Source organism: Phallusia mammillata, chromosome 6 (genome assembly GCF_965637545.1).
Source record: "Phallusia mammillata chromosome 6, kaPhaMamm4.hap1.1, whole genome shotgun sequence".
Lineage (NCBI taxonomy): Eukaryota > Metazoa > Chordata > Ascidiacea > Phlebobranchia > Ascidiidae > Phallusia > Phallusia mammillata.
This window is the reverse complement of record NC_137257.1, coordinates 2,094,495-2,341,569: the sequence shown is the minus strand read 5'-3', so window position 1 is coordinate 2,341,569 and position 247,075 is coordinate 2,094,495. Positions and strand designations below refer to the sequence as shown.

At 37.4% G+C, this 247,075-nt stretch overlaps 17 protein-coding genes, 3 long non-coding RNA genes, 1 other non-coding gene and 1 pseudogene across 23 annotated transcripts; 11 read left to right on the top strand and 11 right to left on the bottom strand.

Moving 5' to 3' along the window:
* Positions 1-25,112: 25,112 nt before the first annotated feature.
* On the bottom strand, positions 25,113-27,474 carry LOC145232924 (uncharacterized). The gene is made up of 4 exons (XR_013860958.1): positions 27,365-27,474; positions 27,031-27,109; positions 26,468-26,625; positions 25,113-26,016 (listed from the first exon to the last, which is right to left on the bottom strand). It is a non-coding gene; the product is annotated as an uncharacterized LOC145232924 (long non-coding RNA).
* Positions 27,475-33,706: 6,232 nt separating this feature from the next.
* Positions 33,707-37,916, bottom strand: LOC145233389 (eukaryotic translation initiation factor 5B pseudogene; annotated as a pseudogene). Its single transcript, XR_013861080.1, has one exon. The product of XR_013861080.1 is annotated as a eukaryotic translation initiation factor 5B pseudogene (transcript).
* Positions 37,917-38,324: 408 nt separating this feature from the next.
* On the top strand, positions 38,325-40,911 carry LOC145232494 (uncharacterized). Its single transcript, XM_080097130.1, has 2 exons — positions 38,325-39,040; positions 39,526-40,911. Exons 1-2 carry the CDS (start codon positions 38,539-38,541, stop codon positions 39,612-39,614), a joined length of 591 nt encoding a protein of 196 aa, XP_079953256.1. The 5' UTR covers positions 38,325-38,538; the 3' UTR covers positions 39,615-40,911.
* On the bottom strand, positions 40,631-49,919 carry LOC145232493 (uncharacterized). The gene is made up of 13 exons (XM_080097129.1): positions 49,071-49,919; positions 48,392-48,541; positions 47,711-47,848; positions 47,229-47,313; positions 46,950-47,090; positions 46,459-46,569; positions 45,985-46,068; positions 45,335-45,698; positions 44,956-45,028; positions 42,573-42,707; positions 42,250-42,461; positions 41,163-41,202; positions 40,631-41,041 (listed from the first exon to the last, which is right to left on the bottom strand). The coding sequence occupies exons 1-13, from the start codon at positions 49,311-49,313 to the stop codon at positions 41,009-41,011; spliced, it is 1,809 nt and encodes a 602-aa protein (XP_079953255.1). The 5' UTR covers positions 49,314-49,919; the 3' UTR covers positions 40,631-41,008.
* Positions 49,920-49,989: 70 nt separating this feature from the next.
* LOC145232492 (uncharacterized) lies at positions 49,990-61,969 on the bottom strand. The gene is made up of 12 exons (XM_080097128.1): positions 61,798-61,969; positions 61,046-61,248; positions 60,560-60,674; positions 60,170-60,376; positions 59,375-59,530; positions 58,393-58,575; positions 57,975-58,071; positions 57,288-57,623; positions 55,785-56,258; positions 54,655-54,833; positions 54,049-54,234; positions 49,990-51,219 (listed from the first exon to the last, which is right to left on the bottom strand). Exons 1-11 carry the CDS (start codon positions 61,867-61,869, stop codon positions 54,058-54,060), a joined length of 2,199 nt encoding a protein of 732 aa, XP_079953254.1. The 5' UTR covers positions 61,870-61,969; the 3' UTR covers positions 49,990-51,219; positions 54,049-54,057.
* Positions 61,970-67,599: 5,630 nt separating this feature from the next.
* Trnap-ggg (transfer RNA proline (anticodon GGG)) lies at positions 67,600-67,673 on the bottom strand. The gene has a single exon. It is a non-coding gene; the product is annotated as a tRNA-Pro (tRNA).
* Positions 67,674-81,238: 13,565 nt separating this feature from the next.
* On the top strand, positions 81,239-82,169 carry LOC145232536 (GATA zinc finger domain-containing protein 1-like). Its single transcript, XM_080097169.1, has one exon. The coding sequence runs from the start codon at positions 81,336-81,338 to the stop codon at positions 82,005-82,007; it is 672 nt and encodes a 223-aa protein (XP_079953295.1). The 5' UTR covers positions 81,239-81,335; the 3' UTR covers positions 82,008-82,169.
* A 620-nt stretch (positions 82,170-82,789) lies between these two features.
* LOC145232533 (tyrosine--tRNA ligase, cytoplasmic-like) lies at positions 82,790-92,117 on the bottom strand. Its single transcript, XM_080097166.1, has 16 exons — positions 91,984-92,117; positions 91,584-91,672; positions 91,134-91,216; positions 90,917-91,066; positions 90,498-90,577; positions 90,037-90,178; positions 89,090-89,173; positions 88,625-88,705; positions 87,941-88,033; positions 87,378-87,513; positions 85,844-85,929; positions 85,543-85,675; positions 85,111-85,214; positions 84,373-84,572; positions 83,513-83,654; positions 82,790-83,062 (listed from the first exon to the last, which is right to left on the bottom strand). The coding sequence occupies exons 1-16, from the start codon at positions 92,070-92,072 to the stop codon at positions 82,952-82,954; spliced, it is 1,803 nt and encodes a 600-aa protein (XP_079953292.1). The 5' UTR covers positions 92,073-92,117; the 3' UTR covers positions 82,790-82,951.
* Positions 92,117-93,825, bottom strand: LOC145232534 (protein OSCP1-like). The gene has a single exon (XM_080097167.1). It carries the CDS (start codon positions 93,823-93,825, stop codon positions 92,620-92,622), a length of 1,206 nt encoding a protein of 401 aa, XP_079953293.1. The 3' UTR covers positions 92,117-92,619.
* Positions 93,772-95,642, bottom strand: LOC145232535 (tRNA wybutosine-synthesizing protein 3 homolog). Its single transcript, XM_080097168.1, has one exon. It carries the CDS (start codon positions 94,563-94,565, stop codon positions 93,834-93,836), a length of 732 nt encoding a protein of 243 aa, XP_079953294.1. The 5' UTR covers positions 94,566-95,642; the 3' UTR covers positions 93,772-93,833.
* An 80-nt stretch (positions 95,643-95,722) lies between these two features.
* LOC145232537 (uncharacterized) lies at positions 95,723-97,780 on the bottom strand. The gene is made up of 4 exons (XM_080097170.1): positions 97,017-97,780; positions 96,486-96,629; positions 96,208-96,314; positions 95,723-95,782 (listed from the first exon to the last, which is right to left on the bottom strand). The coding sequence occupies exons 1-3, from the start codon at positions 97,266-97,268 to the stop codon at positions 96,249-96,251; spliced, it is 462 nt and encodes a 153-aa protein (XP_079953296.1). The 5' UTR covers positions 97,269-97,780; the 3' UTR covers positions 95,723-95,782; positions 96,208-96,248.
* A 2,204-nt stretch (positions 97,781-99,984) lies between these two features.
* Positions 99,985-101,281, top strand: LOC145232676 (uncharacterized). The gene is made up of 4 exons (XM_080097339.1): positions 99,985-100,165; positions 100,474-100,637; positions 100,953-101,192; positions 101,270-101,281. Exons 1-4 carry the CDS (start codon positions 99,985-99,987, stop codon positions 101,279-101,281), a joined length of 597 nt encoding a protein of 198 aa, XP_079953465.1.
* Positions 101,282-101,320: 39 nt separating this feature from the next.
* LOC145233791 (uncharacterized) lies at positions 101,321-102,083 on the top strand. Its single transcript, XR_013861178.1, has 2 exons — positions 101,321-101,548; positions 101,731-102,083. It is a non-coding gene; the product is annotated as an uncharacterized LOC145233791 (long non-coding RNA).
* Positions 102,084-107,728: 5,645 nt separating this feature from the next.
* LOC145233196 (interphotoreceptor matrix proteoglycan 2-like) lies at positions 107,729-111,578 on the top strand. Its single transcript, XM_080097874.1, has 11 exons — positions 107,729-107,796; positions 108,079-108,199; positions 108,258-108,372; positions 108,644-108,860; positions 109,257-109,359; positions 109,425-109,529; positions 109,623-109,823; positions 110,247-110,308; positions 110,379-110,437; positions 110,869-110,979; positions 111,513-111,578. Exons 3-11 carry the CDS (start codon positions 108,268-108,270, stop codon positions 111,543-111,545), a joined length of 996 nt encoding a protein of 331 aa, XP_079954000.1. The 5' UTR covers positions 107,729-107,796; positions 108,079-108,199; positions 108,258-108,267; the 3' UTR covers positions 111,546-111,578.
* A 329-nt stretch (positions 111,579-111,907) lies between these two features.
* LOC145233195 (uncharacterized) lies at positions 111,908-168,208 on the bottom strand. The gene is made up of 12 exons (XM_080097873.1): positions 168,139-168,208; positions 167,810-167,914; positions 150,421-150,502; positions 135,125-135,232; positions 131,986-132,091; positions 125,927-126,246; positions 124,721-124,865; positions 117,955-118,067; positions 116,974-117,329; positions 114,206-114,303; positions 113,273-113,652; positions 111,908-113,055 (listed from the first exon to the last, which is right to left on the bottom strand). The coding sequence occupies exons 4-12, from the start codon at positions 135,132-135,134 to the stop codon at positions 111,908-111,910; spliced, it is 2,676 nt and encodes an 891-aa protein (XP_079953999.1). The 5' UTR covers positions 135,135-135,232; positions 150,421-150,502; positions 167,810-167,914; positions 168,139-168,208.
* Positions 156,070-160,292, top strand: LOC145233377 (uncharacterized). Its single transcript, XM_080098096.1, has 3 exons — positions 156,070-156,536; positions 156,852-156,952; positions 159,618-160,292. Exons 1-3 carry the CDS (start codon positions 156,367-156,369, stop codon positions 159,713-159,715), a joined length of 369 nt encoding a protein of 122 aa, XP_079954222.1. The 5' UTR covers positions 156,070-156,366; the 3' UTR covers positions 159,716-160,292.
* Positions 168,209-184,179: 15,971 nt separating the features above from the next.
* LOC145232742 (WD repeat-containing protein 3-like) lies at positions 184,180-201,625 on the bottom strand. 2 transcript variants are annotated; one of them, XM_080097412.1, is made up of 24 exons: positions 201,372-201,625; positions 200,105-200,314; positions 199,594-199,712; positions 199,256-199,334; positions 198,850-198,948; positions 198,147-198,246; positions 197,674-197,789; positions 196,960-197,086; positions 196,332-196,401; positions 195,887-196,120; positions 194,944-195,071; positions 192,500-192,647; positions 191,361-191,505; positions 190,740-190,873; positions 190,036-190,171; positions 189,385-189,570; positions 188,501-188,596; positions 187,533-187,595; positions 187,000-187,050; positions 186,887-186,930; positions 186,122-186,250; positions 185,402-185,495; positions 184,568-184,754; positions 184,180-184,360 (listed from the first exon to the last, which is right to left on the bottom strand). In XM_080097412.1, the coding sequence occupies exons 1-23, from the start codon at positions 201,612-201,614 to the stop codon at positions 184,593-184,595; spliced, it is 2,913 nt and encodes a 970-aa protein (XP_079953538.1). In that variant the 5' UTR covers positions 201,615-201,625; the 3' UTR covers positions 184,180-184,360; positions 184,568-184,592. The 2 variants fall into 2 exon arrangements, with proteins under 2 accessions (XP_079953538.1, XP_079953539.1); XM_080097413.1 differs by lacking the exon at positions 186,122-186,250 and having other exon boundaries at positions 201,372-201,621.
* A 502-nt stretch (positions 201,626-202,127) lies between these two features.
* Positions 202,128-211,009, top strand: LOC145232954 (caspase-7-like). The gene is made up of 13 exons (XM_080097616.1): positions 202,128-202,296; positions 202,496-202,602; positions 202,888-203,027; positions 203,606-203,829; positions 203,896-203,940; positions 204,198-204,286; positions 204,680-204,847; positions 205,206-205,299; positions 205,959-206,099; positions 206,466-206,522; positions 206,960-207,076; positions 209,554-209,663; positions 210,183-211,009. Exons 1-13 carry the CDS (start codon positions 202,221-202,223, stop codon positions 210,288-210,290), a joined length of 1,476 nt encoding a protein of 491 aa, XP_079953742.1. The 5' UTR covers positions 202,128-202,220; the 3' UTR covers positions 210,291-211,009.
* A 300-nt stretch (positions 211,010-211,309) lies between these two features.
* Positions 211,310-219,359, top strand: LOC145232953 (uncharacterized). Its single transcript, XM_080097615.1, has 13 exons — positions 211,310-211,704; positions 212,238-212,344; positions 212,641-212,795; positions 213,312-213,535; positions 213,596-213,637; positions 214,807-214,898; positions 215,108-215,278; positions 215,758-215,851; positions 216,139-216,279; positions 216,994-217,074; positions 217,588-217,686; positions 217,934-218,043; positions 218,499-219,359. Exons 1-13 carry the CDS (start codon positions 211,614-211,616, stop codon positions 218,604-218,606), a joined length of 1,515 nt encoding a protein of 504 aa, XP_079953741.1. The 5' UTR covers positions 211,310-211,613; the 3' UTR covers positions 218,607-219,359.
* A 452-nt stretch (positions 219,360-219,811) lies between these two features.
* Positions 219,812-221,901, top strand: LOC145232675 (uncharacterized). Its single transcript, XM_080097338.1, has 3 exons — positions 219,812-219,985; positions 220,420-220,503; positions 221,795-221,901. Exons 1-3 carry the CDS (start codon positions 219,853-219,855, stop codon positions 221,899-221,901), a joined length of 324 nt encoding a protein of 107 aa, XP_079953464.1. The 5' UTR covers positions 219,812-219,852.
* Positions 221,902-224,749: 2,848 nt separating this feature from the next.
* On the top strand, positions 224,750-226,445 carry LOC145232413 (uncharacterized). Its single transcript, XR_013860875.1, has 2 exons — positions 224,750-225,868; positions 225,968-226,445. It is a non-coding gene; the product is annotated as an uncharacterized LOC145232413 (long non-coding RNA).
* Positions 226,446-232,102: 5,657 nt separating this feature from the next.
* On the top strand, positions 232,103-237,526 carry LOC145232412 (SPRY domain-containing SOCS box protein 1-like). Its single transcript, XM_080097025.1, has 4 exons — positions 232,103-232,239; positions 234,828-235,216; positions 235,583-236,172; positions 236,784-237,526. Exons 2-4 carry the CDS (start codon positions 234,984-234,986, stop codon positions 236,909-236,911), a joined length of 951 nt encoding a protein of 316 aa, XP_079953151.1. The 5' UTR covers positions 232,103-232,239; positions 234,828-234,983; the 3' UTR covers positions 236,912-237,526.
* Positions 237,527-247,075: the final 9,549 nt, after the last annotated feature.

Sequence of the window (247,075 nt, the reverse complement as noted above, 5' to 3'; positions counted from 1 at the left end):
ACCTTTCAGGGTGTTCTTTGCATCCTATACCTACTTTAACTTAGATTAAGCAGTGCTTCACCCCCCTTTCCGGGCGTTCTCTGCATCCTATACTTACTTTAACTTAGATTAAGCAGTGCTTCACCCCCCTTTCCGGGTGTTCTCTGCATCCTATACCTACTTTAACTTAGATTAAGCAGTGTTTCACCCCCCTACCTACTTTAACTTAGATTAAGCAGTGTTTCACCCACCTTTCAGGGTGTTCTTTGCATCCTATACCTACTTTAACTTAGATTAAGCAGTGTTTCACCCACCTTTCAGGGTGTTCTCTGCATCCTATTCTTACTTTAACTTAGATTAAGCAGTGCTTCACCCTCTTTCCGGGTGTTCTCTGCATCCTATACCTACTGTAACTTAGATTAAGCAGTGCCTTTTTTAATTTCTTTCCCCACAAAACGCATGTAAGGCGATGGCTCACTCCATTTTTGGTGTTAAGTCATTGTTTTGCAGCAAACTGTGGCAGCCTGATAACGCGTACTGCTCCTTCCATTGCAACCATGTTTTGTCAAGAGTAAATTTTGTTTGATACAAAGTGCGGTCAATCACACAAAAAAAGGGCTGCACACCATTTTAAGTTGTAAGGGGGTCGCCCAAAGAAAGGGCTCTTACACTAGTTAAGTTGTAAGGGGGGTCGCCCAAAGAACGGGCTCTTACACTAGTTAAGTTGTAAGGGGGTCGCCCAAAGACAGGGCTGAACACCTGGAAACGTGGGTGAAGCACTGCCTAATCTAAGTTAAAGTAGGTATAAGATGCAGAGAACGCCCGGAAAAGGGGGTGAAGCACTGCTTAATCTAAGTTAAAGTAGGTATAGGATGCAGAGAACACCCTGAAAGGTGGGTGAAACACTGCTTAATCTAAGTTAAAGTAGGTATAGGATGCAGAGAACACCCTGAAAGGGGGGTGAAGCACTGCTTAATCTAAGTTAAAGTAAGTATAGGATGCAGGGAACACCCGGAAAGGGGGGTGAAGCACTGCTTAATCTAAGTTAAAGTATAGGATGCAGAGAACGCCCGGAAAGGGGGGTGAAGCACTGCTTAATCTAAGTTAAAGTAGGTATAGGATGCAGAGAACACCCTGAAAGGTGGGTGAAACACTGCTTAATCTAAGTTAAAGTAGGTAGGGGGGTTAAGCACTGCTTAATCTAAGTTAAAGTAGGTATAGGATGCAGAGAACGCCCGGAAAAGGGGGTGAAGCACTGCTTAATCTAAGTTAAAGTAAGTATAGGATGCAGGGAACACCCGGAAAGGGGGGTGAAGCACTGCTTAATCTAAGTTAAAGTAAGAATAGGATGCAGAGAACACCCTGAAAGGTGGGTGAAACACTGCTTAATCTAAGTTAAAGTAGGTATAGGATGCAGAGAACACCCGGAAAGGGGGGTGAAGCACTGCTTAATCTAAGTTAAAGTAGGTATAGGATGCAGAGAACACCCGGAAAGGGGGGGTGAAGCACTGCTTAATCTATGTGGGGAGGGGAAACTCCTGATTGTAAACCTGCCTGATTCAGAATTTAAGTCAGCTACCTAATGACACCAAGCGTTGCGAAACGAAAAACAATAAACACAACACAACAATAAAATTGGAAGGAGTAGGTTGTCCACCTTGCAACGAGTCTGCAAAACAAAAATTACAACTTATTAGTATTACATATGTAGTTAATTTTATATTTGAAGCAAAAATTTAAACTTAAGTATTTGAAGCAAAAATTTATTGACTATTTATATCATTTATTTCAAAATATCTTTTGTAATTTAAATGCTTAACCAAAAATGATTTAAAAATTATTCCTACTTAAAAATAGAACACAAAACATATAGGTTATGGGTTTGTTATACCAAACATTTCAATGACACATACACTACAGTTGCAAGGAAAAAAATATGTAATATATTTCTACAACTTACTTGTTACAGGTGATGCTTTGGCATGGAAGACTTCATTCAAACATCAGTCCCACCCAACAGTGTAATGTCTACAGCAGACAGCCCAGCTTCAGTTGGCTGCTTGATCCAGCCAACATCGGCCAAAGCACCAAGCGCACAGACTCGATATTAACAACAATTCAATGCCTACTTTAAGCAAAGGCAACCTGGTCTCAGTCTGCTGAAATTGCATTCAAACAACATTGACCAAGATGTTCCAAGCTTGAATTAGACATATCAAACCCAATCTCAACAATACAACACAGGCTGTAGACAGGCATGCCAGTCAGGTCTCAGGCGGCATACGACATGTCACTTAAATAATTGTTATAATGTAGCTTTAATATATAACACAAACATATAAACCACTGCAACACCACAGGCACATATACCAACGTAGTCATACAACACCACTATATCAACAATACACAAAACAAACTTTGGCAGAATAAACACACCTGAAATGCAACACCGTATCTATATTAGAATTAAAGAAAGTTTTATCTTAATCTGCCTAAGCTGAATCCACATATACAGTTAGCCTAATAGAGGACAGCAAAGACACATGACATAACCAATTCAATGCCATCTGAGAACCAGATGACAGCCCCGCTTCAGTTGGCCGAACGTGGACCCACCCCTTACGGTTGACAGTGGACCAGTCTTTCAGCTTCCCTCCACCAGCCTGCCCCCAGCCAACATCCGGCATACCAGACCGAAAATAACATGACATACAACAGACAGACAGTCCTTTGCAACCAGCATCAGCCATCTTAAAAAGTGACCGGGTTAGGGTCTCAGACAACATCTGCCAAGAAGCTTCAGACTGACACCAGACAAAAAAGCCTAATTGATTCTTACAACAGTCAGCTAGCAAGGATATAACCCAGTTCCAGCTCCAACTGTGACAAAGCCACTTATTTGGGTAACCTTCCCTGAGCCGCTCCAGACTAGCACCATACCAACAGACTTGGCGAACCATGCAATCATCACTAAATGCTGCAGGGTCATCGCTCTAGCCTAAAATATTCAGCCAAGCTCTGCCCTACAACACTAATGACAGCAGGCAACACAGACCGCAACAAAACATACATCCTCCAGTCAGCCAGTAAAGAAGTGCCACAGACCAGCGCCAGCCGAGAAAGAGAAGCCCGCAGACAAACATCTTTGACAAGGCCTTAACTGAGAAGCATCAATACTGACATCAAACCCGAATCACAACAATACTGTGCCGTCAATTAGAGGGGGAGATGTCTAGCGGCGGTGCACAGCCCACAGGCAGCTGCCCACCTATACCAGTAAACAGGGTCCGAACAGTAAACACATGAACTAGCGAGGTAAGCATTCCTACTAGCTAAGTGCCCCTACCGATGAGCAGGAACAAATAACTGCAGTGTACAGCCGCGCGAGCAGCCCATACACACACCGGTTTAAAACGGGAACAGCCCGATCCCCGTTGCGAACCAGTTGCTATCCCACCACCCAGTCGCCTGTCTGGCATCGAAACACAAACTCCAACAATTCAGACAGCCATACTCGATGCGTGATTGAGGCAAACCAGCCACAACCACAACATCAGCCAAGCAAATCCCAACCACCATTACACAAGCAGGCGGAAGAGCAGACATTCTCAGCCTCACTAAACAATTATTGGAGACTACTACATAGAGATTACAAAAAAAAAACAGAATCGCTCGACAAGACACTGTTGAAATGAAACTGAGTGTCAGAAGGTCTTCTCTGTGAGTTCTGTAAGAAAAGAAGCAAGTTAAAGCTTAAAACAAGTTGTAAATTTATAAATAAAGCTTAATCTCACAAAGCATAAAAATTTCAATTTATTAAAAAAATACATTAACTAATTTTAGTTTTTTAAACACTAAAAACAAAAAAAATCCTGTTTAATGTAGTTTTCAACAGAATCAGAAACAACTTTTTGTAATACAAGTCTATTATGCTGTATATAAACACAGTAACAAAATCTTACAAACCTTGCCATGTAGTCTGGTGATCAAATTAGGAACAGGAGGTGAATCCTCATGTGATGAAATCTAAAAGTAACATTCGTAAACACTTAAATCTCCAACATATATTTAATAGATCTACCAGTATTACCAGCCCAGTAGACATGTGCATCAGACTTTTTGTACGCCTATTGTTTGCAAACAATGCGAACAAAACAGGTACCTCAAACATCACAATATAGATTATGACATCATAAACATGTAAGACTGATCTTCATACTGTGCAGCTTAATCTGTGCACCAGGCTGGAAGCTAATCTGGGCTTTTAGGTGCCATAAGATGGTACATATATATGATATAAACCAATTTTTTTACATCAGTAATATTGTAACAAAAACAAGAAGGCAAATGGCGGCCGTTGGTAAAATGAAGATCTGCGATGCAACCGTCCTAGCAAAAGGTTGTGCACCCCTGGTTTAACCTAATTTACACATGACTTAAGTACTGATTCTTAAATTGATTAGTCAAAAATAAAAAAGCTACGATATGACGAAAAATTCTTAACTGTGTTGTAATGCCTACAAGTTGACCTTTAGTGACCCATGGTTTTGCGACGGCCAAGCTGACAATGAGAATTTAAAGACCATTTATCGCGGCTTTTGAAGTTTATTTTTTTATATTTATGTTGATCAACGACGTTTTGCCTGACCTTATGTTGATCAACGACGTTTTGCCTGACATAAACGAAACCGAAGAACGTTTATCGAGTTCGAATTACGTCTTAGGTGTAAAACCTTCGCCAAAACTGAAAATGCACATGATAACTCAATAAAACAACACAGCATTGCTGCACAAAAAAACAGCTGATTTCTAATCACCCAAACGACTGTCTCATAAAACGTCTGTCCGGGCGTCAAGCTGAGCACTCCCGCTCTGCCGCCTTAATCGTAAACCAGTGAATTCCTTCCTTGGGACTTATATCTGACTGATAGCGAACAGATGTTATGAGTTGCAAAGGTAACTGGCAAAATTTAAATACTAAACGAATACACTGCTTAAACAATTGTTAAATTTTTTAAATATTTCTGCACCATAGGGCTTGTATTTCTGGCCTAAAACTAAAACCGATTATTTCTAGGTTTAAAGTAGGGGTTCTTAACCAGGGGTACAAAGCAACAAAGCATCAAAGCAGGGGTACGACATGCAGGGTGAAATTATATGCTATTTAGGCATATTTGTGAAGAATGCGTAACAAGTTACTTTGTTATATACAGTATCCAGAACTAGTTAGTTTTGTACTACTTACAATACTGTTTTCATGCATGCATTCAACACTCAAATTATAAATGCACTGAGTTTAATTGTTACAATTGTATTTACTTCTGTCGGCCATTTTGGACAGGGGGTGCGAGAAAATTTTATGAAAGCTCAAAGGGTACAAGCGCAAAAAAGGTTAAGAAACACTGGTTTAAAGCAGTGCTTCCCAACCTTTTCCAGCTCACGGCCCACTTTAAAGAACAATTTATTTTGGCGGACCACCGTTTAATATTGCGACAAAACCACGATCGAAAAAGAACTAAAATTAAGAACGAAAAATAATAACCGCACAAGCAATACTTCTGTTAATGTGAAGCCTCAGCTTGCTGGTTCGATATGATGAGATCAAGTCGGAGTTTATTGGGAGACAAGCTCACATATCAGTGTTAAGACTGTTTCGTGTCTTCGATTTCGTTATAGTTACTAATACAAGTAGTGCTGTGATGCGACAATTGCAGTTTAGGTACTGTTATGACGTAACAATTGCAGTTTGTTTGTGTGATAAAGCTTTGTTTAACGTGAAATCTTTCATGCATTCATAGTAACTATAATATTATATTTTAGAGAAATATAGTTAAACTGGAAACTACGTTCACACGAACTGTGTAACTTTTTTGAACTTCCATATTGGTATGGTAATAGTTTGAAAAGCTTCGCGGCCCACCAGAAAGAACGTCGTGGACCACCAGTGGGCCGCGGCCCACCGGTTGGGAAGCGCTGGTTTAAAGGGTGAAAAATGTGTCAATCCAATAGAAACTTACAAAATTCTTTAGTATACCTTACATTGCACCAAACAACAAAGCATGAAACTCCTAGATCTTGTACTTGGGTAAGTTTAGCCGTTTTTTTTTTGAAAATACGCTTTGGGGGCCTGTGGGTGAACCCTTGGATTATTCAGGGTCAAACTTCAGGAGGATCAGATATGGATAAATAACTAACATCTGTGTAAATTTAAATAAATTTGAAGCACTCTTGCTTGACCAAACGCGTATCACAAACAAGCGTTAGACAGAAAAAAGAAAGAAAAATACGGACAAAAACAACATGTGTCCCCTTCAGGGAAGGGGATCCATAATCATCTAGTTGTCCACAGACTGCCTAAAGGTTAAACCAGGTTAAAAACCACTGTTGCAATAGTCTCTTAAAACTTGTAAGGCTACAATGCAAATTTGTTTCGTAAAACAAATACATTCTGATTAACCCTAGGGATAAAGATTCTCCTTTACAAACATTGGAAAAAAACAAATTCTGAACACTAGCAACGGAAAACGCCATCCAAAGGCTTGTGTAGTTCTACTGCCAAAACTAGAAGGGTTGCTTAGCACATGTACCCATTGGCATACACCATTATTATTTTGAAATGGGATTAAATAGACAATGTTTTTTTTTAAATCTCATTTTAAGTGAATAGAAGGGGTAAGGCAGTGGTTCTCAAAGTATGGGTCGCGACCCAAACATGGGTCGCGCAGGGTCAAAAAATGGGTCGCGCTATAGTGATTCAATTCTGAACGAACTATTACTGCATTAAGTAAACACAAACAAACTTACTTAATGCAGTAGCAAAGTCAACTCACTCGACCACGTTGTACAGTAAAATGAACCAATCATTACCATATACAGACGACAATAGGCTTCCAACTTTAATGTCACGCACATGGCGATTGTAACGTCGTAACACGGGGAATAATAGGACAAGTATTCGTACAAGGAAACATGTTTAGATTTGGGATTCACTTCTATCAACGATCATGCTGCAAAGCCACGATGTGTGTTGTGTTATGTAGTGTTGTCGAACGAATCGACCTCGTTAAGCCTGCAGCCATTTTGGCATGCTATGCGGCGACGACGTGGCCTCGAAATTGCAGTCCATTTCGTTGTCGAACAGGACAGTTAAAAGTCGAATCACAGACCTTTTACTTAATATAAATATCAAGTGGTCTCTTGAATGAAAAATAGAGCCGTGCATTGAAGATTTATGAAAGAAAAATTTCAATTTAATGAAACACGCTACGATAAATCAATCATTGTTTCATAGTACTGTGTACTACAACTGGCTGTCTGCGTCTTTTTTCATGCATATCAGAAGAAAATACATTTTTTGATGTTTGAAGCTTGGGTCGTGAGATGTTCATATAACTCAGATTTGGGTCGCGGTCAAAAAAGTTTGAGAACCACTGGGGTAAGGGATAGATTTATATCAGTGCTTCATACCTGAACGGAACGAAACCAAAAAACGTTGATATGTTCTGGATCAATATTTTCATTTCTCTCCGGTCTGATCGAAATAATTTTTTTTCGGTATTTCAGTCTTAACAAAAGAAGAGATTTTTTGTGGTCTTTACAACTATTAAAAGAAAAAGAAAGATGCAACACACAAGAATTATTGTCGTTGTTGTTGCGTCACATAACATTTGCCAATCATAGTCAAACGGATGTAAATTGTAGGAGCTTTAATTTTTATTATAACGGTATTTAGTTCCGATATTGTTTTCATTCCGGTATTTGAGCCAAAAATTATTTATTTCATTCCGGTATAATGCTCCGTTCCGTTATGTAACACTGATTTATATGGTAAAAAACAATAATAATCACCTTAGAAAGGCAATAGGCACCATTGTTGAGAGTGCTTTGCCTTTACTGAGGTGGCGAATTTGAGTGAAACAAATTGTTATTTTTTACATGATCCCCTTGGCTTTACCAGGTTCATAGCTTATTATCACTTATATTGTCAGTGACAAACACATACATTTACTCACAAAATTGCTTAACTGGGATTTGACACAATTCATGTTGCCCAGCTCACTTGGTGGTTATGATGTCACAATGTGTTTATGCCACAGTGGGTAATAATTAGAGATGTGGTTTGGTTTTAAAAGTTTTTACAAAAAAACTAAATGTGGCTTGTTTACTTCCCATGGGAACTTAGTGTCTAAGGGTAAATTACACTTTCAAAATAAGCTAGAAAGGTCAGTTCAGGCTAAAATTTTAAGCAACCCACAAGAAACACTCTTTAAACTGCTGTTTAAAAATTCAGAACATTCGGGGTTGTACTTCTGACCTAAAGGACTAGTAAAGCTAAAAACGAATGTTTTGGGGTTTACGGGTAAAATGGGTGAACCTAACTAAAAGCTACAAAATCATTTAAAATATTTTACAATGCCACAACCAACAAAGTATGAAACTTCTTAAAATGTGTGAGGCTACAACAGAACTTGTTTCGTAACACAAATGCATTCTTCTTAACTTTGTTTCTTAACTTTTGAGAAATGCCAAATTCATACAAACCAATTCTGAACACCAGAAATGGAAAAGCCACCAAAAAGACTTTGTGCAAGTCCTTTACTTAATCAAAGGGTTGCTTAGCACATGTCCCATGAACATACACTGACCCCTACTTTAAATGTGATTTAATAGCTCACATTGTTTCAAATCAGACCACACTTTAGCAGTGGTATGTCAAACACTCAAAAATCGAACCAACGCTAGTCAGGCATTATATGCTTTTGGAAGTTCAGCCACAACCCTTCACATTGTGATACAATCATATGACTAACTTTGCTTCATGACACACATGATCATACATGAAGTAATGATTGTCTGGTAAGGCAAAATGGCACTTCGACAAAAACTTAAGGCTGTAAAGTTGACCACTGGGCTTATCAGGCTAAATCTAACTGACCCACATAACTGTTAAGTCTAAAAAATGAATATTTGGGGATAAAGTGTTGAATCCAACCAAAAGCACTAAATGAGTAAAAACTAGAAAAGTAGCTTTCTGATAAACTTCCATTTTATATATTCTATATCCTTTTTATCAATTCATTTGATCTACATATATGATTGTTTTTGCAAGCAAATACGAATAGGTCCCCACATGTCTGTTTGTGCAAATTTACAGTAAACAAATGTTTCGGTTATTTTTAGATTCTTAAGGAAAAACTTAACCAACCTTAGTCTTACCCCAACTTTAAAAGTTTTGTCCGTATTCTTTTTGCATCATTATTGTCAAACAATTACAAAAAAACGGTAAATAAGAATGGGAAAAATACTTTCAATTTAATCTCATGCTATGACCTTGATATTGTCAGTCAAGGTCAGTTTTTGAACACAATTTTCAAAACTAAAAATGTGCGTGATAAGTAGGGCGATTATTTTTTGACGTAAAAAACGAAAAATTTTGACCTACAAATTGAAAATTTTGACAAAATTTGACTTTAAAAAACTTTTTTTTGACCAAATTTTGACCTATGAAGAAATCAAGTAGTTAAATTACGCATTGTTGTACAAAAAGTTAAAATATGGCTGTAGGCTAATCTAACTAGAGCGAAAGAATGTGCAAAAGCCTAACAAAAGGGCAAAAATCTGAACACAGATTTGGCCTATTCTGAAAAGGAAAGTGAGCTTATTAAAAAACACTGCCAAAAAATGCAGCTAAGACACAACGAAAATTGTTCAATGCATTTGTCTAAGCGAAAGATACATGAAGTATCTAAAGCAAAACCAAAGCAAGAGCTGCACCTAATCTACAGCTGCCGTAAAATGACTTGGGTACTACCAACATTTTACACATTTTGAGGTGTGTTGAGCATCACGCCATATCAACCTAATTATTTCATTCACTTGATGGTTTATGATTCACAATAAGTAGACAATAGGCTATTTCCAACAGTGTAAAGTAGGCTACAAGGTGTAAAACAAAAAGTTTACTGACAGTGCAGCCTCTACAACACCATGACAATGCAGTTTGTAAACAATTTTAACTTGGTAAAAAATTTTGACTTTGTAAACAATTTTGACAATTTTTGACCTGTTCTAAAAATTGTGACTTAATCGCCCTAGTGATAACCTAATAAAACGACAAAGCATCGCTGCGCAAAAACAGCTGATTTCTAATCACCAAAACAACTGTCTTATAAAAAGCCTGTCCGGATGTCAAGCTGAGCACTCTCGCTTTGCATTCACCCACCTTAATCACAAACCAGTAAATTACAACCTTGAGTTTTAAGTCTTTTATCTGACTGACAGTGTACACATATTATGGACTGTAAAAGTAACTATTTGGCCGATTAAGGCAAAAATTAAATTCTAAACAAACTAGAAGGGTGGCTCAGCACATATTGCCATTGCACATACACTTTAACCTATTTTGAAATGTTAATATACTCCCTACACTTATTTTATATTGGGTCCCTTATCACCCACTGACTTTTATAACCTCACTTGTTTCTGCAGGCAGAAACTCATGGGTCCCCCACACATGCAAAGTTAAAAACAATGCACTTCAAATAATAACCATTAGCAAGTTCGGTGCTTTAAGAAAACACTGTGGCCAGTTCCTGGCTTAAATAATCATGCTATTAAAAGTAATGCAAATCTGATTCAATTCACACATTGTAGTATTTCCTATTTAGTGTTCTATTTGTAGGAATGAAGGGGTAAATAGTGGCAAAATAAAGTGAAACACAACAATCGACACCTATAAATAGTAAATTGAACAAGTTGTCCAATTTCATTCAATTCCGACACTGTTTTAAAAAATCACCCATTTTAGGGGGCTGGTTAGGTAAATGTTAAATCTATAGGGTGAAACCGAACAATCAACACCCAAAAATGACATAATATACTAACTATCCAAATTTCATTCAATTCAGATATTGTTAAAAAAAGTGACCCATTTTAGGGGGGATAGTGGGGTAAATGTTGGTGCGACAGGGTTGAACACAACAATCGACGACTACAAATGTCACACTCTACATGTTGTCCAAATTTCATCCAATTCAGACATTGTTTAAAAAATTCACCCATTTTAGGGGGCAAGAGGGGTAAATATTGGGACTACAGGGTTAAACACAACAATTGACACCTATAAAGTATTGCACAAACACAAGCAAGGTATGTTATGTTGCCTTTATTATACTATTACACCACAGAAATTTTCTGTTTGTGGTGCGCAGCAACATACAAAAACGTTTTATACTTTGGGGGCTGGCGGGGTAAATACTGGGCCTATCAAGTGAAACAAGGCAGATGGCACATCTACATAACTATATCTACCATCTGTGAAAGTTTCATTCAAATTCATCAAACATTTCATGGCAAAAGAGGATGGACAAACTTCAGGTTAGAAAAAAAAAGAACAAGAAACAAAACAAAACAAATCGAGTAAAATCAACATGTGTCCCCTTCAGGGAAGGGGACCCATAATAACCTACTACAAACAATTGTTTAACATTTTAGCACTTTAGGGCTTGTATTTCTGGCTTAAAACTAAAATTTATTAAAGTACAGTACAGCCGTTTTAAAAAATTTACGTTTTGGGGGCCTGTGGGTCAAACGCTGGGTCAAACGGGGTCAAACTTCAGCAGGATCAATTCTGGATTACTAACTAACATCTGTGCAAATTTGAAGAAATTTAAAGCACTCTTTCTTCACCAAACACTTTTAACAAACCAGCGTTAGACAGAAACAAATAATTTGGGGTTTAAGGGGTAAAAAAGGGTAAATCTTTTTTCAAGATAGAAAATTCTTAAAAAATATCTTACATTGCACCAAACAACAAAGCATATAACATCTAAATGATGTACTTTAGTACAGTCAGTTTAAAAATTTCACGTTTTGGGGGCCTGTGGGTGAACTGCTGGGTCATTCAGGGTCAAACTTCAGGAGGATCAAATTCGGACTAATAACTAACATCTGTCTAAATTTAAAAAAAAATTGAAGCACTCTTTCTAGACCAGGGGTGTCCAACCTTTTTGGCCAAAGGGCCACATGCGGTTTACGAATGATTGCGCGGGCCACTTGAATGCACCAAGAAACATTAGGCTACTGACTGACTCTTCAAGCACGAGTCAGATTGTGACATAACAATGTAGAAATTGTGATGCGTAACAATGCGCATTGTGACGCAACAAAAGGTAGCTTGAACAGTTGTGTATTACTACTCTATTAATAAAGAAATAAGGCAAACAACAATTAAAATGTCAATTTTTCGGAATGAAAGTTTGCCATAAATTACGTAGGCGATTAAGTTGTCATTTCAAAAAATACTACGCGGGCCACACAGAACCTTCCTGCGGGCCACATGTGGCCCGCGGGCCACGGGTTGGACGCCCCTGTTCTAGACCAAAGGTGTCTAGCAAACCAACGTTAGACAGAAAAAAATAGGGACAAAAACAAAAAGTATAATAATAAACAAGGTCAAACATTGGTGAGATCAACTTTAAATAACTGACAAACAAGTGTATCAATTTGAATAAGTTTAAAGCACTCTTTCTTGAACAAACATGTAGAAGAAACCAGCATTAAACAAAATAAACTAAATATAAAAACAAAGGGAAGGGGACCCATTATATGGCATGCTACCTTGTAAAACACCAGATGACACATACACATGGGCGGCTATATCTACCCCCTGTGAAAGTTTTACTCAAATCCTTTAACATTGATGGCAAATGGGGGCGGACAAATTTGAGGCAAAGAAAACAAGAAATAATGATATGAAAGTGTGCCCATATGTGGTATATACCATGTTCATGAGCAGTGGGTCCTACACTAGCCATGTTTTTTGTAACATTTGTTGGATCTTAAACTCCACTGCAGTGACCAATATATTGCAAACTGACCACTATTTCTTATTATATTTAGTTCGGACATTATTAAAGTGTGACTTGCAGGGAGTAAGTTATATTGTCAGATTGCATGTTAAAATGAAACAATAGACTTTTTTTTTTAATGTCACCCAATTTGCGTCCCACCCATGCAAAGTTGTAATGAGAGCATTTTATTTAAGAGATAACCATGCGAAGGTTAGGTGTTGTGAGGTAAAATAAGTAATCAGTAGCGTGCTTAAATAATCATATATAAAACTAGAAAAGTGGCTTTCTGATATACTTCCATTCTATATCCTATTTACCAGTTTACTATACACATAATTTGATCCACACACATGATTGTTTTTGCAAGCAATAACGAATGGGTCCCCACACGCCTGTTTATGCGGTTTACGGTAAACGAATGTTGCGGTTATTTTTAGATTCTTAAGGACAAATTTTTCACAAAGCATTAAGTTAACTTTAAAAGCTTTTGTCCATATTCTTTTTGCATCATTATTGTCATATAATTACAAAAATCGGTAAAAAAACAACGGGGATAACACCATGTAATCTCTTGCTTTGACCTTGATATTGTCATTCAAGGTCAGTTTTTAAACACAAATTTTCCTAGAAAGCCTTAACTGTTGTATTAGACACTATAAATTAAAAAGTCGCTTGCTGCAAAGGTATACATTAGAACTTGTTTTTCATTTGGCCGTTTAATGACCTTTTTACACTGTTTTTGACAGCATGCATCTCAGTCATGGGCGCAACTAGGGGGGCAGGTTCGTCGGCATGCCAGGTCCCTTTTCTGTCGGCGTTATTGCGGATAACGGCTCTCGTACAGTGCCGAAAACACGTTCGTTCGCATCAAAGCTAAAAATAACTTTCAAATGACAGGACAAGGCGCCGGTACAGCAGTAAATTGCTTCATCGGCATGTATTGTGATGGTAAAAACGAAGTTTCTGCGATTTATTTATACAACAACCTAAATAACCACAACAACGATCTTTGTTGGAACTTGAAACGTATTTACATCTACACAAAAATAAAATGTTGATTGGCGTGGAGCTTCAGCCGAAACTCGTTTAACAACTTGTTTGTAATTTACATGTCAGTTCCTGGTCCGCTATCCGAAACAGACTTTTGAAAAAACGACGTTATTTTCCTCATTTTCTTAAATGGGCAAGACATTATTAACAAATTTACAGATTGAAATATTAACGTGTAAACACCCATTCGAACGAGTTTATTTGTTACGAAACAATGCCTTAGTTTTAAAACGTCAATTTACTATCACAATTGGCTTTGTGACTTACAAGTGTTCCTTTTTGCACGGCATTCAAAGCCGTACAATCCAAGGACGAATCCCATTTTTTAGATTATTAGTGAAAAAGCGCGTCGGACCATTTGACTAATCTATAATACGCACTTTGCAATACAATCGTTTTTGGGAAAGTCCGTTGCCTGCCCCCTCAATTTCCCGCTAGTTGCGCCACTGATCTCAGTGTTCAGTGTTCAACAATGCCGTTTAGCCTAATTTATACATGACTTAAGTACTGATTCTTAAACTGATTTGTCAAAAATAAAGATACGTTATGACCCAAAATTCTTAACTGTGTTGTAATGCCTACAAGTTGACCTTTAGTGACCCATGGTTTTGCGACAGCCAAGCTGACAACGAGAATTTAAAGACCATTTATCGCGGTGTTTGAAAAAGTTAAGTTTAATTTTTCATATTCATGTTGATCAACGACGTTTTGCCTGACATAAACGAAACCGAAGTACGTTTATCGAGTTTAAATTACATCTTAGGTGTAAAACCTTCGCTAAAACTGAAAATGCGCGTGATAACTCAATAAAACGACACAGTATTGCTGCACAAAAAAACAGTGGATTTCTAATCACCCAAACGACTGTCTCGTAAAACATCTGTCCGGAAGCCAAGCTGAGCACTCCCGCTATGCTGCATTAATCGTAAACCAGTGGATTCCTCCCTTGGGACTTATATCTAAATCAGGGGCGGGCAACTTCTCCAGTCGGCGGGCCTGATATAGGAAAATGAAGTACTTGGCGGGCCGTATTCCTTAATCGACACATTAATCGCGTATTTATCCAGTGATTTAAAACGGATTTTTAACCACCTAAACCAAATACATTCAAGAACATCACAAATACAATACAGTCCAAACAATCTAACTCAGTGTTTCCCAACCTATGGGTCGCGACCCAAAGTTGGCTCGCCTGTAAATTCTGTTGGGTCGCCAGTTTTTGTGACAATAAGAGCATCTACGTTTCGTAGCGTTATTTTGTTATTTCCCAAGGCCGTGAGTTGTTTCCCAATAACAATTTCATGACTATTTGGCGGAATAGCAGTTACGGCAATTCTGCTTGTGACGTCATAATGTTTGTGTGAGATCACTGTTAAGCGTTGTCTGGCTCATAATGCTTTGAACCAGCTTTAAAGTTGGCGGTAAAACGAATAATTTTTGTTTGACGTTTTCTATTTTTCAAACTAGCGTAGTAATTTTTGAAAAACTTTCCTGATTCATAAACAAAAATACAACCCAAATTGTAAGAATGCATATCCATGGGTCGCGAGAAGCCACAAATCAAAATTTTGGTAAGTATTTGGGTCGCGACAAAAAAAGGTTGGGAACCACTGATCTAACTGATATAACATAAAATTATTCAACACAGCAAATTTAATGCATACACCACAGACTTAGATACTGCCGAAACACTAACTATAGGCTACACGTGTGGAAACAAAAGAAACCGTGAAAGCAGGCCACACACATGGTTGGCAGTTATGTCGTAAAAAACAATGGACGTATGGTGCAATGGTAACAACGGCGGGAAAGTTTTTGCTATTGGGGAGCGTTACTGTCCGTTAAAACTATAATTTGACGCAGTAGGCAAGTAGTGGGGGATTGTGGCAGACTGTGGCCGCGGGCCACATTATCATGTAAGACCTGAAACTGTCTGCGGGCCGCTCAAAATCCCGTCGCGGGCCGGATCCGGCCCGCGGGCCGTATGTTGCCCGCCCCTGATCTAAATGATAGTGTACACATATTATGGGTTGTAAAGGTAACTGACAAAATTTTTGAATATTAAACGAATACCCTGCTTAAACCAGATTATGTACTTAAGTCAGTACAGATGTTTTACAAATTTGACGTTTTGGGGGCTTGTGGGTGAACCGCTGGGTCATTTGGAGTCAAACTAACTTTAGGAGGATCAAGTTTTAAACAATAGCTAACAGCTGTGTAAATTGGAAGAAATTTCAAGCACTCTTTCTTGACCAAACATGTTTGACAAACCAGCGTTAGACAGAAACAAATATTTCGGGGTTTAAGGGGTAAAAATAGATAAATCCTGTTAAAAGTTAGAAAATTCTTTAGAAAACCTCACATTGCACCCACCAACTAAGCACGAAACTCCTAGATGATGTACTTGAGTCAGTAAAGCCGTTTTTAAAAAAATACGTTTTTGGGGCCTGTGGGTGAACGGCTGGGTCATTCGGGGTCAAACGTTAGGAGGATCAAATTTGGATTAATATGTAACATCTGTCCAAATTTTAATAAATTTGGAGCACTTTTTCTTGACCAAACGCGTCTCACAAACCAGCGTTAGACAGAAAAAAGAAAAATACGGGCAAAAACAATATGTGTCCCCTTCATGGAAGGGGACCCATAACTACAAACTATCAAAATCTCATTCAACCTTATGTTCTATCTTAAATGAAAGAAGTGGTAAATAGTGATAATATAGGGTAAACAAAACAAGCAACACCAATAAATGACAAAGCTAACCAAATTTCATATAATTCGAACATTAAAAAAATCACCAATTTTAGGTGGCCTGCAGGGAAATGTTTGGGCAACAGGGTGAAACATAACAATCAACACGAATAAATGGAATCTTCTACAAATTAACCAAATTTCAATGAATTCGAGCCTTGGTAAAAAAACCTCTCCTTTTGGAAGGCTGATTAAGTAAATGGTGGAGCTGCAGTTCAAAACAAAACAATCAACATCTAAAAATAGCATAATCTAGGAACTGTCTAATCACATTTCATTCAGAGATTAAAAAATTCACCATTATTAGGGGGCTAGTGGGGATTAATGTCGGTGAAACATAACAACCAACACCTCTATTGCCAATTTTTACAACTATCCAAACTTCATTCAATTTAACATTGTTTAAATAATTTACCCATTTAACTGCCATCAAGGAACACATGCCTTCACATTTTTACAATGACCAGAGCACACATTTACTTTGGTTCCAATTACTTAATATAAACGTCTAAATTCATATTCTACTCTGAACATCCCTGAAAATAATTTAACAAACTTCACAATGTACCAACTGATAAAGTATGAAACTCAAGCATGTTTAAGGTAGAACACTTGCAACATATCATAATTATTTGTATTTCACAAAAACGTTGCGTCAAGCAGCATTTACTACTTGCTGTGCATTAGCAAAGCAGACAATAACCTTTACCCAGTTTCAAAGATATGCCATTCATGACTTGTTTGTTAACAACATCCTGCTCTATTCAGATTCTTTCAAGTACTTAGAAGTAGTGATGTACCGAATCGGCTAAATTTCGATTCGGCCGAAACCGAATATTCGGCGGTTTTGCCGAATAAATTCGGCCGAATTAACCGAATCATTTATGACGTCACGCGAAGTGGTAGGCTACGCTTTTGACATAAAAACATAAGTTTATCTATCAGGCAATTAGTGCAGAATGGTTGTGTTTCGTCCTCATTTTGGTTCTGTGGGGTTTAACATAGCCTTAAGCATAATTTGCAGCCCGACAATGAATTACTGATTAGTTGTCTGCAGTGGGAAAAACGATAATGTGTCAAAAAATACAATTATTTACGGGATTTTCGTTGGTACAAAGGAGAAGAGACACGCTTAACGCTTTAAATGTGTGTTCGTAAAAGATTCGGTTTCGGCCGAATCGCAACAAATTATTCGGCCGAAACCGAATCTTTGCAAAAGTGGCCGATTCGGCCGAATAAATTCGGCAAACCGAATATTCGGTACATCTCTACTTAGAAGTATCGTTTCATTAGTTTATTGCATTCACTTCTTACTTAACAACAATATTTTGCTTTAAACCTCCATACTATACAGTCTGTCATGTAACACACTTATTTGAGTGCAGACCGGCTGTTTGATAAACCTAAAGCCTGGTGGTACATGTTTTCATGCATGAAGCACAGATCATTTCAAATCATAAACCAATTAATCACTCCATTGCCCCTAGGGAACACAGTGTATAACATGGACATTACAGCGTTTAAATCAAATCAGGGACTAGAAAGATTCTAGTCTAAATAACCCATGAACACAAAAACAAATATTCTGACCAAAAAATTGAAAACAGATAAATTCAACTGTAAGTAACACATTGCTTTCAATAACACCAAACATCAAAGAAAACAAATATTATATTCACAACAAATAAAAAATCTGGGTTATATATATTAGTAGGTATCGCTGCTTCAATTTTATGTTTAAGATGTGAACTGCTGGGTCAAATAAAGTCAAAATTTACAAGAACAATTTCAGTGATAGATATCTAACGAGAATCGTAATTTCAAATCCACATGCTGGACCAAATGGAAGGAACAAACCCACATAAGACATTACAACATATTAACAAAAAACATACAAAAACAATATGTAATACAACTGTTCCCAGAATTTGAAGGCGATATTAAAAAACAGCTAGTTTCTACACCATAGCTTTGTAACTAAACTTGATCAAACTAATGTAATTATTATTTGAGCATTACTTGAACAAAAACAATTCAAACAAACCTTGCCATCGAAGTCATGAGACGATTCAACTTCATAAAAAGCTTGATGAATCTCTTCTGTGATGAAAGTTTGAGGGAAAGCTAAAAATAACATTTGTAATTAGTCAATTTTCTAACATATGCATATTTTACATGCACACAACCAATTTAACATTTACCAAAAATTCCCTTTAGGGAAGGGGACACATAATTATGGGCAAACAATCAATTTTTTGTTATTTTAGTTTAAAACAATGGACATGAATTGCTGGAGGAGAATCCTAAACATTTCACATTAACTCGCACCAGATTTTCACCTAATCAAACTACACAAATACTTCCTAGTTTGGGAAGCACTAATAGGCCAGTGTGAAAGCAAACAGGGTAAAGCTCATTACCGTATTTAAAAGGTATGGCCCGCCACAATACATAAACTTAAAAAGTGTCCGCTGTGGCCAATTAAATACCCAGTACTTCTTTCAAGATTGATCACAAAAAAACACACTAACAATTGCCAGAAAACAAAAATTACTCAAATTTGTTTAAGTTGTGCTCTAAGTGTCTGGTGTTTGTTTGCAAGTTGAAAAAATATGCTACTAAGGTAAAACTAGAAGGGTGGCTTAGCACATATTGCCCTTGCATATACACTATAACCTGTTTTAAAACATCAATATATTTCCTATGCTGATTTTATATTGGGTCCCATACCATCTATTGTCTTTTATAACCTTGGGCTTAAATAATAATACTATATAGAGTACAAACTATATAAATTTAGATTCACCCCAGATATTGTTTGAAGTATGTCCTATTTAACGTTCCTTTTAAAAGAAACGAAGGAGTAAGTAGTGGCATAATGGGGTAAAACAAAAAATAAATAGCAAATTCTACAAGCTGTCCGGTTTTCATTCAATTCGAACTTTGTGAAAAGGGTCAACTATTTTCGGAATTAGTTGGTTAAGTTGTGGTGCTACAGGGCAAAACATAACATTTGAGGACTTAGTATGTTTAATAAACTTTGCAAAATTTCATATAATTAGGACGTTTTTCAAAAGTTCATTCATTTTAGGGGGCTAGTTGAGTAAATTTTGGGGCTACAAGGTAAAACACATCAATTGAAACCTACAAATAGCATAGTGACATATATACTACCCAAATTTTATCCAATTCTGACACTGTTTACAAACTCACCCATTTTAGGGGGCTAGCAGGGTAAATACTAGGTTGTTTTGGACAAACAAAGTGGGATGCACATCTACATCTAGGGATGCACATCTAGGGTTGGGAGTCCGGACCTCCCCTTTTCAAAAAGTTTGTGCGTAAAAGGCCAAAATTGTTTAGTTTACCGCTACATGATAACAGGGAGTCGTTATCTCAAAGCCGCAAGGTTTTAATCTCTTGTATTCGCTTGTTATCTACCGCCAATTGTGACGTAACAAGGGTTGAATATGGAGTTTTATGCACTAACAATCGGAAAGTTACATTCCGGCTGGGACGCTGGTTGTTAACTGCACTAAATGCAACGTATCAACCTGTTTTGCATTTTAAAAATGTGAAATGAGTAAAAAATGGATAAAAACGTTTAATGTTGTATTGTTTCGACCCGCCAAACACGTAATAGTTTGTCACGAACATTAGATCGATGTTCATTGAATTTATGCCTTCTACAGTTACCAACTTAAGTGCATTCTTGACATTGTGCAACTTAACAGTAGCATTATCGCTTTAGAAAGACGTTCAGTCCTTGAGAATCTGTTCCCCGTGTTTTAAGTAACGATTTCGATTACCTGACGCTTATCGCTTATCTTGCATCTGCAGTTTTGCTGAGTAAGCTAGATGGCAGCGACGAAATGAGGAAACTACGAAGCTGTCGCGAAAATTATTTGTTATTTCTGTCAATTGGATGGATAGAGAAACCGCCAAAGTCGAAAGTTGGATTAGGTTTCGGTCTTGTACTTTCGGGTTAAAGTGCTCGTTTTTAACAAGAAAACGAAATAGGCAACGGGTCAATTGAGTGGTAGTTTGACGTGTGAATTACGTATTTAGTCTCGTGTGGTCTAGCGTATTTGTGTGGGAAATTTTCCACAGATCTAATGACGTCATTAGGGAAATTCCCAAAATAAAATGTTGGACCGTTTAAAAATTTCTGGATACGCCCCTGTTAAGACTGCAGGGTAAAAGAGAATGTATTTCAGAGACTGTTGTATTTCACAACAGATACAATGGTTTGGTTTAAATAGGACAGAAACACATTGCACCAACCAACAAAATATGAATCTCCTAGGTCACAGATACATTTAAATAAGTTTGAAGCACCATTTCTTGTTTATAACAGATGGTATAAGCAACAAGGAGAAAAACCATATTACCAACATGTCGAGAACAAAGGGTTAGAAATAATTAAATAAGAATAAATAAACCACTATTATACCTTTCATGATAGTTTTCTGTTTTCCTGTTGTCACATCATGCTGAGTTCAGAATAAATATTAAAATGTTTAGTTAAAAATAATCTGAAAAAGATATTCAAATTGTTACACCACAATCCAGAAGCTCATGGACACAAAAGAATTTTATACAATCTTATGAAAAATGTATGCAACAACTCTAAACTTAAAAAATAAATCTCAAAAAACTAGAAGGGTGGCTTAGCACATATATATTGCCCTTGCATATACACTATGATCTATTTTAAAACATAAATATATTTCCTATGCTTATTTTGTATTGGGTCCCATATTAGCCATCGTCTTTTATAACCTTGGTTGTTTCTGCAGGCAAAAACTCATGGGTCCCCATACATGCAAAGTTGAAAATAATGCAATTCAATAGATAACAATTAAAAAAAAAACTGACCCATTTTAGGGGGCTAGTAGGTTAACTAATGGGGTCCGACAAACAAACTAAAAAAATAGGAAACCTCAATGACTCAATCAATAGTACTGCAAAATTTCAGCCCAAACCGCCAATGTTAAAAATTTTGACCACTAGAGGTGTTTTGAGCAACAACCCTTAATGTTTCTTACGTCAAAGGGCTGTTAACAACCCCCGAACTGCAATGGCACAAAAACGTTCACCAAGCAACCCACAAAGTCACAAATGAGTAACATACAACTGGTTGCTCTTGTAACACTATTGTGCCACAGAAATCTTTTGTTTGTGGTGCCCAGTAACATACAAATACGTTTTATACTTTGGGGGCTTATGGGGTAAATGTTAGGGCTACAGGGTTGAACACAACAATTGACACCTATAAATGGCATACTCTACAAACTATTCCAATTTTAGCCAATTCTGACATTGTTTACAAATTCACCCCTTTTAGGGGGCTAGCGGGGTAAATACTACGGTTATTCGGACAAAAAAAGAGGGATGCACATCTACATCTACCATCTGTATAAGTTTCAGCCACATCCATCAACCATTTGATGGCAAAACGAGTCAGACAAACTTCGGGGGAAAATACCCATTTTAGGGGGCTAGCGGGGTAAATACTGGGGTTATCAACACAAACAAAGTGGGATGCACATCTACATAACTACATCTACCATCTGTGTAAATTTCAGCCAAATCCATCAAACATTTGATGGAAAAACGAGTCGGACAAACTTCGGGGAAAAATAGACATTTTAGGGGGCTAGCGGGGTAAATACTGGGGTTATCAACAAAAACAAAGTGGGATGCACATCTACATAACTACATCTACCATCTGTATAAGTTTCAGCCACATCCATCAACCATTTGATGGCAAAATGAGTCGGACAAACTTCGGGGGAAAATACCCATTTTAGGGGGCTAGCGGGGTAAATACTGGGGTTATCAACAAAAACAAAGTGGGATGCACATCTACATAACTACATCTACCATCTGTGTAAATTTCATCCAAATCCATCAAGGATTTGATGGAAAAACGAGTCGGACAAACTTTGGGTAGAAGAAAAAATAAGAAAAAAAACAAAAACATTTTGAGTAAAATCAATATGTGTCCCCTTCAGGGAAGGGGACCCATAATAATTGGTCACAAAACATTTTGACAAACAAAAACTAATATATTAACCCACTAAACTTATCGTGGTGCATTAATTTTAAATGATATTCACTTGAATGCGAGTCACTATTCGAAAGGTCCACCCTAACTCCACGTGGCTTACTTTAATATTCGCAAAGTCTGGGTTTTGGCATGATAAGCAAAGTTACTTGGTATGTACACACAATTTAAAACACCGTCTTTAATGGTAAAGTTTGACTGATTAATAACATTGCTACTTTTACTTTTTATCTGATAATATGCACATAAACATAACTGCTGTTCGTTGACAACTGCTATTTGATAACACATAATTTCTGCTTGACATTGATCGTTCTGATAATGACCGGATACAAATCGCCATTGACCTTGAACTTTAACCACAAAATCAAAACATCCGCTTGTTTTCGTGTTCAATCATCCATGGAAAATTGATAAATCCCAGTAGCGCAGATGACAATTTCCCACGCGCAATAATTTGAATTTGAGTAAAAAAATATTTCTTTTTATTACCAAAAATAGAACCCAAAATAACTTTAGAAATAGTCTCACAATAATCTAATTTAAAAAAAAAACAATTAAACGTTAAATATTCGTTAACGGTTATCTGGCTTAAAAATTTAGCAAAAGAAAAAATTTGCGTGTTTTGTCAAAATGTAATGGTTTTTGAAAAGTTTTGGTCCCCCAAGCTATTGATTGACTTCAATTCAGCAGGGACACAAAAATATAGATTTTTCTTGTTTGAAATGCACTTTTCAAATAAATATTTACTTCTTAGAAAAATGTTTTACGAATAATAATTACGTTTTCTATGCCTATTTATCGCGTGGGTTAACCATAGATCCCGGTAGAACTACTAATACTGACCATTGGCTTACGCCCGGTCTGAGAATTTCTGGTAGGTGGCGCAATAGAGCATAGGCGTTTATGGTGCTGACTCAGCAATTATTCTTACCATAACCCAAATTGCTGTAACAGCACCATAAACGCCTATGCTCTGCTGCGCCACCTACCAGAAGTTCTCAGATCGGGCGTAAGCCAACGCTCAGTGTTGGTAGCTCTACCATAGAACCCATGGAGCGGTGGTTCTTAACCTTTTTTACTTTCTGCATCCCTTTCAAATCACCAACCAATTTTCGCACACTCTTCTGCAATTGCTTAAATAACAAAACCATTGTAATTAAATTTGTATGCAAGCATCTCCGCATCCCTTGGGGGTGCGTGCACCCCTGGTTAAGAACCTGTGCTATAGCCTTTTCGTTTTTAGGGGTCAAAAAATCGAAGAAAAATCCGGTTATGGGTGGGTTTTGTGGGAATATTCCAGTTTCAAACCGGTTATGACCGGTTTCTGCCTCCTACCGAACCTCCAAACCGGTTTGGACCGGTTTCTAAAATCGAAAATTTTTACCAGATTTTTGAAACAACCCGAAGGCTATTGCCTTTCCGTTTTTTTGCTGTTTGGGGGTCAAAAAATCGAAGAACAATCCGGTTTTGGGTGGGTTTTCGTGGGAATATTCCAGTTTCAAACGGTTATGACCGGTTTCTGTTTCCTACCGATCCTCCAAACCGGTTCAAACCGGTTTCGAAAATCGAAAATTTTTACCCCATTTTAAAAAAAAACCTATAGCCTTTCCGTTTTTTTGCTTTTTAGGGTTCAAAAAATCGAAGAAAAATCCGGTTTTAGGTGGGTTTTTGTGGGAATATTCCAGTTTGAAACCGGTTATGATCGACATAACGTTGAAAGTGTTGCCATAATAACTTCAATCACTAACTACCAACGTATCGTTTGCAAATCCCTGTTTGGAAACCGCTGAGTTGAACATACATGCGCAGGTGTTGAAACTGTGGTAGAGTTAAAACTAAATTTAAAGTAACCAAAATACTCGAAAAATGTCCTTTTTCACAATATTAGCGATACGTGAAACAGCTGGGTTTATAGCTTTGATATAATTCTGCTATAAAGCAAAGCAGTGTATCGAGGGGAAATACCCAACCTTTTGGTAGCAACGGGCCATTCACACCCCAGCTAAAGAACCACTGCACTTATTTTATAACTGTGCTCATTACGCCATCTACCGGTATGTTGAAATCTTGTCTAGAAATAGGTTACTATGTTATTAGCTGCACTAAATCATATTTGACCCAGTGGTTATCCGAAAAGCCAATATTAAAGTTGTAACGGACCTCTTACCCCAAACTTATTTAATAACTAAGCTCGTTATGCCAAGTATCGTTAAATTCAAATTATGTCCGAAGTGAATTAAAATGTTATTATAGCTCCACCGAATTATACTTGTCCTAGAAGTGATCTTTTTAAACAATAAACAAGTAATGTATTCATATTTCCATGTATATCCATTCAACCATAGGTTCAAGCTTTTATCAGTAGGGTGAATTAAAACTGTAAATTAGCGTAAAAGTGAAAACAGAAGTCTTTTCATATTCATTTTATTCATGCAGGTTTAAAACAGTTTGTGAACAACGATGCAAAATAAGGCAAAGGTATACTGGTACAAACACATTTGTAACTGACTTTAAGTAGCAAATAATACAAACTGCACATTAGTAAAACAACTGCCATAATTCTCAAGACTGCATACTTAATACACAAAGAGAAACAAAGAATAAAAACATTGTTATGTAATAAATAGATACAATGGATAAACAGACGGTGAAGTAACAACTTTTATTTTCTAAACCATTATAGCTCATTTAGAGGGAAATTGTAAACGGCAGATGTAAATTGTTGGTTTTAAGTTTGTTTGAAGACCTAAGATCCTAAATATGACTACAATACAAGACGAACAACTAATATTGGCTATTAATGATACTAATGGCACAAAATATCAATGGGAAAATTCTAATTTGGTGATCGATTTTAATGGAAAACTACACCAAAAAGGTTAAGAGCCAATGTCATAAACGCCGTTTGAAAGAGTGTAACAGTTGGTAACAGCAATGACAACGACTATAAAACATTAGATAAACAAAATGAGCGAGTCACTTACGTTAGAACTGATTAAAGTTGTTAATCTTGCAAACAATGTCACAACAATAAACAAACATAGCAATTCAGTTCTCAAATCAAAAATAACGTAAGAATAACTTTAGTTGTCTCGAATTTACACAAATTTTGCGTTTTGCAAACACGTTAGCACGTTGGCAGTATCGTTGCTTATTGTCATTTTTTCAAAAAGAAACCAGTTTCTGTGCTTGGCAACTTTGCTTCAAGAAGATAGATATGACGTCATGCTTCCTACGTCACAGTGACGCACATGTCAAACAGTAACGGGTCTACTGTTGGCGTGCTTGCGCAGATTAGACGTTTCCAAATATCTGATGATGACGTCAACGTTGGAAGGGAGGAGGATGGCGTCAGTGAGGGGGTCACCAAATGACGTCACAGTAGGATCGGTGGTTCGGTGCATGCGTTGTGTGTAGGTGCCCGAAAAATAAATTAAATATATGTTAGAATCTCTCTTACGTATGATACACAGATCTTCATGCACTACGTGGGTTATAACTTATTGTTTACGTTTTCGCACACCAATAATAGTTGTGGCATTAGATAGAATAGGCGAGGCAGAGCTTTTTAGCCGGCATATATCTCGCCACCAGCTGCACTGATGAGGCCTTACAGATCGAAATAGTGTGCATTGTCTGCAGCTTATCATTTAGTGGCCCGATGCTTTTACAATACTAGTTCTACTTCAACAAAATGCACAGAAGGGGCGCAAGTCAATGCATGTACATACGACACATAAATAAGAATACACAAAAGCTGTACCTGGTCAGCTGGTCTCTTGTAAATTCAACAGTGGTGTTAAACACTATCGTAGCTCTTGTGGTGTTGATGGCGTTGTTGTTGGGTAGATCGTTTTTCTTGGCGTTGCAAAGCATATTGTGAAGTCGGTGGTTCGGTGTGTACGCTGTGTGTTTGAGTGCCTGAAAACATGAAAGAAAAAATATGCTTTAAATTCTTTCTTATGGTACAGATCCCCGTACGCTGCGTGGACAGTTAGTTGAACTTGGCTTTAAACATTTTGCGTTCGTTTGAACAAGAGCTTCCCGATTAAAGGTTTTAAATGACATTGAAAACAAACAAAGGCTAAAGTAACGCTCACTCAATTTTACAAAACGTCCAGACGGGGCGCTACAACCAATGTTAAAAACCTTTAGTTAAATATGTTCTTACAACAGGGAACGTTAACAGCTAAGTGAATGAGCTTTAAAAATATAAATCAGTAAACACGCCTGTCGTCACAAGTTTTAAACTACGGTGAAAACTACAAGTTTCATTTATGCTCCTTCACAATATTTTAATGCAACAATGACAAAAACATAATTTACCTTTAAACTTCGTGTGCGATCCGATTGCCTTCGATTCTGTTGATTGTTGCTGAATGGACAAGTAGGTCGACCAGGATATCTGAAACAAAAAACTGTTGCTTACAACTTATAGGAAATATGAGAGATGGATTTTGTTTTATAGTTATTTAATGCGAATGATTATGCCACTCGCTTGTGATGTGTTATTCGCATTTCAGGTTACAACATGCGTGTAAATTAATTAAAGAGAAAAAATGTACTTTATACGCTTACTATATGCGTTTAAAAATAGACTGCGTTTAGAAGTCAACAAACAATGCTTTTTTAGAACAATGGTAATAGTGACGTCACTTACCAAAGTTTGTTTTCTGTCAATGGGAAAAGAAATCTTTGATCCAAAATTAACTTAAATCTGTTTAAATATATGTTTATTTTTTTAAACAAATTCAGGTTTTCTATTAGATGAATGCTGAAAAAGAAAAACACATTTGTTAAACCTGAAATGAAAGGGTTAGTAACATGTTTTAAGTTTGCTACATGTTTAACTTCAAGTAAATATTACAGAACGCGCATTACTTTATAACTACAACAAACCTGTCAATTACAGTTTTAAAAAAGAACAATTACCCTGTTTAACAAAATATAACCAGACCCCTAAAACAGTTTGTCCCTAAAACCTGAAAAAAACGATAACCTGCAGAAAACAACAACGTTAAATTTCCTAATGTACCCTATAAAACCTGCAAAACACAAAAAGACATTAAATTTTCCTATTATTCCCTAAAAACCTGCAAAACACAAAAATAACTTTATTCCTATAAAACCTGTAAAGATTAACAAATTTCCTAATATTCCTTAAAATCTGCAAAACAAAGCAAAAATTTAATTGTTTTACAAAACATGTAGAAATGTTTAAAAAGCCTGCAAAACAGAAAATACATTGTTAAACCTGCAAAAATACTCTTGTAAAAGATGAAGAATTTTGTTAAACCTGCAAAAATACTTCTGTAAAAGATAAAAAATTTTGTTAAACCTGCAAAAAATACTTCTGTAAAAGATAAAGAATTTTGTTAAACCTGTAAAAATATTTCTGTAAAAGATAAAGAATTTTGTTAAACCTGTAAAAATATTTCTGTAAAAGATAAAGAATTTTGTTAAACCTGTAAAAAATACTTCTGTAAAAGATAAAGAATTTTGTTAAACCTGTAAAAGATAAAGAATTTTGTTAAACCTGCAAAAATATTTCTGCAAAAGATAAAGAATTTTGTTAAACCTGCAAAAAATAATAACTGGTTATGTATTTCAAAATACCTCTAGCATTTTGTGGAACCATATTTTTTATATTTCAAACCATATAGTCAACAATATTTGAAATCCAAACCTGAAAAAAAACATTTGGTGTTATTTCAAATGATTTTTAGATAAATTACATTTTGCTTACCTAAAACGCAACAGCAGCATAATCAACAAGACAAGTCAAAGGGAAATTGAAAACAGCAAAACCTGACTTCTGTTCTAACCGTTATTTCTCCGCATTGTAAAACTAGACGATGGCGGTTCGCATGGTTAACGCGACGAAAAATAAAGAAACACACAATAATAAGGACCTGTCCGGCTGATGTAACAAGGCAACACCCCCCAAGAACTGGTCTTACTAACGGGAAATAAAAGGGTAGAAAAAGTGGACTCGCACACATTTTCATTGATGAAAGAGGGAAAACGAAAGCTCAAAATATAAGCGCAAGCAATCTGTGGATAAATCTTCGTTGATCTCTCGCACGCAACCGGTGTAAGAATGTTTCGGCAATCGAAAAGGTTTCTCAAAAAACGTTGGAACCGCCATCGTCCCTGCGCGGCCGACGTAAAAGTACACAAGCTTGCCTCAACTAACTGCCCTGCCTGCATACAACCGTCGCAAATTAGCCTAGAAAAGTAGAAGGTGAGTCTGTCGTGTTTTACAACCACCCAAATTGTCTCTGCCCCATTATGACAGAGTGGCCGGGTCAAGCAGGAATACGAAACTGAAGTTAGTTAAATAAGTTAGCCTAAATCCACGAGTAAAATAAAAATGGCTTGACCAGTGAAATGGGAATTAGGGGCATCAGCGCATCTGGTTTGCTGTTACATAAAATAATTTATTTTACAGATTTATCACGATTATCAGGAGTTTTAACATTACATGCTTGATATCCAATTCGCAGTCTCTTCTTATTGAAGAAAACATTGAACCGGATTAACAATCATGCATAACAAACTGGTCAAAACCCGAAAACCACAAATCCCTAATTTTACAGTTAATACAGGCGCAACCGTTTGTTTAAAACGGGAACAGTGACGTTTATAGCGTATAAGTCGACAACAGCGTGTCACAGCCCCTTGCCCTCAGAGTCCCCCCTTAAGGACCCAAATGTTTTACGCAAACGCAGGGCTGGGAAAAAATTAACAACAGTTTGCGCCCTATCAGGGTGGCTCACGGGACTTTTCTGGCGAAATGCAAAGCCGTTCTCCTCTGGTCCACGAGCCTGGACCTTCATTGGAAATAGCGTTGTCCGGTACTCGGTCCCGCCTGCACCGCGGCCGGCGGATGCGGTGGAGGCCATGCCCAGTCCGTGTTTCTATGCGCACCTTATTTTAGCTAAAGCCATTTAGCAACGCGCCACACCTAACTAGAAATCGATCTAAACTAAGGCCCTACGTGGCGCGCGAACCCCAAACGTACCCTACCTATGTTAACTATACCCTACCCTTAGTTAAAGAGTGCCACTCTAGTTGTAACCCTAGCGCCAACTTGCTGACATAGAAGCACTCCTATAGACTTGGGCCATTCTTTGACCACCGAGGAAGACGTCCTTTACGAGTCAACCTCGGCAAAGAATAGGTCACTCAACCCTAGCGCCAGTTAGCCTAAGTTAGGCCTAACAGTTCCGTAAACCCGGTTGACCCACGACAGACTCCTATATTTACATACAAGTAAATATTTTAAGTTGAAAAACGTTGGTTGAAGGACGAAGACATGGATGTCGATGAGATGCAAGAACCTGCAAAAAAGTTAAAATGAACAGTGCAGCAAACCAGAATGCTGCCATTAAAGCACAAATTCCTACAGGCAAAATGCTAAGGTTTGTGCGAAGCGTTACTTCTGCACCGGCGCTGATTAAATTCCCCGTGTTTTGCTTTAGGCGAACCCCGAACACGCCTTGTGTATGAAAGATAGGCATTGGGTGCTTTAGTTTACAACATCAGCAAGTCAGGTTTAGTTTATATCTAACTTAAGACTTATATACAAATATACGTCATAGATTGTTGCATGCAATAAGTTACATATGCAACTGATTTTATATTTCATTTAGTTTCGAAACATATCCTTAAGCATGTGAATGTTTGACCATTATCATTGTTGTAACATATTCTAAAAGTTTCATAACTCAACAACATGAACCCAACTTTCTTTTACAGAAGATTAAAACAATAGTAAAGTTTGGAAATAGTTGCAACTTACCTTGTTACAGAGCGACCTTCCAGCCATGATCCCGCTACAAAATGACGGAACGACCTGGAAGTGCATTGGAACTCGACTCTGATTGGTCGTGACGTTGTTAAACTTTGTCAAGCGTATCAACTGAAAACGTGGCGCGTTTAGCAGATGGTTACATTCGAAAACACATTGTTTACAAAAAAAATGCAGAGATTTTTGTGTACATGGTCATTTTTAGCACTTTACAGCTAACGTGTGTATGGTACATATAAAAACAGTGAAAATAAGAAATAGTTTAATGTGAAATCAACTCCTACAGTCGCAGTTTTGTATTCTCTACATCAGGGGTGGGCAACTTCTCCAGTCGGCGGGCCTGATATGGGAAAATGAAGTACTTGGCGGGCCGGATTCCTGAATCGATACATTAATCGCGTATTTATCCAGTGATTTAAAACGGATTCTTGACCACCTAAACCAGGGGTCGCCAACCCGCGGCTCTTTGGTCCCTCCATATCGGCTTAGGTTTTGAAATTACCGAATGTTTGAAACATTTGATTTTAAAATCTGTGACGGTTTTGCCGGACACACCGCGCTTCTAAAAAGAAGCAAGCCGGCGGCGCGCAAGTTGTTAAATACTGTTTTGGTTTGCAGTGTGTGTGCCCGCGCAACAACACCTGTTCGAAATTGTTATGACACAAACGTGTTAAACAAAGAAATAAAAATTAGCGTCTGAAGAAAACAGAACATTTAACGCTACATGGGGAGATTAATTTGCTTTCACTGCTGATAAGGCTGGTTTACCAATGTGCCCAATAATATGCAATTAAAAAACGCTTATGAAGTTGCATTTCATTTCATAACGACTTTGTGGCTCCTAAGGTTTTATTTACTATGTGAAACTGGTTCGAATGGCTCTTTGAGTGGTAAAGGTTGGCGACCCGTGACCTAAACCAAATACAATTAAGAACGTCACAATTACAATACAGTCCAAACAATCTAACTGATATAACATAAAATTATTCACCACAGCAAATTTAATGCATACACCACAAACTTAGGTACTGCTGAAACACTAACTAGGGTACACGTGTGGAAACAAAACAACCGTGAAAGCAGGCCACACACATGGTTGGCAGTTATGTCGTAACAATGGACGTATGGTGCAATGGTAACAACGGCGGGAAAGTTTTTTATTATTGGGGAGCGTTACTGTCCGTTACTTACGGTAGAGCTACTGACGGAGTGCCTCCTAGGAGATCCAAAAGTGCTTAATTTTCGATAGGTGGCGTAAAGAGCTGAATTATTTATTTAGCGGCTAAAGAGGGTTGGTTTAGGATGCAAATGTTTACAAATTTTACATTAGTAACTAATTTTTTGGGTTAGTTTTATTCAATTTTAAATGCTAATACCTTACCCCGACCCTAATAGCCCTAACCGTTAGCATTTTTTGAGACCATAAATCACAGTACGCCAGGCCCATTGAAGGCGCTATACCGAATCATTTTTGAGATATACCGTTTTAAAAATTAAGCACTTTTGGATCTCCTAGGAGGCACTCCATCAGTAGCTCTACCGTTACTTACAACTATAATTTGACATAGTAAGCAAGTAGTGGGTGATTGTGGCAGACTGTGGCCGCGGGCCACGTTATCATGTAAGATCGGAAACTGTCCGCGGGCCGCTGAAAACCCCGTCGCGGGCCGGATTCGGCAATTTTGAGGGGACCGCGAAGCGGTTGAAGTAATTCTGTAATCTTTTTAGCGTCAGTTTGTGCCTGAATAAGTTTAAATCAAATTAGAATTGAGAATCGACTGTCTCCATTGCTAAACAATATCCTTTATTGAATGACAACTATCAAACATGCAATTGTTCGCGCACGATCGTAATGCTTTTTGTCTTGTCTGTGATATCACAAGCTTGGGTCATTAATATGCGCAATTTTGCTAAAATCCTGCAATCAACTTTCGTTATTCTGAAATACAAATTCCAGCTAAAGGACCGCGAGCCCTCGAAATAATGGCAAAGGGACCGTATTGAAAAAATAATGAAAAAGTTTGAGAACCACTGTTCTATACGTTCTACACCAGGGGTGTCCAAAGTGCGGCCCGCGACTGCATTTCAAGTGGCACACAGCTGTTGTTTCAAATTTTCTTTCGTATGGCCCGCAAACATTTAAAGTAAGGTTTTGGGTTGAGGTGACTTGTGGCTTCACGCAAAGCTTCTCCATAGAACTACAATTACTGATAAAAAGCAAGTATACGATGCTGACGCAACAAAATCCCAAAACTTTTGTTCATGCCGTGTACTTTGTATTATAATTGTCCAGTTAAAAAGTTTGCTTTGGTCCGCGGTTGTCTGCATCGTTGGCCCGCGCTTGTCTGCACCTGATAAAAATTGGCCCCTGTTACAAAAAGTTTGGACACCCCTGTTCTACACCAAATAAAGTCTTATTTTAAAACCGAGGCAACCTCCAAAATCCACAGAACTAATGTAACGCCAATTATCCGACAGCAAAACTTATGTCACAGTTTAAAAATCTTAGCGTTACGAATTTCTAAAACTACCAAATATTCGTCTTCGGTTTGAATCAAATTTAAGCGATTTGGTGCATCACTATAGTTTAAATGTTGCACCAGCCGTCTTAGCAGTCTGCACATGCATTGCTGATAGTTTTGTCCGGCGTGTGGTACGTTATTAGGTAAAAATACACGTTTTTCTTTAAGTTAGGTTCATAAAAGGTTTGGTTGCGGCTTTACCGCATTTAAATAATTATGCCGAAACCAAATCGTTGCAAAACTGGCTGCCTTAGGGGCATAAATTCGAAAAGTCAAAGCTTTTGTACATCACTAACTGTAACCGTGACATAAACCCAACCAAACCCTACATTTTTCTTCTGACAAATATTTTCCTAAACTTAGTACTAACGGACGCCACTAGCAGTGCCGGATTAAGGGTCTGCTGGTCTGTAGGCACATTTTATACGTGGCCCGAAAATCAGGGTTGCCAACTAAAAAAATAGAATTATCAGTATTGTCAAATCATTGACTAAATTTCTACTGATTTTAAAGTGGCCTGGATTTTTGACTGGCCTTAGGCACGTGCCTACTTTGCCTAATGGTTAATCCAGCACTGCCCACTAGTCATTCACGAAATCAGCACCACTATGGCGGAAACTTGCTTCAAAACCTATTTTTAACTGGATTTAATATATTAGAAGACATCTTAGTTTTCCAATTTATTTCTTCTTTTGTGGACAAGGCATGGTGTTTTTTGTACAGTTAAAACCATTGTTTTTGGTACAAGCAGGGTTTTTGTGATTGTATACGAAATGCTGTTATAACCGGGAATAAATTGCGGTCAAACAGTGTTACAAGTTTAAGAATAATATAGAAGCAAAAACGAAAAAGCCTTTAAAACCCCAATAGGTCACATTTTCCCACTTCAAAATTTCCAAAGCACACAAAAATCGGTAATAAGAAAATTACAAAGCAAAACTGTCACAAATAAGTTTTTATCTTGTTAGCCATCTAATTCCATCATAGACACACCAATATTACAAATCCACCCCACAAATCTTTTCAATTTCTGTGTCTTATAAATACACAATATTCTGTGCACACATTTACATATTATACAATTTTGTGTGTTTTACAATTATGTATGTGGAATCCTAATAAACAGCGTAAAAAATGTAAAGGGTATTACAAATTACTCTTAATTATGTTTTGCAATATGGGGAAAGCTTAATATATTTTGTGATATGAGCAGGTTACTTGCATTTTGTAAAGAAGAACTTGAACACATTTTCTTACATGTGAAAGCAAATACACCAAGCCAAAACCACAGTACCCATGGAAACGAATGTATACACACCAAAACAATTTGTATTTTTGCAGCCAGAAAAAATATTAGAGCTAAAAAAAGAACATTTTTCTTTGTATTTTTACCATTTGTTTGATGCCCAAACCAAAATTTTCAGTGACTGAATTTGGTCTGCAACACAGAATTTCTGTAAGCCAATCAAAAGAGGAAGACAAAAAACAAACTCAAATAATTTCAAACAGCTTTTTGAGCTCAATAGTTAACTGCCAGTCGTTCTTTTGCATTTCTTCGCGGAACCATGTTTTTAGTGCATCAATTGAGTCTCTGGTTATTTTACTCACAAGCACATCAGTTTCATCGAAATGACGCCCAACCATTTTTGGAGCCTCTCCAGGTACACCCTCAATTTTAATGCAAACCTCCTGAGGATTCCTCGCGACTTCAATGTCCTTATGATTAACTTGCATACTTGTCACAATGCCCAACTTTAAAAATTCACGATTTGGAACGCAAAGCGGTGTACCGAGACGCAACTGTCCAGTTTCAACCTTCACACCCACAATGATTGGGTCTCTTGATTTAAAGACACAGTTTGGTACAATTTGAACTTTACATGGAAAAACAGCGATTTGGCGATACTCATCTTGTTTTTGCTTTTTTAAATCTTCACGATGTTTCATAAATGCGTCGAACAAGTGGTAAATAATGTCAGCGGTGAATATCTTAACTCCCACGCTATCTGCAATTTCTTGAGCTTCTCTTTCAACTTTCACGTCGAATGCAAGTATAACTGCCCACTGGGTGTCATGCTCGAGCATAACTGACGCTTTGACAACATCTTTTTTGCATACAGGCCCAATACTAATGCCAGCATACGGTATTTTTGACTGCTTTAGGAATTCCAAAAGCGCCTCCAAAGAGCCTAATGTGGATGCTTGTACAAATACTCCACGTTCTTTCAGTTTAATGCTGCCAAGTGCTTCACTTACTTCAGCTTGTACCTCCTCCTTAAGTATCTCGATTTCATCGTCATTGTATGCCACAAGCAGTGATGTTCCAGCAAGAGCTTTGTCCATATCTTTTGCAAGGATTTTAATGCCATAAGCTGCTTGTATTTCATTGAACTTATCATATGGATTTTTTACCCTAAGTTCACGCAATGGTTGTGGCATAAGCAGACCCTTGATATGTGTTACAATTGGACCCTCAGTTCCAGGCAAAACAATAGTATCGCCATATTTTAACCTTCCATTTGTTAAAACCACATCTATTGTAGTTCCAAGCCCTTGAATAGCTTTCACCTCAAGAACAGTGCACTGGAGGTTTTCTGAAAATGCAAGTTTCCTTGCAAGTTTGGTTTCACAGGTTTTGACAACGAGAGCAATCAGATTTCCCATCCCGTCACCACTGTGGGCAGAGGTTGGAACCATTGAAATCCATGTTTCTGGGTCGTCATTTTCATGAAATAATTTCACATTTAGCGATTGCTCGGCGAATTGCACAATAATTCCATTGACCTTTTCACGAAATTCCTCTAAAACATACTGCTTCTGTTTCCGAAGGGTCGTTGCTATGTCATTTTCGGGATGAGATTTCCATTCGTACAACCGATCCACTTTGTTTAGCGCCACAACAAAGGGGGTCTTATTCTTTTTCAACAGGCCAATTGACTCAATGGTCTGTGGTTCAAGACCATGCATAATGTCAACAACAAGAATAGCAATGTCACAATTTGATGAACCTCTTGAGCGAAGATTACCAAAAGATTCGTGTCCAGGTGTATCTATCACAAGTAAGCCTGGTATTTTAATTTCATTGCCCTGAAAGTTTTTGACCATTTTTGACTGCTCCTTTATGGCATAAACAGGCACATTTGTGGCACCGATTTGTTGGGTTATGCCCCCAGCTTCTCCATCCTGCACATGGCTATGGCGAATCTTATCAAGGATCTTGGTTTTGCCAGTGTCTACATGCCCCAAAACACAGACGATTGGAGACCTTAGATTATCCACAGAGCGTTTGTTGTTATTTTCCTCTTTTCGTTTTTGCATTTTCCGTAGTGCTTGCTCCCTGGAAGACAACGAGTCGTCCACACTGTCTTCACTCGAAGCATCATCATTTGATTCTTCTTCACTCTCAGAAGAGCCAGATGCTTCTGATTCTGATGCATCGTCACTGCTCAACGATTTCACATCAAGGTTTTCCATTTTTTCATCCAATGTTTCCCAGTCATCAAGTTCAACCTCGTTTTCCACAACACTCTCCTGCTCCTCCTGTTTGGGATCTTCAACAATGGGAGTAGGAGGTTCTTCAATGGTAGGGGATGGAGACTCTGCATGTTGCTGTTGCATTTTTGGTGTATTTTTCTTCTTTCGTTCATACTTAGGCTTCTTTGGTACTTCAACTTCTTTGTCGGGAATCATGCCACTCTTAATTAACTCTTGCCGACGTAGCTCCCTTCGCCTTTCCTGTTCTCGCTGAGCAGGGGTGAGGTACTTTCCCTCCTTTTTTAACTGTTGTATTTTATCTTTTTTGTCTTGCTTTTTCTTTTCTTTACGGAGTCGCTCAGCTTCTAAAGCTTCAAGGCGCAATCTTTCTGCTTCCTCTTCCTTTCGGATTTTTTCTTCCTCAGCCTGTTTTAATTTTTCCTCCGCTTCTTTCTGCTTTTGCAGAGCTTCTTTCATTGCTTTAAGTTGAGCTTTGCCTGGACCACCTTTGCGCGGCTTTTCTTCCTCACTTTTTTCAGTTTTCTTTTTCTTCTTTTGCTTTTTCTTGCTAGATGCAGATTCTTCAGTTTGAGGCTCAGTATTCACGTCGTTCTTGGCACTTCCATCCTCGGTCTTTGACACTGATACCTCAGTTTGGGACTTGGCTCCTTTCGAGGCTTTCTTTTTGACAGGGGCTTCTGGCTCAACAGGGACGTTGTTCTCAATATCCATCAGTTCATTCTGCACTTCATCTTCCCAATTATCATCATTTCGTTTTTTCTTCCCTTTTTTCTTGTTTGGCTTTTTTGTTTCAACATCTTTCTCCTCAACTCGAGCATCAGGATTAGTTTCCAAATTCATCAACTCATTTTGGACGTCATCTTCCCAATTATCATCATTTTTCTTCTTTTTCCCTTTTTTCTTGTTAGTCTTTTTCCCTTCCGGCTCCTGTTCAGCTTTTGCATCCTCATTGCCTTCCAAATTCGTTATTTCATTTTGGATGTCATCTTCCCAATCATCTGCCACCTTTTTGCCTTTTTTACCTTTCTTTTTAGGAGCAGTTTGAGAGGCTTCATTTTCAACCTCTTTGGCTGGTACTTTTCCCTCAATTTCAAGCAATTCATTTTGTACATCATCTAACCAGTCCTCATTATTAGCTTTCTTTTTGCTCTTTTGCTTGGTTTCTGAGGGTACATTACCAGCCTCGTCGCCTTCAGCTAAATCTTTGACAGGATTTTTTTTGTTTTTTTTACCCATTTTATGTTTTTATTGTTGAGATAATTGTAACATCTGTCACAAAATGTCATTGATAAGTAACTATAGGGCTAGGCTCAGGGCTCACAAAACAGTGCAATGCAATCCTTTATGCCAAAATAAAATATTTGTTAATTGTCAAAATGCTAGCACCTGTTTATAAGATGTTAGGCAATGTCCTTTTTAATTGTAATGTGATTATTATTTCTTTCTACAAGTAAAAACATACCTCTACCAAACGAAACATCTTCACATTCTTAAAATAAATAAAATCTACTAAGAACAACGTTGCACTTGCACAGCATTGCGATATCCAACACAGAAATCGTAATATTTAATTTTACCATTTTTATTTTCCGATGTTTTTGGTATTTTGATTTTCACAACCAGTTTACTGTTGGTTGCATGAATGTTCTTTAATATAACTCACTAAATAAGCAAGTGTTATTCATCTATTTAAAAATATATTCAATAATTCCAATATTGAGAAAACTGAAATAAATAAAAAATCGTTCCTTTAGCGCCCTTTGCGTTCAGATAGGGATATTGTTTTGTAAAAAGATTTGCGCTTCGGATCCCTGGAAACAAATTATTGTTTGCAAAATATTATTAAACCCTAGTTATTAAAGTTTACCAGTTTTCAGCTTTGTAGTATGCTGTAAAGGTAGATAAATCGGGTTTGGATAGTAAGTTATTTTTGCAAATTAATTTGGTGCAGGAAGTTATTTTTGCAAATTAATTTGCGACAGCTATAAGTCGTCACAATCAAAAATGAAGGAAGAAAACGAAATTAACAAAGGAGGGGGCGTCAAAAAGTTTCGCTATGTCGGTCCAACCAAAAAGGAAACACTACCACAGCAGTGGTCACAAGAACCAAGCAACATAAATGGATTTTCATTCGGCAAACCTAAATCATCTAGTCTCGACTTAGACAGCGTTTGGAGTATTAAACGCAATGTAACTGTGTCTCAAACTTCTCTTCAATCAAGAGGGATGAATAATTTTAACCGAAATGACGCCACAAATTTGGGGAATACGTTTTATTCGCGACATAAAACAGTTGTACCAAAGTCGGTGCAGCCTTCAGAAAGCAAAAGTCACAAACCGAAAATGTGGATGCGTGGAAGTGCCCACAGTGTTTCAAATGCAAGCAGCAGTCCTCAGAATGACCCCATGAAAGATGCTGACGATGATGAGTTTGATTTCGATCTCTTGTCTCCTTCAACTAACAAATGGCAGTCACAAACGCACGGGCAAAGGAACTCGCTAAAAAGTATAACTTTTTTCATGACCTGTAATGTGGAAATAAATAAATTTCAGAACATCTAAAATATACAGGATCACTTGATGCACCTTGATATTACTTGATGCACCTTGATATCGCTTGGTGCACCTTTATATCGCTTGGTGCACCTTTACCTAGCGATATAAAGGTGCACCAAGGATATAAAGGTCCGCCAAGTTTTATAAGGTGCATTAAGCGGTGATAGTAATACTCCAAATGATCCAAGTGATCTCGTATATTTTAGATGCACCTAATAAATTTACTTGTTCTTTTATTTAAAACATGTGTACCTGTTCGTATATCTTACAAAAACAAATTAAGATCAGCATTTATAAACAAATTTCGATCTTTATGCAAGTTAGTCTTGTTAAATGTAATGAACTGTGATGGCTTGCTGGTCCAAAAAAATAATAACAGTAGTATGTTGCATGTATGTACACATACTGTACAAGAAATTGATTTGTTTTATTTAGATTCAACATCAGCACCAAAGAAAACATTTGGTGGAGGTGGGAATCGGTACAGTGACAAGTATAACTCATCATCATACTTTGATTTTTGATAATAGCCAACTGCATAGGGCATTTGCAATGTAAAATTGACTACATGGAAGTTAACTGCAGTGTTTTTGTAAATTGCACAGAAAGTGTTTTGAACATTGTGTACATCAACGGACACGTGCATGGTTTATTTGTGATTACTTAAAACAGCTTACCCAGTGTGCTTTGTTTAACAAATAATATAGAGTGGTACTAAACACGACATGGTACAGTATGATACTTCATGGTTTACCTAATGTGAAAACATATGACATAAAAGGGATCGAATACCAGATTAGAAATTAATTTGCAATCCAAACCATTTACCCTCAACAGCCTTAACCATCAGCACTTTCACATGTCCGTAAAATTATAATTTTCATATAAAGTCAAATTTTTGTTTAATAAAGTGTATTACCTTGTGGTATTGTGCATATTACCACTGAACACATGGAGTAAGCTTCAGGTTTCCTGGAAACCATAAACCATAGGGTAACGTTATAAACTTTTTCAGCTATGGTTGTGTATGTGAACATTTGGAAACATTGCTTCATTACATGAGATGTTTTTACATCTTTTCCACCTCTGCGGGTTAATGATAATGTGTGGGGAAGCATGTACAAAGATGTAACATTGTATTCACGTCTTGCCATTTGAGACAAACATTCCATGTGACACAATATATGTAGTGTGACAGTTCATTGTTGTGAAGGTGTTGAGCATGAATCAGAATTTGTACAGTAACTTAACACTCATGGCAATCAACCCACCCAAAAAACATTGCCCTATGATTTCATCTAGTGAGAACTGTTTCTTAACAGTGTCTTTGAGTACAAGTGATTAAGTTTGTGTTATTTTTTTGTATTTTTGGTACAGTATTATATGTGTTTTTGTCATTCAATTCTATTTTTGTCTTTGTAAGCTCTAATTCCAGATTGTACATTATGTTTTAGTGTTCCATAGACCAGCTTCAGCCACTTTATTTAACGCTTGACCTTGTATATGGCACAGAATAAAATATTTTGTACGATGCACAACATTCACAAATCTAAAAGTTTATTTTTTACTGTCAGAGCATTTATATTCATTGATTCATACATACACATTTTGCCATTACAAGCCAGTCTATTATCACATAATCACATCTTATGAGCAAAGTATTTTGAAATGCCATTTACAGTTTTATTTTCTATCTTCGTCATTGTGCACTGTGATAATTCAATGTTGTGTAACTTGTTTTTCTGTGTATCATACTTTTGTGTGCTTGTGTGCAATAACCATTTGTAGACACAATAAAATGTGTACATATGTATGAAACTATTAAGACAAATATCACATAAACTAAAATAGCATAATAAATATTGAAGCAAAACTGAATACAGTGAAAAGATAGTTGAATGAATGTCAGCACTAAATATCATGATGCGTCTTCTTCTAAAACATTATCATCCTAAAAAACAAAGTGTATCAAGCACTTCACACTTCATTTGGTCTATTTAACAGAATTCATTTTACCCTTTATCAACGACAACAAAATTATATCTTGAAAAATATTTTAATTTTCATCTTACCTGATTATCGGAGTTTTCAGATGAAACTTCTTCCACAGCTCTAAAAATGAATGTTCATTTTTAATGTAGAAATGGTAAAATATTTAAGCCTAAGTATAGGGCACTTGAGTTGAGAATTTAAAATTACTTGATGTCTGCTTTTACCCAAACCCGAAATTTCCCACCATACAAACACAAACTTTTTAGTGTAAAACATACCTAACTTGGGCCAGAATTTAGTGTCACAAACAGTTTTTAGATTTACCTATGCCTTTGGACAGGGGTGTCAAACATGCAGCCCTCTAAGAGTTTTTGTGTGGCCAGCAAAGTCACTTTTAGAAGTTATGTGTTTTACTCAAACCCTGTCGGACCAATGAGTTCACATAATACAATCAATCTCTAGGTAGAGCTACTAACACCATAACGCAAATGACAACCAAAGTCGATTTGGTTATATCTCCAAAAATGCTCCTGGTTAGGGCTATTAGGGTCGGGGTAAGGTATTAGCACTTAAAATTCAATAAAACTAACCCCAAAAAGTAGTTACTAATGTAAAAAATTTAAAAACTTATTTCCCATTCCAACCTATTTATAGGCCCTAAATAAAAAATTCAGCTCTTTACGCCCCCTAATCTCCCCAGGTTTTCATTTGCGTTATGGTGTTAGTAGCTCTATCCAATCTCGATTAGCGGTATATGTAACATTTTACAGGATGATCGAACGAGCCCATTTTTAAAATCAGCAATTGCAATTGTTGCATCATATTTTATACCTTGTTGTGTCATGGTAGGCCATTGTTTCCACACAAAGCAATAAAGCACAGTTTACTCTTTTACTTTGCTACACTGTATATCTGTTTTTTTTTAGGTACGTAATGTCATTTATGAAAATTGTACTTTTTAATCATGCAATTTTGTTGTTGTCATGTTACACTGTAGCAAATGTTGGGATGTGCGACCCTAGACTAACTTAAAAGTTTGTTTTTGGCCCTCAAAAGTTGTTTTGAGTTTGACACCCCTGCTTGAGGACACCTAAAATCTCTTTTTAGTTCAATATAAGTGAATTAAAATGTAAAAAGCTGACTAAGAAATGATCATAGTTAACATACTCAAGCGTTGTATCACATAGTTGGTCCAACTGAGGTGCAGATTTCGACAGAGAGTTTGAGCCAATTGGATACAAGTGCCCATCTATTTCCAATGTTTCACTGGATGGGCTATCAATGTACCAGGTACTGACATTGAATGTTGAGCTGCGCATTTTATGGGTGCGCATTGGTTTTACCGGTTTGGGAGGGTGGCTTACTGAAGCTGATCGCAACTGTAAATAAAGATGGAATGATAATAAATCAAAACATAATGAAACAAAAATTTAGATTTATAAATGTCAGAATGTTGATTGTCAATACTGTACTTTCAAGCGTTCACTTACACTTGGCTGCCTGATGCTATTTTTCCTCTCTGGTTTTGAAGGAGGTATTGATGACGCAGATTGTTCATCAAGAACTGCGCCTTCACTGTGTGTGCGACGATGCCTGGGCGAGTTGCTTGCTTTGTTTTCATTCCTCTGAAATTGCAGTGATACATAGTTCATGGCTCAGTGATTGTTTAATGCAATTGTGTCACCAATTGTTCCTTCACCGTACCAGACAACTCAACCCAACTCAGTAAGGTAACAGGTAACCCTAAGTGACAAGTCCTTTTTACACATACAACTGTTTTCAATCAAAAACCAAATGTTTAGTCTCTGTACTTTATGTCTATATCCACCAATATGAGCAATTTGATAAAATGTTTTTATATTAGTTGCTACATCATAAAACTAGAATGGTGGCTTTCCGATATACTTCCATTTTATATATTCTATACGATATTTACCAATTTACTATACATATCATTTGATCTACACATATGGTTGTTTTTGTAAACAAAAACTAATGGGTCCCCACATGCGTGTTTTTGCGGATTTACGGTAAACAAATGTTGCGGTGATTTTTTAATTCTTAAGAACAAATTTTTAGAAAGCATTAACCCAACAATAAAAAAAATTTGTTTGTATTTTTTTGCACTATTATTGTCGTATAATTACAAAAACAATAAAAAAGAACGAAACAAATACTTTCAATTTAATCTCTTGCTTTGACCCAGATATTGTCGTCCAAGGTCGGGTTTTAAACACAATTTTTTTCTAGAAAGCTGTAACAGTTGTGTTACAGACAATTAAAAAGCGATTTGCTGCAAGTGTATATATAACTTTTCATTTAACTTTGTTTCGCAAAACGAGTTTTTCATTTAACTTTGTTTCGCAAACGAGTACCATTGACCTGTAGTAACCTTTAGGGTGTACACACCAAACGACTGTTTGACCTTTTGACACCGTTTTCAATAGCACGCCGTCCTTGGTGTTCAACAACACCGTTTGACCTAATATATACATGCCTTGAGTATTTGATTAAAAAAAAAACCGCTACGTTATGACGAAAGAAAGTTCTGAACTGTGTTAGTAATACCTACTAATTGACCTTAAGTAACCCGTGGTCATGCAGCGGCCAACCTGACACTGAGCATTTAAAAAAAACTTTTATCTTGCAAAAAAGTCAAGTTTATTTTTTCATATTTAGTTTGTTTAACAAAGTTTTCCTTGACATATACGAAACCGAAGCACGCTTATTAGGTTTAAATCGCGTCATATGTGTGAAACCTTTGCCAAAACTGAAAATGTGAGTGATAACTTAATAAAACGACATAGCATTGCTGTGCAAAACAGCTGATTTCTAATCACCGAAACGACGTCTCGTAAAACGTCTGTCCAACGTCAAGCTGAGCCCTCCCGCTCTGCCCTATTATTCGTAAACGTACTCTCTTGGGACTTCTGCCTACAGTGTCTTTCTTGACCAAATGAGCGTTAGACACATTTACGTTTCGGGGGCCTGTGGGTGTGTCGCTGGGTCATTCGGGGTCAAACTTCAGGTGGACCAAGTTCAGATTTATATCTAACATATGTCCAAATTTCAATAAATTTGAAGCACTCTTTCTTTACTAAACGAGCGTTACAAACTAGCGTTAAAAATTTTACGTTTCGGAGGCCTGTGGGTGAACCGCTGGGTAATTTGGGGTCAAACTTCAGGTGGACCAAGTTTGGATTAATATCTAACATATGTCCAAATTTGAATAAATTTGAAGCACTCTTTCTTGACCAAATGCGTCTCACAAACCAGCGTTAGACAGAAAAAAGAAAAAAAGAAAAAAGAAAAAAAGAAAAAAAGAAAAAAAAATACGGACAAAAACAATATGTGTCCCCTTCAGGGAAGGGGACCCATAATTTGAAGTCAATAGATTTGAAGTCTTTATCTATTAAGGGGGTGTTTAAAATCAGCAACCTTGTAGGGAAAAAGTTTGGGCAGTACAGCAAAAATACAAAAAAGAGAAACACTATTTTACAAAGTTCCTAACTGTGGTTTAACTACCAGGAATCATATTTCCAGCTATATTACAAATTAGGAACTTGGTTTCTTGTAAATGTGGGTTTGTTAGGTTAAATATCTCAAGTGGACAATGCAATTGATTACATGTTTTGCTTTTTAGGTTCCACAAGCTAAACTTGGGTGACATTGCATTAACTCAACCGACAAATTAATATGGATTGAGCTACACTAAAAGTCGCAAAGCTTAAAATATGAACAAAATTGATACCACAGAAATAACATTAACACAGTTAGCATGATGGAAGACACATAAAGCAGCATGCCTCATCAGGAAATTCCCACCCACTGTTAAATAAAACAAACACAAATATTTACAGTAGCATAACTTACAGGATGCTTTAGAGTTTGTGTTCTTTGCCATGACGCATCTTCTTGAGGTAAAAACTTTTGGCGATATGCTCGTCTGACAAGAAAAAAAACATTGTCTCGGTTTTTGAACATATACACTGAATAGAGAAATGGTTCTTTTTAATTTATTTTGTGACTTGTATTTCATATGGGAGCTATTTGTGTCTATTTTCATTCCACAATTACGTTGGTTTATGCACCTCATTACATAAAAAGCATTGTCTTAAATTTGAGGTTTGATCAGTGCAGCTGGTGACAATACATTGACTGAATAGGCTAGGCTAGCAACATTCTCCAATTCTGTTCTATGTCACAATAAAGAAAAACAATAAAACAAGTTGTTTGCAACATTTAAACATACCTTACTGAAGGCCTTAAACTATGCCATTCTTGCTTCGTAAAAAGAGAGCTTCCATCAACTAAATCAGCCACATCAGTTTGTTTCACTTGCAGGTTACTGCTAAAAATGTCGCTATCATCAACAGTAATCTCTGGCACCTCCTTGTGGCTGTAAAGTCTGTTATTCAAGCTCTTGCTCCGCTGCTTCTTAAACATTGGTTTAAACAAATCACTTTCGTCAATGTCTGGATCCTTTAAAGGAATTTTGTAAGGGACAACTTTAACTGTTGGTGTTTCTGTCTCATTAGTTGCATCGTTGGCTTCAGTATCGTTGCAGTTTGAATGAACAGTGGCTGGTGAATTTTCATAAATGAAATCCACTTTTCCTGTTAAAAAATATAACTAAACTATCAATTGGTCGGATAATAATCAGCATAAATTTTTGAAAGAACATTATGTCACCATTTTAAACAACCCAATGCACTGATGTGACTAAATCATTTATTATAGTAGATTACTAAGATTGTCATTTATTATGGTAGACTACTAAGACTGAACTGTGTCAGACCCTCTTAACAGACTACATTAACATTGTAATCTTAGTATTTAGAAAATAAAAAACTGAGAATGGAAAATTATTTACAAAATAGCAATTCCCTCATTATGACATACCATTTGATGACCTTTGCTTTACTTTATATGTTTTGTAGAGAAGTATCATTGCCACCAGTACCAAAGCAAACAAAAAATTTAGACCTGCAAAAATATGAAGAAATTTGCAATTGGAGATGTAAATGAATATTATGAGAGGTTTACAGGGGGGCAGTGAAGGCAAATAAGTATGGTGGAGTCAGCACTAAAAACAAAATTAATTATAAAGGGGTCAATATTACAAAATTTTTAAAAACCATTGGTCTAAGGCAGTGGTTCCCAACCTTTTCGGTTCCCAAAAATTCACTTGAGAGAATTCCTCCCTGGTTGGAAACCACTGGTCTATGGTAACATCACAACAAAAAATGACATTATCATACTGCTATATCGAACCGAAAGTGTTGTTCAGAACTAATCAATGCATGAAAAATCTCCAATTATATTTATCCAGTCTGTATCAAACAGAAATTTTTATAACATAACTTTATCACTCACCAACAACCAGAGGTATGGTGTAAGTGTTTAATGTGTCCGGACAGATTGGTTTCGTTTCTGCTGTTGTGCTCGCACTGCACTGCTGTAAGCGGACTTGAAATGGTCCAGAACCTAAAGGGCAAATTGCATGACAGTTGATGGAAAAGCAACAGATCTTTGAAATATCACATACGCATGCAAAACATAATCTATTTAAACATAAACACATTTATCATAAGTAGGGATGCGCCAAAACAGCAAGTGTTCTGTTCGTTATAATGCACCCGAGCGTGCTCGGCCGAGCACCGAGCATCTCACATTAATAACGTCACAAACATCCCCTATTCCACGCAAGTTTTAGCATTACAAGGTTGCTTAACAACTCCCCGATATAATGCGACCTGATTGGTAAAACTAAATCAAAATCACCAAATCCAAACTTTAAAACAAGTAAGGTAGCAAAATCCTATAGCAAAATTGAAACAAACACACAAACAGGCAATGGGTTATACCTGAGCAGTTGTTATGCACTGTTCCCATAAACGTACACAATCTTGTCCTGGTCCCAACATTGTTCAGGCAACTGCCTTCCTCAGACCATGTGCTCCAAGCTGGACAATCGTTAGTGTTGCAACTCACATTCCATGTTTCAGCTTAATACAAAAACTTGACTGGTTTAACTTGTACAGTTAAGATAAGGTTTTTTAATATAAATATAACATTCATAAATATTAATTTAAAAAGCACTTTGCCTGATATGATTATAAAACAAACAAGAACATCATATTTACCATTTTGTCTACAAGTTCGCCTGTGAATATTTTTTCCACCTCCGCAAGTCACTGAACATTCACCAGATGTCCATGATGACCAACTCTGTGACAGAAACAAACTAAACTTTATCATGGGTAAAAAAATTACAGTGAAGTAACAGCTTTTGTTTGTGATGTTTAGAATGCTTGCAGGGATGTAACACAACAAAATAAACTATCAAAGTATTTAAATTAAGCAAAGCAATTTTTAGACCTCTTTTAAATTAAAAGTAATATATTATAACACATTAGACAAGTAACAATCCACGGCCTATCTCTTGTCACCAGCTGCACTGATGAGACCTTATAGATCAGAATAGCGTGCACTGTCTGCAGCTTATCATTGATTGGCAACTTTACATAAATGTGAAGTTATTTGAACTAATTTTTGAATTTTTGAATCAAAATTGGCCCAAGCTGTTGGTCTTTGCAGCACAGTTCCATGCAACATACAACCTTACCAGTTTTGGACACACTTTTTGAAATTTCGTTTCTCGAACAAATCCATATGTTCCTGAACATTCCAAGCTTGCCATGTTGCCCTTCATACACTTGCGGGTGGTCGTAATAATTCCAGATGATGTACACGTTGCATTGCACTGCACAAAAAGGATAATACATAATGCAAGGATATTCTGGCATTGTGCAACTTGTCATTATGTAAACTACAGGTTAGAAAGTATTAGTGACAATGTACAACAGATAATTTATGGTAAAATATTATAAACTTTAATAGCCATTGTTGGTGAAGGAGATCACCCAACAGAATCAAGCAAATACTCCGGAATCAAACAAATACTCAGGGATCAAACAAAACTAAGTCAGAGGTGGAAGCATAACTTTGAGGCATTATACAGCAAATAAAGGTAGTATATATATAAGCTGTTGCTGCCTGCCATAATATCAATTTTACAGAGCTCCATGAAAAGGTAATATATGATGCAAGTACACTAGCAATACAAAGATAAATTTGGCAAATATTATGTATTGGAAGAAAAGTGAAAGAAATATTGGTAGAGAAAACCACCTTTGGTACAGTATGGCAGAAACACAAGCAATTAAAAAAACTTGCTCCATTTTTGAAACTTGTTTTTTGGCATTAAAAATATAACCACCCAATGTTATTTACAACAAAAGCTTACATTTGTGTTACTTTCAATCCATGTTCCTTGGCACAATGATAAATCATTGCATGGAGTTCTCGATCTCAGAACACAACTAGAGTCATTTGAACATTTCTGTTCCTGCCACATTGATGAGTTGTAACAAGATGCTTCACATGGATGTGTGACCTGAAAAATGTTTAAATCATCTTAATGTAAAGCATCAAGCAAATAAATGATAAGCTGCATACAGTGTACACTGTTTGGACCAGTGGTTCTCAAACTCGGTTTTCGGGGCCGCATGCGGCTCTCAACTACTTATATTGCGGCTCGCATCAGACCTCAGAAAACCACCAAACATTCCTATTTTAGCTTTCAAAGTAATAATCTTTATTGATTTTCTCAAGGTTTCGTTTTTTTGCGGCTCCCTACACACTTAAAAAAAATACCATTTGGCCCCGACAATAAAAAAGTTTGAGAACCACTGGTTTGGACCAACAAGGTCTCATCAGTGCAGCTGGTGACAACAGATTGGCCCTTATGGCTAGTGTAGCCATTTAACGGCACTCCAGTTTGTTGGGAGTAACAGTGAGTAATAATTGTCCTAATTTATTAAATGACCAAACACATTAAAAAAAAAAGAATTAAAAAATGCTTCAAGCGAGGAACCACTTTTTCCATAAATAAACCACTGCAATTACAAACCAACAATTTTTACCTCTGGAACCTCCCAGCTTCCATTACAAGATGAGCAATTGTGAAGTTCCTCCTCCACTGTCTGGTTCCCATGGTGACAAGTCACATGATTCTGTGGCTGATCTGCAGTCCAGCATTGTAATAACCGCACGGTACAGTTAGTCTTCATGGGGCAACTGGTCCAGTTACTCCAGGTTGGCTTTACTTCCAAGGCAGTTCCACATTTCAAGACAAACAATAGGACAAACAATTGTGCCCTCCGCATGGCAAAGATTGCTAGATCGCACCAAAAATGTAGCACCTGTTTGTCTTCCTAAACATTTGTTAAGTAGAAACGTTTGGACACATGCTTATCAACATGAAAAAATCATTTTCAGAAGACAAATTTGACCGACAACATTTGTAAAAAAAGTTAATAAGCGTTGCAAAGTGATCTCTCCTGCTTATTTTACCCAATGTGTTTTGCTTGCTGTAACAAAATACTAACTTCATTTTTCTAAGATAACCTGATCTTTAGCTTATGCATTTCCTTATGGTTTCTATTAATAGTATCAACCTACACAATACAAGTTGGTTTCAATATAAAGTCATCTTGTTCAATCAACTGACCTTCTACACTCTCTTGGACACAATAATTTGAAGGTTAAACTGAGTTTTTTATCAGCTATTGTCTTGCTTTTGGCTAAAACTACATCAGTTGTCGGCTTAGGCAATAAGCATGGCTACTTCTGTGAATCATCTTCAAGACTAGGCAGGCTTACAAAACTACACATACTGACATCACAGCATTTCCTGCTACACACTACAAATATAGGATTAGTTATGACTGATTCTGTTACGTCTATTTCAGGTGTAGGCAAACTCCTGACTCATATAAATAACTGCGAAGCAATAAGCACAGATAGGAACAAATATGCAAATCAAATATTTGCATCTTCCCATAAGTGTTGACTATTTTATTGAACAATTGCGAATTCACCCAAAAGACAGCACGTATGTTTTGTCAAGTAAAAATAACAAACAGGTATGATAAGAGTGTTGTAGACATATTTTCCAGTTATATGTGGAAGTTAATAGTCATACGATTAGTACATTGGATATCAACACAAATTACAGATTACAGAATATATGCGTTAGTTTGCAAATATAATATATGTAATGTACACATAAACTGTATTCATTTTTCTGAAGAAAATATGTGATAAACACAAAACATTGCTAATTTTTTAGAAGAAAAGATATAATGTACACATATAGAAGGAACCTATCAATAAAAAATGGAAGAATTTGTCTAAATGGAAAATATAAAGTGTTTGTTCAATATCACAGTTATGCTTATAGGTAACACATAGAAATTTGACACTGGACTTTTCAAATGCAAGTTGTAGAAAACAGTGTAGACCACAAAATATTGCTGTTTAAAACAAACAGGTCACAAATAGAACTTACAAACAATTAATGTTTCTATTACTTTTCTATAGAGTATTATTATTTGCAATGTCATTAACGAGTTTTTTAACTGAGTTTTAATATAGTCATTTAACCAACAAACACACATTTCTGTTGCTAGATTTGACTTAAGTGAAAACACATTTGAAATCTATGACTTGACATTAGATGAGTTGAGCCCTTGACTTAATTTAATACAACAGAGCTAATGTACATTATTATTTAAACTGTTTTGTCTTAAAAATACACAGCTAAAAAGGGCTTCATCATTTATGGATGCAAAAATGTTAATTGGTTGATATTAGAATCATACTTTGTTGGAAAACAATGCTAATTGTTGCAAACAATCAGATAAAAGTAATTATGTGTCACTTTTGTACAAAACAGCACATTAAGATTTAAATGCTAGGCACACGACTAAATTGCAACAACCTTTGGCACAAATAACACAGTGACAAGTTTGTAAAAAGTAGATTGTAATTTCTACATTAACTTTTGGTGAAACAAAAATGTAAGTACGGCGTAACAAACACAAAATTAGATAAATTATATTTAAGAAGCAAAATTGGACCAAAAAATTTGCTCCTTTTTGGTTAAAAAAACAAAATGTTATGAACTAGACGTAACACAGACGAACATGAAGTTTTGATCGGGTTTAGTTACCTGGAAGAAGAAACATAGCTGGAAAGCACTGTAGAGGATTCAATTGCAGAAAAGAGTGTCTAAAAAAACGAGGGACTCATTAATAATTGTGTTTGGTATTAAGTAATAGTTTAAGTATTTTACTACTATAATGCCAAATTACATGGGAGCAGAACTCTAAACACAGTTCAAAAAGGACAGAACTCAAATTGGTTACTATTATCATTTAAAAATTAAAATTTGTTTTAAAACAATGAACAATCAAATTCATAGGGCTCTTATGGCAATTGTATTTTATTCGTTAACGCGCAGTGTAGTGTTGCGACATGCTTATTTTTAATCCATTTTTCCTTTTTTATCGTGCACTGTACTACGTGCATTCAGTGTTATTTACCCTGATGAAGGCGACATGTATAGGACGTTGAAACGTTGGAATAAATTACAATTGCCATAAGAGCTCAAAAAATTGATATTATGCCTGTTAGCAACACCTTATTTACCAATGAACAATATAAAGAAATGCATCTTAAAAATTACTTGTCGGCATTGGAGGTATAAATTATTTAGCAAACAAAAGTAACTGAAAACACACTTTATAAGTGCCATTTACTGAGGCCATTTAAAAACCATCACAAAATGCCATAAAAATTTTAAAAAAACATATCGAGAAATAGAATCATTAGTGTGCAAACTAAAAGTTGGTGTTTAAATTTTGTGTTTTTTGTGTAACGCCTCGCTCTAAGTTACTAGGTTACCAAATATCAACTGCAGTATTTTTTGGAAACAGGCAACATAGGGTCTCCCTATGTAAAGGTCAATGGAGTTCGCCTTCCTGGGCCTTTATTTATAGGCAAAAAATTTTCGGAATGTTCTTGAGAGGGGCAAAGATATAAGAGCTGATAGTTTACCAACACCCATTGTGACATGTGTAACTGTTTTCGGTCGACAAGTGAACAATGGCAATCTTGTTATGATTGTTTGTAACCAGACCACACAACAAGCTTCCGTGAAAGTTTATACCTCATGAAATCAGTTCGGGGGTCTTAATTTGATTCTAATCAAAATCTGCTTCTAAACAATGACTAACATTTTTTGAGCACAAAAACCCTTATTACAATTCTCATGTGCTTTGTTACAAAAGATGTTTTTTAAATAAAACTGGCAGCAATACTTATTAATAATCTTGTTCATTTTGAGGTAAATGTATAGATTTAAGAAGAGCGATAAATAAAACAAGTTTGTTAAAAAACTGCTTTACAACTCTGTTAGCAAATGAATGATGTTTCATGCACTTTATTTGACAAAAATTGAATTTAAAAATCTTAAAAACCGCCAATATAGGATGTCATTTTTTGGGACAGGCATAACACGTGACTTTTTAAGCATGTGAATGTTTAAAAAACAGCTTTTGAATATTTCACAAACAATTTAAAAACTCAAAGGTGTTGCATAAAAGTTTTGTTGGGCTTGACATAAATTAACTTATAAAACCACATGGTTTAAACTGACAACATAGAGAATAAAAAACAACATAGGAAAGAAAAACATGTCTTTTGTTGTGTGACCTTTTTGTGGATAGAAAAGTTTCTGACGATGACAAAGTGCTTTTCGAACAATCCAAGTTGTCAAGCAGGAAAGGCCAACACGGCTGAGCCATTATTCAATGGGGTTTAACAGTCTCATATCAAATTGCCACACAATTGAAACATTTTATAGAGGCGGAAGAAACAGGGGACAAAAGCTTCTGCTATAAATATATCTCAGTAGCGATATTATGGGACACTTAACAAATAAAGCCAGGGAAATCTGTCGTGTTGTTTCGGCTTTTCACTAAATCGAACCATTGTTGACATAAAACTTAGGGCCAAGCTGACTCAATAATATTTATTGGTTTGGGGGTGAATGTTTTAAGTGTTCCGTAACATAAGACATGATCTGAGGCACACTTACAAAGTTTGCCAGTATATCATATATGAAGGTCAATAGTTCTTGTTTTAAAGTGCACAAATAAAAAATAGATGCTGAAAATTGCCCAACAGTTTTCTGCTTAGTTTCATAATATCTTTCTTTGATAACATTTATTGGATTTTGTACAATAGGTAATATTTGTCAACACCCTGTTTTCAAAAGTTTGAAGAAAACAGTTATGCTGTTTGGGGCATACCAAGATGACAGTTGTGTGTCTAACTATGGCAATAATGCATCAAAAATGTATTGCACAAATATATGGCTGTAGTTTTTCTACAATTGTTTTATGAAAGTTGTGTAACATTGAGCCATTACAATGATAAGTTAGCTGCAGACAATAAACACTGTTTGATCTGACTATATCTAATATGGCCAATGTTTTGTCACCATAAGATCTTACAGTTGAAAACAGAACAGTCTGCATATATTAAGATAAACATTAGTTCACAACTGGGATCAGCCCTGAAGCATCTATGCCAGGGGACGGCAACCTTTTAGGTGATGCGTGCCAATTTACTTGTTACTTCCCTGTGTTAATGACCTCGCATGCCAACGTTTTTTTAACTAATAGTAGTTCGTGTCAGCTGATATCAATAATAAAGAGCAGAGTGTTTTGTGCATGCAAGGCTAAATTTTAAGACAATGGCATGATAAAACCTATAAACAAGCAGTGTAACAGGTTAAATTGTTACTTCAATATAAACACGCAAATCGGTTGGCGTGCCGTGAAAAACCACCTCGCATGCCAACCTTGGCACGCGTGCCAGGGGTTGCCGACCCCTGATCTATGCAGACCAGCAATCACAGCACACTCACATATAAATCTCATTAATGTTGGGTTTAGGTTGTTAAAATAGGGTACTCATTTTTCAGTAATAATTACAATAAAACACACAAAATACTATGTGAAACAAACCCTTGGAAAAAATTAATATTCCTACCTTTTAATGTCAGGACAGGACTGTTGACAGTAGAGGAGGATTTTGTGGACCCCAGAAGTAAAGAGGGTTTGCATCTTTGTCGTCAAACATTAGTTGAAACTTAAGCTGGAGAGCATCTGTGTCAGATAAGTCGGTTGAACTCCGCCGTCTATCTGCCAAACGCTGTCCACTGCCAACCAGCAGCTTCTGTAGTGAACACAAGCATCAACAAACAGTGGATTTGGTAATTGTTTTTTGTTTTTTAGAATCACCATTTTATTGTACTTTCAATGCAGTTATGCCCACAATGTTCTATATTGAAATTGTTTGTAAATAATTTGGGGCTTATCACAAGGTGCTTTTAAAATATTTGCAATTGTACAGTGACAGTCGATTATAACATCTGATTTTATCAAATATATAATGTTTATGAAATGCCCACAGTTAGGGAACTGCTGACCAAAGTAAATACTATACAACAAACATCACAATAATATAACAACATTTATAAGTTCAATTTACTTTAACATTCAAACCACTACAAAGATAAAAGTGTTATTTTTTTATTTTACACCAACGGTTACCAGACATTTCTTATTCTTTACAATTATGTTTTTTGTGACTGACCTTCATAATTTTTTGTTGCTCCCGAATAATGGTTTTCATATCAAACATATTTCCCGAAGCTTTTCTCATAGCTTCATTTAACGGAAACGTGAGAACAAAATCCCCAACCCTTGTTCTGGGCCACAAATTCTCTTGAGTGATTCTCTTTGGTGCTGTGCTTGCAATGCTGTAAGGCGACTCTGCAAATAAAGTAACATCGTAAAGTGACTCGGCAAACAACTTAAACTTAAAAGAGAATTATAAACTGAAACAATAAGGCCAGTTGTGGGATTTAGCCCGTTCGCACCGGTTTTATAGAACTGCCTCACAAAATTTTATGAGATCAGCGAACCGGTTAGCATTACTGGTTACTGTCAATGGACTTTTTGTAACAGAACCGACTGAAAAATATGACTTTTGTGATAGAACCGGCTGACAAAAAATTTGAATCTCACCACTGAATAAGGCCCTGTTGTTTGCACACAAAGCCGTAAATCGTAAATCTTTTCAAAGCCATTCAACAGGTTTGTAACGGAGTTCCCCACAAACAAGCTAGTGCCTAAATGTTTTACGGCTATTTTATGATTGTAACCATTGACTGAAGTAACACTAGGATACAATATTGTAGGTTGAAAAAAAATGAAGGAATTAAGTTCCACAAGCAAAATAACTTCTCTTTCACTACACAACATGTATGTCATAAAATCTTAACCAATTGTCTGTTGTATTTATTTTTGCTTAATGACATCGCCTTAATATTAAGACAAGGTTGATTTTATAGTTGTACAAATGTAAGTTTAAGGCAACAACACATCAACTTTTACAAAATGTACTTTGAAATGTAATTCGATTTATTAACAACTGAATATACACAAAATTGTAAACATACTCAAAAGTTTGAGAAGCTTATTAAATAAATAATAAATGTTGCATTTTGCCACTTTATAAGAAATTTGTTCTTCAAGATTTGCCATTAATCTGATAAAGGCATCTCGTATGTGACATGACAAAATCGAAATGTTGATATGTATAACAAACTCCTGGAAGAGCAATATTCATTTGTAAGCTTATTTAATGTTTGTGACATATCAGCTGGAAAGTAAAATTTGAAAAGCGCCTAATCTACAAAAATCGAAAATAAAACCACTTACTATAATCTGATGAATTCTTTTTAGGTTTTGCTCCGTTTCCACTTAAAACCTGTTTGCTGCTTTTTGGTAAATAAGCTGAAGTAACTCTTCTTGGGGTCGACGTAGGTGTTTTTCTTTTATGAAACATCGTTGGTGAATTGGAAATTTCTCGGCCCATTCCAAACTTTGAAAACGGGGCGGCTTTAACTGAAGTTTTGTTGGTAAAAGCCTGGTTTTGGTCATTTTTGATTTCTGTTATTGTGGTCAAACTGCCAGATTTGCGTTTCGGACGGATTGCTGCTACTGATTTCGATATTTCATCCACTGGTCGTTTTTTACCACTAGGTGTTGGTGTAACAGCGGCGTTCGTGGTTGCTTGAGGATTTTCGCTGTCAACTGCATTCTCAGGCTGGTTGGAATGATCAACGGATGAAACACTGGACGATAAACTCCCAGAACTTGCATTGCGCGGTAAATCGTTTTGTGAATTTGTGTCTAAAAAAAGAAAAAAAGTAGATGTGTTTAGAAGTTTGTAAATGACTATGGCACAATAGTGTATGTAAAAATCACAACAAAACACTGCAAAGAAAACAACAAAACAAACAAATGTTAAAAAATTGTACAAGCATGTTTTGGGTGCCAAAAACAAAGAATCTATTTTGCAAACAAACTTTTATTAAATGAAATCTATTTTCCAAGTTTTAATTGCTAAAATGTTAGTCAGTGATGTTTAATGATGTATCTTTTTGGTATTAGATATGTCTAATCTGTCTTTGTAGAGCTCTTGACCACATACTCATGCATACATTGAAAAAGAAAATCCGTTGCAAAAAATCTTTTTCAAAAATTTAAAACTTAAACAAACTGGAAAACAGATCAAAAATTTATAACTGAGAACAGCCATAAAGACCAGCAATCATGGCACACTTGTACATAAATCATAGTATGTCAGGGTGATTCAAGGTGCTATACCGAATCAGCTGGTCACCAAGCATTCCCATACAGCAAGGCACACTTGGCCAAAGTACATGTAAAACACAAGTGGTCCAACCCATTGTTATGCGATAGAGCCTCATGGACCCCATTTTGTGTCCAAATTAATACAGCAGGTAGAGGGAAAAACACATAAATTATCTGATTTTTACAAACTGGTGGGCTTTAACGCGAAATTGATAGGCAAAATCGAATAAAACTTTTGGGTTCCAACATTTGAGCGTGATAATGCACGCTGAATGCAAATATGTAAGGTTTACAAGAAAATTAAGCGGCAAAATTTACATGAAAAAAGCAATTTAGCTTTTAATATTACGGTGAAGTGTTAGAACCCGAAATTTTCATTCAATTTGGCGAATCGAATTCGGGTTTAGGCTCTCCAGTTTGTAAAAACCAGACAATTTATGTGTTATTTGTCTCTATCCACAGTATCATTTTGGACACAAAATGGCTCCATAGGCTTTATTGTGTAACAATAGGTTCGACAACTTGTGTTTTATACAGACTTTGCACTCGACGACATACATATACCTTTTATAGATTCACTGGAGCCTGGTATTATCTGGGGCAGTGTTGTGAAAGGCCTGGTCACATTTATTTCCTTTGTCAGTGGTGCCCTTGTTCGTTTTCCAGTCACTGGCAATAAAGACGAAACAGAAGTTGTAGAATGCTTTGATTGTCTTGAGACAGCGGTTCTCCTTGACAATGGCCTAGTTGGACTTGGTTGAACGGTGTTTTGAGATTTGGATTGAGTGCTTGAAGTCAAGGAGGTAAAAACTTCAGGGCCACCATAAAGGCTTCTGGACACACCTGGAGTAGGAGTTACTTCTTCGCGGTGTGTAAGACCTCCATGTTCTGTGTCTGTTTCTGCGAGAAAATTTTACAAAAATTTAAGGGCCGTTTACACAAGATGATTTTTCTTGGGAACAACAGCTAGGGAACCAAAATGTTGTCATACATATACATAGAACTAAAAAATGATAAGCTGCAGACAGTGCACACTGTTTCCACCTATAAGGTATCATAAGGCCGATCTCTTGTCACCATCTGCACTGATGAAACCTTAGAGGTTGAAACAGTGTGCCTAGTCTGCATCATTTATTAGCTCTATGCTTTTACAAAGTTTTGTTTGTTTCTGTGAAGTAACAAAATGTTTATGTAGTGGGAACTATACCAAGACATTGCTTAATGTCCCTAAGCTACAAAATTGATACTTACCTTTGAAATTTAACAAATCAATCAAATCGTTTAACATTGATCGCTTCGCAATGAAATCTGCTTGACAATCCATGCTAAGTGCTGGACTAAAGTTCACCTACAAAACAATATGTTATAAATCATTACATTGGTGACCTTGCAGTAATCATATTTATATTTTATTGAGAGTCTCAAGCAGTGGTGGGATTCAGCCAGTTCGGACCGGTTCTATAGAACCGTCTCACGAAATTTTGAGATCAGCGAACTGGTGACTTTTTTGTGATCAAATCGGTAGACAAAAAATTTGAATCCTACCACTGGTCTCAAGTAATAACCTAGTTAATAGTTAACAAACCACTTAGTTCAATATTGTGTACTGATTTATTAAAAGGCTTGAAGTTAAAGGTAACCAGACTATTCTGCATATGATTACTCTTACCTCTAACAGCCATGGTTTCATGTTGTCGTCAACGAGAATGTCAAAACCAAACACCTCAAAGCAGTTGCTACATTTTGGCACAGATGGTGCTTGTGTGGCGAGGGTTAGAGTTATGATATTGCTTATTCGCATCCATAACAAAGTTTCATCAATATCTCCTGATTGGCGAAGAAAACTTCTCAGCTGAAAATAAGAACAAATTGCCTTGTAACCATTAATTATGCATCTGAGTGTTAACTCTCAAAATAAAGTAACAACAATTAACCGAGTATTGCCCATCCAGCACTTTTATTGTAAACAATCGACGTCCCATACAAGACGCTAGGGATGTGCCAAAACTGCAAATGATCTGTTTGGTCGAGCACCGAGCATCTCACTTTAATGCTCGGTGCTCAGGAGAACGCTCGGTGCATTATGACATCATAAAAAATCCCCTTTCTACGTTTCAGCTCTACTAGGTCTCTTACGTCACCGGCTGTGTTTTATTAAGCTGACATGCCCTTTAAGTACGCGTTTTCCCACTATCTAATACATTTGTTCATAGACACCGTTTAGAACACTAGTTTCGTATGTTAGCAGGTCATGAATATGCAAATGCAACGCTCGGGTCAGTTTGTGCAACTGCTCGGCCGAGCAGCGAGCATTAAAAACAGCGATGCTCGGTACCGAGTACTCGGGTTCTGACTCGGCTCGGCCCATCCCTACAAGACGCCTTCATCAGGATTATACATTATGGTTATACATTATGCCTGGCAGCAATAGCCTTTCACAACAATATATTAGTCCAAAAAAAGTTGTAAACATGAATGGACATCTACAAAAGCTGCACAGTGTGCCCAAATATCATTTATCAAAAAACAAAAAACAATGTAGCATAAAAATTTTCGTATTGATAACCCAACGCTGTACACAAGTGTTGGCAAAGATGAAACCCAAGAAAACATAGATCCATATGTGAAAATAACTTGAAATGTGTTTTTACCTGAGATAAAGTCCACTTGCATCCTGGGCCTACTCTCTCCTTATCTGTGGAGTATGCTGGACCGTATTTGTTGATGGATGTATTAGTTAGATGGGAAAATACATTGTTCAGTTGGTTGAGGTCAAATTTGTCTGTACTAAATCGAGCAATGCCCTCCTAAAAAATGCAAAAAGTGTTAAGATTAACTTTTTTAATTTCTGAGATTTTTTTATTTTTTAGCATGCTTTTGTTTTGTTTTTGCAAAAAATAAAACTGGTTACCAATACCCAAATTTACTGAAAATTACAATATAGGCTGTGTGCATTCCCCAAAAAGTTGCCACAAAATTCCTTAGACCAGTGACAAAGTGTTGGTACAAAAAATTGATACAAAGAAACACCCGATTTAAAATATATATATGTGTAATTGCAAAATGTATGCGTAATACTCTAAAACAGTGGTTCTCAACCAGGGCGTGTATTCGGGGGGCCACGTGTGTAGATTCACCAGAAACACCCACTAAAATCCATTTTCATTTTAACCTCATGCCCTAATTTAATTGACTATGTCACATGCAATTTGTCTATATTGAGGTTTCTTACGATTACGGATACTTGTTTATTCTATTCGACCTGTTTAAAGCCGGAATTAGTACCGAAATCCAACACGAGATTGCCATTTAAATTTTTAAGGGGGCCACATGACTTACAGAGTTACTTGAAGGGGGCCATGAGGCCAAAAAGTGACTTTTAGGGGGCCACGGTCCACGAAAGGTTGAGAACCACTGCTCCAAAACATAAAACAGTGCCGACCAACCTGATACATATAAATAGTGAGAGGTTGAAAACTTGGCACACAGACATAAATTCTCAGATCAAACTTGTATCCTGATATAAGGTAGGGATTGGAGATATAGCGCTGCACTACAACTGAGCAATCGTAAGCAAGATGTTTCAAATCATGAAAGACAAAAATCCCTCGGCCTCTTGACAGATCAACTGGTTTGCATATCCAGAAAAGATTCTGCAAGTAAAATTTTACTATTATCCTTCTTACACATGTTCTACCGGTCAAATTAGATTAATATTGTCCCTCATAATCAAATGTTTTAATTAGAATTGCAAAAAAAGTTTGTCTGTAATATTTAACAATTTGTTATTTAAAACACAATAAAACGAGTAATTTCAACTGATTCAGAAACTGTACCTTTTTTCCATATTTTTGTGACTCTTTGGCATAGTCAGATACAAACTTGGTGTACTCATTTGGCAGAATGTATGCAGCAGGATGAAAGTTAAAGACCTGAGCTCCGTGAATGCATCTAAATTTTCAAAACACATCAACTTATTGTTTAAAAAAAATCCAATATTATATGCTGTTACAAACTATTTTTGCTTAAAGTTTAATACGAAAAATTAAGAGAAAATGTGTTTCCACTTTAATGAGAACATTTTACATGAAATACAACAAATCGTCAAAATTAAGCAAACTACACAGTATAAACAAGTAACGTACATTGCACGAAGCTGTCAAAAGCTTAGAAAGTCAAACAAAGCAGTTTAGACAGCGTTCAGAAGTAGAGAACTAAACTAATGCCTAAAATGTTGAACACATGTATAACCAAAAAAGCAAGTACGATCAAATATAGCAATAAAGTAAATTCAAAAATGCATATAAACACCAAACTCTTACCTCATGCGACGAAGGTTTCTAACTAAACTGTCCTTTCTTGTTATTGCATCAGTCCTGGGAAAGTGATTTAATCGTTGCCATGGTTCCACCTCATCATGCTCGGACTTACGGAACCTCTGAGTTTTCCACCAAAGATTCCATGCCCCATTGTTTTTCTCCTCTGAATCCTCATCAACCTCATTCCAGCCTCTCTCTGTTAGGATCTACACAAAATATTACAAGATTTGGTAACCAGAAATCAGAAAATCTACTTCATATTATGCTTGGCAGCAACATTTTAAATACTTAATTTGGCATTTGTTTAATTACATTATTTCATTTTAGCAGTTTCGAAGTGACAGAGGTCAAGGCAGGACAATTAAATGCTGTTAGTGCAAAATTTCCACGTCCAACCCCCAAAAATTGGTGTGCAAAAATTTGTTTTCCGAAAAAAAAACATGCATGCAGGTGCCATACTTTGCACACCGGCAAAATAGCATAGCCAGGCATCACCTTAGAGAACTGTAGGAAACAAAACACAAAGAGTAAATATTTACAGGCTTTTAAAAATCTTGTAGTTGCTATGGTAATAGTAACACACAGTTTGTGGAACATGAGGTTTTTTGAGGTCACACTGATAAAGCCTAACTCTCATCTGTTTTGACCTTCATTTGTTTGATTGGGACCACTTTTATGAAACATAAGATTAGAATTTTGATGAACACGTTTTTTATTTGGCTCCTGTATTTCGTTTCATTTTCAACGTACAATACCTGCTTTAAAACTTCTGGTACATGCTCCGAGGATTTTAGCACTAAACCATCGTCTGTATTATGCAACACCATTTTCCTCCTGGTCGTGGCAGAAACTGTATTTTAGCAGCATCCTAAAAATTCACCTCATTGCATTGCATGGGATTCTGAAACGAACAATATTGACAAAATCTGCTGAGTCATATTACGTGCATATAGCTTCGCAAAAATATTTGTTTCGAAACTGAAATTACGCAATAACATCAACAACAGAAAGTAACAATCAAAATATGAAGTTTTTCTGATTGCAGATTCAATTGGGGTTTGACTGAAACGTATAGTCCTTAGACTCCTTACTGTCTGACTGGGCTGACTTACCTGACAGTTTGTCAGACAAATAACTAAGGCGACAGTGTTTCACGAAATATTTTTGCTGCTGACTAGGCTGGAAGAGCCCTGATTGACGATTGCAAGAGGTCTGAATTCCTCGATCGACTTTTGGTGAAGGCCTGACTATGTCAAGTACCAATGGAAAAGGCCTGACTCTCGCTATTGTCTACTGGAATTGCCAAACTGCGTTAAGTGCCAACAAAGAACACACAAAATTTCGTGTTTTTTCGAACACAGATGGCCCGACTGTGTGAAGGGTAGAAAAGTATCTAGGCTACAGGTTTCGGTTGTCGTGTGTTCTACGACATTAACTTCTGAACTCCAGGAACTAAATGGGATAGTTTTGCTCATAGACAAAAGTTGTCGAGATGAGATTAGGACCCATAACATTGTGAGCAGAATTAGGCGATTAGGTGTTTGGAATACACTGATGAGCAATACAATGTAACATCACTAAGACAAATTATTGTGGAGATTATCGAGTGCATACAAGGAATACTGTTCTGGATTTGTGTTGTAGCCCAGGGCTCGACAACCTTTTTTGCACTGCGGCCTACTTTTGAAAGTGAAATTTTTATCACGGACCGGCCTTCAAAAAACTACAAATATTTAGCAATGAAAATGCTTGAGTTAGATTATCATCCCCGGGATACATGGGCAAACTGTTTTGAAGCATTTACCCTGAAAATTACACGACCCGGTAACATACTTCTTGCGGACCGGTAGGCGGATGCCGACCACTGCTGCAGCTAACCATTGTTACACTTTGTGTTGAGGTTCTTAGCATGTCAAGATTGTGGTGAAAATTCTTTTACCGGAAAAGTGTTTCAGGTTATAGCCTACTTTTACCACTGGTTAACGTATTATCACACAGTGGGTCTTTGGGCATTAGGTTCGTCTTATAGAAGTATGGCCATTCCTCTTTACACAATCAGGCCTTTCATGTGCCGTCAATCACACTACAAAATCGATAGTAGAGTAACGGCCGCCTCCCCCATTCGCACTTTGCGCCAGTAATTTTTAATTCCTGGGTCGCGACCCAAACGTGGGTTGCCATTTAATTGTTGATTACAGTAGTTCACAAAGCATTTGGGTAATTAAGTAGACTACCGTACTTTTTTGCAGATTCGTTACTTACGAACAAATCACAAAAGCCAGGGAGCCAGGCATAGAGTTGTAAGTCGGACTTGGATTAATTTGAAAACCGGCTTAATTCGGCGCAATTTCGGGTTACGTGATTTTACTTTTGGGCTTAATTTGAGTTTGTTTTAATGATTGGCTTCGAGCCTGGTTTGGTCTGGGCCTGCACTTTCGAGATCGGGGCAAATTTTGGCCCTAATACATCGCTGACTCACGCAAAATATTCTGAATCACTAGACACTTGGGCACAGAAATTATACATTTCCATCAACATGTTTATTATTGTTTTAATTTCTACCATCTGTCGGTAAAACGACAAAATATGTCATGTCCATTGTGATATAAATGTCCTGTCCATTTCGGTTCCAGTGAATTATTTATCACATGTTTTGCTTAATTCGAGAAGTTGGTTGTGACTAATTTATTTTGAATCATCAGATTTCAGTGAGTTTGACAAGCGTCGCTCATTTTTTGTGTGTAAACGTCAGTCGCGCAAACACAATGTTTTTAACTCGCAACCAGTGCAGATTTGTACATATGACCTAGGATCGTGGGTTCGAACCCTATGCGAAACAAATAAAAAAAGCAGAACATTCCGAATTTTTTGTGGCAAATATGTTATCATGGTCTCATCAGCTACAGACCAAAGCATTTGACAAATTTGTCGTTCAACTGGTGTTAAAGTAAACAAAATGCTAGTTGTTGTTTCAAGAACTTGTATTTGCTGACGTTTCGTCCACCAGAACGGTAGGACTTCTTCAGAGCAATGAACGAATAATACAGCGGGCACAGAGACGAAAATGTATGGAAACAACGGGATATGATGCACAATAATTACATTAGGACAAAGGCTTCCCGTGAAGAGTTGCGTGTGCTACAAAATGACAGCGCGTAACTAATGCACGATATTTGATGGGGAATATGCAACCTGGTGGACGAAACACCTGTTCAGTATTTTCTAAGACCAAAGCATGTCGAGTATAATGTCGCTCCCTAAATCGAAACAATAAACAAACGTTGTGATGCAACAAACCGTTTTCTTTATTACAATAATTTTTCCGTTATATAAAAGATACAAAAAAATATTTTAAAAATTTTTCGTCGGCAGTTTGTTACGTAGCAATATCTGATAAACATCATGAATTAACTGATTTAGGTGGCCCTTCATATAACTGATGATGGCTTGAAATGTTTGCGCAATAAAGCATATCGCCTTTTTACGTATATTTGGGCCTTTATTTACATCTTTAACATATGAATAGATAGTGTTCCATGATGAATTCTTGTTAAATTGTTGGTGAAAAACTTGTAAAATAGCGCGTTTTAGAAACAGGGTCAGTCAGAATTGGTATAGGGTCAACCGTGCGTATTAGAGTGAAACCAATTAAGTGCACAAAAAATGGACCCCTATCTTAGCAGTTTGCCCCCGAAGCAATCAGTGTGCAAAAAAATTAGGAAATGATAATTTATTGTATCAACATGCAAAGTCAGGCCTCCCACATGCATCGGTACAATGTCTGACATGGCAGAAACATTTGCTGAAACAATTATCATGCTTGTGACGTTCTAAGCGGGGCGTAAGATTTTCAGATTAGACTGTTCAACACGCCTGTTACGCAACTCAATTTCACGGATAGCATGCGGTCGAAATGTCGTTTCGTTTACATGCAGTAGAAGCCAAAAATGACAGTATTTTGAAGGTCTGTGTCACAGGTATAACGCACCGTTTACCCATGCAGTGATGTTAGATACCATTAAAAATCACCCCAACAGACCCTTTGGCGTAACAGTGTTTTTTTTTCTGTGTAGATCAGGAAATATGTGCCCGAAATGTAAGTTATTTGACCTATGTACAGACTAAAACGAACCGCTTTTGTATTCAGAAGCGTCCACGGTTTAAACAGAGTGAAGTCAATAAAAAAACGTTGCTTTCACTGACAAATGAATTAGTTTTTTTGTAATGTTGTTTGTAAAGCCAAACATCTGCAGACATTAATCGTTCGGTTTTAAATAACAAACCAAACCAAACCGCTATGACTAATTTGACATTACCAATTTCCAAAATATTTCTAAAAATCCATAAACTTTAACTTGCGCAAATTGAAACTGTGTAAATCAAATGCTAAAAGGGCCAGAAAGGACAATATGTGACCAAAAACTTCGCGACATGTGTTGCTTGTGACACCACTTTACCCAATGGCATGGATGACTCAATGATTTTCGTTTTAAATGTCGCTTGCACGTACTTTTCAAGTTGAAATGCCAGGACTACATTTCAAAGTCCCTTGTGGCTTCCGGGTCGCCTACATGATGGACGCTTCCGAAAGTCTGCGGCGTAATGCACCCCGGGCAGATGTACGCCTACCTAAGCCACTAAATAATGGACTCGTCTGAGGTGAGTAATATGACGGATGAGTGTTGCAGCGATATTAAAACTCAAACATTCCGTAACGGATCAAGTTCGCCGATCAAATGATAAAGCTTCTAAGGAAGAGAATTTGTTTTATGAATCAATTTTGGTGCGTGAAAAAAGATAGAAAGGGATACTTTTTTACCAGTCACGTTTATCGATACAAAAGCCCTGACTAGCGTATTTAGCAATGTCGAAAGCATGTCTAAAACATGAGTTTCGCCCAAACCAGGGGTAATCAGTTGGGTCAGTTGAGGTACAATTTTAGATAGGAATCAGAGAAAGCTACTCGCGTACCACCTGAAAAGTTCCGGCGTACCACTAGTGCTACACGAACCACAGTTTGAGAACCACTGCCTTAGAAGAATATTCCGTTTACGATCAAAAATTGACAATTTGAATCCGCTTAACAAAAAAAGTGAAAAAAAGATTTGAATTTAGTCACTTCCTATTGCGAAATGAGAGAATAGCACAATTTAAAACAATCACGCAATATGTACAAAAACATGTAATTATTGAAAACACCACTGCGAGAAGTAAATATATTTTCCACCATCAGGCACTAACGATTCCAGAAGCTTTTGCAACTTCATAACACAAACAACTTGAAATAAACAAATCCAGTACCATTTACCCTGACGTAAAACTGGCGACGTATCGAAAATAAGTTTCTGACGTAGGGCAGTGACGTTGTTATTTTTTTGGACTTGTAGTCGTCCGTCTCTTGCGCAATCCACTTGTGTTATGGTTTTAGACAGGTATGGAACACACTTTTAATCAGTGGTGAGATTCAATTTTTTGTCATCTACCACAAAAGTCATATTTTTCAGCTGGTTCTGTTACAAAAAGTCCATTGACAGTGACCAGTAATGCTAAGCAGTTCGCTGATCTCATAAAATTTCGTGGGACCGTTCTATAGAACCGGTGCGAATTGGCTGAATCCCACCACTGTAGACAGGTTATACAGGTTAATGTAATTGATAGGCTGTTGCGCAAAAACAGGAAATGGCGTAATGTCATTTGGATTTGGATTTTGCTTGATACCGAACAATACCAATTGTTTTTGTAACCTTTTGTGCAATAGTTCCAGCACAAAGTCTTCAATAAAATTTTGAAATTTCAATGCTCCCACCACTACTGACATCCACGACAGAGCGACAGACTAGCCGTTGTCGCAATTCAACCGAAAAGTGCACATGGAACAATGTGGCGAATAACCGCGCGATGATTTAACGCCATCAGATGTCAATCAAACCATGCCCCCTCCTGGGAATTCCCCCCACAGTGAGCTCGAGACATATGCGCATCTGACAAATCGTGACCCTTCGGTGCCTATATAAGCCTGAACGTCGCGATTTTGGGATCAGAGTTAGGATGGTTCGCAACAATCAGGTCAAAAGAGCTGTTATGTTTTTCGTCGAGGTTGAGTTTAACAGATACAAGTCGGTTAATGTATGTGATCACAGATCAGGTATAGACTTTTCAAGGTTTTTAACAAAGGTTTCAGTTTTTGCAAATTTGTGGACTCCGAAAATGGGCACCAAGTATTCGCTAATAAAATTGTCAATTAAAAATGTGACAATGTTTTTCATTTATGCGCCAGTGAAGTATGCACTTGCGTGATGTGGCAGTATTGTGCATAATTTTGTCTGAAAAGTTGCAGAAATGAAAACATAAAATGAAAGTTTTTGTGAAGACGAACATAAATTAAACGCTGAAATCGGCCCTGATCGTTCATGTAAACCAGCCGCCACGACATACTGTGATGTAACTCATATTAAAGGCGTGTCGTGGGTTCGAATCCCACCGCCGTCTATTGCAGGCGTTGTTCCAAATCAGTCAACAAGTATTCCCTTTTGGAAGGGCATAAGTTAGAACAATCTAGCCTACGGTGAGATTCGAACCCACGACAGGAGTCTTCCCGGGACTCGCGCTCTACCAACTGAGCTACACAGGCTCGAAAGCCGAAGCACAAGCACCGTGCCTGCCTTTGCGTGCTGCACATGTCAGCTTCGTGGTAAGGGTTCGCCAGACCATTGATCAGCTAAGATAAACACCAATTTATTACTGGGATTAGCCCTCAAGCGTGCATGCAGACCAGCATATGCGCAAAGTTAGAATAGAAACAAAATGTGCAGGTTTGTGGAAATTTAGGATCAAGCAGAGTTTTAAGTAGTTAAAGTCAGTTCCCAAACTTCTGTTCAAATAAAGTCCTTTATTTGAAGTTAGATATGCCAAAGCGAAATCGCCAATCTGAAGTCGGGCCCAAATCAAGCATGTTTTGTTTTAGCTGGCCCGAAGCCGATCTGATCCGAAAAGCCCCGTCCGAATTGCAACTCGGTGCCTAATGCAAGTGGTTGTGTGAGCGTCAAGCAAAGTTGTCAAGCGATTTTTAACATACCTAAAGCAAAAACATCATTTAAAAAAGGCGTTTGTCATTCTCAGAACATGCGTAGCTTCGATTTTGACACGAGACATGCCAAAACAATTGAAAATTCGAAAAAGTCGCAAGCAAAATTTTGGCATATATAAGCCATTGCTGCCAGGCATAATATCAAGTTTGTAAAGCTATTCTGGCAAATGTAATTTTATTCCGACGTTTCGACGTCCTATACAGGTATACGACCTGTATAGGACGTCGAAACGTCGGAATAAAATTACATTTGCCAGAAGAGCTCTACAAACTTGATATTATGCCTGGCAGCAATGGCTTATATATGCCAAAATTTTGCTTGCGACTTTTTCGAATTTTCAATTGAATGAATGTGAGAAAAAAAGATTTTTTTTAATGAAATAAAGGATACACGAAGTGTGTACTCCAACGGCTGATGGCTGTTGACCTCGTAGTTGATGCATCTCGCTTTGAGGCTACGAGTTTTGCCATTCGGCTAAATTAGTGGTCCCCATGCAACCCGTAGGATGTGTACCACTAGTGGTAGGCCAGGGCTTTTCAGGTGTTACGCAAGTAGCTTTCTTCTAAACTCAACTTAAGACAAATCAAGAATTTCAACTTAAACGACCCAACTGATTAACCCTGGTTTGGGGCAAAACTCGTGTTTTTGACATTCTTTTGGAATTGCTAACCCTGTTGCTTTATAAAATATGCTAGTCAGGTCACGAAACTGGGCTTGGTCCGTATCTACTAAAACAGGTTTAGGTGGAATGCATCGAAAAAGCCGCCGTGTGCTACGCGATCAGTATGAGGTTAAGAACCGCTGGGCTAAATTAACCGAATCAGGCGGCGGACAAAGCCGTACGCTGCGCTTTAGGCAAAGTTATATAAGTTTTAATACAAGGCAGACAGTGGCGGTAATGCATCAGGACAGTTGTGTTAAATTGAGTTGAGTTTATTTCGCTTGGTAAAACAATTGCACTAAAACATTCACCTATCCGGAAATAGCTATCTTAGTTTTGAGGGTATGGCTGACTTTTTGCCGTCGTTGCAAGCCTGCGAATCTGGTGTTTTTCTGGAGTTGACCAAACGATAATGTTTTAGAAATTGTACTTTATTAATGTATGTCAGTTATTGCGAGATTCAATTCTATACTTAGTATGAGAATAGTAGGAAAATAAATGTTTGAAAGTTGTGTGAACTAAAGATCCGGTTCAGACGAAAACGAAATTTTGTGAAAGACGCGCTGATTCGTAAGATTCTGTGACAAAACTGTTTCGTTACATTTCAGAATCTGACTAACTACTAAGGTCGGGATTTATAATAATATTTAAATGTTAAATATCATGGCCAGTAGTGCAGTAAAATGTATTTTTCTATTGTTGGCTGGGAGCGCCATCTTTGAATTTTCCGATGCGACTCAACCAAGGTAAGTACGAAGCTTTCTAATCTAACTTTAAACGTTGTTTCCAGTTCAACCCGGAGTTGCAAACGGGCCTGAAACTGGAGCCCGAACCCGAAAGTAAAAGCCCGAAACCCGGCCCGAACCCGAATCGTTTTTGAGAAGCCCGTTTAGGCCCGAAATTTTGATTAACAGACCTATCCACGAAAGCCTTGCAGCAAAGTAAAAGACAACAAACACAATGAACAATAGTAGACAATGGGGTAAACAATACGTTTTAAAGTAGAGTGGACATTAGGTCAAAGCCAGAGAACTGTTACTAAAAAATGGCGGAAACGGAACGTAAAGTCAGGCCCGTTTTCTGACAAATACCTAAGCCCGAACCCGGCCCGACTTGCAACTCTGTGGCACAGGCTTACACGTTTTAATTTCTGCTATAAATAGCACGTGACCGGTGTAAAGATTGAAATGCATATTTGTTTTGCAAATTGCATGCCAAGAATTCAAATCGAAGTCATCTTGCATTTTTAACCTGTTTATATGTGATTACTATTTTTGATAAGGTTTTAAAGGTTCCTAATGAAAAGTGCAACATATATAAACATGTTGTTGTTTTTTATGCAGGCTCAAGACCCTGTCGTCTACAATCCTTCAGCGAGTATTACAAGGTAAGCTAGCGTTATAACGTTTTGTGGCGTGTTTTTGTAAATTAAGATCTAAACATCAAGATTGTAAATCGGGTCGGACTTTCTGGGACGGGTTCGGGCTCACAAGTCTGAAAATGACAGGATTAATTCGGGAATAACTTCACACACGGTCACGTTTGTATTGTAATTCACCTTGGTACATCCAACTTTCGGGCCTATAATCCAAGCTATCACTGATGATGACTTGAGCATTTGCCGAAACGTTGAAAAGGCGTGACGTTTTTTACGTGTATTTGGGCAAACCGATAATTCCGGGGCGAATTTTAAATGGGCCCGGGACCGCATTGGCCCTGAAAGTGAACTCACGTAGTTCGGAAGGCCGACCAATGTACGATTTATGCAATGTACGATTGTATGCGAACAATTAGTTTCCACCAAATGCGCATGTCTGTCCGTTCAGGAAATTAAAATTACCACTTAAAACTGGTTTTGATTTTCGCATACAGTGCTTCTTAAACGTAAATTTGACCAGAAAGTCTAATTCATTCTGTTCTGTAAAGTGACTTATACGTTTTAGAGTCGAAAGGTATAGAGTTTTAATTTATCACCCCTAAAATTTTCTGTTTGTAGAATTTTAGGTCTGAATCATAACCGTTTTTTTTGGGAAAGACCCTAAAATTTTCACATTATTATTATATTGAATATAATCACCCAAAGGGTTTGAACGAGCGGTAACCACCAGCTATATTAGCCGGGTCGTAAAGCACGATTTTTTTGCACGATTCATGCAATGTTTGTAAATTGGCTGGTAATGAAATACCAACAGGAGCGAATTGGTGCCAGAACAGATTTCCAGTTAAACTTGAATGAAACGTTTTCACTAATTGCCGTAATTCTCGCACGTCATTAACACACGGAACACGCTTAATTCGAGAAAAAATTACGCAATCTTGATATTTGACATTTAAGGTACAATACCTAAAGACAGTTTAGCTTTCCATGAAGCTGCCCAAGACCGTGTGTTGTGTAACCAAATACCTAAAAGCGTCCATGAACTCGATAAAATTCATTAATTAAATCGACACATCGTAAATCGAAATCGACACATCGATAAAAACGTGGTCTGTTTTATGGCCAATACGAACAAAAGCTCTATAAGCACGCAGGTTGCCTTGCTGTCATTATATCTCCAGATTTGTTCCTACTCGATGGGCAATTTCCCAGAAAATTTAATTGTCTCTATTTGTAGTTGTAACTTATATTCCATATATAGCCTATATTCCATATACATTCCTGATAAATAAATTACGTAAACAAAGAACTAGTCAATAGGAAACAGAACCAGTCATTAAGATATTTTAAGGAATATGCATTTTGCTCAAATTCCTTAATCAATGGATTATGTGAAACATTTGGTTTAATAACGACATTAAGACGAGCCGAGCAGGTAATCAGGTACCCGGGTTATCTGTTCAATCAAGACCCGCAGGTCACTGGTCGATTTTTCCAAGAATCTCGAGAAAAATCTGATCTAAATCATGATAACCCAACTTCACACAACCATGCACTCAATCTACCTTTATTTAAACGCTTTCTTGACCTTAAGAAACGCAAATGACTTATTGCCGCATTGCAAGCGTGTCGGGCATATTTTGCTGTCACCTTTTCGTTTAGACAAAACATTAGAAAATGATGAGAGTCGGTTTCGTTATTCTTTAGGAGAAAATCCTTTTTGTACAAATTATTTATTTCTATGGCAGAATAATTTTTTACCTTACAATTTTAAGAAACTTTATATTTTTGGCTAAGAAGTCACTTTTGTAGACCATAATGTAAAATTAGACTCCTTAGATCCAGGGTAAATTTACTCCTAATGATTAATTTTGTTTTGGGTGGTTAAATTCATGTTTTGGGTGGTTAAGTTGAGTTTGGTCAGAGTTTATTTCGCTTGGTGAAAGAACACATAGCGACACAATAGCATTAAAACGACCGCCAAGTCAGAAATATCTGCGCAACGTTCAACGAACCGTGAAGGGCACAATTGCGTCGATAATGGCTGAACGCCCTGTGGCTACCCCGTGTTAGCTATAAAGCGTTATGTGACTGGGGCTTACAAGAAAGTGAGGTTGGCGCATTGTGGGTAAAACACGACAACGCGAGTCTTATAGATTCGCTAATATTTGTTTTAATGCAATTGTGTCGCTATGTGTTCTTTCAGCAAGCAAAACAAACTCAATTCAACTCATTGACGGGTCTAGATTCGCAAATACTTCTTTCGAATATTGTGTTTGAACCCATGCCATTAAGTCCGGTTCGATTTGTATTTGACAACAATGTGCACAATATTTATATAAAAAAGACTGATTCAACAACACACGCAGGCGTATTAAGATGTTGAAACATTGCTTTGTAGCTTCAACTTTTGCATTTTTTGCAGCTGGAGGCGACTTAAACGGGGCAGAACACATGGACTCGTATCAGTTTGGGCTCGAAAGTGAAGGCGACCCACTGGATGAAACAAGGTAAAAATCCATATTTAAGTTTCTTCCCCGGCTTCTGTGCAAAATTGCTGGCGTGTCACGTGGCAGCTTTTCAAGAACACTGATTGGCTGAGCGGTGGGGGTGTGTCTGCTACACCATAAGCGGGACGAAGGCGTTTTCTCAAAACGTGCAAAAGCATCAACCCGCTTGAGTTTATTTCGCTTGGTGAAAGAATCATAGTTACACAAAAAGCACTAAAACGATCACCAAGCTAGAAATAGCTGCGCAACGTTAAAATGTTTTCGAGCGCAAAATAGTGGAGGGCACAAGTTCAAGTTTCAAGTTTAGTTTATTTGCACTTAAATCAACGAAAATGGAACAATTGGTGGATAATGACTGAACTCGCTGCAGCTACACCGTGGTATAAAGCTTGCATATATGTGAGCGTTTGAACATCTAATATTAAAAGCCGACGAATTTGCGAAAACTTTGTTGTCAAAAGCGAACAGTTCAATGTCAATTAATCGTGAGTGAATGTTTGAAGCAGAATAAAAAAAACTTAACGAAAAACGCGTTACTTTAACGAAAAAACGACTAAACTTAACTCTTAAATCAATGGCGCTGCAAATAAAATAGCTGAGTTTGCATTTTATCAATAAACTAATCAACAGTTTTTAAACACAGAGTGCTAAGTTGGCAACCGCCTTAACATGACATGCGCAAAAATAGTTAAGGGTTTGTTTTTGGTAATATCTAATCTAAAGTTAAAATTGAAAAATGAATATGTGGTTTGTACCCAAAGCAAACAGATAAATATAATCCTGCATTAAAAAGCGATTATCACACGATAATTCGAAACAGTTATCTGTATTAGGTTTATCGTACGAATTGATCTCATTTTACATCGCTCCCGAAACCGACCTGGTTAGTTTCACCAGACTACCACATTATGCGGGTGCACTGTCATACGAAGGTAGCACGAAATTTCGGGTAAATATTATTGCAAAATTACCGCAAGGCGAAAACGGACAAAGTTGTGATTCTTAGTTTTATCGTTCAAAGCACGTTTTTGCACAGAAATTCTATTTGAATAAGGTACCTTGGTCGTGTTTGATACAAAGAATACACGCAATGAACTTGAATTCATAAAAACTTATTATTTTTACTTGCCTTTTGGTTGTTGTTTTGTAAGATTGTTACTTGATTTGGAGTTTTTTCTATTGAATGTGTTGTTGCGATTCTGACGAAACCGAATCTGTTACAACTTTGGAAGATTAAATGCGTTTTTTTGCCTAATTTAGCACCACAGAATCTTTTTTTAATCGCACCAAAAACTAACTTTGCGTCAACAAATCATTTTTCCCCACTCCAGACAAAACCGCCGAATATTCGATATCGTTACAACCTAACATAGGGTTTGGTATCGTCTGCCTGTCTATAGATGTGACAAACTAAACACCAAATGGGTAACTTTAACATCAAAATTATAGCCACCTATTCTATGCAATGTATTCCAAATTAATTTCCAAATAGCACGCATTCTCAAAATGGTTGATTCAACTTTTTGTTTGCAGAGAGACTCCACTCGATGAAGTGAACTTTCAGCACAGGGATCGATCATCACATCAATGTTCCGAAAGTATGACAATCTGTCGTATTACCTTGCACAATTTCGAGTCCTTCGAAGTTTTTTAACCCGTCGTAACTTACGAGCTGTAAGCAGGCCCGAAAATTGGAACCAAACTCGACACAAACCAATTTTTAAATAAGGCTTATAAGTTGACAAAGTTGTAAAATTGTGTCACAAATTTGTTCAAGCCAAAGTCCGAACCTGACCCTAAAAGTCGGGCCAGATTTACAACTTTGCTTGATTTTATACACATAGCCTTGTCAAATATATATGTCATATATCAAAAACGTTGATAATTGTATCAGACAAATCATTGGTTGAATCATAGTACGCCAAGCCTATTGAAGACGCTATACCATTTAAGCCGGCCTCCTAAGCACTCCCATATGGCATACAGTAGAAAAATCTAGCCTGCGGTGGGATTCGAACCCACGACAGCATACTTTCCGGCATAACGCTTTCAATAAACCTGGCGTACAATGATTTCTGAATAAGTATGCCGTGACCGCTTGTCCAATGAACGCTACAGGGCAGATCCTAGTATGAATGTATTCGTCTTAGATGATCGTTAGTTAAATTTTGAAATATAATTTCAGTACAACATGGTTTTAACATTTAACTTGTTGTTTTGGTTTAAAGTCCACTTCTTTATCACAGGACAGACTGTAGTAAACGGAGATTTGGTGCAAGTAAATGGAGAATGCAGAAGATGTGGTCAGAGTTGCTGCTCCCGGATTTCAAAGCGGATCCCTGGTGAGCTTGTTTGTTTAGGAGTTTGAGAAAAAATTTAGGAGCTTAGCAGTTTAAGAAAAAATCGAAACAAGCAAAAAAACAAAACAAATCGGTGTAGCCCTTCTGTCCAGTTATCTTAAAAATTACATCACAACCAATTAGGTAAGATTGGTAGCCCTTTTGGAAGTGTGAGGATAAATTCCTGCATTTAGAACACACAACTAGAACAATTGGCGTAAAATTCCAAATCTATGAATTAAACTATTTGAAAGGCTAGTTTGAACTTATGTGCACAAACACAATATTTGACAAGAGTTAGCGACCGAAACTTTCCCAGTTTGTAAAAACAATTTTGGATTCACTTTCTAGGCGGTCAGGATGCACTTCGCGGGGAATTCCCCTGGCACGCAGCGATATTTCGACGGAGCGCAGGGAGGAACGGTTGGATGTTTATTTGCGGGGGAGCGCTAGTATCGAGCAAACACGTGCTCACAGCTGCCCATTGCGTCAACATGTTATGCAACCAGCCGAACAGAAGGTAAAAAGCAGAGTAGTAAGTCGGGTTGTGTTCGGGCCTAACTTGAATCGCCAGACATGCCTTGATTCGGGTCTGACTTTACATTTCGTATCACAGTTGTAAACGGGCCTGGAATTGGAGCCCGAACCCGACTCGTTTTTGAGAAGCCTGTTTAGGCCCGAAAGTTTGATCTTAGCCTCAGGAAAGACAAGACAATAAACAAAATAGACAATTGGTCTTGAACAGGGCGTTTTAGGGCTGTTTGACATTAGGTCAGGTCCAAAAACCGGCTACTTAGATATAGTTAAATTTATCCAAAACAATACTGACACAGAGTATAAAGTCAGGCCGGAACCATGTCCGTTTTTTTATGAAACCCAAAGCCCGAACTCGCCCCCGACTTACAACTCTGTTTCGCATCATTTGTGCCAAAATTTCAATAACTCTGGGGCCTAAATGTTTCGAGAAAAACTTTAATAAACACCCAAAGGAGTTGTAAGTCAGTAAGTAATATACTGCACAATTCGTAACATAAAAAGTTATTAAGAAAGTGTAGCGTGCCAAAAACCGACCTAAATTGAGTATAAACAATGTGATCAGAGCTGAAAAATGGATCTATAGATAATATTCTATGGAATATTAAAATGACGGATGTACCAAAGTTTTGCTTGGAGCTTGCATAATTGTCTAAAAATATTTCTAAACAATCAGTCAGTTTCCAAAATTCTGAGAAGCTGCCAAAAAAACTCAAAATATTTCAAAAATGTCTAGTTCCACTCAAGTGTTTATTATTACCCGTCACTTAAATAAAACAATCTTCCAAATAGTTTCGATCTTCTCTTGATTTCACGGCGATTAACTGGGCATGCTACTGTGACGGGTCTTGTTAACAAGAGTTATTAAATGACCGTAGGTTGAACCGACCACGCCTGGTAACCGGTTATGTAACGCCGGTTCAAAACTTTAGGAATTCTGTAACTCTAGTTGCTAAAGTCGATATAGTCTGTCAAACGGTTCGAAAGCTGCATTGGTAAAACGACGTTTGTGGCTAAAAGGAAATCTGGATCTAGTGATCCACTAAGAAAATGACTTAGCCTACTGATTTTTGTGGAAGTTTATAGTGAGCCTATAACACCAATTAGAAAATTAGTACGTGAAATAAACAAAAATAAATCGCACGGGGATAAAATAATAATATCGGCATGACATTAATTAACTGTAAGTTGTAAACTACAGGTGTTATTTCGCTTAGATATATTCTAGTTTCTTTGTAGTTTCATAAATATATATAGCGTGGACCACGGGTGCTCGAGAAAATTGCAAAGGGACCGTGAAGACAAAAAAAAATTAAACCGCTGGACTATATCGTGTTCCTATAAAGCTGTTTGTTAACAACTGTTGTTTCCACAAAGGACAAGCCACATGCTAAAAGAGCACAAAGTCTCACTGGGCGAAATCGACATTAAACTGGATGAGCGCGGCGTACGAACAACCACTAGAGGGCTGCTTGAAGTTGAGTCGGTGAACTGTCATTCAAGTTATCGTAACAGTATGGACGGAATTAATCAGTAAGTGCTGGCTGAGTTTCATAACTTCACAAAGTCGAACTATTAGCTTCTCTAATAGTAACCCTTTTATTGCTCTCTATAGACACTGAAGATGCTTTTTTAGCAAACTTAGTTTGTTCTTTTTAACATCGTCAACGGATTTTAACCAGGAAATAAACATTTCCCGACTTTTGATTTAAAAAAGTCGTGTTTGAATTGATTGGTGATTGTTTGTTCACGATGTACTTGCAGTTATGACGTGGCACTCCTAACGTTACGTCACAAGACGAATTCGCCAATCGCGTGTCTCACCAAGAATATGATTTCTATTAACGACACACGTCACTGTTACGGAATCGGTCACGGTCGAAAGGGCACGGGTAAGATAAATTGTTAAAGTTAAAAATCAGGAGAATTTAACTTGAGTTAAGTTTATTTCGCTTGGTGAAAGAAAATATAGCGACACAATTGCACTAAAACAATCACCAAGTCGGAAATAGCTGCGCAACGTTGGAACGTTGTGAAAAAAATAGTGTAGGGCAGTGGTAGGCAACCGCCGGTCCGCGAGAAATTTGTTACCGGGCCGTATATGTTTCAGATTAAATGCTTTGAAACATTTTTCCCGTGCATTCTGGAGATTATAAACTAATTTATGTTTTTTTTATTCCTGAATATTTGGAGTTTTTGAAAAGTCGGTCCGCGATAAAATTTCAGTTTTAAATCGGGTCCGCAGCGCAAAAAAGGTTGCCTACCCCTGGTGTGGGGCATAATTGGTGAATAATACCAAAACGAGCCGTATTTTAAAGCGAAAAAGCAAAAGTGGTGGGCAATGAGTAAACTCGACTGGGAACGAATACACAAAAAGTTCTCATAAAGCAACAAATTAAAGCAAAAAGATACTAGCCAGTATCTGAGTCACAACGTTTCGACAGTTTCTAATGTCATTGTCGGGATTTTGCTCAGAATACTGTGCATAGCACAACAAAAAGAACTTTGTGTTTATTCGTATATAATTGTTTATAAATCGTGCCTGGCAGCAACAGCTTATTAAATGGTAACGATGCTTTTGTTGCTTTATAAGACTTATATTTTGGAACACTATACACGGATCTGTTCATAAGTTTAATGGTGAAAATAACGGCCCATATAGAAGTAAAAAGCGGCATACTTGATTGTTCAAACGTTTCGGAAAATGCTCATAGTATTTGAAAAATAAAACATGTCGCTTTTTTGACGTCTATTTTTCACCATTAAAATTAAGATCTGTATGTTTTATGATATGCCATTATCCTGATGAAGGCATCTCGAATCGGCGATTATTCACAACACAAATCTGCTGTATAATAATTGCTAATACAAAATCGGATTGGTGCTAAAGATTTGGCTCTTTTTTTCTACTTGACCAGGACGTTCCTTATATGGAAACTCGCTGCTGCAGAAAGTTGAAGTTGACGTCAGCGACGCTGTGACGTGTAGAGAAACTTTCGGACACAACTTTGACATCAGACCTAATGTTCACGCATGCGCACACAGCGGTAAACTCGGAGCAGCCAGTTGCAAGGTTGGTGCATGTGGTTTTTGCTGACTCCGCAGATTTTGCACCAGTTTTAAGTCAAGTATTTTTTTCATTTGCCAAACTTTAGAAACCTTTGCCTTAGCGCTTGTGCCCAAGTTGGGTTGGGATTTCAGGATTAAATTGGAATTTCCCGGAGTCCCAGCCCTATATTCCCAACCACAATCCATTTTCAAGCTATTACACATAATAGCCTAAATCATATTTAGGTCGTTATTTCGGAACATACTGCACTATGAAACTTTTATGTTTTTAGGATGATAGAAAATATGCTATAGGGTTGTCCATTTCCCTGTCGTATTTCTAAATAAAACTTTAATAAGCATATTCAGTAGTAAACAAGTATTTAAATACTTCCAGAAAATTTGCAGTCGAATTCGAAGTAAAACCGGTTGACGCAACAAAAACACAAAGTGACATACACGATAAATGTATTGCCATTAAAGGCACAACTACCCTATCCATTGTCACAGATGGTTGAGTTAAAAATCGGATTAAAAAATATCTAACCATAACCCAGACAATACAAGCAACTGATGTAGCCTACTTAAAATCTCTACTGTGTACAGCTTTTGAGCAAGAAGCATTTCAAAATCGAAGTCGTGTAAAACATTTCAGGAAAAACAACTTTTATCTAATTTCCTTGCCCCGAAACCACCCTTAAATTGGCGGGAAAAATATGCCCAGTCATTTTGTTTGTTGGCGCGGGTTACCGGCAAAATAAACGCTTAGACATTACAAAACAAACAATTTTCTGCGAATACAAACACGGTGCGAAATCTGCGGTTTGGGTGCTGTCTATTTAGACAACATTGAACACTGTGAAACCTTGTGTTTGCCGTAAACGTAAACGTAACCTTGACGGGTTCAAAAATGTCAAAAAACACAAATTAAATTCTTGAATAATTTTGGCGAGGCTAGAGTCGATCCCAAACCATTTAATTTTTACTTCATTGTTTAAACATGTAGTAAAACAACAATATAAAACGGTACGCACCCAGCTTATATAGATATCGGTTCAGAAAAGTCATTTTATTTTAAGTCAGACACATAGCCTACTTATACCCGCTAGTTGTATTACATCATTTTGCACAAATTTATCCAACAAACATCGTCGCTAATATTCTATCTTCTAACAGCATTAAAACTGAAACTAAGCAAAGTATAAACGGGTGTAACTGATCAGGCCCATCATATCACTGATGATGGCATGAGCATTTACCGAAACGTTTTAACAATAAAGCATGTCGCCTTTTCCGTCCATTTGGCCCATTATTTTCTTTATTAAACTTATGAACAGATCCGTATAGTGTTCTAAACAAAGCGTTTTTTCACAGCTGGACAGTGGCAGTCCTATTCTGTGCCCAGAGAACCCATTCGATGTCTGTTCGCCATATGTGATCCGCGGTGTATATTCCAACATAGGCACAACACCAAAATGTCGAGACAACAAGGCTTCCTACATAACTGACCTGTTCGGCCTGAATGGCTGGACCCCAGCACAGTGGGCGGCATACAACATTAACTTTGACCTTGCACAACCTTACTGCAGTGATGATTAACTGATTTTGGCATCATGGGGTTGACTTGACCTTAAAAATGTCACACTTGATTGTGTATTTCTGAATCAAATACTAGTAAATGTTTTGTTCCTTTGTTATATTTATTATGACGAAACAATTGCTTCTGTTTCACTTCAAATTCAAAAGGTTCGCAATCTTCTTGCCGCTTTTGCAAACAACAAATGCTTTTGTCATTTTGTAGTGATTTAGGTTTTTTTTGTCTGCTCAAGATACGTTTGCATTGACCAACTCAATATTGTAACAATATTGTTAAGTTCGTATTTTTTTACATTAACGGTTTTGGGACCATTAACAATGTTATTGATTAAATGCCTTTGAAGGCATTTAATTAAAAAAACGTTCAAATAATTTAAAAAGCGGCAATTATAAAAAATTCGGTCTTTTCGTGGCGTCGTTTCTTTCAAAACTGTTTTAGACAATTTGAAATCGACGATCAATTAGCCTGTTAAATCGTAAACCGTCATTTTTTGTTGATAGCCTACACATTTTATTGCTTTTTTGTAAAGGGGAGACGTGTGTTTTTAGAAATAAAATACTTGCGGAAAAACATGATACTTGTCCACAGCATGTCCGCGGATAAGTACACCGATTTAAAATACTGTCATAATTGATAGAGCAAATGTATGTGTACATGTACTAGCACCGTTGGCTTGCTTAGTTTATTTATTTGTTTGTTTTTAGAAGTCGAAACATTTGTTGCCATTCATGCGTAATGTGTGTTTCAAAAATCGCTTGGTAACGCCTATTTATTGTACGTTAGCGCTATGTTATGATTACAAAATCGAATTCAAGCAAAAGTTAGTCCAGATTTGTTTCAAGCGACTGTATTTGCTTTACAGAAAACGTTCTTCCCTCTTGGAAGAAAATATCTCGCAAACATAAAACACAGACATCATAAATGGGGAAAGTCCCTTTTCGCTGTAATTTTTCGTCAAGTTTAAAAACTTGAAATAGAAATAATTATTGTGGATTTATTCTACGTTTTATAGAACATAAGCTGTAAATCCTCTTTTCAAACAATTTTAGCACGAAAAGTTTGCCATAAACCTTTAAAACCCTCTTATATTTCTGTAATCTTTTAGCAAGTTTGTGCGGTTAAGTTGAAAATTGGAAACATGCCGTTTGGAGAAACTCTTTTGGAATGTAAGCATTGTGGAAAAGACTCCAGCGCAATTTGGAGGAAAGACAGTAATGGTGATTTGATTTGCCATTTATGCTTTATCGAACAGGAAACAGCAAAACGTGAGGCTGTTGAAGAAGTAAGTACTGCTAACAAGACCAGCAAACAGCAAGCAGTACGACCTGTCAGAAATGCCTCCATGCGAATAAAATCCACAAGACACAAAGTCATTACCAAGGGCAAGAGCAGGCGAAATGTGTTAAAAACTAAGTTTCCAAAAGTTGGTGAAGGCAACAGCGCCAATTTATTGTCAGAGTCTGTGTTTTACAAAGGTCAATACTTTCAATCTGGGGACATTGTTTCTGTAGTGGACAGTGATGACCATCAAGAGTATTTTGCGCAGTGTCGTGGCTTTGTGACGAATCAATTTTGTGAAAAAATGGTGGCTTATACTTGGTTACTGCCAACAACTAAGCACAAACTCGGTGAACAATTTGACCCTCGAGCATTTTACCTGGGTCCAGAAGATGACATTTTACATGACATGGCCAGTGTTGAATTTGTATGTAATGCCCCTGATGACTATTATCGACCAATCTCAAGCATGTACCCAACATATTCTACAACACAATCAAAAAAGTATATCAGTGTGACAATGACTCCTTGATTTCTTGTCAATAATTGCAATTACCTGGTTGTTTTTTTTACTTTTTTGCATGTTCAAATGTCTTTTTATCGCCTTTAAAACATACACATGTGCTTGGCAACAAAAGCTCCTGGAAGCTTTATTCACTAAAAGTGATGCAATTAAAACAGTAACATGCAAACATGTACTGTATTCAGTCAAAATATATGTATCAACTTGATTCAGCAGATTTTCAAATGCTACTAGGGTCCATAGTAAAACCTAAAGAAAACTGCACATGCCTATGCTGTTTTAGGTGCCTGTTCCCAACAAAAAAGCATTGAAAAAGTAGTTTCAAAAAACGATTTAAACTCAGCCGCGAAAAAATGTTGAAACAGGAATGAAATACCAAAAAAGAAATCAGTGCCTCTGGTTGTGGCCATCTTTCCATTAACATTGACAATAACATTGTCCGAAGAGTCAAGTGATTTTTCAAAAGTAATGTTGTGAAAGAAAATGTAGTATTATCAACTTCAAAATTGGGTCAGCATTTAAGGAATTGTGCAGACCAGCAATCACTTGGGTGCTTTATATCAGATCAAGCTATTCCTTCAAGTATTCCCATATGCTATGCTTTGAATGTTGATTTTATTACTGCATCAATTTAGAGAAAATATTCAACCAAAGCAATTGTGGGCTATGATATAATTCAAAAGAAAATTTCAGTTCTTTTTTTTAATTTAGAGAACAAAACCAAGAAAAGTAGCCTTTAAGTCATTTTGCTGTTGCCGTATTGATAAACAGTTCATTAATACAATCCGAAATAACACAAAATGCAATTTATTGAACTAAAATTTAAACACATTGCCATTTCTCTCTTTTTGCATAAATATTTCCATCATCAGTTTATTACACTTCTATCTTCATGTACCACCTTTCTAGAAGATCACTCGTTACTACAACACCAGTAAAGAATTTTGTAAAGGCTAAGAAATGGAAGCATCACGTAAATTGGGTGACGTTATTGGCCCGTTGGATGTCATGAGTTTTTGATCTTGCCAACAAGCAATGCCATCATTGGTCACTTTAAGGTCAACCTAAAACAATAAAATGCAAAGTTACATACTGTTTAAACACACACACACACACACACACATATATATATACATCTTTATGTAAAAGCATCGAACCAATGAATGATAAACTGCAGACAACCTATATGGTCTCATCAGTGCAGCTAGTGACAAGAGGTGTAAGTCCAGTTGTGGCATTGCACAGAATAAGTGAGCCGTGAGTTTTTTACTCCCAACAAATCGGAGTTGGATGGCAACACTAGCCAATACTGACGATCTCACGTTACCAGCTGCACTGATGAGACCGCATAGGTCTAAACAGTGTGCACTGTCTGCAGCTTAACACACACATATATATATACATTATTAATATAAATCAGTAGTTTCCAAACAGTGGTACACATGAAAGTGTGTAAAACACTGAGCCATGTGATGTCAGTTTTATTAGTTTAGACGTTATACAAAGTCTTGTACCTGAACTTTTTCCCAGACTTTTTTCTTAGGATTAAGCCTCACTTCTGGTGTTTGATTTGCAAAACTCTCAACAAACACTTTGTCACCGATTTGGCAATCGACTGGAGGCTCAAGAAGTTCAACAGTTCGATTTGTCTCAGTTCTACAGTTTAAAAATGTCTATATTATAATGTTCACATTATTTTAAGTTATAATGTTTATCAGTGTGGTAGACACATGGCTATTTTCAGCCCCTTAGCTCTGATTTAAACATATAGCGATGGGACGAGTACCCGGTACTCGGTATCGAACGATTTCGGTGGTATCAATACTCGAAATATTTTGTCTTTTTCGATACCAACGTGCGAGTACCGAAGGCCGATTTACACCATATAAATACGGGTAACTTTTGGGCCATATTTGCTTCGGACAGCACAAAATCAGGAAAAAGTTCCACCAGGTTACGTATATTTTTTTCGCTATCACATGGAGATTACATTTTTCGGCATGTGCAACACTACACTTAAGTACTCGGTATCGAAGGTATATACATGTGGTACTCATACTCGGTATCGGTACTCGCTTCAAAACCTGACATCGTCCCATCACTAATATACTTGGTCAGTGCCTTTTGTGTCACTCATAAAAGAATGTATTCTTTAATAGCATGCAAAATTGTCAATTTTGCCAGGAACTTAAGGTGCCAAAAAACTTTATGTTTGGTCCTCGATTTTGTTTTATTGGCAAACTTTTTTACCGCATTATTTTCAACAACTTTGCTGCATTTAGCAACAGCTAAGATATATTTTCTGACAGAAAGTTCATAATTTTTGTGTTTAAATTACAAAATGTTAATACTTTTGTATTTCTGGACTCCTTACCTCACAGAGGAGCATAATACCATAGCTTGGGATTCAATTCCTCTCATTTTCTGAGGTTTTAAATTGCACAAACACACAACCATTTTGCCTTGCATGGATTCAAGAGTCACAAAACCTGAGAGACCGGACACAACCGTCCTTGCCCCCTTTTCTTCACCAAAATCGATCGTTTCAAGATACAGAGAATCTGCATCTGGGTGCTACAAAGCCAGCACACAAAAATAAATGATGAAATAAGAAATAGTTGGAATTATCAAGCGGGAACGAAGTTAGTGCACAAACACTAAAGTAAATGTCTGACACCCAGGTTAAATCGTTTTATTAAAAAGAAAACGACAAAAATTGGTAAAATTGCTGTCTGTGAAGTCACGCCATAAACAAATTTTAAATTCATAACTTTTTCGATATGATCAAAGAGCGAAAATACTTGAAAAAGCAGCAAAATTTGCTAACTTAACCAAAAAGTAAAAATTTATCTTTAGAATGCTGCCATATATAAGGACTTTTTGACATTGAAGCCAAAATTTAAAATCTGTTTTTTTTAAGAGCCTAATTCAAACTTCACCTTAACCTAAAATCTACTTTTAAGCCTTGACTTTAAGCCTGTGTATAATAATACAAATATACTCACCAGAGCACTGAAAATTGCCCTAACTTTTTTTAAAACAATAGAACAACAAAAAAGCAATTTTGTTGTATCTTTGTGTTTGTTACAACTGTATGAAATATAAATCTTACCTTTTCAGCCTTTAATATTTTTCCGACTCTCATATCAAGTTTTCCTGCAATGGGTTCGTTGTCGACAGCTGCTTGAGGAGGTTGTTTCTTCTTGGCAGCTTTCGCTAAATCAGACAAGGGAGTTGTTTGTTTTCATTCAACATTTTACCATTAGTAGACTTATTTTTTTTTTGTTATTGCTTATAAAAGTTGTTGCTGTTGCCATCAAGCAACTTTTAGATATAATTTAAGCAAAATTTTTGCTAAAAACATTTATTACTTGAATTTTATAAAAATTTTGTCTTTTATTTGCCTAAAGTTGACACTTGCTTAAGTACAAGATAAACACTAGTAAATAAATAGATGTTTAAAAAAATTAAAATTACTTGCGATGAAAACAAATCAACTGTATACAACAACAAAAGAATTTGTGTGTGGAAAAGTTGATTACACCTTTTGGTGCTGTGGGATAAGCATCTTCTTTCAGTTTTTTAAGTTCAGGTGATTGGAAAGTCTGAATAATTGGCCCCAATAATTTGTTGATAACTGCAGCAACTGAGTTTTTCAAGTCTCCTGGATGTAAGGCCTAAAATAAAAAACAGTAATTTCTCACAAAAAAAGTTGTCAACAAAATTGTTCAAATTGCTAACATAACCTCATATTTCCAAACAGTGTTTATAAAATAGCACAGTAGTAGATTTTATTTACTTTTGTATTTTATTTGAGACATTTTACTGTTCAGAAACTGACAAACCTCACTGCCGTAATCTTTTTCTAGTTGATCATAATCCGTGTACATTCTGTTTCCTCCGAATTCATCACTTCTCAAAACCTCAAACTCTAAAAAATACAATAAAGATTTGCTAATACAGAAATCCTCCTGATCCACGGATGCTCCACAGACGATTCCAGTCACATATATTGACATTACTTAGCTGACAAATTCATCACACACTTAAATCTGTCTATGTATATTATTTTTTTATTTTTTTAATAAGTTACATTTTATATCGTGATTTATTTATTTCCTGTTTAGGAGTGATGATGCCATATTTTCGCATGAAATCGATATCCGCAGTGTTTTGCAATAACAAATACACAGACAGATTTAAGTGTGTGCTGAATTTGTCAGCTAAGTAATGTCTAAAACAGGGGTGGGCAAACTACGGCCCGCTGGCCGCATGCGGCCCGGCAAAGGAGTTCATGCGGCCCGCCAAATGTTGGGAAATTTTAAAGAGAAAGTTTCTGAGCAACGCTGAATAGTATTATAACCACAGGCGTAGTTTTAAAAAATACCGGGGGTGTTTACGTGAATTGGTCTGCTGTTTCTGCCACGTTATCATGCAAATATTCACTTGAAACAATTTCTTCGTTCGATAAAAGTAAAAGCCATTCACGTTTTCAAATACAGCCCACTTTGTACTGTTGACGCCAAAACTTTGGTCACTTTGGATCAAGTTTAGGTCGTTGCAGTACATTGTAAACGGACATTAAACCTGGGTTTAGAATCATTAACACAGACCACGACACTTAAGATGGATACTAAAAGCGGCTCGCTTTGTTTAATGTTGGTGCAAGGAATTTATTAACAAAAAAACGTGGTGCAGCCTATGTTGCAACAAATGCTTAATTTTTTTATTTAATTGTAGCGTTTCAACCAATGTTTGTGCAAACAAAGTGACAACAAACGTATTTGCACATAGCTAAAAATATACTATGTTAATATTTTGAGCTAAATCAGGGGTACACAACCTGCGGCCGCGTAGACGAGTTAGTGCGGCCGTGACCATGTATGTTAAAATAAATGTACTGGCTGCCGTGACGTAACTAAAACTATTTTGCCAATTATTTTGATTTGCAAACCGCTAAAAACAGATTTCGTGAGACTGGAAAAAAGGTTACCAGCCTTGTGACCATATACCCAGGCTTTTTATCCGCTTATTGTCTGCAAACAATGCGAATAAACAGGCACCGCAATCGTCACAATACCGATTATGACGCCATAAACAGTTAGCTCCGTTCAGTTAAACTTATGCACCAAGTCAGAAATAATTAATATGAGCATTTTAAGCAACTTTGAATGGTATATACATGATATAAACCTAATTCTTTACACCAGTTACTAAAAAAAAACAAGCAAGCAATTGGGGGGCCGTTGGTGAAATACAATGCGGCCCTTGCGCTGAAAAGTTTGCCCACCCCTGGTCTAAAAAGATACAAATCGAGTTAAACTAAAAATTTTTCAAACAGACACAAATGTTAATAATGAAGAAATGAAAATTTCAAACCTGCAAATATTGGAAAGACAACGTGTTTGGTGAAAGCAAGAACTCCATTATTTTCAATGTTTCCCGGTTCACAAAAAGCTTTTTTCAACTTCTTCTTTACCAGATTCGGTTCATCCAACAAGTCAATCTTAGAATCCTAAAAATAAGTGTTTGTTAAAAAGAAATTTTTGTGTGATACCAATACATAAGTCCTGTGGCCAGGAACATGTGTATCAAAATATATGTACTGACGGCCATGAATTAAACAAACCGTTTTGCTAGACATAGATTTTTTGGAAACATGTATTACCAGCATTACACGTCAGACAGCAGCCAAATGCATTAGACTTTTTGCAAACCTTTAATTTCAAAACAATTAAACAAACAAGATAACAATACAGATGGTGACATCATTGGACTGATTGCCAAATCGTTTAGCTGAATTATTTGAACCTCATTTGCCTCAAAAAAGGCAGTTTGAATATTAGTTTCAACCTTGGCCTATTAAGCAATACAAATGCATTGATTTTTTCAAATAAATGGCAATTAACAGTTTATCAATGGAATTCCGCAACTAACTTTACCTCTTCAGAAGAACTCATTTTAGTTCCTGTTAATCCCGGAACCATTGGATTCATTAGATGGATGCGCTTCGTATATCCAAGGGCAGGAAGTGCCTAAAAATAAAAGAAATATTCTGAGCAACAGGAAAAATCAAGCCAGCAGCAGCGTCACCAACACATTGATATGGTGGCACCATGTTAATGTTGGTTTTATTTTTATCCTCCGAAGGCAGACAACAACGATATGTTTTGATTATGATTCCTTGGGATCAATTTTTTATTTCTTGTTTGTTGAAATCTATTTCATTTTATTTTTGTAACTTAGAGAGTTGGTGACTGCAATTTAGTTCAATCCATCTGCCACACTATATTGGAGCAATGCTGCCACAGTTTATTTCTCGGGGAAACACAAGTGGCAGGGACAGGGCGAGATTAGATCCCATAAGCTTGTGAACACTATTTTTTTTCATGTGGTTTGTAAATAGACACCTAAGCTCTGGGAATATAACTTGTGAAGTTGATAAAAGACCCAATTTAAATGATCTTTGTATGGTTTAGCATCTACTGTGTAGCATATTTAGTAGGATTAAATACAATTGTTAGAGAAGGAATTAATCAACAAAGGTTGCGAACTGCTATGTTTAGAAATGGGCCATATTGGACCTTTTAAAACCACAACCACAATTTGAATTTTTAAAATCCTACTTTTTCAGCAAAGGTAAAGATTTTTCTCTGGTCGACTCCTCCAAACTGGGCATCCACTTTAAGGTACTCCTCATCTAGAGCCTGGTTCAAAAAAAATCAGGATTTTAAAAACATTTTTATTTATTTATTAAATTGTTTATTTCAAGTTAAAGTATAAAATTAAAAAAATATTACATAAAAAGCATAACCAGTAGGCCTAACAAATAGCTAAACATTATTAGGATGTTGAGACGATACTTTTGCTTTTTTAGATAATTTAGTTTGGGCCAAAACCGTTGTTTATTTTAAATTAGATTATAAAAGTATGGAGCCATTACATGATAGCCAATTGACACTGTTCCCCTAACAAATGGCTAAACAGTTTCAAAAAAATGTTTAAGATGGAAGTTTTGGGTGTTGACAGATTTGGCTAACAATTTAGTTTTTAATGAAAACTTCTGCAACTTGTCCACTACAAGTTTTTACCTGCAGTCCAGGATACAGGAGACCGCTCAGTAGAGGATGGTCAACCTGTTTCACAACCTCTGCACCAGCTTTTTTAGCATCATGCTGTTAAACAACAAAAAACAATAAATCCCACAAATAACAAGCTGTATTTTTTAGGAATATTTTTCAGACTAGCGAGATGGTTTCTGTTAATATTTTTTTTAATGAGCCCAGCTAAAAATAAAACGAGAAAAGATATAACAATCATTTATGACATATTTTATTTGTTTGTTATCATCAAACAAACTTTAGCACATGTTATTGTTTATCTAGTGTCAAGCTTAAAGCACAAAGATAAAAACAACAGACTATTTGCAATAGCTTGGACCTTAATCCCAATATATTTGTTTTTCCTAACATACACCCCTGAACAATTTAGAATGGCCAGTTGTGTCATTAAAACTTGTATGTTTTGCTGGTCATGGTCAATTCATGACAATCGAAATAGAACAATACAAACATGTGTTTAAACAGGGGTATGTAATTTCAACAACACAGTAAGCCAACCATGTTCAAATAAAATAGCTATGTTCGGGTAGTTTGTGTTTCCAGACATTGCATCAGAAAATTTGGTTCTGCTTAAAATTTGGGATGATGCAATATGTCCTCACGTGGAAAGTATCATGCATAAAGTTTTCCAATTTTGATTTTTCTGATTTGTCTGTCAGCCTGATAATTGTTTGGGGTTGTTGAATTCCATATTAAAATAATGTGCTTCTTAAACTGATTTGCAGAGACAACCATTATCAAAACACAAATCTAAAGACCCAGCATAAAATCGTTACTAAACTAAAATAAACTCTGCGCAACTCAACTTAAAAGCTTCAAGAATTATTTTTAAAAATTTTGAACCTGTAATAAAGAAGCTGTATGTACTATGTGCTGTGTAATAAGCAACTTTGTGTGCCTAAAAATATATTTTTTACCTCTGTAACAACAGAAGAAAGTCTGTAAACATCCAAAGTGTATTCTCTGCTCAGCTGGTAATCAGTTCCCTGCACAAATCGAAGTTTTTCCAACGGGACTCCAATCGATCTTAACATGGCTTTGATGACATGTTCATAGTATCTAAAACACAACAGAAAATGTTTGCAACAAACAAAAAAGTTTTGACATAAACATAAGTCATAAAACAGGTATCCAAAAACATAATATTACTTGTGTAATAAGCAACTAATAGGGCTTTAAGATTTGAATGCAGCAATTTATTTTGTTGGTGTTCAGTGTTTGTAACAGAAACCCAGACAATAGGCTTACAAAAATGTAAAAATCTTTAAAACAAGGACAAACGCATTCACCAACACAGATTTCATACTTTTCAGCGTAATTATGTCTTTTTTTCCGACATTTTTTACTGAAATAGGTGTGCTTAAAAAAAATATCTTACTTCGATCGAAGTGCGAGTAACTCCCAGGGTGCTTTCATATTATCAAGATATGCATGAAGATCAGCAAATAAAATTGTCACCTGTTAAAGAAATACATTTAGTGCCATGCAAAGTAGCTTCAGCACAGTAAGCTCTCATCCACCAATTATGTGAACTTTTTTGTGCTTTATAATGTATTTAACTTTGAGCAGCTATTCCTAGCTAGGTGATTGTTTTAGTGCAATTATATCAATGCTATGCAAGAAAACTCAATTTTACATATTTAGTAAATCATGTCAACCCCCCCCCCCCCTACTTTTTTGGTGTTTTATAACGTTTCAACTTTAAGCAGCTTATCCTGGCTTGGAAATGATTGTCTTGCGTCAATGGTGGCTATCTTTTCTAAAACTTAACTCAACTCTACATAATGTTTTGGTCACCTCACAGCCTGCTTTGAGAAAGTCACCAATTTTTGACATGGCGACAAAATAAGCAATATGTGGTCTTCCAGTAGTTGCTGTACCCCAGTAAAGTTTTAAATCTTTTCCTGATTTTAGAATTTCATTCATTCTTTCCTCACCAATGATCTCCTATTTTAAAAACACAAAAATAGATTAGTCTGTGGTATTAATTTCAAAGTGATGCTTGAAAAGTTACCTGTAAGTTTCGTCCAATTAATTCCTTCTTTTTTTCAAAACTCATGTCTTCGGAAGGCATTTTTTTGCTTGCTATAATGTCACCTAAAAAGTAAAATTTAAATTACACCTTAACAGCAGATACAGAAACAGAGGATAAAGTTTTTAATTTATGAAGTGCCAATATAATGAAGTCTTATTCAAAAAAATATTAAATGCTGTTTGAATTCAAGTAGCGAAACAGTATTTTTACATATAAACTCCGCTAACAACTGCCAAAAGGACAAAAAAATTTCTTCGGAAAAATACAGATTTATAGAAAAGTAAATGACTATTTTGTCCGCACTGCTTTGCAACCATCAATTTTCCATTCTAGAAACATAGCTCACAAAAGAAAACACTTATAGTAACCAAGAAGAAGTAAATCAAACAATGGCATCACCAACACTAAACAGTGGTTAAGGTAACCAACCTTCTTTTTTAACTTGTTGGAGATGTCTTTTCCACCTTTGTACGTGGGCAAGGTGATCTGGTATGGAACTTGGTAAACTGTCAAAAGTTCTGAAACAATATTCAAAGTTGGTTAAAACTACTCCTATCTTCCATGGTAAACTATCTAGGATTGTTCTAATAGTGTTCCAACCAGGATAGTAGAATTACCAAATAGGCTTAAATAATTCAACTTGAACAATTCAAATACCTAGCAGACAATCTAGGATTAAACAGAATTTATTAAAACTACCCATTGTGTGTAGACATTTAATCAGTTTGGCCCAGGTTATTGAAGACTGCATTTTGGACAGCATGTATAGCAATAATAGCAATTACCAGAAATTAGTGCTTAATTTTAAAATATAATACATTTAACTTACTCAAAGTCTGCTTGTGAACATGCAAAACCTCCGAGGTAGCTGTTGGTAGATAGCTTGTTGTTCAATTCTTCTAAATCGATTTTTGTCATAACCACATTACTATGAAATGTTAACAGGATAAACTATCTGGGTCTAAACATATCAGAAAAAAAATGAATAACTTTTAAGCACCTTACATACTGCCTTTATAAAACTTTATCAAAAGATAATTTGTGTGAAAACAATATACATACAAAGAACTGTAGAAATCAATGCTATCAAACAAAAAAATTACATTATCTTCAATTTAAACAACAACATTATATTGTAAGTTACAAAAAAAGCAATGATATACAAAAATCACGCTTTAATATACAATTATGCACAGTTGTCTAATATAGCAGTTGATACATATATAATCAAATCGCAGTTTAATACATAAGAAAAATTGTCAACAAGTGTACATCGTACGATATGAAATGTTACACACCGTTGAAGTTCAAACAAAGGACACAGTGACAACACAAACGTGAAACAATTATGTTGCACAAAAAAATCGTGAATAATGTGTAACCACCAAAGGGTTAATGCTAATCAACAGCAGTACCCAAAAAATGACAGTGATGTATTGCAATGTGTTTGAAAACAATGACAAATTTACAAATCCATTAACGAAAGTAGGTCTTCACCACGCGAGGTAGATGGGTTACTTGGCGATATAGTAAGGTCATCAACTATTTTGGACAACTTCTCATTGCCCATAGTGGATGCCTTGATATCTAAAACATTTTGCTTTGCTGGGACAGCTTCTGTTACTACCTTGGGAGTTGAAGGAGGTTTACTGCCACTAAATAACTGAAGACGGAATTCTGTATTCTTTTTCGGAGCCTCTGACCCAATAAGCTTTGCCAATAGACCGAGTTCTGCTTTGGCAATAGCATGAGCATTTACTTCAATTTTGTCGTTACGTCCGTTATGTGTTATTAAACAGTCCACACTGTCGTTTGCGTACATATTGCGTCCAAGCTTAGTGCTTCGGGTTCCACCAATGCTGTAAGAAGTATGCAAAATTTTCTTACTTGGCTGATAGTTCCCGCCACTTCGGAAAGAAATAGATTCAATTTCTTTGCCCCGAAAAATCTTTATTGTGCCCGGGACATCAGCGCCATATGGGATTTCCCCTGATGTGTGGACAACAAATTTACCCATATCATTCTGAACTTTTTCATGCAGGTAAATTGATACTTTGTTGTTAAAGTCTTGGAGAAAACCAAGCAACGATTGACGAATGAGGATAAATTCACCATCGCTCAGCGATGAATACTCCTGGACAAACAAATTAAATGTCTGTTTTATCATTGCAACCGCATTGTTGTGTCCGGCTACAAACTCCAGAATGGAATCAAAATGATTAAATGTGATGCATAGCAAAGTCCTTGGGTGTGGGCATTGAGAAAACTGATACTTAACAGCCATTATCATTAAATCATAAAGTTTCTCCATACTGTCATCGTTGACTTTCATTATGGAAGTATGCACAAGCCTTCGAAACATGGTATTCATTGCTTCATGACTGTATACTGGCTGTGGCTTTATAATTTCTTGCAGAAACTGAGGCTTAAACATGGTGCAAACAATGTCCGATATCACTTTGCTTGCTTTGTCTCTTTCTATTTTCTGTGCACGGAGACGCTGCTCAATAACATAGAGCATCTCACCACCCAAATTGTAGAAGAGAATTGGCATCACATTTTGGGCCATAGTTTTTATCAATCGGCCTATCCTAATTACTATTTTGATGTTTTTGGCCTGAAAAGCAATATAAGAACAAGTAGGAAAAAGCATATTATTTTGATGTGACATAAAAATTATTAAATAAACAATGAACATAAATCAGAAACACAGTCAATTTCATTACTTTTTACAGCTTTACAAACAATCCCATCTGTTGTTTTAAACTCTTTCACAGGTGTAAGCTTTTTACTTTTCTTGGTAGTAATCTCACAATCCAACGAAGTGTGCAAATGTTTTTCGAATTTATTGATTCTAAGTTCATTGTCTACCATTTTTGAATTCGCAATGGCAACAACATGGTCAACATACTCATCAGATGTTAGGCGATGACCACCATGGCCAGTCAGGGGGACCTCAAGACACAGTGTACCCCTCACAGCAACCATAGGATGTTTGCACTGTTTGTTCATAGTTATACCAGAGTTTCGGAATCCAGCCGCAATTGCTGCCTTTAACAATAGTTGTGCATGTTCTAAAGTTGAACACTGAACATGAACAATAAATGGTTCGAATTTTATTTTGCTTGGCTCATCAAGAGTGTTCAAAGTTGATATTACTTTCGATGATGCTACGTTCTGATGTGAAGTAAGAAACCATCTGCAATGTTTTTTAGTAGTGGTTTTGCCCGATGTTGATGATAATGATGTATCAGATAGCAGGACAATCCGCCCAGAGCATGAACTCGTAGTAAAGTATTCCTCTTTGGTATTAATATACGTGATAAGGTTTTGTATGAGCTGATCTACCGAACCTTTTCTGCTTAGGTCCACTTTGCCCATAGCCACGTCTTTGCGTTTTGAAAACTCCATTATAGCAGACACAATAATCTTAAATGTATTGAATAATGTCGCAAACTAACAAGTAACGCTGCTTACATTTTGTACCCAGTGTTGTTACTTGCTACACAGTACACACCCGACACCTTTGTGACAATAACAACATTACCAGCTGGCAAATAGGATAACCTAATCGATAAAATGTGCGTTGAAACTATGACACTATAAGTTTAGTTTTACGACAATTTGTGGTATTACAAGTTTATTTCGTGTGCACTTAATCCAAAAACAACAGCATGCACACAATTTTTTACGGTTTATAGTTTAACGTGCGTTATCTATTGCGTCATGCATTTTTACGAAAAGGGGGATTTTTCTTCATGCACGAAGTCGCTGTAGCGTATATATTTTTGCCACATAACAAACTCATAAATTATTTTTTTTAATTTATGTGGACACATATAACCAAATGCAAATCAGGTTTTGTTTATGTTTATCTTTTCCAATTGAATATTTACAAATTATATTGTTATAAGCTCAAAGCTAACGGCGTTTAGCGCTTTTTTTTTCACACATGCAACTTCCTTCACTGAATTGCCAAATCCTTCCGGTTAGTCGAGACGATCCTGGGAATTTTTAACCAATTTGGATCCATCCGTAACGCCCAGAGGCAAATGTCTATGTAGTATGTATTGCGTTTTGAGTGGTTTGGTTTTGACCGAAACGCAAAACTTGGTCTAAATCTACAAACAAATTTTCATGGTTTGTGGACCAAGGCCTATAGCCTACGCTTTGAAACCTGCAATTCGTGTGATATTTCTTGCAATTGGATTGATTTACTCATGAACTTACTCTTCTTTCAAAGATAACAAAGCAGCAAATAAAAAATGCTCGAACACAAGCAATGCTGCAAAAGCAAATACGAAAAGGTGGATAATTGATACTGGTACAAAAATAAGACCGAAAAACCAAGCCGTATAAAGACGAAAACCAGTTTGTAAATCGACCGCTTGAACAAATCTTGTACGTTGCAAAAAACTCCAAGGGAGCAACAAATTGCTCCAACAACTATTGTCTCACGAAACATTCGTTGCATGATTTTGTTTTCATCCAGCAAAGTTTCGTAAACTGTTCCTAGGCAGTTTTTTTTTCGGGAACGGTTTGTCAGGAACTTGCTTGCCCAGAAATTTACACAGAGATTCCCAGCCCTCTTCAACGTTGTACACAAGTAGCTTATCTTTAGGGGCGTTCTGTTGGAAAATTACGCTTAAATTAATGCTGTAGGCCTACACAAACCAATCTACTTTTGGTGATTTTAAAACAGTATATTAGCTTAGGCGCCAGCACGTAGGACAAGAATGGGTACCTCTGCCTTTCAAAGAGACAAAATAGTAAGCGTGATAGATGTTTAACTTCTTAGACTTGCTTCAGGTTTCAGACATCGCAATTCTACTGTATATATTTACTTAATACCGTGATCCAACCATGTATGTATGTGTAAAAATTTGACCCTTGCAATTTTGTTTGCCTGTGCATGTAGGCTATGTTATAATTTGTTACGTCCTGCAGTGAAAAACGAAGCTTTTAACATCTCACAAGTTGCTTTACAAGGTGCTTTGAAAATAAGTGTTGAAAGAAGCCAAAAAGATTAAAGTTAAGTACCAAAGATCGTTACCTGCAAAACATTAAGGTTGTGCTGCCTGTAACGGGATCTCATCAATAGTTCATTGATTTGCGGAGCAGACCAGAACTAAGGAATGGTAAAGCCGAATAGAGCGATGCCTAAACATATCAATTTGAGTCTTGCAACGTTTTTTTAAAAATATATATATATGTGTTGATTATAGAGTTATAGACCTATAGAGGATCTAAATAAGTTAGTTAGAGTTTTCTGTGATAAAAACAATGATACATTTTCGATATGAAATGTTGCATTTAGTTAAAGTTGTTTACAATGTCTATCAAAGTGTTGTCGATACAATCTTCCGTTTGGCGAGAGAACCAAATGAGTCTTGCTAATCGAAGGTCTTTCAGCTTCTGCATTTGATTGCACCAACTTCTAATCCAGGCCTCTTCGTCTCTAATAGTTAAGATAATCTACAATAAAACAGGCAAAATATCAATAATGAAGTAATGCCAAATATTCGTTCACTCAGGCCGCTTAATGCTTTACTTACAAGCTATAGCTGTAGCACGTTTAACCACGATCTTGTATATGCGCTATATATATAATATGTTACAATATATAACGTTGAAGTACGTTAGAAAGCTAATAAAAGCTTGACGGTTGATTGAAGCGCGATTGTATTCCGATGTTTATTTTATCACACAATATATAAAACATCAATTGAAAACGCACATCTTAGCAGACACGAAAATACCGGCGCGTAATATACAGCTCTGCTGGTCTAGCACATTTGTTACAACCGTATAGAAGTCTCAACTTCTGAGGGATGCCTTTTATTAACAAGACGTTTTTCTTACCAAGGAATCTGGAAAAACATGGTGTATTTCCTCCCAGAAGTGGTACACAGGGGTGTCAGTAACTACATCCACGTCCTGGTACATCTCACTAAAATCGTCCACATTGCCTTTGCCAGTAAGCAGCCGTTCCCACTGTTTACCATGATACCAAAAGTGTTCCAAATAATCGTACACATCGTAGCCGAGTACTTTAAGTGCAGTTGCCATGCTTTTGGTGCCAGTTTTAGGAAAACCGGCCACAATAACTTTCATTTTGCAACCGATGGTGTCTAATTACTGCTATAAATTTTGTTCACAGCAATAAAGCAATACTGCGGTTTTGCAGGAACTGTTCCCTATGACTTTCGCATAAGATGCTGTGTTGTATAATTTGCATTTTAACTTTCAACTGAGAACTGTGTTTTTCATTTTCAATCCACCAAACGTTTCAAAACCCAAAATCTTTCCAAATTAAGCTGTTTTGGTCAATACGGCCCAACTTATGTTCAGTCATTAGCTAGCTACTAGCAGTAAACCGGTACAAAATTCAGTCTAACTACTCAGCAAATCAGCATACATTGCACTTCTACTCTTGGTTGCGAAGTGTTTGTCAAGCAAACAAATTACATCATTACTTCATAATACTAGCACACTGGAATTTATCCTGACTATAAAGTATTTAACAAGACAGTAATGTATGTTTTATTTCAATCCATAAACCCACTCAAGTTCCAGCAGTTTTTGCTGACCACAGGGCACAATGGCAGTATAACCAAACACCGATTGAGAATCTGGCGAACGGCTACAGAGCAGCAGTGACCTATACTTCAATGTTTGTTCAACACAGGGGTGTCCAAAGTGCGGCCCGTGGGCCAAATGCGACTCGCAAAAGCATTACAAGTGGCCCGCGGCTGTTGTTTCACATTTGGTTGCGTTTTGCCCGCCGAAGTTTGGATTAAGTTTTTGGGATGTGGCGACTTGCGACTTCCATGAAACTTTATTTACCGGTAAAAAGGAAGTTACATGGTGTTGACGCGAGAAAAAAGCGGTGGCCCGCGGCATCTTCACCTGATAAAAAATGATTATCATTGAAAAAAGTTTGGACACATAGAAGAGAGCACAAAGAAACGTTAATTGGCATCAATTGTTGACCAATAGCCGTCATTTAGGTGTCCGTATTAAAACTATGCATCAATATTTTGTCCCCAATTTGTCCTATTAAGATGAACATAAATTCATAACTGGGATCAGCCCTGAAGCGTTCATACAGACCAGTGATCACGACATATACTCATATATATGGGAAGTATTTGACACTAAAAGAAACTGTTTGTAAGGGTTAGTAGAAAAATAATTGATCAAAACACAAGTGGCATTCCTTTCTATTCATTACTTTAATGAAGGGCCACTCACTTCATACTTGAACGCAATCAATACTTGTTATTTAAATGCCACCGTTTCAGTATTGTGAGGCGGGTAACGGCTTAGGAAGGGATTGAAAGCTAATTAGGCTAAATGGGTTCCACTGCAAAACAAACTATAATGTTTCACCTTAGGTATTTTGCAAGTTTAGGTTTAGGACGTCAGAGGGTTGCGTTTCTTGCAGTGTTATACGTATGTATGTGTCTGTTTTAATTGTTTTTGTTGTTTTTTTCAAAATAGACTATGATAATCAATTACATAACTGGCATATATGAGTTGTGTATATGCTATACATCGTAGCGCAGATGTTTTAATTTAACAAAATACGTATTTAGTGGTACATGAGATTTGATACCCTATATATACTGTTAGCTTCATTTTATGGTTTAGCATTTTTTGTTTTTAAAGGGTGTAAATTTAGTTATAAAACAGTGGAATAGAATGTAGAAAGTCAAGCTATTATCTTCCAAAACAAAACATGATATATTTAGTTGCTTGATCAAAGATTTATTTTAACTTTGACTAGTAAGACGCTATGTAGACGATTGTTCAATTTTATCTCTCATATTTAATCAAAAACATAACTGCCAGAACTTGTGTATAAACAATACATCATACAGACGTTTCAACAATCGCTGTTGTCATCGTCATTACAGGTGTCAATCTAGCTCAGTGGTTCCCAACCAGGGCCCATGCCCCCCCAGGGGGGCCACGAGCTATGGGCGTAGATTTACAAGGAACACCCACTAAAAGTCGTTTTCACTTTAACTTTATTCCCGAATTTAATCGACTATTTCACAGACTATTTGTTTATAGTGAGGTTTATCACGCTCATTTACTCTATTAGACCTATTTAAGGCCACAATTAATACCGCATTCCAACGCGAGATTGCTATCTACATTTCAAGGGGGCCACGAGGCCAAAAAGTTACTTTAAGGGGGCCATGGTTCACGGAAGGCTGGGAACCACTGATCTAGCTGTAGAACACGGTATATAAAGCACTTGAAAAAAAAGGAAAAAAAGGTGATTTGCCAGGTGTGTGAAGTGACGTCACAGACAGTAACACAGAACTCTCATTATATTTGTTACATTTCCCTGGAGTGCATACTAAATAGCCCAATGTTGTTTCTAGGATAAGAATTGTGTTTCAAAGGCTCAAAGATACATTATGAGAAGGTTTTTAACCACGAGAATCATCTTGAAAATCCTCTTGGCTGCAGCAGTTATTGTGTTTGTCTTGAGCGTTCAGTCGCGTATTAACAGTAAGGCCACTGTTTTACATCTATTCAACAAAGAGGTTTAAACAACCTCGTTGTTTTTCAGAAATAAAGGTCAAAACAAAGGCAGACGATATTTGGAGGTTAAGAAGAGAAACAAGCGAAGGTAAAAAAAAAACGGATTATATATACGAGTTCTAAAAACACAAACTTTAATAAAACACTATACACGGATCTGTTCATAAGTTTAATTACGAATATAACGGCCCAAATAGAGGTAAAATGCTTGCTTCATAATTCAAACAAAATTGCATCACAAATAAAGCCTAGTGTGAATTAATAAGGTCGTATGAGGCTTAAATTGGGTCATTTTTATTTTAATTTTAACCTGAATCTGGTCCGAAATACCCTGACCGACTTGCGAGTTCTATGCATTTTTTCAGAAAATAGTACAAGTAAGGAGTCACTAGCGGCACGGACATATGAACCTACCTCTGTGGAAAGCTACGTAGATCTTTTCAAAAAGAGAAGTAAAACTAAACGAGTTTTATTATTTTGTAATAGAACCTGTGGGTTCAACCACCGTTTTATGCAACCGGCTGTACCCCGCCGGGTTCGTGCGGTCGGTTGCGATCCTATACAGAAGAACATACCCAGAAAACAGAACGCAAGCATTATTCAAATAACAGAAAACTTGGCCCAATAACCTACGTTTATTTTCGGTGTACTTGTTGTTTTATGTAACTGTTTAACATTGATAAAGTGGTAAAGTGACAATGCACATAAAATTTAACTTGACTTGTTGCATGCAAACATTTGTGTTTTTTATTTCTTTTAGGCTGCGAATCGATCGTGTCCATCGGATTTGATGTTTTTTTCGCTGGACCTGGGGAGCGAATGGATCAGGCGCATTTGCTTGATGCTTGTTACAACCTGGATAACCTCACAGCTTTGGCGAATTGGTTCACAAACAGATCGGAGTTTAAACAAAAACTTGAACAAGTAAGTTACTTAAATTTGCTACACAATCAGGTTGTGCAGAACATACAAGCTATTGCTGCCAGTCATAATGTCAAGTTTATAGAGCTCTTATGGCAAATGTATTTTTGCACCGACGTTTCGATGTCCTATACAGGTCGTCTTCATCAGGGTAAATAACACTGAATGCGCGTAGTACAGTGCACGATAAACAAAGGAAAAAAAGAATTAAACGCTTTCACTTCTGTGCCCCACAAAAGAAATACACACTATTCTACATTTTTATTAGATGCAGGGGTGGTTGTTTGTGTCCGATTAACAAAGACTTTTACTTTACAGGAAAACGATATCAGTGATCAAAATTTGATTTTCACCACCAAAGTGGGGAAAGATGAGAATATTGTCAAGGAATCGTCTTCTGATTGGTCGTCGTCGTTTAAACCGACCAATGAGGAGCGCTTAACTCGAAACGTCACAATATCAATTGCTGTCAGGCTTCTTAAACTTAATTTCACTGAAGAACTAAGGAACCCGGGCAGTGAGAGGTTTATCACGCTTTCCATGCAATCAATAAATTTGGTAAGTTATTTGCAGCATTTTTTATGAGTTGTTAATATTGACAACAATGAATAAATGAAAAAGCCTGTGGATTTTAGATAGATGCTTAAGTCCCTTATATCTGCAGATGCCTTGTAGGTGGGGTTCGGGGCGCATATTTCCAAAATGTTTCCGAATTCGAACCACAGGGCTTTTTAAGCCAATCACAGCAGCGCAAATCTGCGGGTTGCCGTTACGTCACGTTTAGGTTGCTAAGCGGTTATTTTGACTTCAGTATTGTCGACGTTGCAAGTTTTATGTCAGTTTTGATTCAAAAAAACGTTTTTACAAGTCAGAACATGGTGAAGACTCATGCATTTTGGATGTTTGAACTGAAGGTAATGTTTATTAGGTTATGTATAGCAGTAAATTATACACACATAATTTTTATTGAGTGTAAAATCACTTTTGTGCAATATATGCTTCATAAATGGTAAACTATACACTCATACTTTTTATTAAGTCTGAAATAGCTTTTGAGCAAAATATTTTCTGTTATTAATGGTATGTGTTTGTTTAGGATAGCAACGCATCCCCTTCATGCAGTCAAGTTTGCATGGCATAAAAACAGTGTATTATGCCTCATTGTCTCTAGTGCAAGCACCTATGATCAACACAATTTAACACATTATGCATGTCATACCTTGGGATCAACAAACTGTTCCTAACCTACAGAGATGAATGGTTTATTATTGTACACAGTGCAGTTCTGACATAAGTGTACACTAGGCACACCATTTGCATAGTTGTTCCAAACAACTCCCAGTATTTTCAGTTATGAATGTTGTTCTGTGCCATCAATGTATATGTTATTTTTATTGTGCATGCTGGAATTTTGTCGTAAGTTTACAATAAAACAGAAGTGATCTTGAATAGCAAATTGAAGTAGTGTGCTTGAGAGCCAAAGCAGGATTTAAAAAAACTACTACAGTATAAAGTAAATTATGAGAAGATTTACTTGTGCTAGCATATTTATTGTTTTTCTTGTGACATTGAAATGATAATAGTCCCAAAAAATGTTGTAATGAATAGCTACCACCTAAAAACACCTATGCAGCAGTGTCAGAATTTTATTTTCTTATCTCACCTCATGTGAGCAGCTTTTTCTCAGTTATTTTATCTTTTCTTGTTTACACCAGTTTTTTATTTTATTTGCAATCTCATGTATGAAACAAAACACCTTTTTACTTACAATGCTCTAAATTAGGGCAAGCTTGGCTATTGACAGCACTCTATATGACCAGTCTTATTTGTCAGCAAGTTAAATTAGTTTGTCTTGACCTTGCTACACAGGCTAATTATTTTTCTTCATGGTTTACATCAGTTTATTTATTTGCAACTCTTTATATGGAACAAAGCAGTTGCACCTAAATTATATCACTCATTCCAACAGTCCTCCAAAAGTTTGTTTATTATACATGCAGTAACCACAGTTAAAAATAACACTGGGCAACAAAAAAATATTTTTTTACTGGTGTCTATAATTTTTTACTTGATTTTGACTATTTCCAGTGCCCTAATTTCAAAAATGCAATCGGTTTATCTGTATCACGTCTAGTTTTCCTGTTATGGTACATCCACGTTTGAAAAACAATCTATATGTATACGCTATAGTGAAACTGGTTTTGAGGATTTTATTTGGAATTAACGTTTAATTGCAAGAACAAAATTTTGAATTTAATTTTAAATGTAACAGGTGGACACTCCTAACCAACAAAATTCAACATTTAAAACAAAAAAATGTTTCAAATTTGTAAGTTTTTAGGTATATCGGGTATAGGCCTACACATTTACTTCTGTAACTTTCAGAAATGACTGGCAGCAATATCGTCCCGTTTAATTGACCAACAGCAGTTAGCCAGGACCACATTATTTAGACACGTCTCGTTTTACTGATATCCTGTTGGAACCTTTCAGCTTAATTCTCATCATTTATATCCCTTACGTTTTAAGGGAAGTGTAGCTTTATACTTATTTTCGTACCGAATTTTTCAGATCGCTTAATAACTTAGTTATGTACTCTTTTCTAATAATTTCAGTCCCTTTCTACTGTTTTTGTTCATTACTGCAATATTCCAGTCAACATTAGGTAAGTGGAGCCCATTGCTTGCCCTAAACCCCTAAAGTCACATCGAAGTGTGCAAGATATGCACATTTGATACAAATCGTTTTTTTTTTGTTTTTTTTTTAAGTTGTGTTGTATGGATATTCACCAGTAAGGTAGCATAAAACATCTTGTTAATTCATGCAACACCTTATAGATGACCTAGCCACTATTAATTTTAGTTTTACCACCTTGCTTTACGAGTCTGAAAATCACTCCATAAAACACGTATAGTTTAAAGTTACCACTAGCCTGCACCAACCATTTTTAGGCAGAGCATTAGCATAGAACACATATTCATGCTATGAAACTGACTGCACTGTAGGAAATTGATGTGTATAATGTAACAAAGCTTTAACAAACACATAAAAGCATGATTTTAATGTCATTGAATCAATATGGTCATAAATTTTGATTTTGTAAATAACTTAAAAAGTTGATCTGATTGAAGAAAACCGTAATGATTTTTGAAATCAGCACCCCAAAATTAGTCAATATCAGTTTTAACATTAAAGACACCAAAAATTGTGTTGGCCAGTGTAATCAGTCAACACAGTTCTATAAAGTAGATCCAATGATAATCTATTGGTATCACATTCTCCATGATAGTCAATATGTTTACTAGTACAATAACTTTAGTTATAGCTAAATGTCAAGCAAATGCCTTTTAACTTGGAGTGCTTGATGTCTCCGATCTGCCCTGCCCTTTCCTTTAGTCCATCCCTTCTCAAGGTTTTATTTGTTTTGGCAGCGCAACTGCTCTTCCTTGGTTCCAGTCATACAGGCCTAAGCTCTGGTGGCTAAAGGCACACTAAGCTATAGGTATAATCACTTTGGAGCATGGAAAAGTAAATTCTAATTGTTAAACAGCAAATATGATTATGCATCCATGCAGGTTCTGGAATAGCAAATAGCCCAACCTACAATCCAATAAATTAATCAAAAGCCAATTGCCCCAATCTACAAACCAATTAGGTAATAATAGTAAGCAATATGATATCTACCAGCAGTAACAATTTTATCCAAGACCCTTTAACAATTTATACAAAAATGCACGGAAAAGCTGCAGGAAAAAAAGTAAAACACATAAGGAAATGAATTTTTGTACCTCCTATACCAAGAAAATATATAATTTTAATGTCAGTACCAAAAAAACCCAATGTATTTTGCTCCAGCATTGCGGCTGCCAATTGAGTTTCTTCCAAATGAATGAAGTGCTGATCTTATTTGTGCAACGAAATGAGCAGAAGAGATAGAGTTCTTAAACCTTTCTAATGCTTTTTTAGTTTCCTTTTAATTAAAGTCACTAGAGTGCTTGGTCTTTATAAACTCAGAACACTATTAAATTTAAGAAAAGTTCTCTGCAGTGTAGTCTGGACATTCAGTCACTGGTTTATGTGATGGTCCAGCAATGCTATCAGACAATGAAGTGGTTGGATTGATTTCCATGGCATTTGAACAGCCACCATGATCTTATGTTGATGTGTAGTGGCCAAATCACTAAAGAATTCCACAGATGGTGCCTGCTCCTGACCCAATGCAACGCCTGCATACATTTGCTTCTGAGGTGCTGATCCCTGATACATCCCCAATTGGAATACCACATAACAGGACTGTAAGTGAGGCATTAGTCTGAACCAGATTGGTTGTAGAAGCCACAAACACTATCTCAGAAGATTGTAACATCATTTTGTGGATTCTTTCCATGATCAGCGTTACAATGGCACAAACATAACAAAGCGGATCTTAGCCTCAGATTCTTCAGCATACTTCTGTATAGCACAAAACAAATTTATACCACTTTATGCCCCAAAGTTACATTTACGCCACTGATCCCAGAGATAGTACACAGAGCAGGGCTTTGGATTAGTTGTTAGTGACTGCACTTATTCCATCTGTAACAAGCAACTTGGTCTCATGGGTTTGTAATGCTTGAGACACTGACAATCATTGCCAAAAATACATGAAGAAAATCTTTCTTGTAGATTCACTGATCTTTAGCTAACCAAGGTTTCTGGCAGCTTTAAGCAAGTGATTGTGGTTAACTGCCACACTTACTATACATGGATGAGTAGAAACCAACTTATGTGATGTTTAGTTGACTTGGTGTAAAGTTTGATCTTAACATCCATAGACACAGGACACAAAGTGTTGAATTTGATACACCAGCTTCATGTTGGCAAAACTTCAAAGGTTTCCCCAAAATATTTTAGGGTTTAGAAATGTTTTGTATACATTCCAGCTAGAAATAGAAACTACACAAAAAGACTCAAGCCACTCGTCCCATTATTTGCTGATTGTAAGGTCAATCTAAAAACCATTTCTTCATTTCCTTTTGTTACTAATTTTTCTCCAAGTTCCACCATTTGCTGCAGGGAATCCACTTAACAATATCAGATGATTATTTACAAGAAAGCTTATAATTAATTATTAAAAATGCCTTTTAAAATGCTTATATTTTAGTAATACAATTATAAAACCAAGCACAACCTTAACTTTCAAATATTGTAACTCGAGGCAGATTGACTGGTTACTACGCAAGCTGTTGTGAGATTGGTTCAATGAGTCGACTAGGCTGATTGGTTAAAAAGTCACATGACCCGGGAAAACCCGCCTTTGTGATTGGCTTAAAAAGCCCTGTGGTTCGAATTCGGAAACATTTTGGAAATATGCGTTCGGGGCCACATTGCAGTTTGGAAATTATGCCGAGGGCCGCATGTGATTTTTAATCTAGTTTTATACAGTTAAACAACCTTTTCGCTGCGGCGACCGCATTGCAGATCCTTATTTCATCAACAGCCGCCAATTATCTGCTGGTTTTTGTTTTAAAATTAGCCTACAGATGTAAAGAAAAAGATTTATATCATATATATACCATCTATTGACGCCCCATAAGCCCAGATTAATTTCCAACTTGATGTACAGATTGAGCTGCACAATCTGAAGATCAGTTTTAACTGTTTATTACGTCATAATCTATATTGTGACGCTTTTCGTACCTGTTTTTTCGCTTTGTGCACACACAATAGGCCTACAAAAAGTCTGTCGCATATGGCTGCTAGGCTGGTAATACTCTTTTCAGTAACACAAAATCTGTTTAGGGCAGTTTGAAAATCAAAAGTTTTGGCAAAGGTGTTTTAATTACATCACGGTCGCCAGTACATATATTTTAATGTGGCCGTACGGCCGCGGGTTGCACACCCTTGACTGAAACTTTGAGGAACGGTTCAATTACTATCGTTTCTATTCATAACATATGACTTTTAAATTTCGATGAATGTCTGTTTAAATATTAGCTTACACTTTGAAAAGTAAGAAAAATTTAGTATAATTAGACAAACATCTGACAAAATACTACAATTGTTGTTGACTGTTCTTGGGCCGCATTGTAGGGCTTCGTGGGCCGCATGCGGCCCGCGGGCCGCGAGTTTGGCAGGCCTGTTGTAGGTGACCAGTTGCACAAACATGCCGCCTGCAAAATCTTTGCCCTCTTTTGTTTGTTTCTGCAGATAGGACACACTGTTTCGATTTATAGGGCCCCATTAATGCCCTAGTACTGAAAACAACCAATGTCTTGCCACCAGCTGCACTGATGAGACCTTATGTCGAAACAGTGTGCACTGTCTGCAGCTTACTTATAATTGTATCCGCATATTATATAGCATTGCTTGTTTTTTTCTTGTAACTTCAAAATTAAGCCTGCATTACCAATTTGGGGAATGTACTCTTTAAACGTAAGGGCACAAACCGAAACTTAGCTTGGTTAGCCAATTTGCCTCTCAATAGAGGTAGTTTATACATACCGCATAGCTCACCAGCAAAGGCAAACCAACAGTTTAATATTTTTGTTCATTAACTTTCAGTTAAACGATCTGCTTTCCGAAGAACATGGATTCTTATCGATTCGTATACTTGGTTTCAGGTGCGTTTTGCTGATGTAAATAAGTAGTCATAGCTACTTTTAAATTTGTTTTGATTACTTTATAACGTAATTCAGTGGAAACTTTCGTATTTGCTTGACCAGTGTAGGCTTTTGTTACATTTGTCAAATACATTTGTAAGGTTTGCTATCACGTATAAAATCCAAAATAAAACAAAGTTGCTATTCCTATTTTAGGGAAGGGAGCGTAATTGCGCTGTTTGACCTGTTGTACTCTACGTCCGAAGAAGAGGGAAAGGTAAAACACATTTTTTAATCTAGAATTGTTTTAACATTCTAACACCACATAATGCAAAGGTTTTCGAAAACGTGAAAAACGCGATCATTAGAAATACTGCCTTGAAAAACGAAAGCGAATTTGGAGGATCCGCAATGCGACCCCAAGTGGACATTAATTTTATTAAACTTGTGCCACAAGATGTCGCAATGAAGCTCAGGCTCGCTTTACAGGTATTTCCTCAAACCAATTCAATGAAATACTGCTTACACAAACCTATTTTACTCGCAGGAAACACAAGTATCAACTCAAAGCAAAGAAAAAGGTAAAAAGAAATAAAAAGGTTTTAATTGTTATCAAAAAACTTTCGCTGTTTTATTGGATTCAGACTACATACCGTTTTAAGACACTTAGAGCAAATTGATTATTAACGAGAAAGTTTTATAATATGCATAAAATCTGAAGTGTTGTATTTGGCTTTTTAAATTGGACTGAAAAGACCCTTTGTCGTTTAATACCCGGACGTTTATTCTCCAAGCCACGAAACGACACAAATTGCTTGAGCGAATGACTTAATGTCTTTCATTAATTTAAATCTTGTTGGCAGAGATAAATGAGTCAGATGCAACAGAGAAGGGAAACGTGTTTGAAACGTTTGGCTCTTCAGGATTTGAAACACTCCCCGAAGGTAGTGGACATGATTTGGATAACACAAACGAAAACAGAAGGTTCTTTGTTTGTATACACTTGTAATTTAACCCGTTTTAATACACATTTTGTACACAGTGTTATAGATATGTCCGTCTATGTTCAGCTTCGTGTAAGAAACTTAGAGTTTGTGAAGGATTTATCTGAACCCACCAGCAAACTGTATTTGGAGTTGGACAAAAATGTCACTGAGGTTTGTGTATAGGATTCGAACACACGGCAGGAGCCTGCCTGTACTGGTACTCTAACAACTGAGCTATTTGATAGTCGTTAAACTTAGATGTTAATCTAGGCTCTTAAAATCTTAGAGTATAGCTTGTTGCTGAACCTAAAATAGATTCAGTATAGGTAGACCATCGAGTGTCAATGTATGCATATTATATGAAAAGTGACAACACAAAAAATGATAAAACTACCTGTTTGAAAAAGCTGCACCAAAAACTCACGTGCAGCAACATTATTAGATCACAGATGGCCTGTTTATTCATCAACCTGGATTCATTTTAAGTCGAACAATCGGGTTTACAAAGGGAAGCGTTTTAGTGAACCAAGAACTCGTGTTTGACTCAGTGGTCACAAATAATACATTGGATCTTGTGGATCGAGTCTTTGCAGATTCAAGCGAATATTTTAAACACTACAAACTGCTTATTGATGTCAATCAAACTCAGGTCATCGCTGGTAAGTACACAACATCGGTATTAATACTTTGAAACAAAAGTGCCATAACATGATGCAAAAGAATACACATTTAACCTTGGTGATAACTTGTACATGTTGAGCGCCCTGAACTGAATGTTGCCCCAAAATCTATAAACAAACCTGCCTGTGGTAAGGGGGAAAAAATAAAATATAAGTAGGCTAAACCTTATGTGGCACTGACAGATATAAGGAAAATAAACCTTTATTATAAACGGCGTTTTTTAATTCTAGCAGACATAACAAAAATAGCGATTGTTGGAAGATTTGTAACAAAAACCATTTTAGCTACTTATGAGTAATGCTTCAGTAAAGGGCAATTATTCAACTATTACTACACAATCTATTTTATACTGTTGATTGAAATCGCATATTCAGCCTCCCAATCAGATCGTTGCCACTTCACGACATGTCCTGCCAATTCTGACTGCGTTTCACACCAAGTGGGTGAGACCAAATGTGTGTGTAGGATCGGATACGTGTGAGTACAATGTCAAATGTTCGTTTTCTCCTCACAGTTACAAATTTTGCTGTGATTTTTTGCAGGAAAGTTCGTCCAAACCAGTGCATGTCTATCTGTGAGGTTCGCAAGGACTTTTGTAAGAATGGAGGCATTTGTACACTGCTTCCAGGAAAGGAGCCAACATGCAGGTGACACATGATTTGTTTTAACTACCTTAGTTTGGTCTTAGCCGGTAACAACACATTAGCCGTCGAAATCTAACACAGCAATGTCATCTTCAGATGTCCAACAGCCTACAAGTGGACTCTAATGAACCCTCAGTGTGAATATGTGGATAACCATGACATGGTAGTACTCAGCGCAGCGGCCGTGTTACTTTGCCTCGGCACCATATTGTTGTCAGCAGTCATATGTTATTGCTGTGTCATCAACCGTGGTCGGAAGAAATGGCGAGCGATCGAAAAGCGAAGAAAAGATGACGAGTAAGTTTTCAAGGAAAATCTGCTAACATCGTAACTCACGTCAGCCGGCCATCCAGCTAATTTTCGATAGGTGGCGCAAAGTGGACTAACAAACAGTATATCTCTAAAAATGCTTACGGTGGGCAGGAACTTGGCCGAATGGTCTGGCGCGCCTGACCCACATACAGACATAAAAAAAAAACCTTAATCGGGATTCGTCCCCGGGAGTGTCCTGGGTTCGAACCCCGTGAAAAAAAAAAATAATAATAATAATAATAAAAAACAAAAATGCTTACGGTTAGGGCTACTAGGGTTGGTTTTTGGCTAGTATTATTAGCAATTCAACAATGCTGACTTAAAAACACAGTTTCTAGTGTAAAATTTACTGTACAAACGAAAGACTTGGTTTACTATGTCGTCGTTTTAAATTGTTTTGTTCTTTAGAATGAAGCGTCTTTGTTCGAGGTCACCATCTCAGCAGTGGCAATTCAACACTTCTTATCAAGGTAGTTCACAATAAAAAAAAGGTTTAAATTCTAACAGTAGACTGCAACGAGAAATTTGTATTTGTTGCAGCAAACGGGTTTTCTGAGCAAGAAATGCAGATGCGAAAACCCAACGTCCATTTTAGCCCGGTAAGTCGTTTATTTGACATGCAGACGGATCTGGTTAAAAGCGTAACCCAGTTATTTGCATAGAGGTAATTATCCTAGCTATGGCTATTTGTTAAAAAATCTTTCAGATATCGCATGATCCGGGTAATTGCATAAACAAGTTTGGCAAATTGGTTATGCGAATAACCGGAATGTGCGATTATCTAAACGATTAATGGATTAGGCTGTAAACCCAGTGGTGTGGAATTTAGCCAGTTCGCATCGGTTCTATAGAACCGTCTCACGAAATTTTATGAGATCAGCGAACCGGTTAGCATTACTGGTTACTGTCCGGCTGAAAAATATGACTTTTGTGATAGAACCGGGTGACAAAAAATTTGAATCCCACCACTGGGTATACCTAAATTGTCTGTAATCCCAACACTCTCAAACTTTTACCCTTTCTGTTTAAGTTCGACCAGCGGATAACGTTACCTAGCCACGAACCAGGCTATGATGCAAACGTTTCAGGGACAACACCCAACCTTCAGCGGTCAACTTCGTGTCCCGGAGTGCCAAGACCGGTGAGCAAAAAGTTTAAAAAAATATCCAGGGGCTTTCTTAGCTTTCCCAGCACTGCCCCAATCAGAACCGTGTAGTACTCCAGATCAATCACAGTACACCAGGCCCATTGAAAGCGTTATGCCAATTTTTTGCGCCTTGTCATATGGGAATGCTTGGGTCCGGCTTGATTGGGTACAACGCCTTTAATAAGCCTGGCGTTCTGTGATTTATATGTGAGTATGCCGTGATCACTCGGCTGCATGAATGCTTTAGGGCTGACTCTAGTTATGAATTTATGTTCATCTTGCCCCATGCAAATCTATATGGATGTATGAAAATATTTGAGCCTAAATGTTTTGTATACACCCACGCTCTGTCGATGCCTCAGTGACCCTTCTGATCCTTGATTTGTGTGGCCCCACGAATTGGCAATTCTGACATAGACAAACGTTTTGACTACTGTATAAATTATACTTAGGTGTGATACAAATGCTGAGCTAGTGTTATTAACTTTACTGTTTAGTACAAACTAATTCTCTCCCTTTCTTTTAAGAGCTACGTGGTTGAATACCCTGGAAGTGAATAGATGAGCCCAGATTTAAACATCACACTTCTTTCAACTTGCCTACCTCTGTATAATTCCCACAGTTTTTTTCGCGGGATTCGAACCCACGACGCTCCAGGGGACGAATCCCGTTCAAGGTTTTTTGTATCTGTATATGGGTCAGGCGCGCTGGACCATTCGGCCGAGTTCCTGCCCCTACTTTCCACATGTTGCATTTGTATGTTTCGCAATTTTCCAACGCCCTTTTCCGGACGAAATTTAATAAAATACAAAATGAACTTTTACATCTCCAACATCAAACACTCATCAAGTTTATAGAGCTATTATATAGCCCTTTAAACTTGATGTTATGCCTATTAGTCAGCAATATCTTATACTGTATATCAAACACTCATTTCCATAAACACGCACAGCCCATTATCTTCAACACAACTCAGACCATCCCCTTCCTTGGAACCTCGGACTTTGACGCAATCACTGACGTCACCACGAGCTATGACGTCACCCATGCTGTCGTCCGATGACGTCACGCGTTTGCGAGACAACGCAGGCGCGACCACTACGTAATGTTTGCCCGAGCTTCGCTCCACCAACGCCTGTCGCTTAGGACCGGTGACGTCAATGTGTGACGTAACTATGACGTCAGTGTGTGACGTAACTATGACGTCATCGATGGAACCGACCGATCCGTTGCGTATCGTGTCGGAGGTGCGTTCGGAATCTGAAATGTTTTCGTCTTGTTTTACATCGGTAACATCGTTGATCAATTTTGTCGCATTTGTAGTTTGTTCGTCTTGTGAATGGTGAACTTCAACGTAGGTTGCCTCTTGCACACAAGCTCGCTTTGTTATCACAGCGTAACCCGCCCTGTCGCCCTTAACCCGCACAGAATCATTGGCCGTTAGTGAGCGCTCACGATCCTTAGCACAGTCAGATTTCGGCGTCAAACAATTGGATAACTGCTCGTAAATCGGATCCGAATCTGCTGTGCTGCCTAAATACAAATCCAGAACGGACAAATACGACTTTTCCCGCTTCTCTGTGCCACTAACGTCATTAATTCCGTTTGTGACGTCACTAGGAGTGCTGAAAGTTATTTTTGGAATCACGAATCTGTTGAAGTCGAAACGTTCATGCCGCGCGAGTGCCGCGGAGTCAAAGAGCGAGTTGTTTCTGGAACTCGAGAAACTGCTGCAGCGAGTAGCGGTACTCGACACCCAAGCGCCCGTACCCGTGTCTGTGAGAGTACTCATGCCGCTTGACGTCATGATTACGCAACTGTGTGGCCTCTGACGTGTCATCGGGCCGTTCCTGCGCCGCTGGCGTCCCAACACCCTTCGCATGGCGCCTCCGGAGGCCAAGTACTTGTAGGTGAAGTAGCCGCGGTCGGATGTACTGTCGCGTGTTGCAAACCGCGTGTCGCCTGTCGCTGGGCTTAGTTGTCGTCCAACTGCGTCGGTGTTATGGTGGATAATTATATCATCGCTCAAACTAGAGAGTGAGTCCGAAGCGCGACGTGAAGAATAGGATTCTGCGGTAAAACGAGTTTAGAGTCACCTCCTGATATAGCAGGGATTATGTAATGATTCGCTGGGCCAGGCAGGAACACGCCTTAATGTAGCGGGTTAAAATCACTTTTAAGCGTCACAATTACCCTCTATGTGACGTAAATCACGTAGCACCTGAATCACACTCGAGCGCCGAAGCGGAAAAAACAAGTTTTCTTATCGGGGCGATGACATATTTACCTTTGATACGATTCGATCGTTGCGTAATTTCGTCCAAATGACACCAGATGTCTTCAAGCAAAGATGCTTCACGCTTGGCCGCGTCGCGATATGCCTCGCTGCGCAACAAGGGCGACCTAAACCGCCATACATCACTTCCGCTTCCGCTGCTGCTCTCAAAGTAGACCCCCGGCAGCGGCCAGCGATTGTGGCCCTCCTGCTGGCCCGTGACGTCATCGTCGCCTCCCTGGCGCCCCCGAGCGGCGTTGTCGTCACGTGACCTCATAAGTTGAATCCCAACGCGGCGTCTTTCGTCCAAAACGCGTCGCTTCTTGCGAACTTTGCGTTTGATGCGTCTGCGCATGCGCGGCTTTTCGCAGTAGAAGCGATTTTCTTTGTGTCTGTTGGAAAAGAGTTAAAAAGGTTCTCACAAATTTTCATCAGACCGCTTTGTTTTGCATAAAACGATAAATAAACCCGTAAATGAATTTTTTTATTAATTTTTGTTTCTAAGAAAGAATATGATAAAACAAAAACTTTCTCAAATGTTGCATTTTAGTTTGTTCTGAAAGAAACCCACAGGTTTAAATGCACTAATAACCAAAATTATTCTTTCCCAAAAGTTTTAAATGGCCCCGAACGTTTTTATAAATACACTTGTCAGTTCATTTTCCAATAAAATTTTGTTTCAAAGCAAAAAAAAACTTGTAGATTCCAATTTAGCGTAAAGTTTTCGGTATAGATGAAAATAACATCATCTAACTTTCACTTTTTAGCCACTTCAAACAACCACACTTTTGCACAACACAACATTTTTCGAATTTGTAAACCGACGCGAGCAAATTAAACCCCAAAACAACAAAGGTGGGAACGGGGCAGTTGAAAAGGTGGGAAAATTAGCTTGCAAACCCCAAGCAGCCTGTGATGTCCAGTAATTGATACAGGGTCACTTACCTGAGCTGTGGACACTTTGGATTAACCTCGTTCTTCTTGGACAGCTCGCCAATCAGTTCCTCCTTTCGCTCGATAACTTCAGCAATGCGCGCTTTGATCTGCGAGTATCAGCTTGTAGCGTTTGGTTCAGGGGTAAATATTTTGGTAAGGACGCACGAGGCGGCCGGTTCTAAAGTACCGTAATGCTTTCAAACATTTTCGTTGGTGTTTCAAATTCACAACGATACGTTACATTTTGCATTTATTTCTTTAGTTTCAATACTAAACAAATCAAAACAAACATAATCAATAATAATCCCACTACAATGTGGTAAATAAAATATCGTTTTTTGACTATTTTTACACAAATTTACAACACAACTTTATGCAAAGTTTGCCGAAACGTTTGAATAATAAAGCATGTTGCTTTTTTCGTCTAATTTGGTCGTTATTTTCCTCATTAAAATTATGTAGAGTTTTTTTTCAAATTATTTAACGAGTCATGTACATTAATATGCGTAAAAACTCATTGTAATTGTTAAAAATGGGCATTTTTGGTTTAAAAGCTAATGACAAATGTGTACTCCGGCACATGTAAACAATTTGTGTTGCATCAAAGTTAAACTTGTAGAAAGTTCAACGCAGTAAAACCCAAATCATTTCGACACCTGACCTCGTTAAACGAGATACTGTACGTTGATATGCAGTTTAAGTCAGAGATTTGGAAACAGTTAATCCCGGCTCACAGCTAAGGCATGGGATGCATTTTTTAAGTAGGATTTTTGTCTGATACGAACAGGGTGAACACGGCTTACGTTAATCAGTTACGGATTTGACTTGACAGGACCACACGCATTTAGGAGAAGCAATAAACTGGGTTTGCTTGGTGAGAAGGTAATATAACAAATACGTTATATGAAAGAGTGGCCATGTCCATACCGTCTGTATTTTTATGTTTTGATCTTATTTTTAGGTAAAAATAATTTCCACCACTTGTTGTACGGCCAATTTCTCTTAAAACTGTCCAGAAAAATGTGTTATTTTCATTAGGTAGATGTTTTCTAATGTTGATTTGGACTTTTTAACGATTAAAAGTACGTAGATTTACGTGGTGGGCATTGAAAAACACATTGGTTCTGTAAAGGGTGCTTATACTGTTATTATTTCTACAATTTGTCTTTTTTGGATGAACAAAGTCATGCTTTCTGTTAAGATTGTTAAAACTAAGGTTGTATGGCATATTTCTCCTAAAACAGAAAAGTATGTTTTTTAATTAGGTAGATTGCTATATGAAAAAAACAAACAGTTGGTTTAAACTGGGTTAACAGTTCTAAACCTTGAAAAAGTGCGTAGTTCTTTATTTCCTCGCCATAACTTTGCACAAAGCCAAATTGCAGACATTTTAGGAAGGAATTAAACGCTTGGCTGGAGCCTAAAACTGGCATTTAATTACTGCCAAAAAATTTTTTTTCTGCGTCCTTAAGCATGCAAAAATTTCGCCTCTTAAAACTTCAAGGTTTGGCTGAAGACTGAAGAACACTGCACTAGAGCCAAATTCAAATAGGTTTTGACCCTTTCCCTTCCGCTAATCGTATTTAAAATGCCACAATTTTTTGGGCAAACAGCGGTGAACGGTTTCCCACAACATAAGGACCACTTCGTTTCGACACCACAAACTAATCCATCAGTAGCAGTTCAATCAACAAAGGGAATGCAGAAACCACAATTAAGCCAGAGGTTGGGTAAATTAGTTAAGTAACCCGCAGAAAGACCCTAACCCAAAGGCTCGTGAAGTAGGTTACCCTTCGAGTCAGCCAAAATCCACTAAACCAAATGTTGTAATCCAATCAGAGGGTTAGTGACGTAAAACGCTGTCAAATCTAGCCTTTGCTGCCCTCTAACTTCAAAAGTGCAGTCTATTTTGGGGCACAAAATGCGTTATTGTTGTGTCAGGTATTTGTGTAATCCTGGCAAGCCAGAAAACAAAACGTGGGCGCGGCCACAAACCAAATATGGCTAAAGGTAAAAGCGAGGTCACGTTTTAATTTGTTTCAGAGGAAATATAATGGTTAAAAGCAGGGTTGCAATACCTTCCTAATATCTAAGAAATGTCCTCATTTTCGGCTTGCGTCCTTAGGTTCGGTATTATGCTAGATGGTTGCCCCATAATTTGTGACAAAAAACAAATTTTTTCAACACAAGAAAAAACAACTGTTTGCAAAACCACCACAGTGGCGTGGATTACATAGAAGGACTATTTTTTGCGTGAAAATTTAGTGTATGGCACAGGTTTATATATCAATAATAAACTATCCAACATTTGACAATTTTTTTGGGCCAAGTTTGCCTAATAAAATGTCTACGTTATATTGTACATCACTGGCAATTTTTTTAGTAAAACTACTCTTTAAGTCTGTGTCTTGTGTACCTATTTAACATTGCTTGCTGAAATACAAATATTTTCGAAAAGTTTTTTGTAAAATTGTCATAACTTTCTCCAGAATAAGGAAAATCATTACTTCTACCCAACTCATAACTTATTTTTTTTCTTTGGGTCAATGACAAAACTGGTTATCAGCAAACAAACTTTTTCAGTGTATGTGCCCTTAACCACGATTACTTTTTAGTGGTAGAAACTTGAAATCCCTAAACAAATGCCCAAAAAACGAAAGCAGCGGATTCCGAAACGAATGTAGTGGTTAAAAAAGGTTAAAAATCTCCAGATTGATACTGATTTTAAATTGATTTTTAAGATTGACATCGGCTAACAACAAAAGATGGAAACCTACTTTATTTTTGGATAAACGAAGTTTAGGGGATAACGCTTTGCTTCTCGAACTTTTCTGCTGAGGACTTTCAGGAGCCGCTCGACTTCGAGGGCGGACATCCAACGTGGCGGTGTTCGGTGCACTCCAAGTCCGCTGAAGATACGGCGACGGCTCGATGGCCGAAGTCGGGTTCACGCATAAGGAAGAACGGGAAGCAAGCCCGACGCTATTAGGCTTTGGAAGAAGTTTAGGCCCGGACGTTTTGGTTATTGAGGGTTCGCGATTTTTCGGATTTACTCGGGTGGTTTTGGAACGGGGCTTAACGTCGATATCTTCGTAGTTCGGTTGTTCAGGGTTAAATGGAAAGATGGTCACGTCTACAAAAAGGGGAGGTTTTTGAATCAAAATGGAACAAACAATTGGCTGTTACGTCACAAATAAGTTCACTGCTCCAACTTAGAGTTCCAATTGCATTAAACTAAAATATTTTGTAATGTCCAGTAATCCACAGGCTCTCCATTCAAAAAACAAAATTGCACATTAAATATGCGACTTCAAAAACATAATCAATTGAAACACTATGTACCTGTTCATAAGTTTAATGATGAAAATAACGGCACACCTCGCTTCTGGGCACCTTTTTATCTGTCGTTTTTAAGCGACGCTTATTTCGCACCTTTTATCATTCCTTCACGTGACTCAAGTGTATATGAACGGGTGGGGGCCTTTATAACAGTGATGATGGCATGAGCTTTTGCCGAAACGTTTAAATAATAATTAATAAAGCATGTCGCTTTTTACGTATATTTGGGCCGTTATATTCATCGTTAAACATAGTCAATTGAAGTATTTTCACAAAAATGTTTAAAAAATAAGGGACAGGTCCTATGCAAGAATTGGCATTTCGCAGTGTAGAACTGTACTTCGAAACTTCTAGTCTAGTGCGTTGTTTCAATATGCAAGCGATATATATGACGTCATAATATATGTGACGTCACCCACCTTCGCTTTTTGATTGACGTTTAATCTGAATCGGACTTGGCGGAGGCTTAAGACGACCCACTATCTTCACACCGCTCGAGTCATAAGCAATAGTCTCGTAAGGGTGCTCCCGCCTGAATAACAGTGAGTTTTAGGTTTTCCATTACACAACTGCATTCTGCCATTGCTAAACATTAGCTTGGCTCTGGCAAAATATTCACTAATATTTTTCCTCTCACAAGTTGGGGAATCTTTACTTCCGGGTTAAGATCAGTTGCAATCATATAAAGAACAAATATATTTCGCTAAAAAAACATCTTTAGTGACCATAAAGGGCAATAAAAGGGGATTTATTTATACCTCTTTTGCCATTATATAACTTGAATATTTTCAAGTTTACGCATTAAAAAACAGAATATGTTTATTTCCAGGTTCCAATCTGTAGGCTTTCTCATTTAAGACAAATATGTATCGCTATCAAACTATTCTCAATGTCTTATTCTTCGTCTACTTTAACTATAAAAGATATAACGCCGTTTGTGCCTTATTTCTCCGATGATGACATCTGTTTTTGTCGAAACGTTTGATTAATAAAATAAATACGTTTTATTCTACATCGCTGGCAATTTTTACCTTAGTAAAGCTACTTTTTAAATCCGTGTTTTTTTGTGACTAAGTATCAGTGCCTTATTCAAATAGAATTTAACAGATTTTAACGTGGAAATAAATGTTGTCAAACTTGTGGTAAACAAGATGAGAGGTGGAAATTGTTAAGAGAATTGCAACAGAATTGGGAATAATTCCCAGGATCAATTTACCAAAATATTTGACAAAATATGTTTTAGTTTGGAAGTCAGGACGAGGAAATGATAAAGTTCTGTAGAATTTTTGGCATTGTTTGCAAAACCCAAAAAAACGCGGAAAAATGACATCATTGCTGAAATTCAGACACCTAATTATATGGAGTTCCGTGTTATAAGTTTGGATAACAAACTCGGTAAGCCACGTCTGGCCGAACTTTCAAAACCAACAGCACCACGAAAACATCTTCTTAACCATAGTTCACCCTCTAAATATCGAATAACGCACTTTAGAAAGGCACAATAGACTAAAGACCGCATTCACGTTTAATGGCGGGAGAGTAGGACAAAGGTTTGAAATAAAAGAACGCAAAGAGCCATAACACATTGTGACGTCATAGGGTAAGCTTCGGCGGTTGTCGTGGCAATACTTGTAAAGGGTTGCGGTTTGCATAACGGATCACCCCGTAAGCCAGCAAACGCATTTGATGGCAGGGCGCGAGCACGGCGCCCATTAGCAAGTGTTACCCCGTCGTTAGGAACGCTTTCTGCTCGACCGCTGTAACCTGACAATAACACACGGAATTGGTGGTAATTTAGCATTGCCTAAAGTGAATACTGGTTGCCATAACGCAAAAATGTGTAAGGTAAGTATGTATTGGAGGAAACGTTGCAAAGGAATGGCGGACTATTTTTCCTATACCACTAGGTTAGCAAAAACGTGTTCTGTCAAATACAGTTTCATGGAATTTGCAAATAAACAAGAAACCACATTTAACCAAAAATGTGAGAATTGTATTTTTCGCTTTCCTTCGTAAAAATAATCTTTTTTTCAGTTTTTTTGTAAGTGACACTTCATTTAACTTACGGTTGCCCAAAGTGAATACGTGCGAAAATAGCGCAGAAATGCGTTGGGTAAGCATATATTTGAAGAAACGTTCCAAGGCTGACGGACTCTTTAAACCAGGGGTGGGCAACCTACAGCCCGCGGGCCACATCCGGCCCTCGAGCAACTTTTGAGCGGCCCGCGACATGTGTTTTATTTTGATCGACCGGAAGGAATGTATGCGTTAAATCCCTTTTTGTACCACAGAGTTGTTACATTAAACGTTGATAGTTGTTAGTTTATTACTAAGATAGGCATTGTTACGTACAGAGACAAAATCATTGTGTTTGACTTTTGCCTAGCACTGCCATGTTATTGCATGACCATCAATGCGGCCCGCCTCCGCACTATATCAGTACATTTTGGCCCGCGTATGCAAAAATGTTGCAAACACCTTTGCTTTAAACCTTTATACTAAGCTTGCAACATTTTTGAGGTGATGATGCTTGCAACGCAAAAAGATTGTCAGTTTCGTTGAATTTGCAAAAAAGCGAGAAAACGCATGTAACCATAACGACGCTAAAATCGCTTTTCGCTTTGCTTCTCAAACACTATTGGTTTTTAGTTTATTGTAAGTGGAACTTTGTTTGGAAACTGCTCTAAAAACGAAACGAACAAACAAACAGTTAAATTCTCCCAAAAACGAAAATATCTAAGCTGTTGCCCCAAAATTGAAACAAAAAATTAGCCCGAACAATTACTGAAGTTCAAACGCCCTCTTTTCGATAGTTAAACCACCAGTCGCTACACGTTTCTCTGCACCAATATATAAGTCCCAAGCAGCCTAAGGTCGTTAAAACGACACAGTTTTGCACTTTGGGGGCCTATCACATTAATCGGACACCAGGAAGCGTTGTAGATTGTGATTATCGCTCACGATTCGCAGATCGTAATACACCAGGGCCGACCTGATAAACGAACTTGACTCAGTGCATGAAAGCTGTATCCAACAAAACTGTGCATAAACGCATTTGTACATTATAAGGCGCTGGTTTCAACTAGAGGGTGGATTTTTTATATTTCATGAGTGCCGCCGAGCACTGCTGAAGTGTTTATTCACCTTGGTAATATTAGTTACGATATTATTTACCTATATTTTACGCTAATTCCTTGCAGTGAACTATTGTTATACTCACAGTGCGCCAAACTCACACTCTGGAGCTCCTGTCACATACAGCTTTATAATACAGTGTAGCTGCAGCGCGTTGTACCGCTATCCACCAATTGTGCCCTTCACTGTTTCGCGCTCCATAACGTTTCAGCGTTGCGCAGCTATTTACCGCTTGGTGGTTGTTATAGTTTTTTTAGTGTCATTAAACCCAACTCAACTCATTTAATTAATGTTGAATACAGTATTCGCTGAGAACGTTTGTTAATCAGCCACTGGACGACGCAATATTTTTTGGTCTTGTCAAGGTTTTCGCTAGCCAAAAAGGTTGGGAAATGTTTTAATTTAAGAGAACACTGGTTTTCCAAGTAAACATACACCTGTTGCGAAAAAACTTTCCTCATAACGGCCGCAGTCGCATTCAATTGCAGTAATGGTCGGTTTATATGCATCTCGGCCCATTTTATCCGGATGCTATTACCGGCTGGATGCCAAGAATGATTTCCGGGGGGAAGCGGATGCTCTTTGTGACGCAACTATGGACGTAACAATGGGACATAAAAAGGTTATTAAAGACCAGAAGTGTTTGTTTTGATGGCTGAGATCAAGTAAGGGGAGGTATTTAGTACACCGAGTTATGGTTACACTGATGATTAATTTGTATACTTGAGTTCTTTGACTTTACGTATATACTGGAACAAACGTTCAGCAAAAAGACTCCGACGCCATAACTTTAATTTCAACTTTGACAAACGGTTTTCAGTTTGCATATTGTGTAAGTTTCCGGGAACCCTGAAAGCTTCTTCTAAATTCACATTCATTTGGCAGGAGTTTTCCCAAAGAAAAAAAAATGTCTCAAGTCACTGCTTAAAGCATAAAATAATACTTTTGCGTTGCAAAAAGTTATAAATGGCTGGATTGTAATCAACTTGTTACTCAATACCAATGTTTTTTACGTCGGTTTAGCATTTAAAAAATATATAAATAATAATAACGGATGTGACTTCAAAGTTGTTTTGCTACAATACGTTTAGATTTTAAGTTGAGTCTAATCCTAGCAAAGATAAGATTTGTCTCGAGTAGAAAAATGTTGATTATAAAAACAATCCCAGAAGCTGAAAAAAAACAAAGCTTCACATAAATTCACACAGAGTATAAACTTATTTGACTTCACCGAATAAGGATGTTGTTTGTAGACTTAAAGGTTGTTTCACAATCTAGCTGTCAAAATGTTTGTGATCGATTGGCCACCGGAAAAACAACAAGCTTATATCATCACAATCAGCCACGATACTCCCGGAAATCGATACCGATCCCCGAAACATCGATATTACGCGATAATTCGAACAATACGCGGGTGGCCAGTGGAAAAATGAATCATCAGTCACGTGACAATTGCCTTGACGACTGACATTGTTACGTTATACTTGCACACGAGTCTAGTTTGGCGGTTTATTTTATGACATGACAAGAAATTTAGATGCCAGTTTATGAATTGGTTTATATTTCTAAACCAGGTGGGTCAAAATTGAAAACATATAAACTTGTTTCAATCAATTAAACTTAATAAATGTATACGTTTTTGCAAATTAAGATTGCTGCTCTAACACAGTGGTCCCAAATTTTAGGTACCTATTACTATTTGGGCCTGTAGAGCGGTTCCAGGGGGAATGCAAGCATTTAAAGAAAGTTTTCAAATGGAGCTTTACGTTAACTTTACGTGACTGTCCGTAAACCTACTACAATTTTTAAAGTGGTCCAGTGCTAACCAAAACGTTGGAAACCATTGATATAACAGAATTGGTTGCTCACTATATACTGTCTGGAGCCCGTATCACGTATACAAGGGTGTATCAACCTCTATAGCCAGCAGCACCATAAACTTGCCCTTTAACAAGCTTTTCCAGGGTTTAAACCGGGATTATTCGGGGCGACCTCTTCAAGTTGAAACGGTAGCAACCGCATTCCGTCCCGCCAGCAAGTTGGTGCCATATAAACAACCTCAGGCAATTTGTAAAGTTACAACTTTCGCTTGTGGTAATCCAATGCTGTCACGAGATTAGTGAAAAACGCCCAACGTGGATTAGTTTGTCCATGAAAGCTCCAAGTAATGGGGAAATCATAACTTGACAAAAACTATAATGTTGCAAGCAACTTACAAAGATTAGATAGCAACAAAGACTTCTTGATTGGTTTTAGGTTTAAAAAACTGTTATTTTATGGCTTTTATTTGCATGTTTTTGCCGTACGTTTTCAAACTCATGGTTGTTAGACAAAATAGTTATTTATATCCTAGCAACCCATTTCCTTGCATAAGAGAGATATATTTGTTCTTCATACGATAGCTAACTGATTTTAGACTGGAAATTTTCAAACCTGTGATGTGTCTGGTCATGTTATTAAAATATAAAATATATAAATAACATTCTAGGTACTATATAGATATAGAGTAGACTGGAATAAACCTACTTTTTATAAATGTGTACTAGAAACTGTTGTTGTTTTTTGGTGCAAAGTCCGCGTAGTGAAACTCATGACTATTTGTCATAAAACACCACTTTCTCAGACGACATTACCACCCCCATAAAACGAATATCGGAGAAAAGCTAATTTTTGCTAAGTCGCTTATGACGCCACAGATGACAATACCACGTGGCACTCGCGTTGCTCCCAGAGACAGTTAAGAGAATTTTCACAAAATGCGTGGGACATCGTAAGTCCCCGAAAATTTTCATAAATTTCTCGAGATAGAGATTAAGGCGCCGGAACACCTATAATATATTGTCCATATTAGGTCATGGTCAACCAGTTTATGACCCATTAGCCGTTTCTGTGTCCCCCATTCGCAATTTTGAAAGGCTTAGTAGATGCTTGGTCACTTCCAAGACCTCGTTACAGGCAATTTACTCTGGTTCCCATTAACATAGCAAGTTATGGTGTCGTATTCACTTTTGTCTGAAAATTGAGGGTCAAAATTTTCTCTTTACTCTCAATCAGATACGAATGATAAGATTTACAGGTGATAACCACAACAGGAAATCCTGCGTCGCTTTGCACTATACGCTGCCGCTCCGGACGCAACAAATCCACTGCGGCGTGGTGGTGATCGAAACAACAGGAAATAATAATCGTTGTGTTTTTCCGCTGAGCACCAAGCAATCTTCGCGCGAAATGTTCAAAACAAATTTTGAGGTTCAAACCTTCCGACGTTAAATACATCGCGACCGCAGGGTTATGAAATTCATCAGCTACTGCACCGCACTTGTATTGAACGTACACAACCAACAGAAAATAAACTAGACCTTTACATAGCGTTTTGAGAGGTTTTATTCACTTTAAGGAATTGCTTCATACAGTTTATGGCTCTAGCGAAAGCGTTTTGCTGCACAAGCAACCAGTGACTTAATATGAACCTGCTCTAAAAAAAATCGACAATAACAATCTTTTACAAAACTAGAAAATAGGAAACTCAAATGCCATCAGCAATAAGTTTCATCACACCTGGGTTTTGCGGGCAAAAAAAAAAACGAAACAAAACAGCCTTTTTAGGGTCACCCAAGCCCTTAAAACCAAGATACGATATCTCTGTACATTAGGGGCATGGACTATTGATATCAAGTTTCGTGGGTAAAAAAGACATAAGCGGGTAAGATGACCGGTTGGTGCAGATGTTATTGAAAGGTTGCTGGTTCTAATCTCGTATCTGCCACTTTTAGTTGCAAAACATTCGAACCGCACCACATAAACTCCTTGCAAGTTTACAAAAACTGGATTTGAAAGCAGATAAAAAGTGTTAATGCACCTGACAAACATACGCAGAACATCTCCGCTTAGCCTATGACGTCATAATGGGCATGGTGACGTCATGAATCAATTAGGAAACAGGATTGGGAAAAAAAGATAAAAAGTGTTAATGGTACAATAGTAAAGCACATTGTTTGAAAGAAGCAAATAAAAACCTAAATACAACAATAAGAGTGAAAAACAACCTACTGTCTGGGTCGTGTGAACTTGCTTCCGACGTTCATATACTCTACAGCGGTTGGTGACGTATCTCCTACGTCATAGACAGCTTCCGGTTGGCGTTGGGGGGCGACGCGAACATTCTTGTTGTCCTTTTCTCTATGGTTGATGTCAACTGTTGGGGAAAAAAGTTGCAGACAGTTTCAATGCGAATCATAGACGGCTGCAGGTTGAACCCGAAAAAGTGTTGTTGTCTACGGGGGCGACGTTTTGCCGTAAAATATATTTCGGAAACCCGGGCTCGCAGACATTAAATAAATGTTGTTTTTATATGTCCGGTGAAACGACGCACGTTACAGACTGGCTAACCAGTATCCTTAGTGATAAGGATCACACGTAAAATTTCTAGACTTTAGTGAGGTTTCCATCAAGGGGATATGAGGTAGTTAGCGAAAGTTCAAATAACCGGCCGAAAACAATTTCAATTGGTCTGAATTTTTTTGAAAATTTTGATGCGTAACATTGCCAGGTTGCTGTCGCTTCATACTGATTTGAAGGTCAATTTCCTAGAGGTCATTCCTCGGTTTCTTATTCACAGATATATTATTTATTCGCGTTTCAGTAGGACGCTGCAAAAATTTGGATCAATTCAAAACCAAAATAAAATTTGACTGCAAAAGTACATCATGGGTTAATGCACAAAGATATCGTTGGCCCTGTTTGAGTTTAAAACTACAGCGAGGATACTAATGCAACGTTTCGAAATTTTGTGTATTACTTATTTAAACCGCAGGCTTGGAAAAGTTTATTTGCAGGTTAAATATGTAGAGAAATATACTTGCAAGAAAAAGCATCTTCAGTGTCTATTATAAAAGGGTTTTACTTAATCAAATAGAAAAAAAAAACGTGCCACTAAATCCACTTTAAAAAGTTCATTTGCAGAATAAAATCTGTAGACAAACATATTCTAATGCAAAAGCATCGCCAGTGGCTATAAAAAATCACAACAAAAAAGATTTACTCATTCAAATAGAAAAAAAGACGTGCCACTAAATCCCCTTTAAAAAGTTCATTTGCATGTTAAAATCTGTCACATACATTTCCACAAGCATCGTCAGTGTCTATAAAAAAAGCAACTCAACAGGGATTTACTTGTTCAAATAGAAAAAAATCGTGCCCCTAAATCTCCACCCCAACACACGTGGTACACATCACGTCTGCACATGAGTGACTCACCTTTAACCGAAGTAACAATGTCGTCGTAAGTGAGATTTTCAAGCACAGTTGCACAGCTTTTGCCCGAAGACAAAGACCTAGGGGGCGAGGATTTTCCGTGACTTGTCGCGCGGCCTTGTGGTTCGGTGGTTTTCCCGTTATTATCACGGCCGCTGCGACGGTTCCTGTCGGGCAAGGGCACCGATTTCGCCGTCGCGGGACGTTCGACTTCTTCCTTTATGACGTCATCAGGGTCATCTGTGACGCACAATTCGATTTTGTCGTCTCTTTTTTTCTTCTTGTGCGATTGCTGGAAGTTTTTCATGCGACGTTTGGCGATTCTGGAATTGTAGTTAGAAGTTATTTTCTGTTGTTGTGCATTTGGTTGTAAGAAATAAAATCTACCCAAACAAAAAAAGTAAACCTCGGTTCGACCGGATTCGGTTAATCCGGATCTTCGCCCAATTCCGACAAAATTGGAGGTACAATTGATTTGTAATGTGGTAAGGCTTTAACTAATCGGCATCGGTTAATCCGGATCTTCGCCTAGTTCGGACAAATCGTTTGGTTCAAACGGGTCCGGATTAACCGAGGTTTATTGTATCTTTAATACGCAAATACCATGTTGAGGAAAGGTATGCTGGTGCATGCGAGACATTATATTGACCTCTTTTGAACTCTAGTCATACTTACATGAGCCCTTTTTGTGTCAGAAATTTGAGAGCATACTCTGCAAACTGCTGCATTATTTTGGCTGTAAAGTAACAAAATTGAAACGTAATTGCACATTTCAATTTCGAACCTTAATTTTCATGCCCCCCCCCCCCCCCCACGGACTCTATTTATTTCAACTTCTAAAAAAGGCATGTTTTTACGTGATACACTTTTAAAGCAGACTGGATTAAGTTGATTGGCTGGATTTTATTGCGCAAAAAACATGCATACAAACATCGAGGCGGGAGGCACAGCTGTCGAGTAAAACGCGAGCCAAGTTCCAAATCAAATTCAACCCCCGCAAAGCCTTAAAAGTAAGATTACATCTGACTGACAACAAACATACACAGAACATCTCCACTAGCTCAATCCACAGGTTCACTATGACGTCACTGTGGCCATGGTGACGTAATAGATCGATATAAAATGCTGGGAAGTGGAATTGTTTACGTTTGAATTAAGTCCAGTTTTAGAGCTTACGGCATGTATGTTCGGAATTTTTGCGTTTATTTAAAAAACTTTAACTTTATTTAAGTGGTGACTGCAAAATCACCAATACCATTATCACATGGCGGATTATGCGCAACCTATTCGACGAATTATTTTGTGGGTGTGCAGCCAGGAACAAGAATCTGATGATTTATTGAGAAAATTTGCAATTTATATCAACATATCGGACACTTACGTTGAACTCATGGGACATTGTACGTTGAACAACCAAATTAAAATCTGCAAAGTCACTTTTTCGCCACAAAATGTGGTTCATTGTGGGAAGTAGTCATGCGAAAATGCTCTGGAAAATTACTGTGCCAAATAATATATCACCATGCAGTTATTTGACACTAATGATTGTGAAATGATTAGTTTTTACAAACTGTTTTTGGTGATTTTGTTAGAAACTTGTGAGCCAATGTACATATCACCACAGTGGGTTATAATGTATTGCCGCATTTTTATGCAGTTTTTCGGCACTATAGATTGCTACACATGTGGTATTTTTTTATTAACAAATTTTCTCATAACCAAAGATTTAAAGGCTTTGTGTAGTTTACAAAACAGCATCCACAGTTGGTTAGAATTCTTTATGATGTAAAGCTAACGAGCAAATTTGGCAAATATCCCGTTCCCGAGCCATGATCTTCACAACCAAATACTTTCAGGCAGTTTGGAAGGCAGCTGAGCGTATTTAAATAGGTTAGGTTGGATTATACTTGAACTTTATGCCCTGGTGGCTGCAAAAGCGATTGAAGATCAATGGCTTGGAGAAAACGCACTTCAGAACTGTCAAGTTTGCGATTGCCTTTTTTTGAAACAACTTTAACATTTACTTTAAAGCGTAAAATGTGCAAAGTTACTTTGAAAAACAGACGAATTAGGTTAATCGCATACTGTAGTGTTTATGTAACAGAAGCAAAACCAACCAATACTTAAAAATCTCCCGAATTTTGGGTGTGTTCGAATGCTCAGAACTTATAATTACATAAAAATTGGTTTCTAAATCATTTCTTTGGTAAATAACCATGTTTAAGTAACATGTCATCTCCATGAAACATATTACACAAATACCAACCCTATACAATCTCAAAAATATATATTTCGTGCATAAAAATAGCAAACCGACTGATTCTGTTTGGCCAAGGGTATATTGAGTTTTGGATTGAAGTAATACGACTTGCATGTGCTAATCAATCATCAAAAAAAAAACGTAAGGACAAACGTTTATCAGATAAAAAAAACAGGCTGAAATTGAAATTATTTAATACCTTATAACCACGGGGCAAAACAGGGAAAATAATTCATGATGACAATCGGTTTTTAAGGCTATGTAGGGTCAACAAACTTGTAGGGACGGATAGCTATGATTATTCATAGACCACGACATGATAAATATTCTATTCACAAAACTTTCCGGCATTCATTTTGGTGTTTACACAACAATCGACCACGTCAGTTTCGGTAGAAACAATAGATAAAAATTTAATCTTTTATCGACGAAGATTAAAATACACGAAGTAGCATTCCGTTGGTGAATCAGAACAATTATTTTAAACCAAAATTGCGAAAGATGCTTATTTGAAAAAAAAACAGCGGTTTGACGTTATAGGAGCACAGCCCATTAAATAAACAGTTAGCATAGTGAATACATGACGACAGTGATATAAATATCTCGTTAGAAAGTGCAACGCCGGTAAGAATGAATCATTTATTTTGTTGTCCGAATTTTTGAGAAACCCTGACCAATTTGAGGAAGGGTTAAAGTCATTTGGGTTCATCCTAATTTAAGTAACCTTTAGTATTGCATCATGTTTTGCCTGCCACTTTAAATTAGTGGCCCTTAACTGCGTTACACCCTTTTTTCTACAATGATTGACAAACTACACTAAATCGTTCCAATTGACGTGGAGTCTTGACGTAATATTGACGTTCTGTTTATGGCTTCGACCATGTAAATATGAAAAATATTTTAAACCATAGTGCACAACCTACAGTCGTACAGCCGCCGTGCTTATACATTGAAATATCTGTATTGGCAGCCATGCATTAAAAATAACGTTTTTGCTGGATATCTGGCTTAAAAAACTGGCCTAATTGGATTGCGTGGCTGAAAAGTTATTTTTTTCTGGCCCAGTTAACCTTTACCCATACAAAACTATATTTTTCCACATTTGGGCCTAGGAGTATCAACTGGATACACGTCATTAAACGTTTATTAGCAATTGCTTAAGCTCTGGCAAAAGAGGAACATAAACAGAAAAACGCCCAACACTGAGCGGTATTACACACATTGCTGTTTGGCAAGGCAGTTGCTCAATTGTACTGTTGCGAATCGGGCTATTTTTCAAGGCTAATTTATTGCCACCATAAATGATATTGTTTTATCATTAAGACATTTTTAGCTATTTCCACAATTTCAATGTTGTGATGTAAGTTTTACAACCTATAACTTCAAGACAAAACGAAATACTGATTTGCATTAATGGGCTCGGTTTTAAAATCAAACAAGTACATCAATAAAAAACCTGAAAACAGAAGCCGTATTTTATTTGACGATGCATGCACAGTCTTTTAAACAAAACTGAAATACATACAATTTGATATAAAGCACTTGGGTCAATTTTATAGATAGTGGTTAACTGTCTGGGGCAAATTTAAACCCTATTCGACGCGGTTGGTTGCACTAAGCTTCCTTGATAACCCGCTGTAGTGGTGCGGGCGGTGTGCATGTGCGGTCTGACAAGGTATACAATGCACTAAAGCCTTTTTACCTCTGTTTACAAACAGACGAACAAACGAGAGGTCAGCGGTTTCGAATGATGAGTCAACGAAGCCAACCTCGCCTTACGTTCAGGCGGTTGACGTCATAGATTAAGATGCTGTGCAGAATTTGCATCGAACATCTGCATTACGTCGCAACAGAAGGTTGTTTTGCAGGTTTGTGTGCGTAACATGCGGTTTGACGTAATGCTACGTTGCCTGATCCAGCCGTTCCGCGAAGGAAACCATTGAACTTTATATTTGTAACTTGTTTTGATCAGAAATTTTGAGAAATCTTGTACTCTGATATTTGCTCTATTCTTCTGTTAAAATTGTTTTCTGCTAAACCTTAACAAATGTATGCTACGACCAAACAGACAAGTTTATTGGTATCTCTGATGTATATGTTGTTGATTTTTAAGAAAACACCTTACCTAAACCATAATTTTTAACAGTAATTACATTGCGGCTTACGGATGAGATATTGTATATAGCTATAAGTATGAACAACAGTATACCACGTAATGCAGCTTTGGGGTTTCTATATAAAACAAAGACTGTTAATATAAAACATCATATATACCTACTCCTTAAACAGGGATATTTGGTTGTATAAGAAAAGTAATCGTTTGAATTAGTCACATATAAGCGGACAAATCTGTCAAAAATGCCACAAATAGCAGAGCCTACACAAATGCGCCGAAACTAGTTAATTAAGACTTTACAGAAGTCAGCCTAAAGTCCTAAACCAACAAACATGATTTCACCTCCACAATACAACATAATCAAGACAAGACCGCTGACAGTAGCAGAAAAAATGCAACAGGTAGACATCACTATAGTCACTGTTGACAAACAAGACGACAAGCCAAAGCAAACAACAACAACAAAGCATTCGAATCGTCACCAGTTGACAGGCGAAAACCCGTTGTGTTAACTTATGTGTTGTTATTGCTGGCGGGTTTAGGAACGCTCAAAGCATTGCTAATTAGGAGTGAGAGTTCATTTTGGAATGCACAACGAGTAGTGGCGATGAAGTGAGTGAAACATGCGTGAGACACTTTGACATAATCGTAAGTGGGGATTAGCATTATTTTGAAAGAGGCCTTGTTGTGAGGCCCATGACGTCAGTTAAATTGGCTGTGACCAAAGGTAAATTTGCTGTGATGCAAGTCAAATTAGCGGAAGCAACCTCATAGGCGGATTAGATTTTATACAAATTTGTGTGCAGATGTACACGAAATTCGAACAAAAATTCAAAAATATCAAGAATTGAACTCGAAAAGTACATAATTGTTTGAAAATTTTAGGGCCTTTACCCTATTTAAAACGGCTTGACCATAAAGTTGGTGTAAAAAGTACATTTGTCAGAGGAACTTTATTGGGTTTCTGTCGCACCCCTGGCAGCAAAAGTCTGGATAAGTTATTAGTTTACTCCACAAACCACAGCATAAAGTATAAACTACAAACACTCTAACCACCGTTTACACCACACTGCACCCAAGTATAGCACCCGCCCTTATTAATTGAAACTACAAGGTTATAGAGGAATCGACGGTTTGAGGAGTCAGCCATGACGATCGATAAGGTGCAGCTGCTTCTGGGTTTGACATTAAACTTCAGTATTTTGCGTAAACATACCAAGCCCGCAAATGCAATCTATTCTTATTTTCCGAGGCAAAAAGTTTAAAAGGAAATGAGTTCGTCAACAAAATACTTGATTGCTGAAAAGGGACGATTTGTTTGTAATTATTTTCAAACACAGTTCAAAACTCATATGACATTTTTTCGTCAAAGAGAGGTAAAAAGGGGATTTACATTGCAATTTTGTTAGGTAAAAATCTTGAGTGTATCAGAATTTTGCATTGAATCTATCCCTCCTATGTCGTATACAGAATATCATTCTGTCAGTCAATCGTTTACAAATAGAATTAGTAGATGTAAGTTCATGAAGAACATCGAGTCATTTGTCCTTAAGATTATGAGATAAATACATTTCGCCTTAATAGCCCCAACAGTACCTTATTCAAATGGAATTAAGTATTTTACGGATATTTTGGTGAAACTGCGATGTACGCTTTAAAAATGAGACAAGAGCCACTATAACATACCTCTTTTTGCAGCATTTGAAAGACAGAAAGGCGAAGAGGAGACAAGTTCCGACGGCGAGTCCAATCAAAATTCCTATTCCGAGGTCTGTGTTGAAAAAGTGGTGGTCTGCAAAGTCAGAGTTCAACTGTGCATTAATCCCTGTGCAAACCTTCAACTGATTGTTTTGGGCATCAACACATGTTTAACTAAGTGGGTGATTTCTGCTCGCGATAGTGGGGACCTTGGGTAACTACAGACGCACCCCTGTCGCTGGGACCCCTAGTTATTGGGACGATGGGGGCTTAATGTCTTCTTGAAGCCTATTTGGATTCAGTTCGTCATAATCAAAGCGGGAAAGTTGTAAAGCGGGGTTTGACGGACTCGAGTGCAACAAATGAGTTAATCCGCTAAACGCTGACAAGGAATGTTATCGTAAGATGATGCAGACGCCATGTGGTGCCACCGGCCGTTGAGCCCTTGGTATAGTCTGCTGGCACGGCGGTATGGCAGCAAGAATTAGCAGGGCGTGTTCATGTACAGCGTACGCAAAATTTAGAGTGACCAAACAGATCGTTTTCTACACTACAAAAACAAATATTGTTTGTTAGTTTCTTTGTTACATTGTTATCCTTGGTGGGTGGGCTACCCTTGAATGTGTTATGCTCACAATGAGTCCGCCATCGAGCTGCCTGTTTTATTGCAACCTCTGAATCATTTTTTATTTGAATTTTTCGATTTTAGGCAGTTGGTGACTTCAATTTAGTTCAACCCATCGGGAACCACTGGGTTGGAGCAATGTTGCTTAAGATTCTTGCTCAGGAAAACGCAAGCAAAAGGGATAGGATTAGAATCCATGATTTACACTAACCACTCGTTCAGGCATATCGCGATAAAACGAAACACTGTAAGTGACGTTATTACATAGGAACACTTATAGCTTAAACGTTTATCTTGTCGAGTGTTGCTGACTTAAACCGACTTTAAGCGACGCATTTAGGGCAATCTATACACAATCAAACCTATGTGCGTGTGCTTAACCGCGTATAAACACGAGGCCTGGCAGATATGACAAGCCCTAATAAGCAATTACCAGCGGATGTGATCCTAAACACAGTTTGATCCAACCGATACCGATACCGAAACCGCTGTTAGGAAAGCCGTACAAAACAGATCTTTGTCACAACTGCCAAAGCACAACAACAGCAACCAGACAATCGCCTTCTTCATCCCTTACATGCACACACACACACAAACGCAGCTCTATGTACTGACGTGAGCCCAGATACGCTGCCATCATCCGCCCAAACCAAAAGACCACGTTTCTGAGGTGTACGGAGTTTCCAGGAATGGATGGACTCTGTGCACTGATGGGAGATAATCTATGTGGTCTGTGCAGCGCTCAAACCGCATGTTAAAGGGGCGATATTGCGGTGTTTAGATGTTTGTTAGGTTTGCGGAAAACGAGTCACCACTAAGAATAGGCAATGAGCTTGGGGGCTTGTTTTCAATGGGCTTTGTATCTGCGCCAAATGCGGTTCATTACACAACTCGCCTAAGGGAAGGGTTCAGATTTTAGGGAACGGTCGTCTGTCTTAATCTCGATGAACGTTAATTAAAAAGCATTTCGGGTTTAACAGGTTCTGGTAAACAAACCATCCTTTTTGTGGTCTTTTATTAAAGGGCAATTGATTACCGTTTTCGGGTTGCCAAAAACAATTTGACATTCTGTAACGTTTTGACTTTATCCAAACTTTCTCTTAGTTCATACATTATGTGTGCGTTTGTGAAGCAAAATTTACGTCAATTTGAACAACTTCGTTGCGGTTGAATGCATTTGCTCGCAAACGAGTTTGGGCATAAAGCATGTTAACTGAGACTTGGAGGCACCTAACGTTAACTGTTTAATCCCTGATTTATGAATTATTACACTTAATACTTTACAGCCACGGAAAGTACATTGACAGATCTACGTCGTTTTCAAACTGGGATTTGATGCGCAACAATCGTGAATCTGCAGATATTATCATTCCATCGAAATCGGGCCTTTCGAAGGTCATGCTTTCCAAATAAATCAACTGTTAGCGGCTCGTGGTTACAGAAACGTGTTGAAGGGCGAACGATTCCCAACAGACAAGCCCAGTTATCGGCACATAACACAAACATTGGTGTACGGGTTTAAGCAATGAAGCAAGTTAGGTAAATGGCTGGACGTTCAGTGTTTTAACAGGAATATATTAGAATTATTAACTCGCTTTTTAAGTTAACACGACAAGTGTTACAAGTTGTTTAACAAAAACGAGCATTTTACTCAACTTTGCACCATTGGGCTAAAAATTTACCAATTACCAAGTGTTATTAGTGATTAACATCATAAAAAATTAAGAGGTTTTACAATTTAAGTTTAGAATTTGCACTTCTCAAAAAACGTTGCAAAAACTGCCGTAACACCCTGCCCGAAATTATTTGCATATTGTTACCTAGCCAAAAAAATGGGTGGTATCGTTGCATCGTTGGTTGCATTTGGCAGAACCTTTTTGGTTTTTAAATTCGGTAGCACCTATTTTTCGTGGGTTCGCGTGCCCAGTAATATGCAAAAATCAAATTAAACCGTTACCGAAACGAAATTTCATTTTACCAACCCAAAACACGCAAGTATTTACGCACCCAATTCCCTCAGTCGTTGCCTGCATCAAACGCAATTTTTCAATTTCACGCCCTCGCAGCTCTATCTGGCGAACCAAAGAGGCCATTTCCACCAAGACGAAGAGAGTAGCGTCCATGAAAGTAAACGAACTTAATGGAGCCATTTTATTAGCAGCGGATTACATCAATTGCATCACGTTATTTCGCAATTACATGCCGCAAAGGCACTCTACGGTGAACCTAAGAGGGGTTTTAGCAATAGAGGTCACTTCACAGGGCGACTGTACTGTAAACAATGGCGTCAATCTGAACCCAATCTAAAGCATATAATTTAACCCCAAGAGAAGTTGTGTGAAAACGTGGTAAATCACGTACGCCTTTCATAACGTGATTAGGGATGCCTTGTCTTCTACGTATCAACCCGCTGGTCTTATCGATAAAATCGCGTTCGGTTGTGTGGTCTCTTTGCCCTTCCTACGCTAAACACAGCTGACAGGCGTCTCCTAAATATTGCACCTCGCGGCATCAGTGTCTTGTTTGAAGACGAGGAATTGTTCGTTGCTGTCCGCCATGCTGCGCTCTGATTGGTCGCGATCAAGTATCCCGGATGTGGGACGTCACTATCTGCGTGAAGGGATTTTTTTAGCAATAAATCGTGCAGGGTTTTATTGTGATAGCGTAGAAAATTTGTAATGGAAATAAGTTGTTACAAAAAGTAGGGTGACATAACTTTATCGGGGCAAGAGATTTCATTCTGTCGCTGTTTCATCACTTGAAGTGTTTTCCTAGAACGGGGCGCATGTTTTTGGGCCTAAGGAAGACCTCTTTACGCTAGACCAGTGGTTTTCAACTCGTTTCAGACCATATTGGCTTGAAATATATTCCTTTAATACAGGAGTTCAAGAAGTAATGTCCAACAACTGACAGCTAACAATAAACGGCCAATAACTTGGATAAGCTTGTTTCGTGCTAAATATTCAATAAGTTATATGCAACTAATTCTAGTTTATCACTAAATATAATTAACGTTGTGTGGACCACCCAAAAAGTCATCATGGACCACCAGTTGAGAACCACTGTCTTAGATAAAATCCCACTACTTTTACTGAGGGCCATAAAGGAAACTCTTGATTGCGCTCATCATGTCACTTCCATTGGAATATATGTGATTAACCTGCTATGGTAAAAATTGTCCAAATGCTGCCAATGTCATCAAGCCACGATAAAACTTTTATGTCAGTACCACAATATATCAGCGTTATGTTGTATATGGGGTAGTTTAAAATGATTTGCAATTAATTAGTAGTGGGTATCTTCACCATATAAAACACAACAAAAAGCAGTATTGTAAAAAACGTAAAAACATAAACTCCCAAAGTACAAAAGCCAGCAATCAATATAAGTTAGTTTGGAAACTCTGTGTTACAGAACAAAGGTGGCAAAAAAACGTGAAAAATATCCTTACTGTTGTTATTCGCAATGGTCTGTGGTGTTGGAGCAGCAAGAAAAGCCGGAAACAGGAACGACCACAATACAAGTTTCATTATTTAAATCTATTAAAATCTACCGAAGGTGTATAAACCTGGACCGCTGTTTATCAAATTACACGAGTCAAGCCCATTGCCACGTGCTGCAAAAACAAAAGACGTTTGTTGAGGTTCCTATCTTGGTCCCCACGCCACAGGCCGTGCTAAGCACCAATCGTTATGAAGAAAACCGCACTGCGATAAGTTTATTACAGTACACACGCCAAAGGTGTGGTGTTTGATACTTATAAACCACTTTTGCTGTATAGGTCGATCGTACGAAACTTTCTAAGCCGCTTATTGTATGAAATCCGCAAAGTTGCGGTAAATGTGCAACATACGAGGCAATAAATCCTAGTTTATGGAAGAATTCCTTTAGGTATGTTCAATTAGCCTTCAAGGTGATTGTGAATATGCTGAACAGCATCAGACCCTCCAACAGACAGCATGGTCATTGACAATCACTGTTTATGAGAATATAAATAACTGGCCGTTGGTAAGTTAACAGAATCAGTCAATGAATTTACATGCATTTTTTTTATTTCCTTATTCACATAGAATCTGCCTTTAAGATGTATCCCCTGTTGTAACTAATTAAACAATCTCCTAATCGAAATAACTTATTGCAAAGTCGTATTTAGTAAGGTCCTCGCTGAACTGGAATAAGGTAACACATAAGTTTAAGAAGAATTTGTTATTTTGTAAACGTTCCAGGAACTTTACCAAATATGCAACTTGCTGGACGAAACGTTTGTTGAATGTTTTCAATACTTTAGGTTACAAAGAGCATAGGTTAGGGAACAATTGGTCAAATACACGGCTGCTAAAAAGGTTGCTGTATTCCTTTATATGGGAAAATGGCACACAATGGAAATAACAAATACATTGCAATCAGACAACGTTTGAAATTCGTGACGTAAAAACTACATATGCTTGAACTTTTGTGTACAAACCTGAAAATGAAATATAATAACACGCCCAAAATTTAACCTATGGCCCAGCAATAATGTGTATATCCATTTTTGCGTTCATGATACCGAGAAAACGTCATCTACAAAACGAGTGCAAAATAAACGTACACCACTTTAAAACGCTGTACGTGAGGTATTTTAGCATTATCGATAGAGTAGTTGGACACAAGAGGATTTTGCTAAATGCCAAATCCCATATCGTCACACTAAAATGAACGTGTACAGTTCATAGTTGACGACATTTGCTAATGTACTGAATATTTATAGGATCTAACAAAAACCCACATGATTGCTTGAACCACGGAAATCAGTTTGAAGTATCGATGTCAAATTTGTAGACGAACCGCTTTAAAATGTACGTAATTCCTTTTTTTGCTCATTTTTACGTCAACGGCGTAATCAGGTGACAAAACTAAAGCTAACCTCAAATTTTAAACTTCAGAGGCAGGCTGTGGGTGTAGAATTTGTAATATGTTTTTAAAACTTATAGTTGTCGCATTGTTTTGAACTATTCTGCTTGAGGTTTGTTGTGGATCCCGTTTCAAGCGTTATGAAACACTAAAACTCACTTAAGACTGGCAAACACACTCGTTGATAGTATATCAGACTTATTCTCGGGAAGCACGTGCTATTTTCCGGAAAATTAACCTTCAGGTATTTGTCAAGTTATACGTGGTTGCCTTAAAAAATCATAAGATGTCGATGGATAACATCATAAGATGTCGATGGATTGCGGTACTCAATCCTTGTGGGCTGGGGAAGATAAATGAAGTGGTTGAGTGACGTTTTAATATTAAAGTGAAAAAACGCCTATATCCCGCATCGCAAAACGTTTGTGGGTTGTTCGCTAGAAAAGGTGGAGCGAATAAATGTCGGATGAAATGCATTTTCAAAACCTATGATGTATTTACATCATGAGGAAATGACACTCGAAAAAAGGGGTGAGACAATAGGAAGAAATTTTAAAGCCTTATAGCGATGATTATATTAAAATAAAAAATTAAATGTAGAAAACAATTATGATAGTGCTACAGGCTTAAAGACATTTCATTATAAGTCTTTGCGTTATTATTATCTTTGCGCTTGTCGTGTTACTGTCTGCCTTGTCCGCCCCTTTTTCGTTTGTTTAATTTCGGGCTTTACTTGGCAATTGATTGTTATTACCCCGATGAACGATTAAGGCGAACTAAATAAAACATTGAAACGTCGGTAAAACAATAAATTTGCCTGAAGCATTATTTGGTTTATAAATAACAAAGTATTGCAGCTTTAATTTTACTTTTTAGCAAAATTACATCAATTGTTTGCGCATAATGCCACTTAGTTCTTTTCGCTCTTTCAAGTAAAACTGATTCGTTTGCTATCCTATAACATTATTTTGACCTGAGCGTTGGAACGAATTCCTTGTTCTCCGCAAATAAATAAACGAAACGTGAGTAATTCACTCCAAAAGTACTTAGGCTACAGCAGCTATGGGTTGACAGAGATCACATATTTTGGGGGTCAAAACTTTATAGATGTTGCCAATAACACGAATTGAAATCCAATACGGATATTTTCATAATCTTATTGAAAGACATAAATAGTGCAGGTTCAATCTTCCAAAAAACATTAATTTTATACACCACTTAGAGTCTTTTTTTCTTTTTTGGGTTGCTTGATAATAAAAAAGGACAAAAAATACCAAAACCTTCAAAGGGGCACGCGATTAGCTTGACAGTACCAAAAGGGGTCCGCAAAGGCAAAAAGGTTGAGAACCACTGGTTTAGACATTTATATTCCACCTTCTTTTGTATTTGTAACAAGTATTTGCCGTCATGTTTTTTCAAATACCTAAAATTTGTTATAAAAGCGACTTTATGCACTACAGGCCAAAATGATTAAATAGCTTACACTGGACGACAGCACAGTTCGTTTTTAATGTTGTGGTATTAAAGACTTATTGTCGAAAAGCACGTGTCTGTTTGGTTTCGTGTAAATCTTAAACAATCTCATTGTTTTGACATACTGGTGAAGAATTGTTCAACAATGTGGCAAACATCAATAAAAGCAGCTGTCGAATCGAAACAGCTTTGATCGTTTACATAGCGTGAACACGAAACGTGTTATGCGTTTAGCAAATAACAAACGTGGTAAGTTACGACGCTGTTTTGCGTAACGGCGAAACTATTTACTATATACTTACGGCTTTAAAGATTCAACGCACGTTTATATCAGTTTCCACGTAAGGGCAATCAGAACGTCAATTTCTCAAAGGGTAATGTCATAAAAAACACGCAAACATGCCAAGCTGTTTAAAGGATTAACGCCTCCAACGTCCGTTTGTGTCTATTCCTGTCCCAAAAGACTGAAACTTGGCACCTGAAATCAGCAGGTATGCGTGGGAGCTTAGATATGTTGGGTTACACCGTGACTTGTGTAAGTTAATTGCAGTGTAGGGACCTAAGGTAGCTTTACGCGCTGCTACGTTTTAGGACTTTGCGTTGTTTCAGTCATAAGATTTGACGTAAAGCGTAGTCGGTTGGAACGGCGTGTTGTTGAATAAGATTTGACATATTAAAATTCGACACACCCTTACGTGAAATGACATAAAGATATAAGTATGTCCAGCATGTTAAATCGCATAGCACATCTAACCACTGCACACTGTGTAAAAGCTTAACCGGATTACCTAAAAACAAATTATCTAGTTCATCTAACCCTTGCGATTCTGAGTGACTTACGGTGCAAAATTTTCCATTGAAATCTGCAAAGGGTAAAAAAACAAATAAAGAAAAATGCTTGGCAACCTATTTCGTCATAGAATGCATTATAACGTCATGTAACGACGCAACCAGAAATCGATTGTGAATTTCAATTAGGGTTCAAACATGCCGGGGGGCAACCGAGACCACAGCGAAAGAATTCGGCGAATTTTTGACCCGACGAGGATAAGTGGCAGGACATGGGGTATGCAAGAGCGCTTTAAACAATGTTTTAACAACAACATTCGTCGCGTTCAAAGTCGAGTAGTTTCGAATTGTTGCAAAACGCTTGGCTTCAAACTGCGCAAAACTTCACAGGAAATGTTGCCGATTTCAGGCGTTAATGTGGCGATGTTACGGTCATGTTGAACTTGTTTGGAAAACATGTTAAACAACAAATTATCCACTGGTAAACACAGGAAGCTTTTGAAGTGAACTGACGCACAAGAAATGTTGCAAATCTGGTATTGCCAGAATGTACACCAGACCACATATTTAGATTTCCCAAATGTAAAGATAAATTAAAAATAAATTTAGTTGAAGGAGCTAAACGATGAATGTTCTATTGCCGGTTTGCTATAGGTCGCTTTTACACGTCTGAAGTACAGTTTTTATGACTGGTTTGTACCAGTTTGTAGCCACACTGGTATTGCCAGAATGTACATCAGACCTCGTATTGAAGGGTTTCCAAATGTACAGAATAATTACACTATATCTAACTTAGTTAAAGACGTTATCGTTCTCATGCCGATATGGTCGCGTTCACATCTGAAATACATCTTTATCACTGTTTTTTTTTGCCAGTTTCCTCCTGTTTTTAGTCTGTATGGTGTTATAAGAACTAGTGATGCACCGAACCCGCCTAAAAAGGTTCGGGCCGAAACCGAATATTCGGCCACGAGGCCGAATAATTTCGGCCGAATCAGGCCGAACCTAAAATCCCCATTCCTATGGATGTTTTCAACTGAACCTTGTGTCGTTGATGCGAGTGAAGTGAATTATAATAAATCAAAATCCCTTTCACAATGCGGAAGTTTTACTAAACTTGGAATATTTTGTAGACAATGTTTTGTATTTTATAAACACAACAATTAGGTAATTTATTACGTTTCGAACAGGCGAAAATGATAGTTTAGGCCAGGGGCGGGCAACATACGGCCCGCGGGCCGGATCCGGCCCGCGACGGGATTGTGAGCGGCCCGCAGACAGTTTCTGGTCTTACATGATATAACGTGGCCCGCGGCCACAGTCTGCCGAATCCCCCACTACTTGCTTACTACGTCAAATTATAGTTGTAACAAACAGTAACGCTCCCCAATAATAAAAAAACTTTCCCGCCGTTGTTACCATTGCACCATACATCCATTGTTACGACATAACTGCCAACCTTGCGTGTGGCCTGCTTTCACGGTTTCCTTTGTTTCCCCACGTGTAGTGTGGTTAGTGTTTCAGCAGTACCTAAGTCTGTGGTGTATGCATTAAATTTGCTGTGATGAATAATTTTATGTTATATCAGTTAGATTGTTTGGACTGTATTGTAATTGCGACGTTCTTGATTGTATTTAGTTTAGGTGGTCAAAAATCCGTTTTAAATCACTGGATAAATACGCGATTTATGTATCGATTCACGAATCCGGCCCGCCAAGTACTTCATTTTCCCATATCAGGCCCGCCGACTGGAGAAGTTGCCCGCCCCTGGTTTAGGCATTAATTCCATGCAATCAAAAAGTTCGGTTTCGGCCGAATTTTCAAAAAAAGTTCGGGCCGAAACCGAAACATCGAAAAACAGCGTATTCGGCCGAAATGTTTCGGCCAACCGAAACTTCGGTGCATCACTAATAAGAACGATTGTGTTGAGTAGTTTGCCAATGCCCTGATGAATACGCCCCGAATGAGACGTCGAAACGTCGGATGATTTGTTTATAAATGTCGGTTAAGCAAAACGACAATTTATGAAATATAACACTATTTGTACAGACTAGCTGTCGATCAAATAATAGTTGTTTGGCATAACAAAAGATATGTTCCGTACTTTACATAACTATGTGCATGATTGAATGCAAAAAATGGTCAAATGACACTGGGCACAATAAAAACAAAATACTTCAACTACCAATCCATCTTACAACTCGCATCATCTACAACGACTTTGTTGCAACAACATACAGATTTACTATCTCTCGTGAATTGAGAGGATAATAGCGAATAAAGCATTAGACCCGAAGTAAAAGAGCGTTCGGTTGCATATTAACGACAATGCATTGTGAACTCGAACTGTTGCGAGTTTGACGAGATGCATTTGGCAACAATGCATCCATTATTCTCTGACGATTCGTCTTCGAGATAAAAGTACATTATGTACGTTTGAGAGATAATTCTCTATTTCTGTCTCCCTTAGGACTTATATGACTCGGTTTGATAAATTGCATGTGCGTAGAAAATTAAAGGAACTGATTATTTTTTCCATTTACGTTTGAATAAATAAGTCAAATTTGAGACATATTTCAACTGCGTTGAGACAGTTTTGACGCCATAAAAGGGTGGTATACGTTTTGGCATTTGAAACCTGCCAAAAAGCATGCGCATGTCTGTCAATAACCACATACTTTATTTGTGTCAATGAACCACATCAAAACATCTCCGGCTTTGCTGGGCATTATATCAACCACCAAGTAATGCTACGTTACGTTAATGGCGGTGTTCTAAACTAAAACCTTTCAAATAGGTTCGTGTTCATAAATCACAACAATTTCATCGCCTCTTTTCGAAAAATGCGTGCTTGTCATTTTCAAGCTTTGACTTGTAAACGCATTTTGTCATCAAGTTCTGCAAATTCTCTTAGATTTTTCTAGCCTACGCCTTGCCATATGTTGGTGAATGCTTGGTGACCGGCTGATTCGGTATAACGCCTCCAATCGGCTTGGCGTACTGTGATGTTTTGAAAAGTTTAAAAATATAGTTTTCCAAAATTAATTATGTCTTGGCGTTTGGTTTTACATAGAAATATAATGCGAATATTGGTACAAAACGTGTTTTGTCCTGTATTTACACGAATGCGTTTGAAAGGAAAACATCTAAAGCGCATATTAGATATTACTGAATATTGCACGCAGCGGGTGGTGAATGTCAAATTGTTTCAATTGCGACTTGGTTGCTTTGATGATGACCATTCGCTTGTGAGCGAAACGTTAGCAAAAAGCTTATTTTGAACTTTTAATACAACTGTTGGACCCGTTTAAATATGATCATGACCATATTGTTCGAAAAGCACTATTTTTTCCCCTGGTCCAGTCTGACGCTTGTGACAAACCACACAGAACGACTTCAATCAGCCTAGTAACAAAAAAACCCAAATGAATCGGTTGTTTTCAAACGTATAGTCCACACACGGGTCACAAAAAGTCAAAGGTGTTTGCGTTTTCTTGATATTAATGAGCATTACCGTGTTATGCCGGTATACAAAGGACTTATGGACTGGGCTCTACAGGTTTATCGCCGATTTAACCAGCTTACTTCCGAGAATGTTAACGAGCTTGATAATTTTCGCTTTTAAATACCCAAAGATCTTTGCTAAAGTGGCTTTTAAGTGCTTCCAACAGACACAGAGGTCACACAATGCCATCATAGGAGGTATTTGAACTTCACAGCAGCCAATATCTGTGGGATTTCCGCGAAAAACAAAGCACCACAGACATAATAAAAAAAAGGATACCGCTCATAATGAATTGTGGTGACCATTCGATGAACTAATTATCAAATGAGCTTGATGTTGATGTCAAATAAAGTGCTAACACTTTACAAACTGGTAAAAAAACAACGCAAACTCATTATAACTATGTGGAAACAAGAATGGAATTTTAACCACACTGGTGAACTTTTGCACATCCATAGTAACCCTAATACTAAACCAAAAACCACATTTGAATACCAATTTTTCTAGCAATGTTATTTCCGTCTCATTAGTATTTCGTATGATGACATGTCATACAACAAGCGCAGTCTGGCTTTATTTGATTCTCAAAAGTTTGCAATCAAGTTTCAATTTGCTTGGAATGCAAAACCCCGATTCGGCTGGCTACGCATTCTTGCAGCAAACTGAAATTACCGATCAGGTCAACATGCAGATTTCGCTAGCCACTACTTGGTTTATTCGACTCTTTTAAAGATCTTTAAGATTTGCACTTTGGGTATAGTACTTGGCACGACAAATTAACAAAAGCAAATATTCTCAATTCTTGCCTCAAAATTTTTACGCTATCATAATCGACTTCAACTTGTGCTAGAAAATACTGAACAAGCATTTCGTCCACCAGGTTGCATATTTAACAAATTACTAGTTGTTTTTCAACGAACTTCAGAGCAATGAATGACATATAAACTTGTTCGTGCAAATATTTTCGAAACACTGAGACAAATAAATGTTGGGGGCAAGTTGGATTGGAAATGGACGCCACAGCAATTCCGTGCATTACGCACAGGAAACGGGATGCCCAAAAAAGCGCGTACACGCAAAGCCGCGACAATTTATTTCGGTCGGACGATTACTTCCGCCGGGACGAGCTACAAGCGACGCGTCGCGTGTTTTGGCACTTGATTGTTGCCTCACAAATGCTACTTGTGACGTCACACATGGTGGGGAAGGGGTTCGGGTCCAACGGAGGAGTGAATTACGCGTGTCATGAAACTATAGCTGAATGCGCGGCCAAATTGTTCCGGTTTCTTACGTTTATTATTTGTGTCCTTGTACAAAATTGTTGGATTCTTTTCTTACGATGTTCCACGAATAGGGTGTTGCCACGTGTAAATAGGAAATTGAGGAATAATTGCGCTCTGTCTGTAAATTGACCTACAGTACTCATTATATGTACAGCGGTTTTGAAGGCTAATGGGACAGCATGTAAACTGTTGGACAGTGTAGTTAAGAGGACTTTGCCCCCTGAAATATGTTGGTGCTTAATCTAAAAATTTGATTTTTACGTTTTTATTTCCAGTAAACGCAAGTTTCCGTTACACGCTTTACACATTTTTCAACCGAATTGTGCAATTTTACAAATGTTGGGTGCAGTGCAGTGTGCTTTAACAAATGCATTGATAAAACCAAGTATGTATTCACGTTGTTTTGCGCAAATGTTTAAACCAGTGGTTCTCAACCTTTTTCGGCGAATCCCTCACTGAACAAATCAAAACATTTTCATTCTACATAGTAGATGAATTGGGTTTAAAATTGAGTCTTTTATCAACTTCACAAGTTATATTCCCAGAGCTAAAGTGTCTATTTACAAACCACATGCACAAATAAAAGTAAATTCCACCCCTTAAGTTTTAAAATTCCTCCCTTATGAGTAATTCCCTGCCGGTTGAGAAGCACTGGCCCATGTGCAACTTTTGCACCGTTATCACGCATTATGTCAAAATAAAAATCATAAAATAAATATTTATCTAAATATGCAAAACAGCGTCAAAGATATACGCTGCGTTGAAACCTTATCACGTTGGCAACGAAAAAGATAAATCTACGAGACGCGAAAAACGATATTTTCAAGCCGACTTTTATCAGACCGCCATGATGGCTGGCGACCTTGAGATAGCGATTACAGTAATCCGTTTGTGCGGTCACAATAACTGATCACGCATCGAAATAACATTCGTTTTCGCGTTTGATAAATGAAGTGTTTCGTCTCATGCTGCAGCGCGCCAGAAATACACTAACAAGGATTAATGGGACGCGGGAAATCTATTAGTTGACAGCGGAATTTCCGATAAGCGCTCTGCGTCTGCGGAGAAAAGAAGTCGTGCAAGCCGGGCCAGTAAGTTTGTGGGTGTTTTTTAGCGTTTTGACGCTGCTGTGGAAGTTACGGCTGCGCTGTTCGGCTGATTGTGGGCCTGATAAGAAACCCTTGGCGGTTTTCGTGGTGAAGCGAATTCTGAAAGTTTGTTCCGTTTGTGGCTGGCTTGTTAAGCTACTGGACCATACAACAACGTATGCTTGTAGTGGTATTTTCAATGCATAGGAAACGCACCTATTACAATAAATAAATTTACCGTAATGAAGGCGATCTGTATAGGGCGTCGTAACGTCGGTACAAAATTACAATTGCCAGAAGGGCTCTATATAGTTGACAATAAACTGACATTACAAAAACAAAATTGCCAGTGAATAAGACGTAGACATTTTATTACTGAGGCAATACTCTTCTTGCTCGACCGGCAATTATAAACAGGTCACCCAATGTTTCGACGTCTCATTGGGGGCGTCTTCATCAGGGCAAAGTAACACCAGCCAACGTTTTTACAGCACCAAAATCACCAAACAGGGTTATATCAAGAAGAAAACTGACACCAACACAATTCTAAGTCAACAAATTGTGCCATGTATACAACAACAGCCGAACACATCACATGTGTTTGTCAACAAAGTCGCAAAAATACTGGCTTTCGTGGTAAAGGGTCATTAGGTTCAAGATTTCGTGATGTCCTGATGCTGAACGTATTAAGTGACATTTCGTCATCAGTGTCAAGGGTAAACCTACTTCGATTCTTGGAAATAAATGTTGTTGCACATTACGTCATAACTTAGTGCCAAAAAACAACGGAAAATTTTCGGAAAGCTTTAAGCGTTAATTTGACGTCACTGCTTCACAGCGACAACGAAAATCGAAACCTAAAGTCCGAAACATCGATTTTTCGTGACGTCTTCTTCGTATTGTTTGTCTGAGGCAAGGACGCAGTAATGTCTACGTGTTGTGGCAAATCGTTAACGAATCGGTACCTGAAGTTACTAAGGTCTATACTGCTTATAGTTTTTAATGTATGAGAAATCCGATCCTGGTCTCATCCGATTTTAAACTTTAGTCGTATTCACAACGGTTCACAAAGTTTGCGACCTGGTTGTTCTGTTTAAGTTTTTTTCAGTTTCAAGGTTAAATTTAAGTCATTGAGGCACACATTGCGTTGGCGTATCGATTAAATGCACATATTGATAGCCCAGAAAAACATCATATGCAAAAGGTAACGGTTCCTTTACCTCAACAAAAGCGAGGTACATTTTTGCTCAAAGTTCCCTGTCATTAAAAGTAGAATGAACAAAAAATTGCAAACAAATACTCCAGAAACAACAATAAATCGTGTTTACTGTATGTAAAGTTTTGATCAAAGTGCTTTTACAATTGGTATCTAGTCTTATTTATACATTATAGATTTTCACAAAATAGAGTGGGAATATTGCCCAGGTCGTGCTTGCGGCATTATACCAATTTGAGATGTCGCTTTACAATTGAATGAAAAATCACACAACCGACAGCGACAAGAAAAGTCCTTACATACATCTTCCGGATTTGTTCATATGCACTAGCACCTATTTTGAAGATTATTGCACAGTAAACCACGGGTAAACCGGATTCGGTTAATCCGGATTTTCACCTAATTTGGACAAAACTTGAAGTACAAATGATTTGTAATGTGGTAAGGCTTTAACTAATCGACATCTGAAGCTTGAAAAAGACCAAGACAACAAACACATTAGACATTTGGTCTCGAACAAGGTGTTTTAAGGCTGTTTGACATTAGGTCAGGTCCAGCAACTGGCTACTTAGCTAGTTTAATTTTTTTTTTTTAATACTGACACAGAGTGTAAAGTCAGGTCCGAATGGAAAAAAAACCTAAGTTCGAACCCGGCCCGACTTACAGCTCTGCTTTGACGCACATAAGCAGACTGGGGGCTCTCCAGGAGAGGACCTGTACACCCACATACTACCAACAGGGCGAAACGAAAGATATCAATCGACAACTGCAACCTTCCCGGGGGTTCTATTTGAACGCCAGCAGCCCGTCGATCTCTTAAGTAATGCCGGGGATTAAAGTATTAGAGTTAGCAAAACAACGATTTAAGTAACAGGTCAAAACGACACAGACATCGCCAAACAGTCTTGTTGCAACAATATCAGTTTTGACTGTTTCGAAATTTGGTCCTTGTTGACAGATTGTTTGGTTTTACAGCCTTACGCCACCATATGTACCAAAGATCTCATATTAATGCCTTGTACTTGTGTGTTAATGCCCATGTAATCATCATAGTTGTTCGTATGTAAGAAGGCATTAACTAAAATGTTACCACAAAACGTTAGGAAAAAACTCGTGACATAGAAAATCTGTTTTCAATTTAGCACAAGAAACAAACGTCTAATTTTCCAAAGTATAGTCATAGACCAAGGCGGCATCTTTATCTTAGTAAAATATCATTGAAGAGTTAATAGATATGACAAATAGGCAAACGACTTTGTAATCCTAAATCGGTTTCCTCGGAATTGAACTAATTCTGACAAATCAAATGAGCGCATTTGTATTTTGTGGTGAAGAAAATGTTGGTATTTAAACCAGCTTAAGGATACGACCACCTTCTATTATCGTTTATAATGCCAGGATGTATAATCATGATCACAAAGATATTATTATGGCAGATGATAAAAGGTCTGAAAACGGATTAAAGCGATTTCTCGCAACAAGTTTCACGCATGTCGTCATCGGTATACATTACCTAATGTGTTTAATTCAAAGTAGGAGAAAATACAAGCTAAAATAATTGTTTAAAAACGATTTCAAGGTCAGGAATTCTACGTTTTGGTTTTTTTTTAACTCTAGCTGTAGTTTTCAACTCGTTTCATGCCATGGACCACCAGCTCAATTAAAATATTGTAAACTAATCTATTTAACGATAAAGGAAAGAAAATTGCGAAAAGTGATAAAATATATTTGAAAGCTAGGATTGTCATTAGGAATATTATCGTTCGAAATATCGTTTCAACGTAATTATGTTCACTATTATAATCTAAAACCCAGTGTATAAACCCTGGGTTTTAGATTATATGTATGTATTAGAGATGTACCGAATATTCGGTTTGCCGAATTTATTCGGCCGAATCGGCCACTTTTGCAAAGAATCTTTTACGAACACACATTTAAAGCGTAAACGTGTCTTTTCTGCTTAGTACCAACGCAAATCGTGTCAATCATTGTATTTTTAACACAATATCGTTTTTCCAGCTGCATACGAAAAATCAGTGATTCATTGTCGGGTTGGAAATCATGATTGAGGCAATCAAAATAAGGACGAAACACAACCATTCTGTACTAATAGCCAGGTAGATAAACTTATGTTTTCATGTCAAAGGCGTAGGGTACGACTTCGCGTGACGTCACAAATAATTCGGTTGATTCGGCCGAATTTATTCGGCAAAACCACCGAATATTCGGTTTCGGCCGAATCGAAATTTCGCCGATTCGGTACATCATTAGTATGTATAGAACAGTAATCACAGGGAAACTGCTACTGTGGGGTTGATTTCACTTCGAAAGAGACTATATTTTTTTTAAGTTCACTATTTCAACCTTACCTACAGTTGAAAACCAATGTTCTAATGCTGTTACATTACCGAAGTCAATATATAAGCTATTGCTGCCAGGCATAGTATCAAGTTTATAGAGCTCTTCTGGCAAATGTGATTTTATTCCGACGTTTCGACGTCCTATACAGGTCGTCTTCATCAGGGTAAATAACACTGAATGCGACTAGTACAGTGCACGATAAACAAAGGAAAAAAAGAATAGAACGCAAGCACGTAACAACGCAACGAAAACACCGCGCGATAACAAATGATTGGCCCTCTAATCACATTTGCCAGAAGAGCTCTTTAAACTTGATTACCGAAGTCACTTCACACAAATCATGATTGCAATGCTGCAAGTTTTTTTTCCAAACCTGGAAAATATGTAAAAGTGCATTCCACTTTGAAATTTGAGGACAAGCATCTGTGTTTACTACGCTTTACGCGGTTATAAAAGTAAAATAGCGAGGGATTCAATTTCGTTTCGCAGCTTAACGTGGGTGGGTTACCTGATCCGCTGGCACGTGTTAACACCAAAACAATAAAAGGTGCGTTATATTGCACGCTTCAGCTGCGTTTGAAAACATGAATATTGCAGCAGCTAAGTAAGCAGTACTCGAATTCCGGGGAAAAATATGTAAGGGTATTAGAACGCTGTATGATTGGTCTTTAGTATTTGGGGTGTTATGGTACAATAACGCGTTAAGCTTACTAGGTAGCTCAAGAACAGAAGAATGAGTTTCGGGGCAAGGTATCTGTTTACAAATCCTGCACACTTTGATCCTATGAGAGAGCCTCTTCGCGGGCAAAACCTCCCATAGTTTGTCACGGGTCTTTCAAACAAGTTTGTTAAAGCGGTGTGTGTTCTTCTCCATTACAATGATTCGATTAGGCCTCCAAAACCGCGTAGGCCTCTGACCGATGTCAGTTATCGCCATGTTAGGCGGCTTTGATGATCAGAAGCGCTAAGGCTCCTAACAGGTGTTGATTTACCGGGTCTAAGGCGAAACAAACAACAGTCGTTGGCCCCGGTAAAGCAAAGGAAACATCAATAACAATCTACTACGCGGTTTGGAATCTGTTGGGTTTTTGATATACGATCGCTCTGTGAGGTACAAATGTTTTTATTTTTTACAAGATCCATAAACATGAACTGTCACCTCAGTGAAGGAAATTATCCAGAGCGCTCACCACTTTAAAAGAGCATCACTGCAGGAAATATGAACGCTTGAAGAGATCCACTTCCGTTGAAAAATTGATTTTCAACTTCAACCTTTGAACATATGCAAAAATTACATATAAGACTGTTTCATAAAAAAAAAGTAAAAAGTGTAAATCTTTTTTCAAAATCAACAGAAACATATATTTCGCGTTAAATAAACAGCCATCAAGAATTCCGTAAAAGCCAAAACGTGGGCAACTGTCGAATTTAAACAGTCTAAATATTCAACAGATCAGAAGCAAGAATCTTTCTTTTTTACATGTTATTGTCTGCGGGAGATTTCTCTAAATAACAAAAGTGTTGTTTGCAAAAATTACAGATCATTTATTATTAACAAATAAATATGCTCTTGTTGCTGCGAGGCTTAAAGTAAAAACGTATATCTTTCCTTCGTCAGTTTTGTTACAAACTACCGACGTTTTGACATGCCAAACGAGATACCTGTGTTAGGATAATAGAATATTTATTATTGACGTTCAACTTTGATCTGTCATGTCAAAACACACAAACCAGCTTATTGCAATCAATTCAAGCATAAAATTCGGATAATGTGGGACGAAAAAACTTTCACCACGTCACTGAGGGTCACAAAAATTTTGCGGAAAGTTTTTTGTCGACGCCGGAGCAAATAGCCAACTCAGCTTCGCAGCAGTCAAAACAGCAAAGCACTTAGAACAATGTTTGTACAGTGTTCAGTGCAGGAGTCGATCCGTATATGAGATACCCTTTAGAAAGTAATGATGCATTCCGATGCTTATAAATCCCGTTTCCGTTAAGTCCAAGTCAACAACGACAAGGGTTATGGACTTGAATGGCCGGGAAGTGCATGATTGCAATTTTTTCGAAAAATGCCAACAATTATCTCTATTGTATGAAATAGCATGTTGTTGATTTCGGAATACCGGTCCAGACATAAGGAAATCGGGCGTAAATGATAAATATCCATCAACATTTGTGTTCATACTTTGGGTAAACACAGACCAATAAATTTTCAACACCGTAACAAAATATCATACACAACCCCTCAGCAGTTTGCAACATGAAGAAACGCTTTTGGACATTGGTTCATTTGGTTTATTCTGCAGTAAACATTCTTTTCTTCCTATCCTAACGTTTTTTAAAAGTGAGCCAACTTGTTTGTAAGCTACATTTACTCAATATAATGCATGTTGTCAAAAAAATTATATAATGTGTCATACAATAGAGCAATGCGAGGGGCTGCTTTGAAATGTTCACCCCTGAATTGTCTTACTCTTGCATTACAAACACCATATGTTCCTGAGATACTGGTTAAAGTTTGGCCTCGGTCAAGCGCAAGTACCTGGAAACTTAGCATGTTTGGTTTTGGTTTAAACTTACAGTTGCATGGCTGACGCAGCTTCTTAAGGAATTATGTTGTTAACAACATGTAATGTGTCAATATAAAATAAAGCAATACGAGGCGTTGCTTTGAAATGTTCACCCCAAAATGTCTTACTCATGTTGTCAACAACATGTAATGTGCCAATATAAAATAAAACAATACGAGGCGTTGCTTTGAAATGTTCACCCCAAAATGTCTTACTCATGTTGTCAACAACATGTAATGTGCCAATATAAAATAAAGCCATATGAGGCGTTGCTTTGAAATGTTCACCCCAAAATGTCTTACTCATGTTGTCAACAACATGTAATGTGCCAATATAAAATAAAACAATACGAGGCGTTGCTTTGAAATGTTCACCCCAAAATGTCTTACTCATGTTGTTAACAACATGTAATGTGTCAATATAAAATAAAACAATACGAGGCGTTGCTTTGAAATGTTCACCCCAAAATGTCTTACTTATGCACTACAAACACAATATTCTTGCAAAGGTATTCGCAATGTTGTGTATAGTCTGCGGTGGTTTCAAACGTCATGGGGATGCTACGTCAGCCATGCAACTGTAAGTTTAAACCAAAACCAAACCAACTAAGTTTCCAGGTACTTGCGCTTGACCGAGTCCAACCTTAACCAGGGGATAATTTGCCTCATGCTGGAGTCGTAATGGAACTTAAACCAAATCGGCTACATTAGCTGCAAAGCACGCACCTTTTCACACTGTAATTGACATTTCAGCAGCATTGAACCACGTCTGGGGCCTGGGAAGCAAGCACGGTTGATTTCAGGAATGCTTCCTAGCGAAGTCACCACCACATATTGTGACGTGATAAATAAGTAGGCTACACGTAGCTCAGAGGTGAACAACCAAAATGTTTTCGGAATTTCTAGGTTTAAAGCCACGTTAAAACAACGTAATATTGTTGTTTTAAGTAAGCTGCATGATCCATATAGGTTCGCACGGCACCCTTTTGGGAGTAACTTTTGTTCTAATTCCAACACCCAAACCGACAGCTTTAGAATAATTTCCATTTCTTAATTTTAGTTGTGATTGTTGTACTGCCCGAAAAAGTAAAATCATAGATTACCATAAAATAAGATCTATATTGTCCAATGCTCTTGCTAACAGTAATGTAAAAGTGTCAAATTAGGCGATAATCATAAATGTCAAAAAAAATTACCAGGCCACATCGGGAAGAATAGCACGTTACAAATGCAAATTAATTTGTTTACTGCATTCATAAACATATATCGTTATCTCCTAAAATAATTTGACTTTATTTAAACGTGCACAAAATACAAGATCCAAACGTAGAAACCTACAAAAGGGCTGAATTTATTGGGGATTGATCAGTTGTAAAGTTTATTTACAAACTTCACACACGAAAAAAAAACATTTTTACCTTACATTTTATTTAACTTAAATTACACAAAATTTAAAATATCGTCGAAATTTGGTGCGAAAAATTCGATTTAGGTGATGGATTCGACTAATCTTGTTCAAATTTGACAACTAACAGTTTCGCGCTGCAAGCTTAGTCCAAATCCTAAACGCCCGGGGTCTAATACTAGGATATGAGCAATGGCTCAGTAATGCAAGATAGCAGTTTGCATCTCTGCTGCTGTGTTTTGCACTCACGTCAAAGCAGTCAGACTTTACACAGTCGCACCCTTTTAAAGTCACCTACACAAGACATGCAAAGCCGTCAGCTCAAAAGTAAGTCTCTCATTTCATGTTAAACATCAATATACATGCAAGCCATTTGGATCAACGAATTTCCGTTATATAGAACTTTTATTGCATGTAGATGTCAAATTTGTTTAGGACGTTCAACTTTGTAACTTTAGAACCGCAGTATAGCGTTTCATAGATGTAGAAAACAACTTTAGGGCAATTGAAACTGCTGGAAAGGTGAATCACTGAACACGTTATGACTTCTATGTTGCTTGTGTTGCCACTGCAAACATTTATTTTGACGTTTTCACCACATTACGTCAAAGGAACTTGCGAGCTCTTATCTTTAAACGAGGCGTCATTTGTGTGACTGACCATCACACATTCCTAGGAAGAATCGGGGTGATTGTTTGTATTTTTTACATCGAAAGTTGATTCACAGAAAAATATGTAAGATGTGACAACAGATATGGGATAATTGAATCAATTTTACGTATTTCAAATGAGCTAACTTATAAATTGCCGATACCAATACGAGAGTCATAAAGGAAACGCGTTTGAACGTGGACAATTTTGTTTCAAAGAGATTTGGAAAATGACAATTAGAATTTTCAACAAGATCTTTGTTTTCGATAGGAAACGGACGTTTTAAGGCAGATACACGTTAAAACAAGAGCACATATGCGTCATAAATACCGAACGCGCAACATACAGAATCGTTCCTACATGCACTTAACATCTGTAACAGCAAATTGGTCTCGTCAGGTTGGTCAGCAGAACTCAAAAACAAGAAACAATACACAAAACTGAACTACATTTTGCATTCCAGCTAAACAGACACAACACCTGTTGTACAAAAACCCCAGTTATGTATGTGCTTTGTTTTTACTAGGGTGCGATTAAGGCGAAGGTAATATTACAGAAGACGAGGTCGCTTCACATTTACCACACAAACTTGCTGTAAGGGGGATTTTCTCAAAAAGCAGCAACTGATAGGGTTGAAAATTTTCACGGGCTTGTACTTTCGGGTTAAGGTCGAATTGTACAAAGTAGTTGACAACCATTAGAGAATGACAAACGATTTTACCACATGTCTTCGAGGCAGTTTTGACCACGTTATAAACGAACCTTATTATTGGTGGATTTGTCACAACCGCGAACGAAATGAGTCGTGAAGTGCGAGAATTGCCTTGGCGACAGAAAAATTGAAACTATTGCCTATCTCGTCTGGTGGTCAAGACCCCAAAAATGAATGGTAAATATGAGGTCAAGCTATATAGTGGCAAGTATGGCCTGAAATATAAAGTGGCGCGAATCATATTTTTCACTTTTTGGCATGAGTAAGTACATACAAGTCATAAGTGAGCGCGTCGTGCCTGTTTAACTTGGGTACATAAACATTCTCAATTATCTGTCAGCAAATTGCAAATTGCAGATTCATTTTCTTTCAAACCCATACGACAACGGCTCCGAGATGCCAAAGTCGTTTTCAAATTTGCAAGAGTGGTAGGAGTTCACGTCAACCTTCCGTTTTGAGAGAGGGTCATCAAAAATACATTAACAAGTATGGCATTGTATCGCATTAATATACTGTTTACTGTCGTATTTTGATGTATAGTAAGACAGGGGTGTACAACCTGCGGTTCATTTCCTACAGGTTGTATGACCTTGTGAAGACGTTTTATATGGATTTTGAAAGAAGTGTGACCCGCTAAAATTTTTAATGCAGTGCCAAAGTCGGAAGTCGGGTCGGATTAGGGTTCGAGTCGGTTCGTGAGTCTAAAACAAAGTTGTAATCAGTCTAAAAGTGATGCTAGAACCCAAACCCGGACGTACTGAAATCCGTTCTGTTCGGAATTTTGTTAAAATAAATGTCGAGTCAGGCCTAAAGTTGGCAAAAGTGCGCCACAAAAGTGGTTTTGTGAAATCAGGACGGAACCAAGTCAGCTCTATTCAAACTCCATACCCGACTTACCACTTACGACTTGGTTAATACACAAAAAAGGTCATAAAAGCCCAAACCGCATGCAGTAACAGAACCGTTTGAATGTCGGCTAAAATGTCTGCCTTTTTAGAGCAAAAACGTAACTTGTGGTGGTAACATTTTCCTTGCTCTGTTTTCGTTCTGAAACAGCTAACCAGGCAAAGCGTAACGTACCAACAAAAGTAAATACGTGTAGTTGAGCAAGAAAACTTACCATCTATAACCAACTTAGATAAAGACAAGAAATAATCGCCGATAGTGATCAGAAAAAAGAAATTCAAAATCCCCTGAATGCCATATTGCGACTAACAGGGTATTGCTATTCAAACCAGGTCGATTATTACCGTGAAACATATTTAGGTCAATTAAAGATTCACGACTGATGAAGAACATCGAAACAACATCATTAAAACGCCGTCCCACAGGTCTCTCAATGCGTCATATCAATCTCACAGCGTCAATTTTACGTCCATCGTAGGACAAGCCAATTTGTCGGGAAGCCGGAATAAATCGATTTTCTGCTTCGGCGGATGAATCGAATCTTTGATAGTTTAGTTCTTTTTAAGAGTCAGCGAAAAAAGCGCGGACAGTAGGAACCGCGAGTCAGCCGCTACGAGGCCAGCAAACGCCGAGCTAGCTGCCTTTTTCGCTCGTCTTCTCCTTGCAAAGATGTGCGACCTTTTACTTGCGATTCTAAAGGCAGAATAATGACGGCGTTTCGCAAAAAAGGGATTTATGACAAAACAATGGGCGCGTTTATAAGCACGCGGCATGCGTTTTCGAAAATCAGTTTAGTGAAGTCGTATTAAAGTTCACAGTACAGCCGTCTGTGATTTTGTCTCCTGAGCCCGAGGTGCTATTATCGGAATACTGATTCTTGTTTAAATTCTGTTATGGAGTACATATCATCGTGTCGAAGGTCTTATTTGGAGGGATTGAGTCGGTTTGAGTCCCCCGTTACTATTCGTGGAATCACATACAACCCCACCGTTTGCGTGTTAGTGATTTTATTATGCTGCAGCATTGCCACGACGAATGCGGGACCATATTCCCCGAGATTTTGGTAAGAGACGCAAATGACTGAGGCGATTTTTTTAAACAAACTGTATTACAGTTACAATTTAAAAACGCAAAAACAAAAATAGGAGTGACAAATATTGGCAATAAACGATTAAATGCAAAAAGTGTTTGTACCAAAAATTATCTAAAACTAAATTGCAGCCAAAAATGTTTTTAAATATTGTATTCTACATGTACGCGACAGCAGTAGTTCCATTAATATTAATTCTAAACGTTATTATTTCGTGCGTACTGACAAAAAATGCGCAATTTTTTGTGTTAAACTTATTTTAATTTATTCTTGTTTTATTTTTGGCAGGATTCGAGTCAGCAAGTGCGAAGGCCTGATTAAATTCAAATGCGCGTACATGTCAAACTACTGCAATCCGCGGTTACTTAAACGGAGCATTTCTGACCAAGGTGAGTTATCGTTTGCTAATATAGCATCAGCAACCAACTGTTGCCAGTTTATTAACAGCTCAATTCGTTTCGTGTTAGCAAATACACCACTCGAGTATTAGAAAGATTATTGCGCAAACGATAAACCTGCTCAATTTCGCGCTGCAACTATTTAAACATTTAAAAGCGTAAACACAATCATATTTGGATCAACAAAAGCAATGTCAAATAGTTTAGGAATCTCAATGTATTGGATTTTCATCTTTGGGGCGCTTGGGAAGTAGATTTTAACAGAGGGTAATTTTTGGAAAACTGTAGTCCTATAAAAAGCAAACAGCGGCGAAACTCGACTACAGCAAACTAAAATTTCCCACGCATAGATAAACATCACCAACGCGCGCTCAAGCCAATCAACATTTGCACCAAGTGGTCGATTAAATGTGTCCAAGACCAAAATAGACAGCAACGGGCGAAAAAGTGACCTGCAAAAAGGTCGAAAACCAATAAGGGATGGTGGGCCCAGACTGTCGCATTCTGCGTAGAAGTTAATATTAAACGCAAATAAATACGTGCTATACGTTCGTATCTGTTTCAAAGATTAGAAAATTGTAATTTTAAGTATGCTCTAAGACGGCAAAGTATTATAGCACATAATTTTTTGACGATATTGTTACACTTTAATTTTCATCATTTGAATTTCGGCACTGAAAGTAATCTGGCTACAGTCAGGATGAAGTAACGTTTTAATTTACATCTTTACGTTAGGACAAACGATACCCATGAACTTCGGAATTTTTGAACTTAATATTTCTGGAAAATACAAAAGGCGGAGTGCTCAGTAGTTTGGTTGTGGCGCCGATTTCTCTGCGGCCGAAAGACGCTTATTCAGCCAATGTTGATAAATCGTGGAGCAGAGAATAAGAATACTCGGGTGCGGTTTTAGCGCTGAATAATGCATGTAAATAGGCGAAGTGCCAGCGACTATTAACTTTATGCGCTCAACACCAACCTCAAAAGGGCGGTGAAACGATGTGTCAATGCGAAATTAATCACTTTTCAAACCCCGCTGACGATTGAATTCAGGGTGCGCTGCAATAACGGGGCTTGAAACAATTTCGCGCGGGCAATTTTCTCGGTAAAAAATTCGCCTGAAAATCGTTGGCATTGACCTGGCGGCTCCGCGGTCAACTTTTAAGTCTTGGCGAGCTGGTTTTTGTGGGTCAAGCTTAAACCAACGGCGCGGTCATCTACGAATTACCGCCTCACGGGGCTTTGACACTAAGCGACCCGTGCCACAAACAACTGGACGCTTAGCTGGGCTTTACAAGGGCGCGAGGGTTTGTACTTGTTAGGTAAAAATGGGATCTTACAGATTCAGGGGCATTTTTCAAGGCAAGCAAAGAAACATAAAGAAAAACAAAGATTGTTTTGACGTCAAAATCTTTAGTGTAAACAGCGAAACGAAGCTCGTTGGCTAAAGGAGCGATAAAACCATGGCTTTGCACGCAAGAAACCCTAGAGCTCAAAAGCTGATAGTTTAAGTTCGCTCCAATTACAAAAATTAGTGATTCGTCAAATTATTTCGTCGCAACCAAACACCACGTAATACAAAAAGACTTTGTAAGGTTGATAAACATTTCCTGTCTGCTGCGATAAAATGGCTTTTGGTGCTAAAAAGAGTCGTTTGTATTTAAAATCTGACATAAGCACTCATAAATAGCAAGCATTGACCTTTTAAACAACAGTGATTTGTGCTCTATGTACTGGAATTATGTCATCCAGAGAAAAAAGGCGTTCGCAACGGTTGGGCGACGTCAAAAAAGATCGACTTTCGCTAAACGTCGGATTAGGGAGCGTGTTTTGGGCCGGAAAAACGCGCAGTAATTGCCGTTTACCCCCTGGGCCGAACGGTCGACGACATGCGCCAAAGTAACCGGACCCTAACTGGGACACGTTACTTCGGGTAAAAGAGTGACATTATCGATAAAATTGTCCCATAATGCGGTAGGATAGTGAAGCGTATCGAGGACGGTCGTAAAAAGGTATTTACAGCAAAGGCTAACTAGGATGATGCAAATTGCGTGGCGGATTTAATAATGCTACAACATGGCTGATTTTGACAGCGCAATCGCGAACCAGAAGTGCTAGAAAAAACTTCAAAGGGCTTCCACTAATCGAGTAAAAGGTGTATGTGGCTATACACCGACTTAATCCGTTGATCTAAATCAGTTTGCCGCGATTACAAGACGCAAGTAACCACTTAAAAGTAATACCACACACAAAAGCGCCGCCCAAATCGCAAAAAGACACCAATATCCGCATATATTCAAACCCGCAAGTGGGTAGCAGAATGTATGCACTTGTTCCATTATGCTACAAAGACCGTGCGAAAAAATATTATTCATCGAGATTTTTTGACACTAATTGCTACCATTGAGATAAGTCTCATATTTTCCTAATTTGGTGTAATAAAAATTTAAAGCAAAAAACTTTAAAGTTACAATCAACAGTGGAAATCGACAGAATTTAATTATAAATATTCATCCTCACTGTACGCTGGCCGATTGAAGGCGTTGTTTATCTTGACTTAATTAATATGAAATACACAACCTTTTTTCAGCATCATCAGTATACCTTATTCAAATAGAATATCAAAATAATTAATTTTCTTCTTTTCTTTTCACAGACGAACTATCGAACGGTCTCCTCCACACAATTGTGAAGCGCACGACGCGTCGCCACTTCCACGTATCTTGCCGCGCCTGCAGCCGTTACTGCTGGTGACGTCATACACGTAAATGACGTCACAAATGCACATGACGTCACACACGCACAGGACGTCATCGCCCGCTCGCGCTACCATTCTTCAGTTCAGAGTGTTTATTTTTTGTTGTTACACCTTTTTTTTCTGCTCTCTTTTTGCCTGTCGTGTTGTCGAAGCCCACAAAGAGTTTTCCCCTTGAGCCCCAACGCGGCCCCTGATTGGTGCGTTTTGGTTACGGATGAGTAAGTTTCCTATTTGTCTTCATTATTGCGGAACGGTTTGCGCTCTGCACGTTTTTTAACGCATTGGCCAAACCGTTGAACATACAGGCAGCATTTTTTCGCCATTGTACCTCATTTATGGTTCCATTTTACCCACAGCATTTACTGTTTACCGGTTAATTGAACAATTTAAAAAAGTGCCATAGAAACAAATCTCCTAAAAAAATAAAAATCTATTTCATGCGTCGATTTTTGTTTTTCTTATTTATTTCGTCGTCGTTGTTTTGTGTTGATTTTTACGTACTACAGCAGTCGTTTACTTTCCTCTTGCCCCTATCGTCGTGAACGTCAATCAATAAATTTTTCGCCCATATGATTTCATGAAAAATATTGCTGGTTTCGCATTGAGCTTCAGGTTACGAGTTTAAACAGTATCAAGTTTTGTCACAACTATAAAATAGATAGCTCCACTTAAAATATTAAAAAAGTGGGCCCGAAATTGGAGCCCGAACCCGAATCGTTTTTGAGAAGCCGGTTTAGCCCCGAAAGTTTGATTGACAGGTCTATAATAAAGAAGGCATTAACTATAATAGACAATGGCTTAAACACAAGACGCTTTTTAAAAGCTGTTTGGCATTAGGATATTTCCACCATCCGGCTACTTAGCTATAGGTATTTTTTTTTTAAATACTGACAGAGAATTTAAAGTTATCAAGACCGTTTGTTAAAAAATACCTAAGCCCGAAAAAACCGGCCTGTATGAAAACCCTGCTGCACCTAATATTAGACGTCATAAAAAGTCGGTCAATGGATAAAAAATAAAGAAAAATAAATCAAGTCGCCGCTATATATACTCATACTTAAGATGTGCGGTTTAGTTAGCGTTATTTCTGATTCAATATACAGACTGCGCGCTATAAATATTTAAAATTAGTAAGCGTCACATTTACAACAACGAAACCTGAATATATTTATTTCTTAGTGTTATAAGCATAATCAAATTCCCTAAATTTGTTGAATGGCAACAAACTTGACTTCCAGCCTAAACAGAACACGTATAGCATTGTCTGATTCGGCGGATTATGTGTAACCCGACCATGTTATATGCAAAAATTATTAAAAATTCATAAGCGACACGAGACCTGACGATACGAATCTCTAAGTGAGTAAATTCTACTTGTTTCAAAATCCCACTTTTTCCAACCTTGTTTGGGAGGTTCTGACCAATTTTATAAAAATAGGTGATCGGAAAAAATGGTTTTGAATGTCCCCAGTAGAATAATTTTATTGACTGACAGCACAGAGTGAGGCGAATTTTAAACACTGCAAAATTTAGGGTGTTTCAATGCTGTAAGATTTTTACGGAATAAGTAACTGTTGAAACACTTCTGTAAGTCTTGCGCCGATTTAGGGTTGATATAGTACGCCAGGGCTATTAAAGGCGTGTACCGAATCAGCTGGTCTCCCAAGCATTTCCATAAGGCAAGGCACAGGCTAGAAAAATCTCGATTCAGGCTTGAGGTCACAATAAGCATATTATTCCGCGACAAACCACAGTTCAAGAGAGTGCTGCAAATTATTACACATTTTATCCCTACTTAAAGAGAAACACTTCGGACAAAAGAGTTTAAACATGGATTTGGAAAGATTTTAAACACTGCAATTGGGTTTCGTGTAAGTTAAATATCGAGTGAACGAATTTCCAAAAAAAGATTCATTTCATTTTAGTTCCCATCAAGAAGCGAAGATACCTCATCAAAGAAAGCGCTTCACTTTTCAATTAGGAAGCGAACGAATGCCACGACCATAGAGAGCGTGTGAAAAGATCTAGTGGCTCCTGCTTGTGTCTGATCATTTGGTCGTAGGGAGCAATTAAGATGGTTGATGTGATCCGTTGATGGTACCGACCCCTGGTTGGATTGGCCCGAATACTGAATGGGCTCAATAAGGAAGCAAGTACAAGTAAAATGTCTGTGGATGATCTCTTACATTTTGGCGGAGGCATTTGCCCTAGCATTGTACGCTTCACGGTTAAAGCATCACTTTAAGGTTCAGCACTAATGCTATACGGTTTAGTTGCAACTATAGTCCTGGTTTCAACTGCTGGCTTTCACATTAGTTCGTTTGTTTCATTGTCATCCCCGGTAGGCAACCTTTTTGTATGCGCGGGCAAAAAAGCAGTGAAAAGTACTTACTTCCTCAAATTTTAACGTTAAGCAGGTTATTTATGCATACTAATAATCATGCCCACTCGCACAATAAACTTCAACACATTTTGTGACACAGTTCCACGGCAAGCTCCGGCCCGCAGACCTTAGGTTGATCACCCTTGACTTAGCCAGTAGCTAACTTCATTTTATTTCAACCCATCGGGTAACATTGGGTAGAAGCAATGCCGCTCAAGTTAATAAATTTGGAAACCACAATTGGGTAAGACAAGATTGGAACCAATAACCTTGTAAAGTGGATATTTATAGTTACAGCATTTAAAACATAAAATTATATTCAAGTGGTGAAAAACAAAATATTGCAACGAACTAAAATCGTGAAAAACAACCAGTGATTTGTGACAGACGGTTAAAACAACAACACCTGCGAAAATATGTCGTTTTATTTCTTTTGTCATTTTGCATTTTAGCAGGTGGGGATACGTTTGCGTCGTTGTGACGTTAAGAGACAAGCCCTAAAGAGGTTTGTGACGTTTATTCGATAGAACTAACGTTGTTCTGCTCAGGGGTAAAGGAGGCAATACCACCTGGGGATTTGACCCCACTGACAAAGACAAACAACCAATTTGGACATAGCCTTCGATCCGTGTTGTCAATAATCCACTTTTCAAATTACCACCACCTACCGTGATTTGACGACCAAAATAGAATAAACGCAATAGTTAGTATCTGCCTGCTTGCAATTTAAGCGCTATTTCGGTCGTTTTATTGTTTTGGCACTCCAATTGTTTGATCGGGAAAATCGATAAGGATTTAGCTGTTTGTAAAAACAAGTAAGCTAAACTCGGACACAAAATGTGATTTTGATGCAACGATTAGTAATGGTAAGAAAAATGCCACATCTTTAAGCGGACGAGCATTTCTTGTGCTATCCAGTTGTTACTCAATTTGTCGCACATAAAACCCAAGATTTTCGCAGCATTTACACTACATGGATCAAAACCTATGAAGGGGCCATGATTTCATCGCTTGTGTTTTTGCCGCGACGGTTTATTGTTTTGGTGTATGTCACGTTGTAACAAAGCCCGAAAAACCACACAAAATTCATGTTAGGAGTAAAAATACACGCAATCAATTAGCACTAACGCGGTCAACAAAAATGTCCCACAAATACCAAACATCAACCACTTCAAATAATGCAAAGAAACGTCAACATGCAACTGCATGCGATGTTGTCAGTCGAAGCTTGACAACAAATAATTCAAGTTTAAAAATACAAAACATTATTTTTTCGTTTTGCTTCGGCTGAGCACAATTTAATCAGCGTGATAGTACTCTATAGGCTGCTACAATATATAACAGTATGTACTTATGTATACTTTACTTCAACGAAAACACCAATTCCTAAAGCAGGTTCCTTGCAGTGTACTATACGCAGAATAAATGTCAAACGAAAAGGATGAAGTAAAAAAAGAGATGCAGTAATAATGTAAAATAAATGCCATTCACCATTATTTAAGTAGATGTGGATATTATCTCTTCACGGATGCGAACCGTTGTTGTTTCAGATGATTTGCAAACACGGAAAATGAACAGTAGACTATTACAACTTACAGCAGTGCTGTGGTTCAATGTTTGACCGCATAAACCCCAAGGCCAATCTCTAATCGAAAAAAGATAGGTATTTGATGGCCTGGAACATTGATGCTATCTCTCGCCAAGCTACAATGCACGGGATAGGATATGTAGGCAGGTTTACAAACGCATTTCTGCTTTATTTTGCTCGGGACTCTGCGGCCCAAATTTGTGTTTAATGACCCAACATAAATATCGAAATTGCAATGAGGTTTTCAGGTATGAAGGTTTCATAGTTCTTGGCCCGCGTAGAAACAGTAGAAAGATGATGTTGCGTGGTTTTATTGGTTACAACTAATGGGAAGCACTTGCACTAAAACAACCCATGTGTATTACCTATTTGAGGCAGAGTCGAAGGTCATATGAAGGTTAGGGGTTCAGTTTAAATACAATATCAGGTTTGATTCGGACCCGGCTTTACACTTTGGGTCACACTACTACCGTGAATTTACTTTAGTAAATCTAAATTTCGGACCTAATTTCGGACCTTTTATTTGCAAAAAATTCGTGTACCACACTTTCCATTGACCAAACACCCAACTTATTTGCATGTTTGTAATATAACGTTCACAAGTTTTGATCGGTCATTAGCGCAAAAACAGTCTCCATCACAAACAATTTTATTTTTTGCGACAGCCTCTTTAAATCGGGTAATTATCAATGACTTGACTAAATCAATACCCATTTTATCATTGTGGCATGCACAAGATTTTAATTAACTGAAATTAACTTACATCGGCTGGTGCTGCAATGCAAAATATAATTAGATTTATTCAGGGTTCCCGCGCAATTTTCGTTTATAAATTCCATGACTTTTCCAAAACTTTTCAAGAAAAAAAAACCAAATTTCCATAACCTTATTCGAAAAAAATCGAGCAATTCCCATCGCAAACTAGTAAAAAGGCTTTGGTAGATGCAGCCAATTTACCATACTTGCAACGAATATACAAACGTTAGGCAATTTGAAATTCTAATTGGCATTTTCAGGGTAAAACAGGCGCCAAATTCCATACTTTTTCAAGTTGGCGTTTTTCAAAACTTTTCCAGGCCTTAAAATACAAATTTTAATTCCATAACCTTTCCAGGTTTTTCATACCCGAGGGAACCCTGTTTATTTGCAAAATTCTGATGTGTGGGGGGGCAAAATGCTAGGAGGGCAAATTGATACTCAATTTACATCAATTTTAGAGAAACCTCGTTTCAGAAAGCAAAATTGTAATGTTTACCTCTCCCTCATACTTCTTTCCTACTTTCTAATCAGAATTATTTGTAAAAGATTTATATCCGACAGAAATCACAGCCAGAATAAAACTAGTTTTAAGTTAATTTGCATTGGTATAAAAGTCGAAAACAAAACCTTATCAAAACACAATTTTCCCAGCTAGAATTGAATTTGTTGAAATGTCCAATTCGAGCTAACACATTACACCAGAAGGATTGACAACAATAAAACAGATAGTATGATATCAGAACAATTTTTATCAATTTTTCTTCCATTAATTTACCAGTGTCTGCAAAGCGCCAAAAATAACAATGAAACGATTGTGACCAGCGAAGACGGTCAGGCAGTGGTAACAAGATAGCCTCGGAGGTCCAGAAAATCTGCTGTGATCGTTTGAGTCATGTTTTCGGCTCGACAAAGACTTCGCGATTGCGTTTATGACCTCACTACTTATTCGTGTCAGGTAACATTTGATTGGCTATCACTACTTCGGCGGGAATATCAAATAATAACACCGGCTGCGTTTAAAGACATCGAGGAGTTTAATGGTGTGAGATTAAAAGCCGCGAAAACGAGATGAATTGATTTTGGAACAAGGCAAAATATGCAGACACTTTCCACAAGCGACAGAACAGTGCGCAAGTACAAAAAATAGCAAACTATTTTAATGACGAATATAACGGCCTAAACAGAGGCAAAAACTGACATGCTTTATTGTTCAAACGTTTCGGCCTAAACAGACTCAAAAAGCGACATGCTTTATTGTTAAAATGTTTTGGCAAATGCCTATGTCATCATCATTGATATGAGGGACCACATCATTTACACCCGTTTATAACCACTGGAGTCAAAACTTATTAACAGATCCGTGTATAGTGTTCCATGGCAAATTATTGTTTGCTTTGACAAAGTGTCGTGAAGGCGCAGTATGATTAATGTAAAGGTTGGAAACCGAATTAAAAAATATTAAAACAGAAAAACTGGTTCAAAATCCAGTATTTGGTTTCGGCGACAAATCTTTCGTGCTTTTCGCGAGTAAACTGCAATTAAACAAGTTTACCAACGCGTTCATAAAGCAATTGGTTGCAGTAAGTTTCGACATTTTAGTTAATAACTGTGTTTGCCTCTTCCAAATTAAACAATGACAATGCCCAAAGTATAAAGCGAAGTAAAAAATCCCTAAAACGTGTTAATGACTTTTACTTAGTGCAAAAATATATGAGTTTAGATCTTCCGAAAATATTATCTTGCTAAATTCTGCGACAAATATTTAAGTATAGTCAAGAATTGGTTGGAAGAACTGAAATTTTCACCCAACCTCAAAAGATCAACAAAGAGTTCTTCAAAATATTTCTTATGAAACGAAAATACATAATGTTCAATGGACACCTTTGTACCAAAAAACCAGACACCTTCTGCATAAAACCAAGCGTCAAACTGTGGGTTTAAGCAAAGGTCAATCCATCTCAGAAGCAATGGACACCCCTTATCGACACTGATAAGCTCCCTATCACCGCTAGCGACAGCTTTTCCAGCCGAGATAAATGCGCTTGGCAGCAGTTATCGGCTAATTGAAATGCATCTGGCCGTAATGTGAGACTGGACAAAACTGTATTAGCAACAGTTGCGATGCCAAGAGTCAAAAGTCATCGTAAGCAAAATCGAACTATTAGGTAATTGGATACAGTAACTAGCGTTGTGAAGTGAATTTAGGGAGAAATTGAATAGCCAAAACCACACACCACAGGTGTTTTTAACGTGCTAGCAACGCTTTATGTTCACGGGTATTGGCTTAAGCCACTTGGAATGCCTGTTACCGGATAAAAAGTGTTGTGTAACCCATTGTTTAACACAAGACCTTAGATCAGTGGTTCTCAACCGTTTTGTGGTCGCGTACCACTTCGGACTTGGAGGTAACACATTGTATCACCTGTTTTTTTTGGGAAAAAAAACCCTGTAAAATCCGTTTTTAAGGTACACGTTGTATTAACCATTTTTAGAAACAATTATTTTCGAGCAGACGACTGTTTCTTTTTTGAAGACGACTGTTTTTTCTAGCAGAAGACTGTTTCTTTTCTGAATCGAATACTTCGAATATGTGAAATCGAATAAATGAAATCGAATAAACCAAACCTGGGCAACCTTTTGCGGACGCGGGCCGCAAAAATGCTTATGCAATAACATAAGATTGTAGGCAAACTGAACTTCAAGTATTTGTTCAGTGTGAATATGTACAATTGCCAAGGAAACTACCGCACTTGCAGGCTTAAACTTTACCGTAGGATAGGTTTGCTTAACAAAATAATTTTGTCTTTGTACGTAACAATGCCTATCCCTATTAAAAACTATTAGCGTTAAAAACTCTTGGGTATGTAAAAGGGATATAACGCATAAATTGCATCCGGCCGATGAAGAATAATAAAAAATTTTAATGCGGTCACGGACTGGATACATAACGCACTTAAAATGCGGTCGCGGGCCGCCCAAAAGCTAAGCCATATTACACACATAAAGTCCCAGCATCTTTATGTACCTGAACTACTATAGTTGTGCACATTAAACTAGTTTGATTGCTGGGGCATTGTCTTTATCTTTGTTATAGTGACGAAACAATTCAAAGGTAAACATATGGTTTACAAATGTTGCTGTTGCTCTCAATTTTGCACCTTTTATAAATTAGCTGCAGTCAACATAGCAAGTGACAAGCGACCAGGAGTTTTAAGTAAAACACGTTAATTATGTCCACACAAGCAGTTAGTAGGCAAAAATTCGTTTGGAAAAAACGATCGGAAAACACTCTTTCAAAAGTTTGACCGAGAAAACCTAGATAAAGTACACATGAAACTTTTAGTTACTGTACCAATTTACCTTAATTGCAGAAAAGCAGCAAGGTCGTCCATTTGCATTTCATAACTTTTTTTCTTGGTTGCTTGCCACATTTTTCCAGTTTCATTGTTGGCAATATTAAACGCTCTAAAATGAAAAAAAGTTGTATAAAAACACATTATAAGCACCAGAACACATGACCAAGCCTGTAAGATCACATAAAACCTCAAGTAAAGGCCAGTACTTATTATGCTTATTAGTGTACACTGTAGATCACTAAAATCGTATTTGCAACAAAAGAAATATAGTTATTGCATTACTATGAATATATTATTGCGCCCTTTTTAACATAGTTTCGCAATAAAACGTACCTTAAACAACAGTTACTCCAATAATCTCATCTTCAAAGTTAAACATTCTGTACTGGTAACTGGTCCATACGAAGCAGATCACTGAAAAATTTATTCATTAAAAAACACAATTGGTTTGTGTTCTAACAATGGGTTTAAAGTTAATCTACTATAATAACGTTCATTCATCCATTCATGCTGTACATAACAATTAAATTATTTCAAGTTGTAATTAAACGAAAATCTTATTCAGTATGCGAGTCTGCACCAAAAACAAACTTGAATTAAAGTGGTAAAAAGTAACAATTTGTTCGCCAAAGCCCTGATTGGACGTTTTATTCACGTGGTACCACTTGTGAACTCGAGTGACCTTTGTGTTAAAACAAAAAAGTGAATTAATTTTTTTGATTTCTATTGTTCAGTTAAAAAGTTGTTGTTTTTCTGAATTCAACTACAATTTTGTGCCATTAACTTCAGCTTTGAACACAAAAAGTATATATAACAACTTTTGATACCTTGACCGAGCCAAATACAGTTTTTGCCTGCTAACCACTAGCGCCAACTAGCAATTTAAATTAAGATAAGTATAACCACTAAGTAACGCAGTTGAGCAAGATAGCTGGTAGAGAATAAACGTACATATGTACTGGCAGTGATGGGGAGACTCGAGTCAGTGACTCGACTCGAGTCCGACTCGAGTCACCTTTTTAAAAGACTTGACTTGACTCGAGTCTCAGTTGTGAAAAGACTCGACTTGACTTGGACTCGTCTTAGTAGAGACTCGACTCGGACTCGGACTCGTTATTTCACCAACAAAACGGAAATTTCTTACAATAAATAACCTGTTCAGTTGGCTTGCTTCAACCAAACAACAGCAGCAATTTACTGTGCTCGAAGTCGCTGCTACATGCACAAACTTTTTAACGCTGGCGTTAAGCGTTGTACTTATTGCTTGGGTTAAGGTAATCGAATGCAGTTCATGCCAAGGCCAAGTATTCGCTTTTATACGCGCTTATATTACTGAACAAACGCTCTAGCGCATGCCGTAAAACATGAATTTTTGGTTTTGAAAAACTCCTTTGAACAGATTGACGTTCTTTTCCACGCTGTTTAATGAGTGTCAATTAACGTGTTGCGTTAAAGTTGACCCTACTTTAAGAAAGGGACGTTGATGGGATATGTTCACTGTGATGAAGCGGTGTCGGTTCTTAAGGTAAAAAAGTCGAGATGAACCATTCAAATAGACTAACTATCTAATTCTAAACCTTTAACCTTTCCTTGCAAAAACATTTTGGGACTTGCCTTGACTCGAACCGCTAGTGACTTGACTCGACTTGAGACTCGAACCTCATTTGACTTGACTCGACTTGAGACTCGAACCCCTACTGACTTGACTTGACTTGAGACTCGACTGATGGGACTCGTTACCCAACCCTGTGTACTGGGAATGTAACATACTTGTTTTATCTTTCAAACACGTTTCTCAAAGCATATTGCACTGCAAGAGACAATATTAACAACAGTGATTTGATAAAAATCTTTTACAGGACTATGATGAAATCGTTTACACCACACCAGTGGTTCTCAACTCGTTTCAGACCATGGGCCACCGGCCCAGAAAAAATAGTATCATGGACCATTTCATTTTTTGTTGAGATTGATGTAAGCATACGCAACAAGCATTTTGGCTTGAAACTCTTTGACCTTCTTTTAGAATTAATATACAATGTTCTCCAGTATATAACCAATTTCAGTGGACGTACTGTGGACCACCAAAAAAGTCGTGATGGGCCACTTGTGGTCCATGGACCATCAATTGAGAACCACTGCTCTACGCATTAGATTTTACCTGCAATATCTTTGCAAATAACAAATGAAACTGGAATTAAAAGACCATCAATCATATAATACCTTGATAGGATCCATTTAAATTTCAATCAGATGTATTCTCCAATTTCTTACTTATCTTCTTGCTTATATTGTTTAAATTTAGGTCTTCAACCAAAACTGAACATAATATCATTGAAAACAAGACTCAGTCTGACGACAGAGTGAAGCCACCACAGTTAACATCTGAATTGCTTGAAGCCAATTAACCCAATCAGCGCTTTGCGTGTTGCTGCGGGTAGAAAAATCTTTCAGTAGTGATTCGAATGGTGCGTTTTAACACTGAATCTATTGTCCGTGTTTGATACAGATTAAATTAAATTGAACTTAATAGGGTCATAATTTTGATTGACAAAAAATAGGTGATTGGCGATGTTGTTTTATATTTTAGTTGTAACTAGCGCCAAAGTGGTTCCGCTTGGTTTTCTTGGTTTTGAAACTGTTTCACTGCTTATCAAGGCAACTTCAGGACATGCAACTGCCCTAAAGTTAAATCCTAGGGCTTTAAAATCGGACCTGACTTTGCACTAAGTCACATTTGTGTCGAAATTTTACCTTAGTATATTTCAGGCCTAATTTGATCTTAATTTAACAAAATTTCAGGTTTCATTTCGGATTCTGCGCCTTACAATCCTATACTATTCTGTCTTACCAGGGATGTCTCTTATTCTTCGTTTCGTACGTTGACGCTTTTTCGCCTTTGCGGACAACGTTAAAAGTGTGATCAATTAAAAGTCACAAATTCTTCCAGGTTCTCCTTTATTTTACCTTAATTGTTTGCAGTTTTTAGAGACTGGCGATACCTGCATAGGTAGGTTGAGTTGAAACCGATGACCTCCTTTGTACGAAACCCGATCAGTTTTTTAAGTCAGCATAATGTCTGACCGCGGACGGATTTCGTTTAGCGTTTTTTATTTCTGTACATGGGTCAGGCGCGCAGGACCATTCGGCCAAGTTTCTGCCTAACTTTTTATTTTTCACGGGGTTCGAACCCAGGACACTCCCGGGGACGAATCCCGATCAGTTTTTTATGTCTGTATATGGGTCAGGCGTGCTGGACCACTTGGCCAAGTTCCTGCCCATCCTAAGTTTTTAAGACACGACCATATGGGATTTGCGCAGCTACGCCCCCATGCGGACCGCTTGTGTATTAGAGAAATGACCGCCAAATAGCGCAATATCTGTTATTCTGTGGGTCGTGCTATTCGTGACCGTCCCAGCAGGATTACGCTTTGCGTTATCTCAATGCCTGTTTATACCCGACGTTTATTTCATAATGATAAAATTTAACAAGTTTTAATTTAACTTTTTATTTTATATATCTTGATGTTTTAATTTAAATATCTTGATGTTCGATCAAATATTCATATTTATTTCACGCACACAGAAAGCTTTTGATCTCTAACAAAAAAAGCAACCAAGTGCAAAAAGAAGTCAATAGTGCAAAAAGAACTGTTGAACAAAAAATAGCAAAATTTTCCATGTCCCTCTTGAAAATGGACATTTGGCGCAGAGTTGGAAGTCGGGCCGGGTTAGGGCTTTGGTTTCTTCGATAAAACGGGCTTGATTAGAGCCTGACTTTACACTCTGTGTCAGTATTTTCGAATGTCAAACAATCCTAAAACGCATTGTTCAAGACCAATTTTTCTATTATTGTCCTTTGAGTTTGTAACTTTCTAAGCGTAACGGGCTTGTTAAAAACGATTCGAGTTCGGGTCGGGTTTCGGGCTTGTACTTTCGCGTTCGGTCTCCAATTTCGGACCTGTTTAAAACTCTGATTTGGCAAAACTTTAATTATGTCATTTTTGATAACAAACCAAGCATCTCTACTGTTGTATGTGAAACCAATATTGTATGCAACAAAACATGCAATGGTTTAGAGAAATCCTAATAAAATTATTCTAAACAACAAAACAGAATCGTAGCCGATATTCCGAAGTGTCTAGACCGCGTCTGGGTTCGGTCCAAACTTATCAACTTTTCCATATTTCATGCATGTTATCATCGCAATTAGCGGGAAGTCATAAGAATTATGCTTACGCCCTGGTCACATTCTTTATAGTCACACCCGTTTGGGTCGGTTCAAAGTCTGACCCCTTTGCACGCTTAACGAGGCCAAGTCCTTACACGGCTGTACATGTCCATCGTCACTTCATGGGCGTGGGAAGTCTTGTTGTCTCAAATCTGTAAAGCTCGTCATAAGGTGTGCTGGGTCAAGATCAGATTGAAGTAAACGGTTGAAGCGGTGACAGAAATCAGTGGTGAGATCAGAAAACGTGTCGCGAAGAGATTTCCCTGTTGCTAACATCCGGACGAATATTAAAGCGTTTTCATTACGATCTTGACTCGGGATACTATAAAGTAAACATCCGACAGGAAATAAGGTTTTAAAACTTTCTTCAAACTTTTTAATCCAAAAATTCTTTACGAAGTCGTTTGTAACAATGTACCACAGCTGTAAGTCAAACCGGGTTCGGACTTAAGTTTCTTTGAAAAAATAACTTGATTCGAGTCTGACTTGACCTAGAGCAGTGGTTCCCAACCAGGGCCCATGGCCCCCCAGGGGGGCCACGGGCATAGATTCACAAGAAACACCCACTAAAAGTCATTTTAACTTTAATTTTATTCCCGAATTTAATCAACTATTTCACATACTATTTGTTTATAGTGAGGCTTATCACGCTCATTTACTCTATTAGACCTATTTAAGGCAACAATTAATACCGCATTCCAACGCGAGATTGCTATCTACATTTTGAGGGGGCCACAGGTCCTACATGGTGACTTGAAGGGGGCCACGAGGCCAAAAAGTTACTTTAAGGGGGCCATGGTTCACGAAAGACTGGGAACCACTGATCTAAAGGTTTCAACCTAAAAGGTGTCATCAGTGCAGCTGGTGACAGAACAATAACTGTATTGGGTAATAGAACCAAATCAAGGGACTTCAGTTTATTCAAAGTAACAGACTGAAAAGCCAAGCCTCATCGACCAAATGCGCATTGTCTGCAGGTAATCAATTGCAATGGCTCATTGCGCATGTATTGATATAAAATCCAGCGCGATCCTAACTCGACCTAAAAACCTGGTTCGACGTCAACTTCCAAACAACACACGTTTTATGTAACGTAGCCCTATGAAACTTCAACATTAGGTTTGCAAATGTAAAATAACCTCGAAACGCTTTGACATTTCACCAACAAGAAAATATGTAAAAAAAACAATTTTAACTGTGTCAAGTTTCTTAATGTTGCAAGTTGAAAGTTCCAGAGGTCTGATTTTGTTTGTGATGAAATCTACAGGCGTGCAACTACTACGACCATATACGTGATGTTTATCGCGATCTGTCGATTTCTGATTAGATCGCCACCCCGGCCGGTCGCGTTTCTTGTTGTTGCAACAAACCGTTGGAGGGGCAACAAAATTCTGATCGGACCAAGTTATGACAATCTTTTGTTGCAAGGATATACAAATAAAATTTATTTTGCTGTCAACGTTCGAAGATAAAAATTTTATCCCATTAAGTTTGTTCATGAGTAAAAAATGAAAGATGCCCCTCCAAACCGGATGGAGGATATTGTTTTTGCTAAGACGGCATCTTTTGTTAAGACGAAATTGTGCGATTGAATTGATTTCAAAAACGTTGTCTGATACTTATAACTATTACAAACGTTAGCTGTTACCATATAAAATATATACAGTAAAGTTTTGCAAAAATGAATATTAATACATTGTCAAGTTACATAAAGCAACAGAAAACTATTATTTTACGCAATCTTCTCAATAAACAATTATTGTATTTTGCTGCTATTTTGCTGACATATATTGTATTTTGCTACTGTTGTTGTAAGTAAGGTTCATTTTTCTACAGAATTTCGCTGGTCATCTTAATGATTATTTTAAAACACCCGAAAATTTATTTTAAAGCTATTTATTTGAAATCATAATACTCCAGTCATGCTTAATACTTCAAATATATCTCTTAAAAACCCCAAAGCTTATAATACACATCATGGATTTGACTTATTTAGATTATTACCCATAAATTCATGTGTTACCGATGTCAAACAGAAGGAAATTTATAACCAGATCAACTGAACGATAAGAAATGTTGCAATAATACCAAACAGGATAAAACACCCAATGTGGCTAAAAGACAAAAATAGTACAAAAAGTCTTCATATGGCAACAGATCTTCCAAACATAGCACACAACGACTCAAAACGGCGTCTGCCTCGAAAACTTTTATTTATCCGCGTTTTGAGATAAGAATCTACAATGCTATGAATCGCCCAATTCGGCTCGGGGTTGCTCTATATGGGTTTTATGCTCAAGAAAATTGCCCAACACTTTCAAGGCACTTTTATTGAGCAATTTTATCGGACGTTGAACTCAGATTGCCAACAGTCGTGCTCTTACGTTTCCGGATACATAATGCGGTGAGAACATTGGCGAATGCTTCGTGCCCGTTTTTCTGCAGTCTAAAAGTAAAAAATAAAGTAAAGTGTGATTACACTATTCACGGTTTTGAATAATCTGAGCAGAAAAATCTGAGCCATTATATTGGTGTAAAACATAACTGCCTTTGTGGGTTGACAGTTGCATGCCTTCAGTCGCTTATAATTATTATGACTTGATGATGACAATATCACTTGTCGAAACGTCGTTATGTTTTTCACGAATATTCTGGCTCTGATTTTTTTGCTCAAAGCAAAGTGTATTTAAAAAAATTTGATTCAGTTTTTGGCTCCAAGTTTTAGTCATTTTTTGTTTAAGCGAAACACAAAATACAAATAATAAGATTTGAACGTTAGGTTTTAAGACAAAAAATGTAAGCCGATTTCTGGGTTTTAACGTTAATTTTTACACTTTTTGAAAAATAAAACAAACCATAAGACAGCATATAATTAGTAACTTAAATGATTTTTTATTAATACATCATGATTAGATTTCAAGTCTAAACAAAATTGTCAACTGTTTTTAATCTTTTTATTTTTGGTAATCGGTGCGAAAGTTAAAAAAATTATGTTGTTTTTATCTAATGACATAAAATTCGAACCTATATTTGTTTACGGTGATATGCCGTCATCGCGAACCAATACAATTTACATCAAAACATTAATCCTCTGTCGCCCAAGACAAATATGTGTACTGTCAACGCAAAGTTAAGCAATTTTGGTTCTGAAAATTCATTAAAAAAGAAACAAAGAAACTTCTTGTGCAAATGTTTATAAATTTAGGGGCTTAAATTCCGTGCGTAGCTGAGCCAATGAAACCACCGTCAACAAACAATATAGATGCAGTGATTAGTGGTCTTTAGTGGTTGTCTGGCCTGCAAAAACTCGCCTCTGCTGCATACAAGTTTGCACTGATAATCAGAAATCTCGCGAGGAGTTCTTGAGACCGAATTGCAGACAGCTGTGTTGTTTCCTTTGTTGGTGTTTGCACTATAAATTGGAAAAAAGAAATCCAGCGAAAAATAAACATCCATAACCAAGTCCGTATTACAAAGAACAGTATCTAGAATTGTTGCCGAGTTAATTGGAATGCTAACAAATATTGTTAAGAGCAATTTATACAAGTACTGCCCAACAGGATCACAACACACAAAGTACAATGAGACTTACTTCAATTTATTTTATTTAAAGAAAGGTGAATTTAATGCAGAAAACAAAATCTAAGTTGTTGCTGAAGGCATAATACACAAACTAAATAATGCTCTCCCGGCAATTTTTTTTTGCCGATTAGAGTGTTGTTACCCTGATGAAGGCGACCTGAACAGGACGTCGAAACGTCTACAAAAATACAATGCATTTGCTAAAAGAGTATCATTAGTTAAAATTAAGTTTTGACGAGTTTTACTGGCTCATTGGACATACTGTGGCCACCATGCGCCATGTCTCGTCTTATGTTCCGCAAGTCAAGATTAGGAGTTGAGTCGTGCAAATAAAAAATAAGATTATTAAAACTTGTTTTCTTCGGAAGTAATATTCAACTTAATGGCAACCAATCTGTTGGCAACCTTTTTAAGGCCTAGCGTCAATTTTTATTGTTATGTCGAAATGGTGATGATTTCGCGTACCAGCACTGTTGCGTGTGTGTAGGCCTAAAAGTGGTTTGTGAAAGCCGATTAAAATCGCAATTAGGATATAAATTTGCAAATCGTTTAGCGTACCAGGGGTTGCCGACCCTTGCCCCAACTTATGCTGCAGATATCACGCTTGGAAAAGTGCAGAAGAAAATATGTTTGTTTCGACGCCTATTTTGTGATGATTCAACAAACCGCACAGCCGTTGGCACCAAGGCACGTGCGCTTAAAACCTCACCCACGCCTCAAAACCTGTCCATAGTTATTTTGTAACATACAGAAACGTGCACGTACATTGGGGAAAAACAGAAAATTCCAAATTGTTTATCCACTAATTCGTTGCAACGTGATGTGTCTAAGTTCAATGAACTTAAGCTTGTTTGTTTTTTGATTCTTTGCCCTATATGCCCGGTGAATGACATGCAAATATGCATGAACGAATCTATGGCTTAAAGCAGTGGTTCTCAATCTTTTTTTTGTTGCGAAGCCTCTGGAAAAGTTTTCTGGTCTTGCGACGCACCAGCAAATAAAAGTTAAAAAGAAAACTTATTATTAAAGTTGTGTTTACCACCAAAAGCCACGAAACGGAACTATTCTGCGACGCCCTTGGAAAATTGAAACGACGCACCAGGGCGTCGCGACGCACAGTTTGAGAACTACTGTCTTAACGTATATGTTTCGTAATCGACGCGTATATGTGAACTATAAAAATCCACAATTTAAGGTATTCTTAGCTGCAGACAGTGCACACTGTTTCCAAATATAAGGTCTCATCATTGCCGCTATAGTGACAAGACATAGGCCGTATTGGCTAGTGTAGCCTTCCAACGGCACTCCAGTTAGTTAGGAGTAACAGGCTAAAAAGTCATTTCTGGATGGCTACACTAGCCAATACGGCGAATGTCTTGTCACCAGCGGCACTGATGAGACCTTATATTTGGAAACAGTGTGCACTGACTACAGCTTACGTATCATTCATTGCCTTGGTGCTTTTGTAAAGCATTTTACATTTGCAAGACAGGAAAATGAAGCACAGATGAAGTTTTTTGTGGAATAGGGTTAAACGAATCACCACCCACAAACTTTCCCAAAACTTGCTGTCTCATCAAACTGACACCACGAGCAAACTTTTGGCTAAAAATACACTACCCCCAAAAACCAGGGGTGAATTTTCTGCTGACGGTTTTAAAAACAAAACTCCGCCGAAATGTGGAGAAACGATTTTTCAAGGATTTCTTTTAAAACCCTCTTTTCATCGACCCCCTCTGATTCATAAAATTCCGAAAAAATCCCGCTACGTGTCAAATACGCTGCGGGACACGTCATCTAGCCAAGTTGTTTTCTACATCAAGGCACTTGTGTACTTTGTATTTCGTGATGACGTCATTGCTTATGACGAATTTTTCGCACTTGTTGAATAATTTTAATTTAACTAAATCAGTTCGCAACAAGACTTTGACATTTCTAAAAAGTTTTTCTGTGTGATGTTTCATGTATGATAAAAACAAAATGATAAGTCTTCAACCAATTTGGTAAAAAGAAAGAAGTTATTCGCAAAAAGTACATTCAAATATCACTGATGATGGCATGCGCATATACCGAAACGTTTGAGCAATAAAGCATGTCACCTTTTACGTCTATTTGGACTGTTATATTCGTCATTATAAATACAAATAACTTTATAATTTGTACAAACATATTTCTGTTTAATATGCAACCCTGCTCCAAAAACCATAAACTACAAAAAAATACAACTTTTCTTGTGAGCTTTGTCAAGACTACAAGACAATATTTGGCAATAAAAACAACAATCAGTAGACATTGTTTGTTGTATAACACAGAAAACAACGTTGTACTGGTAGTTACGGAAATTTCCAACGGCCTAAAACGTGCAATACGACATCAAAATAGATTTTTATTGCAGCCACGAAAGGTTTATCGTACAAGTCAGTAACTGCAATCATAATTGCGTAACTAAATTAAATCACATTATAACGGGTCGAACCCAAAACAGCAAGCGCTAAATTAAACCATTCAATTGTTCGTCGGGTCATTGGGTCACTGCGTCCCCTACAAAATCGTGTCAAGAATCAGAGTCAAAAGCCATATCTGGGCGTTCATTTTCGTTACTGGGGAGATTTTGGGCCAAAATTAACCGTCAAGTGCTAACCGCGGATCTATCCGGGTCCGGAATCGATTTGTGCGGCACGCGAGATGTGAGAAACGCATTTCGTGCTTGAGATGCAAGAAAAAGGTGTTTGCTGGGGTTACGTAATGTACGCTGAGGTGTATATAAGGTCGCGTGCTTGAAGTTGAAGGGCAGAGAAGTGATTCAACTGATCTTGGAAAGGGTTATATAGGATTGTCCATAGACAAGGTCTTGATATACTGTGGTATATGCAGCATGTGCGTCTGTATTTGTTTCTAAAGGTCTTTGCAAGATGTGGTAATAAAATGCTGACTTAGTATACAAAATAAAATTCGCTTAAAATTACGTCAGGGTATATCGACATTTTTTATTGAAGTATATTACTTTAATCTATTTGCGAATATCTTTAACTTTAATTATTTTGTAATTTTGTGCAGAAGCTTTAAGTAAAAAAAGAAAGCTAATTAAAAATCCTAAATTGCAAAACATTATGAACTGCAAACTCGCAATCATCGCTCTTATGATGACGTCATGCGTCCTGATGACATCAACAGTGACGTATGGAAGGTCTTTGCCAACAAACAAGTGGTCGAGATTTATATACTACCAGTAAGTACAAGACTGAGGATTTGTGCACCATAAAATATTTTTCAGTGGGCTGCAGACAGTGCACACTGTTCGACCTACAAGATATTGACCGTAATAGGCTAATATAGGTCTTGTCACCAGCTGCACTGATGAGTGCTTTTATGTAACATATTTTTTCTTCAAAAAACTGTTTACGAAACGGGAGTATCAATGCAAATACCATTGTTTAAAAATATTTCAACCGATTTTTATTGATGTTTTTTGTTTCATCAGGAAAAAGGGCCTCGGTTTAACGTCACTTCGATGCACTCCGCCTGTTTTCCGCGCCTGCCAAGCAATTATCTACACATGCAGACCCATGCGCCAGGACGAAACAGTGAAAGGTAGGTTTTGATGCATTTTAAAGCATTTTATGGCGAAAGAGTTTAAAATTGCAGCGCATTTTTGTTCGTTTTGATGCAGTACTTTAATATGCTAGAAACAAATATCTGCAGCCCGGTCAATTTCAAGTCAATTAAGGCTGTCATTTAAACTGCATTTTAGTTACTAAAAGCCTACACGGTGTGGCTGCAGCGCGTTTGCGCCCTCGAATAACTTTTCAACGATGCGCAGCTATTTCCGACTTGGTGATTAGCCCGTCTACATGGCCATTTTGAAAGTGATTTTAAAAGCCACGTTCGCGAAAATTTGGCCATGGTGGCTAAAAAGAGGGCCAGGCCAACTTTTTGGCCACGTTTGAAGTGGCCATGTAAACGGGCTATATGTGTTCTTTCACCAAACGAAATACACTCAACTCAACTCTAATTATTTCCACACAGACTCGAGACGCAGAAGTCGTTCGTCCTCACGCAGACGTCGACCTCGTCGTCTTCTGAGCAGGCGATCGATAACCTACACTGTGCGAGATATGCTGACTTTCAAACCCAGAGTAAACTGCTCCATATGTCAGTATCTGAGATGTTGACTAGATGTAAGAGCGCTTAGGAAGAAGCGCTGTAGTAGACAATGTATTCTGAAGGAAATGAGAAGATTTCAATAGCTGGATTTTTGGAGTAGACTGGCCCGTAGGTTCGAATGCAAAGAGACATTGGCTCTGAACCAAAAAGCTATTTCTATTTTGGTTCAGTAAAGTTTCAGTTAAAAAACATGCAAAATGTGATGAACGGTGTTAAATTTAATATTTCACATTTTACTTTGAATGTTGTAAACTAAGTTATAAAAAAATGTCTCTAAAAATGTTGCGTTGTTTTGGAACATCAAATATAGCATAAAATTTAAACCGTACACTTAAACGAATAACTTATCCCCAACAAACCAATTTTTTGATATTTTGCATCTGTTTTATTTTTAATTTATCTTTTCTGCAATGGTGTTTGAATCATCTATATACATTTTAATTGTTTATTTATACTTTGGTGTGTTTCTTATTCCTTCCTTTTACGATAAACGCCGAATAGTAAGAACCAGCCACCATTTACCTTGGTAAGAAATCCATGTTGCAAAAGCAAACACACATTGGTTTTTGGAAGTTGAATTTAGTCTGCAACCTTGACGCTTATGTACACAAACAAAAAACTCCAGCCTTCTGACCGCAGTCAAAACTATCCGTCCCAGGTTACTTGAAATATTTCACGGTCTATTACCATTTTGTTTCTGCCGCCTCTTTGCACTGTTTGTCTTCCTGTCGACTATTGTTTATGCAATAAACCATTCTAGCTATTAAAAGTGTTGCTGGTTTTCGGGTTCACGGTTTTCTCGGTTAAAAGAGTGCGTTTGTCGTCGCAAGCACAGCAAGTTTTTATTTCATTAAGTGTATTATGAATTTTAAAGAGCTCTTCTGGCAAATGTGATTTTTATTCCGACGTTTCGACGTCCTATACATTAGAGGGCCAATCATTTGTTATCGCGCGGTGTTTTCATTGCGTTGTGACGTGCTTGCGTTCCATTCTCTTTTTTTCCTTTGTTTATCGTGCACTGTACTAGTCGCATTCAGTGTTATTTACCCTGACGAGGACGACCTGTATAGGACGTCGAAACGTCGGAATAAAAATCACATTTGCCAGAAGAGCTCTTTAAACTTGATACTATGCCTGGCAGCAATAGCTTATATATTGAAGTGTATTATGAGTTAAGTTTGTTTCGCTTGGTGAAAGAAAAAATAGCGATACAATTGCACTAAAACGATCACCAAGCCGGAAATAGCTGCGCAACGTTGAAACGTTATGGAGCGCAAAAAAGTGGAGGGCACAATTTGGTGGATATAATGGTCATATTAAGTTGAGTTGATTTTTTTCGCTTGGTGAAAGAAATCATAACGACACAAATTGCACTAAAACCCAAACATTCGGGTCGTTTTTGTTATTATTTGGGTCGTTTCCCACGAAGCAGCGGAACAAAATGGCCCACTGTCTTGTAAAATATAGTTTTACGCAAAAAAACCAAGCGGTTTGTCAAACCTACGCCATTTTTGAAAATTGTTTTTTTAAAGTTCGCGTTGCGAAATGTTTTGCAGTTTATTCCAAACGATATTTCCAGTTATATTGAACGCCTGATAGAGATTTGAATTATAGAAAAATAGCTTCGAAATATCCATGGATCTGTTTATGTGGATGCCTTTTTGTCCAAAAAATGTTTTTTTTTTTTTTAAGTTAAGACTACATTTAATGACAATCCACATTGGGAGTTTTCCTTATTGACATATACCACAAAAACAAAATTGCCAAGACAGCGGTGATTACCCAACAAAAAGTAACACAGCGAGACCTTTATCTAATATTTCTGTGCCTAATAATCCTATACCACGTCAAAAAATACTTTAATTTCAATTCTGTTTTAGCAAAAATAGTTGGCACAAAATTACAAGTTCCAGCGTAAAAGTCCATCCCATCCTAAATCTCAATATGGCGTAGAACAGGGGTGTCAAACTCGCGGGCCGCGGGCCGCATGCGGCCCACAAAGCCCTCCAATGCGGCCCACGAACACTTAACAACAATTGTAGTATTTTGTCAGATTTTTATCTAATTATAATAAATTTTTGGTATTTAAACAGACATTTACAGAAATTTAATTAATACATAAAAATTCATGTGGTATGAATAGGGCCTTAAGGTCACATGCGACCGCGGAGAGGTTTTGTGCGGCCGTGAACTTGTTAATTAAAATATATGTAGCGGCTGTGATGTAATTAAAAATCAACTGCTCTAAACAGATTTTGTGTTACTGGAAATAGTATTACCAGCCTAGCAGCCATATGCGTCAGACTTTTTGTAGGCCTATTGTGTGCAAACAATGCGAAAAAACAGGTACCAAAAGCGTCACACTATAGATTATGACGTAATAAACAGTTAAAACTGATCTTCACACTGTGCAGCTCAATCTGTACATCATGTTAGAAATTAATCAGAGATTTTGTGGCGTCAATAAATGGTATATATATATACATATATCCAGTAGGTAATTGGCGGCTGTTGGTGTAATAAGGATCTGCAATGCGGCCGTCGTAGCGAAAAGGTTGTTTTAAAAAAAATTAAAAATCACATGCGGCCCTCGGCATAATTTCCAAACTGCAATGTGGCCCCTGAACTCAACGAGTTTGACACCCCTGGCGTAGAACGTTTTTTTACTCCGCACGTTTTTGGTTCATGTTCCCAAGGAACGACAACAATTTCTGCACGATCTCGGACCTCTAACACCAAAAACTCATATGCCCGTAAACAGCACACGTCCTTAAACGGTAAAAAATCTAGGTTAAGGCCATTGTTACAGAGAAATTACTTGAAAAGTCGTGTTTTTATGTTATAACATGCTATGTTGGTTGCGTAACGTTTAGGTTTCGTCAAACGTTTCTAAAAATTGTTAGAAGCATGTTTTGACACATTGGAAACTTATGGATAGCCTATACTTGTTATGTTGACGACTTATCACTAAAAGTTTGCCCTAACCTAAAACAATTTTTCAGTTGCCTTTGATTTACAAAGATTTTTCAACATTATGGTAACTTTGTGTGTGGGAGCTTACAAACAATTATTGAAAGTTGTGGCATCAAACAGTTTTGGTAGGGCATGCCGCACACAGTGGTGGGATTCAAATTTTTGGTCAGCCGGTTCTATCACAAAGTCATATTTTTCAGCCGGATCTCAAAAATTGGTGTCATCAAGATCAGATAAGATGCAAAAATCCATTGACAGTAACCAGTAATGCTAACCGGTTCGCTGATCTCATAAAATTTCGTGAGACGGTTCTACAGAACCGGTGCGAACCGGCTGAATCCCACCACTGACCTTACACTGTTGCTCCCAACAAACTGTGTGTCGTAAGACGGCTACACCAGCTTATGCGGCCTATGTCTTGTCACCAGCTGCAATAATGGGACCTTACAGTTCGGAAGAGTGTGCGCTGTCTGCAGCTTGTTTTTGAAAATTTTCGCGTATTTTTAGTGACCCGCAAATTAGACAAACTTCACGAAAAGAGTCGTAAATCACAAGCCGCAAAGCAAACAACTAAAAACCTCGTGTATTCGCCAGAGCGTAAATGTTTGGGAAAACAAGGTAATGGGAATTTTCGCAGCGTGACTTCGTGAATTCCAATACCTGATAAGTTTCAAATACCATCATGGGCGCCGGCAGAAAATTTTGCAAGAGGGGGCAAATTTTGGCTGATACTTTACCGCATCAAGAACTTGTTACATATGAAGCCATAAATCGTGTACTTCACAATTGAATTGCCTAAAAGTTATTTTGAACGATGTCACAAATCCCCGCGCTGCCACTTTATTTAGGTTTGCTGCTAAATATGTTAAATTGAGGTAAACTGAAATTCCAAGGGGGGGCAAGTGCCCCCTCTTGCCCCTACGTGGCGGCGCCCATGAATACCATTGAAAGACAAGCACTAAAAGGCTTAAATAATTGATAAATTAAAGCCTAATGAGGAAAACACCGGCCAAAGTATTACTAAATCTGATGATGATACGAGTATACTCGCAAATATATTTGCCGAAACGTTGCATCATAAAACATGACGCTTTTTACGTCTATTTGGGCCGTTAGATTCGTCATTAAACTTATGAACAGATCCGTGTATAGTGTTCTAAATTAAAGTCATTTTTTTATGAAAACAAACCGATTACAACAAAAACTAACCAAACTAAAATTGAGTAAAGTGTAAAAAAACGACGGTGGGATCCTTGAATATCATCGTTTGTTATTTTACTACATCAGTTTCAAGAAACGTGGCAGCTACATTACTTTATGTATATATGTACTATGATAACGCAGTCCCGGCACAGCTAAGCCTTAAACGTAACAAGCCTAGAACCCTGCTCTTAAACTATCTCCATTGTAACACGAAAAGCATATGAGTGTCATGGCACGTGCTGTAGTCATAAAGCGGGTGCAATTTGCCCAGGCATTTGACCGCAAACACACGAACACGTGAAATTGAATTTCAACACGATTTTGAAAGTCGAAGGCTCGGATTTGGACGGCGGTCGTGCTGTGAATAAAATTTAATCCTCAATTCGCGGCCCGCTACGTGATCTGTAAAAGTAGTTTCATTTCAAAAGCCACATCTCAGATTAGAATGCGTCTCTATTTTAGCTGACTGTACAAAAGGGGACGTTATAGACATTTTTGGGGAGAATAGTCAATTCATGTTATGTAGAGTTGCGGAGTAATTGGTCACTTAGTAATAAATTTTGCAAACTCCTGCTTTATTAAAATATGTTGCCTCTAGCAAACAGTCACATTTTAGTGCTTATTTTATTCCAAGTCACACAGCAATAACAGCTCTCTGCAGCTTCTCTCGTTTTCGTTTTTTCTTCGATTTCTCTTTTCTCTGCTGCGTTGCGTCAGAGAAAAACGTCACGTCATTGCGCGCTTCGATCTGGCGCCTCATGTGGCCGAGAGCGGCAATGTTAAAACCGATTCGATCCTAAAAATAAATAAAAAATGTTAGGTGCGTCACGGCATGTAAAAATGCAGAAGTTTAACGAATAAGTAAAAACTGTTTGTATATTTATACGTTTAATTGTTTTCTTTTACGTAGTTTTTCAACATTTTTTTTAGGTAAGGCAGCGTTAGAAGTCGGGTTTGGTCTGAAGTTTGTCTAAAACAGACTTCGATCCTAAATGCAAAAAAAGTTCGTTGGTTAGCCTACGTTATACTCTTGGAGCAGACCTGCAAGCTTCGATCTTTCTTTTGCCTCCAAACTTACTGTGAAATTTAATTAGTGTGAAAAATATGAATGAAAATCTTTGAAACGGGATCGTCAGTTACAAGCAGTTGTGGGATTCAGCCGGTTCCCTCCGGTTATATAAAACTGTCTCACGAAATTTTATAAGATCAGCGAACCGGTTAGCATTACTGGTTACTGACAATAGACGTTTTGTAACAGAACCAGCTGAAAAATATGACTTGTGTGAAAGAACCGACTGACAAAAAAAATGGATCCCACCACTGGTTACAATGGGTTGTGAATATTGGCCGCCGGATAAAAAAGGTGAAAAACACTGAATTGGGGTTTTGTTTACAAAAACTGGGTTCATGCCTGGTTTATAACTCCAGTGTTCGCTATCTTACCTTCAGTTGATCAACTTTAACTTGAGTATTTCGACGTAAATCGTCCAAAACCTCAACCAGCATCTGATTTGAGGTAATGCGACCATGATGGACTCTGATGAAAATATGATAAATATCACATTTTGTGTTACATATATAAGCATAATCGGTTTTCGGCAAGCACGATTTAGTGCTGACAGTTAATGTATTATCAAATTGTAATTGGCCTTAGTTGTAAATTGTGACATGGATTTAAATGTATTTCAAGGTTTACATTTTTGATTACAATTAGTTTTTATCTAGCTCTCCAGTAGTTTTTCCTGCGTTACTATTTGTGCAAATCCGAATAAAACAAAAGCATAGAGCCAATAAATGCGAAACTGCACACCGCGCACATTGTTTCGACCTATAAGGTCACCGGTAGAGCTACTAACACAGGAACTCACAAGACGCCCGGTTTGAGAATTTCCGGTAAGTGGAGCAACGGAGCATGTGGGTTTATGGTGACAATAATACAGCAATTTGCAACATGCTGACTCAGCAGTTATTGTCGCCGTTGCGCCACCTACCGGAAATTCCCAAACCGGGCGTCTTGTGAGTTCCTGTGTCAGTAGTTTCAACGGTCTCATATATGCAGCTGGTGACGAGAGATTGGCCGTATTTGCTAGTGTAACCATCTAACGACACTCTGACAGCTTGATGTTATGAACGCAAAGGTGGATTTTATTTGTCAAGACAAACCTCAGCAAGAAAAACATGACGCGACAAACAAGCTCCACTTCGCGCCCTCTAGTGACGAAAGTGTTGAGCAAGGTCAAAAGGTCAGGTACGTAGGAGAAGGGCATCACCAGAAGAGATTCCTCCAGTTCGCTATAGCAAAAGCAAAAAGTTTTACAAAATTACCACAACTTAATCATATCAAGATTAACTTTCAACGGAAAACAAATCAAAAATAGCCGCTTTAGACAAAAAATACATGCAGGCCCCGTTTTGGTTCAAATATATGATACACCGACTTTTTATTGTTACGTCATATGAGTGTAACGTCATAATTTCCCTTGTTTGGTCGAGATACAAGTATTACCAAAAAAGTTGGCGAATTTTAGGCAACAAACATTGCTTTATCAATTTCTGTTATTTGCAACTGATAAACTGGATGTTGTGTGCATAAACTCAGGGACGAAACTGGTAAAAACTCACTGAAGAAACAGTTAGACCAGGGGTTCCCAAACTTTTTTGGTCTGTGGCCCAAATGTCCAGTTAATAGCGATTCGTGGCTCACCACGTGCTGTCAATTTGGGCACAAACAAAAAAATAACTCAAAAACAGGCGAAATGGTTTCTAGCAATTTATTTTTAATGAGATGCATGCTCCAGAAATTTGGCTACAAGATTCGGAATTCTTTGCAAATATTATGTTTTTCAAAACAAAGTGCATAATATCTACAGTATAACAAAACATGGCCCACAGTTTGGGAACCACTGGGTTAGATCAACATTTTCTTACCTTGATTTAATTTTGCGAAGTGTCTGCAGCACGTAGCGATCCGACTGCAAAAAAGCAAAAAGTCGAAACATTGTGAAGCAACGGTTATGTATAGAAACCTAACATGTACTTACCGGTATGTTACCGTAGGCTTTCAATATTGGATGCTGAGGCTGGTATGGAACCTAACGGGAAGATACAGAGTTGATAAAGAGTTTAAGGTGGTCGAGGCTTAACTATTATGTTGTGCTAAGGTGAATTCAGAACTGGGATCGGTCCTAAAGCATTCATGCAGATCAGCAATCATGATATACTCCTGTATAGTTCATAAAAGCTAGGCCCATTCCAGACATTATACCGAACCAGTCGGTCACCAAGCATCCCCGCATGCAAATTCCGGTTAAGAGACAGGTTTTAATAATTAACAAGTCTGGCGTACTATGTTGTGTTTGTTTGTTGTCATTTTTTATCTTCGGTGGGCGGACAACGCCTGGTGTTTTATGCTCACAATAAGTCCGCCGTCGAGCTGCCTGTTTTATTTTCATTTAATTTTTATTGGACTTAATTAGTTCAACCCAAGTTTCACAGGGTTGAAGCAAAATACAAGGCATTTGGCTAATCACTCAACCATGACCACTCATTACGAAGTTCGATAACACTCTTATACCTCTTCACCCTTCTTCTGTACAGACTTGTGTTCCATTTCTTTCACCAATTCGTCTCTGTGCAACTGAAAATGAAAATTAAAAATTTCACGTTTTGTGGGGCTGTGGGTGAACCGAGAAATCAAACGGGGTCAAAATTCACATGGACCATCTTTAGACCAATAAGGAGACCCATAATAAACACAAATAAAATGGGTGAGGTTTTTTTTTTGGGGGGGGGGGGGGGGGGTTAATATTCAATGACACAATCGAAACTTTTAAATCTCAGGGACTTGGGTCTGTAAGGATGTGGAAAGTGTTGGATTCAAAGATATTTTAGTGTTCTACACACAATGTGCATCGGAGTATTTTGTTTACGTATATTAGCTTACATAGTCGTAAATATGTAGCATCCAATATGCTAAAAGCTTTATGTAGAGATAAATCCGGGTAATCGCAAACCCAACTTGCCAAAACCATTTACCCGGATTCAGTTTGAGATTTTGATCCATGCGAACGGATTATGCCATTATGCGATTTGCATTCACGGATTCAATAAACAGTTAGGTGATGATCTACATGCAGTGTTTCTTAACCTTTTTAGCGCTCGTACCCTTTGAGCTTTGATGAAATTTTCTCGTACCCGTGTCTACAATGACCGACGGAAGTTAATAAATTGTAATAATAGGAATTAAACTCAGTGTATCTATAACTTGGGTGTTGAATGCATGCATTAAACAGTATTGTAAGTAGTACAAAAAACCAAACCGTTTAGACATACAACAAAGTAACTTGTTACGCGATTTTCACAAACATTCTTTAATTTCACCCTGCATGTCGTACCCCCTGCTTTGGTGCTTCGTACCCCCAAGGCTTCGTACACGTAGCCCTGGTTAAGAACCCCTGATCTACAGTACCATCTTTGTATTAACTACTAAAGCGTAGGTGTAGCCAACAAGACAAAACTCAGATAACATATATTTTGCTTTACCTCAATAGCCTCCATGATTCTTTCAGCACCTTTTACACTTTCGATCGTAGTTTTGCTCGCCATGCCAACCTCATCATTGGCAGCTTCACCAGGAATCTGAGTTTAAAGAAAAGTCGAGATGAACGAAATTTCATTAAATCACCTCTGATGATTAAGCCTTACATTGCACCAACCAATAAAGCATGAAACCCTTAGATCAGGGGTGTCAAACTCGTGGGGTTCGAGGACCACATTGCAGTTTGACAATTATGCCGAGGGCCGCATGTGATTTTTAATCTAGTTTTATACACTTAAACAACATTTTCGCTACGACAGCCGCATTGCAGGTCCTTATTTCACCAACATCCGCCAATTACCTGCTGGTTTTTGTTTCAAAAATTACAGATGTAAAGAATAGGTTTATATCGTATATATACCACTATTTATAATCACATAAAAATCTGACAAAATACTATAATTGTTGTTGACTGTTCGTGGGCCGCATCGGAGGGCTTCGTGGGGCGCATGCGGCCCGCGGGCCGCGAGTTTGACAGGCCTACCCTAGATCATGTACTTTAGTCAGTACATGCGTTTTCAAAAAAATGATTTTGTTTTGGGGGGGACCTGTGGGTGAACCGCTAGCATCTGTCCAAATTTGAATAAATTTGAAGCAATCTTTCTTGACCAAACGCGTATAACAAACCAGCGTCAGACAGAAAAAAGAAAAAGAAATATAGACAAAAACAATACGTGTTTATTTTTATTTTCATAATTACCCATACCTATAAATAGGTAAAAACACAAACTACGAACGTAAAAAACAATTAAATGTCGTTTATTTTGTTGTTGTTGTATTTTGTATTTTACAAAGAAGTTTAAACATTTGCGTGACTTTCAAAACCAACCTGGGCCTCCTGGCTCTTCGGGAGAACTTTTTCCTCTTCCTCCTCTCGCTCCTTCTCCCTCTCCTCCGAAGGGATCACGACCTCATGTGACCTTTGCCAGAATCGGAGGGATCGGTCCTTGCCACTAGAGGCGATAAAGTCACCATCTCCACTCACTGCAAGCGTCATCACTGCTCCGATGTGACCCTGTGTGATGTCACAAACATTTTGACTTGTAACAAAAACTGCTTTGCACAACTAATGGTCTCAAAAGTTGAAAATTGTGCAGAACACATACTAATTTGTACACCTTGTTTTGTTTTCTTGTAAAAAGTGAAAACTTATAGTTATTGGTCTGTGAAAACAAGCACTTTTGCTAATAACATTCTTTGATTTGTTAAAATTAAAACGACTTATATTCAACACAAAGGACTTGCTTTGTTGAAGTGTATGTGTTAAAAGCTTAAAACTACTTTTATATTCATTTTAAATTACAAAGTTATGCTGCATTAAAGGCACACATTTCAACTGATTACTTGGCTAGTGTAGAACATGCTTGTGCTCTTTAAAGTTAAGACTTTTTTCCAAAACTATTGGCTAAGATGGTATGTCTCATTTTAATTTAAGGTTTTTGCAAACGCCAGGCATTACAAACACATTACAGGTTATTACCTTGAGTACTTGAATCAGAAGAAACTTATCTGCGTCCCACTGCTTAATGAGACCATCTTTTCCACAACTGAAGAACAGGTGAGTGTCAGGAACAAATTTCACAGCCATCACATCATCGTCATGCGCGAACAAGGACCTAAAATAAATCATGCTTCTGTTTTCATCAGACTTTGAAAATTAACACGAACATAAATTGATAACTGGGATCAGCCCTGAAACGTCTACGCAGACCAGTGATCACAGAGTCCCGGAAAGACTCCTATCATGGGTTCGAATCCCACCACAGGCTTGATTTTTCTATCCTGCGCCTTGCCACATGGGCATGCTTGGGAGACCAGCTGATTCGGTATGGCACCTTCAATGGGCCTTGCAGACTGTGATTTTAAAAATTGCTTGAGAAATGTGGATTTAAATTTCAGTAGTACCAGAACATATGCAATCATTTTGTACCAAATTTTTGACTAAAATGAATCGCAAAATGATTTCCAGTGGAAAAATCACTAACAAGTCATAAGCTATCGACAGTATGGGAAGAAAACAACTAACAACCATGACAGCAAAAAGAAAAATGCAGTTAATTGCATTTAATACAACTGTTATTTAATCTGGAAAAGTAAATTAAGACTTGTGTCCATAATAATTGTTCCAAACATGGCATAACGGAGGATAAAAATGAAACAAAAACAAACAAACAGACAATTGACCTGTGGCAATCACCGAAATCCATTCCCCAAATCTTGACGTTTCGATCAGTGGATCCAGTTACTATGAGGGATGAGTCGGTTGAAATACTGAGCGATCGGACTGGCAGAGAATGACCATATAAAGAGAGGAAAAACTGTCGAGGAAAAATTATTGTTGTATTTTTCTGTTTTAGTTCAGTAGGAATTGATCTAGCACTCTGCAATCTCGGTGCATTACAACAATCAAATGGATGCTTGGCCGAAAAGGGAATATAGGGGTTTATGTAGTTAAGTTTATTTCATCTGTTGAAAGAAAATATAGCGACACAATTGCACTGAAACAATCACCAAGCCGGAAATAGATGTGCAACGTTGAAACGTTATGGAGCGCAAAATAGTAGAGGACACAATTGGTGGATGATGGCTTAACGCGCTACAGTTACACCTTAGTTCACCAGTAAATTTCAGGTGTGACAGTTGCAGTAATACATATCTATCACTACTATAATTTATTTTCGACTAGCATTGTTTGGCAAGAATTTTCCTGCAACCCAGGAATGAGCGAGACACAAAAACATTGGAAACATGAATGAATAAACATGCAAGTGCCAAGATAATGTATTTAAACAACAAAAGTTGTACCTTTAATGAGTCGACATAGAATATTGTGACAGTGCAATCAAGCAAAGCTACAGCAACATGTCGTTTGTTTGACGATACATCAATGGAGAGGACCTGATCGTCCAGTTCTAATGTTCGAGTGTGAGTGAGGGTCAGTCGATTTGTTCTGTAATAAATAAAATGGGTTACAAATCTTGCTACAAACATTATAACATATATTTTTCATGAAAAAAAATAAGATTGTCAATAAGTGTAAGCCAAAAAGAGTTTACAATCAATTTCAAACGAAATTTTAAATTGAAAAAGCATCAGGTTTGACAACATTTCTCAAAGATAAAATCATGATACACAGTGATTTTTAAGACCTTATCAAACCTATATCATATGTTTCCTTCAAGTCATATATTGTAACAAGTGGTTCACTTTACTTGGTTCAAAGTTTGTAAAATGTTTTTTAAGTTGGATGAACATTTTTTCTACTAAAAGGCAGAATAGTTAATATTTTTTTACAATATATAAATTTTAATTTTTAAAGAATCAAGGGTATTTGTTAAGACGTAAAAATCAAATGTTGCAAAAAGTATTTTTATCAAGAGCAGGAATGTCTTGACAAAAAGACAGGTTGCCTTTTATTTGCTTTAGTGTCCACTTGGTAAAACACCAAATAGACAAGCAAATAAATCGAATTATGTTGCAGACACTGGACGAGGAAAAACACATTAATTTGGTGTTTATCCAACCTGGTAATCTGCAAAGTAAAAATATCAAACGATTTTGCTTACTTCTACCTAAAAAAATAAGTATTTAATTTAACATTTTCAAAGCCGGGAGGTTTGGCAGTGTACATGTATTTGATGCATTATTACTATTCTGCTTTCAAACTTACAATATTGTGGGTATTATAAACATGTCCACCTCATTAGCACATATTCGCTCATAATCTGATTGAATATGTCGAGATTATTGCATTCCTTTGTTAATATTGCAACAATTTGTTTCAATCAATCAAATTTTGAAAAATTATTTGACAATTTAGTTTTGGTCGATGTTTCAAAAAAGTTTTACCGAAAAAAGTTTTTTTTAATTTACCGAAATTCAGATTTAAAAATTGTAAAAAGTGTGAGATTGACTTTCGGGAGTATGAATCAAAAGTAACATACCCTGGACGTTTTTCATCTGGAACAAGATCGAATTCCCATAACTTTAGGGTTTTGTCTTCCCCTCCGCTTACAACACCGCTGCGATCAGCCGTGAGACACAAACTCGTTATACTGCCCTCATGTGCCGATATCGTCTCGAGATGACTCCCTGAAATGTTGCGAAAACCAAAATAACAACAATAAAAATAACAACAGTGGCTCAATTATTCTTTAAATATATTTAGCAGATATTGTTACAGCTCTTTGCACTTTGGGTAATAAGTCAATTTGAATTTTACTACAAGTATAGAAAGAATAAAATGGAATAAACAAAATAGGCCTAAAATAAAATAAACTAGAAGGGTGGCTTAGCACATTTTACTATAGCATATACACTACAACCTATTCTGCAAACTGTAATATATTCTCTATATTTATTTATATTGGGTCCCATATTAGCCAACATTTTTATAATCTTGATTTGTTTCTGCAGGCAGAAACTCATGGGTCCCCAAAACCGCAAAGTTGTAAACAGACAACCATAAGAAACGGTGCTATAAAGTCAAACACAGTGATTGGTAGTGTTACTTAAAAAAACAAGTTATGTAAAGTACAAACTGTCCAAATCTCATGCAATTGAGACATTGTTATAAGTTTGTGTGCCTAAATAGCATAAAACACTGACATCTCAAAATGGCATATTATACAAACTGTCAAAATGTATTGTTGATTAATTCACCCATTTTGGGGGGTTGGTAGGGTAAATATTAGGGCTGCAGGGTGGAACACAATATTTGACAGCTACAAATGCCAAATTCAAAAAACTATCAAAAATTCATCCAAATCGGACGTTTTATAAACAATAGGTGGCTTAAGCAGTAAATATTGGGCTACATGGTGAAACACAATAATCGACGCCCTAAAATGGAACAATGAACAAACTGTCCAAATTTCATCCAAATCGGACATTGTTTAAAAAATCACCCATTTTTGGGGTCTAGTGGGGTGAATATTGGGGCTACAGGGTAAAACACAACAAACGATGCCCTAAAATGGCACAATGAACAAACTGTCCAAATTTCATCCAAATCGGACATTGTTTAAAAAATCACCCATTTTAGGGGGCTAGTGGGGTAAATATTGGGGCTACAGGGTAAAACACAACAAACGATGCCCTAAAATGGCACAATGAACAAACTGTCCAAATTCCATCCAATTCGGACATTGTTTAAAAAATCACCCATTTTAGGGGGCTAGTGGGGTAAATATTGGGGCTACAGGGTAAAACACAACAAACGATGCCCTAAAATGGCACAATGAACAAACTGTCCAAATTTCATCCAATTCGGACATTGTTTAAAAAATCACCCATTTTTGGGGTCTAGTGGGGTAAATATTGGGGCTACAGGGTAAAACACAACAAACGATGCCCTAAAATGGCACAATGAACAAACTGTCCAAATTTCATCCAAATCGGACATTGTTTAAAAAATCACCCATTTTAGGGGGCTAGTGGGGTAAATATTGGGGCTACAGGGTAAAACACAACAAACGATGCCCTAAAATGGCACAATGAACAAACTGTCCAAATTTCATCCAATTCGGACATTGTTTAAAAAATCACCCATTTTTGGGGTCTAGTGGGGTAAATATTGGGGCTACAGGGTAAAACACAACAAACGATGCCCTAAAATGGCACAATGAACAAACTGTCCAAATTTCATCCGATTCGGACATTGTTTAAAAAATCACCCATTTTAGGAGGCTAGTGGGGTAGACACTGGGGCTATCGAGTCAAACAAAACAAATGGCACATCTACATAACCATATCTACCATCTGTGAAAATTTCATCCAAATCCATCAAACATTTCTTGGCAAAGTGGGGTGGACAAACTTGAGGGAAGAAGAAAAACAAAAGAAAAAAAAAGAAAAAAAAAACAAAACAAATCGAGTAAAATCAAAATGTGTCCCCTTCAGGGAAGGGGACCCATAAAAAACTAGAAACAATTTGTCAGTTTGTCAGCTTGGATCACTTGGTGCATTATTAACACAGCTTGGCGCACCTTTCAAACATTTGGTGCACCTATATATCGCTTGGTTCACATTTATATCGCTTGGTGCACCTTTACGCCATTTGGCGTACCTTTATATCGCTACGTAAAGGTGTGCGTAGCATTATACAGGTGCACCAAGCAAAACAAAGTTGCACCGGCCAAAATAAAGGTGCACCAAGTGGAATAAACGTGCACCAAGTGGAATAAACATGCATCATGCGATATAAGGGTGAACCAAGCAATATAAATATGCACCATGCTATATTGAGATGCACCAAGTTATACCAAGGTGCACCAAAGGATATAAAAAGGTGCAACAAGCGATCCTATATATTTTAGATGCACCGCTGACGACAACATGAAATTTTCAAAATAAGAAATTTTTGTTGTTTTCTTCTTGTGTTATTTACCTGAGGCAACGTCATGAACTTCAATGGATCCACTTTGTGTTCCGATTAAAACTTGTCTGTCTCCTGGAACAAACACGCAGCACTGGGCATGGACACACTGTAGAGTACGAACACATTGATTGCTGCTCCTATAAAAAAGAAAGCAGGAGTTTAAATAAAAAGTTCTATTTGAAACCAAATGTATGATTGAAAAAGCACAAGTTCATAATCCTGCCTGAAATTCGGAGAGCTGCCTTGCCAACACATATACAACAAATTTGATTGATTTCAAAACCAACATTTTTATTGTAAAAGCATGTGAGCCAATAAATGATAAGCTGCACACAGTGCACACTGTTTCGACCTATAAGGTCTCATCAGTGCAGCTGGTGACGAGAGATCGGCCGCATTGGCTAGTGTAGCCATCAAACGGCACTCCAATATGTTGGGAGTAACAGGGTACAACCCCATACATCACCCAGTCTGTGCGATGCCACAACTGGGCATACAGCACAAATGAAACTGGCTCACAGTGGCCAAGCAACTGCTTGGAAACCATAGTGAAGTCGGCTCAGTGTCACAGTATCAATGTAAAAGCATGTGAGCCAATAAATGATAAGCTGCAGACAGTGGGTGATGTATGGGGTTGTACCCTGTTGTTCACCACAAACTGGAGTGCCGTTTGATGGCTACACTAGCCAATGCGGCCGATCTCTCGTCACTAGCTGCACTGATGATACCTTATAGGTCGAAACAGTGTGCACTGTCTGCAGCTTAACATTTTTATTGTTTGATAACATATATTTCAATTGTGTTTCAATTTTATGTGTGCGCTAGTTGTACAAACACATTTTTGATTCCATATGGCCAATGTTTTGTCATCAGTTGCCCTGTGAGATCTTTTAAGTTGAAACAGTGTGCACTGTCTGCAGCTTATCAAGTATTTTTACAATCCTGAATTTACCTGTTCCAAAGTTTTGCACTCTGTGAAGCAGCCGACAACAGAGCCAAACCATCTGATGTGAAACATATTGATTTACACTCCGTTCGATGACCGAGCAGTGACAGACATTTGCGATTGCTGTAGTCGGTTGTTGTCACTTTCGTTCGAGCAGTGACAGATTCAATCTGGTTATTCCGTAGCAGTGTGACTACTGATATTTCTCTTGGCGTTTTTGTGTCGCAAATGTCAAGAGAACTGGATAAAAAATGAATTTCAGTTAGTTTAAAATTGAGATAGGTGTTATTTTGTTGGAAGACTGTATTCAAAGATGGACAAGTGTTTTGGGAGCAAGTATTTTATTTTATTTTTGTTTAATTACTTTGCATTTTAACACACAGATTCGTTCAAAGTTTCAGTCAGGTAATATCTTCCAAAATAGTGTGTAATGTTATTTAACCAGACATACCAAACTTTTCCAGCACAAGCGCAGATCCCAGCTGGACTGATTTCATCATCTACACTTCTTTCAACAAAAACTGGTGAGAAAAAATATTGGAAGGCTCAGTCCTAGCATCATTATGCGTCTAACATGGCCATGTTTTAAATATCTTCCCAGCAGGTAACCACTAAATGTTATGTTACTATTTCCAAACATGTTTAACGTTTCCACTGCTTATGACTCCTATGTCACTTAGGTCAGCAGTACGTCAGAACAAAATTGACATTTTCCACCGAATGGCAGCTCCCAATTTTTTTACAAAACATAAGTAAACAAATTAGTTTTTTAGAGATTTAATGGGATATTAACTATAAGACATAAAAAAAATTCGCGAAAAAGTCTTATTATCAATGGCAGATATGTCTCAGGTCAGTTAGGTTCCCAAACATTTTTATTTAATGGGCCAAATATTCAGTCGAACACAGTTGGTGGCTCATGTCATGCTGCCAAGTTTTTAAAATCATTATAATTGCATGGTCACAAGTGAATATGAAATTCTATTTTATCAAAATATACTAAAAGTTCAAATAGCCCTGTAGCGAAAGTGTTTACAGTGATGACATGCTCAAGTTAAAACAAAAACTTTTTTGTTTACTTTCAGTGTCGACATTTTCACCGTCATCTTTTTGTTTCTTTTTTATTCTTTTCAGTTTCTTTTTTAGTCGAACTTCAATTTCATCTTCTGAGTAGAGATAAAATAACTCCACTGTTTTGTCGTTGCCCTTATTAAAAACATTTGTCATGCAAAATAAAACAGACTATACCAGTGCACCAATACATATAATGCAGAATATTTTTTTCAATAAAAGTTTTGTAAATTTAGTAAATAAACGTTAACAAAACAAATCTTACTGATAATACATAGAAATAAAACTTAAAGTAGATTTAAATGAAAAGAATCAACTAGATTTGTTGTCTTGGCATATTTCAGGTGTTGGAAAAAAAGACTACACAATTGACAGCGGGAAAACTTTTGTGTCACTTTGGGCCGATGTAAGACACACATTATTTTGCAACCAGGCTTAAATGAATCAATGGCTGTCTGCTTCATAGAACAAACAGTTTTAATTATATTGCAAATTTAGTGGGATACATAAAGTTGGTTTGCCGCGATTAGGTATTTCCGCCCAGGTGTGATCGTTGTTAATGTCGGCCACAATGCGCTTGAAAAGTAATTAAATATAATATATTGTTTCCATGCAGTCCAGTAACAAATTGCTTAAGGAACGGCACTGTGGTGTGAAAAATTGTTTGCCAACCCCTTGCATTAAATCTCTCCTGTACATATTTTACTAATATATATACATACATGGCATGCCAGGTGTTTTCCATCTTTGGTCAGTGCCAAGGTCACAACACGATCTTTTCCTCTTCGCATGATCGAACCCATTTTGTTGCACACAACCTGTCTGTCTTCAACCATTTCTAAAAAAGGTGAAATTTAAAAAAAAACAAAAAAAAAACATCTGCTTATTATAACTAAGAATGGAAAGTATTTTCCTAGAAACCAAATCTGATGATGAACTATCTTGGAATATATGTATTTCGTCTAATGGCATCATCAGTGCAAAAAAAACACAAGATGAAATGTAATGTAACACATGTAATATCGAATCCCAAGCTGCACTGATGAGACCTTATAGGTCAAAACAGTGTGCACTGTCTGCAGCTCAACATTTATTGGCTATCCATAATAGAAACAATAGTTGGACATTATTGACAAAAAAATGACAAATAGGAACAAACAAATATTTTATGATCATGAGAAAAGAGTGCACGAACCAATATCTTCGAGAGCCATGTCATCAATACTCAAATTATCGGTATCAGCTACTTCTTCAAATGGTTTGTTCTGTTTTGCTGGGGGAGGAGCAGTTGATTCCTAAATAAAAGTTAAAGCTTGAACTGATCATGGAAATAACAATAGACCACAAATTTACACACAAAAAGTGTTTTGCTGTAAAGAGTTCCTTACGCGCACAAAAAATCTCACCACACAGACACTTGCAAACAGACACACACACACACACATGCACACACACACACAGATACACAAACACACTGCCACACATACATACACACACAAGCACACAGACAGACAAACACACACAGCCACACATGAACAGTCACACATACAGGCACACACACAAATATACAGGCACACACATACACACGCGCGCACACACACAGGCACATGGACAGTCACACAGACACACGTACAAACTCATGAAAGCAACAGGATATGTATTAAACCAGTGGTTCTCGAACATTTTTTTGTTGCGACGCCTCTGGAAAAGTTTTCTGGACTTTGCGACGCACCAGCAAATAAAAGTTAAAGAGGAATCTTCTTATTAAAGTTGGGGCTATTGATACAACAACAAAAAGCCACGAAACGGAACTATTCTGTGACGCCCTTGGAAAAGTGAAACGACGCACCAGGGCGTTGCGACTCACAGTTTGAGAACTACTGTATTAAACTATTCACCTGCTGACCAAGAAACTCCAGGGACCACACTCTTAGCTCACTATCAGCACTTCCAGTGATTAGCCGGGATTCGTCTTGGGCAATGACAAAAGTCCACACCTGAAAAAAATTCTTAAAACTTCAGGGGCTTTTGGATATAAAGGTATATAAGATAGACAGCGATTAGTTTTGTTTTTAATTATGAGATACTTTAATGCAGTAATTTCGAATCTTAAGTCAAAACGCCAGGGCTTCATAAGACAATTACTGAGATCAAGAAATAAAAACAAAGATTTTTCAAGTTTTCTTAAGGGTAAAAACTGCACACAGGGATCCAGGGTGTTTTTGTATTTGGGTCTCAACAAAATGGTAGGGAATCACTGTTTTAATAACACGAACAATACTAAGTTACAAGATACAATTTTACCTCAGCTCGATGTGAAGTCATAGTTTTAAAGCAATGTTGGGTGTCCAGATCCCACCATTTAACAAACGTATCTTTGGAACTGAAAAAACAATAAAGTTACTCTATAATGGGGATATGGATTGGTAAATTGAATATTGACTTCTATAATACGGTGTAGCAGCAACGCGTTCGACCATTATCCACCAATTGTGCCTTTTACTGTTTTGAGCTCTATAACGTTTTAATGTTGGGCAGATATTTCTGACTTGGAGATTGTTTTAGTGCAATTGTGTCGCTATGCTATCTTTTACCAAGTGAAATAAACTCAACCCAACTATAAAGCAGTGATTGTGGCCTACCTTGAGATTAACATGTTGCGTTTCACCAAAAAGTGAAGATGCGTCACAATGCCCTTGTGGCCCTTTAATCTGTACAGACCACTTTCATTCACCAAATCCCAAATCACAATCTCTGTGTCCTGCATGAAGAACAAACAGATCATAACATTCAAATACAACATTTAAAATTACACCACAATTTCCAAATTTTAGTATTTGGTCGATATGAAATAAATTAATTTAAAGGTTTGAAAAAAGATGCACCAGAGAGTAATTAGAAGCAACGTGCTGTTTTAAGACAAAATATGAAAATCTGGTGTTGGAGACAGTATTTGTTGTGTATAATTTATTTCGTTAAATACCAAAGGTTTATTCATATTCTTAAATGTTATCAATGCAACAACTTAAACATTGGGTAAATCAGTATAAAAAAAGTCTTTTTTTGTCAAAAAATATTTATACATATCTCGTAACCAATTTGCAAACGCGCTCACTACTCCTATGAACCAATATTTTTTCTTCACATATTTACATGCGATCCAGAAGCCAATTTCATTCCATCTTTATCAAATGCCAGACAAGATATTGGAGATCGATGGCCCGTGAAGGTCACATTGGATTCTCCAGTAATGACATTGAAAACTTGCACCGAGCCATCAGTGTAGCCAACAGCTAGTTGATCTCCTTTAGTACTTGAACCCAAAGCAGTGACTTCACATTTGTCCCCCTGTAGGACAAGAACCTAAAAACAAGAATACCACATATAACCCCATGTGACCACACTTTACCGCTTGTTATCACACAGCCTTATTCTGACGTCATAAGGCTGTTAATACACCTCTGACTGGCATGTGCAAAAACGTCCTCAAGTAATGCAACAACACAACTACCAAGTAGTCTGTTGCCTTTATTATACTATTCCACCAAAGAAATCTTTCGTTTGTGGTGCGCAGCAACTTACAAAAACGTTTTACAGTTTGGGGGCTAGCGGGGTAAATACTGGGGTTATCAAGTCAAACGAAGCAGATGGCACATCTACATAACTATATCTACCATCTGTGAAAGTTTCATCCAAATCCGCCAAAGATTTCATGCCAAAAGTGCATGGACAAACTTTGGCAGAAAAAAGAAAAAAACAGAGTGAAATCAAGATGCGTCCCCTTCAGGGAAGGGGACCCATAATAACACTAGAATTTGGTCTAATTTACCCTTGTTGGGGCTTTTACTCTCACATATCTCACACCATGCATAGGGTATTTCGTACTGCCCCATTTTATGGTCCGAATAATTTTGCTACAAGTTAAGTGGTTGGGTCCAAATCACTTTTGCTTGGCAAACTTAAGCAGGAATGTGTTGACCAAGTTGACCTGATGGGTCGAACAAAATTGAAGTCACTAAGTCCTGAAGTTGAAAAAAACAGACTTGCAATAAGGCAGGCAGTTCAAATAAGACTGATTGTGATCATGATGCATTTAGGTTCTGCACACCCACTAAGGAAAAACATGGTTACACCCCTTCTGTTTTTTTATAGATTTGTAGAACCACATAAATGTAACATGCCACTATACCAATAATATTTTGAGTGCAGTTTAAAACCATTATACAATACATAACGTTATGCATGCTTAAATAAGATGAGATTTATTTCGCTTAGTGAACATAGCGACACAATAATCAGTGGAAACGCATACACCATAAGAAAACATGAATAAAAACTAATAACTTGATGGAAGAGCAAAAACATGCGTTTTACAAATGTAAACCAATAAACAAATGGCTTTTTACAGCCACAAACTAACCTTTTCTTGCGTTCTTGTGTCCCAAACATTTACATTTTCACAAGCACCGACTGCAACGTATCTCGAGTCAGTGTTCCGAATTTTGAGGAATGTTACATTTGCGCGCTGACTAGCGACAATACCAAACTGTGCTGAAGCTTCATACCGCAAGAATTGTTTTGTAAGAACCATTTTACACGAAAATTTTAACACAAAACTTTCATGTGTTTTATTGTGAAAACGGCAAACGCACATGTGTTTCATGCTTCAATAGATGTTCTGCTTGATTTAACAAATATAACATTTATTTTTGTTTTTTACATGCTAATTACACATTGCTGCGATTAAAAAGAATGTAGTATGTTTAATTAATATTTTTAGTGATATTTTAAACATATAGAGCAATTGTATTAAAAAGACGGAACGAGGTTTTATTTGCATCTTTTAGCTAGTAATATTTATGTATAAATACCGTTGTGATTGTTGTTTGGCAAAAGTAAGCATTTCTTTAATAGATTTAGATGTATAATTTATTAACATGTACCATTAATATTGTGCTTTGTTTTTCATGGAGCTTTCTTTCTGAGCTTTCGTCTCTTTCCGTGTTTGCGTCAGCAAAAGGCCCAAAAGGGAAACCACCGAGAAGTGAAAACCCAAAACTTTTGTATTCTACCTGTTGTCGATTAAAGTTTCGAAAAGGAACCACTGCTAAAACAACAATTTATAAGCAATACACATTAAATATGTAATATTATGAACAATATTTGTTTTAGCTTTGCTTTAAAGTGTATGGACAAGCTATAAAAGCCGTAATTGATTTAAAATTAGTTGCAAAATAGTGTTTGAAAGCGATTAACCGACTGCATCACGATGCCAGCAGAAGCTTTTGTGGATTTCATCAGAAAAATTGGTCTGCGTGAAGAGACGGCAAATAGCCTATGGGATGGTAAAATTGTTTTTGCTTGCTTGAATATTAAATTAAAATCTAAAAGTTTCAGTTGTGATTTATATATGAAAAACATTTTTGAAAAAATCTAGCCTGCGATAGGATTCGAACCCACAACATGAGTCTTATTGTTAGTCGCTTTATAGCCAGTCACCAAGTAATGAAGCATAACATGCAAATAAGCATTTTTACATTTAAGGAAACATCAGGTCACCCCAGGAGCTTGCTGCGTCTTCTCCGGATAAGTTGAATCAACTTGTAGACGACCCAATCCTTGTGGACCACATCCATCCAGTTCTAAAGAAGGTGTGTAGGACTAGCATTTAACAAGTATGGTATATTGAGACAAATTTATTGAATGTCTACAGACAAAAAAGAGAGCAAAAGTTTTGCTTGAAGCAAATTAGTGACTTGCTCTTACATAAAAATCTTTTTGTACAAATGTATCATACTAAAAAACTATCTAGGGGTTCCTTAGAAGATATTCGCAAATAGCTTTACATTACGGAAACTGTATTAGTTTGGTTAAATCTTTGTGACATGATCATTTCCTTGTTTAAATAAAACCCTATCATTCATACCATTTTACAGTACACCTTTCCTATCACCATCGCAGCAGACCCATATGCTCATGCTTTGACCTTGCTTAAGAAACATGCAGGTGGAGAGACTCAGCAATCGCAAAATCGATCCCACACTCAAAGTGATGCAACAGGTTTTGTTGATGAAAGGTATGATATAAAACTCAGATCAGGTGTGACTTTATACTTGACTTTCATTGAATTTGTGTGGTAACATAATAGAAATTATGTGAAACTTGTATTTGTGGAAGTCAAGGGTTAGTAAAATGGTAGGGATGGGCCGAGCTGAACCAAATCAGAGTACTCAGTACCGAGCATCGTTGTTATCCATGTTCGGTGCTCGGCCGAGTGATTGCACAAACTGACCCAAGCATTACAGTTGCATATCCATGCCCTGCATACAAAACTAATGTTCAAGTATTCAGGAACAAAATGACTGTTTTATTAAATGCATCAGTTGGTGGAAACACTTGCTCTTCTGTACAGCTTAATACGCCGTTTGTGATGTAAGGTTACATTTTCAATCTTACATATAAATAATTAACCAGGCTAACACAACCTTAATTGTCCAAATTTACCTTCCTAGATACATACAAGCTTTTTGTGTGTAATTAACCAGATTTTTTAATTAAAGATTTTATCAACAGAAAAATAAGCTACAAAACCTGAGGCTCTAAAAGTGCATAATGTAACATAATAAAATGCTTTAAATTGTTGTTTTTTTTCAGTGGTTCAGCACCAAGGACTAATGGAGATAGCTCCAACTACCAACCAGTTGTGGCTATGGACAGTGATGTGCACACAAATGGCCAACCTTATGCCAGGTCACATATGGGAACAACTGCCTCGGTGCAGATCTCAGGTGGAACTTTTGTTCAATCGAATGTTCTACCCCAAAAGGAGGTCAATTACAACAATACTGGCACAAAGATTCTTGTCAGCTCTACACGAGGTATAATATAATTCATAAATAAGTTGTTGAAATTCTGTTATTATCTATTGTTGTAAAATTTTGCAGAAAAGACTGCAAAACCATTTATTCAGCGCACCATAGATCTTAATGGTGAGTACACAAATTGTTTTGTATCGTGCCTTATCCTCTTTTCTATAACACAAACATAACACATTGTAAATTCAAACTACTTTTGAACTATATTGATTTTTATTAAAAAAAGCATTGATTTTTTCACGCTTTATACTATAATGCTGTCAAAGGGCACATTTAATTTAAAGCTACACATTATTTAATGCATTTTTATTTGTATTTTAGAATTCAGTCCAGTTTTTAAAAATCTTAGTGTTAAATTTGTTCCTGAATAGATTTCTTCTTCTCTGACACAACTAACTTCAATTTGAATGAAAAATCCCAGGTTAAAAGAGGTCCAGTAGGTCATGGAAGAGATCCAAATGTGAGTAAATGACTCATATTATATTATTAACCCAGGGAAGGTAGCCTATAAAGTTTTGGTTTTACTCCTTCTCGCAGCTTTTAATGTAGGTAAATATGAACACAGTTTATTTAAATGTCCTAAAATCTAAGCCTAAAAAACATTATCGAAACAAGTTTCCAATACAAATTTTTATGCAGTCTTCATAACCAAATTTGTGTCCCATTTTTTCGCTCCTGTAACGGAACTGCACCAACTAACATGACAAGTGGTAAACGTTTATTGCAATTGTGCTGCTATAAATGCTGTTTCACTGGACAGAACACACTCAATTTAAATGAAATTACGATTTGCTTGATATTTTTCCTGAGAGGCTTGCTTACAAACTTTTTATTTTTTATGTTTATATTTTAGGCCTATCCGATGCATAACTTTGGCCAGAGCCGTGCTCTTATTCTAAACAACATGACTTTCAATGGATGCACAAATCGTGACGGGGCTGACAGAGATTCTGCAAATCTCAAAAATATCCTTGAACAACTTGGCTTTAAAGTGCAGTCGTACATGGACAAACAAAAAACGGTGTGGTTTACCTTTAAATTGTTGCCAACCCCTTCCAAACAATGTGGTTGTAAATGAAACTTTGATGCAAAATACCTATAAACCAGTAGTTCTCAAACTGTGCGTCACGACGCCCTGGTGCGTCGTTTCCATTTCCCAAGAGCGTCGCTGAATAGTTCCATTTGATGGCTTTTTTTGGTGTATCAATAAACACAACTTTAATAATAAGTTTCCTCATCAACTTTTATTCCCTGGTGCGTCGCAAGTCCAGAAAACTTTTCCAGAGGCGCCGCAGCAAAAAAGATTGAGAACCACTGTTATAAACCATCATAATACAAATCCTATATAAAATACTTAAAGACCATTTTTTGCTTTGCAGGAAATTTTTCAGACTTTGAGGGAATTTACTGGTTCCAGGGAAAATGAACATGCTCCTATGGTGTTAGTATTTATTGGCAGCCATGGACAAAGAGGTGTGTGCTAAAAATCAAATTTGATTTCATTGCAGTACAGTAGTATTTGAAACATGTGCAAGTGCAAATCAACTTTTCTTTTAATCATTTTTATTAAAATCATCTTTTATACAGTAAACATGTCTAAACCCTTTTAAAAATCAAATGAGTAACAAAATATGTGCCCAATATAGTGACTAAAGTTCATTTGCACATATTTTTTATGATATATAAGGCTTTTTTTTCTCAAATGTACACCTATTTAAAAGTAAGTTTGTAGGACCTATGTAAAGTATTAAATTGTCAAAGTAAACAAATTCAACTTTACAGTAAATCTGTTTAATCACATATTCCATTTTATTGCATTAGGGCAGTAGTTCTCAAACTGTGTGTCGCGACGCCCTGGTGCGTCATTCCAATTTTCTAGGGCATCGCAGAATATTTCCGTTTCGTGGCGTTTTGTTGTTGTATCAATAAACACAAAATAAGTTTCCTCATTAACTTTTGTTTGCTGGTGCGTCGCAAGTCCAGAAAACTTTTCCAGAAGCGTCGCAAAAAACACTGCATTAGGGTTGTAAATCTCAAGTACAGCTACAATGTAGGAAATTGTTTGGTTAATTGCATGAAAAATTTTGGCAAGTTGATCTATGTAACAGTTTACCACCTTCTTATTAATTCAGATGACAACCAAGACTGGTTCATCGGCACAGATGGTGAAAAGATTTCTGATGAAGAAGTTGTAAATCTTTTTACTCCGACTGCTGCCCCACTGATCAAGAAAGAAACTCCAAAGCTGTTTTTCTTTCAATTTTGTCGCCAAAGTTTGTCACTACTTTAAAGTTTTGTGTGTGCTAGAAATAAAGAATTTCATTGCCCGTGGCAACACCTTATAGGTTTACTACTACAGTGGTTCTTGAACTAAATATTTATTAATCTTTTTCTGTGCCTCTTATCTCATTTATTCAACCAAATGCCCAAATGCGTTATTTTTTGTGAATTTTACGTTTTTTACCCACTGCTAAACTCTTGTGCCTATTACAAGTGGCTTAGGTTTAAGTCAAGCATAAAAATGTTTAAAAATTCTCCGTTTTTGTGATGTATAGTGTTCTTAAACATGTAGAATTTCTTTGACGCAAGTTTGTTTCGTTTTTTGTTGATTTATAAACATTCTTTTGTGTGTTGAGCAGACAGAGATGCCACCCAGTCAGATTCCATCGTGGAACTGGAGGAACCACGCACATTTGGTAAATCTTATGTTGTTGTAATATATTTTTGTAAAACACTACATTAACTTGAAAAGTAGTTTAGTTAAACACAGAACTGACAAAGAGATTGTGACTATTTAAAATACAAAATATATGGGTTGTAATAACAACAGTAGCGATGGGCCAAAACTACAAATGTTTTGTTTGGTCGAGCACCGACCATCTCACGTTAATGCTCGGTGCTTGACTGTGGCGTCACAAACAATCCCAGTTTCACGCTAGTTTTGTGGCTTTCCAAGCTCGGCTTGGCCCATCTCTAATCAACAACAATTTTGAAAATGCTATATAGACCATTAGTTTTAACCCTCATGGAAATGTGTTGTGGTTCCCTAAATTGTTTTGTTTTAACTTTTCAACATCTTCAGTTTTGAAACAATTGATGCACCAACAGGATTTTAATTATATTTTCTGTGCAGGATGGTTGGACAGAAGAACCAGATCGGACGCTGGTCCTGACAATGGTCCTGTGCCAGTAACTAATGACCCAGCACAGAAGTTTGCGAACATGCTTTTTGCATTTGCCACTGCACCTGGTAAGACTTTATCAATCATAAACCTACATAGATATTTGAGAGTCTTTGTTCCATTTAAATTATTCATAGTACGCCAGACCCATTGAAGGTTTCATTCTTAAATTTGAATGATAAATATATGATTTTGATCGCTGGTCTACGCGAATGCTTCAGTCTGGTTAGGTAATGAGTTGATCTTAGCTGTTTGAAAAGAAACGCAATATGCCATTCAGACCAAATGCAAATTCCATATTATTGAAAACTGTCTTCCAAACTCTAGCCCAGTGATTCCACACAGGGAGGAATTTCACCTAGGGAAGATGTAAAACTTAAAGGAGGAACTCACTTTATTATGGGTCCCCTTCCCTGAAGGGGACACATATTGTTTTTGTCTATATTTTTTTTTTCTTTTTTTCTTTTTTCTTTTTTCTTTTTTTCTTTCTAACGCAGATTTGTTCCCACGTTTTGGTCAAGAAAGAATGGTTCAAACTTTTTTAAATTGACACACATAATAGGTATTGGTCTAAAGATGGTCCATGTGAATGTTGACCTCGTTTGATCCCTCGGTTCACCCACAGCACCCCAAAACGTGAAATTTTTAGCGCGGCTATTGTTCCCACGTTTTGGTCAAGAAAGAATGGTTCAAACTTTTTCAATTTTACACACATTACAGATATTGGTCTAAAGATGGTCCATGTGAATTTTGACCCCGTATGACCCAGAGATTCACCCACAGGCCCCCGAAACGTAAATGTGTCTAACGCTCGTTTGGTCAAGAAAGACACTGTAGGCAGAAGTACCAAGAGAGTAACTCACTGGTTTACGATAGCAGGAGGGCTCAGCTTGACGTCGGACAGACGTTTTACGAGACATCGTTTCAGTGATTAGAAATCAGCTGTTTTGCACAGCAATGCTATGTCGTTTTATTAAGTTATCACTCACATTTTTAGTTTTGGCGAAGGTTTTACACCTATGACGTGATTTAAGCCTAATAACCGTGCTTCGGTTTTGTATATGTCAAGAAAAACTTTGTTAATAAAAGTTAAGATGAAAAAATGAACTTGACTTTTTTGCCAAATAAATGTTTTTTTAAATGCTCGCTGTCAGGTTAGCCGCCGCATGATCACGGGTTACTTAAGGTCAACTAGTCGGTATTACAAACACAGCTCAGAACTTTCTTCATAACGTAGCGTTTTTTTAACAATCAATTTAGGAGTCAATACTCAAGGCATGTATAAATTAGGCTTAACAGTATTGTTGAACACGAATGACGGCGTGCTATTGAAAACGGTGTCAAAAGGTCAAACAGTCGTTTGGCGTGTGCACCCTGAGAGGTTACTACAGGTCAATGGTACTCATTTTGCGAAACAAAGTTAAATGAAAAACAATTTGTTATGTATACACTTGTAGCAAATTGCTTTTTAATTTAAAGTGTCTGTAACACAACTGTTACAGCTTTCTAAAAAAAATTGCCCGACCTTGGAGGACTATATCTGGGTTAAAGCAAGAGATTAGATTTAAGTCTTTGTTACGTTTTTTTAATGTTTTTGTAATTACATGACAATAATAGTGCAAAAAGAATACGAACAATTTTTTTTATTGTTGGGTTAATGCTTTCTAAAAATTTGTCCTTAAGAATGTAAAAATCACCGCAACATTTGTTTACCGTAAATCCGCACAAACATGCGTGTGGGGACCCATTAGTTTTTGTTTACAAAAACAATCATATGTGTAGATCAAATGATGTGTATAGTAAATTGGTAAATATCGTATAGAATATATAAAATGGAAGTATATCAGAAAGCCACTGTTCTAGTTTTTACATGTGGTTTGTAAATATACACTTTAGCTCTGGGAATATAACCTGTGAAATTGATAAAAGGAGTAATTTTAAATGATCTTTGTATGGTTCACCATCTACAATGTAGTATATTGGAGAGGAATAAAAGTGTTTTGAACTGTTAAGGAAGGAATTTATCGAAAAAAGGCTGTAAACCACTGCTCTGGCCTATGATTGGGTAAAAAATATTATGGTTACTTGCATTTTTAGCTTCTTTTTTTAAAAAAAACATGGCAATTTAAGTTTCTTTTAGCCATGCTCGTCGTTTTGGTATTTTCAGGATTTACATTTCAGGACAGACTATATCTATTGGAGAAATGTTTTCATGTTCAGTAGTATTTAAATTTTAAACAAATTTTATGCCTCTCAGTATCTTAAAAAACTTTGGTTGCTTTATGCTTAAGGAAGTCTGACGTAAGACATAATACAACAATAGATTAGTCATTACACAGATCATCCATCAATTAGAAGCATTGTTACTTCAAAACTTCTGTATAGGTCAGTTTTCAAACCGAAACTGACTCTGGCTTATTTTAATTCATATTTTAACTATTTTTCAGCTTGGTATATATTTTTGCACGCTGCTACGATTTGTTTTACCCGGCAAAAAAAACTTAATTCAATGTAAATATAGGAACTAATTTTTATGTTTGTGCAGGAACCAAGGCATTCAGAGATGTCAACAAGGGGTCTTGGTTTGTGACAACGCTCTGCAAGACTTTGATGGAGCATTCACGAACTGAGGATCTGCTAAGCATGCTGACAATGGTATGTACTTGTGAAATATGTGAATAGTTTTAAAATCTAAGTTAGTGGTTGATCTATGCATGCAGTTGTGGAATTTTGTATGTTAACAACAAATAAATACAACCTTTCATTTCATCAACTTTATGGTAGTGCCAGAGGATTCCATGAACATTGTGTTTTGTGATTGCACATTGTTTGTCCACGACCCCAATTACCAGTTACCACTAGTATTTCATCTCATCTTGATTGTAATGATGCAGGCAAAGTTTGTTCCTTTCTTCACATTCGTCTGTAGTGAAAGCAGAACAAAAAATTGTGTTTGTGTGTGATGTAAACACCGGAAACTCCACACAATAATTTAGTTTTCTGTAATTCATACGAATGTTTCAGTTTTTAATCAGTTAACATAAACCTGACAGACTTTGTTTCTATGTGTTTGATTTGACCAAATGTGTACAGGGTAAAACAATATCGCCAAATGTTTTTAACACGAAATTTAAATTAATCAGTTATTCCTTTCCTGGAAATTTGTTGTAACAGGTGAATGATTCAGTAATGAAACAGAGAGGAACTGAAAATGACCGTGAGGTTGTCCAAATGAGTGAAGTCAAGTCTTATTTGACAAAGAAAGTTAAATTCTTCCAGTGATCTGTACCTGAACCATTAAAAATATTCACTTTAACATTGTGTTGTAGATAAATGAGGGCAATTTTATTGTGGAGTTCTGTATATTTTGTTGTGCTTTTTGTGCCCAATTAAATATTAGGCCCCAAGGTGTTTCACTGTATCACAACACCAATTGCGGCTAAAAACTAAATGTATATCTTAGTGATAAAACAGTTGTTTATAGAGTTTGGTATTTTTCCAGTGTGAAACACTGTTCTAATGCTTTATGTGTGTCAATTATTAAGCAGCAAGCCAACATGTAGAAAACAATTTTAACAATTAAATGTGAAACTTTTCAATCAAGCACAATTGTACCATTGTCTAGCATTTAGGGTTGATCTGAAATTGTGAACCCATGGTTTCACAAAAGTGCTACTTCATTATAATCTTGCCTGTACATGATGAATTTCATTATAATAGCACTGCTGAGTTTCATTATAATCTTGCCTGTACATGATCTGTGGTTCCATTTTGTGTTTTTTTCTTTTAATCTTAAAATTCAATTGTTTGCAAGGCACATTTGCACTTGGAAATGCAACTATTGAAATTATTGCTACTGGTAATTTTTAAGTTAGAAAGTAGATTTACATTTTGCTTGTAATTTTAATTTAACCAAAACTTGTAGCTGGTTGTTCTTTGTTGCTTTTTGCGTTACTTTCCACCAATTTCCCGCACCATGTGTATAAAATGTTTTTTTTGCATAATTGCTTTCTGTTGTTTTATATGTAAAGGAGTTAAGTGCTTCCAAAGTCAAGGAAGAAGTTTAACAGTTTAGTTGTTTGCAAGTGTTTGAGCATGTGGAGGGCCGAACTGCTGACATTTGTTTGTTTTATGCAAACTAAACGTTAATAATGTGATTCTAATGGGCCACAAAAGCACTTTTATTTTCTGCTTGACTGGAAAATATCATGGTACTCTATTGGTTTACTGACTGTTATAAAATTTATTTCAAAATCGCTCTTCAGTTCCAACAGAAAAAATAACAAGTTACAAAAACGGACCCAACGCCTGCTACATCAGTGAACAAAAGTCTGCAACACTTTAAATGAAGTAAAATTAAAGTAAATGTTTCATTTAGTCAAATAAAACACAGACCTCTTGTAAACACCAGGCACCAAAATACACAACCATTCCTTGTGTCAATAGGGGAATACCCTATTTAAAAAAGAGGAACCATTTCGTTTTTGGAACGGAAAAGCAATTTGTCTTTCACTTTTCGTAAAACGGAGCATTAAATTTGGTAATTTTGACTAAGCTCTAGAAGTGGGTGTTGTGTACTTTCAATAGTAGCACCTTCGTCTCAGAATGGCGGCAGAACTACAGCCAACTGTGGTTTTTGTGAACTTCTTCACACAAATTGGTTTGAGGGAAGAAACTGCCCAAAAACTGTGGCAAGGTAAGGTATGGGTTTGGCTTTGGATTTTTATTGCTGATTTACTCTCTGTAAAATGAATCAGGAAAACATCTAAAGGCGGAATTTGTATCATGAGAATTTGCAGACGCGTTTGAAGAATAAAGCATGTCGCTTTTTACGTCTATTTAGACCAATATTCTCACCATTAAACTTATGAACAGATCTGTACATAGTGTTCCAGAATTTGTATCGTTTAGTAAACAACAATTAAGTGAACCTTGCAGACTACTGACATTACCCATACAATCATTATTGCAACAATCCTTTTTCTCACCTTCTGTCAAAATTGGGGGTCCACTAACCATTTATGTTTGTAGTAGAATTGATATCTGTCCAACCGAAATCATTAATTTTTACACACATGATTATGGCAATTGTTACTTTATGTTTGGCAATATAGATTATACAGAACAGATAAACGCATTAAAGCTATAGTTGGTTAACAGGCAAAATGTCCTTTAAACAAGTGATTTTGTCTTGTTTGTTTGTTTAAAAAAGATTTTGTTTTAACTCAGCTGGCATCAGGAAACCCCAGGATCTAGCTGGGTCTTCAAAAGAAAAGATTGGTCAAATAGTGGATGATGTCGTACTGGTTGACCACATTCATCCAGTTTTGCAAAAAGTAAGTGGTTTAAACATTTTTTTAACATATGAAAATAACAACAAACCAAGTTTATAATCAAGTGGCCAATTTCATGCAAAAATTAGAAATACAGGAACATAACAGTTTAAAAAGACTTGGTGTCAAGTTTGTTTGGCACTTTGCTCTTTGCATAAACAGGTCTTTTTGCAAATTCTAAAGCCCAATTATATGTATACTTTAGTTGGACTAAGTATTTTTTTATTTACCTAAAGGTTTGTTTTTATTTACATGTATGTTAATTTTTATTTTTTTAAGATTTTTACCTTTTTTTGCAGTACACCTACCCTATTGCATTGGCAAAGGATCCTTTTGAGCGTGCTTTGACTTTGCTAAGAAAGGAGTCAGGGGAACCTGAAGCCCAACCTCAACAAGCCCAAAATCAAAATCAGATGCAAACACAAAGTGATGCAACTGGCTTTGTGCCTAACAGGTAGGAAATTTAATTGATTTATATCCCTGGTAGTTAAAATGTCTAACAAAAATTTAAATGACATAAATCCGATGCTGTGTAATGTTGATTTATTAAAGGGACATGATTGTTTTCAAAAATCTGTTTTACATGCTGTGCTCTGTAACCTCTCGGCTTATCAGCGTTGTAATCACACTGTCCCCCTTTCAAATCATTTTAAATAAATACAAAGAAATTACTAATGTAGTCTCATGTCTAAGATGGTACTGACCACCTTATTTCACAAAACGCATAGGTTATGAAGCTTTGTTTTGGACGTTAAATAAAGTGTGATACTTGAAACTAATTTAGTGCAATGCTAGCTAGCAAATGAAACTTTTGTTTTGTTCCTAAACAGATCAATGTCCCAAGTGCATTTTTTCTGTTACTTAGTAGTGCAGTTAGCTTTATTTGTGAATTCTACTGGTAGTTGTTAACTCGATATAAAGGTGCCCAGTATGCAACAAAGTAAAGCCAACTTGCGTCATATATTATCAGTGGTGTGCTGAATGGGAATGCAGAATCTTCAAGTCTTCGTTCTGCTGTTATGGGATTAAATACAGACGTCCACATGACAGAAGAACCTACACACATTCATCACACTGGAAATTCAGCATCAGTAAACATCAGTGGGGGAACATTTGTTCAATCGAATATTTTACCCCAGAAAGAAGTGGTGTATAACAACACAGACACCAAAATTGTAGCCCAAACCACTATAGGTAAGGTCATATATAAGGTATGATAAGTCTGAAATGAAACTATTTTCAAAAATTTTGCAGAAGCACCGAAGCCTGCTGTCGTGTACAACATTAATCTCAGCAGTAAGTAACAAATTTAGGAACACTTTGCACGGACTTGAAAAGTAGTTTATGTACTGATGATGACAACAGAGATTGTCGAAACGTCTACACGATGTATTCTATATACACCACTACCTTGGCAGTAATGTTTATGATTAAAGTAACAAATTGTTTTCTAAATTTTAAAAGCGCTCCAATATGTACATCAGGAAAATGTAAAATGTAACAAGTAAAACTCTGATCGAGTTGAGTTTATTTCGCCCGGTTAAACAAATTGAGCAGCACAATTATACTTTTTAAAACATTGTTCAATGCTGCTTTTGTTGGTAAGAAATCTAGAAACACTTTCTGACAGAAAGAGAGACGGCCTGTCATGAAAAATATTCCAATCTGATATGATTTACATTACAATCTGATTGGCAGTCTTGTGGCTGTAATTGTTACACCATGTTGTGTTTTTTTTTTATCCTTGATGCCCGGGTGATATTAGAATCCACTGGATTGAAGCAATGGCGCTTAAGTCGTTCACTGATGAAAATACAGTTGGTTGTGATTGGGTTAAAACCAGCAACCTTGTGAATGCAACACGGTTGGACCAATTACTCGGCCAACTTAGCAACTTTGAAGTGTTTTTATTGAATTTATTAAGATACTAAGCTGCAGACAGTGCACACTGTTTCGACCTATAAGGTCTCATCAGTGCAGCTGGTTACATTGATACTGTGACACTGAGCCGACTTCACTGTGGTTCCCAAGCAGTTGCTTGGCCACTGTGAGCCAGTTTCATTTGTGCTGTATGCCCAGTTGTGGCATCGCACAGACTGGGTGATGTATGGGGTTATACCCTGTTGCTCACCACAAACTGGAGTGCCGTTTGATGGCTACACTAGCCAATGCGGCCGGTCTCTCGTCACCAGCTGCACTGATGAGACCTTATAGGTCGAAACAGTGTGCACTGTCTGCAGCTTATCATTTATTGGCTCATATGCTTTTATATTAAGATACTGTTTGTGAAGTATAGTTTTCATCAAACTGGAGTAAAGATATACAAAACTTAGTTTTATGCTTTAGCCCTTTGGCGAAAACTTAAGCACATTCGCAAATGTGGTTGGCAAAACATTTGTTCAGTAACTTTCATGTTGCCTGTCATCAATCTTCAGTAAAACCTAACATGTACTTTATGTCCATAGAGCTTTCCTTTCCTAAAGCGCCTCAGTTTCTTTTGGCCGAAGCATTAAAAGTCTGGAATGTGATGAATGTGCTAAATCAAGATGACCCGAAAGTCAGTAAAATAAACCATTTTGTGATAGTTGTTTTGTAAAAATTTTTGTTTCCCAGTTTGAGTAAAAATGAAAACATTAAACGTTTTCTTGAATTTAAACATCACAAGAAAATTACTCGAACATAAACAACTGTCATATACTCAGAAATAAATATTTTTATTTAAAAAAAAAACTCAATTTATTTTTAATGAATTATTTGTTATTTCAGGCTTATCCAGTAAAAGCTAACTGGGGCCGAAGCAGAGCTTTGATCATAAACAACATAAATTTACGAGCATATGAACCTCGGCTTGGTGCCAGTGACGATTCAAAAAATCTGAGAAAACTTTTGCAGCAAATTGGTTTCCAAGTAGAGTCGCATACTGACAAAACTAAAGAGGTATGGTGGTATCTTATTGTATAAGTTTTAAATCTACACACATAAATGGTACATAATAGCAAAGCTTTTAAAATACAAGCTTAATCAATACGATATATAATTGAATTAATGGCTCAGTAAAATTGTTAGTGATTAGCTAGATTCATTGAAGGGGTTACTACTACACATAACTTACTAATTGGTTTGACAGCATAAAAAAGTTGATAGCATTTTGTCCTATCATTGTATCATAGCTATGTGACATCAATATGTGCAGTTTTTTTTAATGAGTTAAGTTTATTTTGCTCTGTGAAAAAAATCGGAGTAACACAATACAGTGCCACATGACAACAATCAAAATGTGCAGTGTTGGGTTTTAAAGGTTGATATTGTATTGATAAAATAACAACAAAATCTAGAAGAAAGATCTGTTAAAATTGTAACCAAGTCCCTAATTAGATCAAAATCTATTGTTAAAGTTGGTTGATTTGTTTCTGCAGAACATATTTCAGATTTTGCGGGAGTTCACTGCTTCAAGGGACAATGCAAATGCCCCAATGATTCTCGTCTTTATCGGCAGTCATGGGGCAAGAGGTTTGTTGCATTAAACAGCCTTGAGCCAAAGTTGATTTGATGATGAAAGTAACGACCCAAATAAACGTAAAAAGCGACATGTTTACTGTTCAAACATTTTGGCAAATACTCATGTAATCATCAGCGATATGAAGGCCACATCAGTTACACCCATTACAAAATATTGAGTCACGTAAAAAAGTGCAAAACAAGCATCGCATAAAAATCGCTAATTTGACAATACAAATTTTTTTAACTGGCACAAATGAATTTTAAACTACTCTTTTGGGTATATTTTGTTTGTATAGATGCAAAACAAGATTACTTTTTTGGCACCGATGGTGAGAAAATCTCTGATGAGGAAGTTGTGAACTTTTTCACCGACACCGCCGCACCACTGATCAAAAAGGAGATTCCAAAACTGTTTTTCTTTCAATTTTGCAGACTCAGTGAGTAAATGTCTGCTTAAACCAGGGGTTCCCAACCTTTTTACGATCTCGTACCACTTGGACGCTCTGTACTGCCAGCCGTACCACTTCTTGCAGAACAATAATTTGATTGAATCACATTTTATTAAGAAGAATATTGGCCTACTAAAGTAACACTAAAACACCACAACTAAGACATTTTTGTTTACTGTCAACCAATTGGCGAACAAAACCAGATGAATAAATGATAAAGTTGTGAATCCAGGTATGTGTGAAAAAAAAACGGAAGCTACTCGCGTACCACCTGAAAAACGTTCGCGTACCACTAGTGGTACGCGTACCATAGGTTGGGAACCCCTGGCTTAAACAAATAAAAACGGGGCCTGCAATCATAGCTAATAACTATAGTAATAATGATTAAACAAATGATAGCTAAGTCATTAAAATGGCTGAGTGGTTAACCTTGTGCATTCTAATTATGTCTCTGGCACTTGTTGTTTCCCTAACAAAGAAGCTTAAAAGGCTTTGCTTGGTGATTGAATGCCCTGCACGCATATGTTTAAGCTTACATTTTCTTATTGGTTTCGTTTGATAATCAGTAAAAAAAAATAACTTAACCCAGTGGCATCTACTTGAAGTAACAGACTCCCTAAAGTTATTGAAATAAAATAAAAAATGACCCAATAGCTATATTAATGCCCACCAACTAAGCATAAAAATAAACAAACCCACCAGATTCAGAAAACAACCAAACAACCCAAGGCCAAGGCACACAGTCAGACTCTTTTGTGGAAGTTGAGGCACCACGTTCATTTGGTAAGTGCCATAAACATCGGTTTATTTGGATTTCATTTCGATAACCATCTTATTTGGATTGACAAAAAAATAGGTCAAAAGAAAATGAGGTGTTTACATTTGTATCAAGCCTGATACGGCTATCGCAAGTTCACACATTCTAATCAAACAAACATATGTATCAATAATTTGAAAATATTGCAGATAATGTATTTAACATTGAGCTGTTATATCTTTTGTAGCACTCCAGCACATGTTTTCAACCTTATGCATTGACTTATCAATCAACTATTTGTTTGATAATAAAGTTTGTCTGTAAAGCAATATTGTTCAAATTCACTGCATTCTTCATTAAGATGTTTCTTGCAATTAACTTGAATATGCATTTACCCAGAATATTTTCTAAATTAATTATAGATTGCAGTTTTGAATTTGGTAAGACAAAATTGTGTCATTTATAATATAATTTTGAGGCAAAACATATTATTGTTTTTTTTTCTTTTTGAAATAAAAAGTTGTTTGATTATTGTGCAGAATGGTTAAATGAGACAACCCAATCCGATTCTGAAAAGGAAGGTTTTGTGCCAGCGCAGAAACATGCCAACATGCTTTTCGCATATGCCACAGCACCAGGTAAAACTTTCTAAACATGCTAAGAACCGTTAAACCATACTGTTGCAGAAAAAAAGTTGGCCTATTTGTTTAAAAATGTTTTGTGTTGTTTTTTCTGATAATATTTTCAAGACATAATTTTCACAAAATAATAACCTAAAATGTATTGCCAAGTTTCATTTTTGTGCTTAACATTCCTTTGGCATTTTCAAATATAAAAAATTAACCTGCCTAACACTCATTCAACTGATTCTTATAAAATCTTCAGGCAGCAAGGCTTACAGGAATACACAGAGTGGGTCTTGGTTTGTTACAGCGCTCTGCAAAACCCTAATGCAACATTATGCTACTGAGGACCTTTTAAGCATGCTTACAATGGTATGTTGCATTTTTTTAAAGATAGTAAATGGGTAAAGACTACATTTGATTGAGTAGAGTTTCTTTTACATTAAAACACGGGTCAGCACCGTTTTAAGCGAAGCATGCCAATTTACTTGTTATTTTCATGTGGTAACGACTTGATGTGCCAACATTTTTGTCGGTAATGGTGGTTTGTACCAGCTGATATCAATTTTAAGGAAAGAGCTGAGCGTTTAGTGCATGTAGACTGTATTTATTGAATAATAAACAACTGAAAACAAGCAATGTAACAGTTAAATTAGTACTTTACTAACTGCCATAAAAAATCTCTTTAAGTGCCAACCTTGGCATGCATGCTAGGGGTTACCGACCGCTGCCCTAAAATATTTACAAAGCCAGAAATTCGTTCTACCCTAATATATCTTGGTCGAAACCAAGCTTGGTATCATGTTATAATTTTTTATTACGAACAGGTGAACAAGGCGGTCATGGAAGAAAAGGGAAAAGAAGAAAATGACAGAACAGTTGTACAGATGTGTGAAGTAAAGTCATACTTGACGAAAAAAGTTAGATTCTATTAATAAAAAGATCTTTTTAGCATATTTTTATCTCATCCAGCTCCATCACTGTATTTTGATGAGAAAATCGCTGTATTTTTGATCCGTTTTTATTTGTTGTTGTTTTTCACTCAATATTTCAATTTGAAATGCCATTGGGTTTATGCTGGTCAACCTTTACTGGGCCTTTTGCAGTGGTGGGATTCAAATTTTTTGCCAGCCGATTGTATCACAAAAGTCATATTTTTCAGCAAGTCCATTGACAGTAACCAGTAATGTTAACCGGTTTGCTGATCTCTGAAAATTTCGTGAGACAGTTCTATAGAACCGTTGCGAACCGGCTGGATCCCACCACTGGCCATTTGTAATTTTATTGGCCTTATTTTTTGAATAAGTTGTGCTTAAGCATGCCGTATTTATTTAGTTTATGTGTATGCAACCAAAGATTCAACTGCCTAACTAACTTCAAACTTGTTGAACTCTTTGCAGCAAAGGTCAGCAGTTTTGCAAATGTTTTCTTCCAACATTCTGTAGCACACTATTTTGTGTTTGCTGGTCTAACCCATGTCTATTTTGTACCTAAATGTATATAAGATGCTTGTGTTTTTTAGCCTGTGTGTGTGCACTTGGTAAAACGCATTTAATGCTAAAAATTACAACTATGGTTCCATGAAATCGTTTGTAAATAAAGTTTTGCTGTAAAATTTAAAAAATATAGCATGTGTGAAGTTATGCATGGGTATTTTGTACGATCATTAAAATAAGCTGTAGCGCAAATTCTGAGTCAATTTAGTACTGTTTTCGAGTCTTTGCCTGATATTATTTCCCACAAACACAAATGTTGGTAAAGAGCCATTATATTGCTTAGCGCCAAAGTAGCCTACACGAAACAAGTAACAATCACTCAAGGTGAAAACTTTGCAAAATTACCGTTTGTGTAAAAAGATAAACACTATCAATTAGGGCTTTAAAAGCAAATAATAGGCCAATATGGTTGTATTGTTTGTCTGAAATCTGAGGGTCAAAAAAGATCGTTTTCACATGTCAAGTAACGTTTGCAGAAATTATTTTGAGCAATTTTTTACACCAGTCACGCTTATTGGCGCACGTTTCAGTTTTGGATAGCAAACAAATTGTTAAAATAACTATTTTTATGAGTTAAAATGTCCGCATCAAAATATAACCACTAATTGTTTCGTCACAACCAACCTTGCACCAATTAGCAGAAAAGTTGAAAGAGTTTGAATTCGCAAATAGCTGGAACGCAATAATGCAGTTTAATTCTCAAGCTCGCAATATTTCGCCCAATATGATCGCGCCGGTAAATTGGAAGCCACGAAATCCCTCTTTGATGGTCGCCAGTCTGTCAGAGTCAGTTTTCACTATGGATAGTTTGCAAAGCAGTAAGTCGGTTGGTACATTCGGTTTTTAACTTAATATTAGGTTTGTAAACCGAAAATGAAGTGTGTTTAGATTTTTAACGTCACTGTGTATAGAGCTGCACCGTACTGGTACACAGATGTTTAGAAGTACAACCGTATTTTAAAAGTTACAAACAATTTTTGCAAAAAAAATTTGATGCGGCAATAAAACAGAATTGTGACATCACAAAGTATTATTGATTTGCTTTGTGTTGTCTCAAATGGAATCGTTGCAAAAAAATGCTTTTTTGTTTTTTTTCCTTCAGAAAACCTTTAGTTGACTAATTTTAAACGTGCCTATAGTAATACTTGAAGCCTTATGCGTGTGCTGTTGTAATATTCTGGCAACAAAATAATGGGCGTTGCATGTATATTGCTGGGCAGCAAGTGTTTTTTCATACATTTTGCGTTTGTAGAATCTACATGGGTTAGTGAAGACAATGCATCATCCGACTTTGAACGCCGTAGCCTCTTGGACAGTCGCGCAGAGCAAATACGAAGTAAGTATTGGTGGAATTCTGTTCGAAAATCTATCTGAAACAGCGAACGCCAAAACGAAATTGGACTAAAAAGAGGGCGTTTTTTACTGAGTAATAACTAAGATTTGAAAACCGTTTAAAGAACGAGAGCCAGTCACTGTAGATCAGGGGTGTCAAACTCATGTGGCTTCAAGGGCCACATTGCAGTTGGAAATTGTGCCAAGGGCCGCATGCGATTTTTAATTTAGTTTTACAAACTTTAACCAGGGAAGCACAACCTTTTCGCCACGACGGCCGCATTGCAGATCCTTATTTCACCTTGTATTAAAATTACAGATGTAAAGAAATAGTATATATCATATGTATACCATTTATTGACGCCCCAAAAGCCCAGACTAATTTCCAACTTGATGCACAGATTGAGCTGCACAATGTGAAGATCAGTCTTAACTGATTATGACGTCATAATCTATATTGTGATGCTTGTGGTATCTGTTTTTTCGCATTGTTTGTACACAAACAAAAAGTCTGACGCATATAGCTATTTAGGAGGTAATACTCTTTTCAGTCACACAAAATCTGTTTAGAGCAGTTTGAAAGTCAAAATATTTGGCAAATGAGTTTTATTAACGTCACGGCCGCCAGTACATATAATGTATTTTAATAAACATGTTCACGGCCGCACAAACTCGTCTCTGTGGCCGCATGTGTCCGTACGGCCGCAAGTTGTGCACCCCTGACGGAAACTTAACGCTTTTTTTTAGTTAGAGGAGCGGTTTTACTATCGTTTCTATTCATATTAATTTTTATTTCTTTATTAAAGTTCTGTAAATGACTGTTTAATGAATAGCTTCAACTTTGAACAGTTAAAAAATTATTATATTTGCATAAAAATCTGATTAAATACTACAATTTTTGTTGATTGTTTAAGGGCCGCATTAGAGGGCTTGGTGTGCCGCATGCGGCCCGCGGGCCGCACGTATGACACCCCTGCTGTAGATGATTGGAACGAAAAAAATTCGTCTTAATTGCATTTCAGTTACGCTCACAATGAGTCCGCCGTCGAGCTGTCTGTTTTATTGCAAGTCCGTTGAGTCATTTCTTATACTTGATTTTTTCCACTGAGCTGGTTACTTTAATTTATTTCATTGGGAACCACTGGGTTCGAGCAATGCCGCTCAAGTTTCTTTCTCAGGGAAACACAAGCCACCAAGATAGGATTAGAGCCCCCAACCGTTTGAGCACCAGGCGGTTGCGCTAACCGCTCGGCAATCTTTGGCGACAATTAACACTACTTTGCTTTTCATTGCAGGTCAAGCCAATTCCAGTGCAAGGCAAAACGTTTCTCCTTCAATTAGTGAAGACTTCGTCTTTCAAGGTACTTTTACTTCTCGTCTTATCGGTTGTATCTCTATTTGAAAGGCACGTTTAATATTAAGCACATGGTGGCAGTAATGAGGCACATTGTTGGATCCACCAGGTACCTCAAAATAGCGGATTGGACTTTGTTTGCGGGTAATTAATCTCTTTTCCGTCTTTAACAAATGTAATTTGGCACGACTTGGCCTTGGCCGTTTTTACGCCTATTCAGTATCAAGGTCGTCCGGGTTTTTTACAATAAGCGCGAAATACCAGTGCCGTTCCGGGAACGTTGCGGTTTTTATGTTTGTTGTCAGTTTATGTAGCAAAATCTGCATTGGCTGAATTTCGTCAAATTCCGACGCCTGCGATTTTCTTAAAATACGCACTGACCTAAAAACATTCCGGCAAAACGCTGATGTCTGGGATCTAGACAAAAACGTCACTTTTAGCTGTAATCCCGTAAACAACCTTGTACGTGGTGTACAGTTTAATATCTTGTGTACTTCAGTCAAGGGGAAAGCAGTTCAAACGCGTTTTTTGCCATAGCGCGTGCCAAACAGCTTTATGTAATCAATCCGTGCCGCTTGCGCAAGATATTTAACCACTTCACATCGAATAAACAGTCTTTCAGGTAACCGCCGGAACAGGTCTTGTATTTTTCCACACGAACGTTTGTTGACTGTGTTCGCTGGCTTACGAGGCTGCAACAACAGAGTCGTTGAAGCGCGACGGTTTGCTTTGTGTCGTCATAAAGTGACGCACGTGTTTGTTCATGAGCGAGACGAGGTCAATCGATTCTAGAACTTGTTTGTGTTCAAACTGTCACGTTGCGCTTGTCAAAGGTCATCCATGCGTGGCGAGCTGGGAATTTGTTTTTCCCGTCGGATTTTGGGTTTATGTTTTTGTTGTTTTTCCACTGATAACTTTTGGTTTCCGTTTTTGCGCCGCGAAGTTACTAACGCCGAGTGACGTATATTTACTTTGTAAAGCTTAGTGTTTGGATGGAATGTGTAAAACATACTTTTTTTCTCCATTGTATCTACCTATTTAGGTTCTTATGTGTAAATATTTGTTTAAATTGCGACTATGTTTGAAACATTGCAAGTATAATTTGAGTCGAAGTTTTAATCTGGACTGCGTGATATTTTTTATTTAGTTTAGTTTCAAAGTGTGCAAATACCACTTACATTTTACAGAACTCTGTTGCCCCAATAGCGCTAAGTTGTATTACTAACTAATAAATATTTTGAGAGACAGCTCAAACGTTCGACTTTGGAGCCCCTGGTCTATCGACCTAGCGCCCACTCTGACGTAATGCATCGATTTAAATCAGCAAACCATACGAAGGTATAACCCACAGATAATGCGGTTGTTGTCAATGGCGCCTTTACCCCTTATCCCTGCTTCACCCTATTGTGTCTACTGCAACATATGAATCACCCGTTCATACCCATGTACATGCACCAAACCCCATATCACCCTCACATTACGTCAAAACCGTGATTTAACTGTTATCCATGTCTGTGTCACGTTTCAGTTCAACGGGTACTTAATTGGGATGTTAGTGGTCTTGTAACCGGAATACATTTTTACTTTCATCAGCTCTGACTATTTATTTGCACTGCTTCGACTTAAACATACAATAATAGAAATATATGAATTAAAGCCAAGACAAACCAACTAGAATACATCTTGTTGATCTTTCTTCTTGCAAAATATTGACTTTGGGAGCTACAAAGTATTTTCGTCGGGAAAATCTATTTTCGGACATAGTTACCTAACTTAGCCCCACTTAGTTATCTTAACAGGACCTTTTCTCCACATAAGGTTTTAACAGCGAATAACATGGTTTCAAACTTTTAAAATTCAATGACTATTTCTGCAGGTCTCATTTTTGAAGAAGTATTTGTCAAAACTTATCACCCAAGTGCTGATGCAGTTTGGAACGTTGCTTTTAAAATTTTACGAGCTAATATAGCGTTAACTGTGGTATACTATGTTAACCAATTTGCCGTTCAACAACTGGTGTGATTCTAATCACAATACTAGTTGTTTTTTTAAGAACTTATAATTTTGCTGACATTTCGCCCACAAGGACAGTAGGGCTTGTTCAGAGCAATAAAGTGAAATATTTGCGAGTACACAAAGAAAAACGCATAAGAACACGGGTACGATATGTGCTCTTACGCTTGTTTAGTATTTTGTATTTTACTAATGCGCGAAATATTTTGACTTTGAGCCATTATGAAGTCCTTAAAATAACTTTCGCTTTAGCCTTGTGGTGGTTTGTGAAAACGGAAAATTTCCAACATTGTTTGTCCCCGCGGTTTAGGATAAAACTGGACCGCTCCATGACTACAGTCTCTGTTTAAACACAACCCACTACAGTTAATGACAACAAAGTTGGTGAACAAAGCTATCTGCAGAGCTTGAGTCAACACAGGCATCGGGGAAGCCGCCAAAACCCATACACAGTTGTAGAGAAATCCGATGCCAAGATCAAAATATTTGCACACAGCCTGTGATCAGTCGTGTGTGAAAACCCTGCTTTTAGACGAGTTTTGTGGATCTAATTTATGGAAACAACATATTTTCTCATACTTGGGGTGCGTCTGTTGTTTTACCTTTCTTGTTTTCAAGCGCCTTGGCATTTAAATACGTCATCGGCCCCAAATAGGAATACGCCATTAGTTTTAGTTCTCATTTTCGGATGTAATCTTTTTTTGAATTTATGCCCTGTTTAAAGAATACAAGACATTGCCTACGTCCCCGAATTCGTCTATTGCTTCTAGGCTTCATTTTAGTTTATGAATTTTAAATAAAACGTTTATTTTTCGTGACTATCAATTAGTTTTCTTACTAAAATTTCGACCAACTGATTATATCATAGCACGAACGCATGTCTTGTTACAATACGTGACTGTATTATCTCCAATCAATGCAGTTTTAGGCTTTTGTATTTAGCAGACACACTTTAAACCCCACCGAAAACGGAAAGAAGTCTAAATCATGATATGAGTTGTTTTCTTTGGTTTAATGAATGTAAAAAATGCCAAATGAGTGGCGTAAAGTGTGAATGTGAAACCATATTCTCCACCACAGATCGATACTTTAATGTTTGTTGTGTTTGGAATTAAGCTATAAGGTCAAAAAATACCTTCTGTCGCAAGGGTAAACTTTTGAATTGTTTCGTAAAAGTTGTCAATTTAATATGTTTTACACCCAAACTTCACATAGTATGAATATAAATAAAGTCATATCTCCCAAATTGTTTGTCAAGTCCTTCATGAGCCACGTGCTATCTTAAAAAACAGTGAGTCACTTCCATATGCGATACCGTGCTCTCTAGGTCATGAGATAAAACATCTTGTCGTTTGTAACGGCCCATGACTCACTCGATACGGCAACAAACTGTAGCAGACATTGAAGTTGGCATTGGTGTAGTGATGCGACGTATATACTTAAACTATTGCGGTAGCTTAAGGCGTCCAAAATTCCCATTTAAAGTCATACGTATCCAGCTTTCATCGAGCACAATACAAATGTTGCAAAACTCACTCATCTGGGGATTTCATTGTTTTTGCCAGCGCCTTCTTTCTCTTAAAACGTCACCAGCTGCGGTTTGCGTTGGCTGGGCTGGTTTCGGAAGTAGGCGTCTGGTCATCGGATTTGGGCGGGACCATTAGCATAACTCCAGGTCAATCGGGTCCAGAAATGTGATCTTTTGTGCGTTTTTTTACAAGCTAACGAGCTCCCAGTAAAACATATGTGACATCTGGAAACAGACGCTTGTAATTGATAGTAAAAGGCAGAATTCAAATTCCGACTTAAAACGTTGCAAAAATGTTATAGCTTGTGGCTGTTTAATATGGAACTTGGGTTTCCCACTAGTAATCATAAAGGATACAGTATATAAAATAGAACAGCATTTAAATGGCAACAAACAACCGAATTTTTGTTACCGTTGTAAATGATGTCTAGAATGTAGCTATACCAATCTGATTTCAAATCTTCAACCACAGTGGTAAGTGGTAACTCTTATAATTATTTCCTTGTTTTTGCAAATGCCAGCATATCTGGCCGATTTGACCCTAATGTCTTTCCAACAAAATTATTTCGGCAGATTTTCCGGTTCACTCACAGGCCAGAAGTCTTTGCACGAATTTAAACTGGTCTTCAAACTAAGATTTCTACACAACTTCGTGACATGAACACGTTGGCTTAGATCGTTTTTTTCACGTCGCATTTCATTTTTCATCTTTTGCGGAGCAAAGTTTACCTTGTGTTCAAAGTCCAGTACAATGCACGAATTTCAACTATATTCTGGTTCAAATTAAAATACTAGAAAAACGGTGCCAATAATTATATTGCCATTACCGTAGTTGCATGTAGTTTTCATGAAGTTGTGCTCAGTTTAGCCTACATTTATATTAAGATGTATGTGTTTATGGTGTTTTACCATTACAAACCCAATCAACCAATGTTCATGTTTCCCTTAGGTAAATGTTCTATGAATTTTTCTATCCAAAAATCTATTATAATAAACAGTATTTTTTTTCGTTACGCTACTACTATTCCCCAATTAACTGAATTCAACACTATTGAGGTCGTCGTGAGTTTAGTTCTCATGCTTTATGCGACAGCGATCTGGGGAAAAAGGAGTTAAGCAACATTTTCCCACAAACTCATTTTCTAGAAAACCACTGCGAGCTATCAATCAAAATCAACGCGCGTTGTGTAACATTTCATGTCGATTCACGTCGTGATTGAAGTCGACCATTAATGAATAACGATCACATTTTATTGCCAACCAGCTATAATTTTCTCATGCCTATTTACTAGTAGAAACAGACCATTCCATAATGTTGTAGTTTATATAGTTTAACTCATTTCAATTAGGGTTCTTTGTTGCACAAATCTAAGCAGTATTTGGCTTTACAAGATTTGATATTCACCCCATGTGTAGGTACATTGTAAGGTTGTTTGTTGTGCAACTTAGATTTCAAAACGAGTTACACCATATAGTGCACTACTAGAAAAAACGCGCCACTGAAGATTGCACGTTTGCGTATGAGTTTAAACGTTGTGATGACGTATATCAGCAAACACAGACAACGTCAGCAAAGCGTCAACAGTACATGTGTTGCGAAGTTCAATGCAAAGCTCATTCATTCAGACGCACGTTCATGTGTTTCAATATGCATGTTTTTGTTTTCTTCCTTTGACGCGCCACGCAAGTAGCACCGCACGTGCGGAGACGAAATTGTAAACCAAAAGACCTTTTATCGCCGCCAATACATAGCTGCACTGACGTAACGTGACGTCATCCATTTAAAGGTGTTGGCTTTGCAAGCTAAAACGCAGCCGGCCTGTTGTTTCTGTAGGCAATTGAAATTGTAGGCTTGTAATGGTCTCAATATGTTGTTATCCTTGCACACCGATTCGAATAGGCATGCGACAGTTTACGCATGCCAAGCAATGCTATCCTAGCGGGCTTTGACAGTCAACTATTAAATGTTTTGGCTGACTATATTTAGAGCTCGCAAAAAAACGTTATTTATACCAGAATTGTAAACGGGCCTGAAATTAGAGCCCGAACCCGATTCGCCTTTGAGAAGCCCGTTTTTGCCCGAAAGTTTGATTGACAAGCCTATACATTGAAGCACCAGGAAAGACCAAGACAACACACATATACACAATAAACAATTGGTCTTGAACAAGGTGTTTTAGGGCTGTTTGACATTAGTTCAGGTCCAGCAATTGGCTACTTAGCTAGTTAAATTTATTCAAAAAAATACTGACATAGAGTGTAAAGTCAGGCCCGTTTTTTTCTTTGAAGAAACCTAAGCCCGAACCCTTAGCATTAAACAATTTTGCAAAACCTGCGCAGGACGAAGCATCATCCAACCTGACCACGTGTGGCCCCAGTTTGCGAGTTCAGAACCGAATGAGCGATACGTAACATCGACATGGAAACAGCTGCACATGAACCAACAGACGCGAAGGCCCATGGCGCAATTGCTTGAAAATCGTATGGTAACCGGTCGAAACGGTTGTAGTGAGCAGGTGAAAGAATACCAACAACAGCCGGTGCTGTAGACAGGTTCATAACAGTCCCTCGAGGTGTAATGGGATATTGTAGAGGTTTTATGATGACGACAAAATGTGTGGAGTAAACTGTCGCGTGCCGGCGTATAGTATCAGCTATTGTTGCTCGCATATCCATACAAAAGTGGTTCTCTTGATGGGAGGAATTTAAAAACTTTAGGAGAGGAATTTACTTTAATTTTTACATGTGGTTTGTGAATAGACGCTTAAGCTCTGGGAATATAACCTGTGAAGTTGATAAAATTCAACTTTAAATGATCTGTGTATGCTTTAGCATCGTCTATGTAGTATATTGGGGAAAAATTTAAGTGTTTTGAAGTGTGAAGGGAGGAATTTGTCACAAAAGGTTGGGGACCACTGCCATACAATATATGTCATCACAATTTCATGGTAGCTACGAAGCCAACTGACGACACATAGTGGCCACCCAATCCTTGTCACAAGAATACAAAACAAATAATGTCACCAAGCAACTTCATAACAAAGAAATATACTACGTGTAAATAAAGCTATTTCCTTACACAATTGCGTATCGAAGAACCAATGGTAGCCTAATTATCATACCTATTTTGAGATAATTTCAATTTAACTAAACTCCAATAATCCCTGAAGCAGAAAAAGTACCTTGTGGCCATCAAAGGGTTTTACCCACCAACCGAAAAAGCTGTACAGCGGAAAACTGTTCTACCCATTAATCCACAGCACATCCTTAATTAACCCCCACACAATTTGAATATTCAACCATTGATGGTAAGTAAACGCACACACTTCCTATACACAAACTTATAACCAAAGCAGACAATTTGAATATACACAAACCTATGGTGTATATTGTACATAGCATGCTGTCATACGTGAAAACGATCATCACTGTGTCGTGTCATTACTTCTATGCAATACGCGGGTATTCCCCGTCAACGTCACAGTTTCTAACGCTCGGATAATGATTTTGCGAATTTGGCAGTGATGATGAGGTTTATATTCTGATTCCCGCAGGTTTCACAAGTGTGCGTTGGGTATTTTTTACAGCCACATAATCCATTTGCCGTTTTCTTTTGTGAGATATCGGCTATTTGTGCCTGAAGTAGAAGATAAATGAAATAAGTTGTTAATAACTGATTCCTTTAAAAGCGGGCAGGAAATTGCGTTTGACTATAGACCTCCAAATTTTAACTCAAACACGAATGTAATTAGACAATTAAAATTGCATAGCCTGTAAAGTTTAACTAAGGTAGCCTAACGACGGGTAACATTTGCAGTTAACAAAAAGGAAGTTTACGCTAAAACAACAACATTCGAATCTGGTATCCTCTTATTGCATCAGATTTTCAGCAAACGCAGAGAAAATATGATAACAGTCTACTCATACTAATTAGAATGCTAAATCTTTACAACAAAATAAAACCAACGAACCTTGCTTTTAGAAACAAATTTAAGGACAATAATATTTTAAGTAAGTTGGTAAGAACAAATCTTGGAAATGATTACAGCCTGGCTAACAGCCCTGGTTATAGTACAAGTTTGCATGATGTAAAGGCTCGGGTATCTGCTCGTTAAGGTCGTCACAATAGCGACAACGGTTAATGAAATTAAGGTGCTTGGTTCACGTTAGTGGCGTGTGCAAATACCTGGTCGCATTCTTCTAGACTTGAGGTTTATTCCTTGCGCGTTTTGTGGGCCGTCGTTTGCGTTAATTGCGGCTTCGAAAATAAGTTACATCCCACAACGGTTCAAACAATAAACCCACACTTACGCAACCGATGCAACCAATACGTTGGAACGTACGGTTTGACGTCCACGCAATTAACCGCACAAAGATGTACATTTTTAATCAGGTGTTATGCAACGAAACAATTCTACGCAAATAACGACGCAATTTATTTCATTACAATCTGCAATCAATACCTATTGCAAGGCGTGTTAAATCCTACGCGTTACATCCAGTGGTGGGATCCAGCCAGTTCGCACCGGTTCTATAGAACCATTTCCCGAAACTTTATGAGATCAGCGAACCGGTTAGCATTACTGGTTACTGTCAATCGACTTTTTGTAACAGAACCTGCTGAAAAATATGACTTTTGTGATAGAACCGGCTGACAACAAATTTGGATCCCACCGCTGCCTATATTTGCTGTCTTGTTAAGTCGTACAAGTTACATCATGAGTCAAGGTTACTTGTTGTCAACGATCCTGGGTTTCAAAGAATTTGCTGTACAGGAATTTCCACAACCTGGTCAAGTGGCATTGTTCTTGTGAGCGAGTGATATGACGTTGGGTCGTTTCCTGCGCAAGGTTGTTGATGGGGGAAAAACCCAAATCGTTGCATGTCGTCTGATAGCAAACAAATTGTAGGTACAAAAAAAACATTAAGATAGGTTATTTTTAGACCTAAAACTTTATCACTGAAGATTTTTGCCTGCATTTGGGATTTTCATGTTCGAAACCATTATTTGATAACTCGCATCAGATTGATGTTAGCAATTTATCACGAAAATGGGAACTAAAATTTGAAGGCTCATTTATCGTTAACTCAGAAAAAGATGCTTTTGTTTGTTAACCTTAATTAAGGTTTGTTCAGGTCTGTTATGGGCAAACAAATATAGCATAGCACCTGGTAAGTTCGTGATTAATGTAAGCCTAAAAAAGAAACAAAAATAGAAGCACTTTAAGTCGTAATGAAACGCCTGGTATTCATTAAGTTCCAGGAACAAATTCCAACATTATTGGCGACCGGTCAACTTGGCAAACACGTTCAGTTATCAAACTGCACTTCCCGGAAAAGGCATGGATATCCAAATTTGCTGTCGGGCATGGAAGGAAGCGTTTTCAACAGGTCGCTTGTCACGTGCGTCTAAGTTCTGGCCAAACGAAAGGTCGTACATCGAACCAAGATAACACAAACATACATTTACCATTAGCCCGATCAGCAGGGTTTGCTGTGTAGTTCAGGTAGCTGATGTTTGGATACACATACGTACAACAAGTACAGTATATGTGTAGTGAAAAAGTTAAAATATAAATTGCAACAATAGGCTGACCGCCTACGTTTAGGTGCAAAAAATGCATGAAAAAAAGTAACAATCAACACTTTCATTGCATTAAAGTAATGTGCTATTTCTGTGAGAAATTCATTTTAACTTTATTTGCGTAATTAAAAAATGCATATTCCTCCAAGAAAATAAATTTCTTGATCTGAAAATGCATTGCCAAACAACTAAATACGTAGCCTACCTAAAAAAATGATTGCAGCATTACTTTGAAACTTCAATCACTGGCATTTTAGCAAACTCGGCAATCGACGGGAAAATAAACAGCGTGCAAATCCATGCTACGTGACCACAACTTGTTGACTCGCTAGGATCCCTTCAAAGATCAACAGACTGTCGGTAACGCCCCTTTTAATGGAATCTTGTTTTATTGCCTGCAAAGACAGCCTACAGCATTCCTACTTATGGCACAACTGGAAAGAGTGTGATTGCAACGTTTAGGAGGTTACAGGCTTAATTGAATTAATCTTTCGTGTGCAAGTCCTTGATAAGCAACATTCCGATACTTCGGGCCCTAAGCAAACCGGTGTCCAGCAATCAAGCTCTCCTGCAAACGTGCTGGTCAAAATACACACAGGGCGTACAAAATTTGAAGCACATCTTTGCATACAGCACACTGACTGCTGTGGCTTAATTAGTGTCTGATATGCATGTTAATTTTTACTATGCATAAGCAATCTAATAGAATATGAACTTTATGAAATTTGAATAACAGTAAATATGATCAGAAGGACATTGTGATAGATGTGCAAACAAGAAAATCACTCGTCTGGGCATTGCAAAAAGTTGTTTAGATTCAGTCTTTCAACAGGGCTTTCACCAACACATATATTTGTAAAAAGGAGTAAAATCGCAAAATTGTAGTCGCTACCAGTTACGAAATAGATCTAATATTGACATTTGTTTGCCCAAAACCATTTCCAGATACAATTTTGAGCCGTCGTATAGTTTCTTACTACGCGGCGGGCATCAATCGATAGGCGCGGAGCGCTCCTCCTTGTTTCTTTTTGCAATTTGTTGCTCCCTCGACAGCGCGGATTCATCACGGCATGCAACGTGACGTAATGGAAAATTTCTTTGCCGCTTAAACCGGGTGTCTGGCTAACGTTGCCACCATACCGTTTTTTACTCTAGAAGAGACGTGTCGTTTTCAGTGCTTTAAGGTTTCACATTTAGCTGCTCGAAAGCTTTGACCTTCACCTTCAAGTCACCTGAAAAGCACGTGGTCGCAAAGTTAAAGGTAAGTTCATGCAGTGTTTGTTTTTTGCCATTTTCGAAGTCTAGGCTTAACTTAATATAAGGTCAAAAAAGTGAAACCATGTGCTGAAAAACTTAACTGGCTCTGCTTATATACGAAACTTGATTGAAACCGAAGGGTACTACCCAACAGTTGGGTGAAATTCATGAATTCAGCAACGTGTTGTGTTGTTTAGTGCCAAAACAACCAGTTTTTTGGCAAAACATCATAAAAATTACCAAGCACGGACACAAACAACTATGCAACATGTTGATTTGTTGTTATTACCAGCAATTCCGCGTGTTGGTAGTTAATATTTGACTAGAGAGAGGCCTGTCATTCCGCTCTACACCCAGCGCAGTCTGGGTCTGCCGCGGAAATTTTCCACTAGCCTTCCATTCACGAATAGCGATGAACAATACACGCTAAGAGCGTATAGCCTAGCTCTTTTGCCTGAACTTTGCTTTGTTTACCCCTGTGCGGTGTTAAAACGTAAGTACCAGAGGGGATTTTAATCTGGGCTAGCAACTATGCACGTGCTAGGGTCGTAACATCACTGTGGAAAAGTTTTCAAAAAATTTAAGTGTACTGTGTGTTGCAATAGGCTTCTGAAGTTAAATTTCAACTAAATTGACCCTTATAACTGGAAATTTTAACGTATTTTCATCATTTCTGTCACGTTGGACACTTTCCATTAAGGCTTTAAGATTTGTATGGTTAAAAATAACATTTTGAACTAATTTTTCATGTAAAATTCGTGATGCCAGTTTTAAGTTCAACAACAAAAACGTAGACGAAATTATTTCACTTTTTACACTTTGTAGAAACAAAACTGGTCGCTGTAATACACTGCTGAAACGCCTAGTCTAAAAACAAAAGGCGGAAGTGATTGCGGGCATTTTCATCTTTGGCTTTATTTGCTACGTTTCCATATTTGTCGGATGGCACGCCAAACAAGGACCTATAGAATTAATTTCATTTTGTCGCTTAAATCGCAAGCGACCACGAAGCTATCGATTTGTTGGCAAAACGTTTACGTGTTCTAGTTGTCCACTTTAAACCGCTTTGAAATAAAAGTGTGTATTGTTCAGCATTAGGCGCTGTGGTATAACGTTTAGCGAAACTTTGTGTTATTCATACGTTAATAAAACCAATTTTAATGACAACCAGTAGAGTTACCAGAAAATACCAGTCCTATACTGGCATCACTTTTCAACAGATTTCAGCCTTTATAGGGGCACGACTAGTAAAATACACATTTCCCCCATTTACCACCTGGCAAATTGTGCCTATGACGTCACAACGTGCCGTTGTGTCTACGTCATGCGGCGCCTGGCTTTTGACACTGCCCGCGAATTGTTTTAGCAAGACGACTCGGTTTCGTATTCAAAATCGGATTTGTTTACCGCGGCGTCGCGAGAACGTTCGCTTTTTTAACAAACCTAGGTGGGTTAAACAGCCTGTTGCTACTCCGTTCCCCTTTCTCTTATCCGCGGTTAACCTGCCTTACCGTTTCGTTCGTGGGTTTGTTGGCGAAGGCTGACCCACTTTTGTTTTTTTGCCCTGTTACGTCAGAATGGAATCCGGGAGCGCCGTAGCGACAAATTCACTCAACTGTCGTTTCCGGTTTGCTTGTGACTAAAAGTGTGGTTAAACATTGAAGACCGCTTAAACTATGCCCGGTGTGTTCCTGCCGTCTAGCCAGACTTATCAGGAAGCGACTGTTAGGTGTAACGTCGCAACGAATTTTAATCCTAAAGGCAAAACACAGTGGTTATTATCATGATTACCAGGTACCCAATTCTCTTAATGCCCTTTCATAACCCTTAAAGGAATTAAACTGTTTTGCCTGAAAGGCCTTTTCTAAGAAACATCTCTTCTAAAATTGTTTGTTTGACTTATTTCTTTGCTCAAACAAGAAATAGTTTAAATGTTAGTTTAAAAAAGCTAGACAGTTTAAATCTTTTTACAGAACAGGATACCAATAATCTAATATAGAGTGAATTCTTGAACAGTAACATATGGCTGATGTGGTGTCTTGGTACCTTTGGGCCAGTTTGAACCGACAGCTGTCATGTTTTCGCCCTATGCGCTGCGTTTTCCAGTCAACAATGCGGATCTAATTGCTGGTAACTTTATTGTAAGAATCCTAAATTGACTCAAGGCGACAATCTTCTAGCAAAGACCCCGGGTAACAACGAAAATGATAATCGCTTTTTGGAAGTCAACCTTTCGCACAACGGCGGTTGTTCTGTGATGGAGGGATTAGCAATTTTGCATTGCCAGCGGCGTTTCATGCTGAGAACGCGTTCTTTTTTTCGCACCAACGCTGCCTGATTGTAGGGAGAAAATCCAAAGCCAGACGATTGAACGTTTGTTCGGTCAAACCACAACAATCCTATTTGCACCCCAAAGCCGCGATAAACGTCTTAAACTGGACATCCGATAAAAGGCTTGGGCGAGCCCTTCTCATGCAGTTTCGTTCCTGTTTACTGCGTTTCAGATCACGCGCGTTTGCCCGCCTCTCTCTCTCTCTCTTTTGCTTGGCGTGCTGACGTCGTCCTACGTCACAGCTTTTTTTCTTTTTTCAGCAGAGCACGTCGGTATTTATACTCCACGTCGACGCTGCCAAACCAAGCAGTTCAAAAGCACCAGCACTACAGTAGAGAAACCAAAGCGACATCGGCAAGAGATTATAAAGACGACAACGTGTTGAGAGGAGTTAAAAGTTACACAGAAGTGAAATAATGGGTCAGAAAACATCCAGCGACAGGCGTTTGCCGTTCATCGAGCCTCTGATAGCCCGTACAGCACTGAGACATGCTTCGGTAGGAAACCGCAACGGCTCAAGAGACGTTACATCGCCACCAAAACGCAGCCGAAGACACAGTAACCGCGACGGTCACCATAGAAGGAATACTAATCATGGCCATTCGAACAGATATTCGGCATCGGGAATGCAATCAGAATGTCCGCACAGGTTAGTACTGCAGTATACTGTTTTCTGTAAAGGGTATGTGCTAAATGATCAGTTTAAAGTGAAGTTTAAATGCCTTGTAAACACGTTGTAAGCAAATAGAAGTTCTATTTTCACATGGTGCTAAAACGGAAGTGTATGTGAAATGTTTTACATGCACAAAACCTTATGAAAGTTCATGTATTAATGTGTTAAACCTTGGGGTTTTAACTTGTAAAGAAATTCTTCACTTTATAATCCAGTAAAATCATGCTATTAGCTGGTACAAGTGTTTATAGTTTGTGGTTTGTGTTTGTGCAAACAACAGCATTTCATAGCAGAGTGTAAATAGCCTTTCGCGTTACTGAACTATTTATATTGCCTGTACAGATTGGACGTGCTACTCGATATGCCAGCGGTCGGCCCCGAAATACAGAAGCAACATGGCTGGAATTCAGAAGATAAGAGCATCAACGTGTTCGTGAAAGAAGGTGATCTAATCATGCACAGACATCCCGTGGCCCAATCCACAGACGGGGCGCGCGGAAAGGTCGGTTACACCAGAGGACTACATTGCTGGGAAGTAACATGGAACACGAGGCAACGTGGAACCCACGCGATGGTTGGCGTGTGCACTGGTGATGCCCCTCTCACTTGTATGGGTTACCGTTCACTTGTGGGACAAAACAACGAGTCCTGGGGTTGGGACCTCGGCAGGAACAAGCTTTTCCACGGCGGTAAAGTCCACCGGAACGAAAAGAAAACCTATCCCGCTTTCCTGGAGTCCGACGAAAACTTCGTTGTGCCCGAGAAAGTACTTGTTGTACTCGACATGGACGAAGGCACGTTAAGCTTCGTTGCTGACAAACAGTACCTTGGAGTAGCTTTCCGTGGACTTAAAGGGAAGACTCTATACCCGGTGATTAGCTGTGTTTGGGGGCATTGCGAAGTTGGCATTCGATACATCAACGGCCTCGATCGTAAGTTTAACATTTGGTTTATTTATTTGAGCTAAACCTCTAGTCGGCAAACATGGCACTTAGGCTTAGTTGTAGCCCGAAGCAACGATGACACATTAAGATAAGAGCAAGGCATAATAATCTGGCTTTAACGTAAATTGGACGATGTCTGTTCCTAAAGTTCAACTTTTAGTATTTACCAATCCGACCTGTTTGTTATGTAACACAGCCGTTATGACGGCACACGTCATGGTCTCTTGAGCTGAAAAACTGTTTTTCGTGCTACTTTGCTCCGTAAATAGTAGACGTGCAGTCATTCATAAGATGTTTACCAGGCAAAACCCTTGTGCGCTGTGGTGCCTAACCTAATTTGTAGGCTTGGGCACAGTGAATGCGCTTTATGGTATTTAGGGCTGGCGATTATTTGTAATTGCTTGTCTGAGAAAATAACTAGACATTCAAAAAACGTGGCATTCACCGGCGCGTTTATGCGAACCCGGTTTACTCTTAATCCACTGACGTTGTTAATTGTTGGTAAACACCTTTTTAGAAGGAACTGTTCGAGACAGCTAATTGCACCGGTGTCTAGCCCACCACTTTACCACATAATTAATGATCTGTTCTCTTTACAGCTGCACCTCTACCACTAGCAGAACTGTGCCGTCGAAGAATCCGTATGTCTGTGGGACAAAAACACTTACATGAAGTCAGTGAGTTGCCACTGCCCCATCTATTGAAGGAATACGTCCTCTACCGGTGATTTAATCACTGCGTTTTGTTGTAAACCTTCTCGCGAGCCTCTATACACGGTGCTTAGCATTATTTCGCAAAGGTCCCACAAAACTGTTTCTCTACACGTTGTTACCGTTGTTTCCTTTTTGTCCTCTTTATTTCTCGGCCCTTCTTAGTAACCAATGTGCAATATCGCAAAAGATAATGTCTCCGCTTCAACTGAATATTGTAAAACGGTATGGGTAAGAAGACATTTTAAATCTGAACAGAATTATTTCACATACGACTAAACGAAGATTTTTAGCGGAAGTTTTTAATGCTTGAATGATTATAACCGTGCATGCCCTCGTTAGCATCTAACGCCACATTTTATTTCCTGCACGATTCTTAGCAGAGCGAAAACACGTTCCCAATTTACACTTATACTTCTCACTTTATATGTCAGAAAACTGTGCGACTGTACCCAATTAGCTTTCGCACCATGTTTTTGCTCCTATGCTGTCGTTATTATTATTATTTTTCTAACGTTACAGTTTTTCTTTTTGCCTTGCTACGTGTTCTCGAAAAAATGTTTTTAACTTCGGCAATTTTTGTTTTTTATTTTATTCTCTCCACACTTAATAAAGTGCCCAACTAAAGGAAAGCTCAAAGCCTTGTTTGTGTCCAGTACAGCCAGCTGTTTTGTAAGGAGTCTAGTGTTATCTGGTGTTCCTAGGGCGGCGTTAAAGAATTGATAACAAAAAGCCAACTTTCAACACCTTAAAAGTGCTGAGTCGACTTCTGTTTAAACGCAGCTGTGAAAAGTTAAGATTATAGCTGATTGTTGTAAAACCATTTGTAACACACGTTGGATATGTGCGATATATTAAATTTTTCTGCGTGGTTTAAAACAGTTGTAGGAACTGCGATTATTGTTTTTAAGAGACCTGACATCTTTGCGTGAAAAACAATGTCGGCAAGTCGCAAGCCAGCCATAACACATATAGGAACTGCACAAAATATCAGTTAAATTTTGTTACGAGGTTTAAAAAATTTACAGAAATGTGATTTTTGTGTTTATTGGTCAGACAAGCGCGTATGAAAATCACTGAGCACAGCCCACGTAGAAGCTAACCAAAACATGTTTGGCAGCAAGTGACGGTCACAGTAGACTCGCAATCCAAAGAATCCTCCACTGACAAGAAAAACGGAAGTATTACATAAAATATCTCTGGTATTCCATCTCGCCTTAAGCGTTAGTGTGCAAAAACCTGCGTAATTGTGGTGTCTTTCAGGGAAAGCAAAGACCAAAACAAACTACAGTTTCTCAGCACGCCTGTAGCAGTGCTTTGGCCCAGAAAGGTCGGCGAAGGAACGTTGCTTCAGGGATTTATTTTGTTGTTTACGCTGTGCCCAGCAGTGGCTGGTGAACTACAACGTTTGGTCTTCACTTGTTTGTTATTCGCGAATGAACCGCGTTGCATAAAAAGCCGCATAATCCTGTTAGCAAGCAATTCACACGACACAATGGGCCAGTGTGACAAATAATTGACTGCTAATCTCAATTGTGACTTTAGATTTGGATCTGGTTTCAATCATGTCTAAATATTTGCACTAATGACGAAGTGACAACGGGGTTTTTTGAACCTTTGTGTCTTTTGCACTTCGAGGCCAGCACGTAAATACTAAACAGGTCACTGCCAGCAGCATGTTACCGGCTGGTTGACAGATCTACCCCGCAAAGGGTCCTTGCCAACAAACAGCTTGGTTTACAAAAATAGAATAGACTTTTTGGAGAGAACAAATGCTTATCACCAAATAGGAGAACAGACAGTCGTAATCCATGTTAGGTGAGGTCCAGAGCGTAAAATATATCTGTACTAAATATCAGGGAGTCGAACCGGAACTGAACCCGAACCCGCGAACCGGTTTGAGCGGTTAATTTCATTAAACCCGAACCGAACCCGAACCGCTAATTACGGCTTTCCAAAAACCCGAACCGGAGTTGAACCCCATATTTTGTTTGGCGTTGGACCCGAACCGGAACTGAACCAGTAAAAAATGCAGTCTGTTTCATTTTTTGTTTTTTTTTCAAAACAGCGCACGCGAGATAACACTTATAGGGGGTGTCAAAAATAACAGTGCACTATCAAAATTCTTCTGGAGTTTTATAAGGCCAGGTGGATAATGGGTAGAATTAAATTGAAACAAATAAAAATTTGATAAAATTAATTTGCCCAAACCGGAACAAAACCCGAACCCGAAAATATACATTTTTAAAAACCTGAACCGAACCCGAACCCTTAAAAACAAAACCAAGTGAACCCGAACCGAACCTGAACCCATATGACAAGCGGTTCGACTCCCTGCTAAATATATATGCATAATATGCTGTATGCAAACCTTTTTCACCCCTTGTTCTGCATTTGTGGTCCAAGTTAATATATAGGGCAGTGGTTCCCAACCTTTATCGACGAATTCCTATACCTTATAATTCCAAACATTTTTATTCCTCTCCAATAGACTACATAGTACCATGTAAAGATCATTTAAAATTGAGTCTTTTATCAACTTCACAGGTTATATTCGCAGAGCTTAAAGTGTCTATTTACAAACCACATGCAAAAATTGAAATAAATTCCTCCCCTCCCTCCCCCAGTTTTAAAATAATTTTTCTGCGGTTGAGAACCACTGATCTACGAGGTCAAAACAGTGTTCTTTTTCATGCGAAAGCAAGTGGTTAATCACGACGAACTCTTTAGTTTCCGGCTACACGAGAAAGCCCACCGGATATGACCCCGCCATAAGCTACGTCAGGTAAAGCAAAAACAAAAAGCCACTTTAAGATAAGTGCTGGGCTGGGCATCGCTGACACAATACGAGAAATCAGCGGTGAAACGAGCACTCGCTGATTTAGCTTCGACAACGTCTAATCTTGCGTTGTGACCGGACGTAAGGTTAGATTACCGTCGGCTAGTGATGTGAGAGCGATTATAATCTGAAACCATCTTGAACCGATTCTTGATTAGGCAAGCGGCAAGCCTAATGCATTTGACCATGTAGAGGTTTTTAATTGTATTCTTTGGTGTGATCAGAACCTATATTTACTGTTGTAAATGTACAGGCTTTGCTGTATGGTCGCATGTTAGTGGCTTAAAGTGCCGTTAAATGCCAAAAATTAAATCAAATTCTTCGAAAATTGACAAAATTTAGCTTATTTAAATCGTGTTTGTTTTTCATCCAAGATCGGGTTATTTTTTTGCTAAAACATAAAACCAGTCACAAAAACTGACAAAGTATAACCGATAAAATTTTTGTTGCGTAAATTGTTTGCTTGGTGTTGACATGAACGAAAAAAATTATGGTTAGTTTTGAACCGCAGGCGCTACTATAAAATCAAATTAACATCAGCGTTTCAGGCGGTGTTTTGTTTTCAAATGAACTTATTGTAAATACAAAACTTTACACGCTTTAACCCTAAACAGCCAACCGCTTGCTTTACATCAGTGGTTCTCAAACTTTTTTATTGTCGGGGCCAAATGGTATTTTTTAAGTGTGTAGGGAGCCGCAAAAAAGGAAACCTTAAGAAAATCACTAAAGATTATGACTTTGAAAGCTAAAATAGCATTGTTTGGTGTTTTTCTGAGGTCTAGTGCGAGCTGCAAAATAAGTGCTTAGGAGCCGCATGCGGCCCCGAAAACAGAGTTTGAGAACCACTGCTTTACATACAACGCATCAATCCGACACATTAACAGTGTTTTCATGACTAGGTCGTCCAGTGTGCCTGGTCGGTTTGAACCAAATTTGGTTCCGACATGTGAAAGACAAAACTAACGACTTCGTGTCGAAAACCGATTACCACGTGACGTAATAGACGGCATACGTCACAGAAGAACGTCTCAGTAACCGCCGCGTCGTGACTAGCGCGCGCGGATGTGGTAGTCTGTCAGCTAATAGAGTATCGGGTCAGGTTTCAAGTGAAAATTTCGTCAAAAAACAAAAAATGGTTCCTATAGATTAGCGCCATGTTTTCACAGGTATTCAAATTACAATATGTTATGATATTTTTGCTCTCATTTTTTACCTTTGTTTGTGTTTGGAAATGTATTAAATTTGTAGGTTTCCCAAACCGTAGCGGCTTATGAAATTATGGGTAATAAGTTGTAATTGCATTCACTACTTGATTCAATCATTACGTTTTTCAAAAGTTGCCATTTAGTGCTGTGGGTTATGTCTTGGATTGAACTCAACTGACTTTTAAAACGGTTTTTGGTAAATTTACAAAATGTTTCACCCTATGCCAGAAAATTATGTCGATATTATGTTTTTTTGGCACAAACTTAAAACTAGTACGGCGAACTCATTGACCTCAAATAGTTCAATCTGTAAAAATCATATTTGAACTGGCATTTTTTGGTCATCGAAAATATCGGAAACGTCTTTTATTGCTATCGTTTGATATCACACCAAACAGATAAAACGTCAATCATTCAAATTGCGTCATAAAGGTTGATAAGACGAAAATCAGCTGTGACCAGATAGGGACGTATCTTTTACGTTAGTATGGTGACGGGTGTATCTTAAAATTGATCTTAATTCCTTATTATCTCTGTGTGCCATCGGTTATTGTTTGTAAACGTTGATGTTTAAGACGAACCAAAAACGATGCTGGTAGATTTAGCCCTTAGTACTGAAACTCATAAAGTCCAAAACGTTTTAGTCACGCTTTACATTAACGTGCAGAACAGTCACAATACCCATTATGATGTGACAATCAGTGAGACACAACGTATTGTGAGCTCATTTAAGCAGTCAGTTGGTCTGAATTATGGTGATTTCGCGAATTTCGGCAAATTTGACGTAGATCACTGACGTCACAATGCCCTCGGATGGACGGATTTCGTCAGAAATGTGATTATACAAAAGCGTTGTACGTGCGACGAAAGAACACGTCCCGAGGACATAATTAAATGTGTCAAAATGGTCTGGTAACCCGTCAGTTCATATGTCATCTGCGCACAGTTGACAAAAAATACTCATTTGTTAATCGTAATGACCACAATTGTTGTTTTTTTAATCATTTTTTGGACAAGCTTTTGCTAAAGTAGAGAATATTAAAGAGTGTAAAATTTAAAGCGGCCTAACTTTATATTACTATCCCAAATTTGTTGTGATTTGTTACACAAACTAAACTAGTATTAATTAAATCAATAACGTAATAAACTAAAAACGCTGTTTTTTATTACATTATTTATCTAACTGGATTTAAATGTGACGTACAGCATACATAAATAATTAAAAAAACGTTAAATTCTAAGCATGGGCTTTGGAGATATTTATAAACTATGATCTCTGTTAAAATTCAAGACACTCCCGTGGCCTTAGTTAAAGTCGCTTTTACTGAACACAAATATAGCAAATTAACCTTGCTTGTGCGCACATAGGTGGGTATTAATCAGCATAAAAGTGCTGGCACCTTCAGCTATCATTATAGGCTTGTCCGCAGATTGTAGGTGTAACCGACGATTTTTAGGATTTTTTAAATTTTTTACCTCACAATTCAAATCGGACCTACGTCACGACACGTGGTGGAAAGGACGACCAATCAGAATAACCTTTGTATCAAGACTTCAATTTCATTAAAACAAAATCCAATTCTAGCCAGTTTCCTCTGTGGTGTATGCCCAGTTGTGGCATCGAACAGAATAGGTGAGGCATGGGTTTTTACCCTGTTACTCCCAACATATTGGAGTGCCGTTGAATGGCTACAGTAGCAAATACGGCCAATCTCTCGTTACCAGCTGCACTGATGAAACCTTATAGGTCGAAACAGTGTGAACTGTCTGCAGCTTACTTATCAAAATTACGATTTCTTCCTGCGATTAAAACCAGTTCTTTTGTGGTTTATGCTTTGGCGAGACATGGCTTTTCAGCCTGTTACTCCCAACAAACTGGAGCGAGGTTGGATGGCTGCACTAGCCAATACGGCCGATATATCGTCACCTGATAAGACCATATAGGACGAAACAATGTACGTGCTCTGTCTGCAGCAAATTAAACCCGATTTGCATAAGTTGATTAAAATAACAGGGTATTTTTCTGGTATAGTTTAAGCTGGTTTTTCCAGAATCACAAGATCTTGGTAACGAAGGTGGATGGAATTTTAGGACGCCTTATAGAAACCACGAAGCAAGGCACTAATTAAAAACTGTGGACTGAAAGATTACATACCGAAGGCTACACCTTTGGTGCAATTTGTTTACGTCTCGTGACCTTCAAAACCTGGCTGTAGTTCTATTTACCGTCATGCACTGTGACCACGTCGCGTATGGGATTATTACCAGAGAGACATGACCACCTTCATGCGAATGAGGATTTTCACGTGACCGCAGCAAGCAAAAAGCAGTCGGAAAATCCGAACCTCGGGTAAGGAGAAAGGGTTTGCTGGTGGTTGTAACTAGACACTTGCTCAAATTGACGCCGTTTTTTCTCTCTTTAACAATTCCTGAAACACAAAATTGATTGTGTTACGTCACGACACGGTGTGCTACGTCACAGGACGACGTCATGGGTGGGCGGCTGATCGCGAGCGGAGTGAATTGAAGACAGAATTCGCGGAAGGTGTAAAAGAACGTATACTATATACGCGTTTCATGAGTGCGAGCATATATGACAAAGATTCCAACTTGTCTGCTTTATATTAGTTTTTGACCTTAAACCACAAGAAGCTAAACACTATCCAGTTGCTTTAATGCTCAAATTACTCAAATACGACCAACAATGGCGAAATATTTGTGCCCCTAGGCCAGTGGTTCCCAAACTTTTTCATTATTTTGTCAAAACGGTCTCTTTGCCATTATTTCGAGGGCTCGCGGTCCTTAAGCTGGAATGTGCATTTCAGGAAAACGAAAGATGATTGCAGGATTTTCGCTAGTTATGCAAAATTGCGCATAATAATGATCTTAACTCTATAAAAGACAGCTTGTGACATTACAGACAAGACAAAAAAGCAGTACGATTGTGCGCGAACAATTGCATTTTTGATAGTTGTCTTTTAATAAAGGCTATTGTTTAGCAATGGAGACAGTCGATTTCTCAATTCTCTTGATTTAAACTTATTCAGCAGCACAAACTGCCGCTAAATAAGATTATAGAATTACTTTACCCGCTTCGCGGTCCCCCCAAAATTGCCTCACGGACCCCTAAAGGACCGCGGACCCTAGTTTGGGAACCGCTGCCCTAGGCAATAGGTTGTAATGTGGTTTGCTTATAATCACAATATGTTGGTTCTGTTTTAACGCCTTTATTTTCATCGGGCCAAAATCACACTAACCTTGTCATGTGATCAGTGACAGAAGTAGACCTTTTCCTTGAGACAAATTCAATTCCTGTCATCATTCAACGTGATTTGGCATGTCTCAAAAAAGTTCATTACATCGTCGTTTCGTGACTTGTAGTTGGCATTGAAATTGTCTTAAACCTTTTCAAATGTTCACGATTTATGACAATTCAAATGCAAAGCCTGAAAGATGAGATAATCATGAATAAAGTTATCTGTCGCCCCCAAAAAAATTTTGGGCTGATTTTATGGCACGTATCATACAATACAATGTTTAATGCTGTCGCTGAATGCGTTTAATAAACTTTTCTTAGTGAAATGTCAAAACTATTATTTAAAAATGCTGTCTGCTGGTTCATGTAGGTTTAATGGTTTATAATACTTCAAACAGTATGTGCAAATAATTCTTACAAAGAAAAAATGTCCCAAACTTAAATTACGCTACCACAAATACAAACACAGATTTCCTAAACTACGAACAGTTCTAAAATTTCTCTTTAGGTCCATCTTGCAATCTGGTGTTTTGGTTGAAATGTCATAATTGAATTTTTATCACATAAACAAATAACACTGGGTGTAACAATCCTAAAATATGAAGATACTTTGTTTTCAGATTTGGGAGAAGAGAAACAAAAATAATCAGTTGTTTATCTTCCGTATCCGACAGAACGGGGCGTATTCACGTCTTGTCGGTGAGTAATTTCGGATTATTTGCTGTACTGACGTTTTGCCCCGTGAGTGAGTAACTGCAAAAACGGTAACATAAGTCTGAAAAAACACCCACGCTTGTTTTGAACTCGACGATTTGGCTGGGTGTGATTCATTCTTGTATTTGCCCTTGCTTGAAGTGTTTGGTTAATAAATCGATGTTTAAACCAACAATTGTCAGACACGTAGGTAAAAATTTAAACACAGAACTAGGTGAACGTGATACGGTATTTCAATTTTTGCGGGGTTTATTACAGAAAAAAGGTTTCTGAAATGGTGTAACTTTTCTAACATGAAGCATCAATAAAAATGGTTTGTTCAATCTTGCACTACACTACATTAATCTACATTGAAAGTCACCGACAATTGTTACATATTTGACTTAAACATTCCTTGGTAATTTGTCGATGTTTAAACCAACATTGTCAGACACGTAGGTGAAAATTTGAAATATAAGTCAAGGTGAATGTGATAAGGTGTTTGAACATTTTGCGGGGTTTAAAAGTATTGAGCCAAACCCAAGGTTTTTCCAACTTGATTTTTGAGCCTCAGTACAAATGTATTGTTCAATCTGGCACTATACTACTCTAATCTACATTACAAGTCACCAACAATCGCTACCTATTTGGCCTAAAACAGACCTTGATTTTGCACTAAAAACTCTAACGCTGTTGAAAATATGATAGCATACACACATATAGCCTGATCTTGATTATCTGAAATTGCATCTTATTTTCTGTGAATCCGTCTAACTTCTTTGTGGTTAGTATTTCATAAAAAGCGATTTTGATTGTGTTATGTATACCACCAGTATAAAGCACCATAGGAGTTTTTCACGCATTGGAGGAGATTAAAACATTTTTTAAGTAAAGTTTGTCATTATTTTTTGTGACAAGGCTTGTAGTGTAACTTATTGGCAGGAATAGTAACTAAAATTAGTTTTTATCTGTTTCCTTGTCAAAGCGGTAAAAAAAACAAGAAAATGTACCAAAAATGAGATAAAGTGGGAAAGCTTTATCAAGAGACAAAACGAAAAAACATAGGAATATATTCAGAGGGTTAAGTGAAAAAAACTAAAATAGAAATAGTTAGATGTGTTAGGTACTAGGTAAACAAAAAGCAGCAGAAATATAAATTAAAATATCAAACCCAAGACTGAGAAGAGAGAAAAATCAATTTATTAATGACAAATCGCCGTGGGCCAATCTCTCTCTAATCCAAACAACTTAAGTCCATCGACTTTCAAATTATCCGTGGCTATCAAGACCATCAGTAACGGCATGTAAGAGACGGTTTCAGGGAGGCCTAAACATTCCATTTAACGAGCCGCTATGAGAAGCTGATTTCACTGAAATTGGCCCAAGCTTGTGACTCGATCGGCAATAAAAACAAAACGGGCAATGATGTGAAGGGCAAAGTCAAGGGCATCATTTCCTAGCAACATGTTTACAGTGAAAATGTGTTTGTGGCCTAGAGCAGGGGTCGGCAACCTTTTTTGCACTGCGGACCGTTATTGAAACTAAAATTTTATCGCGGACCAGTCTTAAAAAAAACTACAAATATTTCGCAATAAAATCGCTTAAATTAAGTTGTCATCCCATGGATATGTTGTCAAAATGTTTTACAGCATTTAACCTAAAAAATTGTACGGCCCGGTAACGAACTCCTCGCGGACCGGTACCGGGCCGCGGACCGGCGGTTGCCGACCACTGGCCTAGAGGCTAAAATATGTCCCGAGCTTTTGTTTTGGTAAAAAGACATTTTGTCACAAAAGGCCCTTATTCAAAGTAGTTAAAAATGTTAATAGTTCACTTTTAAACTTAAACGAAATAATGATTGTATCTTAAATGTTAAATTTCAACACGTCAATATTGTTTCGCTTTTAGGCATTGGAGCTAATAATTTTTGTTTTGTGAATTTGAGATAAACATTGTCACTGGTTTCTAAGCATTTTTTTAAAAAGCTTAAACCAACAAGCAAAACACTAAAAATTGTTATATTTAAGTAAGAAAAACAAGCACATAAACTTAAACGGCTGTTGGACAAAGGAATCATGAATTTGGCTGAAGATATTATCAATACATTCGACAAAGCTATTATGACGTAACAGTTAGCATTGTATTTCAGGTCATTTGTACACGACCTTTGATTTTCGTGGGACGTCGT

Coding starts and splice junctions, on each gene's coding strand:
- LOC145232534 (XM_080097167.1), bottom strand. CDS start 93,825: ATGTCACATCAAAATAATATGCTTTTTCCTACTTGTTCTTATATTGCT.
- LOC145233196 (XM_080097874.1), top strand. CDS start 108,268: ATGTCCGTCTATGTTCAGCTTCGTGTAAGAAACTTAGAGTTTGTGAAG. Junction 109,530..109,622: donor GGAAAGGAGCCAACATGCAG/GTGACACATGAT, acceptor TGTCATCTTCAG/ATGTCCAACAGCCTACAAGT. Junction 110,309..110,378: donor ATTCAACACTTCTTATCAAG/GTAGTTCACAAT, acceptor TATTTGTTGCAG/CAAACGGGTTTTCTGAGCAA.
- LOC145232742 (XM_080097412.1), bottom strand. CDS start 201,614: ATGAAACACATGTGCGTTTGCCGTTTTCACAATAAAACACATGAAAGT. Junction 192,648..194,943: donor AGTTCATGACGTTGCCTCAG/GTAAATAACACA, acceptor GCAACATTTCAG/GGAGTCATCTCGAGACGATA. Junction 186,931..186,999: donor AAGCCTACGGTAACATACCG/GTAAGTACATGT, acceptor GCTTTTTTGCAG/TCGGATCGCTACGTGCTGCA.
- LOC145232493 (XM_080097129.1), bottom strand. CDS start 49,313: ATGCGGAGGGCACAATTGTTTGTCCTATTGTTTGTCTTGAAATGTGGA. Junction 47,091..47,228: donor GCGAACTTGTAGACAAAATG/GTAAATATGATG, acceptor TTTTGTATTAAG/CTGAAACATGGAATGTGAGT. Junction 41,042..41,162: donor CTGAAAACTCCGATAATCAG/GTAAGATGAAAA, acceptor TTTGTTTTTTAG/GATGATAATGTTTTAGAAGA.
- LOC145232537 (XM_080097170.1), bottom strand. CDS start 97,268: ATGAAAGTTATTGTGGCCGGTTTTCCTAAAACTGGCACCAAAAGCATG. Junction 96,630..97,016: donor ATGTTTTTCCAGATTCCTTG/GTAAGAAAAACG, acceptor GTTTTATTGTAG/ATTATCTTAACTATTAGAGA. Junction 96,315..96,485: donor ACAACACTTTGATAGACATT/GTAAACAACTTT, acceptor TGATATGTTTAG/GCATCGCTCTATTCGGCTTT.
- LOC145232954 (XM_080097616.1), top strand. CDS start 202,221: ATGCCAGCAGAAGCTTTTGTGGATTTCATCAGAAAAATTGGTCTGCGT. Junction 202,297..202,495: donor GGCAAATAGCCTATGGGATG/GTAAAATTGTTT, acceptor TTTACATTTAAG/GAAACATCAGGTCACCCCAG. Junction 206,523..206,959: donor GGAGGAACCACGCACATTTG/GTAAATCTTATG, acceptor TTTTCTGTGCAG/GATGGTTGGACAGAAGAACC.
- LOC145233377 (XM_080098096.1), top strand. CDS start 156,367: ATGGAGTACATATCATCGTGTCGAAGGTCTTATTTGGAGGGATTGAGT. Junction 156,537..156,851: donor CCATATTCCCCGAGATTTTG/GTAAGAGACGCA, acceptor TATTTTTGGCAG/GATTCGAGTCAGCAAGTGCG. Junction 156,953..159,617: donor ACGGAGCATTTCTGACCAAG/GTGAGTTATCGT, acceptor TTCTTTTCACAG/ACGAACTATCGAACGGTCTC.
- LOC145232953 (XM_080097615.1), top strand. CDS start 211,614: ATGGCGGCAGAACTACAGCCAACTGTGGTTTTTGTGAACTTCTTCACA. Junction 214,899..215,107: donor TAAATCAAGATGACCCGAAA/GTCAGTAAAATA, acceptor TTGTTATTTCAG/GCTTATCCAGTAAAAGCTAA. Junction 215,279..215,757: donor ATACTGACAAAACTAAAGAG/GTATGGTGGTAT, acceptor TTGTTTCTGCAG/AACATATTTCAGATTTTGCG.
- LOC145232535 (XM_080097168.1), bottom strand. CDS start 94,565: ATGGAGTTTTCAAAACGCAAAGACGTGGCTATGGGCAAAGTGGACCTA.
- LOC145232676 (XM_080097339.1), top strand. CDS start 99,985: ATGAGGCTTAAATTGGGTCATTTTTATTTTAATTTTAACCTGAATCTG. Junction 100,166..100,473: donor AGATCTTTTCAAAAAGAGAA/GTAAAACTAAAC, acceptor TATTTCTTTTAG/GCTGCGAATCGATCGTGTCC. Junction 100,638..100,952: donor TTAAACAAAAACTTGAACAA/GTAAGTTACTTA, acceptor TTTACTTTACAG/GAAAACGATATCAGTGATCA.
- LOC145232412 (XM_080097025.1), top strand. CDS start 234,984: ATGGGTCAGAAAACATCCAGCGACAGGCGTTTGCCGTTCATCGAGCCT. Junction 235,217..235,582: donor CAATCAGAATGTCCGCACAG/GTTAGTACTGCA, acceptor TTGCCTGTACAG/ATTGGACGTGCTACTCGATA. Junction 236,173..236,783: donor ATACATCAACGGCCTCGATC/GTAAGTTTAACA, acceptor TTCTCTTTACAG/CTGCACCTCTACCACTAGCA.
- LOC145233195 (XM_080097873.1), bottom strand. Junction 126,247..131,985: donor TTCAAATGCTGCAAAAAGAG/GTATGTTATAGT, acceptor CTACAATTCCAG/AATCGCCAAACGTCGCATGA. Junction 113,653..114,205: donor CCAAAGTGTCCACAGCTCAG/GTAAGTGACCCT, acceptor CTTTTCCAACAG/ACACAAAGAAAATCGCTTCT.
- LOC145232536 (XM_080097169.1), top strand. CDS start 81,336: ATGCCGTTTGGAGAAACTCTTTTGGAATGTAAGCATTGTGGAAAAGAC.
- LOC145232675 (XM_080097338.1), top strand. CDS start 219,853: ATGCAGTTTAATTCTCAAGCTCGCAATATTTCGCCCAATATGATCGCG. Junction 219,986..220,419: donor TATGGATAGTTTGCAAAGCA/GTAAGTCGGTTG, acceptor TTGCGTTTGTAG/AATCTACATGGGTTAGTGAA. Junction 220,504..221,794: donor TCGCGCAGAGCAAATACGAA/GTAAGTATTGGT, acceptor TTTTCATTGCAG/GTCAAGCCAATTCCAGTGCA.
- LOC145232492 (XM_080097128.1), bottom strand. CDS start 61,869: ATGGTGTTGCATAATACAGACGATGGTTTAGTGCTAAAATCCTCGGAG. Junction 59,531..60,169: donor TCACTATTTATATGTATCAG/GTTGGTCGGCAC, acceptor TGCATTTTTTAG/GAGGGCATTGCTCGATTTAG. Junction 58,072..58,392: donor TGAAACCATGGCTGTTAGAG/GTAAGAGTAATC, acceptor ATTGTTTTGTAG/GTGAACTTTAGTCCAGCACT.
- LOC145232533 (XM_080097166.1), bottom strand. CDS start 92,072: ATGACAAAAATCGATTTAGAAGAATTGAACAACAAGCTATCTACCAAC. Junction 91,067..91,133: donor TAATTGGACGAAACTTACAG/GTAACTTTTCAA, acceptor TTTTTAAAATAG/GAGATCATTGGTGAGGAAAG. Junction 85,676..85,843: donor AAAAAGATTACGGCAGTGAG/GTTTGTCAGTTT, acceptor TTTTTATTTTAG/GCCTTACATCCAGGAGACTT.
- LOC145232494 (XM_080097130.1), top strand. CDS start 38,539: ATGAAGGAAGAAAACGAAATTAACAAAGGAGGGGGCGTCAAAAAGTTT. Junction 39,041..39,525: donor GCAAAGGAACTCGCTAAAAA/GTATAACTTTTT, acceptor TGTTTTATTTAG/ATTCAACATCAGCACCAAAG.